At 49.0% G+C, this 273,502-nt stretch overlaps 18 protein-coding genes, 3 long non-coding RNA genes, 2 other non-coding genes and 6 pseudogenes across 43 annotated transcripts; 21 read left to right on the top strand and 8 right to left on the bottom strand.

Annotated features, from left to right (window-relative positions):
• Positions 1-3,230: 3,230 nt before the first annotated feature.
• LOC150009407 (actin, cytoplasmic 2 pseudogene) lies at positions 3,231-4,351 on the bottom strand (annotated as a pseudogene).
• Positions 4,352-24,327: 19,976 nt separating this feature from the next.
• On the top strand, positions 24,328-26,138 carry LOC150009406 (uncharacterized; annotated as a pseudogene).
• A 976-nt stretch (positions 26,139-27,114) lies between these two features.
• On the top strand, positions 27,115-28,129 carry LOC150009405 (hydroxyacyl-coenzyme A dehydrogenase, mitochondrial pseudogene; annotated as a pseudogene).
• Positions 28,130-31,249: 3,120 nt separating this feature from the next.
• On the top strand, positions 31,250-31,598 carry LOC150009404 (protein mago nashi homolog pseudogene; annotated as a pseudogene).
• A 42,685-nt stretch (positions 31,599-74,283) lies between these two features.
• On the top strand, positions 74,284-83,155 carry FLYWCH2 (FLYWCH family member 2). Of its 3 annotated transcripts, XM_090277170.1 has the most exons (5): positions 74,284-74,442; positions 75,736-75,832; positions 80,080-80,174; positions 80,850-81,279; positions 82,884-83,155. In XM_090277170.1, exons 4-5 carry the CDS (start codon positions 80,949-80,951, stop codon positions 82,976-82,978), a joined length of 426 nt encoding a protein of 141 aa, XP_090133296.1. In that variant the 5' UTR covers positions 74,284-74,442; positions 75,736-75,832; positions 80,080-80,174; positions 80,850-80,948; the 3' UTR covers positions 82,979-83,155. The 3 variants fall into 3 exon arrangements, with proteins under 3 accessions (XP_090133296.1, XP_090133295.1, XP_090133297.1); XM_090277169.1 differs by lacking the exon at positions 75,736-75,832; XM_090277171.1 differs by lacking the exons at positions 75,736-75,832; positions 80,080-80,174.
• Positions 83,156-88,625: 5,470 nt separating this feature from the next.
• Positions 88,626-108,225, top strand: FLYWCH1 (FLYWCH-type zinc finger 1). The gene is made up of 10 exons (XM_090277168.1): positions 88,626-88,947; positions 89,703-90,453; positions 90,932-91,049; positions 99,662-100,076; positions 100,337-100,792; positions 101,700-102,131; positions 102,265-102,528; positions 105,714-105,977; positions 106,981-107,253; positions 108,149-108,225. The coding sequence occupies exons 4-10, from the start codon at positions 99,746-99,748 to the stop codon at positions 108,223-108,225; spliced, it is 2,097 nt and encodes a 698-aa protein (XP_090133294.1). The 5' UTR covers positions 88,626-88,947; positions 89,703-90,453; positions 90,932-91,049; positions 99,662-99,745.
• A 7,524-nt stretch (positions 108,226-115,749) lies between these two features.
• On the top strand, positions 115,750-120,006 carry KREMEN2 (kringle containing transmembrane protein 2). The gene is made up of 9 exons (XM_090277163.1): positions 115,750-116,264; positions 116,515-116,689; positions 117,392-117,483; positions 117,584-117,708; positions 117,911-118,064; positions 118,412-118,744; positions 118,811-118,936; positions 119,020-119,098; positions 119,316-120,006. Exons 1-9 carry the CDS (start codon positions 116,159-116,161, stop codon positions 119,524-119,526), a joined length of 1,401 nt encoding a protein of 466 aa, XP_090133289.1. The 5' UTR covers positions 115,750-116,158; the 3' UTR covers positions 119,527-120,006.
• LOC150009400 (uncharacterized) lies at positions 119,868-120,831 on the bottom strand. The gene is made up of 2 exons (XR_016511165.1): positions 120,420-120,831; positions 119,868-120,067 (listed from the first exon to the last, which is right to left on the bottom strand). It is a non-coding gene; the product is annotated as an uncharacterized LOC150009400 (long non-coding RNA).
• On the top strand, positions 120,789-129,756 carry PAQR4 (progestin and adipoQ receptor family member 4). Its single transcript, XM_090277167.1, has 3 exons — positions 120,789-121,278; positions 122,659-122,880; positions 123,031-129,756. The coding sequence occupies exons 1-3, from the start codon at positions 121,113-121,115 to the stop codon at positions 123,462-123,464; spliced, it is 822 nt and encodes a 273-aa protein (XP_090133293.1). The 5' UTR covers positions 120,789-121,112; the 3' UTR covers positions 123,465-129,756.
• On the bottom strand, positions 124,302-135,675 carry PKMYT1 (protein kinase, membrane associated tyrosine/threonine 1). 2 transcript variants are annotated; one of them, XM_090277166.1, is made up of 7 exons: positions 128,338-128,790; positions 126,897-127,390; positions 126,144-126,250; positions 125,835-126,007; positions 125,591-125,748; positions 124,651-124,728; positions 124,302-124,570 (listed from the first exon to the last, which is right to left on the bottom strand). In XM_090277166.1, the coding sequence occupies exons 1-7, from the start codon at positions 128,686-128,688 to the stop codon at positions 124,459-124,461; spliced, it is 1,473 nt and encodes a 490-aa protein (XP_090133292.1). In that variant the 5' UTR covers positions 128,689-128,790; the 3' UTR covers positions 124,302-124,458. The 2 variants fall into 2 exon arrangements, with proteins under 2 accessions (XP_090133292.1, XP_090133291.1); XM_090277165.1 differs by lacking the exons at positions 124,302-124,570; positions 124,651-124,728 and adding exons at positions 135,050-135,195; positions 135,493-135,675 and having other exon boundaries at positions 124,831-125,748; positions 128,338-128,844.
• An 8,810-nt stretch (positions 135,676-144,485) lies between these two features.
• Positions 144,486-144,886, top strand: LOC150009397 (uncharacterized). Its single transcript, XR_016511164.1, has 3 exons — positions 144,486-144,540; positions 144,660-144,713; positions 144,847-144,886. It is a non-coding gene; the product is annotated as an uncharacterized LOC150009397 (long non-coding RNA).
• A 119-nt stretch (positions 144,887-145,005) lies between these two features.
• On the top strand, positions 145,006-147,172 carry LOC150009396 (uncharacterized). The gene is made up of 8 exons (XM_090279364.1): positions 145,006-145,063; positions 145,194-145,226; positions 145,500-145,532; positions 145,627-145,659; positions 145,764-145,823; positions 145,957-145,989; positions 146,946-146,978; positions 147,069-147,172. Exons 2-8 carry the CDS (start codon positions 145,208-145,210, stop codon positions 147,170-147,172), a joined length of 315 nt encoding a protein of 104 aa, XP_090135490.1. The 5' UTR covers positions 145,006-145,063; positions 145,194-145,207.
• Positions 147,173-147,744: 572 nt separating this feature from the next.
• LOC150009395 (glycine-rich extracellular protein 1-like) lies at positions 147,745-155,020 on the top strand. Its single transcript, XM_090277162.1, has 21 exons — positions 147,745-147,790; positions 147,868-147,900; positions 148,228-148,257; positions 148,340-148,372; positions 149,513-149,542; positions 149,620-149,652; positions 149,743-149,778; positions 150,387-150,419; positions 151,496-151,528; positions 151,614-151,643; positions 151,739-151,771; positions 151,876-151,911; positions 152,212-152,343; positions 152,621-152,665; positions 152,967-153,008; positions 153,119-153,151; positions 153,538-153,600; positions 153,678-153,707; positions 153,797-153,856; positions 154,564-154,617; positions 154,850-155,020. The coding sequence occupies exons 4-21, from the start codon at positions 148,354-148,356 to the stop codon at positions 154,873-154,875; spliced, it is 768 nt and encodes a 255-aa protein (XP_090133288.1). The 5' UTR covers positions 147,745-147,790; positions 147,868-147,900; positions 148,228-148,257; positions 148,340-148,353; the 3' UTR covers positions 154,876-155,020.
• A 10,008-nt stretch (positions 155,021-165,028) lies between these two features.
• On the top strand, positions 165,029-166,152 carry CLDN9 (claudin 9). Its single transcript, XM_090279171.1, has one exon. It carries the CDS (start codon positions 165,049-165,051, stop codon positions 165,700-165,702), a length of 654 nt encoding a protein of 217 aa, XP_090135297.1. The 5' UTR covers positions 165,029-165,048; the 3' UTR covers positions 165,703-166,152.
• A 958-nt stretch (positions 166,153-167,110) lies between these two features.
• Positions 167,111-169,949, bottom strand: CLDN6 (claudin 6). Its single transcript, XM_090277157.1, has 2 exons — positions 169,648-169,949; positions 167,111-168,004 (listed from the first exon to the last, which is right to left on the bottom strand). Exon 2 carries the CDS (start codon positions 167,974-167,976, stop codon positions 167,290-167,292), a length of 687 nt encoding a protein of 228 aa, XP_090133283.1. The 5' UTR covers positions 167,977-168,004; positions 169,648-169,949; the 3' UTR covers positions 167,111-167,289.
• Positions 169,950-170,074: 125 nt separating this feature from the next.
• On the top strand, positions 170,075-170,238 carry LOC150009392 (U1 spliceosomal RNA). The gene has a single exon (XR_016511436.1). It is a non-coding gene; the product is annotated as a U1 spliceosomal RNA (small nuclear RNA).
• Positions 170,239-170,497: 259 nt separating this feature from the next.
• Positions 170,498-172,526, top strand: TNFRSF12A (TNF receptor superfamily member 12A). The gene is made up of 4 exons (XM_090277158.1): positions 170,498-170,653; positions 171,363-171,467; positions 171,701-171,835; positions 171,916-172,526. Exons 1-4 carry the CDS (start codon positions 170,566-170,568, stop codon positions 171,969-171,971), a joined length of 384 nt encoding a protein of 127 aa, XP_090133284.1. The 5' UTR covers positions 170,498-170,565; the 3' UTR covers positions 171,972-172,526.
• Positions 172,527-172,771: 245 nt separating this feature from the next.
• Positions 172,772-174,452, bottom strand: HCFC1R1 (host cell factor C1 regulator 1). Of its 2 annotated transcripts, XM_090277160.1 has the most exons (4): positions 173,981-174,452; positions 173,616-173,672; positions 173,374-173,502; positions 172,772-173,135 (listed from the first exon to the last, which is right to left on the bottom strand). In XM_090277160.1, the coding sequence occupies exons 1-4, from the start codon at positions 174,073-174,075 to the stop codon at positions 173,000-173,002; spliced, it is 417 nt and encodes a 138-aa protein (XP_090133286.1). In that variant the 5' UTR covers positions 174,076-174,452; the 3' UTR covers positions 172,772-172,999. The 2 variants fall into 2 exon arrangements, with proteins under 2 accessions (XP_090133286.1, XP_090133285.1); XM_090277159.1 differs by lacking the exon at positions 173,616-173,672 and having other exon boundaries at positions 173,981-174,149.
• Positions 174,192-177,280, top strand: THOC6 (THO complex subunit 6). The gene is made up of 13 exons (XM_090277161.1): positions 174,192-174,526; positions 175,227-175,342; positions 175,448-175,512; positions 175,600-175,703; positions 175,795-175,832; positions 175,915-175,963; positions 176,083-176,154; positions 176,234-176,336; positions 176,418-176,467; positions 176,557-176,619; positions 176,719-176,829; positions 176,916-177,050; positions 177,129-177,280. Exons 1-13 carry the CDS (start codon positions 174,488-174,490, stop codon positions 177,207-177,209), a joined length of 1,026 nt encoding a protein of 341 aa, XP_090133287.1. The 5' UTR covers positions 174,192-174,487; the 3' UTR covers positions 177,210-177,280.
• BICDL2 (BICD family like cargo adaptor 2) lies at positions 177,277-185,089 on the bottom strand. Of its 5 annotated transcripts, none has more exons than XM_090277151.1 (10): positions 185,016-185,089; positions 183,410-183,705; positions 180,698-180,913; positions 180,438-180,554; positions 180,185-180,331; positions 179,128-179,319; positions 178,882-179,025; positions 178,313-178,443; positions 177,926-178,046; positions 177,277-177,825 (listed from the first exon to the last, which is right to left on the bottom strand). In XM_090277151.1, exons 2-10 carry the CDS (start codon positions 183,689-183,691, stop codon positions 177,664-177,666), a joined length of 1,512 nt encoding a protein of 503 aa, XP_090133277.1. In that variant the 5' UTR covers positions 183,692-183,705; positions 185,016-185,089; the 3' UTR covers positions 177,277-177,663. The 5 variants fall into 5 exon arrangements, with proteins under 5 accessions (XP_090133277.1, XP_090133278.1, XP_090133280.1 ...); XM_090277152.1 differs by having other exon boundaries at positions 184,800-185,075; XM_090277154.1 differs by lacking the exon at positions 180,185-180,331.
• A 4,772-nt stretch (positions 185,090-189,861) lies between these two features.
• LOC150009387 (small ribosomal subunit protein uS10 pseudogene) lies at positions 189,862-190,183 on the bottom strand (annotated as a pseudogene).
• A 7,432-nt stretch (positions 190,184-197,615) lies between these two features.
• MMP25 (matrix metallopeptidase 25) lies at positions 197,616-209,358 on the top strand. The gene is made up of 10 exons (XM_090277150.1): positions 197,616-198,253; positions 198,648-198,780; positions 200,512-200,647; positions 200,742-201,034; positions 205,758-205,934; positions 206,023-206,110; positions 206,274-206,356; positions 207,009-207,161; positions 207,231-207,488; positions 207,629-209,358. Exons 1-10 carry the CDS (start codon positions 198,164-198,166, stop codon positions 207,898-207,900), a joined length of 1,683 nt encoding a protein of 560 aa, XP_090133276.1. The 5' UTR covers positions 197,616-198,163; the 3' UTR covers positions 207,901-209,358.
• Positions 209,359-217,205: 7,847 nt separating this feature from the next.
• On the top strand, positions 217,206-217,547 carry LOC150009385 (pterin-4-alpha-carbinolamine dehydratase 2 pseudogene; annotated as a pseudogene).
• A 290-nt stretch (positions 217,548-217,837) lies between these two features.
• Positions 217,838-222,490, bottom strand: ZSCAN10 (zinc finger and SCAN domain containing 10). 2 transcript variants are annotated; one of them, XM_090279169.1, is made up of 5 exons: positions 222,095-222,490; positions 221,598-221,865; positions 221,337-221,401; positions 221,103-221,160; positions 217,838-219,482 (listed from the first exon to the last, which is right to left on the bottom strand). In XM_090279169.1, the coding sequence occupies exons 1-5, from the start codon at positions 222,488-222,490 to the stop codon at positions 217,927-217,929; spliced, it is 2,343 nt and encodes a 780-aa protein (XP_090135295.1). In that variant the 3' UTR covers positions 217,838-217,926. The 2 variants fall into 2 exon arrangements, with proteins under 2 accessions (XP_090135295.1, XP_090135296.1); XM_090279170.1 differs by lacking the exon at positions 221,598-221,865 and having other exon boundaries at positions 222,230-222,381.
• Positions 222,491-234,575: 12,085 nt separating this feature from the next.
• ZNF205 (zinc finger protein 205) lies at positions 234,576-245,348 on the top strand. Of its 9 annotated transcripts, none has more exons than XM_090277144.1 (8): positions 234,577-234,655; positions 235,378-235,483; positions 238,278-238,433; positions 241,178-241,391; positions 241,666-241,757; positions 242,132-242,252; positions 243,782-243,877; positions 244,130-245,348. In XM_090277144.1, exons 3-8 carry the CDS (start codon positions 238,359-238,361, stop codon positions 245,170-245,172), a joined length of 1,641 nt encoding a protein of 546 aa, XP_090133270.1. In that variant the 5' UTR covers positions 234,577-234,655; positions 235,378-235,483; positions 238,278-238,358; the 3' UTR covers positions 245,173-245,348. The 9 variants fall into 9 exon arrangements, with proteins under 9 accessions (XP_090133272.1, XP_090133270.1, XP_090133271.1 ...); XM_090277145.1 differs by lacking the exon at positions 234,577-234,655 and adding an exon at positions 234,843-234,907; XM_090277146.1 differs by lacking the exon at positions 235,378-235,483 and having other exon boundaries at positions 234,576-234,655.
• Positions 245,349-245,446: 98 nt separating this feature from the next.
• Positions 245,447-249,032, top strand: LOC150009382 (uncharacterized). 2 transcript variants are annotated; one of them, XR_016511362.1, is made up of 3 exons: positions 245,447-246,092; positions 247,375-247,470; positions 247,849-249,032. It is a non-coding gene; the product is annotated as an uncharacterized LOC150009382 (long non-coding RNA). The 2 variants fall into 2 exon arrangements; XR_016511361.1 differs by having other exon boundaries at positions 247,375-249,032.
• Positions 249,033-254,077: 5,045 nt separating this feature from the next.
• Positions 254,078-263,589, top strand: ZNF213 (zinc finger protein 213). Of its 2 annotated transcripts, none has more exons than XM_090277137.1 (6): positions 254,078-254,385; positions 256,645-257,145; positions 260,144-260,267; positions 260,477-260,547; positions 260,763-260,844; positions 261,949-263,589. In XM_090277137.1, exons 2-6 carry the CDS (start codon positions 256,747-256,749, stop codon positions 262,605-262,607), a joined length of 1,335 nt encoding a protein of 444 aa, XP_090133263.1. In that variant the 5' UTR covers positions 254,078-254,385; positions 256,645-256,746; the 3' UTR covers positions 262,608-263,589. The 2 variants fall into 2 exon arrangements, with proteins under 2 accessions (XP_090133263.1, XP_090133262.1); XM_090277136.1 differs by having other exon boundaries at positions 254,080-254,385; positions 260,721-260,844.
• An 882-nt stretch (positions 263,590-264,471) lies between these two features.
• On the top strand, positions 264,472-269,758 carry LOC150009380 (caspase-14-like). 2 transcript variants are annotated; one of them, XM_090277135.1, is made up of 11 exons: positions 264,472-264,742; positions 264,825-264,965; positions 265,082-265,247; positions 265,355-265,443; positions 266,264-266,374; positions 266,513-266,680; positions 267,216-267,438; positions 267,759-267,875; positions 268,279-268,353; positions 268,881-268,984; positions 269,506-269,758. In XM_090277135.1, exons 1-11 carry the CDS (start codon positions 264,638-264,640, stop codon positions 269,629-269,631), a joined length of 1,425 nt encoding a protein of 474 aa, XP_090133261.1. In that variant the 5' UTR covers positions 264,472-264,637; the 3' UTR covers positions 269,632-269,758. The 2 variants fall into 2 exon arrangements, with proteins under 2 accessions (XP_090133261.1, XP_090133260.1); XM_090277134.1 differs by having other exon boundaries at positions 265,052-265,247.
• Positions 269,759-270,448: 690 nt separating this feature from the next.
• Positions 270,449-270,521, top strand: TRNAR-CCG (transfer RNA arginine (anticodon CCG)). Its single transcript has one exon. It is a non-coding gene; the product is annotated as a tRNA-Arg (tRNA).
• The last annotated feature ends 2,981 nt before the right edge of the window (positions 270,522-273,502 follow it).

Below are 273,502 nucleotides of genomic sequence, written 5' to 3'. Positions count from 1 at the left end.
TGGACTCACACTCAGCAGTCTTGGTCATTGAGGGGATGGGGTGGGGATGTCTTGCACCCACAACAGGACCCACTACATGGTAGCCATTGGATGAACTATTGTTCGTTTGCATTTGAGGGATTGTATTTGATATTATTAAATTTTCTTTTTAACCTGCCTGTGTAAGGATAAACCCACTTCAGGTACTACAACTGGGAGCAGACCCACCATTTTCTGCAGGAGTTAACAGTGCCTGTAAGTTTTTCTAAGCCTGCCACCTTGAACTTGGGCATCTTTGGATACTGCTTCCATAAGTTGGTGTCAACAGGATTTCATTGCCACAAACCTAATGTTGACAAAAAAAAAAAAAAAAACCCAAATTGGGAGGAGAAACTATTCAAGGGAACAGTTTGCAAACCCAGGAAATGAAGCCTCAGGTGAAAACCTAAAGTGTACCCCCAGAGATAAAGGGGATGCTACTTTTTACAAAATTTTAAACTTACTGATTTTTAGAGAGGAAGAGGCGCAGCGAGACATCAACTTGTTCCACTTATTTATACATTCATTAGTTGATTCCTGTGTGTGCCCTGACCCAGGATCAACCCTGCAACCTCAGCATATTGGGAAACCCTCTAACCAAGTAAGCACCCAGTTAGCACAAGCCCCCTTCTTACAGAGAGAAAGCCTCTGCCTTGTTCCCTGATTGGTCCGTTTTATGCAAATAAAAAATTAAAGTTTGCACAATCTGATTGGTCTAAATAGCACTCTCCTGATTGGTCAGAATCACATGTTCTGATTGGTCATTATGGAGCTCCTCTGATTAGTCCATAAAAATACAAATGAGGATATAGCTGTGCAGCTCTCAGCCCACTGATCAAAAGGTAATATCAGGAATTCCCATAAAGGTTGGTGTTGGGAGCACAGTACAGAAGTTTATAGGTTCAGTTTGTAACTTCTTATTTTAACTGTATTTTTTCACTTTTTTTTCCATTACCATTTTGTCCCCTTATCAGTTTGTAGCTTTTCCTGAAAAGGCAGTGTGCATGACAGGCTTCTGGCAACAATGGCACCTAGACTGTAGTTATGAATTTGTGCGCAGTTAACTACAAGGAGTCCTTCCTGGGAGCTGTATTCCTTCTTGAATGTATTCATGTGGCAGCGCCTTTATCTTTCTGTACTTAAGCTGGTATTTCTAAGATTGAAAGTATAGAATGGTGGTTTCTTGAAACCTACCACCTCCAGTGAGATCCTTTCTTGTAACTAAATTCCCAATGATATTCTTCTCTATATTTACAGAATATTTTGTGCTAGATTCTGTATGTGAATCAGTGCATTAAATGCTCTTAACAACCCCATGTGGTAGGTGTTATTCTCCTTTTCCTACAGGAACAACAATGAATTCCCTTATATATCCACAGTACAGTTTTCAGAATCAGGAAAGTAACATTGAAACAATATTATTTTCTACAGACCTTATTGACATACTGTCAGTTGTTCTGATAATATCCTTTATAACAAAAGAATATTCAAAGTCATACAAGCTTTACATTTAGTTGTCATGTCTTTTTCTTAAAGATTTTATTTATTCTTAGAGAGAGGGAAGGGTGGGAGAAAGAGAGGGAGAGAAAAATACATTGGCCCCAGACCAGCAACCCAGGCATGCGCCCTGACCGGGAATTGAACCAGTGACCTTTTGATTTGCAGGATGACACCCAACCGACTGGGCTATACCAGTCAGGGCTGCCTTGTCTTTTTAGACCCTGAAACAGTTTAATCAGAAACAGTTTCTGACTATTGTAATTCATGACATTGCCAGCTTGAAAACTACAGGCCATTTATTTTGTAGAATGTCCCTCAATTTTAGTTTCATCATACTTAGGTTCAGGTTATACACTTTTGCCAGGAAGTCTGCGGAAGCGATGCTGGGTTCTCAGTGTATGATGTGAAGAGGTATGTACTGCCCAATAGTTCCATTACTGCCAACACGGACTTTGTTTGTTTGATTAAGAAGTTGTCAACCAGGCTTATCTGCTATAGAATTTCTAGTTTACCCTTTGTAGTTTAAAAAAAACAAAACTGTCTAGTGGAAAATATATTCAGAAACCAAGATCTGAATACTAGGTGTATTTATAGTTACTATGGCGTCATTACTTCTAGACTCTCTTAGAGGATATAGCTGGGAAATGGATGAGATGTATACATCCATGAGTTTACACTGATATCTCCAATTATAGTCTAATGCTACAGGGTTCATACTATTTCTTGCCTCTCTTCATATTTGTAATTCCAGTCTCCCACCATGAGAAAATTGGCTTCTATTTCCCCAGTATATTTACATATTTACTCAATCTTAGAATTCCAAAAAGTAACTTCAAATTGTTCATTCATGCCTGTGGGGGAAAAAAATGCCTACTTATCAGAGTTCAGAGTTCTTGTCTTAACCTAAGGCATGTGCTCTAAACACTATATTCAAAAGTTACTTAAGTTAATTGGTTTTATTTTTTTTCTCAACCCTAAAAGTGTGTATTTTTTTAACTGAAACATTTTCTTTTTCTCACAATGACTTGTTGCTGGGGACTAATGTTCTCACATGAGAGTAGAAAACAAAATTTATTGTTATCTCTAAAAGAATTGAGAATTATATACAAAAATTTTACATAAAAGGATGAATAAATTTACAAGTGAAAATGCAAACAGCTTTCCAACTCAAGGCAAGTAACAAATAACCCAGGTGTTCTGGCAGGAAAACATCAGGTAAGGAAGGAATATGGATCCTAACTCTCAGATCCTCCAAACACTGTCAGACTGGCAGGACAGAAATGACGACTGGTTCAGGACTCTTGCTAGACACTAGAGAAACCCTGGAACAGGCAGCTCTCACACATAAATACCTTGCACAAATCAGGAATGCTCAGTCTCCCCAATTCTCATCAAACCACTGAATTTCTTTTGTGCAAAGATATTTTCATTTTGGCCACCAAGTGACTGACTGAATGTCCAGGAGTTTAAATCAAAGATATGTACAGGGTATGAAACATGTACCAAAGGAACAGTTAACTTGAATACAGGGTCAAAATCATCAATCAGGTCTATAGTCCAGGGCTGAGATCAGATACAAGCTTCAAGAATCATTTCTTTTCAAAGGCTTATTACTGTTCCAGAAGGTCAGCATGAGAAGTATACACTTGCTAGGGCAAGCTCAGACTTGATCAACTAATGCAACAATGTCTACTCATCTGCCTGCAGTACATTTAGAAGCATTTGCAGTGGACAGTGGAGGGGTCCAACTTGCCATACTCTTGTTTGCTGACCCTTATCTCCTGGAAGGTGTACAGTGAGGGCAGTATGGAGCCACCGATCCACACCAAGTGCTTCTGTTTTGCTGGGGCAATGATCTTGATCTTGATTACAGCCAGGGCTGTGATACCCTTCTCACCCTGTCTGTTATGAAGGGTGTACATGGTGGTTCCACTAGACAGCACCATGTAGGCATACAGATTCTTCGGGATGTCAACATCACACTTAATAGTGGAGTTTAATGTGGACTCACAGATGCAGCAGGACTCCATACCCAGGAAGGAGGGCTGGAAGAGCACCTCTGGACACTGGAATCACTTGTTGCTGATGGTGATCACCTGCCCCTCAGGCAGCTTGTAGCCCTTCTCCAGAGAGGAGGAGGGCACTGCAGTGGCCATCTCCTGCTCGAAGTCCAGTGCACCATAGCAGAGCTTCTCCTTGATATCACACACAGTTTCCCGCTCACTGTGGTGATGAAGCTGTAGCCATGCTCTGTGAGGATCCTCATGAGGTAGTTGGCCAGGTCCCGGCAGCTTGGTCCAGACACAGGATGGAGTAGAAGAGAGGACAGACCTCACAGATGGGCATAGTGTGGGTGACCCCATCTCCAGAATCCATAACAATACCAGTAGTGTGGCTACAGGCATACAGGGACAGCACAGCTTGGATGGCCCAGGTGTTGAAGGTCTCAAACATGATCTAATTCATCTTCTCATGGTTGGCCTTGGGGTTCATGGAGGCCTTGATCAACAGTACAGGGTGCTCCTTGGGAACCACTCGCAGCTCACTGTAGAAGGCGTGGTGTCAGATCTTCTCCATGTCGGCCCAGTTGGTGATGATGCCATGTTTGATGGGGTACTTGAGGGTCAGGATGCTGTGTTTGCTCTGGGCCTCATTACTCTGGACAGCCCATGTAGCTGTCCTTCTGCCCCGTGCTCACCATGATACCCTGGTGTTGGAGGTGTCTGATGATGGAAAGGAATACCGCTGAGGGGGGAAGGCGTCATCTCCAGCAAAGCCAGTTTTACATGTCAGAGCCATTGTTGATGACAAGCTTGGGGATTTCTTCTTTCATAGTGATTGGAGGAGGTGGCAGCAGTCATGGGGCACAGAGGAACACAGAGCAGAGCATCAAGAGGGCAGGGAACGTGGGCTGGCTGCAGCAAGTGAAACCAAGTGTATTTGTTATTCATTTGAAATATGCTTTGGTTCATTTGTTTCTGTTTGTATTAAACTTTAGGGTTTTTCCTCCCATCTTGGAGATTTTATTTTATTTTTTTTAATATGTGAAACAATAGCATGGTTCCAAAAGGCAGATCTGTACAAAAAGGTACATTCAGGGAAGTGTCTTCCCCCCATTTTCTCTATCCTCTCCACACAATTCCTGCCTACTACCTTCTGGTAATCAATCTCAGTCCTCTCTGCTTTTCCTTCCTGGGTTTCTTTATGCTCAAGTGAGGAGTCAAATGTATATTTTCTTAATTCCCTTTGTTTCTTACACAAAAAGTGGCACACTATAGACAGTCTTCCCACTTTACCTTTTTCACTTAGCATTATATCCTGGAAATCACCCCACCTCAGTTCATAGAGATGTGTGGCTGAACTTCAATTCAACCACTTTTTTATGTATAAACATCTAAATTGTTTCCAATATTTTGTAGTTATGAACCATGCTCCAATGAGTAACCAAGTGCACATGTATTTTTATATTGTTGGGAGTATATTTCCCAGGTAAAAGCCTACCAGTGAGATTTCTGGGGCAAAAGGTAAAGACACATCTTTGTGTTAAAATTTATATAACAAAATTTGCCAATTTAACTATTTTTAACTGTACAATTGAGTGACATTAAGTACATTCACAGTGTTTTTGCAACAACCACCACTATCCATTTCCAGAACTATATCTCCTAAACTGAAACTATATTCATTAGGATGTGAGGGTGATCTGGCTGCGACATCTATCACCCCATTGATCGCCAGGGTTGAAACTATACTCATTAAACAATAACTCCTCATTCCACCCTCTCCTCAGCACCTGGTAACTGCTATTCTTTTTTTTTTTTCTTTTCCGTGTCTGAGAATTTGACTACTCTAGGGTCCTCATATGAGTGGAATCATATAATATATGCCATTTTGTGTCTGGTTTTCTGCATTTAGCATAATGTTTTCAAGGTTTATCCATGTTGTAGCATATATTAGAATTTCATTCTTTTTATAGCTAACTGATATTCCATTGACTGCACAGACTGCATTTTGTGTATCCATTCATTCATTAATAGACGTTTGAGTTGTTTTCACTTTTGGGATATTGTGAATAATGCTGCTATAGATGAACATTAGTATACAAGTTTTTATGTAGATACATTTTCATTTCTCTTGAGTATATATACCTAGGAGTAGAATTGCTGACTCATATGGTAATTTCATGTTTAAATTTTTGAGAAACTGCCAGACTGTTTTCCACAAGGGCTTCACCATTTTATATTCCCACCAGCAATGCACAAGTGTTCCGATTCTCCACATCTGCACCAATCCTCGTTATTACCTGTCTTTTTTATTCTAGCCATCCTAGTGGGTATTAAGTGATATGTCATTGTGGTTTTGATTTGCATTTCTCTAATGACTAGTGATGTTGAGCCTCTTTTCACGTATTTATTGTTAACTTGGCTATCTTCTTTGGAGAAATGTCAACTCAAGTCCTTTGCCCATTTTTTAATTAGGTTGATTTGTTGTTGTTGAGTTGTAGGAGTTTTTTATGTATTCTGGATATTGATTCCTTATCAGATTTGTGACTATTTTCTCCCATTCTGTGAGCTGTGTTTCACTTTTTGATAGTATCTTTTCATGCACAGAAGTTTTTAATTTTATGAGATCTAGTTTATCTCAGTGTAGTTTGAATTTGCATTTCAATAACCACAAGTGAGGCACAAGTGAGGCTGAACGTGAGATATATTTTTCCCGTATAGAAGCTTACAGTCCACTTAAACTAAGCAGGACACATAAAGCCACACATTTTCTTTTTTATCCTCACCCGAGAATATTTCTTTTTCATTGTTTTTAGAGAAATGAAGGGAGAGAGAGAAACATTGATTGAGGATGGCACACACCCAGACTGGGGATCGAACCCACAATTCAGTCAGGTATGTGCCCCAGCTGGATTCAAACCTGCAACCCTTTGGTTATGGGTCTGAGCTCCAACCAACTGAGCCACATGGGTCAGGGCAAGTCATACCACATCCCAAATGGTATATGCTAGGTTTTAGTTTCCCCATTGTAAAGTGGAGCAGTTAGTTAGACACGTATGACAATTAGAAAAGTGTGCTTAAAAAATAAATAAATAAATAAATAAATAAATAAATAAGAAAAGTATGCTTGGCATTAATAGGAAATCATGATCACCTTTTGTGCTGGATTTTTTAGTCTTAGGACTCCTCCTTCAGAAAGCATATATTGGTTAGTCTTGGAGTCTGTACTACTGGCTTGTGGAGAGTTTTCTCATGGTTCTAGCAGATGCCCTCCTCCCAAACATGATCCTCCTGTCATTTCCATTTGGATAAGTAGCACCCTCATCCAAGTCAGAAAGCCAGCAGTTGACTCTACTTGACTCCTACATGCAGTTAACCCTGGAGTCTTACTGACATGGCCTCCACAGCCTCTCCCTCACCCTGCCCTCTGTCTTCCCAGCTGCTGCTATCCAAATCTGGGCCAGGACTTCAGCAATGGTCTTCTTTCCAGGCTCCTGGTCTCTGGGCTTTGTCTCTAGTCATCATCAGGCCTCCAGAGTGACTTTTAAATTCTCCTTTGATGCTTTATTTATATTCTGTAGTGTAGTGGGTTGAACAGTAGCCCTTTAAAACTTCTTGTCCACTTGGAACCTCAGAATGTGACCTTATTTGAAACAAAGGGCTTTGCAGTTGTAATTAGTTAAGGAGCTCCAGATGAGATCATTATGAATTTAAGGTGGACCTTAAATCCAATGACTAGTGTTCTTGTAAGAAGAGGAAACACAGAGACACACAGGGCAGAAGGCCATGTGAAGAAAGGAGTAGAGGCTGGAATGATGTTGCCACCAGCCAAGGAACACCAGGAGCCACCAGAAACTAGAAGAGGCTGAAAGGATTTTCCCCAGGAGCCTCAAGAGAAAGCAGGGCCCTGTGAGACCTTGATTTTGGACCTTCCAAGGCCTCCCAAACTGCGAGACAATAAATTCCTGTTGTTTTAAGCAATCCAGTTTGTGGTGCTTTATTATGGCAGCCCCTGGACACTAATACATACAGGTAAGCCATGTTCATTATGAAAAACATGATAAAACACATGTAAGTGAACAGAAAAGGAAAAAAATCAAGAAAAGAAAAAAATGTACATAGGCAATTCTGCCCCTCAGAGACAACCACTGTTAACATTTTAGCATTTATCTTGTTGGAGTAATATTTATAAAATGCAAACTTCTAAAATTCTTAAATCGCCCTGGCTGGTGTGGCTCAGCAGATTAAGCACCAGCCTGTGAACCAAAGGGTTGCTGGTTCAGTTCTCAGTCAGGGCACATGCCTGGGTTGCAGGCCAGATCCCCAGTTGGGGGTGCTCAAGAGGCAATCACACATTGAAGTTTCTCTCCCTCTTTTTCTCCCTCCCTTCCCCTCTCTCTAAAAATAAATAAAATATTTAAAATGCTCAAATCTCTCCTAAATGCCTTTGGAATAGAATAAAAAACTCTTTTGTCACTTCTTTTCCTTCCACTCTCAGAATCCAGATGTATACCCACCTCTGCTTATCCTCTGGGGACAGGCCAAGCCTCTGCCTTCAACCTTAGTTTGTATCCTTGTGGCAGCGACCCCAGTGGAAGTGCTCCTCCTCCGAAACCGAGACAGCAGAGACTGTGAAGCTGAACCAGTACTGGTGACTCCAAGGGCATGGGTGAGTGCAGCAGCTCCCAATTCCACACTTTGATTCCTGGACTCAAGAATCCTGGAACTGCTGTTCCACTGAGGCAAGACTGACCATAAACAAACAAATAGATACTTACCAATCATGGGAGCAACTAGAAGTGTAAAGTCAGGGTTTATGTCTGGAAAAGTATCCCATCCCTCCTTCACCCCCAGAGGAAGACCAGCTCCCTGTGTTGATGCTGGAGCACCCTCTGCCACCTGTGAGGATTTCCTATGTCACCTTTTTATATGGAGGTCTCAGCTCCAGCATGCTCTCTCCCACAGGCCTGCAAGCATGGTCTTGGCCAAGCCCGGTAGCTTCCAGGTCCTGTGTGGTCTCAACTGACTGGCCAGAACCAGGCAGCCTAAGCACAAGCAAAGCAGGGCACCTGGCAAGAAGAGCATTTGCTTTCAAAGATGTCTCTGATTGAGCTCCTGTTCCTGTAACCAGGAAGGAGCCCGATAATGGAAGGCCTTCACACAGGCAATAGGGACAGTCTCTGCTCCGAGACTTCAGGCTTTGCCTCTTTCGCTTTACATCGTGGCCTTTGTGCAGCCCTGGCCCGTGTCGGCACTGTCCTCCCACTCCTTCTGGGGGTGGATATTCTCTGTAATCTGGGATTTCTAAAGTTTTTTTAAAAACTAACTTTATTTTCTTAGTGTTGGTGGTGAAAGCGGCAAGTATTAGACCAGTGGAGTCAGAATGGACCTTGCGGGCTCAGCAACCTCAGAACTTGAGTTCTGGCTAAGAAAGAATTCAGACCCCTGGCTGGGTAGCTCAGCTGGTTAGAATGTCATCCCTTTATGCCAAGGTTGTGGGTTTGATCTTTAGTTGGGGCATTGGGAATGAAAAGGGGCCACATACTAAACCTGACAAACTCATGTAGGTGGTGACCTTACAAACTATGGTAACCACAAAGGATGGTCTGAAATTAAAACTTTTTAACTAAAAACAGTCTACGGCAGGTAGTTATGTCCTAGGCTAGACTCTTCCCTGACAAAGGTCAATTTTCACCTAAACTAAGCCTATCTGTTGTGTTTTTCATCTACAATAACATAACTCTGGAATGTCAAAGTAATTTCCTTTTTCCAGACCCCTCAAAGCACAGGCACCACTCTCCTGAGACCACAAATCACCTCATTGTTATTGTTATTAATTATTGATTGTTAACTATCCAGTATCCACCTATGTAAAAGAAGTATGTGTCTATCATTTCACTTTTTATTTTTAATCTACTTATTTTTAGAGAGAAGGGAAGAGAGGGAGAAAGAGGGGGAGAGAAACATCAATGTGCGAGAAATACATCAGTTGGTTGCTTCTCACACGCCCCCAGCTGGGGACCTGGCCTGCAACCCAGGCATGTGCCCTGACTGGGAATTGAACTGGCAACCTTTTGGTGTGCAGCTGGTGCTCAATCCACTGAGCCACACCATCCAGGGCTGTTTCCTTTTTATCCAATCCCAGAGGTTTCCCTGCTGCTTTGCTTTGTCCCACCTCCCTAATCTATCACCATTGAATTTCATGTAACTCATTTACATCTTCTCTTTTGATTGTAATGTATAAAATAAGGTGCAAAACTACTGTTCCCTGGGGCGTTTTCTCAATCCATTGAGATTTTGCTTCCTGCCAGTTGTTGTCAGTTTGGATCAAATAAACTCACAAAAATTCTCTACAGGTTTGAATGTTTCTTACTTTGACAACAAGGAACAACCAATGAGTACAAAAACAAGTTGAACAACGTATCATGTTTCTCTCAAATCAATTTTTAACAAAGTAAAAAAAAAAAAAACAAAACAAAACAGAATTTAGAGCCCAGACTCAAACTACAAAAGAAACTTTATTTACAAAGTCACAGAGGCATAAGAAGTGAGCTATATAAGAAATGGGCTCAGGAATCAAGTTACAGAGGCAAAAGGGCACTCTGAGCTTAGGAGAAAGAGGCAAGGAAACCCTACATGGAGGGTGGAGTAGGGGAGAACCTCACTGGGCCCTCTGGCTTGAGGGTATTTATCCAGAGGTCTCAGGGAAGGATCAGGATAGAATATTCAGCTTTCCAGGTGTGTCATTTCAGGGCTGTGGTCTCTGATTGGTCTGCACCAAAGCAGGGTCATTGGTCAATGCAGCTGGTCCTGATGTCAGCTGTGGCGTCTCTTGTCTGGTTTTGCCATTTGTCTGGGCCTGGAGCTGAAACACAACTAAGGCTTAGATGTATTTGCTCTGAGTCAGAACCTCATTGTCCTGGGGGTTTAATGTTTAAGAGCTTTTCTCCAGCCCCGACTTGTTGGTTCCTCCTCTAAGGGATTCTAACCTGCATGACTAGCAACATACCCAGGGAGGAAAGGCCAGAGGAGGGGCCAGACCACAGGACCAGCTATAGGAAAGGTCTGGGGATCTAAATTGCATGACCAGTCATGTGCTAGGGCAGGAAAGGTTACCCGGGGGCAAAGTCTTTGTTTTCCCAGTTTTGTCTGTTGTTAGGCATCTAGGGCTTTCCACCCTGATGACCTTCTGTACCTGGCCCATCCATCATCCTTGCTCTGCTCAGGTCTGTCTACCTGCCTACCACATTAAGATTATTTACTTAGTCTCTTTGAAGGAGTTAGCAGTTTAAAGTCTATTTCAGATGAATTATAACTGCCAGGCTTGCTACTTTTTATTTTAAAATACTGGGGGAGAAAAACTGCTAAAAAGTAAAAGATCAACCAAAATCCCATCACTTAACAATTATAAAATATGAAGTGGCACTTCCCTTCCAACTGGCCAGACCCTTCAGCTCTGCCTGCAAAGCACCCCGAGAGCCACAGTTGGAGCTGCTCACTGGAGGGCCCACAGAGCATCTTGTGGGCTTATTACAGAGCAAGAGGGTTCTTTCATGTGGTACCTTGGTATAAAACCCAACAATTAATGTTGAGGAGGACAGGTCTTTATTTACAATATTCCAACCTGAGGAGGACAGTGAGCACTTCAGCTCAGAGCCCTGCTCTCCCACGAAACCCAGGACTTCCCTTGCTCCCCAAAAGGCTAGAAGCCAAAAACATGCCCAGAAGTTCCCCATCCCTTATCTGTCAGCTGTCTCCTTCAGGATCTGGGGTACAATGTCATCAGCCTCCATATAATAGCCCAGGAAAACATGTGCCATGTTGCACTGGATCACACATGCTTCTCTCTCTGCTCTTTCAAAATCACATGCATCTCTTCCCTTCTAAAACCTCATGGGGCTCTCTTCCTACCTCCTTGAAAACCATGTGGAGTTTCCTCACTCTACCTCCTTGCAAACTGCATGGTGTTCCCTCTTCAAAATGGCTGCTGCCTTATTTTTAAATCCCTGGCTGTGGCCTGTGACGCAGCGGGCAGGGTAACCGGTTCTGACCATTAGTAGAACCTTGCACAGGCCCTGTATGCTCTTTCCTCACCATTCCATAGTCAAAATCCCTCCCATGTCCTTGGGGCCTTGGAAGTGTTACAGCAGATTCAGTGAGGATAAACCACTTGGAGACAGTGGATAAGGAAAGCAAAGGGTTTATTGCTGGCAGCCAGGCCAAGACCAAGTCTCCAAAATGGCGCCGACCCCAGATGGGGTTTAGGGCAGGGTTTACATAGGGTCTTTTCCCTTGTCGGGAAAACGACCCCAGCAGGAAGTGGGGGTGGTGCAGCTGCAGGTAGGTGTGTACGTGACATCTGGCAGCAACAGGGACAAGGTTTATGGGGTTATCTTCAGTTGTAGTCGACTGCTCAGCCGGATTCTCTGCAGGACAGACAGCTCTGCAAAAAAGGCTGGATTCTCTGCAAGAGAAAAAGTCTCAAAGAGGCAATTACTTAATGCTAGCAGCAGACACTGGCAAATTTTTACAGGTCTTAGGCAATTGGGCCCTTAGGGAATGACTGGGATTCCTTACAAGGAATGGCTGAAGGACCTACATAAGAACCAAACTATTTGCATAACTAAGACACTAGCTACCAGCCACAGACATGCAAAGACATCTTGAAAGCTGTCCCCTTCCCCCATTCCCAAACCTCAAGCTCTGGGGATTTGGGGGGCCCTGCTCTGTAACAAGCTGAAGGTCCAACAGAAATATTCTTGTACGTATAGTATTGGCACAAATTCAAAATACAAAAAAAGTATTAAAAACCTAAGTGCCCATCTATAGGATATTAGTTCAATTAACTGTGAATTAATCATGTATTAGAAGAGGATATCTGTATTCTAGGGATTCTCAAGGCACATGTGTCAGGCAGGCTGCATCCTCAGCAAAAGTAGCTAGGTAGATAGATGCATAGATACGGGGATGGTGGATGGTGGGTGGTGGATGGTAGATGGTGTTATTCTGTATGTGTCAGGGACCATGGCCCTTCTTCACATTCCCCTATAGAACCTCTTGCCAGTGTAAGGGATAAAGAAGCCAGTGACTCTCAAACCAGTAGGAGATAATTAACAGATGAATCATGGAAAGGGGACGAGAAAATGACATTCTGCAGCTCCTCACACATATCTCTGGGATCAAAAGGAGGAAGATTGTCATCACCAACTTTGCAAATAAGTTGAGGATAGACCTATAACTACATTACCCTTAGTTAATCACACCCTGAGTTAAGAAATTAATCACGCTAGATTGTGAACCCAGAGTAATCAGTAATGGAGAAATAGGGGAGAAGGAGAGGGGCAAGGGAGCTAATCACATTAGGGAGGGAGAGGTAATTGCATTAGTATAAAACCAGTTTTCTTTGTCTACATCGTGTGCACATGCCCCCGACTGGCTGTGCGTCTGACTCTACAGACTTGTGAATATATGCCTCGCTTTGCTGCTCAAGTCCTGTGTCCCGGTGGCTTTTTGTTGTTGTTTTGGTTTTTTTTAAATATGCTTTATTGATTATGCTGTTAGAGTTGTCCCAATTTCTTTTCCCTTTGTTCCCCTGCACCCAGTGAACCCCCTCCCTCCAGCTGTCCCCCCTCCTTAGTCCATGCCCATTGGTTGTGCATATAGTTCTTCTCAACATCTTCCTGTCTACTCCACTCCCTCCTACTATGCTTCTTAATTCCTGTACATTCTCACTCCCTTTCTCCCCTTCCCCCTCCCTGCTGACCTCCCCCCAATATGTTCCCCATACCTATAATTCTTTTCTCACTCTCGTTGCCTACTTAATTTGCCTTTGTTTTGGTTCCCTAGCTTCTGTTGTTAGTTGTTGTAATACAGTTTTCATTTTAATGTTCATAGTTTTGGTCCTCTTTCTCCTAAACAAGTCCCTTTAACATTTCATATAACAGTGGTTTGGATGAGTTCTGATGAACTCCTTCAGTTTTACTTTGTCCTGGAAGAACTTTCTCTGCCCTTCTATTCTGAATGATAGCTTCGCTGAATAAAGTAATCATGGTTGTAGGTTTTAGCTTTTCATTACTTGGAATATTTCTTGCCAGTCCCTTCTTGCCTGCAGAGTTTCTTTTGAGAAATCAGCTGAGAGTCTTATTGGGACCCCTTTGTACGTAATTCTCCTCTTCTCTCTTGCTGCTTTTAAGATTCTCTCTTTATCCTTAATTTCTGACATTTTGATTATAATGTGTCTTGGTGTGGTTCTCCTTGGGTCCAGTTTTTTTGGGACTCTCTATGCTTCCTGATCCTGTAAGTCTATTTCCTTCCCCAAGTTAGGGAAGTTCTGCTTCATTATTTTTTCACGTAAGTTTTCAACTTCTAGTTCTTCTTCTTCACCTTCTGGCAACCCTATGATTCAGATGTTGGCCCGCTTATAGCTGTCGCATAGGTTTCTGAGTCTCTCCTCATTTTCTTCACTTTTTGTTTCCACTTTCTGCACTGGTTGACCGTTCCTTCCCTATAATCTGATGGACTAATTCGATCCCTGGTTTTCTTTCCCTCACCACTAGTTTCCTATATGTTTTTGTTCATTTCAGCAGGACTAGCCTTCATTCCTTCCCTGTCTTGTTTAAGATCTGCTGTTAGGTCTGTAAGCATTCTTATAACCAAAGCTCTGAACTGTGCCTCAGAAAGATTTCCTATCTGCTGCTTCATTAGATTAGATATTTGCTGTCTGGTCAGCTGCATCACCAGGATCTCTATCATGATCTGTGCCATCCTGACAGTTTTGTGTTTACCTTTGCTTCCTGGGCAGGGTTGTCACACCTCCTACGTTATAGGGGGTGGAGCCCCGTGCACTCGTCACAACCAGGCGACCCTTCTCACCTCGCTGTTGCATTTCCTGTTGGCGTGGGAGTCCAAGATGGATTCCTGCCGTTCACTCTCCACTGAGAGACTGAGAGCCTCCTCCTCCGTCCCCACCCCTTCCGGGCCTCACAGTCCAAGGCAATGGGGGTCTGCCTTCCCCAACATTGGAATTGCAAGCTGACGGGTCTGGTCTGAGGCCGAGGGTGCTCCCCAGGCGCTTCTCACCTCCCTTTAAATACGGGTGTCTGTGCTTACCACTGTCCCGCAGCCTTTACCGCTGCTGCCGCTGCCAGCACAGCTTGATCTCTCCACCCCAGCTTCACCCCTCCTACCCATGCAGACGATCACCACTTCTTTATAACTTCATACAGTGGTCTTCCACTTACGTTCTGGAACTTCTGGTTATTTCTGGTTTTGCGGTAGTTGTATTCCTTCTTAGTTGTGGAGGGAGATGGAGTGTGTCAGTCTAGGCCTCCATCTTGGTGGGAAGTCTCCTGTGTGTTATCCCAGTGTTTTATTGTGGGCGTTTCTCACACCAGGAGGCCTCAGGCCCTCTCCTATTGGTCTTCCCCAGGATGCCTCTTGGTTACTGCCCTCCCAGGTCTATGTGTCACCTCCTCCAGAAAGTCTCCCAGGACTGAAGGCTTCCAGCCAAAAATAGCTCCAGGGGTTATGAGTACAGGGTAGAGGCTGCAGACTGTGGGGCAAGGACTGAACATAAGGGCTGGATTTGAAGCTCTATTTATGAAACCGAAAAAGTGGGTGTCTGTGCTGCCTGTCATCTACCAGATCCCATAGTAGAGACAGGAATTGAGTCTTTATGGGAGCTTTATTTAGATGGTCGGCAATGTGAGAAGACAGAGGGTTTGTACCCTAAAAAACTGTCTTCCGTCCTATTATAAACAGGCCCTTTTTATAAGGAGAAGAAAAGTATAGGTAAGGGGTTTGGAATTCAGGAAAAAGGTTAATCAGATAAAAGCTTTAGCATTCTTTCATTTCTGCCCAGGGCAGGCCACCACAGCCTGGAGTCCAATGGCTCACATACCATCTTGATTGCTTACAGTCTTCCTGAGGCACAAAGGTGAAACTGATGGGGGACTCAAATGTTGGAAAATTTTAGTTTGAAGTAACAGCTTATGAGCTTAGTAATCAATGTTTGTAAAAAGCTATTGTTACAGGAACTGGAGGTACGACCCACCTTGATTCCAGGAAACCATAAGCAGTTTCACCTTTGTGCCTCAGGAGGACAGCAAGAAATCAAGATGGTATCTGAGCCATTGTACTCCAGGGTGACCACCGCCCAGGACGCAAAGATCGCTGCCCAGGACACAAAGACCACCGCCCAGGACGCAAAGATCGCTGCCCAGGACACAACAACCACCGCCCAGGACACAGGTGAAAGGACACTGCAACTTTTATCTGATTAACAACCTTTTCCCTGAATTCCAACCCCCTTACCTACTCTTCTCCTTATAAAAGGTCCCATTTTATACTGAATTTAAGAGAGTCTATTAGGGTACAAACCTGCTGTCTTCTCAGATCGCCGACCATCTGAATAAAGCCCTCATAAAGATTGAATCTCTGTCTCTGCTTATCGGGTCTGGTAGATGACAGGCAGCACGAGCACCAGCTTTTCCAGTTTCATATTTTGGCGACTGCTGGGACTGACTTTGGGACTATCCAGTAAGTCTGGGTATTTGGCGGGGAGTCCCATTGGCTTCCTGGACTAGGGGCCCCAGGGTGCGGATTTGAAGATTCCCTAGCAGCTGCCAAGTGATTTCACTTGGGAATTCTCCTCCTCCGATTCTCGGCACCTCCCATTGTCTGCATCTTTGATTTTGATTGAATCACTGTATTTTCTGGTTCAGATTATAATCCAGGGTTATGACTACGATTTTTAGGTAAAAAGACATCTTCTGGTTTTAGGTGCTGTAAGGTACCGTCTGGTTATAGAGATCTGTCTGTTTAAATTGGGGGGAAAGTCTCTGTTCCAAGAAGCAGCCCTTTGGGGTGAATTTTGGCTGATTGGTTGGCCTATGCTTATAAACCTATGACTAAAAAGAAAATGTTTTTTTATTGTAACACTGTTTGGTTTACATATAATCTAGACTCAGGAGAGCGCTGGCTGCTAAATGGGTCTTTAAACTACTACACTATACAGCAATTAGAGTTGTTCCATCAAAGTTCAGGGAAGTTGGATGAAATGCCTTACATAGAAGCTTTTATAAGTTTACATAATAAAGATGCAGCATTAAAGGTGTGAGAAATTCTCACAATAAAAACCGGGACACAGGACTTGAGCAGCAAAGTGAGTTGTTTATTCAGGAGTCTGCAGAGTCAAGTGCACCCTCAGCCAGGAGAATGTGAGTGCAAAGTAGACAAAGAAAACTGGTTTTATACTAACACGATTAGCTCTCCCTCCCCTCCCTCTCCTCCCCTGTTTCTCCATTACTGGCTAATCTGGGTTCACAATCTAACCCAATTAACTACTTAACTCAGGGTGTGATTAACTAAGGGTAATCTAGTTATAGGTCTATCTCCAACTTATTTGCAAAGTTATCTAGCTACATCTTCCCATTTCTCTGTGTTTGATGACAACAATCTTCCTCCTTTTGATCCCAGAGATATGTGTGTGGAGCTGCAGATGTCATTTCCTCGCCCCTTTTCCATGATTCATCTGTTAATTATCTCCTACTGGTCTGAGAGTCACTGGCTTGCTTCTTTATCCCTAACAATTCCCCGTCTCTTTTGGAAAATTGACTACTCAAACCTCTGATTTGTCCCTTCAAAACTCATGAGGATTTCTCGAATCTCTGCCTCATAGCAAGGATTTTCTTCAGCCTCCAGGAGGAGAAGATTGTTCTGTTGGTAAATTACTGGCATCTGTTTAGTTAGTACAGTCTCAATTAATCTCTCAACTAAGCCTCTGGTGCATGGAATAATACAGCAGCCTAAAGCGGTAAGGACATCTGCCTACCTACCCTTGGGTCTAGAAATACCTAATAAGAGTGGGGGTGGAGGGGAGGGTTGCCTTCCCTCATGGGGAAGGATTTTGCATAGCCCATGCTTGGTTTCCAAGGGCTGGCACTGTTGGACAAGCTGGCATCCTTGTCGCATTCTGGGGGCAACAGATTTGGCAACAGGGTTAAAAGGCATCATTAAAACCATAACTACTAGATGAAAAAAGGCAGGGGTTAATTTCTCAGTGTCCTACATTAGGAAAAGAAATGGCTTCTTTGGAGGAAGGTGTGCAGGGCATGTCACACCTGTCCAAAACCCTTTTGCCCACTGTACCTAGTTTGGGCCAAGGGGTATATTTTAGGAATTTCCCCCTCTCAGAACTCTGGGCCCTTTTTGTCCAAGCATTAGGATAGAAAAGGGACACCAGTTTTAAAGTGAGCCCACAGACCAACCCATATCTCACCAACTCAACCACTTAGTTCAGCCAAACTGTTGAGTCTCAGGAGGCAGAAATGCAGATGGGCTTCTTAAGTGAGGCCTGTATGTACAGACAATCACTCAGGTAATGAGATCATAGGCTTATGTCCTATGAAAACAGAAAGAACACACATGTTAATTCACACAACACAATTCACAAACCAGTCTTTAAATTTGCAGGACTGTCTTACTGGGAAGACATCCAGTTGCAAGGCATTTGATATTCTTCTTGCCTGTAAATTAAGCATCTTTGATAATGTCACAGACCTGGTTTAACTTCCGAATGAAAACAAATTTTTAATTAAAATAAACTTTATAGACACAGTTAGCTGCACTAGTTTATAGTCTACCACTGAGCATTCTGATTTTCCTCAAATCATGATTTTTCTCCTTAAGATTACCCTCCTTGTTATTAAAGGGACTGCATTAAGTCCAGTTTTAATTTAGCCTGTTCATTTGCATAAATACAACAAGAGCAGCAATTGATCACATAAATCTTTTAAGTCTGCTTTGCTGGAACTCACACAAATAACCTTCAGGTTGACCTTCAGTTTGTCCTCTGGACACAGAAGCTGAGCCACACACCTGCCATCTGGCCTTGTCTGTAAAACCCATGCTTTTTACAAGTCCTTCAAGTTTTCCATTGTACCTTAAGCTTCCTCCTAGCCATCCATGAGGGAAGCAACCTTCGTTCCTTCCCTAGAAAGATTGCCATGAACCTCACAACCAACCAGGATATCAGGCTTTTTCCTCCTTGGCTTTCATTAGCCTTGAAAGTCAACTTCCATTCCTCAGGGCTTTCTGGTAACAACCAGAGCCTAGGCATGCCTCCTTCAGGCATGACATCCCAGTCAAAGCCTCGGCTGACAAAACCACTGCTAGCAACTGGTCTTATTAGTTTTATGCAAAGGAACCTTATGTCACTTCTTACTTCTTTAGAATGCCAAATACTGGAGGGTTCAGGTAGGAGAAAAATATAAAGGTGTGAAGGAAGATCCTTGTCCTTCAAAACTGCATTTCCATGCATTATACCTTCCATTACTAAAACTATACAATTTCTTTTCAAAACCTTTATAAACTTCTAAGAAACCTTTTCATTTACATGCCTTACACTTTCCCTGATTTTCTTTCTTTCATGTGAAGTTTTAAGTTTCCCTAGGAAACCTCAATTTTTCCTTTCAGATCATAAACAGAGCAATAATTCAAAACACAGATAGCTAGGCCCTCTCTCTCCAGTATGTCCACTGGCCTCCTAGAGAGACATGCCCTTGGCAGAGATGTGTTCACTTGCCCAGGCTGGAGCACTCGGCAGCCCTGAATGACCCTTCCTGGGTCCTGGGTGGCAAAAGGAATTTTTGCCAACTGGTTTACAGACAACCTTTCCTAGGTCTCATTAGTCAAAAACAGATACAGAGAATTCCACAGCAGAACAAACGAAGGTAAGCTTTTATAAAACCAGAACACAAGCAGCTGTGGTTTCTTTTTCCCAGGTTTAAAACGTCCATAACTTTCCTTTTTATCATTACGACTTTCCACAGACCTTCTGCAACATTCACAAACTTTCTAAATACCCTTCACTTCTTTAGATTTAGCCATAACATACTTCCAATCCTTGTTCTTTTCCACACAGTGAAGGACTATATTCAAACTCAGTATCTGGCAGCTAAAAGATCCTAGATTTGCAGAGATATCCTGCAGCTTTTTGAAGTTCCTGCTTCTCCTCCTCTCTTCTAACATACACTTTCTGAGCTTTCCTGAGGAGTTTTTCAATTGTTCTCTCTGGCCCATTCATCTACCTTCTGCAATTTCTTACAAATATCTGGCCAGTTTCTGTTACAATGGTGACTTTTAAGAGTCCCTGTCCTACAGCATTCTCTGGATTTAGACCAGAATACTTCCTCATCTGGTCCCTGAGCTTCTGTAGGAATGCTGATGGAGCTGTATCTCAAATGTCTTGGAGATATTCTGTGCTTGGGGAACAGACTCCTTGATTCCCCTGATGATGAGGTTCCTAAGGTCTCTCAGCTGAGCCCTATCCTCTGGCCTGTTATCCCATTCAGGGTCTATACTGGGAAACTTTTGTTCAGCCAGGACAATTCCCTGACTGGGGGGATGTTCCCTTTCCCATATCCTCATAGCAGCTCATCTGATCATTCCCTTCTCTTCCCCACTGAAGATGTCTAGTATAGACATTAATCCTGTCCACATGTATATGCTGGGTCCAGGGAACTGATCTAATTGTTCTGCCAATCCAAAGGGGTCCGCTACCAAGCGCTTCATATTGCTCTTGAAGTTTCTAACTTCAGTGCTTGTTGAAGGAGCATTTGACTTAGCCAATTTGTCCTGGACCCATGGAGACATCCCTAAGGGGAAACATCGGCTGCTCTGAGGGAACGGGTAAGTTCTTCAGGTCTTGCTTACACTGTTCTAATTCCTTTCTTAACCTAGAATAAGTTCCCACCAGTGCTGTAGGTGTCATGGGGGTGGATACTGGTGGGGTATCTGCTAGGTGTTCCTGGCCTCTTCCGTCTGTACTGTCTGTCCACAGTGCCTCTGCCCAGTTGGCCACCGGCTGACCAGGGCCGTAAGGTGGTGGGAGACAGGACAGAGGGTCCCAGGCTTTATCTTTTTTTCTTTTTCGTTTACAGGGAAGAGACCTGTAGACCTGCTGGTAGGTTGCAACCAGCAGAGAGCATATTCCTTCTCTTCCTTAGAAGCTGATGCCTGATCACTCACATATAAGGCCAGGACTTGACAAAGCCAACATTCATCAGATCCAAATTGGGGCCAGTACACAGATTTCCCCTTAATGGGTTCCTTCGGCCAAAGGAGACAACAATATTTTACCATTGTCTGTTTTTCCTTACTTTTGGTCCAAGGATCCTCTCCCCAGTGCTCTAACATTCTCCCTAATGGACTGTTGGGTGGAACGTGTATGGGGCCTTCCTTGGCCCCACCCCTTTTAATTTCCCTAGGCCTAGAATTTCTATTTTCCATCCTCAGCTGATTCCTATGGCTGAATCCGGTTGTGTTCTCAACCTCCTCTACCAGAGATTTATCGAACACAGACACTGTGAGCTCAATCCCCCTATACAGGAGAATTTCTACCCAGGCCCTGTATACTCAGCCTCCCTTACTGGAAGTTTCTTGTATACAGTCCTGTGTGCTCATCCCTCTTACCAGAGACTTTGCACACAGCCTGAGATGCTTTGTCTGTCTCCGGCCGTTTTCCTCACTGGAGAACGGAACTGTGGATTGGGCCTCCACACTCGCTTCGTGTCTTGAGACACATCCCAGCCACATGCACAATCAGCTTCCCGAGGATGCCCAACCACCAAGGCAGTACTTAAGTCCAATTTTCTTACCTTGGCCTGTGCACGAGGTTGCCTGGTTGCTGCGGTGTTTGCTCTTGTTTCCCCCCTTGCGTCGATCTACTGCTGTCCCAACAAGAAGTCTCAGGTTGTTTCCAGACACTGTGAGGCGGGTGGATCCTGGGTCAAGTGAGCCACCCAAAAGTGGGTAGGACGCGTCTTCCCGCCTCAGCTCAGAGCCCCTTCCCGCACACAGGCGGAGGATCTGGGACGAGCCCCCAAATTGTGAGAAATTCTCACAATAAAAACCAGGACACAGGAATCTCAGATAAGACTAACAGTGGGGAACAAACTGTAGACCTTTTTATTGATACGGGAGCAACATATTCTGTGGTCAATAGACCTCTGAGTCCTCCCAACAGGCTGTAACTGTAACTGGAATTTCTGGAAGCCCTGAAAACCAATTTTTCTTGAAACCATTGGAATGTGCCAGGGGAAATACAGTTTTAACTCATAATTTCTTATATATTCCTGAGTGTTTGATACCTCTTCTGGGAAGGGACTTGCTGTCAAAACTCCATGCCCAGATCACCTTTTTTCCAGAGGAACAACAGCTTCACCTACAGGTCCCTCCAGAGCGTGCATGGCAATTCCTTATGAGATCATATTGGGAGCTGGAAGAAGCACATCCTTGGCTGGAAGAAATCGAGTACCAGGACCAAGAATCTCAGGTCAAGACTCAGTACTGCTGGACAGTCTTACCACAAGGTTTTAAGAACTCCCCCACTATTTGGGGGTAGATCCTGAGCCAGGACTTAAAGGACCTAAAACTAGAAGGAGAAACTCTGTTACAATATGTAGACACCCTCTAAATTACCAGGACCTCATTTAAGCAATGTTTAACTAACACCATAGCCACCATGAGCCATCTGGCATCTTGTGGCTATAAAGTATCAGCACAAAAGGCCCAGATCTGTCAACAAACAGTAAAGAGTCTTGAGTTCCTCCTTGAACCTGGCAAAGGGAGTCTTATTGGAAACAGAAAGGAAACTATAACCCAAATGAGAGCTCCCAATACCAGGAAACAGTTAAGAAGATTCCTGGGAATGGCAGGGTACTGCTGCATTTGGATTCCAAATTATGGACTCATTGCTAAACTACTGTATGAAGTTCTGAAAGGACCAGAATATAGCCCTAATTTAGAATGGACAAAGGAGTGCACTCAGGCTTTTGAGTCCCTGAAGATGTGCCTGGCTTCTGCACCAGCCTTGGAGCTTCCAAACTTATTAAAGCTCTTCCAATTATATGTTCATGAAAGGCAGGGCATTGCCCTAGGAACCCTCACCCAATGCTTAGTGACATTCCACAACCCATTGCGTACTTGTCAAAGAAACTAGATCACACTGTCCAGGGATGGCCAGACTGCTTGAGAGCTGTGGCAGCCACCTGCAAGCTCTTACAGGAAGCTGAAAAGTTTTCCTGGGGACAGCCTATCACCATTTATGCACCCCACCAAGTGGTGAGCCTTCTGGAGCAAAAAGCAAATTTGTGACTCACTGCTGGAAGAATGGGCAAGTACCAAGCAATTCTTCCTGACAACCCCAATGTCTCCCTCAAAACTGTAAGTAAATTAAATTCTGCCTCCCTTCTCCCAGAACCTGACTCGGCTGCACTAATACATGATATTCTAGCAGAATTGATTTACAGGACCATCCTTTAGAAGAGGAAGATTGGACTCTATATATGGATGGAAGCAGTTGTATGGACAAAGGAAAGGGAAAGGCTGGTTATGCAGTGGTGACTCTTGAAGAAGTAGTGGAGGTCAAGGCCTTGTCGCCAGGAACCTCCACCCAGAGAGCTGAACTGATTACATTGACAAGGGCACTGGAATTGTCACATGAGAGAAAAGTGAATGTGTATACTGACTCAAGGTATACCTTCCTAATTCTGCATGCTCATGGTTCAATCTGGAAGGAAAGAGGACTATTAACCTCCAACAAAAAGGAGATTAAGCATGCTGCAGAAATTTTAGAATTGCTAAAAGCCGTTCAGGTACCTTTACAGATGGCAGTTATGCACTGCCCTGGGCAAAAGAAAGAGGCCTTGGAAGTGGCTAGAGGAAACAATTTGGCTGATCAAGCAGCAAAAGAAGCTGCTAAAGGGACATTTATAATGCCTTTGGTACCTGTTTTAGACTTGTCACAATTTGACCCTAAATATTCGACCACAGACTTAGAGAAAGCAAAGAGTTGGGGTTTTGATGGAGAAGGTGCTGATAGTGGATGGAGAAAGAATAAGAAAGGAGCTATACTGCTTCCTGAACATTTAGTAGAGCCAGTCATGAAGCATTTGCATGAGGCCACACACTATGGAAGAGACTCATTAACTACCTATATCAAGCCATGGTTCACAGGACCTGGAATTTCTAAAGCCATATGAAAAGTAATTGCTAGATGTGTTGTATGCCAGAAGAACAACCCCAAGACAGATCCCCACCAAAACAAAGAAGGGAAACAATATCAAGGGCAGCGACCACTTGAAGACTGGCAAATAGACTTTACCCGGATGCCAAAGATCCGAGGGTGGAAATATTTGTTAGACTTTGTTGACACCTATTCAGGACGGGTAGAAGCCTATCCTACTAGAACTAAGAAATACTCAGAGGTAGTGAAAGCCTTACTGAAGGAAATTATCCCTCGCTTTGGTCTCCCTGGCAGCATACAGGGCAATAATGGACCTGCTTTTATTTCAGAAATTACACGGAAGGTCCAGAGAAGGAAAACTCTGATTCCAAAAAACCTCCGCTGCCTTGCGGCATACCTCTTCAGGGGAAAGGCTAAGGGAGTAAACCCCGACAGAAAATCCGGAGCCGGAGTCCCTAAGGCGGTTTGACGTTGTAGTCAACACCGGCAACTCCTGCGGCGCACCTGAAGCCAAGCTGTATTGACTCCGTCTTTCCCTTGGACCCTTCAGCTGCGAAGAGAGGGGGGGTCTGCTGCATGGGCAACAGCAGACCCTCCATATCACCCTGCCCAGGCTCTGTAGCTTCAGCTTCACTGGAGAGGACACTCCAGCGACATCGCAAGATGTCGATTCAACACGGGAGGAGACAGATACCGTGTCACTCCCGAGTCGGACTGCACAGCCATTCTCGGCGGTGCAGATAGACTCTTAAGAAGCTACACCATCGTCTCTCGAGACGGATGGCTGCCGACAACACGGAAGGTTAGCACATTTTTAGGAATCATGTGGCGACTCCACACAGCATTGAGACCTCAGGCTTCTGGGAAGGTAGAGAAGATGAATCACACCTTGAAGAAACCTATAGCAAAACTGTGCCAAGAAGCTCATCTCCATTGGGATCAAGCTTTACCTATTGCCCTGCTCAGGATAAGGGTTGCTCCTCAAAGTGGGATTCATGAGTCCTTATGAAATTGTGTATGGGTGGCCATTTCAGGCTATGATTGAGGTGGGAAATATGTATGTAGATCAAGAAGTGAAGATAAAGAAATATGTTAAGTCAGACCTTGGCTGTAATTAACAACCTTGCTTGTATTAGGGACCTCTCCTCTACAGGTTCACTACATTCCTTTGAGCCTGGAAATAAGGTGCTACTCAAGACTTGGAAGACAGGATCTCCACAGAGCCAACTAGAAGAAAAGTAGATGGGACCCTGGGATGTACTCCTCACCACCCCAGCCGCAGTGAAATTGGCAGGAATAAAACCTTGGATTCATCACACCAGAGTAAAGAAAGCACCAGAGGAACAATGGACCACCAAACCTCAAGAAGACCTGAAAATTATCTTTTGAAAACAATGGCTTATGTTTTTTTTGTTACTTTTTGTTTAAACTCATGTTATGGGCAACTTATCCCTTTCTAATGAGATGAAAATGTTTGGGTATATTTAGCAAAAAAATGTGCTAAATCTTTCTGACTTTTGTCTTGCAGGAGGAACTTATGTTGAACAAGCTTTCACTTCATGTCTTGTAGGCGTTTGTGCTCCCTTGGAAAGCTTTCAAAATTATACTATGTTTGACGATATCAATAAGAAAATGACATACTCTGATATTTATAATTGGGGACCAGTGGTAACCCTAAAGCACAGGGAAATATTTTCCTTAAAGGTCACTAATGTAGCCCCAGCTAAAGAGTGTGCAACTTTTGTCAACTGTACTAAAAACTGTTTTGTGCTTTCGACAGATGTGAAGATGAATTGCACCACCAACACTAATGTATCTTATGTTTTTGCTCATGTTAAGTTGCCTGCAGAATGGTTTCTAATATGTAGAAGGACTGCTTATTCCTATGTTCCAGCCAACAGTTCTGAGGGACCTTGGTCTCTGGGAAGACTGACAGTGTTCATGCCTCAGAAGTCCCACCTCACCCAACTTCAACGGGAACTCTCCCTTGCACCTGATTATAGCAGTGATTTAAACCTTTTTAGCCCCTCGGAATATATATCCTTGACTATATTTGTGATGCCAGCCATGGTAACCTATTTGAATGTAGAATAAGTAGATTGGCCTGTGCTATGGCAAAAGCTTTGAATGCCACTTCACAAACCATCAGTGCCATTAGTCAAGAACAAGGACAAGTGAGAGAAGCAATATTAGAGAATCGTGCTGCCATAGACTACCTCCTTTTAAGATATAATCATGGATGTGAAGAATTAAAGGACTCCGCTGTTTTAGCCTAACTGATAATTCACAGCTCATAAAGCATAAAATAAAGCAAGTAAATGAAGTAGTATCCAGCATAAAACAGAGGGATTGTTTGGTATTGATTTGTCCAAACTAACCTCCTGGTTGCCTAATATCACTGGTGTTAGAGAGGCATTTGTTGTTCTTGTTTTTTTCATATTTTTTAGTATTGTAGCTTGTTGCTTCTTACAATGTGCCCCCTATGTAGATCTGCAATTAAGTGTATCCCTAAGCCCCCTACCAAAAGGTCCAATGCTAAAATATGTGCTCAACAGCAAAATGAACATTTCCATATGAAGCTGATCTCATAGAAATAAGATAGTTTAACAGTGGGGGAATAATGGGGGACTCAAATGTTGGAAAATTTTAGTTTGAAGTAACAGCTTATGAGCTTTGTAATCAATGTTTATAAAAAGCTATTGTTACAGGAACAGGAGGTACAACCCACCTCGATTCCAGGAAACCATAAGCAGTTGCACCTTTGTGCCTCAGGAGGACAGCAAGCAATCAAGATGGTATCTGAGCCACTGTACTCCAGGGTGACCACCGCCCGGGACGCAAAGATCGCTGCCCGGGACGCAAAGATCGCTGCCCAGGACACAAAGATCGCTGTCCAGGATACAAAGACCACCGCCCAGGACACAGGTGAAAGGACACTGCAGCTTTTATCTGATTAACAACCTTTTCCCTGAATTCCAACCCCCTTACCTACTTTTCTTATAAAAGGTCCCATTTTATACTGGAATTTAAGACAGACCAACTGTCTTCTCAGATCACCGACCATCTGAATAAAGTCCCCATAAAGATTGAATCCCTGTCTTTGCTTATTGGGTCTGGTAGATGACAGGCAGTACGAGTACTGGCTTTTCCGGTTTCAGAACTGCTTATGGTTTCCTGGAGTCAAGGTGGGTCATACCTCCAGTTCCTGAAACAATAGCTTTTTACATACATTGATTACTAAGCTTATTAGCTGTTACCTGAAACTAAAAATTTCCAACATTTGAGTCCCCCATCATTTACACAGCAAGCTCAGGGTCCTCTTCAAATGGCTCAGAATAATGGAGTCCTTGGCCTCACTCCCGGCCACCCCCTGGTGATGCCCCTTCTGTCTGGGGCTTCAGCTACATTCCTCCTGCACCAGCCATGTCGGAAGCCTTCTCTGTTGTTAGTTTTCTCCTGCTCACACTCAGTTGTCCTTAGTTACCTCACAAACAGCACGGCCGATCCTTCTTCTCCTGGGCTTGTCACGGTAGCCACCGCCTCCTCTGCCTCCTCCACCTCTGCACCATGGCTTTCGTAACCAGGTAGTTTGTGTGCACCGTGTCCTCATCGTCCACAGCTTCAGCCTAGGCGAAGAAACTTGTCATAAAGCAAGTGGCAGTCATAGGCGGCGGGCTGATGGGCGCCGGCATTGTCCAGGTTGCTGCAGCAACTGGTCACACAGTAGTGTTGGTAGACCAGACAGAAGATGTCCTCGCAAAACCCAAAAAAGGAATTGAGGAAAGCCTTAGGAAAATAGCCAAGAAGAAGTTCGCAGAAAACCCCAAGGCAGGGGATGACTTTGTGGGGAAGACCCTGAACAGCATCTCAACTAGCACGGACGCAGCGTCTGTCGTCCACAGCATGGACCTGGTGGTGGAGACCATTGTAGAGAACCTGAAGGTAAAGACTGAGCTTTCCCAGAGGCTGGACAAGTTTGCCGCTGAACACACGATCTTTGCCAGCAACACTTCCTCTTTGCGGATCACAAGCATAGCCAACGCCACCAGCAGACAGGACCAATTTGCCGGGCTCCATTTCTTCAACCCAGTGCCCATGATGAAGCTCATGGAGGTCATTAAAACATCAATGACCAGCCAGAAGACATTTGAATCTCTGGTGGATTTCAGCAAAACCCTGGGAAAGCATCCTGTTTCTTGCAAGGACACATCTGGGTTTATTGTGAACCGCCTGCTGGTGCCATACCTCATGGAAGCAGTCTGGCTGTTTGAACGAGGTGATGCATCCAAGAAAGACATTGACACTGCTATGAAGTTGAGAGCTGGCTACCCCATGGGCCCATTTGAACTTCTGGATTACGTTGGGTTGGATACTACGAAGTTCATCGTGGATGGCTGGCATGAGATGGACGCACAGAACCCCTTGTTTCAGCCCAGCCCGTCCATGAATAAGCTGGTAGCGAAGAAGAAGCTTGGCAAGAAGACTGGAGAAGGATTTTACAAATACAAGTGAGAAGTGCAGATTCTCTGGCTACGAGAAGAAGCCTGTAAGCTTGTATCAGCAGCTGCCCCAAGTGCCCCAGGCATGCTTTTGGGTCAGACGGTCTCACACAGCACAGTCTGTTCGATGTGTGTTTTTATTGTAATCTATCTGAAGTATTGATTATCTCTTCAGAAGAGATAATCTGAGAAAAAAATCACATGATTTCAGCAAAACCTCTGTTTTGCTAATAAGCAATCTATGATTGGACAGAGGAGAGAAACAAGGAAATACACTCTCAAGTCTATTTCCAGGTCTAGACCCGCCAGAATCATAAGGAGCCTCAAGATTCACAAGAAGCTGGTCTCTGGCAGGTAGTCTTATTCTGAGAAATCACCCAGAGAACAATCTAGAATTTAACACCAGGTTTATTGAAGGAAAAAAGAGAAAGGGCTCTTTAAAGGTAAGAGGAAACTCCGGGACCAACTCGAGGGCCAGGGGTGGGTGGCGGCGGAGGCGGCAGCAGCGGCAGAGAAAAACTGGGGGAAAAAAAGACATGGAAACTTTACAACACCCACGCGGCCCGCGGGAATCGCTCTTTTACACGTCTTTGGGCGCCAGCGCCACATCTCTCCAAACATACATTACAGTTACGGTGAGTTTGCCCATCAATACATTCAGCATGTTAATTTACATATGATTCATTTACATACGTCCAGCTGTCGCCATGTTCTGCAGTCTCCTTCCCAAGGTGAGAGCAGGGTGACTGGCAGGGGGACCAGGGTAAGCAGGTGCTCCACCAAGATGTGTGAGGTCAACAGGGGGTTCATTATCTGGGACAGGGCAGCAGGCTTAGCCTCAGAGAATGGGGTCCTCAGCCAAGGGAGAGTTAGGTAAAGCAGGAAAATGATTTGCAAGTAGGAATAAGATCTTCCTTCTAGGAAGGGCAACAGAGAACAGGGTGAGGGTCTTGAAATGTGTGCCTTTGAATTGGCTGAGGTGTGGAGGTGTTATCAGAGTTCTGGGAAGTCTCCTCCATTGGCCAAGATGGCTGCAGGGCGAGGTTCTAACCCTGAGTCCACCAAAAGCTAGAAAGATGAATGGATAGTACCCTAAGTGAGCCAAAACCTAGCAAGATAATTGTATAGGAAAAAAAAGGCCCTCCCCTCCCTATCCCTGAAAGGACTGCAGGCTGGGCAGAAAGAGGAAAAGGTCTTTGAGACAGAGGCAATGGATAGGTAAGCTTTTCCCCCAGACCTACACAGGAGACTCCTGAGCCTGAGGCAAAGCAAGGTCCTGGGATCTCCGCAGACCCCCAGAGAATAGGCCTGGGCTCCAGGGCAATTAACCCTCAGGACTCTGGTCCAGGTGACTTCCTCCAGGCAGGATCCCCGTGAGGTTGAGGCATGGCCTCTGCCTTTGAGGAGCAGATCCCAGAGGCCCCAAGGGAAGTGGAGAGTATGGGAAGATGACTTAGTGTGTCCTCTCTACAGGGGTAAGCTTTGATACCCTAAGAAGATGGCAGCACCAACACCAAAGATGGCACCAACCATGTTTGCCTTATCTGTGGTAAGAGTAAAGATATCCCCCCATCACAATCAGCCAGGATTGGCCATGCCCAGCCACCAGCTACTGGAGCAGGAACAGGACCTGGTCATTTCCCCTATTGACATGATGCACCCAGGGACAGCTAAAGGCCTATGAGGGGGCCGACTGCTTTCCCCTGGGCTGAGGCCTTAGGACTCCTGGGTTGGGGCATCTCAAGCTATGGGCCAGGACTTCTCAGGGGACCCAGGGACCTCTCAGACTCCATTCCTTGCTGAGGAGTCACAGGCCTGGCCAGAACCATGCTGGGGGAGTCAGAAGGACCCCAGTGCTTAAAGGCCCTTCTGCAGTGTGCCCAGCTCACCCTGTGAGCTCTTTCACTGGCCAGCACTGCTCCAGGTGCCTCCAGATATCCACCTGCTTTCTTCCCCCAGCCCAGGGGGTGGAGCGGGCCATCTGCATGACCTGAGAAGATAGGGCCCAGAGGGGCCAAGGAACCACCTGTAGCCACCACCTGCTCACTTCAGAGGGTGGAGCAGAGCCAGCATCTGCCTTAGAGCCTATTCTTCCCACTGAGCTCAGTGGTATGGGGCCATGTTAAGTGTCCCTCTTTTCTCTGGTTCCTATCCACCCTGTCAGCCTGGGACCCTGAACCCCACACACCCCTCATTGTCTCTATGCTGTGTGATTAGCCTGGGGTCACCAAGGTCTCCCTGCCTCATTCTTCCTCCATATAGGTACCACATGGCCTGAACTTACTGGCCACAGGATCTGCAGCGTTGCCCGCTATGGGTATGGTATTCAGCATTGTCATCCTTTATGCAGGAGTTAAATACTACATGGGTAAAGTCAGAGCAAGCCTGGCATGAGCACCTGGGGAGGTCTGGGGCTGGCAAGGGAATGAGGTTTGGGGGCTGTGCATAAGTAAGGTCTGGGGATGGTTTGGGACAGACACTGTTCAGATCAGAGAAGGTAGTGGGGTCCTCCATTGGCCTGGAGACCTGGCAGCCCCTACCAGTTGGCTGCCCATGTTCTCCTCCCATTGTCAGCTCTGGGCCCTGTCTGACCTGATCCCCTTCTCTTGCAGATAAAAAGAAACATGAAGTATAAAAAGTGTTGACAGGGATTCTTTCCGATCCCTGGGCGGACATGGAGGCCCACCTTGCTGGGGAATATTATGAAGCAGCATCCCATACACGATTTATGTTTTGATTATGAACGAAGTAAACCTTTGGGCTAAATAAAAATTAATTGAATATACATTTATTGAGTGTATACTGTGTACCTGACTTCCAGAATCAGGCCCTGAATCCCAGGATTCTGGGTTGTTTGACATCCAGCACCAACTCCTCCAGCCCTGGGGCCTCTCCACACTCAGTCAGTCTCCACCTTGCCCTCCTGTTCACTGGACAAGGGCCTGGCCCTGAGTGTGTCTGGCCAGCAGTAGTGTGGGGGTTCTTGACTTCGTGTGGCAAAAATTTCACAACACAAATCCAGGTGACTGTGACGATAAATTTATTAAAAATGAGGACAATGAGACATTGGCCGAGCCTTCGGTGGGCTTTCTGTGAACAAAATAGGCTCTGGCCAGCGACTTTTACCTGCTCTACTATGTAGGGCACAAGGGCAAATTTGGACATAAGTTTCTGGAGTTTGAGTTTCTTCCAGATGGAAAGCTTAGATATGCCAACAACAGCAATTATAAAAATGATGTCATGATCAGAAAAGAGGCTTATGTACATAATAAGAGTGTAATGGAAGAACTGAAGAGAATTATTGATGAGAGCGAAATTAGGAAAGAAGTTGATGCTTTGTGGCCTCCCCCTGACAGGGTTGGCTGACAGGAGCTTGAAATTGTATTTGGAGATGAATACATTTCTTTTACTACATCAAAAATAGGTTCTCTTATTGATATAAATCAGTCAAAGGATCCTGAAGGCCTTCGAGTACTTTACTACTTGGTATAGGACCTGAAATGTTTAGTTTTTAGTCTTATTGGATTACATTTCAAGATTAAACCCATCTAAGTTATATGTTTTTTGAAGCTGTTTTTATACTTAATTAAGGGATTGGTAAGGGGGTTGTTATTTTTCACAATATTAGGATTTTTATATATGTAAAGCCAACTTTTTTGTATGCAAATTGCAAGTAAGAAAATACACAAACAGGCTTAGTGGTCATTGTCACTCTGTCCAAGTGGGTTGGACTGTCCCCACACACATTAAGTTCTGTAAACGAAAGATACCTTATGTTGAAATTTTGCTCTAATAAAACTTACCAAAGCCTGAAAAAAAAAGGGGGGGGAACAATAAAACAAGGAAGGGCTTAGCATAGAAGAAGCAAAAGGAGAGCCTAGGCTGGGCTGCCTTAGCTCACTGGGAAGTCAGAGAAAAGGGGACTTTGTATGGGAAGCTGCGGTGCTTGGTGGTGGCAAATGTAGCTCAGTCCCAGATTGGGAAACCACTGGGGGCATGGCGGCACACAGGACTCACTCCACACACCGGTTTTCCCGTGGGAAATCAGGCCTGCATTTCTATAATAGCTAAAAGCTTGCTTTCTGCTAGAGGACCCCCTCCTCCTGGGCTGAGAACAACAGATGTTCAGTGTGTGTAACCTTGAAGCAATTTCTTAGGGCCTATTCTGGGCCAATTTCTAAGAACAGGATGTGGCTAGACGAGTTATCCTTATCATCCATGCATGTGTAACATTCTTTTCTCTGTTAAATAGAAGTAGTAATCATATAAGGCAATGACTGGCACAATGATTCACAACTTTCTTGGATGTAATCCACCTTAAAAAAATTAATAAAAGCCTGTTAAGGCAGGGGCAAATTGCGCTTTCTCCTCTAGAAAGTGGACTGTTTTGTCCCCTCTTCTCCACAGGATTCTTGCACTCCGTGTGCATTTATTCATTTCATTCACAACACGGTGGACCCTGCTAGTCGGAGGTCTGTGACAACTTTGGGGACAGGTTCAGGGAATTAGCCTGGGACAAGCTGCCAGCTGCACATTGCCTTATTAGGAGGCAAGTACCTGTAAAGAAAGAAATAGGGGGAAAGGCGAGGGCTGCTTCCCAGAGGGAGAGCACATGCTTGCCCACTGAGTCCTCTCTCTTGCAGGGAGCAATCTTAGGGCAAGTCTCAGGGGAGGGTTTTAGCAAAGTATTCATCAGTTCTCCAGGTGTGCCCTTTAAGGGTCATGATCTCCAGAGGGTGTTTATAGTCATTGCAGTTGGTTCTGGCATAGCCCATCTGGTTTTGCTGCTTTTCTGGGCCTGGGGCTGAAACACAACTGAGGCCTAGATGTTAGCACTAGGGAGGTTACCTTTTGTATCTGGCTGTATATTGCTTGGCCAAGTCTCAATTTCCCTATTCCACTTGCCAAGGAATTTTCCTAGCTTTTTACTATCCTGTCTCATTTCTCCAGGGCTGCCTGACTTGGTTTGTCTTTCAGACCCAGGGCGGCTCTTCTGGGGCCTCCCCAGGGCCTGAAAAGGGAACATTCACAGTCACACAGCAACACTTCCGACACTAGATGTGTGGGATTTTCCACACCAAACAATCTCCAGTTCTGTGTGGATAACCACCTTGTTTCCTCTGCTTTAACTAAATTCTGACAGGAGTTATCAAAGATCCCACAGGGTAAGGGCTCAGTCTCACAAGTTTGTCCCCACTACAAATGCCAAACGCAATGGGTTCCAAGTTATCCACAATTTTTTTCCAACTTGCAGTTCTGTAGCTGGAGGGAAGAAGAGGGAATGATTTCTTATTGGACAGAGTTTCTCTTTGGGGTGGTGAAAACATTTTGATAGTGGCTGAACAACACTGTGAATATGCCACTGAATCATGCACTTACAGATGGTCAGAATGGCAAAAAGGACTCTCCTTAGGTTTGTGCGTGTCGGTCTTGGCAGTTAAACAGATGAAAAGTAAATCCTGTAAACATTTCACACACAAAAAGAGAAATCTACAAAGTAAACTGTAAAGTAAAAGCAGTCTTTCTATCTCATTCTCTCCCCACTCCCCAATTTCCAGTCCTCACTTCTGGTGGACTGGACCTTGTCCCTCCAGATGTTTTTGGTGGAAAGACAATCCAAATAGGTGTTATTAGTCCCCTGGGGCTGCTGTAACAAATCACCACAATTGTGTGGCTTAAAACAACAGAATTGTATCCTCTTTCAGTTCTGAAGTCCAAAATCAAGGTGTCACTCCCCAGAAGGCTCTAGGGGAGGATTCTTTCCTTCCTCTTCCAGTTTCTGGCGGCTCCTGAAGTTTCTTTTGTCTTTATTAAGATTTTATTTTTAGAGAGAGGGTAAAGGAGGGAGAAAGAAAGAGAAAAACATCATGTTCAAGAGATACATTAATCAGATGCCTCTCGCACACCCACAACTGGGGACCTGGCCCAAAGCCCAGGTATGTACCCTGACCGGGAATCAAACTAGCAACCTTTTGGTTCACAGGCTGGAGTGCAGTCCACTGAACCACATCAGTCAGGACAGCTCCTGGAGTTTCTTAGCTTATAAATCACTCCAATTTCTGCTGCCATCATCACATGGCCTCTTCTGGGTCTCTCTGTGTGTCTGCATCTCCATCTCCCTTTTCTCTTATAAAGACATCAGTCATTGGATTTAGGGCCCACCCTTAATCCATGTTGATTTTTTCTTAAGCTCCTCAACTAATCACATCTGCAAAAATTCTGTTTCCAAGTAAGATCATATTCACAGCTACTGGGAGGAATAGGACTTAAATGTATATTCTTGGGGGACACATCTGTACATCTTTTTACACACAAGAGAGATCATACTATAAATATGTATATTGCTATTGAAACTGGAGGGCAACTGAATCCTGGGCTTGTGCTTTCTGTCACCACTCAGCCACAAAGCAGAGACAGGGATTGAACTATAATTGCACTTTTATTAATATCAGAGGCCAGTAATCTGAGAAGGTAGTGGGTAAAAACCCTAACATCCACCTTCCCCTGATCTCTGAGAAACAAGTTTACACAGAGGAAAGGTGGGAATATAGGAGGGAGAAATTCCTAGGGGGAGCACGGACGTGCTGTTTCTCTTGGGAGTAAGGGGACAGGGAGCTGAAAGGGGAGTCTCACAGCTGCTTCCCTTTGTTCTGGCGTTATCTCGCCATTGGCATTAGTATTGCTCTCTTCCCCAGACACCTGTTTATGGCCAGAGAGGCTATGTATTCTCTGGTTAAGGAGGAGAGGTATAAACCATTTGCTTTCAAGTGTCCTCAGTTAGGGGAAATGAGTATTGTGATTCACCAGCTGGCTATAAATTGCTCAAACTGGTCTTGTTGAATTTTCTTGTCTTGTTTCCACATTTCACTTACCCAAGAGTTTTCCTAGCTTCTTACTATCCTGTCTTACTATGACAAAGTGTAGAAATATATACAGTTCTTTCTAACAACAAAGTAGAATTTTTAAAACTTTTCTATTCTGAAATAATTTTAGATTTACAGAAAAGTTGCCTAAAAATGAATAGAGATTTCCCATATATTTTTCTTCTACCTTTTCCTAATGTTATCATCTTATATAACTATAGTAATTAACCATAGAAATGAACATCAATGAAATCCCATTAACTAAACTCAATATCCCAAACTTATTCAAATTTCAACAGATTTTCCACTAATGTCCTCTTCTGGTACAAGATCTTGACAGCCTCGGTTCCCATGCACCCCTTCCCCCGCCCCCGCCCCCAATCCCGCGCTTGCAGCTGCTTGGGAGATAGCGATATTTTGAGGCGGAAACCGAGAGTTTCCCATGATCGCAGGGGGTGCCAAACCAAATCGCGTTCGGCCTTGATCAGCCCGTCAGACTCACAGCTGGGAGATAAATATACTGAATACAATAGTACCTTTTTTTCTTCCCCCTATAAAGCAACGCACTTCCCCCTTAGGAGTTCGAAGTTGGAGCCATTCTCATGGCACTGCTCCCTCCTGCCTTGCTACTTCCCTCAATAAACTTCCTTTTCTGCTCACTGCATCTTGACGGTTTTCTGAGCGACTCCATTCTTACATTTATTATACAATATAAAAAACATAACATTGATTAATATCGCCACCAACGTTATCACAAAAGTCTTACAATATTGGGAATCTGTAAGCTAAAGGCAGCATATTCAAGTTTTCCAAAATTTTACTTCTTCTTAGAAAGCTATGTAGAATTTTATCATTGGCAACAAATCATGCCAATTGTTTTCCTTGAAGTAACAGAGCTGGTTTTTTTTTTTACTGATTTGAGAGACAAAGGAAGAGAGAGAAACATTAATTTGTTGTTCAACTTATTTAATGCATTCATTGGTTGCTTCTCATATGTGCCCTGACCAGAGATCGAACCTGCAACCTTGGTATATTGGGACAATGCTCTAACCTACTGAGCTACCCGGCCAGAGCCAACACTATTCATTTAAAAAAATTTTATTTATTGATTTTAAAGAGAGAGAGAAGGAGAGAGAAACAGTGATTTGTTTTTCCACTTATTGATGCATTCACTGGTTGATTCTTGTGTGTGCCCTGCCCTAGGATTGAACCCACAACCATGGTATATCAGGACAATGCTTTCATTTTTAAGAAAATGTTTGCCAGTTACCAGATTCTGAATAATCACAAGTTGTCTATTGGTCATTATTTTTTTAATCCTCACCTAAGTATATGTTCATTGAGTTTAGAGAGACAGGAAGGGAGAGAGGGGGTGAAACAGGTTGGGGAGAACCATCAATGTGAGTGAGAAACATCGACTGATTGCTTCCTGTTTGCGTCTGAATCAGGGATAAATCCACAACTTAGGAATGTGTCCTGTGACAGTATATTAAAAAGCTAGGAAAATTCCTGGGCAAGTGGAAAAGGGAAACTGAGACAAGAAAATTACACAAGGTCAAACAATTTGGACAGCATACAGCTGTCAATGCTGGTGGATTGCAAGACCTTATCTTCCCCAACCAAGGACACTTGAGAGCAAATGGTTTATACCTCTCCTAACCAGAGAATATATAGCTTAAATCACCTTGGTCAGAGAGAGAGAACAGAGACTCGATTTTGCCGGCTAAATCTTAGGACAGACATCATTTGTGCTAGCTAAACCCAAAGACAAATGAAGTCAGGGGAACAAATAACAAAAAACACCTTAAAGCCAGACAGAAGCAAGATAAAAATAAAGCAGTAAAACAGACCAAAGAATAGCCCCACCACCACCACCACATACACTCATTTTGATGTATCAGTATATTGAAATTCTACCTGGAAAGCTGATGAAAATTCTGCTGAAACGCTCATAGGGTGAAAAAATAAAAAAATATTAAAAACCATCAGAGCAAAGACTCAGTGCTAGTTTGCTCTGGAACATGCCCATGCTCCTTCCAGCATGAACTTTTTACTTTCTCTTAGACTAAGGGTCCCTATGAAACTTGTAACCCGGGAAGCAGCGAGCAGCAGCAGTTCGCCCCTGGCTTACCCCCTAATCTTGTCTCCAAGGCCCCCTTTTCTCTGACTTCCCAGTGAGCTAAAGGCAGCCTCCCATTGACTCACTTACTTCTATCACTGTGACCTTCACTTCCCAGTGAGCTAGCTAACAGCACCTCTGCTTAGGCTCATTTCTTTCTTACAACATTTCTAGGGAGCCAAAAGCAGAGCACCGCCTAGGCTCTCTCCTGTTGCTTCTTCTACCCTAAGTTCTTCCTTTAATAAATATACGCTCAAAATCACCTGGATTCATATTGTGAAATCTTTCCTACATGAAGTCAAGAACCCACACACTACAGGCTGGCCTGAGACAGACCTGCTTCCTGGCTGGCCCCTGTGCAGTAACACCTTGACTGGGGATCTAACAGGCAACCTTTTGGTATATGGGATGACCCTCCAGCCAACTGAGCCACCATAATTTTTTTTTCCAAGTAAAAATAGTGTTCCATGAAAAAAGCAGCTAGTTCATCTTGCAACTCAATGGCACACATCCCTTTCCTTGAGAAAATACTGGTATGCAATGGAAGTGTTGTATGTACATGTCTCATCTCCCATTTCAACTAACAAAATATTAAAAAAGATGTGTGTCTAAGGACAAAGATTTAATAAAATGAATAATTTTTTTATGGTTCATCAAGGATGGCTTTAAGTGAAAGGGTTGTTTGTGGTGGTGAAGTACACAGTAACAACTAGTAAATTTGGAGTCACTACCTTGTTTCATATTAAGAACCACAGTTCCTTTTGCATCATCAGCACAAAGTCAACACAGAGCAAAAGGCAAACTGTTGCTTTCTCAGCATTACTGAAAAGACAAAAAAGGCTCCTTTCAAGGCCCTCTTTACTAGTGCTAGCTATCTTTTTCCTTGAGCCTGACATGATTAACTGTTGTTTCTCTGAGCCTCTATTCTCAGGACTGGAGAGATTACCAAAAGCATCCCTCCCACAGGTGTTTTAAACCTTATACAAACAAGACATACCAGGCAGGAGTACCCCAACCCTGAACCCAAAAATAACAGCAGAACAAACTGAAGCCTTCACAATCAATCAACCTGAAACCTCCTAATTTACAACTAATTGCCATGACTTCCCAGCTCCATCCCCCTTTAATACCCCATAAAAACTCACAGCCCCAACTTTTCACTGCTGGTGTATCTCTCCTCCATCTTGGAAAGTGAATAAAACCTCTGCTCTCTGCCTTTTCTTCTCCTTGTGAATTCTTTCACATCCTGTGGCACTGGCCACACTAATAATTATTTTTTTTTCTTTATTTTTGCCCTTTTTAAAAAAATTGATGTTCTTTTACAGTTGTCCAAATTTTCCCCTGTTGCTCTCCCCTGACCTGCCCACCCTCCACTACAACAGTCAGTCCCCATCCTGTTTTCCATGGGATATTTACATATGCCCCTTGACTAGACTCTTCCCCTTTCTCCCCCCTTACCTGCCTTCTCCTTCCCTTCTGGTCACTGGTCACTGTCAGTCTGTCCCTTGTTTCCATGCTGTTTGTGGGTTTTTTTTTGTTTGTTTGTTTTTTGTTTTTTGAAGATTTTACTTATTTCTTAGAGAGAGGGGAAAAGGAGGGAGGAAGAAAGGGAGAGAAACACTGACGTGCAAGAGAAACCTTGATCAGTTGCCTCTCACATGCCCCCAACTGGGGACCTGGCCCACAACCCAGGCATGTGCCCTGACAGGGAATCAAACAGGCAACCTTTCAGTTCACAGGCTGGTGCTCAATCCACTGAGCCACCTGCCAGGGCATGTTTGTTTTGTTCATTAGGTTCCTCTTATAGGTGAGATCATATGATATTTGTCTTTTGCCACCTGGCTTATTTCACTTAGCATGATACTGTCCAGGTCCTTCCATGCTGTTGCAAAAGGTAGGAGTTCCTCCTTTCTTTCTGCTGCATAGTGTTCCATTGTGTAAACGTACCACAGTTTTTTTATCCACTCATCCACTGATGGGCACTTAGGCTGTTCCCAGCACTTAGCTATTGTAAACAGTGCTGCTATGAACATAGGGGTGCATAAGTTCTTTTGAATTGGTGTTTAAGGATTCTTAGGGTATAATTCCGGAAGTGGAATTTCTGGATCAAAAGGCAGTTCCCTTTTAGTTTTCTGAGGAAATTCCATACTGTTTTCCACAGTGGCTGCACCACTCAGCATTCCCACCAACAGTGCACTAGGGTTCCCTATTCTCCACATCCTCCCAGCACTTGTTTGTTGATTTGTTAATGATGGTCATTCTAACTGGTGTGAGGTGGTATCTCATTGTGGTTTTAATTTGCATCTCTCTGATAGCTAATGATGTTCAGCATCTTTTCATATGTCTATGGGCCACCTGTATGTCCTCCTTGGAGAAGTGTCTATTCAGGTCCTTTGGGATTGTTTGTCTTCCTGATGTTGAATCATATGAGTTCTTTATGTATTTTGGAGTTTAAACCCTTGTCCGAGGTATCATTGGCAAATATGTTTTCCCATATGGTTGGTTCCTTTTTCATTTTGATGATGTTTTCTTTAGCCAGGCAGGAGCTTTTTAGTTTGATGTAGTCCTATTTGTTTATTCTTTTCTTTATTTCCCATGCCCTAGAGGATGGATATATTGGCAAAAATATTGCTGCATGGGATATCTGAAAGTTTTCTGCCTATGTTTTTCTCTAGGACTTTCATGGTGTCACGGCTTATGTTTAAGTCTTCTATCCATTTTGAGTTTATTCTGGTGTGTGGTGTAAGCTGATGGTCTAGTTTCATTTTTTTGCACGTCCCTGTCCAGTTCTCCCAACACCATTTGTTGAATAGGCTATTTTTACTCCATTTTATGCTTCTGCCCCCTTTGTTAAATATTAATTGACTATACAATTACTTTTTTTAAAAGTATTTTATTCATTTTTAGAGAGAGGAAGGAGGGATAAAGAGAGTGAGAGAAACATCAATTTTATGAGAGAAACATCCATCAGTTGCCTCTCTTGAACATCCCCCACTGGGGACCTGGCCTGCAACACAAACATGTGTCCTGATTGGGAATAGAACTGGCAACATTTCTGTCCACAGGCTGGCACTCAGTCCACTGAGCCACACCAGCCAGGGCCTTAACAATTACTATGAAAATAATCACAGACCTCCTGAAAGGGGTTTGGGAACCCCCCAAGACTCACCAGTCCACACTTTGAGAACTGTTATGCTATTCATTTTTCTACTAGGTTGTTTATAATTTTCTTACTGATTTAAGAAATATTTTTAATAAACTCAGATTAATCCTACCATTCCACATATGACTGAAATAGCATTTGCATTTGTGAAAGGGTAGGGATATAGGTATATGTTGTCAACTGAAAGTCACTAGCATCAATTCAATTCCAACAGGTGCAATGAAGAAGGAAAATTTATTCAGTGCAAAAAGCACAGCTATTAGGAGGCCCAGAGCCATGTTTCTCTCAAATTCCAGTGTTTCATCTACTGTTTAAGCATCCTTTCAGCTCTAGCCAGGAAAAAGTCGTCTTCACTGCAAAGGAAACTGTGCCCCCCACCTCTAGTAGGTAGGAACCGATTTATATAGACTGTCCCTGGTCCCTGATTGGTTGCTCTTCACACAAATGAGGAATGCAAAACCTCAAAGTTTGATTGGTCAGAATGCAGCCACTCTGATTGGTTTGTAAAGAAGCTGATGGGGCTATAGCTGGGCAGCTCTGATTGGATGGTGGGAGCTTCAATCCTATTGGTTAAAATAGGATTCCAGGAATTCCCGTGTAAAGGCTGGCTTAGCTGACAGACACAAAGTACAGACAAGCAGTTCAGTGCAGAGGTAGGTACTTCAGTGCAGGATTTTTCCTGAAGTGCAGTTCGTGTGAGAGGCCATTGTGTAGAAGTGGCAGCTAGGCTCTGTTTTTTAAACTTCAGCCCAGTTAGCCATGAGGAGCCCTTCTTAGTAGGGTTCTTCTTTTCAGGGTCCACAACATGTTTGTAGAGTTTAACCTAATGTTCTTTCCCAGTATGAGTTTCTTTTTTTAGAAAAAATTACCCAGGGCAAATTCTCCCTATATTGACTTGGATAAATATTTGATATTTTCTGTATTAGTGTTTCAAATATCAAAAAAAGTACCAGAAACAAGGGGCCTTACACAGTGGAAATGCATTGTTTTGCAGTGCTGGAGACAAGAAGTTTGAGATCAAGGTGTCCATGAGGCTGGTTCCTTCTGAGGACTATGAGAAAGAATCTGCTCCATGCCTCTATTCTCGGCTTAGATACAAATCTTTGCTGTTATCTTTGCATGGCATTCTCCCTGTGCGTGTGTGTCTGCGTCCAAATTTTCCCTTTGTATAAAGACATTTGTCCTATTGGATTAGGGCTCACCCTAATGACCTCATCTTAACTCGATCATCTACAAAGAGCCTGTTTCCAAATAAGGTCACATTCACAGGCAATGAGGGTCAGGACTTCACCTTTTTGGGGGAACATAATTTAACCTGTAACATGTGCCTTTACTTTTTCCTAGTGGTTTGGTAATATTGCCTTGTCCATTTGATTGTCTCATGTTTTGGAATGTATTTATTTAACAAGTGTGTGTTAAATATAATAGCTACTATTTACTAGCACTCTGACCTTAGAAACTTTAGTGAACAAAACAAAAATTTTTCCCTTTAGGAGACTACATTCTAGGACATGGTGGAGACATAATAAAATAGATATAATAAGTAATTAAGTTATATAGTTTGTTTAAAGGTAATTGCTACCTGAGGGAACTTTTTAGATGACAGAAATGTTTCTTATCTTGATTGGAATGGTGGTTACAGGCAAGCCGCATACAAGTGTACACATCGAAAGGGGAAATTTTATTCTATGTCAACTATACTTCAAGAAAGTTGATTTTGAGAAAAATGTTATAATGAAAAAAAGTAAACAGGAAAGGAGATCAAATGGGGGACTGCAATTAATATTGTAACTGGAAGTTAAGGCGGACTAAGGATCTCACATTCTCCCCATAGTGAGCCACCTGCCAGTCAATCGCCCATCTGCCACCACTGCCCAGGGCAGCTTAGAGCCACTGGTTCTTAAACTGCCTGGCTGAGGGACCTGGGTCCACAGTGCATAACAGACTGTGACTGCAGGGTCAAAAAGGCACTCCTGGCAGCTCTCACTACCAGTATTGAGAAGGCCCCAGGACCACGGTTGAATCTGTGTGGCCTCCCTCCAGGCTGCCAGGAGCAACAATCACAAAATCTCTCCTGGAGGGAGGTCTGAGTATAACCATGAATTGTTCTTCTACCTTAATCAGGAGAAAGCACTGAGGTCACATGCCCAACATTGAAACTTTGTTTTGTTTGCCTGGTCCTCACCTGCCTTACCTTCCACCCCGGCCTTAGTTTCTGAATAGTTAGATCTCCTGTTTATCCATCTGACTTCCTTACTTAATTGCAACATCACTTGATGGCCTATCCTGAGGTGACAAGTATTTAGCCATAAAGCCTTTTGAATTATTTATAACAGTGAAACAAATATAAAGTGACTCAAACGTCCATCAAATAATAAGTGTGGTCTATCTCTGCAATGCAATATTATTCAGCCGTAATAAGGAATGACGTACAGATACAAAGTGAATGAACTTGTGAAGTGAATTAGGAATGTACAAAAACTTTATGAGGGGGGCAGCTCAGAAAACATGCTGAATGAAAGAAGCCAGACACACAAAAAATGCCACATTTGATGAGCCCATTTATTTGAAATGTCCAGTTTAGTCAAATCCATAGACACAGGAAGTAGGTTAGTGGTTGGCAGGGGCCAAGAAGTTTGGGGGGAAATGGGGAGTGCCTAGTAATGGGTGCAGGATTTCTGTTTGGGGTGATGAGAATGTTCTGAAGTTAGCTAATGGTGATGATTGCACAACCTTGTAAATATACTAAGAGCCACAGAATTGTACACTCTAAAATGGTAAATTTTATGGCATGTGAAGAAAATCTCAATTTTAAAAGAAATGAAGTGCTCTGTCCAGGTAGCTCAGTTGGTTAGGGCACTGTCCAGATACATCAAGGTTGTGGGGTTTTTTCCCTGTCAGTGCACATACAAGGAACAATCAGTGAATGCATGGATAAGTGAAAAAACAAGTTGATGTTTCTCTCTCCCTTCCTCTCTCTAAAATCAATTTAAAAAAAATTTTTTTAAGCCAAACAAACAAAAAGATAAATAAAGGATCAAGAAAGTGGCAAGTACATTAGAGCTGCCCCCTCATAAAGTTTTTGTACATTCCTAATTTCATTAATTTTACATAATTTCATTTTAAATACCAAAAAGTGAAAGTAAAATATATTTTGTTCCTTGATTCTAGACATGCATTTTTGCATATTGTCATAACCTTTTTCACACTAAAATCACTGTTTAAACAATACTTGTAAAAAATAAATAAACAATACATGTAAAGATCACTGAGCCATATTTTGTGTTGACCCTGACCTCTTTGTGAGAGAGGCAGGCTACTCCCTGGGCCCAGTTGGCAGGAAGCCAGGAAACCAGTAATTGCCCCAGTGTTTTTCCTTCTTACAGCCAATTAGCAGTGTTAGACTGAAGAGCACTGCCATCTCCCAAGATCTTCTTCATGAGCTTAAATTTTGTTCCCTTCACTCACACATGCACACTAACAAGAAAGACTGTCCTTTCCATGACCCGCCCTCACTTAAGTGCTGAAAAACACACCCCTGGGTAGATATTTAACATGCTGAGACATGCCATGCAAGAAAAAGCATGTAGTTTTACTGTGCAAGGACCGGAGTCCCCGCCTCTACATACTTAGACATCACACTTAGACATCATCTTTTCTTCCTCAACTCCTTTAAAACTTCCCCAGCCTCTGTTCTAGGAGCAGCCCATTCTTCCTTTCCCTGTCCACTAGCTGTAGTAAACCTCTCCCTGAGAACTATTTTTTTGAGTGTGGTGAACACTCTTATTTTCCTTCTTGGAAGTTCCCAAAGACCCCTGATGCCAGTAATAATTGGATTCAGTGGATACGAGCTCCACCGTGTGGCTATTTTTTTAAAAAGATTTTATTTATTTACTCTTAAAGAGAGGGCAAGGGAGGGAGAAAAGAGAGGGAGAGAAACATCTATGTGTGAAAGATACATCAATCTTTTGCCTCTTGAACGCCTTCAACTGAAGACCTGGCCCGCAACTCAGGTATGTGCCCTGAATGGGAATTGAACCGGCGACCTTTTGGTTTGCAGGCCAGCACTCAATCTACTGAGTCACACCAGCGAGAGCTGGCTATTTTTTTTTTTTTTTTTTTTGAAAAAGAAAAAAAGGTTTAAGTATATTTTATTGATTATGTTGTTACAGTTGTCCCAATTTCTTTTCCCTTTGCTTCCCTCTTCCCAGTAACCCCCTTCCCCCAGCAATCCCAGCCCCTTTAGTTCATGTCCTTGGGTCATGCATATAAATTCTTTGGCTTCATCCTTTCCTATATTATTCTTAACTTCCCCCTGTCTATTTTGTACCAATCGATTATGCTTCTTAGTCCCTAGACCATTTCCCCATTTCTCCCTCTCCCCTCTCACAGCTGATAACCCTCCAAATGGTCCCCATACCTATGATTCTGTTCCTGTTCTGGCTGTTTGCTTAATTTGTTTTTACCTTTTAGATTCAGTTATTGATAGTTGTGAATTTGTTGTCATTTTAATGTTCATAGTGTTGATCTTCTTTTTCTTAAATAAGTCCCTTTAACATTTCATATAATAATCGCTTGGTGATGATGAACTCTTTTAGCTTCACCTGTCTGGGAAGAACTTTATTTGCCCTTCCATTCTAAATGATAGCTTTGCTGGATAGCGTAATCTTCATTGTAGGTCCTTGCTTTTCATCACCTTGAATACTTGTTGCCAGTCCCTTCTTGCCTGCAAAGTTTTTTTGAGAAATCAGCTGATAGTCTTATAGGCACCCCTTTGTAGGTAACTCTCTGCTTTTCTCTTGCTGCTTTTAAGATTCTCTCCTCATCTTTAACCTTTGGCATTTTGCTGCTTTTAAGATTCTCTCCTCATCTTTAACCTTTGGCATTTTAATTATGATGTGTCTTCACGTGGGCCTCTTTGGGCCTAGCTTCTTTGGGACTCTCTGTGCTTCCTGGACTTGTATGTCTGTTTCCTTCACCAAATTTGGGAAGTTTTCGGAGGACTTCCGGCCAAGATGGAGGCTTAGACGGACACACTAGGTCTCCCTCTACAACTAGAGAGGAATACAACTACTTCAAAACAAAGGATAACTAGAAATTCCAGAAAATAAAACTACACGGAAGTCCAACATATGAAGTTATAAACCAGCGGTGCCATTTGGGCAGGTAAGAGTTAAAGAGGGCAGTGCTGTTTGCGGTCGCACCCGGAGCGGCTGGCGGTGAGGAATCCCGGCTGCGCAAGCCCCTGGCGGTGCGCGACTCCCGCGCTGGGGAGAGAGGCCGCCGCATCGCCTTGAACAGTGAGGCCCAGGGGGACGGGAGGACGGATCCCGGTCTCCTAGCTGAATAACTGTGTGAATCCATCTTGGACCCCCGCCCCCAAAGAAAGCACCACAGGGCTGCGAAATAGGTCGCGGACAGGCAGGCGCCGGTCGCTGATTTGTGACGCCAAACGGCACCCGCCGGTCGCTGGGTCATTACGAGTACACAGGCACTGCCCCCGATAGCCGGCCCAAGAAAACAAAACGCATCTGTCAAAATGAGGCAGACAACTATAGAAATACCGGTGACACAACTCACCAGACAGCAGATAGAGAACCTGACAGATGAACAGATAAGAAACCTGTCAGAGGCTCAGTTCTGGGCCATTGTTATCAGGTGGCTTACAGAATTCACAAAAGAGCAGGAAAAAGATAAGAAAGAAGCGAAAAAATTTCATAACGAAAGGAACAAAACCGCATACGAGATAGAAGGTGAGAAAAAATCCAGAGTTCATTTCAACAAACTGGAATATGGAGAAGGAACAAGCAGTCAACCAATGCAGAGAGAGGAAATGGGAAGCAACAATGAGAGGATCAGAAACCTCTGGGACAGCTATAAAAGGCCCAACATAAGAATCATTGGTTTGCCAGAGAATGAGGAAGATGAACTAGAACTTGAAAAATTGAGTGAAAATATAATAAAGGAGAACTTCCCAGACTTGGGGAAGGGAATAGACTTGCAGGTCCAGGAAGCAAGGAGAGTTCCCAAGAGACTGGACCCAGGGAGAACCACTCCAAGACACATTATAATCAAAATGTCAAAAATTAAAGATAAAGAGAGAATCTTAAAAGCAGCAAGAGAGAAGAAAAGAATTATGTACAAAGGGGTCCCAATTAGACTATCAGCTGACTTCTCAAGGGAGACCCTACAGGCAAGAAGGGACTGGCAAGAAATATTCAAAGTAATGAAAATCCAAAACCTACAACCACGAATACTCTATCCAGCGAAATTGTCATTCAGAATAGAAGGACAGAGAAAGTGTTTCCAGGACAAAATAAAACTGAAAGAGTTCATTAGATCCAAACCACTGTTATATGAGATGTTAAAGGGACTGGTTTAAAAAAACAGAAGCTAGGGAGATGAAACAAAGGCAAACTAAATAGGCAACGAGAGTGGAAAAGGAACTGTGGGTACGGGAAGCATATTGGGGGGAGGTCAACAGGGAGGGGGAATGGGGAAAGGGAGGGAGATGATATAGGAATTGGGGATCAAGGTAGGAGGGAATGGAATAGACGGAGAGAGGTTGGGAGGAACTGTATGCACAACTAATGGACATAATCTAAAAGGGGGGGACAACTGGAGGGAGGGGGGCCACCGGGTGGAGGGGAGCAGAGGGAAGGGAAATTGGCACAAATGTAATATTTTAATCAATAAAACACATTAAATCTGAAAAAAAAAATTTGGGAAGTTTTCCTTCATTATTTTGTCACATAAACTTTCAATTTCTTGCTCTTCCTCTTCTTCTGGCACCCCTATGATTTGAATGTTGGCATGTTTAAAATTGTCCCAGAGGTTCCTAAGCCTCTCCTCATTTTTTTCAATTCTTGTTTCCTCATTCTATACTGGCTGACTGTTTTTTTATTCCTTATGTTCCAAATCATTTATTTGAACCCTGGTTTCCTTCCCTTCACCATTGATTTTGTGTGGATTTTTCTTCGTTTCATTTAGCATAGCTTTCACTTTTTCCCTTATACATTTGCCACACTTAAGCATATCTGTCAAGTTTGTGAGCATCTTTATCACCAGTGTTTTGAACTCTGCATCTGTTAGGTTGGCTATCTCCTCTCTGTGAGATTGGCTATCTCTTTGTCGCTTAGTTCTCCCCCTGGAACCTTGATCCATTCCCTCTTTTGGGCCATACTTCTCTGTCTCCTCATTTTGACAAACTTTTGTGTTTGTTTGCCCCTGTGTCTTAGGTAGAGCTATCACAACTGTTATGTTGTAAGGGGTGAAGCCTTAGGTTTTCATCAGTACAGGGCGACCCGTTTCACCACGTTGTGGTGCTGTGGGATGGGGGAGGGATCTGAGAGGCAACAATGCTGCTTGCTCAGCACTTGTGCCTTTTTCAGGCATTTCTCCCACTTCCAAATGGGATTGGTGCCTCTCTAGCCGTTTCCCTGGCTGTTGTTCCCAGAGTGGGTGGGTTTGTAGACATTCTAGGATCGTGGGGGCCCTTAAAACAAACGGACTGTGCTGAGAAACTGGCAGTTTTTTCCTCCATCCCAACCCCCACTGGTTTGCACAGTCAGAAGCAATGGAGCTTTATTTTCCCTGGTGCTGGAACTGTGAGCTGTGCAGTCTGGTGTAGTGTTGGGAGCAGTCCCCGGGTGTCCCTCTTGACTTTTTATAATGTTTGACTGTGCTTTATTCCCATCTGTCGCTACCACTGCTGCTGCCGCCACCACACCGTGTCCTCTCCGCCCAGGCTCCCCCCTCCTACCTGTCTGGATGAGTGTTTCTTCTTTATATCTTTGTTTTTTGGACTTCAATGCAGCTCAATTTTCCAGACCTTCTGGTTGTCTCTAGTTTTGAGGTAGTTATATTTCTTCTTAGTTGTGGGGGAAGACATAGCGTGTCTGTCTAGGCCTCCATCTTGGCCGGAAGTCCTCTGAAAATTTTTATTTATTGAGAGAGAGAGGAAGGGAGAGAGAGAGAAAAAACATCAATTTTGTTGTTCCATTTATTTATGCATTCACTGGTTGATTCTTGCACATACCCTGACCAGAGATCCAACCTGCAACCTTGGTAGTAACAGGACAATACTCCAACAAACAGAGCTACTCAACCAGGGCTTTGTGGCTATTTTTCAATCAGAGTGTATAAGTGTTTAAAAGTCATAACCTTCACCTAGATGAAGAGGGAATACGCTCCAGTGGGTGTGCCATCAGAATTAAATTACAAACGTGCTTTAAGTGCAGACAAACATCTTCACATAAAATGGTTCTTGTTTCTTAAGTATTATTCAGTTTCAATCCTGGGATAAATATAGCTTAAATCTTTTTAAAAAATATCTTGGAATTTAAGCCATGCTATTGTTGATGTGCAAACTGACAGATGAGGCCATACATCATTCAATTCCCCAGTTTGTGTTTTTTAAAATAAAGTAGTGAGGCAAGATAGTAATAAGCTAGGGAAATTCCTTGACAAGTGGAATAAGAGAAACTGAGACAAAGTAATTAAACAAGTACAAACAATTTGAGCAATTTACAGCCAGCTAATGAATCACAAAGTTTTATCTTCCATAACCAAGGACACTTAGGAGCAAATGGTTTCCATATTCAAGACCATCCCAGGACAGAACGGCCTCTGTTCTGGTCCCTCTTCAACAACATTCTTTAAAAATAAAACTAACCAAAAAAATGACCCTGACCCTTCTATACACACACTTTAATGAATCAACATATGGAAGGACACACCTGAAAAGCTAATGAATATTCTGCTAAGACCCTCCCCTGAAGCCTCCCATAAGATTCCCACCTGCTGAAGAAAGATAAAAAGCCTCAAGACAAAGGATCCACAGCACTCTCTTGCTAGAGCACACCAACTACTTGTACCTCTTTTCCCCTAAACTCTAAGGGCCCCCACGAGACTTGCAAGCAGGGGAGCAACAGGCAGTGGCAGCTTATCCTGGGCTTACACCTTGAACCTGTCTCCAAGGCCCCCCTTTTTCTCTGACTTTCTCTCTTCTGTTTCTTCTTCCACCTTAAGCCCTTCCTTTGTTTCACAGCCCCAAGATTTAATAAACATACTCTCAAAATAACCTGGAATTGTGTTGTGAAATCTTTTCTACACCAAGTCAAGGCCCCACACACTACCAGCCAGCCCAAGGCAGACACACTCTGGGCCCAGACCCTGACTGGTAACAGTAAAACTGATGAAAATTTGGATTATACATAGCATTTAAAATTACTAATGGCTATAAAATATTCTAGTTGGTTGTCATTGATTGGAAGAAGCTAAAGAGACATAACAAATAAATACATTTGAGATCTTAGATTAGATCTGTAAGAACGGAGTCATTCAGAAAACCATCAAGATGCAGTGAGCAGAAAAGGAAGTTTATTGAGGGAAGTAGCAAGGTGGGAGGGAGCAGTGCCATGAGAATGGCTCCAACTCTGAACTCCTAAGGGGGGAAAGTGTGTTGCTTTATAGGGGGAAGAAAAAAGGTATTATTGTATTCAGTATGTTTATCTCACAGATGTGAGTCTGATGGGCTGATCAAGGCCCAGCGTGGTTCGGTTTGGCACACCCTGTGATCATGGGAAACTCCCAGCTCCTGGCTCAAAATATTGCTATCTCCCAAGCATCTGCAAATGCAAGGTTGGGGGGCAGGGGGCGGGGCATGGGAACTGAGGTTGTCATTCTAGCCTTTTTGTTTTAATAAAAGGAGGCGAGGGGTGGCAGAGACAGGTTGGGGGAGGGGTCATCAAATCTCTCTCTTCTGTAACGAGGAGTTAGAGTGATGAGAAGGGATTGACTGCTGGCTTGGGGTCATCTTTTGCCACGGTTGATATCTGAAAGATCTTAATAAGAGTACATTATGGACGGTAGAGTTTATCATGGACTGGACTGTTTTTTGAATAAAGTTAACTAGTAGTTTGAGGAAGCAAGGGCCAAGGGCGAGGAATAATAGGAGGAGAAGCAGCGGGGATATGAGAGGCACTAGGATCGCTTTGAAAGGAGAGGAGAAGTAAGAGAGGAAGATTCCAAACCAGAATTCTCCATATGCCTGTTCCCGAGCTTGGGCAATAATGTCAATGTGTTTTTTAAATACTTGTAAATTTTCTTCTATTATGCCTGTATTGTTAATGTAAAAACAGCAAGTTTCATTTAATATGGTGCGGGTTCCCCCTGCTTAGACTGTGAAGGTGTCTAGGGCCCTCTGTTTTGGAGAACTATGTCTGCTAGCCTGTTGAGGGATTCTTGCTGTTTTTCTAGAGATTGAAGGGTAGCATTCCAAGTTTCTTGAGGGATAAAGAGAGACTTAGTACTGATTTTTCTAATTGGGGTATTCCTACAAACCAAAAGAAGCCTCTATATATGGAATGCCCTATTCCCAGTTATTCAAGGATAGGATTGCTGTACACATGTCCGCCATACTCAGACCACTGCTGGTCTCGTTTGTGTCGGGGGCAGGACAAGAGGGAGGTCTCAAGAAAGGAGCCAAGGTTGGGGATGGCTTCGGAAGTCGCCATTATTTGCTGGGGGCTTAGTATAGAGGCATCTAATATTAGAGTGACTATCATGCAGGTGCCAGTCCAGTAAGGAGGAATTATTAGGTATGCTTGCATACCACATAGGAAGTGATATTCCATCCCTTAAAGGGAAATAGCAGTGCTATGTTTTGTTTTGGTGATGGCAATGCAACTGGGGTGAGTTTTATTTTTTTATTGACTGGCATCAAACATTATGGAGGATTTTATGAAGAAATGTTTGGCTGTATTGGTTAAATCGAAAATCCATGATCCATGTAGGGGTAGCAGGAAAGTCTGAAGTGCTGGTATGATTGTGAATTTGGGCTAATATGTAAGGATGAGTAGGAGTTTTTGGTCAGCTTTTATAATGTATGAAGGCTGGCTTAGGGTGTGGTTGCAGAGAAGGGAAGGGTTGACTGCACCTAAGGAGCGAGGCTGAATGTGGGTGCTGTTGACATGTCTGAAGTGGATGCAGAGAGCAGCAGGACCTATAATATGAGTGATGGTAATTACTGGCTGGGCCACTCCAGGGAGATCTGCCAAACCCATGTAGTAGGGAGATGGAAGAAAGTGGGCAGTGAGGTTATATAAGGTGGTGAGATTGGGTGGGAAGGCAGTTACTTCAATGTCTGGGTGATGGGAGGAGTAGAGGCAGATCCAGCAGTTGGTTTTGTTGGTTAAGTGCGCTATTTGCTCTATTGTGTGGGCTAGAGGATGTCGATATGAGGTGGCAAAAGTTAGAAGGGTGATAACTGTAATTGTGAAGGGAGTCAGCATGGTTATGGTGGTTCGAGTAAGTCAGTGAGGGATAGAACTAGGAAGAAAGTGTAAAAGTAAATTTTGTCAGGGGTGTAGCCGCTGAGAGTGCCCTGCAGCCAGGCATCCAAGACACGTTCTAAAAACTGAGAGATAGTCTGGGGGTGCTTTTCATATAATAAAAGTTCTTGCAAGATAAGATGAGTAAAGAGTAGGGCCCGTGGAAGGCTCCTTTAGAGGAGGGTTGAGCTCGGGTGATTTTTACCGTCAGATTTCCAGTGGGGGTGTAGGAATACGTGGGCGGTGTTGCTTGTGTCTCTTCCTGGATGGGGACAAGCTGGGTGATGGTGGGTTCAAGATCCAAGGTTAGAGGAGACTCAGGTACCTGAGGAGCAAGTTTGATATGGGAGAAATGTACCCGATATGGGATATTTAGGAGTTTAGCTGCTGTGGGGGTGGTTAGGAGGACTAGATGTGGGCCAGACCACTGGGAAGCGAGAGCTTTAGGTGTAAGGGTTTTAAGATAGATATAGTCTCCTGGAGTAATGGGGAATTTTTGATGATCAGTGGATGGGGTGGGAAGGATTAAATTGGCCTGGTTTCGGAGGGTGGATCTCAGGTGTAAGAGGATAGGAAGGTAGTCTTCATAGTCCGACTTGGTAGGAGGGGTGTTGCCTAGAAGTAAGGGTCTACCATACATAATTTCAAAGGGACTAAGCATTTTGGGAGCTGAACAAATTCAGAGGAGGGCTAGAGGCAGTAATTTGGGCCATGGGAGTTGCATTTTGGTGCTAAGTTTGGTTAAGTGGATTTTTAATAGGCTGTTAGCTTGTTCTACTTTCCCTGATGACTGGGGTCAGTAGGGGATGTGAAGTCTCCACTTAAGTTTAGTGCCTGAGCTATCTTCTGGGATATTTGTGAAACAAAGGCAGGGCCATTATCTGTCTGAAGAGAGGAGGGAAGTTCAAATCAGGGAATAATACAATTAATGACGGCTTCGGTTACATCAGAGTCCTTTTCTGTAGCCGTGGAAAAAGCCTCAATCCACCCAGAAAAAAGTGTAAATAAAAACTAAGAGATATCGGAGGCGCTTTACTGGAGGCATGTGAATAAAGTCTATTTGCCAATCCTGACCTGGAAGATGTCTCTGAATTTGGTGTGTGGGGAAAGGCAGTTTTAATTTTCCTTGAGGGTTGGTTTGTTGGCATATAGAGCAGTTTTGGGATATTTTTTCTAGCTGGGTTATTAGCATGCCAGCGTGATTTATCATTTGGGATAATAAAGTGTGTAGTGGTCTTGCGCTTATGTGAAATTGGTTATGGAGTTTGGTGAGGATATGTTAAGTATCATTATTGGGGAGAATTATTCTGTTATGTAAATGAAACTGTTACAGAACCCCTGGGCTGCTCCAGTTGAAAACAAACCCACGGGCTCTTTAGTTAGGGGCCCGATTGCCCGCCGCCAAAATTATAACTCTCAATACCAGAGTTTGGTGAAAAGAAAAAGAATTGTTTATTTAACAGTTATATAGATTTAGTTATTTGCGGATTTCTGTTGTTAAGTCTTATGCTCTTTAAAATACCCACAAACACATATCCTTGCCTCCCCCCTTCCAAACCAGGCTAGTTTTGGGAAAGTCAGAGAAACCGTTTCCCTACTTTCCAAACACAGTTTAGCTTTACCAGCAGCTGCCAATCATTCAATCTGATTGGGGAGGTCCTTTCTGTGCTGTGGTGCCCTCCAGCTCTCAATGCAGAACCACCTGGATTCTCAGCCTCCTTGCAAACTGTCTTCTTCCTGCAAACTGCACGGATCTCCTTTCCTTCTCAAAACTGCATGGCGAGAGCCTCTTAAAGCAGCCCGGAGACCCCTTCTCCAAGCCACATGGAGAAGGCCTCTTTACCAAGCCACGTGGAGGGAGCACACAAGAGAGCGAGAGAGCGAGAGCCCCAGACCGAGCGCGTGAGCGTGAAAAGAGAGCCCGAGTCAGAGCGCCAGAGCGAGAGCCAGAGTGCCAGTGAGAGCCAGAGCCCGAATGAGAGCTTGAGAGAGTCCCAGAGTGAGAGCACAAGCGAGAGTCAGAGCGCCAGAGCCAGAGTGCCAGTGAGAGCCAGAGCCGGAACGAGAGCTTGAGAGACCCTCAGCTAAAATGTCTGCAGCTGCTTATATATCCCTGACTGCGTCATCTGACGCAGTGGGCGTTGCAAACAGTTCTGACCATTCACAGGTCCTTACGTAGGCTCTGTGTGCTTTCTCCATACTGTCCCCTGGTTCAAGACTCCTCCCATCTGCCTGAGGCTTTGGATGCATTAAATCCATTTGCATAAGAAAGACAGTAGCCACCAGCCTCAGGCATGTGGAAGCATTTGAAAAGCTGCTTACTTCTCCCCATCCCCCAGCAGCAAACTCTGGGGATTTTTGGACTCCCCTGTTTCTGTAACAAAACCACCCATTTTGTTGGGTTGCTCCAAGCTTAACTAGGGTGTATCTCTTCCTCTGTATAATGGGGTGCCTCGGTAGGTATTGTAAGGAGGATGGAAGACGCATGGGCTTGTTTTTTTTTGCCTCAGTGTCTGCTTTGTGATTTCCCTGAGCTATGAGATCTGTCCTGGCTTGATGTCCCTTGCAGTGGATAATCGCTGCTTTTGTCGTGTGAGAAATGCTCACAATAAAAACTGGGACACAGGACTTGAGCAGTAAAGCGAGACCTTTATTCACGAGTCTGCAGAGCCGGGCGCACCCTCACAGCCAGGAGAATGTGCGCGCCAAGTAGACAAAGGAAACTGGTTTTATAGTCTTAGCTTCCCAACCCTGACATTGCCACTCTAAAGTGATTATCTTCCTTGCCCTAAAGTGAGAGTGATTAGCTTCCCCGCCCTAACGCAATTAGCTCCCCCTCCCCTCTCCTTCTTCCCCGTTTCTCCATTACTGGTTACTCCTGAGTTACAATCTAACACGGTTATCTAAATGCCCCTTCTGTGGTTTGTAGATATGCCAGTGCTGTCAGCTCCCTTCTCAGAGACCCTCTTAATTACATTTGCCCTTAAGACCCTTTAATTACATTTGCCCTTTGTTACTAATGACCTTCTACTGGTTTGGGAGTCACTATGTCCTTGTTTCTAACAATTTCCCCCTGTCTCTTTTGGAAAATTGACTACTCAAACCATTCTATTTATTCCTTCAAATTTAAGGAGGATTTCTCGACTTTCTTCCTCATGGTTAGGATTCCCTTTGGCCTTCAGGAAGAGATTATGAAAAGTTGCTGACATCTGTTTAGTTAGTGAAGTCTCAATTAGTCTCTGAACTAAACCTCTGATGCATGGAATAATACAGCAGTCTAAAGTTGTGAGGATGCCTGCTACCACTATGAGGGATACCAGAGCTAATGAGATTATTCCTTTCCAGTTGCCAAACCAATTTTCTAACCATTCTGTTATGGGATTGTCAATACCTGAGTTTTCTGCCAGTTTATTTGCTAAGGTAGTTAGTCCCTGCAGGGTCTTAGTGATAGATTCATCAGGGGCGGTATTATTAGGGATAAAGGTGTAACACTGCCCCCTGAGTATTACACATACACCTCCCTTTTCTGCCAACATCATATCCAGTGCCATCCTGTTCTTCCAAGCCACTCGACTGGTGGCATCTAATTGTTGAGCGATTCCTTCTATAGTATTCCTAGTATAATTGATAAACTTCTGTTGGTTATAATAAATATAGTTTATCTAATCAACAGAAGAGCACTGACTCAAACCCTGCTGCTATCTGATTTCTGGCTTTAAACTCATCTGGAACTCCTCTGGGGACTCCAATGGCATCACTATAGATATGAGGATTATAGGATTCACCAGGCACCACTGATCTTTTTTTCCTAACAGGGGCAATCTGGATCGGTTTTGGAAATGCTAGGGTAAATGGGATAGCCAATTGAACCAGGGCACAGGTTCCACTCCACCTGTCAGGTAGGATTTTCCAGAGACTCCTCTGCCCGCAATACCACCAGACATCTGCTCTGAGGATTCGAAGGGGAATATAGTTGCCGGCCCCACTGTGAAGGTGGCTCGCATTTCTGGTATGAGTGCATGTTAGGAGTTCTCCCACAGGGGTACCCAAATTCGCTTCCCACCTAGAGAGGCAAGAAGAGTAATTCATGGGTCCCACTGAGTATGAAGGGAGGGATTGAGTCCCATTACTCCTTATAGAGGGAAAGAGGAGAGACAAGCTTCTGCAAGTCTCGTTTCCCTATGCATTCTCATCCTGATAGCGAGCATACAGGCCATTCCCGAGGGGTCAGAATCCCAGCCTAGTGGAAATGGTACGACCTGTGCCTGGGGTCTCCCTGTGGTACAAGCATAACAGTTGCTTTTATTCAGGGATTTAATGGTAAATTTGACCCATTCTACCCAAGCATTTGCGTCTCTGTACCCAGTCTCTATCTTTACGGTTTGTCTGAGATCTAATACCTCAAAAACTTTTCCCTTGGCTGGATTATTCTGGGGTCTTTTCTGAGGAGTTTCTGAGGTCTAGCTGGGAGAAATTCGATTTTCTAGGGAAGGAGGAGTTGTCACTAAGTGAAGACCTAGCCACCCTACTGGATCTATGCCAGATACATCCGCTCCTAAGCCATAAACTCTGGTAGCCACATGGGGTTCCTGACTTAAGGCCTGTGGCTGTTTAAGTGTTAGAAGAGGGTTTCACTGGAGAGGCTGGCAGTTTGGGGGAGGAGCTTCTTTGCTTAAAGTTATTTTAGGCAAAAGAGACCAGTTTTAAAGTGAAGCCCACTGACCAACCCATACTTCGCCAACCCAACCACTTAGTTCAGCCAAACTGTTGAGTCTCAGGAGGCAGAAATGCAGGGCTTCTTAAGTGAGGCTTGTATGTACAGACAACCACTCAGGAAATGAGATCATAGGCTTATGTCCTATGAAAACAGAAAGAACACACACATGTTAATTCACACAACACAATTCACAAACCAGTCTTTAAATTTGCAAGACTGTCTTGGGAAGACATCCAGTTGCAAGGCATTTGATATTCTTCTTGCCTGTAAATTAAGCATTATTGATAATGTCACAGACCTGGTTTAACTTTCAAATGAAAACAAATTTTTAATTAAAATAAACTTTATAGACACAGTTAGCTGCACTAGTTTATAGTCTACCACTGAGAATTGTGATTTTCCTCAAATCACGATTTTTCTCCTTAAGATTACCCTCCTTGTTATTAAAGGGACTGCATTAAGTCCAGTTTTAATTTAGCCTGTTCATTTGCATAAATACAACAAGAGCAGCCATTGATAGCATAAATCTTTTAAGTCTGCTTTACTGGAACTCACACAAGAAACCTTCAGGATTACCTGTAGTCTGCCCTCTGGGCACAGAAGCTGAGCCACACACCTGCCATCTGGCCTTGCCTGTAAAACCCATGCTTTTTACAAGTTCTTCAAGCTTTCCATTGTGCCTTAAGTTTCCTCCTAGCCATCCATGAGGGAAGCAACCTTTGTTTCTTCCCTAGAAAGATTGCCATGGACCGCATAACCAACCAAGGTGCGAGGCCTTTCCCTCATGGGCTTGCCTTAGCCTAGGCATGCCTCCTTCCGGTATGACATTCCAGTCAAAGCCTCAGCTGACATAACCACCATTAGCAACTGGTCTTATTAGTTTTATGCAAAGGAACCTTATGTCACTTCTTACTTCTTTACAATGCCAAATACTGGAGGGTTCCTGTAGGGAGAAAAATATAAAGGCGTGAAGGAAAATCCTTGTCCTTCAAAACTGCATTTCCATGCATTATACCTTCTATTACTAAAACCATACAATTTCTTCTCAAAACCTTTACAAATTTCTAACAAACCTTTTCATTTACATGCCTTACACCTTTCCTGGTTCCCTTTCTTTTATGTGAAGTTTTAAAATTTCCCTGGGAAACCTCAATTTTTCCTTTCAGAGCATAAACAGAACACAAGCAGCTGAGGTTTCCTTTTCCCAGGTTTAAAGCTTCCATAACTTTCCTTTTTATTATTACAACTTTTCTTAGACCTTCAGCAGCATTCACAAACTTTCTAAATACCCTTTACTGCTTTAGATTTAACCATAACCTGCTTCCAATCCTTGTTCTTTTCCACACAGTGAAGGACTCTACTCAAACTCAGTATATGGCAGCTAAAAGATCCTAGATTTGCAGAGATATTCTGCAGCTTTTTGAAGTTCCTGCTTCTCCTCCTCTCTTCTAACATACACTTTCTGAGCTTTCCTGAGGAGTTTTTCAATTGCTTTATTTGGCCCATTCATTTACTTTTCACAATTTTTTACAAATATTTGGCCAGTTTCTGTTACAATGGTGACTTTTAAGAGTCCCTGTCCTACAGCATTCTTTGGACTTAGACCAGAATACTTCCTCATTTTGTTCCTGAGCTTCTGCAGGAATTTGATGGTGCTATATTTCGAATGCCTTGGAGACATTCTGTGCATGGGGAACAGACTTCTTGATTCCCCTGATGACGAGGCTCCTAAGGTCTCTCATCTGAGCCCTATCCTCCGGCCTGTTATCCCATTCAGGGTCTATACTGGGAAACTTGTTAGGCTGGGACAATTTCCTGACCGGGAGGATGTTCCCTTTCCCATATTCTCATAGCAGCCCATCTGATCACTCCCTTTTCTGTCCTACTGAAGATGTCTAGTATAGACATTAATTCCGTCCACATGTGTATGCTGGGTCCAAGGAACTGATCTAATTGTTCCGCCAGTCCAAGGGGGTCCTTTACCAGGCGCTTCATATTGTGCTTGAAGTTTCTAACTTCAGTGCTTGTTGAAGGAGCATTTGACATATCTAATATGTCCTGGACCCATGGAGACCTCCCTAAGGAGAAACCGGCTGCTCTGAGGGAATGGGCAAATTCTTTAGGTCTTGCTTACATTGTTTCAATTCCTTTCTTAATTTAGATAAGTTGCCACCAGCGCCGTAGGTGTCATGGGGGCAGATACTGTTGGGGTATCTGCTAGGTGTTTCTGGCCTCTTCCATCTGTACTGTCCGTCCGCGGTGCCTGTGCCCAGTTAGCCGCCGGCTGGCCAGGGCTATAAGGCAGTGGGAGACAGGACAGAGGGTTCCAGGCCTTATCTTTTTCTTTTTTACAGGGAAGAGACCTGCGGATCTGCTGGTAGGTGGTGATCAGCAGAGAGCATATTCCCTCTCTTCCTTGAAGGCTGATGCCTGTCCCTGGCTGTTGTGGCCCAGTGGACCGAGTGCCAGCCCACGAACCAAGTGTCGCTGGTTCAACTCCTAGTCAGGGCACACGACCAGGCCACACGCCAGATCCCCAACTGGGGGCACGAGCGAGAGGCAACCACGCAGCGATGCCCCTCTCTTCTCTCTCCAAAAACAAACAAACAAACAAACAATCCAAAAAAGCTGAACACACATATAAGACCAGGGCTTGACAAACCCAACATTCATCAGACCCACATCGGGGCTAGAAGACAGATTTCCCCTAAATGGGTTCCTTTGGCCAAAGGAAACAATAATTCACCATTGTCTGTTTTTCCTTACTTTTGGTCCCCACCCCTAGGCCTAGAATTTCCATTTCCCATCCTCAGCTGATTCCCGTGGCTGAATCCGGCTGTGTTCTCAACCTCCTTCACCAGAGATGTATTGAACACAGACCCCGTGAGCTCAATCCCCCTATACCGGAGAATTTCTACGCACGCCCTGTATACTCAACCTCCCTTGCTGGAAGTTTCTTGTATACAGTCCTGTGTGCTCAAGCCCGAGATGCTTCGTCCATCTCCGGCCGCTTCCCTCACAGGAGAACGGACCCAGCGGAGAGGCACTCCACACTCATACCAGCCACACACACAATCAGCTTCCCGAGGATGCCCAACCACCAAGGCAGTACTTAAGTCCAATTTTCTTACCTTGGCCCGTGCACAATGTTGCCTGGTTGCCATGGTGTTTGCTTTTGTTTCCCCCCTGTGTCGATCCACTGCTGTCCCAACGAGAAGTCTCGGGTTGTTTCCGGACACTGAGGCAGGTGGGCCCTGGGTCAAGCGGGCCACCCAAAAGCGGGTAGGATGCGTCTCCCCGCCTTGGCTCAGAGCCCCTTCCTGCACACAGGCGGAGGATCCCGGATGAGCCCCCAAATTGTGAGAAACGCTCACAATAAAAACTGGGACACAGGACTTGAGCAGTAAAGCGAGACCTTTATTCACGAGTCTGCAGAGCCGGGCGCACCCTCACAGCCAGGAGAATGTGCGCGCCAAGTAGACAAAGGAAACTGGTTTTATAGTCTTAGCTTCCCAACCCTGACATTGCCACCCTAAAGTGATTATCTTCCTTGCCCTACAGTGAGAGCGATTAGCTTCCCCGCCCTAACGCCCTAACGCCATTAGCTCCCCCTCCCCTCTCCTTCTTCCCCATTTCTCCATTACTGGTTACTCCCAAGTTACAATCTAACACAGTTATCTAAATGCCCCTTCTGTGGTTTGTAGATATGCCAGTGCTGTCAACTCCCTTCTCAGAGATCCTCTAATTACATTTTCCCTTAAGACCCTTTAATTACATTTGCCCTCTGTTACTTATGACTTTTTACTGGTTTGGGAGTCACTATGTCCTTGTTTCTAACAGTCGGAAGCTGAGCTGCTTGTAAAAGTTTGAGAATGAGATGTCTGTTGATGATGGGAGAGTGTTTAGAGGTGAGGTATCCCCTTTCTTTCCAAATTGATATATGTGAATGTCGTCGTCGTCGGCAGTCGTCCGTCTCGAGAGACGATGGTGTAGCTTCTTAAGAGTCTATCTGCACCGCTGAGAATGGCTGTGCAGTCCAATTCGGGAGTGACATGGTATCTGTCTCCTCCCGTGTTGAATCGACATCTTGTGATGACGCTGGAGTGTCCTCTCCAGTGAAGCTGAAGCTACAGAGCCTGGGCAGGGTGATATGGAGGGTCTGCTGTTGCCCATGCAATATGTGAATGTATTGTTACAGAAACAAGGGAGTCCAAAAATCCCCAGAGCTTGCAGCTGGGGGATGGGGAGAAGGAAGCAGCTTTTGGAATGCCTCCACATGCCTGAGGCTGGTGGCTAGTGTCTTTCTTATGCAAATGGCTTTAATGCATCCAAAGCCTCAGGCAGATGGGAGGAGTCTTGAACCAGGGGACAGTATGGAGAAAGTACACAGAGCCTATGTAAGGACCTGTGAATGGTCAGAACTGTTTGCAACGCCCACTGCATCAGATGACGCAGTCAGGGATATATAAGCAGCTGCAGACATTTTAGCTGGGACTCTCTCTGGCTCTCGCTCGTGCTCTCACTCTGAGACTCTCGCTCTCTGACTCGGGTTCTCACTTGCGCTCTGGCTCTGGCGCTCTGACTCTCTCTCTGGCACGCCCGCGCGCTCGCTCGCTCTCGCTCTCGCTCTCGCTCTCTCGCTCTCTCACTCTCTCGTGTGCTCCCTCCACATGGCTTGGTGAAGGGGCTTTCTCCATGTGGCTTGGAGAAGGGGTCTCCAGGCTGCTTTAAGAGGCTCTCGCCATGCGGTTTTGAGGAGGAGAGAAGATCCACGCGGTTTGCAGGAAGAAAGGAGTTTGCAAGGAGGCTGAGAATCCAGGCGGTCCTGCATTGAGAGCTGGAGGGCGCCACAGCACAGAAAGGACCTCCCCAATCAGGATTGAATGATTGGCAGCTGCTGGTAAAGCTGAACTGTGTTTGGAAAGTAGGGAAACGGTTTCTGTGACTTTCCTAAAACTAGCCTGGTTTGGAAGGGGGGGAGGCAAGGATATGTGTTTGTGGGTGTTTTCAAGAGCATAAGACTTAATAACAGAAATCCGCAAATAACTAAATCTATATAACTGTTAAATAAACAATTCTTTTTCTTTTCACCAAACTCTGGTATTGAGAGTTATAATTTTGGCGGTGGGCAATCGGGTCCCTAACTAAAGAGCCCGTGGGTTTGTTTTCAACTGGAGAAGCCCAAGGGTTCTGTAACAGTATGATATGATGGGCATATTTAGAGTCAGTGTATATATTGATCTGACGATTTTTTGCAAGGGCCAAGGCCCACGTTAGGGCAATGAATTCTTCCTGTTGGGAAGAGGTACCAGAGGGAAGGTGTCCCGACTCAATGACGGAGGCAAGGGTAGTGATGGCATATCCTGCTCCTTTTGGTCCGACCTTGTAGGAGCTTCCATCTATAAATCAGGATTCCACCTGTGGTAGAGGAGTGTCTTGTATGTTGGGGAAGGGGTGTAAAAAGGAGGAGAGATGTTGAGTGCAGTCATGGGTATGGGTATGAGAGTAGGGGAGGGGAAGTAATGAGGCAGGGTTGAGGGGAAAAGCTGATTTATGTAGGGAGATTTGAGGATTTTGAAGTAGTTGGGTGTGTAAGAACTGAATTCAGGAAGGGGAGGCTGCAGCAATGGCCTGGTGTGTTAGTAGGCTGGAAATAACATGAGAGGAGTGGACTCTTACCTGGGCAAAGGGAACTAACTTAAGGGTTTCTTGACTGAGAATTGCTGCTGCTGCTAAGGCGCAGAGGCAGTCTGGCCACCCTAGGGAGGGGGAATTGAGTGGTTTGGAAAAATAGGCTATAACCCGTTGCTCTGGTCCATATTGTTGTGCTAACAGCCTGAGAGCAAAGCCATTTTTTGTGCCAGTGTATAGGAGGAAAGGTTTATTTGGGTTTGGAAGGGCTAAGGCTGGGAATTGGCTGAATGCTATTTTGAGTGTGGTAAAAGGTTTAAGGAGGGCTTGAGAGTTTTCTAGGGGTTTAAACAAGTCTCTAGCTGTTGCCGATATAAAGGTTTGGCTAGGGATCCAAAATTAGGGATCCAAGTTCTGAAAAATTTGGCGAGGCCTAAAAATGATAGAAGTTCTTGTTTAGCATGGGGTAGGGGGAAGGTTGTTTTTAGGTCCTGTCTTTCTGGAGTTCGGTGTTTATGAGTAGGGGTGATGGAGAGTCCGAGATATGTGACCTGAGTTCGAGAGAACTGGCCTTTGTTTCACGGCATGCGGTATCCCCGACTGGCAGGAAGGTTTAGGAGCTGGGCAGTATGGAGATGAGAAAGGTTTTCTGATGGACCACAGAGGAGGAGATTGTCCACGTACTGTAGAAGGATGCTTGGGGAAGGGTTAAGCTGCTGCAAGTTGGCTGCTAGGGCTTGACTGAAGAGGTGGGGACTATCTCAAAACCCTTGAGGCAGAACCGTCCATGTCAGTTGCTGGGTTATTTTGTGGTTGGGTCAGTCCAGGTGAAGGCAAAGAGGTCTTGGAAGGCCAGGGAGAGTGGGATAGTGAAGAAGGCATCTTTGAGGTCTAGGCTGGTAAAGTGGGAGGTTTGAGGTGGGATGCACGACAAGAGGGAATAAGAGTTAGGGAGGATGGGGTTGATAGAGACAGTGGCCTCATTGATTGCACATAGATCTTGGACAAGACGGTGAGTCCCATTGGCTTTTTTTACTGCGAGGATGGGGGAATTGGCAGGAGAGGTGGCAGGTCGGAGCACACCTGCTCCCAGCAGGCAGTCTATAATGAGCTTCAGACCGTTTAAGGCAAAGGGGGTTAATGGATATTGAAGATTGTTGGGGATGTGGGAGGCATCTTTTAGGGTTACAGAGACCGGAGTGTGGTGAGAGGCGATGGAAGGATTATTTGTGTCCCAGACATTGGGATTAACCGCTGTTAGCCAGGATGGCAAGGGAGTGTCTGGGATCGTGTGAAAGGACTGCCCTAAAATTAGAAGAATGAGAGGGGTGGGATTATCTGGTGGGGATATGGAGTCAAAACAACTAAGAGATACAGATGTGTGCAGTTTGGTTAGAAAATCGTGTCCGAGAAGTGGGGTTGGGCAGTGGGGCAATACTAGAAAGGAGTGGGTGAGTGCCTGATGCCCAATGAGACAAGTTAGGGGAGGGGTACTTAGGGATTGGGTCACCTTGCCATCTGTTCCTACAACTGATATGGCAGAGGGAGTTAGGAGCTCTGAAAATTAGGGCAGGACAGAATACATAGCTCCTGTATCAAGGATAAAGGAGACAAGCTTACCTGCCACCAATATGTTTACCCTGGGTTCTGCCGCTGTGATGGCAAAAGGCGGGGCTCTTGAACCCAGACCCCATCAGGCAGTGGAAAGTCTGAGGAGGTCTGGGACCATAAGGCCAGCAACCAGATCCACTGCCAGGGTAGGCGATCTAGTCCCTCGGTTAGAGGCCGATGGGCAGTCAACCTTCTGGTGACCTGTTTTTTGACAGAGAGAGCAGGGACCCGGAGGAGGTAAGTGGGTGTTCCTCCTGACTGCACTGAAAACAGGGGCCCGGAAGCGGCCTGATGATGGAGGCTTTGTTCTTAGGCTTAATTTGTCCTTTCGAGGATTTTCCCAGGGCATTAGCCAGCAAAAGATATCACTTGTCCTCCCGCTCCTGTTGTTCCCTGTCCTTTTCTCTTTTTTCCTGTTCCTTTTGCCGGTTATTGAACACTTGGAAGGCGACCTGAATAAGTTCACTTTGTGGGGGGGTCTCAGGGCCCACCTCTAAATTTTGAAGTGGGTATGTAAGAAGAGGCATCCCTCAGGCGAAGTGGGGTCTGGACTGGTGTATTTTTGGATGGATTCTGTGAGCCTTGTTAAGAAGGTGGCTGGATTTTCACCAGGACCTTGGGGGATCTCAAGAATTTTATCATAATTGACAGCTTTAAAGCCCAACTTGCACATTCCAGCAAGGAGACATGCAAAGAAGTGGGACATTTTGTGAAGGTTAGGGGAATTTATCTGATAGTTCCAATTAGGAGGTGCTGGGGGGGACTGCTACCGACCCAATGGGATAGTTAGTGTCTGCGGATCTGTCGTCATGTAACTTGTCGGCATAAGCCATGGCAGCCACTCAGATATGATTTTTTTCTTTGGGGGTAGTGGTAGAAACAAGGACCGTGGTGATGTCCTGTTAAGTTAAGTCATAGGTCTAGGCTAAGTATCTGAACTCTCTGATGAAACGAGTGGGGTCCTTGGAAGAACTGAGACGCTGCTCAATTTGGGAAAGATCTGCCAAATTGAAGGGGACATGAACTCGCATGACACCATCAATGCCAGCGACCTCGTGGAGGGGATAAAGACCAGAAGGGCAAGGCTGACCTGAGGGGGAGGGGGCTGGGGAAGAGGAAGTACGGATGGGCCAGCGGGATTGGGTATGGGAAAGAGAAGGTCTGGGGTCTTGGGGGGCTAGGGACTGTGAGGAGTCAGGGGACTGGGGCTCTGCAGGAGGCAAGGGGATGGACGTCTGGCGCAGGGTCGTAGGGAGGTGAGTGATCAGTGGGATTGAAGGTGTCTGAGGAAGAAGGAGAAGTTAGAGGGCATGCAGAGGGTTAAGAGGAAGGTGGTTTTTCCTGGGCAAGGAGAATTTGATGAGTAGTGAGCTGCTCTCAGAGAAAGTGTTTGTTCCGAAGGGTCCAGAAAGCCTGAGAATAGGGAATTTATGACCACTTGCCCGACCACCGGAGAAAGCTATCAAGGTCTGTGAGAACGTCGAAGTCAAGTGTGCTGTTTTCCGGCCACTGACTCCGGTTATCCAGAGGATACTGGGGCCACACGACAGTGGACAGAGAGATAAATCGAGGGCCTTGACTTCTCCAATTTAGTTGGAGAGGTCTGAGATTACAGACTAAACACCCAAGAGGGGTATCTCTGGGTGGGAGGGACTGGCCAATTCCCATGGCAACAGTTACGGTTATTGTGGGTCCGAGAAGGAGGAGGAGAGAAAATCCAAACCAACGTTTCTGGCTCCGCACTCTGTCAAGACGATCGTCCCCGTTTCAATCAGAGTGCGGAGAGGCCAAAGGCCAAGAGGAGAGGCGCTGATTTATCCCAGGTGTTCCAGGGAGTGGTCAGGCCCTGGAGAGAGGGTCCAGATTGACCCCGTGAGCGGTTCCACTGAGCGCTTGGATTTAGGGCCGTACTGCCCGGAATGGTCTCGGATAGACAAGGAAACAGAACCATCAGAGGAAATGGAGGCGGAGACTCACCTATAAATCCGAGGGCTGGTGTTGATTGGGAGTAAATGGCAGTCGGAGGAGGGGTCGCAGGAAAAAGGAGGTGGGTGGGGTCAGCAAGCCAGAGGGAAAGCTCGAGCTGCCAATTCATGGAGGTCTGAGTGACTCCGGGTCCAAGGATTGGGGCCGGCTCAGGCCGAGTACAACTCAGGAGTCCCTATTGAGCCAATGTCCCAATCCCAGGTTTCGGCACCAAAATGTAAGAACAGAGTCGCTCAGAAAACCATCAAGATGCAGCGAGCAGAAAAGGAAGTTTATTGAGGGAAGAAGCAAGGCGGAAGGAAACAGTGCTGTGAGAATGGCTCCAACTCTGAACTCCTAAGGGGGAAATTGTGTTGCTTTATAGGAGGAAGAAAAAAGGTATTGTTATATTCAGTATGTTTATCTCGCAGCTGTGAGTCTGATGGGCTGATCAAGGCGGAATGTGGTTCAATTTGACACACCCTGCGATCACAGGAAACTCCCAGCTCCCGGCTTAAAATATCGCTATCTCCCAAGCAGCTGCAAGCGCAAGGTGTCGGGGGGAGGGGGCATGGGAACCAAGGCTGTCAATAAAATGGATCAATATTTGCAAGAACTTCACAAGTCAATGAACCTGTAACAGAACCTCTGGGCTGCTTCGATTGAAACAGAACCCACAGGCTGTTTAGTTAGGGGCCCAATTGCCCACCGCCAGAATTACAACCCTCAGTACTAGAGTTTAGTGAAAAGAAAAAGAACTGTTTATTTAATAGTTAAATAGATTTAGATTATTTGCAGATTTCTGCTTTTGAGTCTTATATTCTCTAAAATACCCACAAACACATAGTTCTGCCTCCCCCTACCAAACCAGGCCAGCTTTAGAAAAGTCGGAAACACCGTTTCCCCACTTCCTAGGCACAGTTCAGCTTTACCAGTAGCTGCCAATCACTCAATTCTGATTGGGGAGGTCCTTCCTGCGCCATGGTGCCCTCCAGCTTTTAATGCAGAACCACATGGATTCTCAGCCTCCTTGTAAACTGCCTTCTTCCTGCAAACCGCGTGCATCTCCTCTCCTTCTCAAAACCACATGGCGAGAGCCTCTTAAAGCAGCCTGGAGAGCCCTCTCAAAATCACATGGAGAACTCAGCTTCTTTAATTGGCATGGAGAACCTAGCTTCTTTTCTGCATGGAGAAGGCCCCTTCACCAAGCCGCATGGAGGGAGTGAGAGAGAGAGAGCAATCTGGAGACCCCCCTCCTCCAAACCACATGGAGGGAGAGCGCGAGAGCGGGAGAGAGTGAGACAGAGCTAAAATGTCCTCAGCTGCTTATATATCCCTGACCACGTCCTCTCACAGAGTGGGTGTTGCAACCAGTTTTGACCATTCACAGAACCCTATGCAGGCTCTGTAGGCTCCTTCCGTACCATCCCACAGTTCAAGACTCCTCCCATCTTCTTGGGCCTTGGAAGTATCAAAGCCATTTTGCGTAACAAAGACACTAGCAACTAGCCCCAAGCATGCAAAAGCATCTTAAACGCTGCTTCCTTTTCCTCATCTCCCAGCTGCAAACTCTGGGGTTTGTTTTTGGACTCCCCTGTTTCTGTAACAAACCAACATTTTCTAAAAAACCAGCACGTGATTGTCAGAACATGGCAGCAGCTGGACTGCCCGCCTAAACTTTTGACTTATGCAAATAAACTCTGTGCAAATTAACCTGCTCCCAGCCTCTCCCATTGGAAATGAAAATGGATTTTGCTCGTTCTCAGAAGAAATGTTGATGGACCTAGCATGATATATGACTGGCCTGGTTGGAGAAAACCAGGAAGATGTAAATAATCTGTTGAATGTGTTTATGGGTAAACTCACCCTAATGGAAACGTGTGTTTGGCAAAGTGTGGAGACAGAGCCTGAACACATACAGGCATGTGATTCCTATGGGTCCACGTGGGTGACTGAGAGTCTTTACTCCTTCTCCTTTTCCAGTTCATACGAGCCCTTGAGTCTGTATGGGAGTTTTCTCTTTATTTCAACCCCCTTTCTTCTCTTCCCTTGATAAGCCTGGTGTAAAATCCTACACTGTTCTCTAGGTGACTTCTCAGAGCAAGGCCACCTGACAGTGCTGTTACGCAAGTACATGTGGGTAAAAGATCCTTTCAAATTGCAAAATGGAGAAATGGAATGGAATATGAGAAAACACTAAAAGGGCACTGAAGTCATTTCAGATTTCACATTGCAACTAACCTTCAAAAAACTATTAGCTAGGAGAAAGTTCTCAAGGTCTGGGCAGTTCTTACTAAATTCTACACTTGTTAAGTGTTAAAATGTAGCAGATGCAGCTTGAAAAATAGGATAAGCCTGACAGGAACTAAAATAGGATAAATATAACCCACTGCAAAGAAGAATTCAACATGTAATGGACAAAATAGTGTATATAAGCAATGGCTAACCTCCCTTCAGGAAGACAGACAGAGCTTTGGATGTGAGTCCTCTGTCTATGTACTTGCTGCAAGTAAATAAAACTACCATGTGACAACTGTCAGGGAAACCTTGCTCTGAGAAATCACCCAGAGACCACAGTGGGACCAGGCAACGGGTTTATTTTTTCTTCTTCTTTTTTTTAAAGTATATTTTATTGATTATGTTGTTACAGTAGTTCCAATTTTTTCCCCTTTGCTCCCCTCTGCCCAGTACCCCCCTTCCCTCCAGCAATCCCACCCCCCTTAGTTCACGTCCATGGGTCGTGCATATAAGTTCTTTGGCTTCACCCTTTCCTATATTATTCTTAACTTCCCCTTGTCTATTTTGTACCAACCAATTATGCTTCTTAATCCCTACACCATATCCCCATTTCTCCCCCTCCCCCCTCCAAGCTGATAACCCTCCAAATGATCCCCATACCTATGATTCTGTTCCTATTCTGGTTTGCTTAGCTGGATTTTGTTTTTGTGTTTTAGATTCATTTGTTGATAGTTGTGAGTTTGTTGTCATTTTAGTGTTCATGGTTTTGATCTTTTGCTCAAGTTAAGTCCCTTTGACATTTCATATAATAATGGCTTGGTGATGATGAACTCCTTTAGCTTTACCTTGTCTGGGAAGCACTTGATCTGCCCTTCTATTCCAAATAATACCCTTGCTGGATAGAGTAATCCTGGTTGCAGGTTACCTTTCATCACATTGAATACTGCTTGCCAGTCCCTTTCTTCCTGGAAAGTGTCCTCTGAGAAATCAGCTGATAGTCCTATAGGCACCCCCTTGTAGGCAACTCTCCACCTCTCTCTTGCTGCCCCCAGGACTCTGTCTTTATCTTTCACCTTTGGCATCTCAATCATGATGCGTCCTGGTGTGGTCCCCTCTGGGTCCAGCTTGCCTGGGACCCTCCATGCTTCCCGAACCTGTATGTCTATCTCCTTCACAAAATTTGGGAAGTTTTCCTCATTTTTTTCAATTCTTGCTTCCTCATTCTGCACTTGTTGACTGTTTTTTTCTTCCATATGTTCCAAATCATTGATTTCAACCCCAGTTTACTTCCCTTTGCCATTGGTTTTGTGTGGATTTTCCCTCACTTCATTTAGCATAGCCTTCACTTCTTCCCTTATGCGTCTGCCATACTCAAGCATATCTGTCAAACCTGTGAGCATCTTTATCACCATTGTTTTGAATTCTCCATCTGTTAGGTTGTCCATCTCCTCATCTGTTAGGTTGGCTATCTCCTTGTCGCTTAGTCTCCCACTGGAACCTTGATCCGTTCCCCCTTTTGGGCCATACTTCTCTGTCTCCTCATTTTGAGAGGCTGCTGTGTTTGTTTGCCTCTGAGTCCCAGGTAGAGCTGTCTCACCTGTTATGTTGTAAGGGGCGGAGCCTTAGGGACTCGTCAGTACAGGGCGACCTGTTTCACCACGTTGTGCTGCTGTATGTGGGGGAGGTGTCTGAGAGGGAACAATGCCGCCTGCCCAGCACTTGCCCCTTTTCCAGGCACCTCTCCCACTTCCGCACCGGACTGGCGCCCCTCTAGCTGTTGCCCTGGCCGTCGTTCCCAGAGTGGGTGGGTCTGAGGACGTTCTAAGACCATGTGGGCCCTTTAAACAAGTGGACTCTGCTGAGAGACCTGCAATTTCTTCCTCTGCCCCAACCCCTACTGGTCTGCACAGTCAGAAGCAGTGAGGCTTGATTTTCCCTGGTGCTGGAACCATGAGCTGCGAGGTCTGGTGAGGAGCTGGGAACACTCCCCAGGTGTCCCCTCTGACTTTTTAAAATGTGTGACTGCGCTTTCCGCCGGCCTGCCGCTGCCGCCGCTGCTGCTGCCACCACACCACGTCCTCTTCACCCCAGTTCCACCCCTCCTACCTGTCTGGATGAGTATTTCTTCTTTATATCTTTTCTGGACCCTCATGCAGTTTGATTTTCTGGAACTTCTGGTTGTCTCTAGTTTTGAGGTAGTTGTATTCCTTCTTAGTTATGGAGGGAGATGCAGCGTGTCTGTCTAGGCCTCCATCTTGGCTGGAAGTCTCAGGCAACGGGTTTATTGAGAGAAAAGGGGGGTGGAGGGGAGAGGCAACTCCCGGACCGACTCAAGGGCCTGTAGGAGCAAGGGAAATGGGGAGCAAGGGAACTGGGAGTGGAATGTGGAATGGGGATTCCCGGTCCTCCTCGTGGGCCCATAGGTGTCCCACCCACACTTCTGCAGGCAACTTTTTTATAGTTGTCAAACACACATTGCAGTGACAGTGAGTTTGCTTATCAACATATTCAGTAGGTCATTTACATTTCATTGCTTCCCCCCCCCAGGTTACTTAACGTATCAGGCGAGGCCTGTTAACATTTCCTCTGGGAACAGCTAGCTTTATCAGCATTTCCTCTGGGAACCCCGGCCAGGACGAGGTGTGCATTCTAGCTGCCTCAATGTTCTGACAACAACCATGCCCCATTCTTGAATAGAACACCCTAAGTGGCTGAGTGTTAGTGTAGTATCAAAGAGTATCCACAATGATCTGCATAAGATATTAAAATACTTCTTCTTCCAATTATTTATCAGTGTGAGACTGGATTTCCTTTTCATACTTCAACCAAAACAACAGTGCAATGGAGTGAAGGCAGAGGCAGATATGAGAATCCAGCTGTCTTAAACCAGATATTAAAGAGATTTTCAAAAAATGTAGAACACTGCCACTCTCCTTACTCACTTTTTGGTTTGAAGATATAGTTATGCACTCTATTATGCTATTTTAAATTCTCATCTTAAATTTATTTGTTTTTTCTTTTATTTAGATTTTATTTACTTTTAGAGATGGGGAAAGGAGGAAGAAAGAGAGAGAGAGAAATATCAATCGGTTGCCTGTTGCACACATTTTCATACATCCCGCACTTTATCTGATAGAGTAATAAATGCTAGTTTCTTTTTTATAAAGCTTTTATTTATTTATTTTTAGAGAGAGGAGAAGGGAGGGAGAGAGAGAGGGAGAGAAGCATTGGTGTCTGGTTGCCTATCACGTGCCCCCGACTGGGGACCTGGCCTAAAACCCAGGCATGTGCCCTGGCTGGGTACCAAACTGGTGAAACTTCAGTTCATAGGTCAGTGGTCAATCCACTGAGCCACACCAGCCAGAGCTCAGTTTAAATTTATAAAATGGTAAATATTAATAGATGTAATCCATGTAACCAAAAGCTCTTTGAGCTGCTCAATAATTTAAAGAGTGTACCTGGCCCGTTGTCTTTATCCTGCTCCTGTTTGTCTAACTGCTTACCATATGCTGATTGTGCAGATTTTTTCATGAGAGGATTAATGTAAGGGATAGATAAAAGGGACTCTCAAACCAGTAAGAAATGATTAGCAGCAAAAGAGAAATGTAATCTTGAACAACTGTAATTTAGAAATGGAGGGGCTAGAGACATGGGACTGGAGACATAAACAGTCAGCGTTAACCCAGAATATAAAGGGCATAATATTTATCATCTGGGAAAATGTGGTAAGCAGGTTAAGAAAACTTTCAAGAGGAAATGTGGGGCTGGAGACATAAATAGTCAGAGTTAACCAAGTGTGAGGGGCACCCATCATGGAATATTTGTCACCTGGGAATTATGCATGATCAGCAAGTTAAGGAAACTTATTCATGAGCTAATTACTACCTAGTCAATCACGTTAGATTGTAACTGCAGAGCATCCAGTAGGGAAAAACAGAGAGGAAGGAGACGGGGTGGAAAGGGGCCTTTACTCGTGTTAGGATAAAAAAGCCAGCTCCATCTTTTCGGTGTGCGTCCTTTGGTCGGCTGCACCCTGACTTGCAAATCCATGAATAAACAAATGCCTCGTTTACTACTTAAGTCCTGTGTCCTGGTGTTTTCATTGTGAGCATTTCTCACATTAATAAACTAAGAACTTAAAAAAAAAACTGAGGCAAAGAGAGTAATTGCTCAAATCATGCAGCTAACAAATGCCAAAGCTGGTATTTGAACCCAGGCATCTCACCCCAAGCTTATGTACTTCCTTTGGGAACATGTGTTAAAGCCTTTAAAATATTCACCTTCTTTGCCCTGTTACCAGGGAGAGACCCGAGTGAGGGCTCCCACCCCACAACCCTCCGCTGAGCTTGTTCCTGGGTTCTTGCCTCACTAGCAAGAATCAAATTCAAGCAAACATGTACAGGGGAAATGAGATAGCAAATTTATTTACAAAACACATATGAGCACAAAGCTGCAAGCAGGCACCTGGCTAGTCTGAATGTTCCACATATAGAGGAAAGAAAGTTGTAAATTTGTTTTTATACCTTTGAGCCAGGGCTACAAGTGGGCACTCAGCTAATCTGAGTGCGCTAACTACTGGGGTCAAGGGTTATATATATACCTTAGTCAGCTTCTAGGTTCCCCTTCCTTCTCCGCCTTCTAGATCTTGGGATCAATATAGAGTTACAAAAGCTTTCTTTCTCAGCTAGTAAAGGCTCTTTGTCTTAGTGAAATTGTTACAGAGCCTCCCTTTCCCAGCAGAATCTCAAGGACTCCCTTCCTCCTGCGCTGTCTTTGCTTGTGATGTTCCTAAGGGCCAGGCAATCTTATTGGACGGAGCTCAGGACTGCTGAATCAATGGGTGAGACATGTCTCTCTCTTCCTCCCTGCCCTAGTTCACTACCATTCCTACCTAACAGACCTCTTTCAGGAATTTAAAGAAAGGGGATAATCAGAGATGACAGTAATTTATATACAAAGATGTTTATGAGATAAAATTAGTAACAATCAGTAGTCCAGTGGATGATTAATAGCAAATAAATCCATGGAGGACTTTGAAGGACAGTGGAGAATGTCCAGGAAATGACGTGTCCCCAGGAGAAAGGACTTGGGAACAATGGAAGCCATGCAGGCTGAACCTGGGGTGGGAAGGAGGAATCTGCAGAGGCAGGGCTGGGAGGGAGCAGAGAGCCTTTTCTGGAAGCGTGTGCGGGTTCTTTTGATATTTGGACACAAAGAGGGTAAAGATAGGATTGGGCCCTGGCCGGTGTGGCTCAATTGGTTGGGGCAAGGTCCCCTTACCGAAAGGTTGCATTGGATTCCCCTCCGGTACCTTTGGAAAGCAACCGATTGATGTTTCTCTATCGCATCAGTATTTCTCTTTCTCTCAAAAAGCAATGGTAAAAAAGCCCTCGGGTGAGAGCAAAGATGTGGATTAGGATGCGGAGAACATGGGAAATGCCGGAAACCCAGCAGGCAGACCCCTGGGAACTAGACCTGCACCTGCCCAGGGCGCGGGGGCACTCCCAACAGCAGCGACTGGAGGGAGGTGGAGGGAAGGAGGTGTCAGGGGAGCTTGGGGTTTGCTAGAGAGGAACAGCGTCTTCATTCTGCAAACGCCGAGGACACACAACCGGAAGTCCAGGGGCTCCGCCCGGTGAAGAACAGTTGGAAGGAGCGGTCCGCGAACTGGGGAGGGTTGCGGTGAGCAAAAGGGCAGGTACAAGGGGCAGGTACGCCTTGCGGGAGGGGAGGCGAGGCGTCGGGCCAAGCTCAGGGGCTCAGAGCTCGGGACCCCTGAGGAGCAATGCGGGCGTCCACTCAGATGATACTGGGGCTGCTCTGCTCGCCACCTGCCAAGTGTTCAGGAAAGCAGCGCCATAGCCCCGCAGCTTCCTGCACTGGAGTATTCCCGGTCTCCACTGCACATGATGGTCGGAGAACGACAAGTGTCCAGTGGCTGTGCGAAGGGCGACCGCTGGACCAATGGACGAGGGCTTGACCTATGGGTGCTGGCTGGACCTACGGGCAAGGGCGGGACCGGTTGTCGAGGAAGGGACCAATGCCAAAGATACTGGGCCACTCAGGATACTGCTCTAAGCGGTGCCAGTGGCTTTGATGAGTTGAGGGACCTTCCCTCCGCTTGCTCAAGACGACTGGATTGAACGAGGCCTTTAAAAAATGCCTGGGCAGCCCTGGTCGGTGTGGCTCAGTGGATTTAGCGCCAGCCTGTTAATTGAAGGGTCGCGGGTTCCATTCTCGGTCAGGCTAAATGCCCGGTTTGTGGGCCAGGTCCCCAGCTGCGCGTGTGCGAGAGGCGGCCGATCTACGTTTCTCTCGTACATGTTTCTCTCTCTTTTCCTCTCTCTCTAAAATAAATAACTAAATAAAATCTTTTTTAAAAATGCCCCGGTTTTCTCCGCAGGGATCTGGGGTCACACCCTGGGGGAGGCCCAGGCGTCGCAGTAAAACCCACTCGCCTAGTGCTGCAGAGGATCCAAATCCAAGCCTCTGAATCACCAACATCCCCCACGCCCCCTACGCGCTGATTGGTCGGGATGGTAGTTCGGCGCGGTTCTGGGAAGACCTGGAAAAGTGGAGTTCACCCAAGGAATGGGGTTCTTGCGTCACTACTGCGCATGCTTGCATCGTGACCCTAGCTTGAGGTGACGGTTGCTACCGAGGCGGGGGCCGCAGGCACTAAAGCTGAGATACTTGCTAAGGCTTGGTCTCCGGAGAGGAAGGGCTCCTCTGCGGTCGCTGCCCGGCCGGTGCCTGGTAAGAACGGGCCCCAGCAGGTCGGGGAGGGTCCTGTCCTGGGTCTCACGGCATGGATGCGCCCTCCGGCCAGGGTCTTTTGTGGTTCCTAAGGGTTGCAGATCCTGGTAGTTCCCCTTGCTCTGCGTCTGGCGCTCAGGCCGCCTCCTTGTCCTTTATCTGTGATTCGTCTCTTTCTCCTCGCTTCTCCTCCCAACCCAACTGACCCTGGAACTGAGTCCTGGCAGACACCTTAAATCAGGGAGCTTCACATTGGCCTGCCTTTCCTTGACCCCACCCAGTACTGCTCCCCTTCCTGCACCCATCCTCAGCCTCGTCCCACCCTGTGGCTCTAGAGGTCCCCGCAGGGATGACAGAGAGTTGGAGGTGTGAGATACTGGGGCGGGGGAAACACTCAGAGGCTTGGTTAAGAAGAGATGGAAATGATTGGAGATAATGGGAGATGGGGCCATCGGGCGCGGATTAGACAGGTCTGATGACAAATTACAATGGGTAAGAAGGAGTAAAAGTAATATTCCGAGTAATAGTGATCAGGGGAAAGCCGGTGCTATAATATGAAATTCCCACTTTGGAGAAGCTCTTCTGACTTCATACTATAGAGTAGCAGTTCTTGACCTTTTTTGGGTCACTGTTGCTTTGAAAATCTCCCTGTAGGGATATGTACCTGCACAGCTAAGTTGACCCATCATCCCACCAGCAATCCATTCAAAGCTCTCCATGAACTTCATGGGACAGTGATTATCAGGGGTCAGTATCACTGGGAACTTTGCTTTTTAATTCTCACCAGAGGATATGTTTATTGATTTTAGAGAGGAAGCGAGGGGACAGAGAGACGGGAAAAAAAAATCAATGTGAGAGAGAAACATCAATCAGTTGCTTCCCATATGCACCCCCACTGGAATTGAACCCCCAACCCAAGTATGTGCCCTGACAGGGAATCAATCCCGCAACCTTTTGGTGTATGGGATGATGCTCCAGTCAATGTAGCCACCGGACTGGGAATTTTTTACTTTATTTTGAAGTTATTTATCTATTTGTTCTTAGAGAGAGGGGAAGGGAGGGAGGAAAAAAGGGAGAAAAACGTTGATCAGTTGCAAGACCAGTTGCAACCCAAGCATGTGCCCCAATGGGGAATTGAACCAGTGACCTTTCACTTTGCAGGACTATGATGCCCAACCAACTGAGCTACACACAGTCAGGACTCACTGGGAACTTTTAAAAACAACCATTTAACTCTTTACCTACCTGTTATTAAGAACCTCTGCTAAATTCACCACTGTTCCTCTTACGCAGGTGAAACCAACCTGTAGAGGTTAAGGGGTTTGCCCTCATGGCAGAGGACACAAGTGTTGATGGATGTTGATGGTATTTCTCTCCCATAAGTATGAGGGTAATTTTGCCAATTCATCATCAGCCACCAGGCAGGGCTCCCACCTTTCAGAATCTCACCAAATAAGGTATTGGATCTCCCATTAGTTTCCTATTGCTTCAGTAACAAATTACCACAAATTTAGTGGCTGAGAACAACACAGTTTTGTAACCATCTTACAGTTCTGGAGTTCAGATCTGATTAGGTCTCACTGGGTTAAAATCAAGGTGAGGGCAGGGCTGTTCCTTCCTGGGGACTCTAGGAGAGATCATCTATTTCTTTGTCTTTTGCATCTTCTAGAAGCCTTCAGCATTCCTTGGCTCATGGCCCCCTCCCTCCATCTTTATAGCCAGCAACATTGCATTTCTTTGACCCTGCTAACATCAGCACATCTTTCTCTGACTCTCTTCTTCTGATTCCCTCTTCTGCTTTTTAGGTTCCTTTTGATTTGGCCCACCTGGATAATCCAAGCTAATCTCTTACTTTAGTAACCTTCATTTCATCTGAAAACTGAATTCCTCTTTGCCATGTAAGGTAACATTCACAGGTTCCAGGGATTGGGGCCTGGACATTTTGAGGGGGGCATTATTCTGCATCCCAAAGATCTGATGATGTCTCAGAGCCTCCTGCCAGTTTTTAACATTCTGTGAGCCATCTTTAACTTCTGGGTCTCCAATGTCATGGCAGCTAGTTGGGATAAGTGAGTGACTGGAGGCCATAGCAATATAAAAGCCCCAGATAACACAGTTTGGGGAATGTGCAAACTGAGAGGAGTAAGGTAACTGTTAAGCCTTTTGATATTTATAATTAATTTCTTCACCTTTTTTTTAATCCTCACCCAAGGACATGCTTATTGATTTTAGAGAGTGGGGAGGAAGGGAGAGAGAGAGGGAGAGAAACATCCATGCGGGAGAGAAACATCCATGCGAGAAGAGAAACATCAATCGGTTGCCTCTAATACTTGCAGGCATGTGCCTTTACCAGGAATCGAAACTGTGACCTTTCTGCTTACTGGACGATGCACCAACCAACTGAGCCACACTGTCTGGGGCTCTGCTCCACCTTTAAAAATTCTGTTTGTTTATTGTACTTTCACCGTGTAAAAATTAAATTCTCAAAATATGCACATTTGGCTTAAAGTAGCTGCCTCTCAACTCTTCTCTTTACACCTAGAAAATACATTTCTAGAAGGCTCGGGATGGATCCAGAAAAGCGACTGATGTGCGTCCTAGTGGTGTGAAGTAGTATTTCATTGTGATTTTGTTCTGCATTTCCCTTCTGACTAATGATGTTGAACATCTCATGTGCTTATTATCCATTTAAATATTTTCTTTGCAGAAAAGCTGTTCATAGCCTTTGCCCATTATTCCATTTGGTTATTGTCTTTTTATTAGAGTTAGAGTTCTTTATAAATTCCAGATAAAAGTCCCTTATCAAATATATGGTTTGCAAAAAATTTTTCCCATTCTGTGGGTTATCTTTTAACTTTCTTTATGGTGTCCTTTAATTCACAGAAGTTTTAAATTTTCTTCAATGTATCTAGTTCTTCTTTGGTTGTCTGTACTTTTAGGGTCTTATTGAAGAAAGTTTGCCTAATCCAAGGTCATTAAGGCTTACTCCTATATTTTTTTTAAAAAAGAATGTTATAACTGGCTTTTACAATTAAGTCTAAGATCTGTTTAGAGTTAATTTTTGTATATGATGTGAGGAGGGAATCCATCTTCATTCTTTTGTGTTGGATACCTAGTTGTTCCAACATTCAACAGTTGTTGAAGTCTATCCTTTCCCCCATATCAAGGGTCGGACTTAATCTTCACCTCCTGAAAGAGGAATTGTTTACCTTTTAGAATTATTAATGAGGATGACTTGACCCTTCTTCCCCATTTATTTATTTATTCATTCAATTATTTATATCAGTGTGGACTTATGGATATGCATTTTATTCTTTGGGTTATATCCTGAGGACTTACTCTGAAGTTCTGGATGCAGCTTCCTCTGTAACTGACGTTTCTCACTTTAAGCCTCAGCTGCGCAGGGCGGAATAGCTGAGGAATGTTGGCTCTGGACCAGCCAGAACTGGGTTCAAGTTTTGGCTCCCGCTATCTCTGCTGTCCTGGGCCACTTATTTAAGTCCCTGGGCCTCTCAGTCCTACTAGGGGCAGAGCAGGGATGACGATGACAATTGGAAGGAAGGTTGTTGGGTTATGTATGGTACTGGAGGTATGGACTAATGTCATAGATTTTTGTTCCTGGCTCAGGTCCCAGCTTGAGGACCAATGACATGGCTCTGGGTGGGTCACTTTAATGTTGAATGTGGACAGCAGTGCCAGAGGGGTAGGGTGTGATATCTCTCTCTCTCTCTCTCTCTTTCTGTCTTGCTAATTTTATTCATTTTAAATTCTAGTTGTTTACATTAATCTTTATTTTTAAATGTTAAATATTTTCCCATTGTAAAAATAGTTCGTGAACATTACAATTTGGGAAAAATAATAGAAAATTAGAAAAAATAATAGAAAACTAGCAAAAATGAAATCTCTTATTCCCACCACTGCCAACATTTTGATAAATTACTTTTTAGTTGACTTTAGTGCATTTTTATATAATTATTTGAAAACAAACTAGAAAGCACCTGCTTTTTAAGTTAAGAACAGGTCAAATAAATACATGACAAATATGACTGGAATGGAGAATTAATAAAAGGAAAGACAAGTGGCTTGAGAGAGAAAGACATGGGACAAAGACCAAAATTCTTGGTCTTTGTTTCTGGAAAAACGCACAGTTGTTTAGCCTAGAAAAGATCATCTTTGCCAAATGTGTTCATTTAAGTCATTAAATGTGTGGACTTTCTTTCTAATAATGCTTTTTTTGTAAACTAAATATAAACACTTTGAAGCCTTATATCCTTTTAGCCTTTTCCTTTTTTACCCCTTGTATCCTTTCTCTCTTTTTTTTTAAATCTTGGTAAAATGGTTCATTTTAAGGAGCAAAATCTCTATCTTGTGGCCTTCTATAATACTGTTGCTTAAGGTTTAATTTGAATTTTCCACAACTACAGAGGTGAATTAAATTGTGCTCTGGCACTTTATAAGGATCTTTACATCTGGTCTGGTCTCTAAGCTGGTAGTTTGTACACTAATAAGTGGAAAGAAAACAGGAAATACAATTATTTGAAAGCTTTGCTTGTAGCTATGAAAAAATATATGTAGAAAACATGCAGAAATGAAAGCAGTTTGTGACAGAATGGTAGGATTATGCAGATTTACTATTGTTTAATGTATTCTATATAACTTTCAAAATTTTAAAATAAGCTCAATATAATCTCTCATTGCTTTTCTTTAGTTAGAAAACTAAATCCGGATAAATTAAATGTGGTGTCTCAGCAGTGTAGAAGAGCTGTTTATTGTGCAGGAATATGTTTTCAAACTGGTAGTTCTTGGAGGAAGGTGGTTTCTACAAGCATATTTTATTTTATTTTTTTATTTGGATGACAATCTAAAGAAAAAATTTCATATAAACCTATTCTGGCTCCCCTGGATAACAAGCAGAGTTTTTGGAACTGTGGAGGCATTTGTGCTAAGATCCACCTGGCTTGAGGTCTCCTTACTGAGCAAATAGCCCCTAGTCTCATGTGCTGGCCTTGCGTGCTCCTCCCTTCTGAGAGCCTGCTCTCGGTTTGAACATGCATGGAAGTTTGGGATCAAGATGTAGGGATACCACAAGCTATGATTTATTGGGCACTTACCATGTCCTATGCTGTTGTGCACTGAATTGTGCCTGTCCCCAAATTCATATGTTGAAGTTCTAACCCTCAGGACCTCAGAATATGACTATATTGGAGATAGGGCCTTTCAAGAGGTAATTAAGATTAAAATGTGTCATATTTGGTTGGCCTTGATTCAGTATGAGCAGAGTCCTTATGAGAAGATATTAGAATACAAACATGCATGCGCGCGCGCACACACACACACACACGTGGAAAACCATGTGAGGACACAGAAATAAGGAAACAGTGGGAACCACAAAGCCAGTTGAAGAAACAGGTCCAGGGGTACAAGTAGGCATCTCTGGGCCTTGACACTGCCTGGGTCTGAGACAGGACAGGCAAGATGTCTCCCCAGGTTGCAGCATTGTCTCTGGGCTAACACTGTAAACTGGGAAGATGTACCATCCATCCACCACCTAGTTGCCCACAAAACAAAAAAGGCTACCCCATGCTGATGTCTTCAGAGCAGCCTGGCCCTGGTAATCTGTCTTTTCTCTTTCTCCAGGCCAGAAGCCAGGGAGCCTTCAGTGACCACAGATTCTCTGAACAACTCCATACCCTGTTGCCACCTAGCCAAGCCGGCACCAACTCAGGCACAAGGTCACTGCACTCATGGGGCCCTGGCACCTCCTGAGCTCTGGGTGGCCCCAGTCAGGAGGCCTGGGTTGGGGGCAGGATCTAGTTGTGAGTCCAGGGAGTTCCATCTCCCAGGGCCTGGCATCCCCTCTGTGGTCTGCAGAGTGTCAGGGTGAAAAGGTGCTGGGAATTCTGGGAGGGTTAGTGACCTGAACTTAATGTCCCCAGTGCTTGTGTCAGATGCTTGGTGCTCAGGAACACCACTGACTGTCATCCTGGACAAGGTACACCAGGTGTCATGTGAGGGAGGGCTCTGGATCTTCCTCAACTAGACTCCCAGCTACTTCATGGCTGTGTTTGTCACCCTGACATGCTCAGTGTCCTCATCTATAAACTGGGTCAGTAAGAATGGTGAACTTTTATAGCACGGGGGCTGAAAGGTTAAATTTAAAAACCCGTGAAGCTCAGTTACAGTATTTTAATCCCCCAACAGTGCCCTCTCCCTCCACTAAGAACCAGAAAGTGAGGTTTGGGTGGGGGAGGTGACATACTCACTGCTGCCAAGAGAGGAACTGGGCCAGTCTCTCCAGCTCTGTTCAGGTCCTTGCCCATCCTGGTGCCCCATCTGCCCAACCTGCACCCCAGATCCATTCTCCTGAGCCCCAGGCTTCACTAATGGGGAGTTGTATTTTCTCTTAGGACAGAGTCCCTGGACTGCCAGGTTCCTTGCCAGTGAGGAGTAGAAATCCATCTACTGGGGCCTGAGCGTGGCCTAGGGGACAGTCTATCAGTCCCAGAATGCCCCTGCCTGAGCCCAGCAAGCAGGAAGGCGAGAGTATGAAGGCCGATCAGGAGCCATCCCCTGAGTCCCCTGAGACTGGCACAGATGTCGTCCCTACAGCCCCCAAGAAGCCCAGGAAGTTCTCCAAACTGGTCCTGCTGACAGCCTCCAAAGACAGTGCCAAAGTGGTCGCGGCCAAGCGCAAAGGAGTGCACTGCATCATGTCTCTGGGGGTGCCTGCCCCCACCACCCTTGCCAAGGCCCTCCTTAAGATCCATCCTGAGGCTCAGCGTGCCATTGAGGCAGCCCCCCAGGAGCCCGAAAAGAAATGCAGAAAGCTGGACACAGGTGAGACCCTGGTCCCAGAGAGCAAAACTGAACAAGACATCCCTGGACCAGAAGTCCACTGATACCTGGGCAGCCGAGGTGACAGGCTAGGCTGACTCTGGAAAGAGTGTGCCTATCCTGTGAATGTGTCTGTATATTCTGTCTTTCCATGACACATCTCTGTAAATCTCTCTCTGTAGCCTCCGTGCATGTGTCTAGGGTTCTGTGTCTACATATATATTTGCCTGGGAAGGCGTGTCTATGTGTGTGTCCTTGTGTGTTCCTGTCCCTGGGCCTACTTCTGTCAATGTCTGCTATTATGTGTTTGTGTGTTTACGTGTCTGGGGGTCTGTGTGTACATGTTTCTGTGCCAGAGTGTATTTGAGGCCCCAAGTAGAACCCTCCCCCCGCCTGCCCACTGCCACCTCCACCAGGCTTGGTGTAGATGACAGTGGAATGTAGAATCCTGAGGGATGCCTGGGGGAGGGGATGTCTAGTGGCTGGGAAGGAGTTGAGCTGGGGTTTCTTTTTGACTGGAAGTGGGGTCTGCCATGCCTTAAGAAGACAGAGAAAATAAAAGCCACAGCAGTTGGCTCTGTTTGCTGCCTAGGAGCAAGCAGCCCCCTTGGAGTCAGTCAGGGTACTTGGCCTGGCAGCCAGTCTCTGGAAAGGGAAACCATTTCCATCATGTAGCTGGGCAGTGCAGTTGATCCCTCCTCACTGGTGGAAATTTTGTGGCAAGTGCTCTGGAGTCAGGCGGGGAGCCCTGCTGTTTCCCCAAGGCTAAGACTTTGGGTCTCCTGAGATCAGGGCACCCCAGCTACAAGCCTGGAGCTCACAGGGGACCTAAGGAACCCCTTACCCTCCATCCCTTGCTGGACAGGAGCTGCAATCAGGGAGTCGGGGACCTCATCTCCCCAGAACCTGCAGCATGCCCCACTCACCTTTTGAGCACTTCTGCCAGCCAGTTCTGGTTCAGGTGTCTCCATGTGTCTACCTGCTTCCTCCTGCCATCCCAGGGGGTGGAGGTTACTACCGCAGGACCTGTTGGGCAACAAGGCTCAGAGTGGCCAAGTTACTACTCTGAGGCCACTAGCTGATTACTGCAGAGGGTGAAGGGGGAACATCTGGCTAAGGGTTTGTTCTTCCCACTTAACTCAGTTGGTTGGGTAATCTCCGGGGTCTTTTCCACCCTGTCTGAGACCTCTGCTTAGACATCTGCCCAGGTTCTGGGGCTACATGGGCCCCACTCCACATGTGCTATTGTTAGAATTAGAACAAAGTCACCCTTCCTGAGATGGAGAACAGAGGAAGGACTAACTCAGCTCCACAGTCTCCCTTAGGCAGGCACTCCAGCAGTCAACAACCCCCCTATCTTTACCGTTGTACCTAGTCCACACCTTCTCCACCTCTTGATCCATCCCAGGGCAGGAAGTGTAGATAGCAGCAGCTTCCTAGTGCTCAGCCCAGATTTGGCCCGGTTTCCTGGAAATGACTTTAGCAGCCTCTGTGGCCTTTGGGAGCATATCTCTGGAGTTGGCAATTCTCTAAGTAAGCCAGTGGTACCCCCACCTCTCCCTTTTTCTCTGACACCATCCTGACCCACCCTCTTCTCTTCCTTCCAGAAGGAAAAGAAGACAGAAGGTTGGCAGGGAGGCCTGCCCCCAGTCCTACAGTGGGCGGGGAGGAGTCCTCTCTGGGGCCCAGCAAGGCCACATAACTCTGACAACTGCAGAAGCAGCATCCTTGATGGGTCAGTGAACTTGGCTGTGACGTCTGCCTGGGGCCCAGTCCCTGACTGATTTTCACTCTCAACATCATGTAATGTTTTTCAGCTCAAGTGCAAGTTACTTTTGTAAGCAGAAAAAAAATAAAATAAAATAAGCTACATGCTAGATCCCATCGTGAACAGGTTGTATAAATTCCAGAATTCTGGGTCCTTTGAGGCCCAACTCTAACCCTACCACCTCTTGGACCCTGTCTACCCTACCAGCCCTCACATGGTCCTTCCCCAGGGCTGCCTGGCCTGGGCTATCTCTCAGACCCAGGAGGGCTCTCAGGAGCCTTCATCCCCCATGACCTCACACCCTTGGGGTGCCTTCAATCTGGAAAATCAGCCGCTGGCCCAGAGACTAGATGAAGTCTCAGAGGTTTCCCCTTCTTTCTGCCTTGGTCTGAAAGTGGACAGTGATACCTCCAGCCCTGACCCCCTAAGAAGCTGATCGAGCCCCTCCCTGACTCTCCTTTCACGGCTTGTTCCCTTGCTGGAGTGTCAGCCTGCTTCTGTTGGATTCTCAGGAGTCTTACCTTCTTCAGGTAGCCACATGGACTGACAGCCACCTGCACAGGGGCCCTGCAATCATGGCGGCCCAGGGTCCTACTGAGGAGGGGGTTGGCCTGCAGTCATGTTCCTTCCAGGTGGTTTGGAGGCTGAGGGAGACGACCAGGAACCTGAGCCCCTTCCCAGGCCCTGAGTGCTGTCCTTGCTGGAGGAGGAGGTGAAGAAACGCCGTTTGCTTTCACCCAGAAGTCAAGAGGCCCCCACTGGAAAGTTGTCAGCCTCAGTTGTTTCACCACATGTGGTCCTCATTCTTTGAAAACTGCCACTGGACACAAGGAAATGACTTATTTTTAAAAAGTAGAGTTTAGAGGCCTTATGTTTTAAAACAACATTTTCCAAATGTAATCAGTATCTGTTGACTCACTCTCTGGAGAGGGAGTTATTCAGCACGTTTTCCTTGCCAGCTTTCCATTTTGCTATTTTATTTTTACAGCATGTTTGTTTGTAACATTTATATCCTGTAACCATAATTTGAGATGTTCTTTTGTCTTAATTCTATATTTAAATAGATTCTTCTTACCCACCAATTTCTCCTTTCCTCAGTTCTAAGTCATCCTTTCAATGGGCTGCTTTTGTCTGATGCTAAGAGTGCAGGAGGAGTTGCTCAGGGTGTGATGTGTAATGGTGGAGTGCCACCAGGGAAGCAGCAGTGAAGTGAGGTGAGGAGAGGAGGCATGCAAGGCATGACTTCAGCCACTCAGCCTGGTGTCCATGCAGTCCCAGCCTGGGTGGGTCAGAGAGGATTGACCCCAGCCCGCCCTCTCCCTGAACTTTACTGTGGCATTATTGGCCCCTCCTGCTTCTGCCAGGGAAGCTGCAGGCTGGGTAGGCACTCATGTCCTCAGTGAAGGGCCTGGCTGACTTGATGGCCGCTGGAGGCAGCTTGAGGGCACAGAAAGGGCCCATCTCCCTCCTGAGTGGCAGGTGGTGCCTATCATCTGCCTGAATGTTCAGTACCATGGGGCAGGCAGCCACTGCTGAGCCAAGCTGGGAGTCCACACACTGGGCCCAGCGATGTCAAGATTTTCTTTATTTTGAAACATTTCAAACTTCCATAAAAGTTGAAGGAACAGTGCAGGGGATGTCGTGTGGCCCTCACCTGGATTCACCCTCATCTCGTCCCCCTTTCCCTTTCTTTCCTGCCACTTTTTTTTCTTTTTTAATCAATTAATTTAGTTTTAGAGAGAGTTAAGGGAGGGACAAAGAGAGGGAGAGAAATATCAATGTGTGAGAGATATGTGAATCAGTTGCCTCAAGCACCCCAACTGGAGGAACCTGGCCTGAAACCCAGGCATATTCCCCTAATGGGAATTGAACTGGTTATCTTTCGGTTTGTAGGCCAGCACTCAATCCACTGAGCCACTCCAGCCACGGCTCCCTCTTGCCACTTTCTTGCACCTTCACTTCTTGGAGACCTTAATGTCTGCTGAGAGTGGGTTTCCTGGGATCTAGGTCACAGCTCTGGACTCCCAGGGCTAGACAGGAGACAAGGAACTTTCTGACTGGTAAATTCATGAAAACAAAGGCTAAAGGTTGCCCAGGAGGCCAGGTGCCCCACAGCATCTGACAGGGTCCTGACTCAGTGGACTCATGGAGAGCAACCTGAGGAAGCCCCTAGAGGGAGCTGAAGGGTGAGGCGGGTGGGCATGAGAAGATTAAGTGTAGGGCCCAGAGGGAGCAGGGCAGGAAGACTAGGAGGCAGGAATGGTGGGCAGATGCTGATGGCTCAGGGCCTGGAGTTCACAGTAAGGGTTTCAGATTTATCATGGGTATTGGGAGGCGGGGGTGGGGTGAGGAGGGATTCATGCAGAAAAAGGACATGGGCAGCATTATTACACAAAACTCCCCCAAGCACCATGAGGATGGACTGGTGGGGGTCCAAAGTGGGATCTGCAAAGCCATTGAAGAGGCCCCCACAGCCTGTGTGAGATAAGAGGGAGGGGAGATAGGAGAGGCTGGAAGGAGGTTGACCTGGGCTCAATGATAGGTTGTTTTGCTTGGGGGACTGGGCATGAGGGAGAGAGGACTGACCTGCCCAGGTGAGGGGTGCCACCCACCAGGAGAAGGGGCAGAGGAAAGTGACCCATTCTGGTTCCACACCGTTGGTATTTTACTGGATGGTTGTGTTCCTGTGAAGAGAGTGGTCCCCACGAGTGTTCAACAGAGCAGAAAATTCTCAGAGGTCGAAGGTTGATGCCAGACAGCTCTGTATTCTGTGAGTGGGTGGGTGAGGCACTAATTATGACAGGATAAGAAGTCAATAGGATGACTATGCACTTCATTTTTTTAAAGTTTTTATTTGTCTCAAGCTAAAGGAAAAGATAATTCATGATCATTGAAAAAACAATAGATTATGAAAAAAATTACAAATATCTTTTGTAATCCACCATTTATAATCCATTGTTTTCATATTCATAAAATGAGGATGATACAGCTCATAATTTTTCTAATAGATTGCAAATGTTTTTCTAACATCCTTTTACTAACTGCACAGCATGCCACTACATGGGTGATAGTTTATCCAACCAATTCTGACTGCTGGAGCATCCCAGTTGTTTCTAGGTTGTTAACAATCTTTTAAACCAAATGTTTTCAACCTTTTTCATCTCATGGCACACATAAACTAATTACTAAAATTCTGCAGCACATCCAAAAATATATGTTTTGCCAATTTAACAAAAAAATAGGTAGAATTTTGATTCATTCACATTGGATGGCCATTGTGTTGCTGTTATCATTTATTTGACAATCTAGGGGAGAAGAGATCAGTACCCCTCAATAGTCAGGTATTGCATGTTTTAAAAATTCTTGTCGCACACGGGTTGAAAATCGCTGTTTCAAACAGCCTTGGTTTTCCTAAGACAGAGCTCTAGAAGTGAGATTGCCTGTGAATACCGGACTCTCTGACATTCTTGCCAATACCTTGTTCTGTCATTAAAAAGGAGAACATAGCACCCTCCTCTTCCCTCCTGTACGCACTGGGGGTTGTATTTCCCTTGGTTGCTTCTGAGAGCGAGTTCGTGGTGGGACCCCAGGTTCCCCACCCACTGTGACTTTGTGGCTGATGCTCTTGGCATCCTGGTGGGGGGCGCAGGCGAACTCAGCGGCGATCCAGCGCCTCCCCAGGAGCACCATTTTCCTGCAGTGCCCATCTATCCTACGCTACGGACCCAGGATGCCTACCCAGGCACCTTAAGGATCGGGCACCGGCTCCAAAGTGCCTCCGGGGGCGGGGGCAGTGGTTGGACTGGCCGTCAGATGGCCCGCTACCGGGAGAATGCAACTAAGATCTTAACTCCTTGTCATCTTCCAACCTGAAGTCTAGCACAAATTGCAGCCCCTCTTCCCCCCCTGTTTTATTTCCCCATAGCACGTACTTCTTTTTTTTTAATTAAAATTTTACTTTTCAACTACAGTTTACATTCAATAAGCCCATACTACTTCTAACAGACCATCAATTCACTGTATCTATTGCTTACTTCCCCGTCCCTAATAACACAAGCTCCACATCACTAGGACGAGGAGCTTTATTGATTTCGGTCCCTGAGGTGCCGGGTATGGAGAACTGAGAGGTGGGCGGGCAGTGAGGTGCGGAGTGTGGAGGGGTACAGGACCCAAAGTGCAGATATAGGGCAGAGATTCGGAGCTGGGCGGAGCGTAGGTGTGAGGGAGACGTGGAGGATGAGGGAAGTGGGCAGTGTATTGAAAATATCGATTGTGGGAAAGGGTGCGGGAGAACGCCGGGGGAAAAAAGACTCGATAGAGCACGCGGAGTGTGCGGAGATTAAGGAAACGAGGATCCGGCAGGAGGCCCAGCAGGAAGGCCCTATAGAATGTGGACATCCACCCGCCTGGAGCCAGGAGGCGCTACCAGCAGCTGCTTTGGAGCGAGCGACTGGAGGGAGGCCGAGGGGGAGGGTTGTCTGAAGAGCGTGGAGTTGCTTAGAGAGGACAGCGTCTTTACTTCGCAAACTCCGAGACCGAGGATGCGCAGACTGGGGGCTTTGGCGGGCGAAGGAGAGCCGATGGAGGGAGGGGTCCCACACGGCTGGGGAGGGTCGCGGTGAGCGAGGTCCCGGGGCGCCGAGCGGGAGGGAAGGCGAGGCGTCCGGGCGACGTGCAGGGACTTTGAGTCTGGGGCCTCTCATGCTGCCACCCTCCAAGTGTCCAGGAAAGCAGTGCCGAGGCCCCGCAGCTCCCCGCGCCGATCAACCCTGGTCCTCACAGCACAAGGTGGTCGGAGAAGGACAAGTGTCCAGAGGCTGTGCGAAGGGTGACCGCTGGACCGATGGGCGAGGTCGGAACCAAGGAGCAAAGGCTAGACCCATGGACAAAGGAGGGACCAGTGCGAAACAGATGCTTTCCTCCTCGGAATGACAGATGGGCGGATATTTCTGTTTGTTTGACGTTTTACTTTGATATAATTTCACACCTACAGAAAAATTGCAAGAAGTGTACAAAGGATTCCTATGTTATTCTTCACCTCCCAAATGTTAGGAATGATGCCAGCCACAGCAGCAATGTTTATAACAGATTTAGAAACGAAATTTCCAATAGGAAAATTACGTAGGCAATCATATACAAAATAAGTTTATAATATATATTTTTACTATAAGAAGGAACTTTCCCTTCTCCCCAATTTACTAACATCATAACAACTCATGGATTCTTATTTTATTCAAGGTTATAATCCATTGTCATTATTTACTTTGAATCTCAAATTGGCCCAGGTTAGGGTGGGGTTACTTGAAGGTTTCAGTGAGGTGCATAAGAAATTTCTTTCTGCTCCTGCTTTGAAGGCGCAGTCAAATCCTGGGGGAGGTCCGCTGTTCCCAATTAAGATCCCCACCCACCGCTCTGACCGCTACCATTCAGGACCCCTGCTACAAGCCACAGGTCCTACTGAGGCTCCGCCCACGACGACGCCACTCGATCCTGGGCTTTCCCCGCCTCTTTTGCGAGCCCTAGTCCCACCCCACCCCTCACCGATTGGTTAGGCTGCCAGCTCCACACTGCGCAGGGAAGACCCGGAGAAGCGGATTTTGTTCCCTAAAATGGGCTCTGCTGCGCCTGAAAACCAGGAGCTCTCTTAGGCGTTCCCGGAGGCTAGCTCCCCCGAGGGCTGGCGCGCGCTCCCGACCACCCGTGCAACGGCGCGCGCGGGCACAGGGCTCGCTCTCGAGGGGGCATGTGGGGGCGGGGATCCGGAGCTCCGGTTGCGGTGGCCTGAGGGGCCTGGGCCGCAAGGTCGACGCCTGTGGCTGCAGCGGCCGAGGTCAAAGGACCTGCCGCAGCTCGGTCGCCGGTGAGGGAGGGCCCCGCTGCCGTCGCCTTCTGGCCGGTGCCCGGTGAGGACGGGACCCAGCGGGTTGGGGTGGGTTCGGGGTCCCATGACGTTGATGCGACTCTCCCGGCGGTCCCAGCAGTTGCTGATGCTGGGAGGAGGGGGTCCCCAGGCTCTGGTTCTGTCGCTGAAGCCGCCTCCTTGTCCTTCACCCGGGATTCGCTTCCATTATCCTCACCCCTCCTTCCCCTAACCCACCCCACCCTGGGACTGAGGCCTGACACCCCAAATCAGGGAGCCCCACATTCCCCCGTCTTCCCGGCGGTGTGCACCCCACCGCATACTGCCTCCACCCTGGCACCCATCTTTGCAGCTCTAGAGGTACCAGTGACCTTGCACTTTTTGCTGTTCTTACATCCCTCCTTCAACTATGTAGATTGTCCTCTGTAGCTTTCAAACTTTTTTTTTCAGCTTACACTGAGAAATATATTTTGCATGCAAACCCTGTGCCTGTAGATATAGATTAATGAAAGATAACTTTAAAGGGAGATATTACCCTAACTTCACATTTTATTCTATTCTAGCCTAGCCTAGCCTATTCTATTCTATATGATTTATCCTATTCTTTCCATTTCAAAGGACTTGCTAAACCATGAAATCGATTTCTGGACCTAAATCCATGTGACCATAGTTTGAAATGCTTGCTTTAACCATCAGTTTTCCTTGCCTTTGGTGGATGCTGAGCTCCCAATAATCAGAAAATCATGTGTAACCTTCATAAGGGTATATTTTTATTATTTTTACATTTCTATGTTTCAGGCCCAAGATCATTTCTAGGACTTGATTTGACTTCTGGTTTCATTCAACCAGGTTTCTTTTGTTCCTCTTCCAAATTCCCACAGTCAGACTGGAGGGAGAGGAAAGTGTGTGAGGCTGGAGCTAGACTGTGGAGGGGGGTGTGTGTATGTGTGTGTGTGTTTGTGTGTGTGTGTAGCTTTTATAATAGAGAAGGAAATGGCTTTTATTGGAGAGAGAAATGATCAAAGTTGAACTTTAGGAAGATTAACCTGTCAGTACTGCACTGCATAGGGAGAACTGGAAGGACAGAGCTAGAGGGTAAGACCATTAAGGAGGTGGTGGGGATTGTTGAAGTCCTGAGGTAATGTGCAGTGGAAGCCATGGAAGATGGCAGGATTGGGTGCAAAGAGAATAAGAAAGATTTGAGGGCACATTAGGCTGGTAAGGGAGGAGTAAAAATAGCTAAAATTCTGATGAGGGATTGGGGGAGAGTACTGTTGGCTGTAATCTCTTTCTGTGGTGTATGTCAGGGGGCATTCACAATGTTGGTTGACAGGACTTTGGAGGTGCTTCTGGCATCTAGCAGGCAGAGGCTGTGGATGCTGCTAAACATTCTTCATTGCACAGGACATCCCCCACAACAGAGAATTATCTGGTGCAAATGCCAGTGTTGCTGAGTTTGAGAAGCCCTGCTTTAGAATAGCAGTTCTGAATCTATCACTGCCACCTTCAAGCTCTCCCAAGAATAATGCCTGTATACACACTCAGACTGGTGCGTACATAGAAGGGTTCACAGGCTGGTCAGTGGGCACCTTTAACCCACACTGCTCATTAGTGGGGGAGGGTGGGAGGACAGCAATTGTAATCATCCAGGAGCTTTTAAAAATTTTTTTCCTTTTTAAAATCTTTTTATTTACTAATTTTAGAGAGGGAGGAAAGGAGAGAGAGAAAAACATCAATTTGTTGTTCCACTTATTTATGCATTCATTGGTTGATTCTTGTATGTGCCCTGACCTGGGATTGGACCCACAACCTTGGTATATTGGGAGGGTGGTCTAACCAACTGAACTACATGGCCATGGCTCATCCAGGAGCTTTTTCAACCATCATGACCTTCTCTCCTCCCCTTCCATTCTTCATGACCCCTGTTGGGGTCTGGGCAAAGAATTCCTTGTCCTTGGGTGGTGATTTACAGTTTATAGAAGAATTTCACATACAATATCTCATTTGCCACTTTTCCTGTTTCACAGGTGAAACCAGCCCACAGAAGTGATGGGGTTTTGCCCCAGGTCTCTCACCTAGCAAGCCAGAGCTAAGGACCTGGGTGTCGGCACCCGATGATGGTGGTTGTCCCTCTCTTGTGTGAAGGTAATTCTGTTGATCCACCATCAGTTGCTGAGCCAGGCTCTGCCTTCCAAGATCTGGGCTTGGACCCAGGGGAGTCTCCTAGGTGTTGGGTATATGTTAACGCTTTTGTAACCACCAGTAGGACAACATTATCAGAGCAGGCCGTCCAAATACTGCCTTCAGGTTGCTCTGTACCTCAGTTTTGGGGGAGGGGGAGAGAGGATAAGAGAGTGACCAACCCAAACTGTGAAGCTCTTGAACTTTCCATTTACATCTGCCTGACTTAAAAACATTCCAGACACTCAAGAAACCTGCACTAAGTAAAAATTAAGTGTTATAAAATAAACACAATAGGACCAAAGAACTTACCTCAAAACAGGACCATCCAAAGTAAAAAATTTAAGTCCACCTAAAATAAATATATATATGTATAACAAATAACAGTTTCCTATGATAATACATTTATTATATGCAATAGAGATTGGTATAGCCGATATAATTTTTTAAATTGTGACCAATAACCAGGAAAATTTGAAAAGCAAAGCCTTAGACCAAAACAAAGGAAATAAAACTCATGATTTCATACAGATATAAAATGAACATGTGAGAAAGCTTTTATTTAATTTGTGAACCAAGAAACCAGAAAGATCTTGCAACCAGTTTGCAAGAGAACCCAAAGAAGATTTTAGAAGACTAGATTAAGAATACTGAAATAAATGTGCAGACGGAGGCAAAACTGGCTTCTTCCACAGTTGGAAGAATCATTTACATGTCTATATTTATTTACATGGAGGGAGAGAGAATTTATTGTCTATAGACTAACTTATTTTGCATTGTTATCAGTTCTTAGTTCTCATTATTCTCTATAATGTACAGAGTTGTAAAACTAGCTCAATGGTACCGAAAGGCTAGATTCACATAACCTGAAAGGGTATGTTCTAGACAATGCATAGTTTTCCATTGAAGAACAAATTTTCCCTATAGTCTAATAATCTCAATGAAAGAAATTTTTTATCATGAAATAAGGCTGGGCCCTGGCTGGTGTGGCTCAGTGGATTGAGCATTGGCCTGTTGAACTTCAAGATTGCCAGTTTAATTCCCAGTCAGGGCATGTGCCTGCATTGCAGGCCAGTGGGGACATGCGAGAGGCAACCAATCGATGTTATTAAAAAATAAGTAAAATAAAATCTTAAAAATAAATAAATAAATAAATAAATAAAGGCTGGTCTCATTAGTTCTGACCTGATTATTTGCCTAGGTGCAGCAAGTGTGTTAATTCACCATATAGGCTTGCTTGCTTTTTTTTTTTTTTTAAGATTTTATTTTGTTCTTTACAGAGAGAGAAAGGAAAGGGGAAAGAGAGGGAGAGAAACATCGATGTGCCAGAGAAGTATCAATCGGTCTCCTCTCGCTGCCTCTTGCAGGCCCCCAGCTGGGGACCTGGCCTGTAACCCAAGTATATGCCCTGACTGGGATGGAACTTGCGACCTTTTGGTTTGCAGGCTGTCACTCAATCCACTGAGCCACACCAGCCAGGGCATATATAGGCTTTCTTGAGTTTGCTCTGCTGGAAGTCTTTATAAGGAGTCTCAGATTGAATTTTTAAAAGTCTGGTATTTGCTCTCCTGTGGTATAGAAGCCATGCCCAGGAAGCTCTCTTCACCAGATTTTACCTGCACTGCTTATGAGTTTGCTCAGGTTCCTCTCATCTTGAGGTCCACACGATACCCCAGAGTATCTGAAAATTATTAAAGGATCATTTTTTAAAAGATGAAATCATGACTCTCTCACTGATATAAAAAAAAGAGATGTTAATTATTTAACACATTAATGAGGGAACCTGTACAGTGTGACAGGTTTAAATGAGATAATATATGTAAAACATTTCGTGTGGTACTTGGCACAAAGAAAACTTCAGTTCCTTCTTAAACTGGTCACTTAGCTACGGGCCACCATTTCTCAAAAGCATTTATTCCAGTGTTTCTCAAAGCACAGTTCATGGTCCATTAGGACCAAAGCCTCATGGGTACTTGTTAAAAATCCAGATTCTTGAATCCCTCTCCAGAATTTTGGGTGTTAAATTCAGGCATCTGCATTTTTATCAGGTGCCTGGGTAATTATGGGGACCCAAATTACACATACAAATAATTAAAATAAAAGTTTCATGAAAACTACACTTAGCTTCATTATATGGATGCTCTCATTATTCTGTTTCATTTTTTAAACACTGATCTTAAGCAGGGTTTCTCAACCTTGGCACTGTTGGCATTTTAGACCAGATTCTTCTTTGAGGTGGGTGAGTGGAAAGGCTGCACGGAGCACTGTGGGAGAAGTAGAAGTAACCCTCTTGGCCCCTACCCACTAGATGCTAGTTGCATGCCCTACCCCCCAGTTGTGGCAACCAAAGATGTCTCTGGACATTTGTCAAATGTTGCCTGGAGAGCAAATCACCCTGACTGAGAACCTCCAGTCGTAACCCACTACACTGATACCTATGGTTGGAACTATTTTAACTTATTTTAAGAGTTTAGGCCCTGAAAGCATACCCAGGAGGTTTGAATGCTGACTATGGTCTGTCCTTTGTCCTTTGACTGTTGGTCTTAGGAACCTAAAATTAAGCCTTACATTCTTCATCTGTAATATCAAAGAACAGTAAAATTTAATTGATGAGGCTATTTGGAAGGTAGTATGAAATAATACATTGAAAGTCCTTAGTTTAGTGTGACACATAGGTGCTGTTTGTTAAGTAGTAAATGTAATCACAGTCCCAACTGGGAAAATAGAAACTACTGTAAGATTTCAGCTGGTAATTTCATTGCTCTTGCTGGTGGTAGAAGAGCTGAGAAGCCAAACAAGAATGATGAGCACCTCAGAGATAAACAGTGGCTAGAGGCTGCCACCACAGCCAGGCCAGGGATCCAGGGCAGTGGGGGGTGTGGGGGGAGACCCCGGCAAAGCTGGAACAGACCACCCTGGTGGGGCCATGCCAGGCAGATAACTGTGGAGACACCCTCCTTACTTCACCCTCTAGTCTCCCACAGTATCTGCTGATTGGGCAGATCAACTGGAAGCCACTATGATAAAGCACAAAATAGTTGGTCTGTAGTGATGCACCAATGCAGCTGACAACTTACCTGAAGGTCTGCCTCCAGCTCTGTGCATCAGTTTCCTCTGTAACTGGGATTTCTGACTTTATTCCTCTCTCTCTCTTTGTCCCTTCCATTCAGGAAGTCTCTGAGTTAGTTATTTTCTCTGTCAAGTTTCATTGTGCCTGTAAGTTTGAAACTTGGGTTTCCAAAAACCTTTTCTTTTTAGTTAATTTTAGACTTTTTAAAAATTGCAAAAAATAGTACAAAGACTTTCCATCTATCCATCACCTAGTCTCCCCACATGTCAGCATCTTACCTAACATTGTACAGTGATCAATCCAGGAAATCAACATCAGTACGATACTATTAACTTAAGTTACTGACCTTCCTCAGATCTCACCTAGCGTCCTTTTTCTGTTCTGGGATCTCACATTGCATTTAGTTGTCATGTCTCTTCAGTCTCCTCCAGTCTGTGACAGGTACTCAGCCTTTCCTTGTCCTCAATGACCTTGGCTGTTTTGAAGTGACCTGGTCAGTTGTTTTGTAGACTGTCCCTCGATGTGGCTTGTCTGACTAGAATAGGGGTGTATGTGTTGAGCAGGAATATCACAGAGATGCTATTGTGTCCTTCTCAGTGCCTTTTATCAAGGAGGTCATTTTTTAGTGTGTCTTTTTATTGGTGAAGTTGGCCTTGCTCATTTAAGGGGGTGTCTGTGGGATTTCTTCACTGTCAAGTTGCTATCTTTCCCTATGTAGTTAATAAATATCTTGTGGCAAATATCTTTGAGGCTATGCAAATCCCACAACAAGGATTTCAATATACTTGATTTTTATTCATTTCTCTGTTCTATTGTTTATACTAGTTATTTTCTTGTATGACATGTCACATAGGAATGTTCTCTTTTTTTGTGAGTTACAGAGTTAAAGAAAAAATTACCAAGCAAGAAAATACAGATTATGTTTAAAGCATTTAATATTTTCCCACTGTAAAAAGTTTATGCACATTGTAAGCAATTTTGAAAAAACAGAAAAAGTATAAGGAAAAAACAACTATTCTTACTACTTTTAACATTTTGAGGTATTTCTTCTTAGTTATTTGAGGCTTTTTAAAGTAATGAGTACATAAAATTAGTCAGTAAATAAAAACTATGACTGGAATCAAGAAGAGATAGAATAAAAGTGGTTTGTCAGTGTCTGAGTAATACTGTGGTCGTTTTTTTTTTTTTAAACTTAGTTTACAAAAAATAGCCTTTGCTGAACTTGTTAATTGGATTCTGCTTCTTCACTAATAAGTCTTGTAAATACAGACATTTTTGAAATTCTTGAATTATTTTTGTGACACGTTCAAACTCCCAAATTCTTGCTTTGGAAACGTGCCGTACATTTTTTACCAAGGATGCAATAGGTTAATTTTTAAGGAGCAACATCACCATCTTGTGGCCTTCAAGAGTATTGCCGCTGAGGATTTAGATGTGTGTTCTCATAACTGTTAAGGGCCTACATTAGTTATATAATGCTTTAGGACTCCATCCATCTGGTCTGCAGGTGGGGGCTTACCACTTTAACGTAAAATAACAAACAACATGTTGAACACAATGTGTGTGCAACAGAAAATAAAGAGTTTTTAAAGATACAAATACAAGAATATAAATAGCTGTGCATTGGAGTGGCAGGATTATGGATAATTTACTAGTATTTTGTTCTTAACATTTAAAAAATGGTTTCTAGTTAGTTTTTACAATATAATATTAGCAACTTAAAAAATATATCAATGCATAATTCATACTACCCATCTCCTTTGGTGACAAAACCAAGCCTAGGAGTGAGAAGCCTATTCATGGGTAGGAAACTGGTTTTTATCCAGGTAACTCTAGGGACCGGAGTCATACCTATAAGGATTTTTTAAACAGCATTATTGAGATATGACTTATACACCATACAATTCCCCCATCTAAAGTGTATATTTCAGTGTTTTTAGTGTATTCACAGAGTTGTACATTTTCATTATCCTCAAAAGAACCTCCACACCCCTTAGCATCACCCCCTACTCTCCCCACCCCCACACTTCTGTGCAACCACTTAGCTGCTTTCTGTCTGTGAATTTTTTTGTGTCTGGATTTTTTCACTGAGCATCATGTTTTCAAGGTTTATCCACATTGTAACGTGTCAGAACTTCGTTCTTATATTCCTGAATAAGTGCCATTGTACAGATAGACCACATACAGGCATGTGCAAGTGTTTCAGAGGGAGAACATGGTTTTTGGACCGATTCTGCATGGTGGCCAAAGAGGAGAGTGGTGTCTGCAGATGACCAGGGTGAGAAGGAAGGAGTGTGGGCTATTCTTGTAAAATTAAACTGTTAAGGGAAGAAGGGGGTTTTGTTGGGATACCTAAAAACCCTGATGGTCCAAATACAATGAACCAGAGGAGGCACAGAGCTTTGGTAACCAGAGAGAGCAGAACATGAATGGTAGAGATAGGGTTCCTTGGGGGGGGGGGGGATGTGCCAAGGGAAATGGATGAAGACACTTTATTTTCCAAATCAGGATAAAATATGTGTGCCTTCTTTATCCAGAAAGTGAAGAGTTTTAAGAGCTTATGAAGATATCTATCCCAAATGGATAAATTGTGAAGCAGATGAAATTGTAAAATTCTGAATCATGGAGAGATACTTTTAGTTAATCAGATGTTAGGTAAATGGAGCATTACTACATGTAGTTTGTTATAGATATTTTTTTACATGTGTGGTAAAATATACACACAAATTTACAACTTAAATCATTTTTAAGTGTACAGTTCAGTAGCATTAAATACATTCACAGTGTTGTGCACCCATCGCCACCATCCATCTTTTCATCTTCCCAAATATTATCCTGTTTCCATTACACTGCAGCTCCCCATTGCCCTCCCCCAGCTTGGCAACCATCATCTGATTTTCTGTCTCTGTGAATTTGATCATTCCAGCTACATCACATAAATGGAGTCATACAGTATTTATCCTTTTGTGACTAGTTGGTTCATGTTACGGACTTCCTTTTTACATTATTATTATTATTATTATTATTATTACTTTTTTTTTTAGAGAGAGAGTGGGGAAAGGAAGGAGAAAGAGGGAGAGAAATACAGATGTGAGAAAGAAACATCTTGTATGTGCTCTGACCGGGGACGGAACCCACAACCTAGGCATGTGCCCTGACAGGGAATCCAACTGATGACCTTGCACTTTGAGGGATGATACTCCAACCAACTGAGCCACACCAGTCAGGCCTCATGTTACATATGTTTTAATACATGATTCTCATTTACTGTCCTTTATACTTAATATTTTTGTTCCTTTTGCTGGATTACTAGCCCTTTAAGTGCAGTCATCTGAGGGATTTAATATTTGTGTTGCATGGCACCTGGATTTCAAAAGCACTTTGATGTTGGATATTTCAGAACCATTAGCAGTATTCCAGTCATCAAAAAACCAAAACCCACGAGGTTCAGTCACTTGCCAAGAACTGCTGTGTAATAAATGATCCCTGATCTTAGTGGTCGGCCATAGTTCAAGGTCTTTTGTTGTACTGGAACGTTTTCCAGTACATGGGTCTTGAATTAAACAGCAATTTTAGTTAAGAGGATTGCAGTGTTTTCTGACTCCGGGGTGTTCAGTTTCAAGGGGATTTTGGGTCTTTGCCATGCTGACCCCTATTGGTCATGGTTGGTCATGTAGACCTTGGCTGAGCTGAAGGAGGCCCAGAGGGGGCGGCATGTCTGCAGCCTCCACTCCTGTCCAGCTGTGTGGTGCTTGGTGGGGACCGACTGCCTGGCCCTGTAGGAATGTGCGTGCCGGCTGGACAGCTTTGGGTGGCCTGCGTGGTCTGAAAGGCCTTCTGTGGAAGGGAAGGCCGGCTTCTCTATGCTTTTTCGTCCTGTCAGTCACAGGGAAGGAAAGAGCACAGGCAGATCCTGGGGGCACAGGGAGGACTCAGGGGGGACCCCAGAGCCTGAGAGCCAGAGGGGCAGATTGCTAGTGGAGGGACTTGCGCTGGGGGCCAATCAACATGGGAAGCTGGGTGGTCTGTAGGTGGGCCTCAACTATAACCCTTTCCTGCCAGAGGGACTCTCCCTGGAAAGGTGCCAGAAGTGTCTGCTACTGCTGCAGGCATTGTCCTAGGGTCCCCACCTGCCTCTTCACCTTGTGGGTGGGAAGGGCAGGGCCTAGAAGGACAGCGTGAGAACCAGGGGATTGGCTGATCCTGGAGCTAGACCACGGTGAGGGGGTCATGACACGGGAGGTCAGGTGGGATTCCCAACCAGATGTCTCAGTACCTGGAGGATTTATTTCCCTGGCTATCACCCCTCAGGATGGGGCTTCGCTGCTGCCCGAGGCTGGGCAAATGTGTAGCGCAGGGACTTTCAGGTACACTGTTGAGGATACAGGAGCCCTGGGGCCCAGTGCTTGGGCTGATCAGGCCTTGGGGAGCTGAATGTGGGCACCAGCTCAGGGAACTTCTGAGTAGGAATGGGGTACCAGGAGAATTTGGAACTGCAGAACTTGGGGTGGAGGTGACAGGTCACAGTGGGGAAACTGAAACATGAGGGGAGGCAGCTGCCTTGCTTTGGGGCTATCAGTGAGAGATGGGAAAGACTCCACAATCCGCCCACCACCCATTCCCCTGAGAAGACAGGAAGATCGTTCCACATTGATGCCCCTGGACCCAAGTCTCCAGTACACCCTGGCCCCCATAGTTCATTCTTTCTGCTTCTCCAGGCCAGGGAGCCCTCAATGGCCACAGATTCTCAGCTTCACAACCCTGTCCCTACCACCCAGCTGAAGCAGTGCCAGTACCAGCTCAGGCACAAAGTGGTCACTGCACTCTGGGGCCCTGGCACCTCCTGAGCTCTGGGTGGCCCCAGGCCACCTGCCTGGGGTGCGGACAGGGTCTAGTTGTGAGTCCAGAGAGTCCCACCTCCCAGGGCCTGGCATCCGCTCTGTGATCTGCAGAGTGTCAGGGAGAAAAGGTGCTGGGGATTCTGGGAGGGTCAGTGACCTGGACTCATGTCCCCAGTGCTTGTGTCGGATGCTTGGTGCTCAGGAACACCACTGACTGTCATCCTGGACAAGGTACACCAGGTGTCATGTGAGGGAGGGCTCCAGATCTTCTTTAGCTAGACTCCCAGCTACTTCGTGGCTGTGTTTGTCACCCTGACATGCTCAGTGTCCTCATCTATAAACTGGGTCAGTAAGAATGTTGAACTTTTACAACACGGGGGCTGAAAGGTTAAATTTAAAAACCCGTGAAACTCAGTTATCAGTATTTTAATCCCCCAACAGCACCCCCTCCCTCTACTAAGAGCCAGAAAGTGAGGTTTGGGTCGGAGAGGTGACATACTGCCACCAAGAGAGGAACTGGCCCAGCAGAAGCACTGGGGCCAGTCTCTCCAGCTCTGTTCATTCAGGTCCTTGCCCATCCTGGTGTCCCATCTGCTCAACCTGCACCCCAGATCCATTCTCCTGAGCCCCAGGCTTCACTAATGGGGGTTTGCTTCCTCCCTTAGGACAGAGTCCCTGGACTGCCAGGTTCCTTGCCAGTGAGGAGGAGAAATCCATCTACTGGGGCCTGAGCACAGCCTGGTCCCAGAATGCCCCTGCCTGAGCCCAGCGAGCAGGAGAGTGAGAATATGAAGGCCGGTCAGGAGCCGTCCCCTGAGTCCCCTGAGACTGGCACAGATGTTGCTGCAGCTCCTGTGAAGCCCAAGGACTTCTCCAATCTGGTTCTGATAACGGCCTCCACTGAGAACGGGGATGGAGTGGGTTCCCTGCCCAAAGGAGTGCACTGCCTCATGTCCCTGGAGATGTCTGGCCCCAACACCCTGGCCAGGACCCTCCAGATCCTCCCAGCAGAGGAGCAGGGAGAGCCAGTCCAGCCAAGCCCCCAGGCCCTTGAGCAGACATCCAGCAAGTCAGACGCAGGTGAGTTCCAGGCCTGCTACCCCTGGCCCTGCATGCTCAGCCTTGGGGCCCTGTGAACCACTCCCCTTTCCAGTCTAGTGACTTTGGATGTCCCATCCTACTCTGAGCCAAGCTTCCTTGACTCTAATTACAAACCTGTCCCATGCTGGTGTGACAGTCCTCATCCCTGGCCACCCCTTTCCCCCATCCCTCTGGTCCATGTCCCTGGCCTCGTGTTTGCTCCATGTCAGCTAACCTGGCCCTCTCCTTGGTCTTAGCAGACCCCAAGCCCCTGGAGTTCCTGAAGACCCCATTTGGGGGCCGCCTCCTGGTGATTGAGTCCTTCCTGTACAAGCAGGAGAAGGCCATAGGGGACAAAGTGTACTGGAAGTGCCGAGAGCACACACTGGGCTGCCGGAGCCGGGCCATCACCCAAGGCTCTCGAGCCACAATGATGCGGGGCCACTGCCACACCCCTGATGAGGAGGGCCTGAAGGCCCGGCGCCAGAAACAGAAGCTGCCCGGCACAGCCCTGCCGGAAGGTTTGGGGGCTCCTGAGGTCCTCCAAGGCCAGGTGGAGGAGCCACTCAAGGGAGTAGGCCCATGGCCGTGCCCTGAGGAGCCAGAGCCTGCCCCTGGGCTGGTGCTGAGTGAGCCAGCTCCAGAGGAGAACGGAGGGCTGCAAGCCCTGTCGATGCTGAGCTTGCCGCTCAAGAAACGCCGGACACTGAGGACTGGTGAGTGCGTTTCGGCTGCATGTGCCCCAACCAGGGATCAAGCCTGCAACCCAGGCATGTGCTCTGACCAGGAATCAAACCAGCAACCTTTTGGTTACAGGACAATGCTCCAACCAACTGAGCCATGCTGGCCAGGGCCCTTCTAGAATATTCTGATGCAGCAGGGTCTGGTATGGGGCCCAGAAACATAAGTTTTAATGGGCTCCATGCAGTTTGGGAAGGTTGGTCTGATGTAGCTGCATAGCCTCAGAACATTTGCTGAATTTCTGCAGTTTGGGGAGCCTTGTCCTAAGATGGGTGATAACCTAAACGTCAGGGAGATTACATGTTTGACATGTGGGAAGTGCTCAATACTGGCCCAGCATGTGGTAGCGCTGATTAACTTTGTAGAAGGACTTTTTTATGCAGCTTTTATTACCCATAACTGGGAGGTGGGCTTGGTCTCAAAGGCTTGGTGCCTCCAGACCTGGAAAGGCTTCAAGGATTTTTTGACCTGGAAAGGATTCAAGGACTGAAGGATTAAAGGATTAAAGGCAGCTGCTGTGTGGGTACCTGGGGCAGGACGAGGAAAAGGGACTTGTTTTACATTGTGTATCTTGGTACCATTTGTATTTTATGATGCATGCAAGTATTACTCAAAAGTTAGATAAAATTTTCAAGCAAATCCCAAGAAAAAGTATGGCCTGGAGTGACTGAGAACATAGGCTGTGGTCCTTCTGGGTGTATGATCTTGGACGTGACCTCCTCTCTGACCACCAGCAGAGGAACTGCAACTCCCCCTTGGGTTGCTGGGGGCTGGGGGTCAGTGCGGTGCATTTGGACCAAGTGCACCTGGCCACACATTCCACTAGCCACACTGCTCGGTCTCCTCCCCTTCTGCCAGTGTGACTGCTGGTTCCTCCTCCAGGAGAGCGCCCACCCTTGGAGTTCCTAAAGACTTGTTATGGGGGCAGCTTCCTGGTGCACAAGTCATTCCTATACAAGCGGGAGAAGGCCGTGGGAGAGAAGGTGTACTGGACGTGCCGAGACCATGCACTGTATGGCTGCCGTAGCCGGGCCATCACCCAAGGCCAGCGAGTGAGCATGATGCGTGGCCATTGCCACCCACCTGACATGGAAGGCCTACAGGCCCGGCGGCAGCAGGAGAAGGCCATGAAGATGCTACAGGCCAGGCCAGGTGGCCCCGGGGACCAAGTGGACAAGCTACTCCAAGGTGTGGATAGCCTGCTCTACTGCAGGGTGCCTGGCACCATTACTTTCACCAGGCCCCGTCCCAGAAAGCACATGAAGCCCCAGGCCCTGCAGAGATCCCCTACCGAGGACCAGGACAAGCCCCTGAGTAAGTCCTCCTTATCTACTGGTCAGAGCTGGCACCCCCTCAAGACTTAACTTCCTGAGGGCCTGGGAGGTAGGAGTGGGTGGCATTAGGCCCGGCTCAGCCTTTACTGACCACCTACCCCATTTTTCCTAAGGAGACCCTGAGTTCTTGAAGACCCCTCTGGGGGGCAGCTTCTTGGTGCACGAGTCCTTCCTCTACAGGCGGGAGAAGGCCACCGGTGAGAAGGTGTACTGGACGTGCCGGGACCAGGCCCGCATGGGCTGCCGCAGCCGGGCCATTACCCAGGGCCAGCGAGTGACTGTGATGCGAGGCCACTGCCACCCACCTGACCTGGTGGGCCTGGAGACCCTGAGGCAGCGGGAGAAATGCCCCAGTGCTTCCCAGCGGGGAAGTTCAGGTAAGACAGACGGACTGTCAACCTGGGAAAGGGCTGGAGACCCAGCCAGCTAGCCTTTTCCTCTTGACCTTCCATGTCCCTTAGCAAGCACCCTTCCTTTCCTTGCTAGGAGCACTTCTGGAGGAATTACAGCCCTCTTCTTGCTCTTTCCTTTCCTGCCCTCCACTCCCGGACTACCACCTCACTACATTTGCCCAACTGGACTCAGGGTCCCTCTGGGTGGTCCCACTTACTTAGGTGGTAGTCCTCACCCACCTACTCAGACCAGCTCGAGCTGCCCTGAAATCTCTACAGCACATGATCAAGCCAGGCTCCCTGTTTTCTTCCTCCTCCCTTTTTTTTTTTTTCTTAAGAGTTTATAGGATTTATAAAGGAAGCTAATAGCAAACAGCCAGTTTCTCACTTTTACAGTGTGAGGGGATTATACAGTGTCTAGTAACAAGCACATCCTACAGACCTAATGGTTAAAGGATGGAAGGTGATATTTTCATGTAATTAATCAACTATTTCTCCCCTGCTTTTCTCCATAAATATCTGTCATCCACCCTAAGGGAGCCATTGGTGAGAGTCACAGCCCCCCTCTTTCCATCTTTGTCTACCCGTCAGCCCCACAGGGCTCACAGTCACAATAACATAAATGTTCCTGTCCTCATCTTGCTAAGAAGAGCAACTTCAGCCCAGTTCTTCATTCATGTTGGAGAGACATCTGCCTCTCCTTTAGGGGTGACCAGTTGTATAATTTTATGAGTCATCTGAGTCATTTTTAGCGTCTTTTGACCCTAAAATTCTCTCAGACTTGAAATCTCTGATTGTATTTCTTTCTGACTCTTTTTGTTCCATGTCCTTGTAACTTCTGTGTACACGGAGACAAAGCTACAAGGCACACGGCAGCCCCGCCCCATCCTCACCCCCAATTCCCACCCCAAATAACCACTCTGAGCTCTTTCCATTTTTTCTTAGAGTATCTACTGCCTTATTTCTTGAAACACGCTTCTACCGCTGTGACTGCTTTTTCAACCTCTTGATTTCCAATGAAAGAAAGTATTGGTTTAAAGAGAAAGCAAGGATTCATCTGTTACCTGCTGCCCCCATCCCTTCAAAACAGTTACTGCAGGTTTCTTGTTTTGGCTTTATTATATAAACGTGTTCCCGCTGAGCTGGCAATGCATTGCGATAGGTTCCTCCTCACACAGCTCCTTGTTTTCTAGGCAGTCCAGCAGCCACTTTATTTGTTGGCCTAGTGCTCTGCGTGCCCGTCAAGTCTCTTCTTCACACATTGCTTCCCTTCCTCACCCAGCAACAGACAGTCCAGGTATTTTGCTCCAGTCTGACTGGGCCTTGCCTCACCGTCTCCCTGTGGCTCCCTAGCTGGGCCCTCCCCTCATCCCTAGCTCTCTCTCACTCTTGCTTGGTTTATCACCTTGTCATTTGAAGTCCACCCCTAGTCACTACCCTAGCAAGAGTCCCTGGAGGCCACACTGTTCAGACCATGCATGTCTGAAGGTGTCTTGATAAAGAGCATGGCTGTTTGTGGAGCTCCAGGTTATATATCCTGTGATTGTATGATCTCTGTTCTTGAATGACCTGCAGCTTTCTGAGGACTGACCCTATGCAATTAGTAATGGGTCTTGGTTTGAAGTGTTAGGGTTGTGTCTCCATCCCCGGGCTGGTCAGAGCGCACAGGGAGAACTTCCCACAGTGTTCTATGACTGGCTGCTGGCATTCTGGGACTTGGGCAGGGAAAATGAGCGAGTAGTGTCACATTCCAGCTGCAGACATCTCCTTCCTCCTCCCACACCCCGAAGATTCTTTTTTCCCCAGGCACAGACACTCTTATGTCATTGTTCTTCATACAAACAACTCACACCCAGGCTCACTGTGTAGACCTACCCTAGACCCCACCTTCGGAGGGACCTCAGACCTCCCAGACTTGGCCACTGGACTCCACTGTTCTCAGTGGCTTCCCCTCCAGGCTGATTTGCCAAGTCTGTAACCGCATGCCCCTGCCACCTCTACTCCTAGCCTCTGCCGTTCTGTCAGCATCTCTGCTTTGCTGCCCTCTCTTCTCTCCTCTCCAGATTTCTGGCCTGGTGCTCTGTGCCTGCATCTTCAGGGGACATTTTCATTGTGTGTTGTGCTGGAGGAACAAAAACATGCCCTGAGGTCCCCCAGCTCCATTTCATATCCAGATACCCTCACCCTCTCTAGGGTGTTCTCACCCCCCCATGGCTTCTGCTGTTCTCTGCTGTGGGGAGACAGACCTCCCAGTTTGTCTCCAGCTCCTCTGTGTGTTCTCTGGACAGAGGAAAAGGAGTCCTTTGGGCAGAAGGGTTCAGCCACCTCCCTTTCAACGCATTCAAGACGTGGCCACATTATTGCTGACCTCCTCCTGCTGCCCTCAGGTCAAATCCCCACCCAGCCTGGCTCCCTGGAGAGTCACTTTTCTCTAGCCCACCTCACTGATGCACGAAAGGCAGAAGGCGCTGCACAGAAGGCGGAAGGTGTGCACACCATGACTATTTCGCTGCTGATTACTTGTCCCCCAAAGGAGCTGTCCACTTATTTCTCCAACTCATCAGGGACCACAAGGCCTCATGTGCATCCCATTGCTTATCCGAGTAGTGTCACTTTCCAGCTGCAAACATCTCCTTCCTCCTTCCACACCCCGAAGATTCTTTCTTCCCCAGGCACAGACACTCTTATGTCATTGCTCTTCATACAAACAATTCACACCCAGGCTCACTGTGTAGACCTGCCCTAGACCCCACCTTCGGAGGGACCTCAGACCTCCCAGACTTGAACTGGACTTCACTGTTCTCAGTGGGATAAGCAAGAGGATGTAGCAAAGATATGCCTTCCTGCAGGCACCATGAGGTGGGGGGACAGTCTTTTGCCTTCAGAGGCCTCCACCTCACTAGTCTCCCATCTTCTCTCCCTGCCAGGCTCTGGAAAGGAGCCCCCAGGAGCTGAGGCTAGGCTGGGTTTGACACTGATCTGTGTCCTGGGCTCTAGAGCCCTCTCACTGTGAGAAGGTGGATGCTGCATGGGATTGGGCTTGTGGAAGTCACTCTAGGAGCCATGCTGCTCTGGCTCCAAGAATAGAGCCCGCACTGCCTCACTGTTCTGCTCCAAGTCCTGGGCTCCAGGCTTTCCCTGCCCTGACTGCTTCTCCCGTTTCTCCCCAGGAGGCCCTGAGTTCCTGAAGACCCCTCTGGGGGGCAGCTTCCTGGTGCACGAGTCCTTCCTCTACAGGCGGGAAAAGGCTGCCGGCGAGAAGGTGTACTGGACGTGCCGGGACCAGGCCCGCATGGGCTGCCGCAGCCGGGCCATCACCCAAGGCCAGCGGGTGATGGTAATGCGCAGGCACTGCCACCCGCCAGACCTGGGGGGCCTGGAGGCCCTGAGGCAGCGCGAGCAGTTCCCCAGCCCAGCCCAGAGGGAAGGTTCAGGTGTGGGTAGGTGCTGGGCTCAGGTCTCCCTGCTAGCCTGGCTGCCCCTGGGGTCAGCCCCAAAACACAGGCTAAAGGCTGCCTGCTAGGGCCTTCTATACATGGTCCATGGCCAGTGGGGTCCAACCAGGCACATCAGTCTGTCCACGTGGGCTCTGAGTTCCCTGAGGGCAGAGGCTGCATCTGGGCTCCTCACGCACGGTGCTGGTCCCAGGCTAGGATGGGCTGTCAGTGGGAAAAACCCACTCAGACCACTGGAGAAAAGGGGGTGGGCCAGGGAGGCATTATTGGCAGATACAGAAGCTCTTGGCACCCATTTATGAGGCAATGTGCCTGGACCTTGGAGGCCCCTAGTCTCCACTCTCTGGTTCTCTCTTATATGTGTTTTCCTCTGTCTCCTCTCACCCTTCTCCTGCCACCCTCCCCACAGTTGTCTCTGGGTACCCCAACCCCAACATTGCATGATCTTTCAGTTAAGATTCTTAAAAGTCTCATTAGAGAGAGTTGATTGGTTGCCAGCTAGCCAGGGGAGGGTGGACAGGGAGCTGGGAGGCCCCTGGTGCCCATAGTTCAGACTAGCCATGAGTCTCCCACAATGTTCTAGCTCAGCCCCTGGTCTGGGGCGCTGGCCAGCAAGTGTGGGGTCCAAGCCAAGTCAGGAGAGGTGGGGAAGGAGACTTGGGGTTTGGATGGCTGCAGAGCCAACCTTCCGAGACAGCACTAGAGCCTTTAGAGCCAGGCAGTCTCTACTCAAAGGTGTCAGGGCTATGGGCCCTGGGCTGGTGGCTTGAACTTCAGTCCCCAGGACCCTGAGGCACAGACAAGGGTAGAGGATAGCAACTAGAGTGAATCTTGCAGAGGGTGGGGGTGGGGACAACAGTTTCCTGGTTGGAGCAAGCTGGTGGGAAAAAGGCAGCAGGCTCTATCCCTTGCACTTAGGCTCCTTCCCTTGCTTCCAAGGTCCAGCTGAGGCACTCCACTCACAGCATTATGTTCCTTCCAGGAAGCCTCGAGCCTCTGGAGTTCCTGAGGACTCCCCTCGGGGGGAGGTTCCTGGTACACGAGTCCTTCCTCTACAGGAAGGAGAAAGCTGCCAGCGAGAAGGTATATTGGATGTGCCGGGACCACGCCCGGCTGGGTTGCCGCAGCCGGGCCATCACCCAGGGCCAGCAGGTGACCGTGATGCGCAGCCACTGCCACCTGCCTGACCTGGTGGGTCTGGAGGCCCTGAGGCAGCGGGAGCGGCTCCCCAGTGCGGCCCAGCAGGAGAACCCAGGTATAAACAGGGATGAGAGCAGAAGAGGGGTACAAAAGACATGTGGGATCTTGGGCTCCACCAGCCCAAGATTCAGACACTTCAGGGGACAGGCACTGTCTGGGGAGCTTCGTGCTCTGGCCGTTCTGTCTTCCCAGAATCTTCTGTCTATCCTTTCTACTGGCTTCTTCTCCTGAACCCGAAACACACCTAAATCTGTCACATCCTTAAAAACAAACTACCACTTTCTCTTTCTTTTATTCTAAGAGGTCTTAACTTTTTAATGATTGTAGTCTCTTGAAAATCTGATGAAAAAATATAGACCACCCAGAAGATCGAACTAATGTGTGTGCACATTCACATGCAAGCACTCATGTAAATTTTGCAAATAATTAACTGTTGAACTGAAATGGTTTCTCTTCACATAAATAGAATATAAAAATCAGTCTTTAGAAAGCATTGTGAGTCTCATATGAATTCATGTAAATATTAAGGGCTACATCTTATAAAATACAGAGATAGTTCAAGTTGTATAAAACAAGCAAAAGAAGCTTGATTTCTGCCTAACACATAAAAGAAGACTTCCAAGGAAAAGCCATTGTTTGGTTTAAGCAGGAAGTAGACGTTGTGGAGTGCTTTTGGCATGGTAAAGGGTGGATCTTCTTTGATATCTGGTTGAGTCCCAGTCTTTTTGATGACAAGGGCAGCAGACTGACTCTTAGTATCTCATATAGCTTGTTTTACCAGGCACAGGTGGTTTGGGGCTTCCCAATGAATCCCCAAATCAGCATCATTCTACTTGGTTTTCTTTATCCTTAGACCTTGAGGTCTTCACTACAAGGTATGGGTCATTGGCTCTAGCAGATTCAACAAGAAAAGAATTATTAATCCAGGTTTTCGATTTTTTTTTCCTCAGAAAAGATAAAACTCCTGCCTACAGTTCAACTGTGCTGTAAGACTTGTTCTCTTGAAAGCCAGCAGATTAATGGGTAATTGTATTAGTTATCTAATGCTGCATCACAAGTTACCCCAAAACTTAGTGACTTAAAATGGCAAATATTTACTGTCTCACACAGTTTCTGTAGGTCAAGATTTCAGGAGTGGTTGCGCTGGGTGCTTCTGGATCAGGGTCTCTCATAACGTCAAAGAAAAGATGTCAGCCTGGGCTGCAGGCCTCTTAAGGCTTGAGTGGGGCTGGGGGAAGTAGTTCCAAAATGGTACATTCTCTTACATGGCTGTGAGATGAGGGGCTCGGTTTCTCACCATATAGACCCTCCACAGGGCTGCTTGAGCATCCTTAAACATGACAGCTATCTTTCCCCAAAATGAGTGAAAGAGTAGGGCAAGAAGAAAACTGCCAACAATGGCAGAATCCATATTCTTCTCAAACACACACAGAACATCCTCTAGAATAGACCATATCTGAGCCATAAAACAAGATTCCATAAATTTAAGAGGATTAAAATCATACAAAGTGTGTTATCTGACCACAGTGGAATGAAACCAGAAATCAGTAATAGAAAGAAATTTGGGAAACTCATAAATATGTGAAAATTAAATAACATACTTCTAAATAATCAATGACTAAGAAGAAATCACAAGGAAAATTAGAGAACACTTCAAAATTAACAAAATAGAAACACAGCATACCAAAACTACTAGCAGTGCTTAGAGGAAAATTTATAGCTGTAAATATTTATATTAAAAAACAAAGATCTCAAATCTATAACTTAAACTTACATGTTAAGACACTAGAAAAAGAACAAAGTAAAACAAAGTAGAAGGAAAGAAATGATAAAGAATAGAATTTAATGAAATTAAGAAGAGAAAATTAACAATACCAAAAGTTGGTTCTTTGAAAGGATCAACAAAATTGACAAACCTTTAGTTAAATTGACCCAAAAATATTTTTCAAATATAGAGAAAACTCAAATTATTAAAATTTTTTAAAAATTTAATTTATTTTTTTCTATTACAGTTGTCCCATTTCCCCCTCCTTGCTCCCTCCCACCCAGCCCACCCCTTCTCCCACAGTCATTCCCCACCCCATTGTCCATGTCCATGGGTCATTTATACTAGTTCCTTTACTAAACCCTTCCCCTATTTACCCCTTCTCCCCCGCCACCCGCCATAACTGTTTTTCTGTTCCTTGTTCAATTTTGTTCATTTGTTTGTGTTGTTCATTAGTCTCCTGTATCAGGTGATATCACAAGGTATTTTTCTTTCATTTCCTGGCTTATTTCGCTGAGCATAATTCTCTCTAGTTCCATCCATGGTGTCTCAAATGGTAGGAGTTCCTTCTTTCTTTCTGCTGCATAGTATTCCATTGTGTAAATGTACCACAGTTTTTTAATCCACTCTTCTACAGATGGGCACTTAGGCTGTTTCCAGCACTTGGCTATTAAATTATTAAAATTCTTAATGAAAGATGGGACATTACTACCTACCTCATAGGAAAGAAAAAGGATTATAAGGGAATACTATGAACAACGGCATGCCAACAAATTATGTAACTTAGATGAAATGAAAAAAATTCCTAGAAAGATAAGCTCAAGAGGAAATAGAGCCCTGAGCAGTGTGGCTCCGTTTGGTGTCGTCCCAAAAAGCAAAAGGTTGCCAGTTTGATTCCCAGTCAGGGCACATGCATGGGTTGCGGGTTCAGTTCCCAGTCAGGGGACGTACAAAAGAGCTGCCAATAGATGTTTCTCTCCCTCTCTTTCTCCCATTTTTCCCTTTCTCTAAAAATAAATAAATAAAATATTTTTTAAAAAAATAAGAAGAAGCCCTGGCTGGTGTGGCTCAGTGGATTGAGTGCCGGCCTGTGAACTGAAAGGCCACAGGTTTGATTTCTGGTCATGGCACATGCCTGGGTTGTGGCCCAGATCCCCAGTTGGGGGTGTGCGAGAGGCAACCGATTGATGTTTCTTCCCCTCTCTTTCTCCCTCCCTTCCTCTATCTCTAAAAAATAAAGAAAATCTTTTAAAAATTAAAAAGTAATTGTGGTGATGGATGCCCATCCTGTGAATATACTAAAGGCGTAAGTTCTATACTTTAAATGGGTGAACTATATGGTATGTGAATTAAAACTCAATAAAGCTGTTTAGAACAAAAAAGAAAAAAAGCCACAATGGCTTTATGACCCATGTCACACTGCTTCATTCCTGCTTTACTCTGTTCATTGGAAGCCAGTCACCACACCCAAGAGTGGAATTACACGGAGTGAGAAATATCAAGGAATTAATGAACATTTTCTAAACCTATCACAGTAACAGAGGAGAATTCTGTTTTCCAACAAAGAATCTTGAAAAGGTTTGGTAAGTTCCAGAACAGTACATGGGACTTCACAGATATGTTGGTGTTTCCTCCCAGGACATGCTAGTGTAAAAAGGCAGGAATTCCCAAGTTTTATGGCAATGGGACAATCTCATGTTTTAAAGGAATTGATATGATATATGAGTATGTGTGTGTATAAAAACATTCTAGTTGATGGTTTTCTCTAGGGAAAGGTATTACAGGAATCCTTAACTTTCTGTGTTACCTATTTCTGCCATTTTTTGATTTTTATGATAAATATGTGTCTCTTTGTAATCAGAAAACTCAAAGATATAAAACCCAGCAGTGATTCTTAGTGAAGCCAATCTCCACTCCAACTCAAACCGAGGAATCTCATGTGTCGCCAGCTTCAAGGACGCTCCATGTCTACACAAGACCCTGGCATCTCATACCCAGTTAGCTTCTGCTGGACAAAAGCTCTTTTTCACTCTTTGAAAGCATCAACAGCCTTCACACTTCCTCAAGAGGCCTCCCAGGAGGAATACTCTGATGTAGTCTTCATGAAGGCAAAGAAAAATTCCAGGAGCTGGCAGCTTGCAGGTGTGCATGACGGGAAGGCCTGATCTCCGAAAGATCTGAAGAAGCATCTTTTGACAAAGTCACTCTTCCCTGTCTGCCACAAACACCCATCTGTTTAGAGCACGAGACTTTGCCAAGGACTTTCCAGTTGGGTGTGGCCCTGCTTTGACCAAGGGACGTTTGGGGAACTTTCTGCTTTTTGGAGCTGAGCTGAGCTGCCCTGCCTAGCTCCAGCCACTCAGGTGTTTTCTAGACAGGTGCCAGGTGGGTCTTTGTGTCCCTTGGCTGCCTGCTGCTGGGGTGCAGCAACCACTCATAGTAACAGAGCAGGCCAAACAAGAAGCCCCATTACACACTGCCTGACTTCCTTTCCCTCACTGTTTTCCAACTTAAACCCAGTGTCGTGGTTCGTCCCCACAGGAGGTGTTGTTCCTGGCAGTGGGAGCCAACCCAGATGTCTGCAGGAAGCCAGCATGGGGCAGACTCTACCTGGCTGAGGCCAGCAGTGTCCTGGGTCGCCCACGTTTGTCTGATGCAGGAGGAGAGGCAGACGTGGATGGCAGCAGAGGTGCAGTTCTTTCTCCAACCTGGTAACGTAGCAGAGAGCTGCCATAGCGGGTCCAGGAGAAGCAGGCTGGTGTGCCCTTGGGAACCTCAGAGGCTGCTGCTTGCTAACAAGGCTTTGTCTTCGACAGTGAGACTCCTTTCCTGCATTCTATATTGCAGAGGGGGCACACATGGCAGGCTCTTTCTCTCCTGGTAAGCTGGCCATGGAGCCTGCCATCCAGCTGTGGGACAGTAACATCTTGGGTGCCCCTCACTGTCCCTCTGCTTGTTCCTTTCCCTCAATAAACCTTATTTTATATCTCACTATGTAGAGCTGGTGTGTATGTCCACATCCCTTTGCAACGACAGCTGGCTATCACGAAGCCACACACTCACTGAACTCCAGATGTCTCAATGGCACATACTGGGAAAATGGAGTTTGGCTTAGTTTCTTGAGGATGGGAAACCTCACACAGGCAGGTCTGAGGGGCCTGGTGAGAAGCACTAAGCGCAGCCATTGCCGCCTGCAGAGCCTGCACTGTTTGTCCCATCTGCAGCCTCCCCAGTGGATCCTGCAGGCCAGTGACTTCCCTAGTCCCAAGTCCCAGAGCTGTTACCTTGGCTGGGCTCTAGGCACCCAGAAGTTGGGGTGCAGTGTGAAAGAATTGAAAGAGGACACAGGGCCAGTACACTTCCTCTTCTCCACACCTACTTTTAACTTAGAGTACAGATGAATGGTCTGTGTTGCTCGGACTGAGGACGCCCAGGTGGACATAAATTTGAACACCGCAATCACCTAGGGTGGCCCCAGGGCCCCTCAGCCACTGAACCCCAGAAGTGTCTTCCTCCACCGTTCCAGAGCCGCAGAGATGTCCCCTGCTCCATCACTATCACGAAGTGCATGGGGCAGACCCCTATCTTGGAATCAAGAACTAAAGGTGGATTTAGCAGACGGTGACATAAGAGAGGTCCTGTTTTCCTTCCCTGCTCCCACTCTGCTGCTAGTTTCCCCCAGTATTTTATTATGTTTGCACCGCAGGGTGTGGGCGGTATTTCTGTGCACCTTTGCATGACAGTGCACAACAATGTCTCAATTATGAAATTTAAAAAGTTCACATGGGCCCTGGCTGGTGTGGTTCAGTAGATTGAGTGCTGGCCTGTGAACCAAAAGGCCTCCAGTTCGATTCCCAGTCAGGGCACAGGACTGGGTTGAGGGCCAGGTTCCCATTTAGGGGTCCTAGGGGGCAATTGGGGGCCTGTGGAAGAAGCGGTGATTGATGTATCTCTCCCTCTCTTTCTCCCTTTTTTCCCCTCTCTAAGTAAATAAAAGTAAATAAAATTTTTAAAAAGTTCACAAGGGTTAGGAAAAGTATCAACAAGGAACTCAAATTTAAAAAATGGGGAACAGTGGCCAACCCTGAGAGCCTTGGCTCCCTATCCCTGTCCCCAAGGTTGTACAGTAAGCATCATAGAAATGCTATTCATGGCCCCACTCCCTCACCCCAGCCCAGCCTCCTGTCCCCATGTACTCAGTCAGGAAAGCTTCTGCAGGGTGGAACTAGGACCTCCTTTTCACTATAGTCAGCAGATGCTTCTCACAGCTCACCCTCTGGCACCGAGCACCCACTCCTTGATCCCTTCTCTGGATTCACCTTCCTGGATTCCCTCCCAATCTTCCTCAAGGGATCCTCTACCCTCAACCTATAAGCCTGGTGGTTGGTGTTCTGGAAACTGGACCTGAGCCCTTTTCTGCCCAGCCAATTTCAGAGTTCATGGTTTGTAAGTCTGCAACAACCCCCTGGCCCTCCTTCTGCGATCAAACCTGTGTATCCAGCTGCCTCCAGGACCCTGGCCCTGGGTGTCCTGTGAGCACCAGAAGCAGGCAGCAAAGGGGAATGCCTACCTATTTCCCTCCTCATCTGGTGGCCCCACCACACAAGCAGAACTTAGAGCCATCCTTGACACTGTCCTGCCTGTCCCTACATGTCCCATCAGTTGTCAGTGTCCACCAGTGCCACCCTGCCCAGTGTTTTTTTTTTTTTTTTTTTTAGTAAAAGCTTTATTGAGATATAGTCCACATACCATACAACTTACCCAATAGGTTGTAGCAGATTAGTTAAGATAAGGTCATCCTGGAGAAGAGAGCCCTAATCCAATATGAGTGGCATCCCTATAAAAAGGGGAAATTTGGACACAGATATGCGCACAGGAAGAATGCCATATGAAGATGGAGGCAGTGATTGGGGACACTGATGCTTCTGCAAGCCAAGGAATGGCAATGATGGCCAACAAACCACCAAAGCCAGTCCAGAGGCATGGAACATATTCTCCCTCACAGCTCAGAAGGAAGCATTACTGTCTGTGAAACAATAAATTTCTGTTGTTTAATTCCCCAGCCTGTGGGTCTCCTCAGTAGGAGGCAAGGGTCCTGGCCTTCCTTAGTTGGAGGTTCCATGAACTACCTAGGACTGGAGCTTGCAGTGGGGACACTACCCCTCATCTCAGTGTCTGAGTCCTGGAACTGAGCACCCTCTCCCTCTCAACCAACACCCCCTTTGCAGGAGACTGAAGCAGTGGGGAGTGGGGGATGGAAGTGCTGTGGACAAAATGGACAATGCTTTTTGGTCCAAACTCCCTCCAGGGAAGGGGCTAGCCCCTCCTCTATTCCCCCCTACTGACCCTCATTCTGCAAGGTTGGGGTGGGGGGTCGTGGTTGTCCCTGTCCTCCACCTACCCTTTCCTTGGCAGGCTGTTACTGTAGACTGTGGGGCTCCCTGTGCACCCCCATTTTCTAGACCCTGACTCGGGCCGATGCTCTCCATGATCCCACAGAGCCTCTGTTGCAATGGTGCTCATGGGCAGAAGGAAGAAGGGGGCTCAGATCATGGGTGGCTGCCCAGTCACCATGGAAACTCCCAGTCAGGTGCTCCACAGGGCCAGGAAACTGGGAGATGAGCTGTGGGCCAGCCTGGCCACTGATGGAGCTCCCCCAGGAGGCGATTGCAGCTCCTACCTTGAGTCTCAGCAAGCCCTGCTCCTTCGAATGCTTTCCTGTGCACCACCCTCATCGACTTACCCAAGAGCCTGCGTGTGAATTACCAACTGTGAGGTCTTCTCTGGTCTCATCACTGTCAGAGGCACCCTGGCCTTTCTAGAATCCTCCCTGAGTCCCCCATCTTCGGTGGAGGGGTGGGGGGTCGGTACTGACGTGTTGGAGACAGGTCCTCCCAGGTTGGGCAGCCGGGTTTGGGCCTGGTTGAGAGGTAAGGCTGGACTGAGGCGCAAGGGATCTGGGCGAAACGGGTCCGTTCTGGACCTCCGACCACCACCCATCTCCTCCCCTGGTCCCCTCCCTTGCCCTCCAACGCACCTGCGCTGGCCTCCCCCCAAGCCCTCGGGGCAGCAGGCAGGCGGCGCTTGGAGATCAGAGAACTCAGAGGAGTCGGGCCCAGGGGGAGGGGGCGGGGAATTTCCCCCCACGCCTGCCTAGGCCTGTTAACCTCCCCCTCCCTCGCCGGGGGAAGGGGGGTGGGTACAGCTGGGGGAATTCCATCGCGCTGCGATGGCTCCGGGGAGCCTGGACTAGGGGTCTTAGGGAGAGAAGGGGGAGGAGGGACAGGCTGGGACCAGGGGCGCAGCTGCCTTCATCCCCAGACACCAGCTGCCCCTGCCTGTCCGGGACTGAGAGTCCACCATTCTCCCGCCTGTCTCGAGGGTGCGGGGGCAGGGAGCGGCACTTCCTCTGTCAAGCCAGAGGCATCCGGACCTGTGCCGCGAAGGTAGTGAGGATCTGAAAGAGGGTACGCACGTGAGCGTCTGACGAATGGGTGACTGAGTGAAAGTGCGTGCGTGCATTTCATTCAAGAGTGCTTGTGAGTAGGGTGTCCCGGGGGCGTGTGGCCTCGGGCGAAGGTCCTGTATCTCCCCCCCATTAGGATCGTCCTCCACACATCCCACTAGAATCCACACCGACCTTAAGAAGGAGAGGGGGTGGAGAGGCCGGTGCCGGGACGCCGAGGGTCCCGGGGCGAGCGAGAAAGGCGTCTGGACCTGCTGTCTTCGCTCCAGTCTCGGGCGGGGCTTCCCGGCCTTAGGGGTGGGAGGTGGGGAGGTAGGGAGGAAGGGACTCAAGGGGGAGGAACCCGCAGGAGAACTTGCGGCAGGCAGGAGCCAGCGCATTAGAAACCTGGACTAGGGAAACTCAGAGATCAAAGCTCAGCGGGAGGGGCAGGTGAGGAGGCCGAGGCAAGACCCCGAGCACCAAGAAGCAGAGATGGAGAAGCCCCTGACCAGAGATTCCCTGGGAGACCCGCAGTAGGGACGGGGCAGAGAGACGCCTTCAGGGGCAGAAACCCTAGGAGGCAGATACCCCCAGGAGAAATTTCCCCACCCCAGACGGAGAGTGCTGCCCAGAGTGGGACGAGGATTCAGTCAAAGGACAACGCCCCCTCAGGTTTCCTGGAAGACACCGGAGCGACCCCGGGGGTGGAACAGGTCGTGTGTGCAGGCCAAGACAACCTCTCCTAGGATGGGAGCGATGGGGACACGAGCCCCTCAGAGCCTCCTCCTTCTCCTCCTCTTCCTCCCGACGCTGCCGCCACGGGGGGCCTCCGCGGGGAGCCTGCATAGCCCAGGTGAGTCTTGGCTCAGCGACTTGGCCTTGGTCACTACTCCCTCCTCTGCCTTTGCGCCTAGGAACTTGGCTCAGAGCATGGGGACGGGGCAGGGCAGGTGGCAGGAGCAAGTGAGCAGCCTCAGGGCCCCGGGGGCTCCAGAGGCGATAGATCGGGAGTGGGGCAGGAGTTGGCGTGGGGCGGGGTGAGGGAGCGGTGAGGATGTCGGGCGAGGCTCCGAACCTCCCAAGGCCCTGCTGTCGCCGTGCAGGCCTGTCCGAGTGCTTCCAAGTGAACGGCGCGGACTACCGCGGCCACCAGAACCGCACGGGCCCACGCGGGGCGGGCCGCCCTTGCCTCTTCTGGGACCAAACGCAGCAGCACAGCTACAGCAGTGCCAGAGACCCCCAGGGTCGGTGGGGGCTGGGAGCACACAACTTCTGCCGGTGAGGGGCGAAGCCAGGGCGTGGTCTATTGGGGGAGGAGCCTTTGGAGCTGGGCCTTGTGGATGGCGCGGCTGGGTGCACTATTGGGGGCGTGGGCCTGAGGCAGGGGCCACGGGTGAGTGGAGCAGAGGGCCTGGGGTCAGTCCCTAGCCTGCGCTGGGGGCAGGGATGGGCGCTCAGAACTTTGGCGGACTTGGGTCCGGCCTTAGGTGCCCAGCTTCTGTGCAACCTCAGATCAGGCCTGGACACTCAAAGGGGCTCGTGTGGGCGGGGCCAGAGAACGACCTTTGGAGTGAGAGGCCGGGTTCTTGCCCTAAAACTTCTATGGGGGGCATCCACTAGATGTTATGGAGGGAATGGAAGTTCAGAGACAGAACTGCTGTTTGGAGCAACAGGGACCGAGCTGAGCTGGAGGACACTTTTCTGCTTATAGAAGTCACCACCGCTGCTTGTAAGCAGGGTTCTGAGGCAAGGCACGAGGCCGAGGCCCAGGGCAGGGTGGGCAGCGAACACTACAGAGAGTACTCAAAGCGCTCCGCTAATACCTAAAATCAGCCCTCAGGGCCCTTTATTGACTTCCCATCGTCCACTCGGAAGTCGACAGGCAGAACGGAGAGTTGCTGTACCGCTTGCGGATAGGCCCTGGAGTGGGGCCTGGAATTTGCAGGTAGCCGGATCCGGACCGCTTCTCCCCGCCCGCAGGAACCCAGATGGTGATGTGCAGCCATGGTGCTATGTGGCCGAGACAGAGGAGGGCATCTATTGGCGCTATTGCGACATTCCCACGTGTCACAGTGAGTGGGCCCAGCTAGACAAGGGTGGGAGCACTGGGCTGCCTGAGCGGAGTTCACTTTTTGAGGCACCAGACAGACGCTGACGCCCCTGCTCCCTCAGTGCCGGGGTACCTGGGCTGCTTCATGGACTCAGGGGCACCTCCCGCCCTCAGCGGCCCCAGTGGCACCTCAACGAAACTCACGGTCCAGGTGTGCCTTCGCTTCTGCCGCATGAAGGGCTACCAGGTACTGCCCACAGGCCCAGACCAGTGACCCCTGACCTTGACCGAAATCAGGACCGAAAACAACTCCCAACTCTGACGCCAAACCTTGGCACTGATTTCTGAACCTCCAGTCCGATTCCCACTTCTGAGCCCGACCCCTGACTCCCACTACCCCACCCTTACCCCAGACCCTGCCCTTGGCATCACCCAGTCTATACTCCCAGCTGGCGGGCGTGGAAGCTGGCTATGCCTGCTTCTGTGGCTCTGAAAGCGACTTGGCCCGGGGACACCCAGCGCCGGCCACCGACTGTGACCAGATCTGCTTCGGCCACCCGGGCCAGCTGTGCGGCGGCGATGGACGCCTGGGCGTCTACGAAGGTAAGGAGCAGGGGGAGATGAAGGGCCTGGGTGAGGGGTTAAAATGTGGAAAATGTGGAAAGGGGAGGGCTGTACGCTAGAGTCGAGGCCTGTGAAGGGGATTGGGTGGAGGGCAAGACCCAAGGAGGGGACTGGGTCGAACTTGGGAGCCAAGGCCGGGGTCTGGGACTGAGAGCAGGATTTGAGGAGGGAATCAATGTCAACTTACGGTAGGAGCCCGAGGAAATGGTTGGGTCAGCCTGGGGGCGGGGCCTAGTTGGAAAGGGGCGGGACGTCTGGGTGGAGCTCCGCCCCATGCAGGTGGAGCCCGTGGGTCTCTAGATTCTGACTGTCAACCCTGCCCACAGTGTCCGTGGGCTCCTGTCAGGGGAACTGGACCGCACCTCAGGGCGTCATCTACTCGCCAGACTTCCCGGACGAGTACGGGCCAGACCAGAACTGCAGCTGGGCGCTTGGCCCTCCGGGTGCTGCGCTGGAACTCACTTTCCGCCTCTTTGAGTTAGCTGACCCGCGCGACCGGTTGGAGCTGCGCGACGCGACCTCGGGCAGCCTGCTCCGCACCTTCGATGGCGCCCGCCCGCCGCCACCAGGGACTATACGCCTGAGCACCGCTGCGCTGCTGCTCACCTTCCGCAGCGATGCGCGTGGCCACGCGCAGGGCTTCGCGCTCACCTACCGTGGTGAGGCCCTACCTTATGCCCCCTCGTCCCGCTCTCCCACCCCCTGCCTCACACCCCTCTTCACAGGTGTGCAGGACGCTGCGGAGAACCCGGTGCTTCCCAAGGGCTCCGCCCAGACCCCTGCTGCGCTCCCCGATGGGACCAATGTTAGCTGCAGCCCCTGGCCTGGGGCTCCGGAGGCCGCGATGGGGGGTGAGGCCGGCGCTTGAGGCGGGAGGGAGTTTGGGGACCAGGCCCTTTGAAGCCTTGGCCTCACCGCACCCATGTGCCCACAGCCCAAGTCTTCTCCACGGTGATGGCGGTCTCAGTGCTGCTGCTGCTGCTGTTGCTGCTGCTGTTGCTGCTGCGCCAAGGGTGCGCACACTGGGGCGCCTGACACCTTGTTGCCCAGGAGTGGGGGTGGGGCTGGTGGGAAGCTGAGACCCAGGAGGGGAATGGAACAGGAACTCCTAAGTTCTTGAGGGACAAAACCTTGGGTCCACACAGGGAATCATGCCTGGGATCTCAGGCGAAGCAGGATGCTGGAGGTGAGGCTGGTTGGGTGTTCTGCTGATCTCTGCTCCCTCTCTAGGAGCTGTCTGCTGGCTCCGGGAAAAGGGCGCCCAGCATTGAGGCTTTCCCAGGACTCTGGGAGAAGCTGGGCCGTGTGGTACCGCTGTCCTGAAGGGGTGGCACTGCCCCGCCCCCTTGCCGACCCCCAGGCAGAGGGTCTAGCCTCCAGTTACCGCCCGCTGAGTGCCTCCAGCCAGAGTTCCCTGCGTTCACTCATCTCTGCTCTCTGACTCAAGACCCCCAGGGTCCACTGGATCCTCCAACAGTGGAATGGACACCTGAGCCTCTACGCTGCATTCTAACTTGGCCTTCAATCTTTTAAAGGGCAGTTCTGCCTCTGGTCATCTCTCAGAGGCCAGACGTGAGACAGGAAGCATCTGGTACTATTACTGGGAACTTGGCCTGACTCTAGGTGCCCTGATAGTCAAAGCCAAATAGCAATAGAGGAATCAGTTCCCCTCCTCATAGACTTTGATACAGAGGTCTCTGATTTCAGGGGCCTTTGAGCCCCTCTTGGGGTGGTCCTGGACTGCTGTCCTAAATGAAACATATGAGAGGTCAACAAAAGTGGTCAAAAGACCAGTTGGACTTTAAATAAAGACCTATTTTGGTATAGGGCTCTGCAAATTCATAAGTGGTAGAAAGTTATGTTGAGAACACTGGAGCCAAGGACTGGATATGTCCATGCACATTAAGGGTGTTCCACACAGTTTCTGGAGCCACCAGAAATTCAGAGGACTGAGGAATCACCCATGCCGAAGGATGCAGGATCTGGGAAAAATGGAGAAAAAGGCCAGGTTAAGCGGTAAAAGGGATGCCTTCTTGGGCCTGCCGTAGTATGAACCCAGGCGGGGACAGACCTTCCTCCTCTGGCTATTTGCCCTCTCTCCTCCCCTCCATTTCCTGACTGTCCTGGGCAGAGCTGAAGGTGTACTTTGTGTGCAATAACCAGGAAGGAGTTGGGTCTAGAGCTCAAGCTTGAAGAAGCCTGACCCGAGGGCTCCAGGCATTCAGGCACGCGCTTAGGGGTCTGGACATCTCAGTGCTCCTTGCTGCGCTCCGGGGGAGTCTGGTCTGTGGAAAGATCGTTCCTGGAGCGGGGGCGCGCCAGCTGTATACTGACCTGTCCAAAAAACGTCCCGGCTGGCAGCACCTTGGACAGAGCCCGAACTGCTGGGTGTTGCTGGGTGGTGAGGCTGTGCCGGGGAGGGTGAGTGCCCAAGGGTGCGTTAACCTGGGGGTCACGTGTAAAGCCGGGGCACGCACTGCGTGGGGACGTGGGGTGCCGGAGTCACTCTGACTGGCAAAGCTGGGACCCAAAATGTCGGGTCCCAAGTGAACAGCCACTCCATGCAGATGAGACTGGCACCACAAATATCATGGTAAAAGGGTGAAGGCCTAGGTGGCCTCGGGGCGGGGCCTCCCCCGCCAGCCCTAGCCATTGGGCCTTGCAGAGTCTGGTGGGATGGCGGGGGAGGCCAGATGGGGAGGAGCCTTGTGTCCCCTCCCCCGTCTGGCCGCACCCGTCCTCAGTGTTTCAGAGGACTGCTGGCCCGCTGCCGCCTCCTTGAACTGTCTCTACCGTGCGCCTCCCCGGGCGGAGCCGGGCGCACTGCACTCTGGCGGGCCGACGCAGGGGCGCCTGGCCCGCGCTTGCGCAGCGGAGGAACAAGAACAGGGACCCCCGGGCCGGCGCGTGCGCGAGTCGTGCACTGGACCACGGGCAGGCACTGGGATGAGCCGCCCGCCACTGCTGCCCCACTGAGGAGGCTGGGTGGGAGGTAAGAGGGCGGCCCGTCCGCGCCCCGGCCGGGCCATGGCGTTCCTGGCCGCGCCGCGCCTGCTGGATTGGGCCAGCTCTCCGCCACACCTGCAGTTCAACAAGTTCGTATTGACCGGCTACCGGCCAGCCAGCAGCGGCTCGGGCTGCCTACGCAGCCTCTTCTACCTGCACAACGAGCTGGGCAACATCTACACGCACGGTGAGCTGCGCCCCTCATCCCATACCCACGGCAGCCCTGCCAGCGCTGGGCCGGGGGCCCGAAGGCGGAGGAGCAGGCCAAGGAGCGCCTCAGCGACCGGGCTGTCGGCCCCTGCCCTGGCACGGCTAGGAGCCGCGGTGACAAAGCTGCCATTGTCCCGGACGGCACTGCCTGCTTCCGCTACCCCGGCAGGGCCCCTGAGGCAGGCAAGGGAAGCAGAGTAGGGGACCGAGTCTGCTTAATCCCTCTGAGCCCCAGGGAGAAGCAGCCTGGTGTCCAGCCCCTTCGTAATCCCGGTCCCCTGCGCACCTTCCCCCGCCAGCACCAGTCCCAGACCTGGGTGTTGACTTGGGCGAGAAGGGGTCCAGGAGGAAAAATCAGGCCCCGGCCCCTCCCTGTTCGGCCGCCCTGCCAACCCTTTCCGGAACAGCCCAGTCTTGGGACTCCGCCTGGTGGTGACACCTCTGCCGCCCCCAACCACCTCCGCATGCGCGGGGCCCCTCCTGTTAGGCCCCGCAGAACTGTGCTGACACAGCCCTGTCAGTCCTTAGCCTGCCCAGGCCAAGAGAGGGACCCTGAACAGGCTAGGCCCAACCTTGGTACCTATTCCACTGGGAGACTGTGGCCTGGCCAGACCCTGCTGATGGTGGGCAGCCTGCGGCCCCAGCCTGCTCTGCCCACCTTTGACCCCTGGGAGGGCAAATCCAGAATGCCAGCAGGGAGGGGTAGAACACCTGGGATGGTAGGGATGGAGCTCCCAAAGGAGGTCCCTGGGGAGATGGAACAAGCTCTTTCCCACCCCCTTTTCCTGCCTAGCCTAGCCCCTTTTGGAAGGCAGAAGGGCCCAAAGCCTTCATTTGTCTGGTCACTTGTGGAGAGGAGAGACATGGGGTTGGGAGGAACAAGCTAAGTGGCCCTGGGATCTGGTATCATTGCCCACATGTCCTTTTCAGAACTTAGCTTGAGTCACACCACCTTTTGGCTTCTGCTGACACATGGAGGCCAGGTTGGGGGTTTGAGGTTCCTTGCTTTCCGGGAGGTGACGTGGCTACAAGGGAGAGAGCAGCTTGGGAGTTAAGACTACCTGGGCTCTCTGCTATTTGCTGGGTCACCTGGGACAGATCACTCAGTTTCCTCACCTGTGAAGTGGGGATAACAATCTCTTCTACTTCCAGAACATTGTGAGTTCTGCTGAGTAAGTTAAGTTTCTGAAAGCCCAGGGCCTGCTTCTGTCCCAGGTCTGGTGATAGTTGTCTATCACTTGTCAAGACCTGTCTTGCTCTCATTCCTCTCATGTTGTCTCTAGACTATGGATTCCTGAGGACATGACCTGTCCTCTGTACTGAAGTTGTGTGATGGATAACTGTCTCCCTCCCCCAGGGCTGGCCCTGCTGGGCTTCCTGGTGCTGCTGCCAATGACCATGCCCTGGGGTCAGCTGGGCAAGGATGGCTGGCTGGGGGGCACACACTGTGTGGCCTGCCTGGCACCACCCGCAGGCTCTGTGCTCTACCATCTCTTCATGTGCCACCAAGGGGGCAGCCCTGTGTACACTCGGCTCCTTGCCCTGGATATGTGTGGGGTCTGCCTTGTCAACACCCTCGGTGAGCCAAAGGATGGGGGTGGGGCTAGAAGGATGGAAGCTGTGGGGCAAGTGGGGAGGGGGCAGCAGGGGACACTCACATGAATCCTGGGTAGAAAGGGTAAACAGACCCCCAGACTGATTTGCCCTCTCCTGCCTCTCTCCTCTGCAGGAGCCCTGCCCATCATCCACTGCACACTGGCCTGCAGGCCCTGGCTTCGCCCAGCTGCCCTGGTGGGCTACACCATGCTGTCGGGTGTGGCTGGCTGGAGGGCCCTTACTGCCCCCTCCACCAGTGCCCGACTCCGAGCTTTTGGTTGGCAGGCTGGTGCCCGCCTCCTGGTGTTTGGGGCCCGGGGAATGGGGCTGGGCTCCGGAGCTCCAGGCTCCCTGCCCTGCTACCTGCGCATGGATGCCCTAGCACTGCTTGGGGGGCTAGTGAACGTGGCCCGTCTTCCAGAGCGCTGGGGACCAGGCCGCTTCGACTACTGGGGCAACTCCCACCAGATCATGCACCTGCTCAGTGTGGGTTCCATCCTTCAGCTGCACGCTGGCGTCGTGCCTGACCTGCTCTGGGCCGCCCACCACGCCTGCCCCCCAGACTAAGCCACAATCCACACAACATGCCAGCCTGCCCAGTCTTCTAGGGCTAACAACACCAGACTTCCCTCCTTCTGCTGGTCTGCAAGGCTCCCTGGATGCTTCCCAGCACTTTCTGTTCACCCATTCCCTGTGGAGCCCCTTCTCCTATCCACACCTTGGAGCTCCGATGTCCTTTCCTACCTTCTTCCAGGGTACTGTCTTCGTGTATAGGCTGGAAGGAAACCAGTTCTTCTCGGGGCCTCAGTTTACCCTCTGTGACCTGTGAGAGTTGGGCCAGAGGGACTCTGGGGTCAAGTCTTGCTTGTTCTGACAGCTGGAGTCCTGACAGCCCAGAGCCATAGTCCCACCCTGCCCCTCCTCAGACCCTCACGTAAGGTACCACATGGGTGGCTGGCTGGGCCACCAGCCCATGATTCCTGACCATCAGCTTTTGGCCCTGCACGCCAATCCTTCCAGCAACCTGAGGCTTGCCTACCCCATCTCCCTTCTGTCCAGACTGTGCAGTGGGGCGTTGGGGCAGCAGGACTACCCCCTTACCCCAGGAACAAGGGGCAGGATTGCTGCTGCTTTCTCCAGGCAACGGGCACAGACGTAAAGAGTTGAGTGGCCCTGGACCCAGGCCCCACATGGCTGGGGACCAACCCTCCACCTTGAATGTCAAGCTCTGATGGCTCAACCTGCCCACCAGGGACATACCTACTCAGGAAATCTGTTCCACACAGCATGGGGCTCCCAGATGCAGTCTGCTGGCCTGGGGCCCTACTGCAGGGCTCAACCTCAGCCCATCCCAGAGCCCTCAGACCCTGGGTAATGTCAATAAAATGGGCAAAAAGCACTGTGTTGCCATGCAAGAAAGCTTGGGTGCTCCCAAGATTCAGATACATTTTATTAGACATGGCCAGGCAGAAGGGACCACTGGAGTTACCGGAGGGACCCCAGCCTCCAGGAGGATGGGGGAAGGAATTAAAAGGTTAAAAGCACCAAGGCTGGTCTAGGCTCAGGTTGGGCCCAGTGAGTCCTCAAACAGGCTGAGGAGGTTCCGAGGCTCAAAGGAAGGGAACGAGCCCTGAGGGGGCTCAGAGTCAATGTCACTTAGGTCCAGGGCAACCCTAGGGGGAAGAAAGAGAGAGAAATGACACTCGAGATTCAAAAGACCCTCCTCCCTACCTCTGACCCTGGGCCCACTCACCTCAGTGTGTCCCTGATCCGGGGAGTAGAAGTGGTCCTGGCAGTCCTGGCCAGGATGGCCTCTGGAGAGAGCGAAGGCCTGCATGGGGTGGGTGAGACACGCAGGGTGTCAAGCAGTGGGGAGGAGGACATGCAAGAGCAAGATCAACCCTGTCCCGGTTCAGGCTCCTGCTGGACACAGGCAGGGGCCACAATTGGGGGCAATGAAAGTATAGTGCCCTTTGAAAGAAGCATTTTCACAATTTTTAGTCTACCTGATCATACTCAAAGGCCACTGCTGTTCCCTTTCAGAACACATGGACTTCGAATAAGCTGGCTTTGAAGTGAACCTGTGGTAAATGAAGCTTATCTGGCACTTCGTGTTGGCTATCAAGTGTCCCTATGACAATGGGCTGACATTTTCATAAGGGTTAATGGTGTGATTCCTCCTGGGAATGTCTGCCCTGAGTATGTGGTTTTCCTTTGTGACAACTTCTTAATTATAGCCCCTCACTTGGCCACCAAGCACCTGGGACTAAGGAATTCCTCCCAGGATGGGGGCTCGCCAGGCTCTGGGAACTTTGTCCCCTGAAAAGGAAAATGCCTTGTTCTTGGGCACTGGCAGCCTCAACTGGGGTTGGGACTGTACTGCGTACCTCTCCCAGTTGGGGCTGTGGCCCTCCAGCTGCTTCCTAGTGTGGCTGCGCCCTAAGTGTAAAGTTGCCAGTTCTGCACAGTGGCCACTACACTCACTAAGCTTAGGAGAAAAAGCTGCATTCAAACCAGGCCAGTCTGCAATCCCACCAGCCTTGGTGCCCTTCCCAGGGTATGATGGGGCCAGGTTTGTGGGAGGGAGCCCTGTTCACCACTAATCCCAATGGAGCCTGGTCTCTGTAGGGGGTTTGGCCATGATAACAGCCCATCTCCCTGCCCCCACCCATCAGTCCTGAGCTCTCACCCACCCTATGCTGTCATCATCCCAGTTGCTGGAGTGGCTTCTGTCCAGGAGGAAGCTGCAGGGCGGTGAGCCAGGTGGGGTGGCTGGAGGGCCCGGGGGCTGCAGCCAGCTGGCAGGGTGAGCCAGTCCATGCCAGAACCAGCACAGCAGGGCAAGCAGGGCCTGTGGGGACAGGGAGCTGAGAGAGGCTGGGCAGACCCCAGGCCAGGAAGCAAGGTAGAAGAGCCTGACACTTTCACCAGGCTTACCTGCCATAGGGCCCAACCTCGACTCAGGGCTTCAGCAGCCATGTACCACAGGACACTCCAGGGCCGTGGCTGCCTGAGCATAGGCAAGGCCAGCAAGGCCTCGGCTGTGGGCCGAAGCTTGGGATCAGGCTCCAGCATCATGATGAGGACAGATCGCAGCTCAGAAGATAGGCCTGTCCATGGGGCAGGGCCACGTCAAGGGTGACTGGGCCCTGAGCCCACCAATCCCCCACAGCCTGCCATTCTCTTCCACTCGAGTCTGCCCTTCCTGTGGCACAATGTACCCTCCCATCCTTGCCCCCTACTCACCGGCAGTAAACTCGGGGGGCAGGTAACCCTGGCGCAGCTGTTGCCAGCCCTCTCCACCATGAGGCAGCTCCATGTTGCATGCCACTTCCAAGATGGTGAGACCCAGACTGGTGGAGAGGGGCAGGACAGGAACAGAAGATAGGCAAGGTTGGCTTTGGGCCACAGATCCCAGAGTCCTAGGATGCCCCTGGGAAGGGCTGCTCTGTATTCTACCATGAGCCAGGGAGATGGGGAACGAGGGGCTGCAGGCTCTAAGAAGGCCCCAGCAGGGCCAATGATGGGAACATGTCATGAAGCTTGGACCCAGTGATGAGTCCTCTGGCACCTCCACCTGACAGGCACTATGATTATTAGTGTTACTATCAGGGTCCTGTGGATACAGCTGGTAGATTGTTAGAGGCAGAGCAACGATTACTGGTATGGACCATGGAACCCAGAGCCTGGTCCAGTCCAAGCTTTACCACCTGCGAAATGTGGACTTAGGACAAGATTTTTAACCCCACTGTACCCATTTTCCTGTAAATGAAGTAATAATAGTCCCTCCCTGGAGATGTGGTAAAGGGATGGGTGACTCTAGTAGAGCTGCTCCAGATGGCTGTAGAACCCCCTTAATTAGAGGGTGGAGCCTTCACTGCCTCAGGGCACAGTCTCCCAGCCTGAGGCCAAATCTTCCTGACTTTGGGCTAGGATGGTATTTCCCTCCCTCTGCTACTGCACCCCAGCCAGAAGGGCCTTCCCTGGCCCAGGCTTTACCTGAACACATCAGCTGCTGTCCCGTAGGAGCCCTGCAGTAGCTCAGGGGCCATGTAGCGGGGATCTCCCTCCTGGGCCTCACCAGCTCCAGATGCATCTAGCTCTACCAGCAGCCCAAAGTCACCAAGTTTGCAGTGGCCCCGGGGCCCCAGGAAGATGTTGGCAGGCTTGATGTCAAGGTGGACCAGGCCTTGGCCATGCAGATGGGCCAGAGCAAGGAGGGAATCCCGCAGGTAGCCCCAGACCTGGGCCTCAGGCAGGCCAGTGCCCAAGGCCTCACAGTGCTGCTGTAAGCTGGGACCACACAGCTCTGTTTGCAGGTACAGGATGCCGCCCTCCTCCCAGGCTCGCTCCAGCCGCACACAGCATGGGTGCTGCCCCACTTTTTCATGGCCGCTGACCTCAGCCAGTTTTCGAGCCCGGTCCTTGGGACCCCGGAATGGTGACATAGAGCGCTTTACTGCATAGAGCTGGCCGTCTTCCTTGGAGCGCACCTGGAAGGGAAATAGTGCCCACAGGGACGGTGGGAGGTGGCCCAACCATTTAGCAGAACAATCCAGCATCCTATTAAGATTTCACATGTGCAGAAGGTACAGTATGGCATCTATCTTAGAAAGACCTTTGCACATGCAATAGCAAGATCAGACACTGGTTCACGGGAGGCCCAAAAAGGAAGAGACAGGGCAGACATCTAAGTACTAACTCAGAGGGTTTCTCAGACTATTGTAAAGTAAAAAAAGCTGGCTACAGAACAATACAGTGTGATCCATTGTGTAGAATATTAATGTGTTTATCTTTATATGGTCAATTCTAGAGATGTACAGAGAAAGTTCTGATAGGAAGGATGCCCACCAGAGAAGCTCAGTGGTTTCCTCTGGAAAGAACTAATCTAGGATTGGGGGTCATAAGGGGGATAACTAGTAATGAAAAAAAAATACAATTAAAAAAAAAGGAGTAATCTAGGGGTCTACGTTTTTTATAGTACTTGTGTAAAGAAAACTACCATTTAAAAGGAAATATAAATTATTGGAAAATATATTTTAAGAAGAAAAAGGCAGTGTACAGGGTATAGCCTAAGTGTTCGCAGCCTGGGGGTGGGTGAGGTGGGCAGGGTATGCACTGCACTCTGGGGGCAGGGCAGAGCTTGCCAAGAACCCCAGCATGGCTGGCTCCAGGGTGGGAGGAGTTGATAGCCGGGAACCACTACCAGGCATGCCAGGCTCTGGACAAGGCGAGAGTGTGTATTGAAGGGGCCATCGAGGGAGCCTGTGTGGGGGTTTTAAGGAAGCAGCCAAATCAAACACTGAGGAGGCCCACCTGTCAGCTCAGGAGAGGTGAAGAGAAGGGGAGCAAGCTGCCCAGGATACTGTCCTATCCAGGCAGAGGGAGGTAGGCAAACGGGCACCTCCAGACAGGCCCATAAAGCTGTCACTCTACTCACCTTGAAGACCTCTCCATAAGAGCCATGGCCCAGGCAGCCAAGTCTCTGGAAATTCTGATGGAAAAAGGACTCTGGCCGGCTCGGGTCATAACTGGGGCTCTGCAGGGTCTCAGAGGTTTTGCCTTGAAATGACACGCTCCGGGGTTGGGGCTGGTGCCAGCCTGGGGTCCGAGGAGGGAAGAGGCGACTAATGGGGATGCTGCCCTTGGCAGGGGGCCGGGGTGGAAGGCTCCGACTAAGCCCCCTGGGCCTCTTGAAGGAAAAGCCAGGTTCTGCATGGTGAAAGTAGGCTGGGACTGGGACAGGGGTGCCACTCAGGGGCGGTGGGGTGCCCTCTGTGGGCACAGGCATGGCCAGCACAGGAGGCCCTGAGAGGCAGAGTACAGAACAGTGTGTCCACTCAGATGGCTCCTTGTCCTGTGGCCCCAGAGAGGCTGTGGAAGAAAGCTGCGGCTACTCTGCACACATGTTCTACTTTAAACATGGAGGCCATAGGGACACAAGCACCTGCAAGGAAAAAGCAGAGGACAAATATATACAAACCTACACATAGTTGTCTGTACCTGGAGGTCACAGAAGCAAACTGAAATGCCTGGCCTGTGTCCCAGAGGCTCCCACAGTCCAGCAGAGGTCAAAACAAGGCACGTTTTGGAGCCATAGTGCATGTGCATACAACCCCTGCCTTGTCACAACTGCTACTTGACATTAACATATACAATCTCTTCCAAGACTGTAAGGTGGAAATATTTACACAGACCCACACTCCCTTATCTCCAATTACAAAGTGATAAAAAGAAGGTCTGATTCCAAAAGTTTCTTGCTTTCTTTTTCATAGTTGTGATGCCAAAACTCATGCAGTGGAGTATCACTTTCAGATCCATATTGCCGAGGCTAAATTTCAGATGTGTAGCAGAGAGGCCAGGGCTCCCTCCTTCCACCAGACCCTACCCATAAAGCGGAAGCTTTGCCTTGCATCTAGCAGGCTATGAATACTGCAGCCCAATCACTGAAGCCCCAGCTCATTCCTAGGAAGGAGGTTCCACACTGGGAGAGGCAAACTGAGAAGAGCAGAGGCTGCTGCCCTCGCCCAAAGGCAGCAGTGTCACTCAGGAAAATGAGCATAACTGTCCCTGCCCCCAGCTCCAGAGCTGCAGCTCAGAGATTTTGCCTAGGGAGAGACAGGTTATAAAACAGAGCACTTTGGCCCTGGCCGGGTAGCTGAGTTGGTTAGAGCATTGCCTCTATACACCAAGGTTGTGGGTTTGAGTCCTGGTCAGGACACATACAAGAATCAACCAATGAATGCATAAAGAAGTGAAACAATGAATCGATGTTTTTTTTTCTTCTCTCTCTCTCTCTCTCCCCACCTACCCCTCTCTCTAAAATCAATCAATAAATACAAAAAATTTTAAAAATCAATTGAGCTCTGGCTGATGTGGCTCAGTGAATTGAGTGCTGGCCTGCGAGCTGAAGGGTCACCAGTTCAATTTCTGGTCAGGGCACATGCCTGTGTTGCGGACCAGGTCCCCGGTTGGGGGGTGTGTGAGAGGCAACCAATAGTTGTATCTCTCACACATTGCTGTGTCTCTCCCTCTCTTTCTGCCTCCCTGCCCTTCCCTCTCAAAGTAAATGGATGAAACCTTTTTTAAAAAATCAATCAAGGTTTGGGTGGTAAGTAAATAGAAGGTGGCTAGTGATTCCATCATCACAACAAGCCAAGCCAGAGGCCAGCTAGTTTACCAGAGAGAACCAGGGAAAGACATAGCTAAGAGCTTTCCTGGGGTCAGAACAAAGCTGAAACACTGAATTCAAAAGCTACCCTGTTAAAGGAACCCAAATTTAATTAGATCAGTCTATAGAGCAATTGATACTTCAGGACAAAAACAATAGAGAAGACAGCCAGAAACTGGGGTAGCCTAACAGGTAGTTATGATCAGGGAAAGCACAAAGAGAGCCCCCCAAAATTCTGGTGTCCCAGGGCGACAATGCACATGTTCCAGGCTGGGCCCTCTAAGGAGCAATGTCATACTGCAGAATAGATAAGCAAACACACATACACACACACACACACACAATAGCCGTGGCCAGGTGGTTGGAGTGTCATCCCGAAGTGCTGGTGTTGCAGGTTTGATCCCCAATCAAGGCACATGCAGGAATCAACCAATGGTTGCATGAATGGATGGAACAGCAAATAGATATTTCTCTCTCCCTCCTTTCCTCTCTTTAAAAATCAATTTAAAAAATTAAAAAATCACAAGCCCCAGAGGGGGTGGTGAGAAACCAGTATGCACACTGGCTAAAATGTATTATCTAAAATGTTCATGACCTGAAGGCCCTGCTGGTAGATCAGTTGGTTAGAGTGCCGTCCAATACATCAAGGTTACTGGTTTGATCCCTGGTCAGGGCACATACAAGAAGCAACTAATGAATGCATAAATAAGTGAAACAACAAATTGATGCTTCTCTCTCCCCCTTCCTCTATCTCTAAAATAAATTTTTTTTAATGTCCAGTTTTCAGCAAAAAATTACAAGTTGTGCAAAGACCCAAGGACAAAAAGGGAACAGAAACTGACTATAAGAGGGATCAGATGTCAGATGTAATAAAGACTTCAAAGTAGCCACTATAACTATGTTCAATGAACAAAAGAAAACCATGTTTAATGTAAAGGAAGCATAACATCTCACCAAATAGAGAATATTAATAAGATAGAAATTATTAAAAGGATCAAATGGAAATTGTGGAGTTGAAAGGTACAATAACTGAAATGAAAATTCATTGGAGGGGTTGAACAGTAGATTTGAACTAGCAGAAGAAATAATTAGTAAACTTGAAGATAGATTGATAGAAATTATACAATTTGAAGAACAGAGAGGAAAAAGAATGACAGGAACAGAGCCTGAGAGAAATGTATGACACCATTAATTGTACCAACATAAGCATAATGAGTGCATCAGAAGAGAAGGAACAGAAAAAATATGCTAAGATGTAATGGATAAAAACTTCCCAAATGTAATTTAGAAAAATACATAGCAAAGAAGCTCAATAAACTTCAAGTAGGATAAAAGCAGAGATCCACACACAAACACATTATATTAAAAGTGCTGAAAACCAAACAAGGAGAAAATCTTAAGAGCACCAAGAGAAAAATGGCCCATCACTTACAAGCCTCCCCATAAGATTAACTGCTGACTTCTCATCAGAAACAATGTAGGCCAGAAGGCAACAGGATAAGATGTTCAAAGTGCTAGGAAGAATCTGCCAACCAAGAATCCTATATCCAACAAAACTATTTTTCAAAAATAAAGGTAAAACAAATACAAAACAAAAACAGATAAACAGATAAACAAAAACAGAAAGAATTCATTGCCAAAAGACCTGCTTTACAAGAAAAACTAAAGGAAATTCTTCAAGCTGAAAGCATGTGATCCCAAACAGTAATTTGAACCCACATGAGAAAACAGAGCCCTAGTAAAGGTAATTATGTAATATTAAAAAAGTATAGCCCTGACTGGTGTGGCTCAGTGGATTGAGCACCAGCCAGCAAATCAAATGGTCCCTGGTTTGACTCCCGGTCAGGGCAGCTGCCTGGTTGCAGACCAGGTCCCCAGTTGGGGGCGTGCAAGAGGTAACCACACACTGATGTTTCTCATCCTCTTTCTCCCTCCTTTCCCCTCTCTCTAAAAATTAAATAAAAAAATCTTTTTTAAAAAAGTATAAATACTTATTTCTTTTCCTTTCTTCTCTTAACTAATTTAAAAAGCAACTGTATAAAACAATATGTATGCAATTGTATTTTTGGGCATATAACATAAAGAAATGTGATATACTTGCACATAACTGCACAAATGAAGTAGGAGGGAACAAAACTATTGGACTAGAAAATGACACCAGATGGTAATTCAAACCCACAGGACAAATAAAGAGAACCAGATATGGTAAATAAGGTCACTATAACAAACATTATGCATACAGTATTCCCTCACTTATCGAAGTTATTACGTTCTAGACCCCCCCTGCGACAGGTGGAAATCTATGAAGTAGGAACCTTACATTTATTTTAGTATTTATATATATTTTAAGGCTTTATGAACCCTTCCCACACACTTATAAACCGTACCCAGTCCCTTATAAACCTTTCCCATTCTCTTAACCTTTTCCACACTTTTACAAACACTACTTATGTTCTTAAACATATTCTACACTCTTAAACTTACGTAACTTTTAACAAAATATGTATACAGTACCACAAAATCCTGCGATATAGCGAAAAATCCACAATAAATAATTAAATATAATATTTTTAAAAATCCCACGATACAGTGAGGCCGTGATACATGAGCTGCGATATAGAGAGGGACTACTGTATATATTTTCTTTTCTCTCTTCCCTCAGCTTCTTTTTTTTTGAAATTATATTTTATAGATTATAGTATTACAGTTGTCCCAATTTTCCCCCTCTGTCCCCCTCCACCCAGCACCCCCACTCCCTCAAACCATCCCTACACCATTCTTTATGTCCATGGGTCATGCATATAAATTTTTTGGCTACTCCGTTTCCTACACTGTACTTCACATCCCCATGGCTGTTCTGTAGCTTACCTATTTGTACTTCTTAATACCCTCAACTCTTCACCCATTCCCCCACACCTCCCTCCCATCTGGCAACCATCAAAATGCTCTCCCTATCCATGATTCCGTGTCTGTTCTTGGTTGCTTAGTTTGTTTTTTAGATTAAATTGTTGATAGATATTTGTTGCCATTTTATTGTTCATAGTTTTGATCTTCTTTTTCTTAAATAAGTCCCTTTAACATTTCATATAATAATGATTTGGTGATAATGAAATCCTTTAGTTTTTTCTTGTTTGGGAAACTCTTTATCTACCCTTCAATTCTAAATGTTTTTGTTTGTTTGTTTGTTTGCTTCTTTGTTTTAGAAACAGGGGCAGGGAGGGAAACAGTGAGGGGAAGGGAGGGAGAAAGTGAGAGAAAGAAATATCTGTATGAGAGAGAAACATCAATTGTTTGCCTTCTGCATGTGCGCCAAACTAGGACCGAACCCGCAATCCAGGCATGTGCCCCACCTGGGAATTGAAGTGATAACATTTTGCTTTGTGTAACCATGCCTAACCACTGAGTCACACTGGCCAGGGCTTCCCTCAGCTTCTTCAGGAAATTAAAGACAACCTAAATACAAAAGTAGGTTTACTCACAGTTGTGAGTTTGTAAAACAGACTTTATTCTTGTATTATTATTTATTAATTATTGTGTTATTTTCCATACAAACAACTGTAAATCTACTTTTGTCCCATCCCATTAATAGAAAGATATTACATGTTCATAGACCCAATCCAAAGATTTAATATGGATAAAATGGCAATACTCTCCAAACTGATCTACAAAGTCAGCACAATCGCTATCAGAATCCCAGCTGGATTTTTTTTTTTTTTTGCCAAAATTAACAAGCTGATCCTAAAATTCATATGGAAATTCAGCAGACCCAGAACAGTCAAAAACAATCAAAATGAAATAGGAGAACTCATACTTTCTGATTTTAAAACTTACTACAAAGCTTCAGTAATCAAAAACTGTGTGATTTTCACCTAAGGATAGACATATGTAGATCAATGCAACAGAACTGAAAATTCAGAAAGAAACCCTCATATTTATGGTCAATTGATTTTCACAAGAGTGCCAAAACAATTCAGTGGGAAAGAACAGTCTTCTCAACAAATGGGACAACTGGATATCTACATGTAAAACTCATCGGGCAGAAAAATCTGGTCTGACCTATTTTTTCCATCTACGTATGAATATTCATGTATTTCTCGACAGAAATATTAATGTGTTTGATTACTGCATGATGTCCCAGAACCATTGGTAGTGTCACATGCACCCTATTAGCTTTCTAAAATCTGACACATTTTTAATTCTGAAACACACCTGCCTTCAGGGGTTTGTGGACCTGTAAATTAACCCCAGGGAAGGCTCAGCCTAGTGTCTAGCATGCAGATTCCTCAATAAGTGCTGTTAAAGCACACACGAAATTAGAAGCCCCATGTGTATAAGTGGCTTTGTGTGTTGGGGCACAGAGGGCTTTTTGTGTTGCTATAACGTTGTAATTGAAACAAAAATAAGAAGACAAAAGGGGGGAAGGTTAATTTTGAGAGGAAGCCACAGCGTATCAAAAGATGCCATACCCAGCAAGAGGTGAGTCAGTAACTGAAACAAGGGGAGCAGTCATCTGGGAGAGTGAGGACTGAGGGAGAGACCCCCATGGGGTCTCTTGAAGACTCACCCTACATATTGTGATGACCCTTTCTCTGCCTCTTTTACCTCAGGAATCCGACTCCAGGGTTTCTCCAAGTGAAGAACTGGGATGTCGGGATCCCCCAGGGCACTGGTTAGAAGTACAGCCTCCACCAGTCCTGTCACATTCGGAGACACTGGCCACCTGCACCTTAAACCAGTTCTCAGACCTTCCCTAAGTCACTTACATTCTAGCACCACTGACCGGGCCAAACAGCTTTGGGGGTAGGGCAGGTTAGGTAAAAGGAGCAAGGTGAATCCAGGGTGGCCCTGAGCAGAGGCAGGGCCAAGGTGACCTCTAAAAGCTTCTACAGGTCTCACCCTCTAATTGGGCAAGACACATCTGCTGACCTCGGTCTACCGCGCTAGACTGAATTCCTCCCGGGCAGGGTAACAGCAGATTCACCTCCAAGGGCGTGAAGAAACAAACGCTGGCGAACAGTTGAGTAGACCAGCTGTCACGCGAGAGGGCTGCAGACGGAATGTGGGTGGGGCTTTTCCTGGGGAGGGACAAGGAACGGAGGCGGGAGCGGGGGCAGTCTCTGGAGTTCCCTAATGAAAGGCGAGAGGGAGGCGGTGCTTAGAACTGGTGAGCAGCAGGGTCAGTCACCCAGAGCTGCTAGAGGGACAGTGGGCGGCGCCCCCTGGGGCAGGGCTAGCCCAAAGAAAGGTTAGCAGAGGGACAGGGCGGGACCCAGCCGGACAAGGAGGGAGGACATCGGAGGGATATAAGGGAGATGAGGCTGACCCGAGGAGGAGCTCTCAGAGAGCAAGGGGTACCAGGAACCAGAGGAAGAAGTGGGGAGGGCGGTCCGGCCGGAGAAGCTTCAAGGCTGGGTTTGGGCTCACCTGGGGCGGGCGGGCGGAGCGCAGCTCCGCGAGGTCCCAGATTCCGGGTCAGCAGAGGTCTCGGGGAACCGTTGGAGCGGTCAGGAGGGCTAGGGTCTGCCGTCGGCAGCTCTCTACACCCAGGGGAGGGACTTTCTGCAGAGGGAACGGCCCGTGAACGCGCGCGGAGCCAACTCGCGCCAAAAATTCCAAACCGGCCTCGAGTCCCCGCCCAAGAACGCCTCTTATCCCGCCCCCTCCCCGATGCAGCCCATCAAAGGCGCGCAGTCTTCTTGAGCTCTGCCCCTCACGCCTCTACGTCCGCGTCGCCAACCCCACCCCTCAGGTTCCTCCTGCGGTGAGTTCTTATAGCGCAGGCGCAAAGCCTACTTGGCGCAGGCCTGGGGAGAGGCGGAGGTGGCTGTGCCTTGTCTCCCTGTGGCTGAAGCGTTGCAACGGGTGCGAGTCGTATGTTAGGTCCCTCCCTGACCGACCTCCAGACCCCGTTCCCGTCACAGGCTTACTTTTCGCGTCTATAAAAGGAGCGGTCACCGCATTTTGCCCTAGAGGTGTAGCCTCAGGAGGCGGTCACCTTAGGGCAGAACAGGAAGCCCCTGAGTCCTTTGGGATCCCGACAGGGCGGAGTTTCCTGGGCTCGCTGGTCCGGTCCCCACCGTCACACCACCCACCCCGTCGTGCACCACACCGTGGATGCGGTGGGGATGCCAGACAGACATTCCTTAGACCTGAGAACGCGCGGCTTTGGCTTTGAGAACAACAAAATGCTAGGTCAAGAAGCCCTCCAGACAGCTAGGCCGGAGCCTCCCTGCTCCTAGGCTTCAGCCACCTCGGCGGCAGCCCTTCCCATTCTTCGGGTTTGAGACGTGAGCTCAGCTCACAACCTCCCTCAGGTCCTGGGCTGAACGACCTTGGAAACGCACCTGGACCTTTCTGAGCTTTGGATTAGTCTCCTTTCTAAAAATTGAGCTGATGAAGCTTTCCTTGAGCTGCTAGAGCAGCGGGTCTCAACCTGTGCGTCGCGACCCCTTTGGGGGTCAAACGACCCTTTCACAGAGGTCACCTAAGACCATCGGAAAACACATATATAATTACATATTGTTTTTGTGATTAATCACTATGCTTTAATTATGTTCAATTTGTAACAATGAAAATACATCCTGCATATCAGATATTTACATTACGATTCATAACAGTAGCAAAATTACAGTTATAAAGTAGCAACGAAAATCATTTTATGGTTGGGGGTCACCACAACTCGAACTGTATTAAAGGGTCGCAGCACTAGGAAGGTTGAGAACCACTGTGCTAGAGGTTCAAGTGGAATGATCCCCTTAAAAGTGCTTAGCAGGAGCCTGGCGCAGAGCAAGTGCTGATTCCTGACATGAGTGGAGCTGAGGTTGCTCACAGATCAGCCTGGCATCCCAGGTTAGGCCCAGAGCTTCTCTGGAAGACTCAGCCCCCTCTCCTTTACTTGCACCCTTCCTCTGTATTAGCATCTCTGGCAGCCACAGTCCCTGTGACTCACTAAGGATCCTTCTTAAAGATTCCAGGCTTGTCCCCAGGAGTTCTTGGGAGCAGGCATGCCCCTCTCCAGCTGCCATCCCCTCTGCCAACCCCATCTTCAAGAGTCATAGAGTCAGGCCTCTTCCCAACTGCCCATTCCTGAAAGTCTTAACTCACAATGACTTTTAAAACTATTTTTGAATTAAAAAACATGCTTCCCATGGACATTGTGTAGAAGGGCTATAATGTAAAGTACAGTTAGCAGCTAAGAGCATGGGCCACAAGGTCAGGGAAACGGCCTCCTTTTCTGCCACACACAAGCTGTGCAATTGTGGGCTAGTTTGCTTTATGTCTCGGCCTGTTTCTACATTTGTAAAATATAATAGTTCCTATCTTCTTGGGAAGTATGAGCATTATATGAGAAAATGCATGTGAAGTGCTTAGTACAGGGGCTAGAACGCAGTAGGGACTTATCTTTTGTTTAATAATAGTAACACTCCCTGATTTGCACAGTGTTTTGCAGTTTTTAAAGCAACCGTCTGGGCCAAAAGGAGGAATCTGGAGGAGAGGGGTCAAGACTCCGACACCCACCCCAGGGTCACAGGGAAAGAAGCAAGGACCCACAAGATTTGAGACCAAAATGCTTGGCTGTAGCACTGTCCACGAGAAAGGCCCTGACCCATGCCCAGGAGTGTGATTCCTAGCTGCACAACCAGGTGAGAGCCATCTTGAGCCACACATGTCCCCATGTGTCCCCATCACCACAATAGCACCTGCCCTGCCCACACGTTCTCCAGAAAGTCTTTCAATGTGGCCACAAAACAGGATAAGGTGGATTAAGAAAGGCAAGGAGAAAAAGAAAGAAAGGGAAGAAAACGGTCACAAATGCAAATACGACTGCCTAGCAGGAAAGAGGAGATTGTGATGGGTGCTTTTGGGGAACTGGCTGTGTTCAATTTTCTTGATCTCTGTGCCAGCTGCATAGGTGCATGCCATATTTCACACTGGTATACAATCTAAGCCAAGTCCCTTCTACTCTCTGCCTCTTTACCAATCTGTAAAATGGAATATCAAGTAGCTCCCCCAATAGCCCTGACACCGTGGTACTATTAGTGTCATCATTTTAGAAGAGAGTGAATAGACTCAGAGAAGTCAGATACCTGCTCCAGCTCCCCAGCTAGATAGAGCAGATATTTAGCCCAGAATATATGCCATATTTTACACAGTTTTAATAAACAGATGGGTATGTGAGGAGAGGAAGTTAATATAGGTCAGCTTTGCACAGTGCAAATGCCTGGGGATGCCAGGGAAGGTGTCCCAGAGGCTCTGATTCAGGGATGAGGCTGAAGAGCTGCCTGCCACACAGAGGGCTGAGAGGGTGACCCGAGGGGCCTTAAGCACAGCTGCAGTTTCAGAAGGTCTGTCCTATAGGCACTTGGGCGCCCTTCTTGCTACTCTCTGCTAATTCCCACCCTGGCAGGTAGGTGGTGCTGCTGTGAGTAGATGGCTGGGAGTCTATTGACACAGGCTGTGTCATTTTATTTTATTTAATCTTCACCCAAGGATATGTTTATTGATTTGAGAGAGAGAGAGAGAGAGAAATGTCTATGTGAGAGAAAAACATCAATTGGTTGCCTCCCATATGCGCCTTTACCAAGGATCAAATCTGCAACCTAGGGAAGTGCCCTCACTAGGAATCAAACCCACAAACTTTTGGTGCACAGAATGATGCTTTAACCAACTGAGCCACCTGGCCAGGGCATCTGTGTCATTTTAGGTGATTGACTTCCTGGGCCTCTGTCTTGCACTTAAAAAAATTTTTTTTTGCCCTGGCTTGTGTGGCTCAGTGGATTGAGCACCGGCCTGTGAACCAAAGGGTCTCCAGTTCAATTCCCAGTCAGGGCACATGCCTGGGTTGTAGGGAGGGACCCCAGTTGAGGGGGTGCGAGAGGCAACTGATTGATGTATCTCTTACATGTTGATGTTTCTCTCCTCTCCCTCCCTTCCCTTCTCCAAAAATAAATAAAATATTTTAAAAAATTATTTGTTGACTTTAGAGAGAAGGCAGACAGGAGAGAAAATAGTGATTTGTTGTTCCACTTATTTATGCATTCATTGGTTGATTCTTTTATATGCCCTCACTGGGAATTAAACCCACAACCTTGGCTTATTGGGAAAATGCTCTAACCAACTAACTGAGCTACCAGGCCAGGGCTGTCTTGCACTTTTAACATCCCAGCTGCCACCTTATTCTGGGCTTCTAGCTCCGGCCCTCTAAGTTGCTCCTCTATTCAAGCCTGGGAGCAAAGGGTGGCCCAGGCCTGGGCTCCATCAGGAGCTCTGTCAGCCCCAAAGTGATCCATGTGCTCTCAGGCCTACCCTGCCTATTTGGGGCTGGAGGTGAGCTGAGGGGATCAGCTGTGCTGGGGGTAGGTGTGGTGGCAATGCAGGGGCTGTGGATGCCCAACTGGGCCCAGCCCTGGTCCTGAGCAGCATTAAGCTGGCCCAAGGTCCCTGGCTGACTGACATTTCCCACAGGCCCATGCCAACACCCAAGCAGCCTGGCAATCAGTGGTTGTGGGCTCCAGCATTCCCTCTGGCAGTGGCCAAGCAGGCACCCGGCCTTTACCTCCCACATGGTTCTTCCTGGTCTCCCCAGCTGCCTCCTCCTGGGCCAAGCTTTCCTGGCACCTTGTGAGGTGAGCCGAATGTCTGTGTGTCTGGGTCTGTGTAGGGGGCCCTCAGCTATCATAGGTCTAAAGCAGACACCTTGGGCCCATACTGGTGTGGGGCAGGCAAAGAGCAATTCAGTGTCTGGAGTAACTGGGCTTCTTGCTGCCAGAAGTGTGTGGAGTAGAAGAAAGTAGAGGATTGTGGACTGGGGTGGGGGTGTATACTGCCTGGCTTCAAATTTCAGTCCTGCTACTTAGTAGGTATACAATCTAAGACAAGTCCCTTCTACTCTCTGCCTCTGTTTCTCCATCTGTAAAATGAGTATCAAGTAGCTCCTCCAATAGCCTTGACACCGTGGTACTGTTAGTATCATCATTTTAGAGGAGAGTGAACAGACTCAGGGAGGTCAGATACCTGCTCCAGCTTCCCAGATAGATAGAGCAGATACTTAGCCCAATCTGAATCTGAATCCAGCACCCAGCCCGCTAACCATGAGGCCACTCAGCTTCCCTCCATGAGGAGACCAGGAAGCCCCAGTACCTGTTGCCACGGAGAGGAGCAAGTGGCAGGGAGGAAATCCCTCCCTGAGGAGATTCAGTGAACAGTCCCAGCTGTCCCTGGCTCTCTTGGGTGGTTGGAGCCAGGGGCCACTCCTGAGCCACTCCCAGAAGCCAGTGGAAGGTCCAGCCTTCTCCAGGACTCCAGATTACAGCCTCTGCTAGGCAGGGCTGAAGGTGGACATGTGGTGTGCTATGTCAGGGCACTGGACTGAGGGGACCCAGCAGAAGCCTTGTGCAAAGGTGGGTCTGACTGAGGAGAGGGTGCCACAGCATGGTTTTGTGTGCTGTGTGTGTGCTCAGATGAATGTAATCCCTGAGTGTGGGCCCTCATGTGTGGGGAGAGAGCAGTAAGGGTGCAGCCCCAGGGTGAGTGGGAGGGAAGGTGTAGGCACAGCTCAGTTCTGGGGGGATTATGGGTGAGGGGGTACCTGGAAAAGGACCTGCAGTCCAGCGGTGGCTGGAGCTGTCCCCGTAGCTGTTGTGGGCTCAAAGGCCTCACATAAGAAGCAAAATGCATCACCTCCTTCCCACTCCTCACTGTAGCCCTTCTCCAGGCCCCTACCTCATTTGGCAAGCTGGACTCCTTAGCCACAGATGCCAGGAGGGGCTCACCAGGCAGGGAGCATATCAGCAGATAGACAGGGTGTGGGGCCTTGTGGACTAGGGTCCAGGGGGTCTGAGTCACTGCTGTCCCCAGCCAGCCCAGTGGGGTCCACAGACTCACTGGAAGAGGTAAGGGCTGGTGTCCAGACCCTTGACTCCTGACATTTCCCAGGCCTGCCTCTCCTGTCCTCTCACACTCCCACCAAGCCCCCTTCACTTGGCTCAACTCCATCTACTCTCCCCCTAGGAATGGAGTGGTTACTAGCCCCCCAGGTACCCTTCTTGTAATCCTGCCCCTACCATACCCTGAGCAGTGGCCCCCCAAGAGCCTGTCCCTCAAAACTAGAGTCAGTGCTGCTGTGTTTCAGCAAGAGATGGAGGTAAAGCTGGGAGGACATCCTGCAGTGGGTGGGTCCTAGCAGAGCCTTCAAGAAACAGTGAGAACCCTGGGACAGGATGAGCATGGTGTGACCCAGCCTTCCCTTATGGGAGGGAGGCTCAAGCCCACTCTTGCAAGTCCAGCCTCAGCTGGGTACAAAGGGCCATCTTCCAGTGTCGCACCTTCAGTCTTCAGGGTTAGGTGGGATAATACTGCTTCTCTTCTTGTGGGCAAGTATACCTGTCAGATTCAGTGTGCTACACTGCTACCTGGCCACAGGCCTTTGTAACACTCTGTGGCCTCTGCCTCTTGCTCTCTCTTTCCATGTAACACAGTAACTCATTCTGAGTCTCCCCTGTCAGCCACACCTACATTTTTGGACCTGGTTCTTCCCTCTCCCGACCTGTGTTTGGGCTGGGCCTGGGGTGCCCCCAGTGCCTATCTGCCCGTCACCAACTGTTGGGGTAATATCTGAGTTGCCCAGGCCTGGTGCCAGGGCCATACAGGGGTGGAGGAGCCTCGGGGCCCAGGTGGGGGCCTGTCCCAGCTGTCAGCGCCCATGATGGATGAGGGGTGGGGCAGGGAGAAGTCCAGGAGCTGGACTCCTGCTGCAGAGGGAGGTGAGGACTGGCCCCTTGGGGCCTGCCAACAGAGCCTCTGTCACTCACAGTGGGGGGACCTGGGGTAAGAGCCCCCACCCAGCAGGGGTGTTTAAAGGCTCCAAGGGTATGTGCCTTCCCACTCTACCAGGCATCATGGGCACCTGGGTCTTCCCTGCAGCCCTCTTCCTACTTTGCCTGACTTCTGAAAGCCTACAAGGCGGTGAGCACAGGCGGCAGGCAGCTGCACGGTCTGGGCAGTTGGGGTTGGGGCTAGGGGGGTATAGGCTGAACATTGGGTCAGAGGCTGGAGCTCTGGAGAGAGGGAAAACTTGGTGTCTGAAGTCTAGGTTGGGTAGGGTTTTGGGGCACTGAGGTATAGATGCCTTGGTCCTGCCCTTCTCTGTCTCTGGGGTCCCCACCCTGAGTTAGTATCCACCCACCCCACTCACCCCTCCACCCCACCCCCCGTTCCCCAGGGCTGCCTTCATTGCCTCCTGGCCTAGGGAAAGGTAAGTGGACCCTCCTGGCACTGAGGTCCAGGAAGAGGACCTGGTCTCTTCTCCCAGAGGTCTGGAACCTCTCTGGGGGACAGCCCCAAATGTTCCCCAGCTCTGAGATTCAGATGTGGGGCCCTAGAGAACACGAATCCCTCCTTCCTAGCAGTCAGTCTTGTCCATGGTCAGCTCAAGTGGGCAGAGCAGAGACCCACATCCTTGAAACAGTGTGAGATGGAGCAGAATATCAACTTTGGGTATGCGAATATGAGGGCCCCAGAATGCCCAGAGGAGGGGCCTGGAGCTGGGTCTTCAAAGAAGGGGGATTGGGTTATGACAGGAAAGGGGAAGTACATCCCTGGAAGCAAGAGGATCAAAGGCCTGGAGGTGGGACAGGATAGGAGGAGAGAAGGCTGGAGTGAGAGGTGGGAGGAGGGGGCTGAGTGTCACAGAAGGGTCTTTACTCCAGCTACCTGTGGTGTCCTAAGGGTGGGAGAAAGGGCTCTCTCCAGAGACCTAGTGCTGGAGAGAAAGACTGGGGGATAGGGGTGAGGAAAATGAAATTTCCAGGAAAGGAGGGGTCTAAAACACTCCAATAAGAATGGAAGGGAAAGGTACACACATCCCTGAGGAAAAGAGTAGGGAACCTGCCTCCAGGGACACAGACCCCCACCTTGTACCCCAGCCTCCAGTCTGCTTACCTCATTCTGTCCTTGCTCCTCCTGTGAACAGAGAAAAAACTGAGGCCTGGGGTGGGGTGCGGTACACTCTTGCTCTGCACAGCAGGAGGGAGAGCATCCAGATTTGGCCATCTTTGTCCCTTCTTAAGTTACCCTTCTCCCTGACCCTGCAGGCTTAGGGAGTCCGAATGGCTACAGATCATATAAAGTTGGCTGAGGGGTGGGGGCAGCTCTGTGTCCTCCAAATGAGGGCAGAGCACCCTGGCTCCTTGCCCCTCCTGCCTCCCTTAGGCTCAAACCATCATTTCTTCCCCCCAGGGTATGGCCCCCCCAGTGGCCTGGGAGCAGGTAAGGTGTGGGCCCACCTGAGACCCCTTCCTACAGGCCTCCTCTTTTCCCTTCTGCAAATACTTCTCCTCACCCTCCTCCACCCTCACCAAGAATCCATCAAGACTATTCTGGTGTCATCTAACCCATGTACCCTGCCCCTCACTGCATGTCCCCTAGGCCAGTTGGGAGCAGACTTTGTGCGCAGGTGGGTGGGTCCTGGGTCCGTCCCAGGCTTCAAAGCGGGTGTCAAACTTCAGAAGGCAGATGAGTCCTGCCCAGCCCAAGTGCCCTCTCTCTCTCCCTCTCCCTCTCCGTCTCTCCCTCTTTCCCTCTCTCTCCATCTTTCTCTCATATCCTCACCTCTGTCCTGCCAGGATTTGGGAAGAGAAATGGCCTGGGAGTCCAGCCAGGTGAGAATGATGGGGTCTGGGGTTGGTCCTCTCCCTGTTCCTTCCCAGGCCTTAAGGGAAGGGGCAGAGTTGGTAAATGATTCTGGAGGGAGTGGGTAGATTGGCAGTCTTCAGGTTTGCTGTTTCTGGCAAGGGTCCTGCACACCCACCCCAGCTAGGAACCCCAACACCCCCAGTTCATTCCTCCCTCTCACCACAGGCCCTCCAGTTCAGAAGGGCTACAGAACAGATAGAGGTGGGCTCAGAGTAGGTGGGTGGTGGGATTGGGGCCAGTAATCTAAGTGCATTTCTGAAATGGGATCTCCTGAGTCGCTCACTTGACCCATTTCCTTCTCAGGCATTGGCGAGGGTGTAAAACCCCACAAGCCAGGTGAGGCCGCACTTTGTCTATCTCCCCCCATCATGACATGACCCTCCCATTACTCTCCACTTCTCTCTGATCCCCTTCTGCCCTGTCTTCCTAGGATTTGGAAATGGGAAGAGGCTAGGAGCAGGGGCCTTCACAGGTATTGCAGCCCAGCCAGGTGAGGTGGGGGAAGAGGGATGGGTATGACATGTTGGGGATAGGGCTGGATCAACATTTAGGAGGGGCTTCTCCCAGGTTCCCCCAGGGCAGAACTGGTAACTCATTGGAAGCAGAGGAAAGGACCACATAAGGGTTCCTGTTGACTGGTTTGAGGACATCACCCCCCTCTCAGCTAGGATTCCAAGTGAATCCCAGGAGTCCTGGGAAGAGACTGGATCCCAGGGGCCCCCTCATCTACTTTATCTCTCTCCCCAGGCTTTGGAGGGGGTGTGAAACCCCAGAAGCCAGGTAAGACCCTGCTCTCCATGTCCATTTCTCTGTCTGCCTCACCATGTGTGTGCCTCCCTTTGAAGCCCCAGCCTCCATCTTCTGTATGCATATTCTTCCCTCTGCCTCTGTCTTCCCAGGATATGGAAATGGGTTGGGAGCTGGTGCCTTCCCAGGGCTGGGAGCCCAGCCAGGTGAGGACACATGAGGCACCACCCTGGGGTACAGGGAGGGAGAAGGTTGAGGGCTGGAATCAGGGAATCAGTAGGGGAGAGAGTCAGATTCTTGGGAGAGGTCAGGAGGCTCAGCCTTTCTGTTGCTCCCCAGGCCTGGGAGGGGAAACAAAATCTATGAAGCTGAAGCCGGGTAAGTAGAGAGCATTCCCTCATTCTGGCCCATTCCCTGCTTATTTCCATCCCAGTTCCTCTGTGCGCCTGAAACCTGCCCATCTCAGGGCTTACAGTCCCCACTTCTGTATCCCCAGGATTTGGGAGCAGAAATGGTTTAGGAGTCAGCACTTTTCCAGGGACAGGAGCGCTGCCAGGTGAGGGTGCCCAGGGCAGTGGCTGCAGGAAGGGACAGGCAAGGCGAAGGGGTTTTCAGGGTCGTGATCTGCATTCTGGGGGAGGGGACTGGTGGGGTCAGTGTCAATCTCTTTCTCTATCTCTTCCTAGGCCTGGGAGGGGGAATGAAACCTCAGAAGCCAGGTGAATGGAGAGACTGACCCTCTCACCCAGTCCCAAGCTCTGGCACTATTACTCTCTTAGGGACTGCTCCCTTTGCTGGGCTGCTGTGGCCACTCCTATGCTTCAGCTGCAGTCTTGGGGAGGGTCTTCCAAACTTCCAGGCCCTTCTCACTACTTGCTCCCTGAGAAGAACTGTTTGGAGGGTGGAGCACAGGAGTCCTGGAATGAGGACAGCATGGAAGGTGTGAGCCCACACAGGCCCAGCGCCAGCCTCTGCCTGCCTTCTCTCCATAGGCCCTGCAGCTCAGAATGGTGGCCAGGGACCAGGTAGGGGAGGATGGTGAAAGCTGGAGGCATATGCTTGGTTTGGGGCTACAAGGGAGCTCCATGTTCCTTCACCTGGTCCCCATCTTCTTCTCAGGAATTGGAGGGGGTGTGAAACCTCAAAAGCCAGGTGAACCTTACCTTGTCCCTATGTCCCTGTTCATCTTTTTCCATCCATCCCTGTTCACACCTTGCTGCTTGGCCTCCCCTTAACTCCTTGCTCTATCTCCCCAGGTTTTGTCAATGGGAATAGGATGGGAGCCAGGGCATTTCCAGGAGTCGAAGCCCAGCCAGGTGAGGATACCTGGGCCAAACTGGGGTTCAAGGAAGGAAGAAGGGGAAGGAGCTGGTTGAATAGGAGGGCAGAAAATTGGTTTCTGTGGAGTGAAGTCTACATATGGCTCAGTGGCATTTGGTCTCTCCCCAGGCTTGGGAGGGGGCATGAAACTGCAGAAACCAGGTGAGCCAGAGACCCTGCCCTCCTGTCCTCCCTTCTTGACTTTGTCTCTACCCATCCCTGTCATTGTCCCCTCCCCAGACCCATTCTTCACGTTGCTCTTCCTTTCCAGTATCTGGCATTGGCAATGGTCTGGAGGCCCATTGGTAAAGTGGCTGGGGGAGGGGCTCAGAGAAAGAGGCCAGGGTCCCATATACCCCTCCCCAACCCTGGTTCCCAGCAGAGAGGCTCATTCATTTCACCTGCCCTGAGTCGGATCTTGGCTGGGCACATCAGCAGACATTGTGCTGGTCAACATGGACCGGCCAACAACTCCCTAGGCTCTGCCCACAAGCCCCGAACCATACAAGCCCAACACCATCTCGAGGACTGTGGTCAGAACTGTGGGGGCAGGGGAAACCCGTGAGAGGTGGAAAGTGGGAGGGCAGGTCCTGAGGCTGGGAGGGAGCTGGAGGCCTGGGGATTTAAGCAGGAAGTGAAAAACCCTGGCTCCTAGAAGCTGATGTTTCTAGGGCAGGACTCCCTGGACTTCCTGGACTCACAGGAAGAAGCAGTGGGAGTTAGACTACCTGGAAGTCTCAGGGGCCAGAAATGGACAGCAACTGTGAGGAGGAGTCTGGGGGTCCAGTTCCTCATTGCCTCAGTCTCCCCAGTCTCTTTCCTGTCACAAGTGCCCACAGACACCTGTCCCAATTTGTGAATCTAGCCAGGATGAATGGAAGGATGTGTGAGGGAAGGCCAGAGGTCTGTGGGGCATGGTGGGGAGGCCAGGAGCCATTTCCACTTCAGCAGCACCCAGCTTTCCTGTGCCACCCTGCCTCCCAACAGGTCTCACAGCACAGAATGGCTTTGGACCAGGTAGTGAAGGGACAGCTGGTGTATGGGGGTAGAAGCTGAGTTTCTGGGATAGACCCAGAGGCGGGGATTCTGGGTCTCTCACCTTCTCATCTCTTCTCCAGGCTATGGCAGGGATGAAAAACCCCAGAAGCCAGGTGAGCTCCACTCTGTCTGGTATCTCCTTATCTGTCTGTTGCCCCCAAGTCTCAGATTGCTCCTTATTCCCCTCTGCTCTGTCTCCCCAGGATTCGGGAATGGGGCCTTCGTAGGAGCAGGAGCCCAGCCAGGCAAGGCCGTAGAGCTCAGGAGTATGGGTATCACTGGGGGGTTAGCTGATATGGGTGCCTGACCCTATTTCTAAAGGAAGAGGAGTAAGGTGGGCTTATGGACTCATGGATGGCGCCTTCTCTTTTCCAGGTCTCGGAGGACTAAAACCTCAGAAGTCAGGTGAGACCCGCACTCTGTATCTTCCTTTGGTGTCCCACACAAAGCAGTCATTTGGCAAACATCCAGAGGCCAGCCAAATATCAGAGACAGGAGCTCCCAGAGTCTGAGGCACTGGGCAGGTGGAGGCTGACGGGAAAGAAGTATAAATGCAACCAGGAGCCAGACTGCCCACTAGAGGGCGTGGCCCACTGGAAAAAATGGGAGGCTATGGGGGCAGGAGCTAAAGATGACAGCACGTGGCTGGTAAGGGGAAGGAGGCATCAAGGAATTCACCTTTCTGACTGGTTGACATGGCTGATAGTGACACTCCACCAGGTGGATCCAGGCAAGGAGGTATGACATTCAGGCTCTGGAGGGAGACTGGACACCAGGGGGAAGTCTAGGACCCAGCTGGATAGGTCGCGGTCTGGGGTGTGAGCTATAGTGGCCAGGCTTAGGGTGGAGCCTCAGAGAGAGGCCAGTACCCAGAGCCCCTCTCTCCTTCCACCAGGTCCTGCAGCTCAAAATGGCTATGGACCAGGTAGGGGCATCCTGGGTTTCTGGGGAGGCCCAGGGATGGGGCTCAGGTCCCTTACCTGCTCCCTGTCTCTCCACCAGGCTTTGGAGTAGGTTTGAAACCCCAGAAGCCAGGTGAGCCTCACCCTTGCCTGTTTCTCTCAACCTCTCCCAAACCGTGAGCTCCCCTTCCCTTATTTACACCTCCACCTGGATCTGTACCCCCAGGACTAGGGAATGGGCTTGGGCTTGGAGCCCAGCCAGGTAAGGCTGGGGGATGGGGTCTGTGTCTGGGTGTCTTCTCCTGCCTCCCTCCCAGGCCTTGGAGGGGCAGGATTGGTGAATAATCAAGGGGGCACTGGGAGGACACCTCTAGGACACCACCTTGGTCCAAGAAGGGGGATCTTCACCTCCACTTCAGCCAGAACCCCAGTTCCTTCAGCTCATTTTCCCTTCCCCCAGGCCCAGCAACCCAGAATGGATATGGAGCAGGTAGGAATAGAGTGGGTAGGAACCTGTGGAGGCCCTGAGAGGGGGCTCCCAAGTCTCTCACCTGCTCTCAAATCTTCTTCAGGATTTGGGAGGGGCATGAAGCCCCAGAAGCCAGGTGAGTCCTGCTGGAGTCTTGCTTCTATTCATTTACCCTCTGAAGCCATAGTACCCCCTATTCAGACTTCCTTGTGTCTCCAGCTGGGCTTTCTCTGGGGCAGAAGCCCAGGCTTCTTAGAGGGAGAGGGGAGGGTTAGGAACTGGGGCAGAGGCCAGGGGGGCAGAGAGCTAGGTACCCAGTAGTGAGGAGTCGGAGGGTTGACCTATGGCCTAGGAGGGGAGTGAAACCTCAGTGTGGTGATAGCAGGGGTGGGTGGTGGGAGGAGGCAAAAGAGTATAGAGGGGATAAATGGTGATGGGGGGGGGGGTTGGAGGAAAAGAAAAGAAAAGACAAAAAAACCCTCTGAAACCAGGTTGTGGGAGGCTCCGGCCAGGTAGGTCAGTTGGTTAGAGCGTTGTTCTGACACACCAAGGTTGCAGGTTTGAACCCTGGTCAGGGCACATACAAGAAGCAACCAATGAATGCATAAAAAAGTGGAACAACAAATAAATATCTCTCTCTCTCTAAAAAAGAAAAATCAATAAATAAAAATTAAAAAAAGAAAAAGAAACCAGTTGAAAGGAGAGACCCCTTGCACCTCATCTCATGTCCGAGGCTTCCTGACTCTGTACTGTCCCTACATACTGCCCCTCATGCCCACCCCTGCTTTTCCTCCCCAGGATATGGTAATGGAAACAGACTGGGAACCCAGCTATGTGAGGGCAGCTGGACCTGGGTCCTGAGGGCCTGGGAGGGAGGAGAGAAGCAAGAGCTGGGAGGCACAGGGAACCAGGGGGACAAAGGCTCCATGTCTGGGGGTTGGGAGAAGCCTGGTGGAGCCTTTGTTAGCCTCTCTGCCTTCCCAGGCCTAGAAAGGGGTATGAAACCCTAGGCCAGGTGAGAAGACAGCCATCCTGTCTCTCCTCATCTCCCTCAGGCCTCTTTCTTTCACCACCTCCCTCAACACTAAATACACTGAGTGGGGATCTGTGCATGACTCTGAGAGGAGGGGCACTACCTGCCTCAGGAGTGAAGGGTGTCAGGGGCATGAAGGACCATGGGGAGAGGAGTGGAAGGCAAGACCAAGGGAGCCCCAATGCTGGCCTCAGTCCCTCAGCCTCACGGCCAGCTTTATCATTTCCCTGCTTCTCCCCACAGGTCCTGCAGCTAAAAATGGCTACGGACCAGGTAGGAGTGGAACAGGGTTCTGGGGAGGTGTAGGGATGTGACCAGAGTCCCTCACCTACTGCCTGTCTCTTCCTCAGGCTTTGGACCTGGTGTGATACCCCCAAAGCCAGGTAAGCCTCACCCCTGCCTGTCTCTCCATCTCTCCAAAACTCGGAGCTCCCTGCACCCCACTCACACCCCACTTTCATATGTCCCTGCAGGGTTTTGGACTGGGAACAGGCTGGGAGCCCAGCCAGGTGAGACTGGTGGGGTCTGGGGTGGGAGTGTGTATCTGGTATTCTCTCCCACCTCCCTCCAGACTTTTGAGGGCAGGGTTGCTGAATGCTTAAAAGAGGCTGGGGACAGCCTCCGTGATTACTGGTTCTGGCTCAGCTTTGAAGGAACCCATGCTGGCCTTTGCCCCACCTTAGCTAGGGTCCCAAACCTCGTGTTCTTTCTTCCTACCCCACTGGTCCCCAGCTCAGAATGGCTACAGAGCAAGTAGGTACTGAGGGGTTGAGAGAAGATGGAAAGAAGGAGAGTAGGGGGCCCATGGAGGGGGTTGGTTTTCACCCAGACCCCTCATGGGCTCCTACCAGACTTGGAGAACTTGGAGTTGGCATAAGGTGGAGGAGGCCCCAGGGCTTCTAGTTCCTAAACTGGGAGAAAAGGCACCCCAGCTTCTAGCCTCCTTCTGCCTCACCCTTTCCTGTCCCCATAGACCCTGCAGTTCCCATAGGCCATGGACTAGGTAGTGGAGTGGACAGGTAGTGGAGTTGGCCCTGGGGAGCCAGATGCCAGGTTCTGGAGGAGAGCCCCAATGGGTAGGTAATGGGTCCCTTACCTGCTCCCATCTCTTCTCTAGGCATTGCTGAGGGCATGAAACCTCAGAAGCCAGGTAAACCCTTTCTCTCTACCCCTACTGTGATATCATGATTTTCAATAAGACATACATATTTGATCTTCCTCCCATTCCTGGCACAGAGATGGCTCCTAAAAGCTTTGGAATTTCCTAAGTGCTGGGAGTGATAAAGATTCTTTTGTTGTGTTAATGAGGTGACTTTTGGAAAGCCCCTAAGTCACCTAAAGGTAGGAGATGGTTGCCAGGGGAACCCATCTTATGATTGGAGGTTTGCAACCTTTGGGAGGGGGTGATGCTGGAGATAGAGTTCAATCACCAGTGGCCAATGCCTTAATCAATCTTGTTTGTGTAATGAAGCCTCCATAAACACCCAAAGGACAGGGTTGGGAGGTGAAGAGAGAGTGGTGGGCTAAAGCATGAAGGCTCCACAGGCCTTCCCATATACCTCATCCTATGCATCTTGTTCATCTGGCAGTTTCTGAGTTGTATCCTTTTATAATAGACCTATGATCTCGTAAGTGAACTGTTTTCCTCATTTCTGGGAGCCACTCTAGAAAATTAAGTGAACCCAAAGAGGGTGTCATGGGAAACTGATTTGTAGATGAGATCAGGCACATTCAGGGTGGTATGGCCATAGGGAAACTGATTTATAGAGATGGCTGCTCAGAAGCATAGGTGACAACCTGGACTGACAATTGGTACCTGAAGTGCGAGGAGGGCACAGTATTGTGGGACTGAGCCCTTAACCTGTGGGATCTGTCTCCAGGGAGATAGTGTCAGAATTGAATTAAATTCCAGGACACCCAGCTGGTATCTGAAAATTGCTTGGTGGTATTGGAAAACAGCCAGAATTGAAATTGGTGTCAGAATTGGACCCCCCACACCTCTCTACCCCTAGAAAGTTTCTATTCTCTCCATACCTTTTCCCTCACAATCCCCAGCCTATCTCCCCAGTTTACAGGAATGGGCTGGGAGCTAGTGAAGGGCCCAGCCAGGTGAGGGAGGTAGGGCTTGGGGGAAGAGGTGGCACCATGGGATAAAGAGTTGGGTCCTGATGAGAAGGGGAAGAGTGGAATCCCGCTGTCACTCAGCCTCTATCTGTCTCTCCCCAGGACTAGGAGGGGGCATGAGCCCTCCAAAGCCAGGTGAGCCAATCCCTGCCTGTCTCCCACCTCCACCTGAAGTCTCCCCCACCCCAGCCCCAGCCCTCATTCCTGCTCTTCCTCCCAGGATACACACCAGGGAATGGGCACCCTCCAGGTGGGTACAATGAGGGTCTCAGTATCTGGGAGAGAGGGCTCACTCCCAGGGAGGGCCTGTCCCCTTCTGGAGCTGTCTCTATGTTTCTCCTACAGGTTTGGGAGGGGGTGTGAAACCTCAGAAGCCAGGCAAGTGAGAGAATGCCCTATTCCTGTTCTGTACCTTCTCCTGCCTCTCCTTCCAGGACCTGCCCCCAAATACAACCTCTCACATCTCTGCTTTTTCTATCCAGGATATGGCAATGGAAATGGGCTGGGGGTCCAGCTAGGTGAGGCCCCAGGGGTTGGGGGGTGGGCACAAGTGAGGTGGGAGGGATGTTGCTGGAAGGCCCTTGGACTGGGTGGGCAAATAGCAGGAACCATGTCAGGTGGCTAGGTCATCTGGTCCCCAGAACAGGTTGTGACCTACTGAAACCGGACTTTTTCTGACCTGGCCAGTGTCCCCCTTCTGGAAGCTCTGTCTGCCTTAGAAGCTGCTGCAGGCTGGTGAATTGACCAGGCCAAGGCTAGGAGGGCCACTGGGGTAGGCGCTGGTCTGGGCTCACTGCCCTCTCCCTTCTCCAATCTAGGTCCCTGCAATGGGAAGCTCCCTCCATTGCTTCTCCCCAGGCTTCCCACTCCAGGAGGCCCTTCTGATAAAGCGGGTAGCTGGGGCCTGAAATCCCAGCCCCCGCCTCCAGTGCAGAATGGCAAGTTCCCAGGTCAGTGTGGAGTGTGAGGCAAATGAGGTGGAGGGGAGGGTACCTGGTCCCAGGAGGGCCTGGGCCTGGCTGGGCTGCTCAGAAGCCTCCATGCCCATTCTTCAGCTGAGATTGAGGCTTGTTGTGAGCCAGCTGAAGAAAAGCCTGAACTCTGGCCCTGAACCCCCTGTGACCCCCAACATGACAATTCCCTCAAGCCCCTGCCCCCATGGCAGACTGTAGCAGTCCCAACCTGCCTGACCCTGGGTTCACTCCTATCCCTTGGCTTTCTTCCTAGCACCAACACCAGCCATCCAGTGGGGACTGAAATCTCAGAAAGCAGGTATGGATCTGTCTGCCTCTGTCCCCACACCAGATCAGGGTCACTCTCCTAGCACCCTTATTCCCAGGCTTCCTCAGCTGTTCAGGCCTGGAAGATCCCTCCCGAATCTACCCTCCCTCTCTCTTGCTACTTTCTTTTTTTTTTTTTTTCTTCCAGTCCTCTCTCTTGCTGCTTTCTAAACTCATTTCTTCTGATTCCTTTCCCTGTGAATAGAGAAAATCCCTTCTTCCTCCTCAAAGTCCTGAAGGCCCATACCTGGGAAAGTCTGGGTCCTCTCCATTGATCTCTATTCTCCTTGCAGGGTACCACCCTTCAAATGGCTATCGACCAGGAGCAGAACTAGGTGAGGAGGCCCTTTGTCTAAATTCTTCTTCCTTCCATTCCATATTCCCTATATTGACTATTTCTGATCCCCCAACCCCCCAGTCTCTGACCCCTGTTTCCTCTCCCCAGGCTTTGGTGATGGTCTCAAACCTCAGAAAGTTGGTGAGCCCCCCAGCGCCCTCATCTTGGGCATGAGCTAGCTCTTCCCTCACGGCACGCCCTCCTTGTTACTATCTTTGTCACGTCTATCTGTCTCTTTCCTTATTCACCCAGTGCATAGTAACTATGCACTGGGCTATAATTATGGCCATTACCTCAGGTGAGGGTAGAGTGACAGACTGAGGCCAGGTGGAAAAGGAAGCCGCCCAGAGAGAAGTCAGGGGAGGCTTCCAGAAGGTTGTGCAATGTTAGCTTGCTGAGGGTGGGGGAATGTGAGTGGCCCTCTCTAAATGGCCTCTGAGTCAGTCTGTCTGTCTCTTCATGAGCTGGCTTCCCCAATGCTGTCTGCCACTCACTACCCCAGCTACTCTCCAATCTCTCTCCTGCAGGTTTTAGTTACGAAAATGGTGGTCTAGGAGCTGGGGTTTTACCTGAGGTCCTCCTGCAGCCAGGTGCCTGGGGTTGGGGTTGGGGAGGGTTGGGGGGCTCTAGGCTTAGAGGCTGCTCATGACTGACCTTTCTCCTCCAGGATTCCCTGGAGCCAATGGCTTTAGGAATGGTGAGTTGGACCCTGGGGACATAGTGCAAGGGATAAGGGAAGGGACATCCAGAGGATGGGTAGTAATGAATCACATGGATCTCTTGCAGGGTATGGCGAGGAAGCCCTGGTGTACACCAAAGTCGCAGCTCCAGCCTCTGAAGGAAATGGTAAGAAATGAGAGTTCAGGGAGCAGAGTGAATCCTGTCGAGGGCTGTTGGGACCAGGCCAAGTGGGTGGAGGGGCCTCAGAGAGGACTGGGGGCATCCTGGATGTCCATGTCCAGTGGGCAGGCATTCCCATGCTGGCTTTCCTTCTGTAGTCAGAAGAGGCTCTGACATACTCTCCCGACCCCTCCCTCCAGTCTTGGGGGAGCTTCTTTGAAACCTGATATGGGGCCAGAGGCACATATACAGGGGTCACAAGCCAGCCAGTTAATGGGGTGTGTGATAGAACAATGCAAGGAGGATGAGAGGTGGCTTTAGGGAACTGGGTCCTGGGCTCAGGAACACTTCATAGTCCTGCAGAGATGGGAGGAACATTCATGGAAGGAGTGAGTGTGAGGGGAACAGGAATGGATGGGACTGGAGGAGAGACAGGTAGAGCAGGGCGCCCTGACCATGAGCCTGGAACCTGGACTAAGATGGGGAGGTGACAGATCAGAACAAGGGATATTGGGGTCTCGGTGTTCCCACCTTCGATCCTCCCTCCCAGGGCCTTATGGGCGGCTGAGGCCAGAGCTGGGCCCCGGGCCCTTCGGTGAGTGGGGGTCTCCCAAGGCCTAGGGTGAGGCTGGGGGAGCAGGAACACTCAGAAGTTCTGTGACCTAGGTCCCCTGGCTTGTCTGTCTGTACTGGCTTGTCTGTCTGTACCTTAGGGGGCCCTGAGGTGAAGAGAGGCAGAGGCAGCCTGCTGGAAAATAGCTATGGAGGTGAGAGGGAGCACAGGGACCCTGTCCCTCACTCTACCAGTGACACCATTGCCACCCCTTCAGGCTATACTTGGGGATGTCCCAGGCCTTGGGAGAAATAGTAGGCTCTCAGACCACATGTAGGTTTCTGCTCAGTGACTGACCTCAGAGACCAGAGGAGGGAGAGGGCTCAGTTTCCCCCAATAGGTGAGAAGGGGGTATTTCAGCAGGTCCCTGCTCTGCCTCTTCCCAGATCATTGTCCTCTTGGGGAATGCTGAGCACCTGAGCTGATCCACTGCCCATCTTGAGCACCTCTGTACCAGAGCCTGGTCTGCTTGGCAAGGACAGCCAGACTCCTGGGCTTGGTCTCTGGCCTAGGGTCTCCTGCGAGCTGGAAGTATTAATAAAGGCGATGTGCTTCACTGTTTGCCTCTGTGTGTTATGGCAGGGGTTGGGGGGTGGGTGTTGGCTGCCTGGGGTTAGGACCACCTGGGCCTATAGTCTCCACCTGCACCTCATTCATTCATTCATTCATTCATTCTACAAACAGTGTAGCTGTGTGCCAGGGGCTTTGTTCTGAAGTTAGAGACCATGGAACAGAACAGATTCAGTCTTGCCCTTGGAGAGAGGGCATGCATCACTTGGTAACAATCTACTGGAGGAGTACATCCAAGTTAAGGGACTTGCACATTATTTGTGTATTAATTTATAATCAATTTATTTGAGTTATTAAACTAAAATCTCATTTTCCTTAGGTCTTTACATTTGCTTCTGGATGTTAGTGTACTGATTAATCTTATAATTTGGATGTAAAACTTCCTTGCACATTCTTTGATTAAATGTTCAATTAGATTATAAATTTAACAGGTTGACAACTCCCCCAATATTTTACATTCCTTACAGGCCTGATTAATTCCACTCCCTTAGGCATTTCAAACAATTACATACATAATCTCCTTGATCTCTTAATGGAGGGTTGGGGGTAACGTCTTCCTAAACACTCCTGGAAATGAATAAATCAGACATTTGATATCTCATATTACTGAATGTTTTCAAACATCTTCAAAAGCCGGTTACTAATCCACTATCAGTATCAGTGCTACTGGATCACTTTATTTTCTCATCTCATGATTAAAAATTTACTCACCCAGAAATGCAGAAGCAAATTACTCTCCTAAACTGAGTCTGGAATGGAGGTTGCACAACTGGGGATTGACCCACTATTCTGAACTTTGACCCAGAGCCTGGCCAGTCCCAGTATCAATCTCTATAAGCCTTTGTGTTCTGAGTTTTCCAAACCCACACCTCTTGCAACTTGATGAAGCTTTTGTTTTTGTTTTTTTGTTTTGTTTTGTTTTTTAAGGCTCACTAGAGGACATTATTTTCATTGCTTTTAGAGAGAAAGGGAGAGAGAAACATCAATACAAGAGAGAAGCATATACTGGTTGCTGCTCGTAAGTGTAAGTGCCCAGACTAGGGATCGTATATACCTGGACGAGGTCCCAAACCCGCAACCTAGAAAGGATTAGGAGCCAACATCTGGGCACAGGGGCCATCGAGCAGACGATCTCAGTGAGGGTAGAGGATGATACCTTCCTAATACACCTAGAAATATTATAATATTGTTATAATAAAGGTTTCTGTATTCCGATTTTAAATAGATTGACCATTCCTTTTTAAATAATTCTACTCATCTGTCTTTTTTAACTATTCTTGGCATCGTTAACATATGCTACACGTCGTGCTTTGCTTTTGAATTAATATCGTTCTATCTTTTCTATAATATAACTGAATGGGAATCTGCGTAGATCTTGACCCACATGCAGGCACTTCAGTCAGGAATCACTAAGGGCAAACCCAAAAAGGGGGCAGTCACACATTCGCCTTGTTGGCCGCCGCAGGAGGCCGGGGCAGGGTGCCTGAGGGGTTTACAGCGGCTCAGTGGACCTTCTGCCAGGTGGGGGCGCCCACCGTGCGTATGAAGCACCGGGTCTCTAGGATAGTAGGCGGTGGAAGCTGCGGCCCCGGGGAACACAGTGATTGGCTGGGGCCGAAGACGAAAAGCGCTGTTGCCTTTGATTGGCTACCAGGGGGGGAGCTCGCGCCAGGCGGCGAGGGAGACGCACAGGTCGGCTGCCTACTTGCTCTTGATTGGCTGGAACGTCGAGGGGCGGGGTTGCGATTGGTCCGGCGTTCCGCCGTACGCCGCCGGGCCTCTGGCGGAAGGGATGGGGTTCCGACTGACGGTTCGAACTGAACCGTGGCACACCGGCAGCGGTAGTGACGGTGGCGACGGTAACGACCAAGCTGGCAGCGCGGCTCCCCCGCTCCCGGTCGCACCCGCGGCTCGTCCGCGACCGCGCCCACTCGCGGCTGGGCCGGGGCCGCGCGTCGCTATCGCTAACCCGGCCGCCCACGCCGACCTTGCCGCACCCGCCACTACCCGGCCTGCCTCCTGGTCTGAGATCCGAGCAACCGCCGTCTTCCGCGCTCGCCCTGGCCGAGCTGCCTCCGCTGCCCGCGCTCCCACTGCGGCCCGAGCCGCTGGCACCCTGGGGCCCCGGCGCCTACCTGGCACTGCCCGACCTACCGCCCGACGTTTGCGCGCCCGCGCCGCCTGCCGCTGCTCTCGCCTTGCAAGACTTGCCGCGCCTGCCGGCACCCGCGCCGCTGCCAGGGCACCTACCACTGCCGCCGCTGCCGGAGACCGCGATCGCCGCAACTCCCGGGCCTGTGGGCGCGCGCGGCCGCCCGCCGCTCATAGCCGAGACGCCCCCAGAACCACTGCCGCCGCTGCCCGCACGCCCCTCGTCCTTCAGCCTACTGGCGCCGCCTGCGCCCTACGACCCCTGGCCACTGCCCCCTTTCTCACCTCCCCTGCCGTCGCCGCTGCCACCACCTCAATTCTTCCTGTTGCCGCCTTTTTGATAGCCAGGCCCTTCTGCGGACGTGTGGGTAGGCAGCCCACCCTGGACACAGGGCTGTGCTCCTCGCCGCCTTCCCCACGGGCAGATCTAGAAGGCGTGGGTCAGAACCCGGCCTGGGGAAGAGGGAGGTTGCCAGGGGAGAAGCCCAGGTTTGGGGGAGAAAGCAGTAAGTCTGAAAATAAATTCATTTATTCCATTTTCTCCTCCTGCCTTACAGCAAGCCTCTTGTCTGGTTATTTGAGAATGTAACTCATCCCCTGTGCTGATAAGCTGGCTGGTGATCAGGGCGGGTGGGGCTCCAGGGCCAAGAGCACCTTGGCTTGAGGAAATGAAAACAAGTTTAAAATATTTTAACTAAGGTACCCCCCAAATTTCATCCCCCCCCCTTTTTTTTTTTGCTGTGAAAAGCTATTGTTTTCATTTGGTCCAATGCATGGGAGGGGCTCTAGGGTAGTTAAAAGGATGGGTGCCTTGTGGTTTCAGGGAGAGGCTAGGCAAAAGCCAGACGTCACAGGAATGCAAAGGGTCCGGTCAAAGGCCTCTGAGCTCCAAAAGCTCCTACTCATGCTTGAGAGTGAGCCGAGGAGATCCTCGCCCAGCCCAGCTTTGGGGCTGGTCAGCCTGCTGAGGTTGGTCAGCCTGCTGAGTTTAGTCAGCTGGTCGCCCATCTTCTTGATGGGTTTCACCTTCTCATCCAAAAAGTGGTTCTCCAGAAAGTCACAAAGATGACAGTCCATGCGGGTAGAACCCAGAGCGTGCGGATTCAAAAGGGCCTGGTTCAGGTCCTTCTCCCTAACCATGGGATCTTGAGTTTTACCCCACTCATCTTGGGAAGGCTTCAGCATGTCCTAGAAGAGTACTTGGCCACTGCGCTGGTTTTGTATCTTTAGTAGACAGTCGGCTCCCTTGAGCTTCTCGGCCAACTCGTGGAAGAAGTGGCCCATGACCTCCAGAGCCACATCTTTGAGGTCAAAATAGAAGATCAGACAGGTAGCTGTAGGAGACCTAAACATTCGGGTTCACTAAGCAGTTCATGGCAGTCTCCATCTGGGCGGTATCATTCGATAAGTTTGGGAACTCATGGTTGTTCAGCAATAAGAAGTTAAGGTGAAAAACAAACAAACAAAAAACTCTGTTGGTTGTTCCAGGAAGCTGAGGATGGCTAAGGTAGTTCTGAAGGTGGTGACTGGAAAAGAGGTTGGAGGAACCATGGCTGGGTAGCTCAGTTGGTTAGAGCATCATCCCAATATGACAAGGTTGTGGGTTTGAGCCTCCATCAGGACACATACAAGAATTAACAAATGAATGTGTAAATAAGTGGAATAACAAATTGATGTTTCTCCTTCCTCTCTCTCAAGTCAATATTTTAAAAAATGCTTGGAGGAAAAAAAACACATTGGAGGGCGGTTGGAGCCTGGAAGAAGGGGAGTCCCTGGGTCTGTTTCATCCAAACACTATGAAGCAAGAGATAGATCCAGGGGACCACCGAGGGCACTGCCTCATTTTCTCTTATAAAATAAAGGGTTCGGATGCCATCGCCAAGGCCCTCCTCCACTTCGGTTTATATGGCTTCTTGGAAACTTGATCCTGCCTTCTAAGCCTTAAGTCATACTTTCAACTGAAATAGATTCAGGGGTCCTAAGGGACTGGGCGCAGTGTTGAACAATCGATACTGGGCCACGGAGAAAGAGCTGTGAAGTCATCCCCACAGGACAGGATAGCTCCCGCAGTGAGTCATGAGAGGAAGCCCATGTTCTTTCCCCATCCTCACCTGCCCTCCCAGTTTCTGCCCAGCATGCTACAACTCAGAATAAAGTTCTCTTTGTTACTCAGGTGGCTTGGGCTCAAGTAACCAGGCAGACACCCTACCTCAATGGGCTCTTCTGTAGCAGCTCAGGAGCAGTATCAGGAAGCCATCTTGACCTTGGAGAACCTCTTAGATCCTGGGACCTACCTGCAAGAAAGGCAGTGTATGAGATTCCTATGACTACTGTAGCAAATCACCACATGCTGGGTGCCTTAAAACAACAGAAATTTATTCTTTCCTAGCTCTGGAAGCCAGAAGTCCAAAATCAAGATATCGCAGGGCTGTCCCTACCGAGGCTCTAGGGGAAGATCCTTTCTTGCCTCATTCAGTTTCTGATGGCTCCTGGCGTTCCTTAGCTTGTGGCCAAATCACTTCAGTCCCTGCCTCTGTCTTTACATGGCCCTCTCCTATGTCTGTGTCTCAAATCTCCCTCTATTTTATTTTCTGATGACACCTGTCATGGGATATAGGACCCACCCTAAATCCAGAATGATCTCATCTTGAAATTTTTTACTTAATTACATCTGCAAAGACCCTTGTTTCAAATAAAGCCACACTCACAAGTTCTAGGGCTTAAGGCCACCCAGCACTGGGGGCCACAATCCAATCCATGTAGGTAGTATCCTTTCCCCTTTGGGGCTGGCCCACTTCCTGAGTTGTCTTCCCAGCTTCCCGTACTGTGTTTTAGGCTCTATCCCTTGCCTACATGGAGCCTTGGATGCCCTTGGAGTACCCCAGACAGGAGCCTAAGGCACTAGTACCTTGATAAATCTTTCACTGGTAGAGGAAAAAGAAAAAATAGAGTGATGGTCTTTTCCTTTCTGTTGAATTATGGCTGAATTCTCATTCCTGCTGGTCTGCTGCTTCCTCTACCCTCTTTAGGTCCTGTAGTCCTCCTCTCCTCAGCTAAAGCTCAGACAGTAAACAGGAAGGGCAAAACAATGTGTATCTTTCAAGAAGGCAACATACAACATTGTGCCCTGGCCGGGGTGGGGTGGCTCAGTTAGTTGGAGCATTGTCCTGTACTGAAGGGTTGGGGTTCAATTCCTGATCAGGGCACATGCTTAGGTTGTAGGTTCGATCCCCTGTTGAGGTATATATGGGAGGCAACCAATCGATGTTTCTCTCTCCTTCTTAAATCAATAAACATATATATTTGCCCTGGCTTGTGTAGCTCAGTGGACTGAGTGCTGGCCTGTGAACCAAAACGTTGCTGGTTTGATTCCCTATCAGGGCACATGCCTGAGTTGTGGGCCAGGCCCCCAGTTGAGGGTGTGCAAGAGGCAATCAATTGATGTTTCTCTCACACATGGATGTTTCTCTCCTCTTTCTCCCTCCCTTCCCCTCTTCTCTAAAAATAAATAAATAAAACCTTTAAAAAAATAAACATATATTTTTAAATTTTTTAAAAAAGGACAACATTGAGGGAACAACCCCACCCTCAAAACTCAACCTAGATAATTACTGCTGGTTGAAAGCTGACAATAAAGTTAATTGCTACCCAATTGATGGAGTCTGCCCAGGTTTACAAGTCAAACTGCCATTTTGCTCTTGACAAAATAGCTTGTCAATACCTATAGTGATTCCCAAGGAGTATGAGGGACTGGCAGTCTGGTCAAATACCTTTGGTGACTGGAGATAAGCAGGGCAGAATTCTCCCTACTTGGATAGCCAGGAGGCACCTGAGATTAGGGCAGCTATGACTTGCCTAGTGAGGCCCTGGGTTGGGGTTGACATCAGGTCTGACCCAGAGTCCAGTAAGCTGCCTGCTGCAGGTGGTGAGCAAGCACCAGTGCTCTCTGTATCAGGGACACAGACATGGCAAGTGAGCCAGTGTGGAATGTGGTTTCTTGTGGAATCAGATCCAGATGTGGCTCTCTGCAGAGACTCCCCATCCCCAGCACAGGGATCCCTAGAAGTTGGGGGAAGAAGGGGATAGCTGGCTCTGAGGCGGGATGCAGGTGGGGTGGCATGTGTGAGGCTTAGCCATTGGGCTGCCCTGCTGTGCTATTTCAGAGAAAGGCACTGGGAGGCCCGGCTTACCCATCCCCGCCATAGGCTGGGCAAGGAGCCGGCTTTGGAGTCAGGGTCTGGGTGGCATCAGGTTTGTCCCGTTTCACACATGTACACTTAGGCTACATTTCCTTAGCGTGTTTCCATATCTGTAAAATGAGGGTTGTAAAACCGGTGAGAATTCTTATGGGACCCTCAAGGTTTGATCCACACCTTTTGGTTCAGAAACCTGGACTGGTTTTTCTACCTATAACACTGGGGCCTCAGGCGCCTACCCAGTAGGTGATGCCCTTGGGGCTGTGTAGTCTCCAAACCCACTTATAGACCCACTCCCTGAAGGGGCTGGTGGAGGGCAAGGCTGACCCCTGCCTGGGTTCCCTCTCTAAGAAGCTTGGTGGGGAATACCACCTCTTTCCAGGGCAGAGGCAGAAGGGGGTAGAGATTTGAAAGAAAGTGTTAAAGTGCTCTTGAGATGCTAACCTCAGTGGGTGTTCTGACTCTCTATATCAATGGCATTCCAGCCCCATCTCAGTCCCTGCTTCAGGCTCCAACTGTAACCCTTCAATTTCTAGATCCAACTGAGTCCAGGTGTAGCAGGGGAACTCTGAGAGGGCTTGGGGCCTCCTGGCCTCTTTCCAAGGAGGGCTGAGGGCAGGAAGTGCACTCTTGCCTAGATGCCCTGGGAATCCGTCCTCTCCGAACTCCCCCTTGCCCTCCACTCACTCCCAGTGGGTAGCTCCTCCAACAATGCCCTTCAGACCTCCCCTAGTTTTCCAACGAATTTTCCCATTTTCACTCTCCTTCTAGGCAGGCACCTTATCAAAGAGGGGGAAGAGTGGGTGACAAGTGGGAGGAGCTGAAGCCACCTGGCCACCCTGGAGGCACCTGTGGCAGGGATTGGTCTCTGGAGGTGGGGGATAAATGGGGAGGGTGTCTTCATCCTTTGAGCACCCACCTTCCATGTTGGCTGACCAGCTCCTAGCAGTGTGGGTCTTCCCCTCCTTGAGTGTAGAGATTTGGGGGCCAAAGAACTGAGATCTAAAAAAAATTAGGGTCCTCCTTCTTGGAGCACTAGGATTACCTGGTATATGCCGCACCTGACAAAGCCCCATGACAACGTGGCGGGGGGGGGGGGGGGTTAGAGCAGCAGAGCTGCCTATGGAAATGACGGGCTCTGGAAGTAAGGTCTGAATGCAGGCCAACCAACTTCCTAGTTTCCCCAGGATGCAGGACTCTGTCCTCAAACCAGGCAGATCAGGATGAGTTGGTCACCTTATGACCAAGACAAGAGGCAGACTGCTCTGGGCCTGGGGGCTATAAAAGACCCTGTGCTGGGGCTGCCCAGAATGGGAGGCCTTGTGGGCAGGTCAGAGGGACTCCTTCCAGGGACCTGGGCTTGCTGAGTGTGCCTGACACCTACCCAAACCTGTGGAGCTGGATTCCTGGCAGCCCTGCACACTGTAGAGGGAGCCCACTGAAGACTTGCTTCAATTTGCCCTTCTTCTCAGCCACCCTCTCTCCCCATGCAATGTGAGGCCTCGGGGACCGGAAGAACTGAACAAACTCACCCCAAGATTCTCTGTGCCCATCACAGCCTGCTGTCACCAGCACTCCCCTCGCAGTCCTCAGACGTCCAGGGTCCACCAGGTCAGCCCCACATACTGGACAGCACTGCCCCATGGCCCTGTCCACTTGAAGACCCACTGAGTAGCTCTGGCCTCAGTCTCCCCATTTTAGGGGGATGAGTTCTCAAGCTTTTGGGGTCAACCACCCTGTTGCAAATCTGCTGAAAATATAAACCTCTCTTACAATATCCTAAAACCCATTCTCATAGCAATGCACCAACCTGAAGTTAGAATCATTTATAAATAAAGGCCCATTGTTGTAGGTGAGGAAGCACCAAGCACCCTCCCCTTGCCCAGGATTGTAGAGAGGTGCAGTGACCAGGTGTGTGTGGGGGGTCTTCCCAGCCCTCCTGAGCACCTGTTGAGGGACACCTCCTCCCAGGGCAGTCAGGCCTCTGGTCTTGCTCAGGAGGCATGGAGGTGAGAGGTTCTCCCAGGGGAGGGCTGCCTTTGAGAGCCCCCCCAATCACCCTGGAAAGTGGAATTTTCATCAGCTCCGTCATTTTTCACACAATAATTCTCAGTTCTTAACACCCAGGGAGGGGCTTGAGGAAGTTCATGACCCTTCCCCTAAAATGAAGGGCTCATGTTTGTGGGTCTCAGGAGGTTTCTCAAAGAGATCTTTGACTCAAGAAGGTTAAGGAACTTGACCTTTTATTATCTGTCCTGGGGTGGTGGGGGCAGGATTTCAGCTATGGTCTGTGTGACTCCCAGCCTGCTTCCCACAAGGGGCAACATGGGTCTCTGAGGGATCTTGAAGTAAGGGTCTTTCCTGAGGACCATGAAGCAGGGCTCAGGGAAACCTGAGTCACATGGGCCTAGCTCCTGTTGCCTTCCTCTGTGGTGTCTCTTCCAGAGTGCTCACTCACTCCCCACGGGCAGGAGTAGTAGCTCCTTACCCTTTCACTCCTGCCCCAAGAGTGCTCCTCCCCCACTTCCACAACAGGCTCTTTATCCTCTGGCCTCTAGAGACTAACAGCAACTCAGCTTGGCCCCCAGTTTCAGTGGAGGGGGTGGAGAGGGCATACCTGAGCTGAGGTATACCTGAGGGGGTGGTTTTCTAGGCCGTTGCCTGGACGATGCCACCTGAGCTAGGCGCCAGGCACCTGTCGCCTAGGAAACAGTGCGGGCGGGGTCCCTCCCTCGGGAGCCGCTAGGGCCCCTGGGCTGAGACCGGAGACAGATCGAATTACGGAGAGTCCTAGTGGCGGGGTTTGGGCGGGTGGGGGTGCGCGATACTGGGAAAGCTGGGGTATGTTTGCATCATCAAGAAATGAACGAGGCCAGGGAGAGCAAGGATGGCGGGGGTGGTGTGGAGGAGGGTCAGGAAGGGGGTGCTGAGCCCCCCAACTCCCCCACTTCTCTGTCTTTTGCCAGTTACATTTGTTCTCCCAAGATGATCCTCAGTCTCACCATTCCTTTGTCCCTGGGTTCCCACAGGCATAGATGTTCTTCTTTCATCCCCTGTTCCTTCCTGGTCACGGTATGCCCTCCCTGCCAACTTTGAGATCCCCACTCCCCTCCCAGCCCCGCCTCCTCCCTGTAGCACTAGCCTCCCCAGTCTTGGCCTGGCTGCTCCTCCCCTGCCTCTGCCTTAAAACCCCCGTGCCTGCTGCCAGGAGCTGGCAGTCCCCAGGTGGCATCCGGCAAGGTTATACTGCTCAGCGTGAACCTGCGCCAGCCTGAAGGGACGGGAGGACGCTCTCCAGCCTGAAGGTGGGTTGGAGGGTAGGTTCTGTGTAGCTGGTCAGACAGGCAGTGGTTGGGACGTGACTGCAGGGTGGCAGGAGAAGCAGCCACTGGGCAACTGATGGGCATCGGGTGTCTTGAGGGGATACCAGCTACTCAGCTGAGAAGGACTGTGAGATTTTGTGTTTGTCGGGGACCAGAGACACACTTGTGAGAGGCACCGAGCGAGGAGCTGCCTTGCAAGAGGCCCACAAATGTGAGGACTATCCTGGATTGAGGACACTGACTGCCCGTTCCTGGCTGGCACCAAGAAACTTACTTGTCAGCATCTGACCCACTCCTCAGTTAACCGGGCCACCAAGAGTTGAGAAGACGTAACTGAGGGGGCAGATGGCTACAGCTGGCCTAGAACTCCTGGGCATGACCCTGGCCGTGCTGGGCTGGCTGGGGACGCTGGTGTCCTGCACTCTGCCCCTGTGGAAGGTGACCGCCTTCATCGGTAACAGCATCGTGGTGGCCCAGGTGGTGTGGGAGGGACTGTGGATGTCCTGTGTGGTGCAGAGCACAGGGCAGATGCAGTGCAAGGTGTACGACTCAATGCTGGCGCTGCCCCAGGACCTGCAGGCTGCCAGAGCCCTCTGTGTTGTCGCTCTCCTGCTGGCCTTGCTTGGCCTGCTAGTGGCCATTACCGGCGCCCAGTGCACCACCTGCGTGGAGGATGAAGGTGCCAAAGCCCGCATCGTGCTCACCGCCGGGGTCATCCTCCTCCTCTCAGGCATCCTGGTTCTCATCCCAGTCTGCTGGACAGCCCACGCCATTATCCAGGACTTCTACAACCCCCTGGTGGCTGAGGCCCTCAAGCGGGAGCTGGGGGCCTCCCTCTACCTGGGCTGGGCAGCATCTGCCCTGCTCATGCTGGGCGGTGGCCTCCTCTGCTGCACCTGCCCCCCGCCCCAGATCGATCGGCCCCGAGGACCCAGGCTGGGCTATTCCATCCCCTCCCGCTCAGGCACCTCTGGGGTGGACAAGAGGGACTACGTGTGACGTGAAGGACATATCCGGAAGCCCACTGCTCAGCCTTGACTTTGTGCTGGATGTCTTCTCTAACCCCTGCCTTCTACCATCAACTCCTTCCCCCAGGCAAAACCCACTTTCCGGGAGCTGCAGCCAGGCCTGGCTGAGTCCATACCCTCCTCAACGGGGTCCCTACCTCCTGGCCTGCCCGACTCACAAAACCAATTGCTTTCTTCTGCTGCCCACATCCTAGGCTGGCCCTCCTCGCCTTCCCCTGGAACCTGGGCCTCACCCAATGGGCAGTAGCTTCTTGGCTCAAACAAGCAGAGGATCATACTCTGCCTGCCCTCGAGCTGGTCCCTTCCAGCCTGGCCACCACCTACCTACATTCAAAGACCCAGGCCAGACCCTTGGGAGAAGCCAGTCTCCTCCAGGCCTGAAGGTCCAGCCCACTCCCCAGCCCCAACAGGAGTTCCCAGAATAAAGAGTATTTGTACCTCTGGCTGCCTTGATCTGTGATTGGACGGGGAAGACCAGGTGGCCTCCCCAGGACTTTCAGGCCAAGGTGTGCTCCTGTCCTATGGGTAACCTCACTCAGGCCATGCCAAGGGGAGGGATGGGGTGGGGGTGAAAGTGGGTGGTGGTGGGTGGCGGTGGTGGGAAGGCAACGAAGGACAGTGCTCATGTTCACCTCACACCAGGCTAGAACTCAACAGCCCCCCAGCAACACCAGTGGCAAGTAACAAAGCAAAAATTGGTGAGTGTGGGTGTGGCATGGCAGAAGTGTTCAGGGCCTAGAGCTGAGAAGGCCAGGGTTCTACAGCATGGCTGGGAAGCAAGTCTGGGATGAGGATGGAAGAGCCAGAGGTCAGAATCTTTGGAGGTAGGTGTTTTTTGGTAACTTATCACCTGCTCTTCTCAAGGGTACTTGAGGCTCAAGAGCCCCTGGGGTTCCAGAGGCCTGACTAGCAAGAAGGGGCTCATCCCTGCAAGCCCAGGGGGGCCCTGCCACAACAGCAGGAATTCTTGGGAACAGATCATCAAAGCATCTTGTCACAAAGCACCTGGCCAGCAAGCAGCCAGACCAGGGGACACAGCTCCAGGCCGGACTCCCAGATGGGAATGTCCAAGGTGGAAAAATATCCAGAAACTCTTTAGTGTTGCCTCCCTGGTTTCATCATCCAAAGATGAGAAATGCCAGAAGCAGAGCCCAGGTGGGAGTCCAAGTTTCTTCTTGGTTCAATGTTTAGCAAATGGATTAAAAGAAAAATACCCTCCTCCCCCAATAAAAAGGAAAAACAAAAGCAACCCAGAAGTTGTCATGCATTTTGTAGATTCCAGCTCAGGGGGCAGGCTTCATTGTTAAGGGAGGCCCCATTCTCCTACCACATCAGACATAATCCTTTTTTTTAAAAAGATTTTTATTTATTTATTTATTTTTAGAGAGAGGGGAAGGGAGAAAGAGAGGCAGAGAAACATCAATTGTGATTGCCTCTCACGCACCCCCCAACTGGGGACCTGGCCCGCAACCCACGCATGTGTCCTGACTGGGAATGGAACTGGCAATCCTTTGGTTTGCAGGCCAGCGCTCAATTTCTGAGCCACACCAGCCAGGGCTCAGACATAATTCTTGGTGGGGTAGTTGTAATTCTTGGTGGGGTAGTCGGAGGGCCCCTGAGAGTTGGCACGTGGAGCGGATGCTGAGTATCGGGCCAGGTAGTGGCTGGAGCCCCGAGACCCCCCAGAGGGGCAGGTGTAGCACAGCAGGCCCCCACCCAGCAACAATAGGCCAGAACCCGCCCAGCCCAGGTAGAGGGAGGCCCCCAGCTCCCGCTTTTGGGCCTCTGCCACCAGGGGGTTGTAGAAGTCCTGAATGATGGAATGTGCTGTCCAGCAGATGGGGATGAGGGTCAGGACCCCTGAGATGACAAAGATGATTCCAGAGGTGAGCACCAGATGGGCCTTGGACTCCTTGTCCTCCACACAGGTGGTGCACTTGGCCCCAGCGAGGTAGATCAGCAGACCCACCAGAACAATGAGGAGGGTGATGACGCAGAGGGCTCGGGCAGCCTGCAGGTCCTGGGGCAGCGCCAGCATTGAGTCGTACACCTTGCACTGCATCTGGCCCGTGCTCTGCACCACACAGGACATCCACAGTCCCTCCCACACCACCTGGGCCACCACAATGCTGTTACCGATGAAGGCGGTCACCTTCCACAGGGGCAGGGCGCAGGACACCAGAGCATTCACCCAGCCCAGCAGTGTCAGGACAATTCCCAGTATTTGCAGACCAGCAGAGGCCATGACGCGGTTGAGGTTGAAAGAAGCTGCACTGAGGGACAGAACAGAGTAATGTTAAGACTAGCTGGCCCAGATCCCTCATTCCCAACGAGTGCTAACCCTGATGCCATGTGCCACGGCCATAGCCACACAGAACACCAAGAATATAAACCCTGGGAGTTGGGATGCCATGTCCTGTCCCTGAGCCTCATTTTCTCATGGGCAAAATAAACATTAATGCTTTACCATTTATTTCTTTTTCCCTAGTTATGTGACAGGCATGGGCTTACAATAGTGAATAAATAAGCCCCCTGGTACTGGCTGTTTTAAGTACAAATGAAAGATAATATAACGCCTAAGCAACTGTTAATGCCTGGCTTCAGCCACTATGGGTAGATTTTTAATCAAATAGCAAAGTGACGAAAAGGGGATGAAACGACAGAGCAAAGTCTGTAGGTGTTTTTCACAGGCGGCACAGAAGGGAGGCTGGCTCTAGCTATTACATTACAATCTCTAAACCACCAAGATTAGAGATCCAAGCTTTCTCCCATCACCCAATAGGAATGTCCAAACCCCTCACCCCAACATGGTTCCATACCTTAGGCAGGTGGTTACTAGTTTGATCTTAAAGATCTTGTGTTCTGGATGGCTCAGAAGTCGACACTTGGCCTGACCTAGCCTAGCCCAGCCCAGCCCCAGCCAATCTCTAAAGGGACAGGAGAGATGAGGAAGAAAAAAAAAAAGACTCTCACCCAAAAGCACTTCCTTCCCTAGGGCCATTGGCTGCCTTTCTGGGTCCCACTCTTCTGCCCTCTTTTTGGGGCCACAAAACATACCCCCAAGGTCGGGGACATTTTTGTTTATTTTTGCCCCAAATGTGATACTCTCAAGATACAACTTCCCTAAGAGGTGCTAAGATCATTGGGGTCTATCCAGTGAACCAGCTCCTCTACAGGAGCCACCCCACTCAGTGTTGGAGGTCTCCACCAGATCAATTCTATTCAGGTTCCTCTTATGGTTCTCCATTGCCCAAAGGTCCTGCAAAGGGCTAGGACCTAAACCTAGCACCAGTCCAGCAGTGTGGCCAGAGGGCAAGTTCTCCATTCACTTTTTAATCTGAGCCTGAGCTGAAGACCTCAGGGGAGATCTGATGGGGTGGGCCAGCCCTTTCTTGTCCTGGTCTCCTGTCTACTCCCTCCAGGCTTCTGTCCGAGTTAAAGCCGGGCCACACCAGCCTAGGCACCCTGCGCCTCTGGTCTGCCCTCGACCCATTCCCTTTCCACACACTAGAAGCATGACTCGGTCCAAGGGGGCTCCTTCTTACTCCTGATCCCTACTTTCCTTCGGAGTCCATGCTGAAGGTGGATGTCCTCAGTCCCCCACCAGCCTGGGAGCGGCGCGCAGGTAGAGTTTAATGGCGGCGCCCGCCTAGGGTCTGTTCCCCCAGGTGAGGGGGAGGGGTGTCCGACCCAGAGAGCAGCGCAGGTGGGGGAGGGGCGCCCGGGTTTCAGTGCCTTTGTCCCAGGGGAGGAGAGGGGCCGAAGGACCCGATCTGTTCTCTGCCGGGGACTCGCCGACCCCGGTGGCCATCGCCAGAAGATTAGTCCAGGTTCTCCATGCTGCCTATTCTCTGCACCCCGTTCCTCTAGGCATCCGCCTCCTCCTTCCCAATACGGACACTGTCCCCAGGCTCACCTGAGAAGGAAGGAGTCCGCAGAGATTCGTAGGAGCCTTGAGTGCGAGAATGGGGCGGAGGAGGGATCTTAAAGAGGCAGTGACGTCACTGGACCACCGCCCCGGGGAGGGGCAGAGACCCCATTTCAGACCACTGCAGGTGCGCGAATCCCAGCCTCCTCCGTCCGGGGCTCTCGAGACTGGGTGCAGGTGCGGGAACTTCAGCGGCTGACGTCTGGGCCTGCAGTGGGTCAGGGCGCAGGGCATGGAGCCAAACGGAACTTGGGTCTCGGCTCTGCCACCTTCCCAAGCCTCAGTTTCATACTCTGCAAAATGGAGTCAAGCACACGTTTTACTATGTAACTGTGTCCCAACGTAGAAATTAAAGGACACATTATTATTACTCTTATGTTATTATACCCCTGGGGTCCTTAAGAGAGCTGCAGTTATACTTACCTGGCAGGGGAGATACCATGATCAGGAAGGTGGTTTTCCCAGGACGAGGCTTATCCATTGCTTTCTGTATGTGCTGACCTCTGCGATTTCCCCAAATGTGGGAAACTCGACTGCATAATTTGTGGTAGTAGGGGACTGCGTTCGCGCTCTCCCCTAAAAAAGAAAAAAAGCAAGCTGCAGTTATCTCTGCCTTCGGTGGTTTCGTGTCTGATTCTCCGCGCCCACACACACCCCTCTCGGACCTGAGCACCGAGAGGACAGCTAAGTGGGCGTCCCTGCGAGGTCCCCACAGCTCGCGCACAGGGATGTTGTTTGCAAAGCTAAGGACTGAATTTAGCGGGCCTGGCGGGGCGGGGCGGGGCGTCTAGGGGCGGGCCGCGGCGAGTTGCCCGCCCCGGAAGGCGGGGGCGGGGACCGGGCTGATGCTGTCTGTTCGAGAGACTCGCGGCGGTCTCAGATGGCAGCGGCCGTGGGACGCGCACCATGGCTCACAGCCTGTTGCGCCCGCTGCTACGGCTCCTTGGACTCGGGCTGGCGCTGCTGTGCGCTGCGGCCGGGGAGCCGGTGTCAGGTACGAGGGGCGCCAGGCTGGGTCTGGGCGTGAGGGCAGGGAGTCCCCGGCTTGGGATCGGGGAGCCAGCTTTGGGGGACTAGAGGAGGGGGCGGAAACAACTAGGGTTGCATAGAATCGGGACTAAGGTAGTTTCCAGACACCATGGTCCCTGGCTAGAGGAAGTCCTATCTCGCTCCGAGCTTCATCCCCAGTCCCGGCCTCAGTTTCCCGCCTGTCCAACTTGGACTCGGAAGTGGAGAAAGTCTGAAGTCCGGACGCTTTGTCCGGTGATGGGACATGCCCCCAGCTTGGTCAGTACCTGGTCTGCCCAGTCCCAGTGACCGGGGTCAGGGGTCGGTGTCGAGAGGCACGGGGGTCCGTGCCCCCATACCATGTGTGGTGCCCCCTTCCATCCGGTGACTTCAGTGCCCAGCTATGTGGGGGGGAGGAGAGATCGGGGTCGGCCCGGTGCCCAGGAATGAGTCACCCGCCGACGGCGGGGGGGAGCGGGCGGGTTGGTTGTAGAGACCTCACCCCACCCCCAGCCGCCCGCGCTATGTCCGTCTGCACCCCGCGCTGCCATGCCCTGGTCAGGCCGTGCGGGTCACCTGTGAGGAATTCGGGAGGGCGCTGGTGACTCACGTTATACGATCCGGCCGACCCTGACTTCAGCCCCTAGAATAGCCCCATCCCACCCCCAGCCTCTGACCCACGGTCCCTTCCTCAGGCACCACTCCCTGCTCTCGTGGCAGCTCTTGGAGCGCGGACCTCGACAAGTGCATGGACTGCGCATCGTGTCCAGCCCGACCGCACAGTGACTTCTGCCTGGGCTGTGAGTGCAGGGCGGGGCCAGAGGAGAGCGGACCCCAGACCGGGGGTGGGGGGTGGGTTGCTGGAGTAGAGAGAGGAGCAGGTAGTTTCAGATTTGGGGAATTAAGTGGGAAGCAGAAGGGAAGGGCTCCAATCCGGGTAGGGACCATGGTGGGGTAAAGGCTTGAGGGTCAGATCTAGGGGGTGGGACTGGTCCGCAACGGGTAGAGGTCTGACTTTGAGTCCCACCCCCAGGCGCTGGGGCCCCTTCAGCCTCTTTTGGGCTGCTGTGGCCCATCTTGGGGGGCACCCTGAGTCTGGCACTCGTGCTGGGGCTGCTTTCTGGCTTCCTGGTCTGGAGACAATGCCGCAGGAGAGAAAAGTTTACCAGTAAGTGTGCCCTGACCCGCCCACCCCATCACTCCTGAGTATCTCCCCAGTTCTTGACAATCCCTCTTCTTATCTTGCAGCCCCCATCGAGGAGACCGGTGGGGAGGCCTGTCCTGGTGTGGCGCTGATCCAGTGACAAAGATTGTCCCTGGTCAGCAGGAGGCGGTGCCCACTCTTCATTCATTCATTCATTCATTCATTCATTCATTTAGAGCCAGCCCCTGCCTCCCAGACACAGCCAGAGCCAGGCTGCTCCAATCTTGGGGGTGTGCAAGGGACTGGAGACAGGTGAATCACTTCTCTGAGGACTGGATCCAGGCATCTGGATCCAGGACAGAAAAGGAGACCCAGGCTTCTGGCTCCAGGACAGAAAAGGAGACACCAGATAGCTGACATTAAGAAGTGCAACATTTGCATAAGGGTCTCCTACCCCCATGGTTTGGGGGTCAGGCTGAAGTGAGGGACAGACAAAACACATGCGCCACCCACTCAGATGTGCTGAAATTCCAGCACTGGGGTCTCAGCCTGGAGGGTTAGGGACCTGTTCCTAACACTAGGGGGCTGGCCCTCTATGGGGGCTGGCCCTGAGATACTACACCCCCAACTCTCAAAGAGGGGGGAGATATTTATTTTTGGGAGAAAGTATAGAGGGATGGGAGAATTTATTAATAAAAGAATCTTTAACTTTAAATGGATTGGAGAGTGGCATGATTTCGCAGCCTGACTTCCCAGAGCTGGAGGGAGGAGTGAGTCAGCCGCGCGGGGGCGGGGGGGTGAGGCTCTGACTCATACATTCTCAATGCCTGAGCCCAGTCTGCCAGGACCTGGGCAGGCCCTGACCATTTTCCAGGGAAGATTGAGGAGAAACCCCAGCATCTAGTGCCCCAACCCTGCCCTCTCTTCCCAAAGGCCCAGGGTTCCAGACCGAGGCTATCATCTGCTCAGCAATCTTTATTCAGTTCTTCTGGGGGGCGGGGCGGGGAATGCCTCCCTTTCCACGCTGCTGTCCGTCCTACCCCAGGCTCACTGTCCTCTCTTGGGGCAAGGTCTTGGTGCTCAAAGGCCTGGTCTGGAGGAAAAGCAAGGCAGCTGGTCCCTTCATGAGGGTGTTGGGCTCCCCTGTTGTTGGGGAGAAGGGTGGGCAGGTGCACTGCCTGCCAGCACTCAGAGCTCCATTATTTCCCCAGCTGGGGTTGCAGGGTAGTGGGAGGCAGGAGTGTCCCCCAGCCTCAGCAGCCGGAGGGCCTCGGGGATTAGGTTTCCAGGGTAGCGCCAGAGCAGCAGTTCAGAGCAAGAGCTCCTGGAAGAGGAAACGACAGGACACAGGGCTGAGGCTGGCCTTGCAGAGGCACCTCCCACCAGGTTCAGGTCCCCAGGGGCTTCTGGGCTGCCTCCACCTTCTAAGGAGCCAAGAGGAGAACAACAGTGGTTGGCTATAAGTTAAAAATAGCAGGATGAGGCAGGGCCTGGAGGCTGGCTCTCAGGACAGGGTGTGATCCTCCACAAGGAGCAATAAGTGGATAGTGAATGGTGCCTACCTGAGTGGGGGCAGAGCTGGGGAGAAAGCCAGCGGGGTGCTGCAATAAGGGTGGTCATTATGCAGACTGAGTCGAGAGAAGTGGGTAGCCATATTGTCCTCAGACAGGAATTGTTTTCGAAGGGGCTCCCTGGGGAGAGACCAGGAGGCAGGTAGGTTGGGATATTCAGAGGGAAAGCAGGGTGATGGGGGCCTAAGGTGACAGAGGTCCTATTGGGAGTCCCTCCCTGCCCCCAAACTCACTGCTCCTGTTCCAGGCGCCGCTTGGTGCTCATGGGCACAGCTCCTCGGAGAGGGGAGCTAAGAAGAAAAGAGAGCTAGGTGCACCCCATCCTCTTTGTCCCATCCCCAAGATCTGCCAGTGTGAGCCTGGAGCGTCAGCCTGGAACCCCCTAGCCCAGCTCTTTAAGCTGACGCCTAAGTCACCTCCACTATCCAGGGCCATCAGCAGCCTGTCTTGGAAGTCTCCAAACCTGTCTCAGCTCATGCCCAAGCCCTGCTGATTCGCCCCACCGTGTGTCATTTTGCAAACAAGCCCTGAGCCCCCAGCCGAAGCGCCTTTGGCTCTGGGTTAAGTTCCCCCAGCCCCTCCTCCCACACACACACACCTCGCGTCCAGGCCTCGAGGAATCCCCGAAGCAGTTCGCGGGTCACGGTGGACCCGACTCCGTGGATCTCGCTCCGGGGGCTGCTGAAGGATCATTGGGGTTCGGGGTCCTGCGGGGAGAGGGGTGGGATCCGGGCGGCAAGGGCGGAGCTCCGAGGGCAGGGCCACGCGCGAGAGGTGTGGTTTAAAACGCGCGCAGCGACGAGATCCCGCGCAGGCGCGGAAGACAGGCGACGTGCCACTGGAAGGCGGATCTGCTTGGCGGGTTGTGGGTGGGGGTCCGGCGTAGTGGGGCTGCGGTGCGCGCCACTTACTGTTGGGCCGGGGGTTCTTCGCGACTATCACCTCAGCTCCTGGGGCTCTGGTGGTACGCGGCGACCGCCTTCCGGCCGAGCCAGCTGGTAGTATTGGACCGGAGGGACGCCGCGAAGGTGCGCCACTGAGGCACACGTCCGGACTCGTGAGGCTGCGTCGCGCGCGAAGCGCTCTGGGACTTGTAGTTCTCGAGATGGAGCGAGCTGTGCCACACTCGGTGCCTCTGGGTCAGGTGAGGCGGGCGTGGTGCGCGATGTCTTCTGGGGTTTGTAGTCCGTGACAGGCTCAGAAGGGACAGACAAGGGAGCCGTGCCCTGAACCCAGTTTTGCGTGGGCTGTTGGTAGGACTCGAACTATGACCTCGGGGCAGAAGAGTAACCCAGAACTACCTCATGGGCCTAACATGAAAGTCAGAGGGTATGGATTAGAAGATAGTACGTTTTTCTTTATTGAGATGATAGAGCCACGTTTTATGTGTTTTCAAAAAGGCAGCCCTGTGCGAGTCTCTTTATATACAGTAGTTCATATAACTGTGACAGAATATCCTGTGAACTCCTTTTTTTCATTTTTTAATTGTTCTATTACAGTCGTCCCATTTCCCCCCGTTGCTCTCCCCTGCCCCCTTCTCCACTCCCCACAGTTAATTCCCACCTTGTTGTTCATGTCCATGGGTCATTTATATTAGTTCTTTGACTGCCGGTGAGCTCCACCTAACAGTTGAGGAAACTTGGAGGAGAGGCTGGGTGCATCTTGAATGTCCTACATCAACTCCCCCATCCCCCCTTCTTGGTGACACCCCTGGGACTGTATGGGCAGATACCCACTTGGTGGGTCTCAAAGTATGGGCAGTGGCCGAACTGTCAGCAGGGGAATGAAGAAGGAGTCTGTGGATCACAGTTCCCAGATAGCCTTCATATAGCCGCTCTCCACAGATGGAAGTGTTTCAGGCCCTCCAGCGGCTGCACATGACCATTTTCTCCCAGAGTATTTCACCCTGCGGGAAGTTCCTGGCATCTGGCAACAATTACGGGCAAATAGCTATCTTCAGGTACCCTTGTCTCTGCTCCCCAACATCCATTCGCTCTGGCATTTGGCCCTCCCAGGATTCATGCCCCTGCTTCTGATTCAGACACCCTCTTCCCTTTCCCTTCAGCTTGTCTGCTGCTTTGAGCTCTGAAGCCAAAGAGGAAAGTAAGAAGCCCATAGTGATCTTCCAAGGTGTGCACCATTGAGTTTGGCCTAGGGGACTCCAGGCTAGAGGAGGGGAGCAGGACAGGGTCATTCAGGTTCTGCATTTCCATTTAGCCCACGAAGGACCTGTCTACAGCATGGTCTCTACCGATCGACATTTGTTCAGCGCTGGAGACGGGGAGGTGAAGGCCTGGCTTTGGGTGGAGATCCTCAAGAAGGTAAGGAGTGTGGAGCTGGGGGTGGGTGGGCACTGGGATGCTTAGCCCCAGAAAGGGCCTTTGAGGTCACCTAGTGTTTCTCTCCATGAAGGGCTGTAAGGAGCTATGGCGTCGTCAGCCCCCATACGGGTAAGCCAGAGCCACATGGGCAGAGGGCACATGGGAGTGCAAGGCTGCCTCACCAGAGCTGACCCTGTTTTCCCTCCCCCAGGACCAGCCTTGAAGTGCCTGAGATCAATGCTTTGCTTCTTGTCCCCAAGGTCTGATCCTTTTGTGACTAGAGCTCTACCCTGCCCTGTTTCTGGCCCAATCTGACCCTTCTCCCAGTGTCTGTCCTGATTTGCCATTTACTGCTAACCCCATCCTGCCTTCCCCTCAGGAGAATTCCCTCATCTTGGCAGGGGGAGACTGCCAGTTGCATACGATGGACCTGGAGACGGGGACCTTCACGGTGAGAGGGCCCTGGAGCTGGATGGTGCTGGGAGGCATTCTTCCAGGATCTCTTTCTGACACTGCCCCTGTTTTTGCAGCGGGCCCTCCGGGGCCACACAGACTACATCCACTGCCTGGCATTGCGGGAGCGGAACCCCGAGGTGCTGTCAGGCGGTGAAGATGGGGCTGTGCGGCTTTGGGGTAAGGGAGTGTCTGGTTGGAAAGATGGTGGTAAGGGAGGCTGGAGTGAGTAAGGTACCTCTCATGGTTCTTCCCCTACAGACCTTCGCATAGCCAAGGAGGTCCAGACAATTGAGGTCTACAAGCATGAGGTAAGGGCATGCCCCACACTCTTGTCTTCCCTCTCCCTGGGTATCTCCTGGGTCTTTATCTCCTCCTCTCTTCCCCTCCTCTGTCCCAGGAGTGCTCAAGGCCCCACAATGGGCGCTGGATCGGATGTTTGGCAACTGACTCAGACTGGATGGTGAGCAAGACAAAGTGCAGGATGGGGTGGCAGCTCCGGGCCCTATGGGCTGAGGGCCCATAGCTTATGGTGGCTGGGGACCCCCACCTTTCTGCCCAGGTCTGTGGAGGGGGCCCAGCACTCACCCTTTGGCACCTCCGATCCTCCACGCCTACCACCATCTTTCCCATGTGGGCACCACAAAAGCATGTCACCTTCTACCAGGACCTGGTGAGGCTCTCTGTCTTGATTTTGCTACCCCTGCCTGGTTCTCGTCTCCAGCCCTGACCCCTAAATCCCCTCCCTGCTCTCCATAGATTCTGTCAGCTGGCCAGGGTCCCTGTGTCAACCAGTGGCAGTTGAGTGGGGAGCTTAAGGCTCAGGTACCTGGCTCCTCCCCAGGGCTGCTCAGCCTCAGCCTCAATCAGCAGCCAGCAGCACCAGAATGCAAGGTGGGTCTTGCAAGGAGCTGTGGGGGTCCTGGGAGGACAGACGTATGAGCAGGTCAGTCACCCTCCTTTTGCCTCCAGGTGCTGACAGCTGCAGGTAGCAGCTGCCGGGTGGATGTGTTCACCAATCTGGGTTACCGCGCCTTCTCCCTGTCCTTCTGACCTCCAGCAACCGCCTCTCCCCAAAGGTCCAGACTGGTTTTTCTTTTTACAAATAAAATTTCAGGTTTTTCTTTCATGTGCTTTATTCCCAAGAATGGAGACTAAGTCAGTGTAATTATTTATATATTACTCTGATCTTGATATATAAATAACCATTCCCATCCCTTTCCCAGAGCATGCTGGGGCCAGGGGGCCTAGTGCCCTAGTGCTTAGAAAAGACCTATACAGATAAAATAAAATAAAATAAAATAGCTCTGCCGCACCTGCCCCCACCACCAACCTGGGGCCTCCTGACTCCCAAAGCCGGGGCCTGCTCCCAGTAAGCCCCTGCCCAGCCTCCTGGGCATGGGAGGGTACCAGCCCCCTTTGGAGGACAGTTAGGGCCCTGTCGCTGCATTGGCGGGAAGAGGGAAGTGAGCCAGAGAGAGCAAGTGCGGGCCCCTTTGCCCAGCCCTTAGGTCTTCCGGAAGAGATTGCTGAAGAAGCTGCCGGCAGGCCCAGGGCCTCTGTGCAGCGAGGAGCGAGGCGTGGGGCGACGCAGAGCAGATGCAGTCTCACTCAGCTCTTTCTGGTGTTGGAAACGCAGCTGCTGCCCTATCACCACTTGCATGTCGTCCTGTGGGCAGGTCAGCAGGGTGAGAGGAGCAGGTCAGGTCAGCCCACCAGTCGCATACCCTCCAGCCCTACCCACCACCCCTTGTGGCCCTGCCCTTTACCTGCCAGGCCTCCAGCTCTTGTGTCAGCGCCACCTTCTGGTGGATGGTGCGAAGCAGCTCCTGGGAGAGGGAGGCCCGCTCCAGAGAGACGCGGTTGAGCTCCAGGGACAGTTCCAAGGCCCTTCAAGCGACAGGGGCAGAGTTGATTAGAGGGCGCTGGGACCTCAGTGATCAGAGGGACGGGGCGGGTGATGGTGGTGGTGGGGGCTCTTGGACCCGGGAGGGAGTGGGACCACTAACACCGAAACCAAGGAGGTCAGAGGGTTCCTGGGTTGGAGTGGGGGTAATTATAACCCGTATCACCAGTGAGACTTAGAATGACCAGAGTGCCCTGGGGGTCTTTAGCCCTGCTGAAGAGGTAGTGGATGGTGGCAGAGGCAGGCTCACTTGTTCACAGCCTCCTCTCTGTCCAAGAGGGCGCAGCTTAAGGCCTCCTCGGGGTCTTCCAGCTCCCGCAGCTCCTTCTGCCTTTGCAGCTCCTGCCTTAAGGACTGTAGCTCTGCCTGCTGCAGCTGGACCTGCAGGCAGGGGAGGGAGCAGAAAGGCAAATAGGCCTGTCTCCAAGCCCTTGCTCTTCCTGCCAGCTTGGGCTTTCAACTCTCTGACCACCCTTTCCTTGCCTGCTCCACAAACACCCCAGGCAGGTGTGGCCCTGTGCTGGCGATGAATCTTCTGAGCTCCCAGGCTAGTGCAGGGCTAGTTGGGTGGTATAAACCTGCAGGAAAGTGCATGGAGAAGCATTGGGAGGTGGGATTAAAGGGGAAATGCTGTCCACGAAGTCTTCCTGGAAGAGGTGGCATATAAGCTGGCTGTTAAAGCATGACTGCAAGTTTGTTGGGATGAAGGATGATCCAGGTAAAGGGGTATTAGTGGAAAAAGGCTTGGAGTTGTAGATGGAAAAGAGAAACTGACATTGAGAAGGGCTCTGCATCCAGCACTATGTTTTTGCTCCCCACCTCCTTTTGCAGCTGAGCCACTTCCATCTTCTCCAGTATCTCCCCTGGGCTCAGGGATACTTTTTTCTTGGGAGGCTCCAAGCTCTCCTCCTGGGGCAAAGGCTGGTGACTGGATGCCTCCTGGGTCTCCGGGGGCAGAATGGTCTATTCATCAAAGGAATTGGTCAGTGAGGTGTTGAACCTTGGAAAAAGGAAAAGGAGTGTAGTCTACAGCCCTCCTGGGTGGCTATTGGGCCTCGAACTCACCGGGGTGTCTCTGTGGCCGTCTGCATTCTGGTTCTGGTCGCTGTCAAGGCTATGGGCAAGCTCTGACTGCAGCGAAGCTTCTGATGTGTTAGCTTCCTGTAGGCGCGACTCCTCCTCCAGCTCCGAGATTCGCTGCTGCAGCCTCCGCAGCGAAGTCAGTGCCTCCCTGGCCTCAGAGCGCGCACATTCCAGCTGTGCCAAGATAGACAGTCAGGTGTGGGGGCCAGACAAGCCAGCTCTGTTAGCCACATGAGCTGGCTGCCGGCATCCCATGGTGGGCCCATAGGGGGCGCTGGCGCGCCACGGAGAGCCAAGCAGCCCGCCAATCTGCGCACCCCAACTACAGGCGCCTGCTCCCCGACTGCCGGATCGCTGAGTGGCCTTGGGCTGGGCTCTTCCCTCAGACTACACCAGTTCCCTCACGTATAAAGCAGGGCGCGGACAGGCGTCCCACCTTTAAAGTCTTCCATCACCCTCCCTCCAGCCGCACCTCATCAGGTAACTTCTCAGAGAGCCTGGCCCTGACCCCACCGGTCAACCTTCTAATTCTTTCACCAGTTGGTGTTACTCAGTATTTATTGAGCCTGTCTTCTAACCCAGCGCTGTGTTCAGTGCCTCACACCCTCACCAAAGCTCTAGTATACCATTACCATACCAACTCACAGATGGGGAAACTGAGTTTGGACATTCCACAATATAAGAAGGGATGCTGGAATAAGAACCCAGAAAATCTGACCCCAAAGCGTTAACCCTTTTCATTCCCTTTTCTTCATCTCTACTGCCTCAGACCTGCTCCAGGTCCCTACCATCTCTGGCCTGAGCTCTAGCCTCAGCCCCTTTCTGACCACCCAGTTGCTTGGTTCTGATGGATTCCGAGAGTGTACCACCCCTGCTTAATATCCTTCCATAGCTTCCACTTGCAGTTGGGCTAATGCCTACGCTCTTGTGGCCCAGCTGATGGGGCTCCCAGTGAGGCAGCTCTGGCCTCATCTCCCAAGAAGACCTAATGGCAAGACCCCAGCTGGATGCACCCATGCACCCCAACCCCACTGGTCACCTCCAAGCTGTGCTCCCGCCTCTCACGCCGCAGTAGCAACAGCTCCTCATAGGTTGCCTGTAGCCTGCCCTGGCCCTTCTCTACCTCCTCACGCAGGCCTCGGATCTGGGCTTCCAGGTCCTGCCGACGACTTTGCAGCATCTGGTTCTGGGGAAAGGCCTCAGAGCTGGAGGAGAGGTGCTGGGCCGGCTCTAGATGGCCCACAGCCCAGCCTTCCTGGCTCAACAGGCCCCCAGCCCTAGCCAACACTCACCTCCCCCTGCAGACTTTCCAGGCGTGTCCTCAGCTCTGCCCTTGCCAGGGCCTGGGCCTGGCACTGCCCCCGAAGGCCATCTAGTTCCCTCTGAAGCTCCTGCTCAGTCTGGGAGGCCTGGTGGCAGGTGGGGTGGGGTAGGGGTCAGGATGAGGGGGAAGGCAGTGGGGCCCTCAGCTGGCCTAAAACTCAATACCAAGCCCAGGGCACCCATCCCCCAACTGGGTCCCAGGATTCTGAGTGGGTTAAGGCTGTCCCACCTGGGCCAGTTGCTGACTGAGCCGTAGGTTCTGTTCGCTGAGTTCAACGAGGGCCTGTGCATGCTCTCGCCCGCTGTCCTGCTGCTCTGAGCGCTGTTCCCCCAGTTGGGCTCGCAGAGCCTCCACGTCCCCCTCCAGCTCCACAGCTCTGGCCTCCCACTCAGCTCCCCGTGCAGCCAGGCCCCGGCGGAGCTCATGGTTCTCCTGCTGCAGCCGCTGTGGTGGCCAGGATAGAGGGTTAGAGACAGAGGGAGAGATGAGACTGGAACAAAGATGGAGAGACTGAAGACCTAAAGAGAATTTGACAGAGTATGAGACAGGCATGAAAGCAAGAAGCAAGGGAGGAAGCAGGCAGAGAGAGCAAGATGCGGAGACTCAGAGAAGAGAGCAGGGGGCACAGAAGACAGAAGTTTCCAGGCCCTACAGGAGAGTCTGAACCCCCAGCCTGGCAATGGGGTGGGCTCCCTGATGCCCACTCACCTCTGGCTGAGTGGGCCTGGGCTTCTGGACCTGAGGTCGCAGGTGCTGATTCTGGTGCCTTAATCTGGCAGAATTTAAGCCCCGACCCATGGCCTCACACAACTAGGGGCTCTGGAGATTCTGCTTCTGCCCAGCCACTGCTCAGTCTCTCTCCCCCAGCTCCTCCCCTGCCAGCTCCCTCTAATTAATCCTGGCCAGCCCCACCTGGGCCCCATGCCTTTGCCCTCCCTCCCCAAAACCTGTCCAACTAGTACAAGGCTGACACACCCAAATGCCCAGCTTGGGGAAGCAGGCAAGTTGGAGGGCCAACCCCTGGCCCCCACTGTCTTTAGATTCTCAAAGGTGGAAGGTGATGCTAACCATACTTGCAACAGCTATTAGCAGTACTCCTGCCAGGTCCTGTGCTAGTGCTTTACTTGTACCATTTCATTTAACCCACTGGAGTTATAATCATTAATGTCCTCATTTTACAGATGAGGAAATGGGCTCAGAGAGGGGAAATGCCTTGCTCAAGGACACTCAGTGAATTAGTGGATCAGGGATTCCAACCCAGGAAGCCAAACTCTTAACCGAATACTGTGGGGGCAATACATCTTTAGGATTAAGCCCACAGGATTGGGGTCCAATTGTCCTGGCTGTTGCCCAGCTCTGCTGCTGCTTTGTGGTCAGGCAGATCACTTAATATTGCCATGTCCCGTCCATCCATCCATCCATCCATCCATCCATCCATCCATCCAATACTTCCTGAGCTCCTCTGTTCTGGGGTCTAGCTGTCAGCAGTCAGTGAGACCACCAAGTTCCCTGCCTCAAACAGCTTAGAGTCCAGAGGTCTTAGCTTGAGCTGGGTCATTTTGGAAGGACAGTTATGACTGTAAAGAAACCCTGGAAAGTAATTAAGAATGGGTGGGATGGAGGCTTCCTCAGGAGGAAGTGATGTCTGAATTGACTCCCGCAGGGCAAGAAGGAAGAGGGCTAAATGCAAGGAACAGTAAGTGCAAAGGCCCTGAGGGAATAAATCTAGCTTACTCAAAGAACTGAAAAGAGGGCCCCCCTCGTAGGAGAGGTGGTAAGCTGAGCTGAGGTAGGGGAATTTTGGCTCTGGTAAGAAGTTTCAGTTTCATTCTAAATGTGATGAAGAGCCATTGGGAGATTCTGAGCAAGGTCTGAGATAATCTGATTTGCAATTTTTGAAGATCCATCTGTCTGTCACGTAGATGATGGGCTCCGGGGAGCAAGCATAGAAGCTGGGGATCAGAGAGGAGGGCGCTGCAGTGTCTGGGGCAGAGATGATAGAGGCTGTGACCAGATTGGAGGCTAGAGAAATGATAAGTGGGTAGCTTCAGAATCTGGTTTATAAGAATCAATAGGGCTTGCAGGTGTGGGAGAACAGGTCATGGAGATGCTTAGGGTCTGGTCCTGAGGTGGCGAACTGAGAGACAATGGGTGATAGGGTCATAATGAAGAGTGCTACTTATGTTGAGATGCCCATTGAATGCTCTGTTGCAGAGGTACAGGGTGGTAAGCTACCCAGGTTGGGCTCAGGGCAGTGCTTAAGGCTGATGACATGGATCCAGGAGTCAGTGGTATCCAGGGTGTTTAGGGGCCACACCGAGGCGGATTAAGGTTGGTTGAGGCCCTGGGCACAGAAAAATAAAATTGGACCCCTTAAAAAAAGAGAGAGACAGGGAAAATAAAAATACACGTTAACTATATTTTTAAATAAATTAAAAATTGCACATATGAAACCAAACTTGGTGTCATTAGAAAAAAGTGTAAAGTTGGGGTTTTGCAGGGCCCTTAAGAAGTCAGGGCCCAGGGCATGCGCCCGGTGCGCCCATTGTTAAATCCGCCACTGGGGCCAGATGTGACTGCAGTGTGGCTGAAAACAGAACCTGGAGAGAGGGAAGAATTGTTCCTACCTCAAAGGTTGGGTGAGAATTGACCAAAATGAGCCAGGTGTGGAGGGGGTACTCAGTCACTGTTGGCTGAGGTTGCATTATACAGCTGAGGAGGTGGACCCAAGATTCAGAGGGGGCAAGCAGCTTGCCCAGGGTCTGAGTCCAGGTCTTGTCCTCAGAGCCCATGTTCTTAACCACCAAACAACATTGCCAGAGCACTAGGCCCAGCCCTAAATTATTCCAGAAGCATCCCTGTTCGGCTTTCTACCTCTGCTCACCTGTGCCCTATCTACCCGCCCCTGCAGCCTGCTTGCCACCCCTGCTGCCAACTCACTTCCTCATGCTCAGAGTGCTGGGTGCTTAGCATCTCCAGCTGCCGTTGCAGCTCCTCATTGCGCTCCAGAAGCATCTTGCCGAGCTCTGCAGCCAATAGCAAGTCTTTCTCCTTCTGCTGCAGCTGCAGGGCCAGGTCCTCGGGTTCTTGGGGCCCTGGGCCCCCTCCTAGGAATGAATCTCGCCGCTCCAGCACGAAGGGAAAGAAGCCCTCATCACAGCTTGGGGAGGTGCCCCCTGAGAGCAGCGCTGACTGGAAGCTTGGCCCTTCTGGGGAGCTCATGGTACCTGCAGCGTCTGTGGGGACAGGTAAGTGTGTGAGACAGGTAGCTGCAGGACACTCTACTCTGCAGCCTTGGGTCTGAACTGTCCATCCCTCAATTCTTCACCTGCCCACTGGCCCTCCCAGTCCTACAGTCCAGGCCTCCCTGGGCCATGAAGGGTTAATAATCTGTGTCTTGGCCACTCAGCTCTGTTAACATCTCCAGGGTAAACTGGGACAGGGAGAAGCAACAAATGGGCTACCTTTCCTTGTGCCTCTGGCACACATTCTCTGACCCCAGAGAACCTTGTCCCAGTACTCTGGGACACAGGCCACTCTCCTGACAGTCCCTGCCTCCCTCTTTCTATTGTAGAATTCAGCTCCCAGCCCCTCACCAGCTGAGGATCTTCCCAGACTAAGGACTCAGGGACAAGTTCAGACCCTTCTTCTTCCAAGAATACAAGGCCTTGGGAACTTAGGTGTCCTGACCCCTTAGCTCCCAGCAATCCAGCCCCCTCCTCTTCCAGAAGCCCAAATCCCCATCTCCTCAGGACTCAGATGCCCTCCCAGATATCCTGGCCCTGTTCTCCTATTTTCTCAGGACCCAGGTATTTTGTTCCCCACCTGTCAGAACTCAAGTGCTCAGACACTCAGTTTCCCCTCTGGAGTTCCCCAGGGCCCAAGTAGGGTGAGGTAACAGGTTGTGCCAGCCATTGCTGCCCCGCCAATCCAGGTTCCTGTTTACTCCCTGGCCTGCCCCTGGCGACAGGAGACTGGTGGTGCTCCCCTACAACCTCCCAGGGCTTGGCAGTTCAGGGACTCCACAAGGAGGGGACACACGGGGCTTCCCTGGCACCCTCCTGCACTCCTGGTCCTCTGGGGTACCCTCCCACCCCTGCCCTCTGGGTACCTCTCAACACATATGCCTGTCCCTCCCTTTCCTCCCCCTCAGCAGGTGTGCAAGCCCATCCCTACCAGTAGGACCCAGGTGTCCTAGTAGTCCCAGCCTCTCTGCCCTCAGGCTGGATGGTGGTCTCCCTAAGGTGGCCCTTAGGGCCCGACCCCACTCTGGAGACCCAGGGGTGTCCCTCCTTCTTCCCCCTCCACTGACCGAGATGCCATTTAGTACCTCAACCCAGGCTTCAGGGCCCCCAGTCCCTCGAACTCCCAGTCCAGGCGTCCAAAGCCCAGCCGCTGCCTTCCTTCCTGCTGGCGTCCGATGCTTCTCAGCCCCGGGAGTCCAGCCTGTTGCCTCCACCCGCCAGCCAACCACACCAACTCGCCCCGGGTCTGTCCTGCCCGAGGCTTGTAGGGACCTGGTCCTCAGCGCCCCCTAGGCTCTCACCCTCCGATGCCGGGCTCCCGCCGAGATCCCTCTGGTCTCCAATCCCTTCTTCCGGAGGTGGTGCCAGGTGTACTGTCCACAGGTGAGGAGGCGGTGCCTTGGGTGGAGCCATGGCGCCCCCTGGTGACTGGAATGGCTAGCAGGGGCCCAAGGAAAGTCGCCTCAACTCAGGTCAGAGGCACTGATTCATCTCGCTGCCATCAGAAACTGAGCCCATTAACTGAGCACCTACTGTGTGCAGACTCTGCGCTGAGCATTGATGTCAACTCCTTTCCCCTCATAACTGCCCTATGGGATAGAAAACTAGTTTCATTTGTTTATATAATTTTCTTTATTTTTCAATTACAGTTGTCATACACAATTAGGAGGGGACACCCTCCCCAAATCAGAATTATCTTCTGGAGGGTGGGCCCCATTGTAGTATGCGCTTTCCCCACTAGGTGAGTGTTCTAGGAACCCATCTGTATCAGTGTGGCAATTGGCATTGTTGTGAGAGGCTGCCCTGGGCTTCTTTTGAATTCTTTTGGAGGCTCTTTCAATGTGTTTGCCCATTTCATGATGGGTGATTTACTAGTGCACCTGCCCACACAGCGCTGAGTGTTCAGCAGTTTTTGACCAGAAATGACATGACCCCCGTGCCCCAACCGATCTTGCCCCAAGCAACTTTTTTGTTTGTTTGTTTCCCTGGGTAAAAAAAAAAGTCCTCAAAGGGAATCGTTTTGCGGATGTGGAAGAAGTGAAACAAAAAACAGCAGAAGCGCTAAAAGACATCAAAATCAAAGAGTTCAAAAAGTATTCTGAGCAGTGGAAGAAACATCTTGATAGGTGTATTGCATCAAATGGAGATATTATACTTTGAAGGCGATTGAAGTTTAAACATGTAAGAATAAAGACAACTTTTAATGAATAAATTCCATTTTGGGGTTCCCCCTCATATATTAGTTTCAGGTGTACAACACTGTGATTAGACATTTATATACCTTACGAAGTGTTCATTACGGTAAGCCTAGCACCCACCTCCACCTGGCACCATTCATTGCAGTTACCATACTATTGACTGTGCTCCCTGTGCTGTACTTCCCATCCTCATGACTACTTTTGTAACTGGCAATTTGTACGGCTTAATGCCTTTCACCTTTTTCTCCCATTCCCAATCCCCCTCCCATACAGCAACCATCAGCTTGTTCTTTGTAGCTATGAATGTGTGTTCATTTTTATGTGTGTTCATTTATTTTTTTTTTTAGATTTTACATTTAAGTGAAATGGTATCTGTCTTTCTCTGACTGACTTATTTCACTTAGCATAATACTCTCTGGGTCCATCCACATTGTTGCAAACGGTAAGATTTCATTTTTTTAATGGGTGAATAATATTATGCTGTATATATATACCATCTCTTCCTTATGCATTTGTCTATTGATGGACACTTAGGTTGCTTCCATATCTTGCCTATTGTAAATAATACTTCAATGAACACATAACGGTGCATATATCTTTTCAAATTAGTGTTTTGGATTCCTTTAGATATATACCCAGAAGTAGAATTGCTGGGTCATATGGTAGTTCCAGTTTTGATTTTATGAGGAACCTCCATACTGTTTTCCACAGTGGCTGCAGTAATCTGCAATTCCACCAATGGTGTATAAGGGTTCCACGTGCTCGGCATCCTCCCCAACACTTGTTCTTTGTTGATTTATTGATGATCGCCATTCTGATAGGTGTGAGGTAGTATCTCATTGTGGTTTGAGATTGAAAATTTTAACAATGAATATAACAAATCTAACACTTATTAAGCACTCTGCTAAGTCAGCTCTTTTATAGGCACAACTTGTTTACTTTTATGACATCCTAATGAAATAAACTATTATCTGCATTATACAGATAAGGATTCTGAGGCTTAGGGAGGATAACTTGCTTGGGGTCACATGGACAGAGGTTGAATGTGACCTGCAGAAGTGTGACTTTAGGATGTGTGCTCTTATACTGATTCCCATGATGCAGAAGAGGATAGCTAAAGTGACTTGCTTGTGCGGTTTCCAGCTTGGGACTGTCAGTTCCCAGGCTGCGCAAAGCTGGGTGCTGTGCTCCAGTCCAGGACACGGGTCTTGGAATGGAGATTGGAGAATCCATGGCTTGGTTCCAGTGTCCAGCCCAATGCAGCCTGGGCATGCAGGCAATGTTCCAGCTGTGGCCTTGTGGCTTGTCACAAGTCTTCTCAGACATCCAGGGCTCCTTGGGTCCCTGTGACAGGGACTCCTGGCTTAGTGAACAGGGACAAGTGAAGAGCTGGGAGCAGCTAACAACAGGCTCTCTGGGAGGGAAAAAGCCTGGATTTGTTGCATTTTCCAGCTCCTGTGGTGTAAATACTCCCTTCACAGCTATTTTCAGGCTAGGCCACTAACATGACACTACTGAAGGTGAAGATGGGTGGAGATGTGCATAACCAGCTTTTCCAGCCAGTACCAGTGGGTTCTATACCCCTCTGCCTGGGGGTCAGGATGCCTGAGTCAGAGAACAGGGGCCTGTTTGGCTGGGTCCCAGAAAAATAGGAGGAAGATGGGAGCTGGGACTACTGATTTGTGGGAAAATGGGTGCAAGGACTCCTTGGAGGGGTGTTTTACGGTCTGGGGCTCCTGAGTCATGGGGCTGAGACCAGTTTCCTGCTGCTACAGAGTAGAGGGGCCAATTCCTTTGCAGAAGGATCTGAGGGCTACTTTGTCTAGCAAGGCCTCCATGTTCTCCCATGGCATCTGTGGGTACAGCCCGGTGGACTTGGAAGGGCTAGAGTCACCCCACCCTCCCCTTGGTGATGCCACCTGACCCACTCCAAATGCCAGGGTCACCCTGGACCCCATCCACACTCACTCACACTCAGTGTGTCTTCCCTGAATCTTCCTCCTGTGAGGCAGGGGGCTGGGCTCACCTGGAGATGAAGTGGTCGAGGTCTGGCTCCCAGGAGGTTCATAGTCCACCCAGGAGCTGGGTTGGGTGTCAATCCATAAACCAGAAGTTAACCCATAAAGTAGTACAGCAAAGGAGCTTGGCTCATGGGTGCTACATCTTATAGCCTCAGTCCAGATCCCAGTTTGGCCACTTATCAGCTGTGTGTGCTTGTGTCATTCAATTGATTAACCTCTGCAGCCCCCAGTTTCTCCATCTGTACAATGGGATTGTGGGGATTAAATGAGGGTGAAATACAAGAGGTTGGCCACTAGAGGTGACTCACCACCCATGTTATGATGTGTTTCATTCTCAAAGCAATTCGATGAGGCCATACTCTTTAAACAGGAAACCAGCTCAGGGAGATGAAGTGATTGGCCTCTGCCTACATGGTAGACCTTTGCCTGGCTCCCAGCCCTAGTCACACTTTGGACATTCAAATCTGGCCCTCAGCCTCCCTGCTGATCCCAGGAGGAAGATGGATAGGAAAGGACAGTGTGGTCCCAGAGAAGCCTTAGGGAGGCTGAGGTATGTCTGGATAAGGGAGGTGATGTCAACCGAGCCGTCACATGCTCTCCAGCCAGCACCCAACAAGCTGGCTTCCTGAAGCCTCCCGGCCCATACTCAGTCTGGAATGCTCTCCCCATCTTCCCAGCCCACTGGGCCTCCAGTGTTCCAAGCCTCAGCTTGTGGTTTCCTCACATGGCTTGGGCAGTCTATGTGGGGCATCCAGAGGCCAGCAGAATACCCCACTGCCCGCCCTGCCCCCCACTATCAAGGGGACCCAATGGGAATGGCACAGTTCCAGACTGAGGTGCCTTCAGCTTTTATGACACATATGAAGTCTGTGAACCATAAGTAGTATTGTTGTGAGCATTTAAAACCTTTGTATAAAATATTTCACAATGAGCCCTGGACAGTGTGGCTCAGTTAGTTGGGCATGGTCCCTCAGACCAAAAGGTCTCTAGTTCCATTCCTATTCAGGGCACAACTGGGGTTTGGTCCCTGGTTGGGGCAAGTTTTGGAGGGTACAAAAAGGTAACCAATCGATGTTTCTCTCTTGCATCCATGTTTCTCTCCCTCTTTTTCTCCCCCCCTTCCCCTCTCTCTAAACCCTCTCTCCCTTCTTCTCTCTAAAAAGCAATGGAAAAATGTACTAAGGAGAGGATAAAAAAATAAAATACTAAAATAAAAATTTCCCACTGAATGCAATGTTCTGCGGTTTGCTTTATCTATTTAACATGATGTTTCCAAGTTTTCTCCCAACTTAAAAAACATCGGCTTTATTGAGGTAGGTATTTGTTTTCTAGAGCTGCTATAACAAATTACTAAACAACAAAAATTTGTTGTCTCATAGTTCTGGAGGCCAGAAGTCCAAAATTAAGGTGTGGGCAGTGTTGGTTCCTTATGGGTATTCCTAGGATGAAATCTATTCTATGTCTCTCTCCCCATTTCTGGTGCTGCCAGCAGCCCCCGACAGGCCAGACACATCACTCCAAACTCTGCCTTCATTTTCACATGGTCTTGCCCTCTGGGTCTTCTCTGTGTCCCTTGGTCTCATATTGTTCTCTACTTTCTCTTATAAGGAGACCAGTGATTAGATTTAGGTCCCATCCTAAATCCAGGATGATGTCATCTTGAGACCTTTAACTTACATCTGCAAAGATCCTATTTTTAAATAATGTCAGTTTCTCGAGGACTGGAGGCTAGGACTTGGACTTAACTTTTTTTGAGACTCAATTCAACCCACTACAAAGAATAATTTTTATATAATAAAGTTCATCAATTTTAAGTGTTTCATTTGATGAGTTTTTCAGAAGTATGTGCATTAATGTAGCTGTCACCACAATCATGATATAGAACACATTAAAAAAAACTTGATAGTCAATTTACTTAAAAGGTTGATTTAAACATCTGCAATGGTGACTTTAACCTCAATTCTTGGCTCAATACCGGTGGAAGTAATCTGCTTAACAATATCAGAAGGACTGTGCAAGTCAATGTGTCACTTGTGGATCCTCATATGAAAAATGACCCCAAGTCTTAGGACCTTCCCCAAAGGGAGTTTTTCTTGTAGTGATTCTCAGAGTCTTGGTAGGTATCCCAGCTGATCAAGCCAGCACACGCCTTCTCCAAAGATTTCACATTGAGGCTGGTGAGAGTAATTCTAATTCAGTGGATCGCCACTCTGGTTCCATGGGTGTCTTTCCGGTATCTTTAAAAGCCATGGCTGCTGTGCAGCTTCCTGACCCACTTGTTCCTCTGTGAGAGGAACACTGGTGAGTCAGAAAAAGGAGTGGGCAGAGGATCTCCCGTGCAGCTGCAACTTCCTCCAAGAGTTACAGAACACTTCCATTGGTACAAAAGGTCTGTCTCAGAGTTTAGTCAATCTCTCTTCCCACCCGTAGCCTCTGGTGATCACTGATCTGCTTTCTGTCACTGTTGTCTTGTCTTTTCCACAATGCTCTCTCTAAATGGAATCAAATACAGTCTGTGGTCTTTTGTACCTGGCTTCTTTGATCAACTTAGCATAATGCTTCTGAGATACATCTATGTTATATGTATCAGTGGAATCAATAGGTTTGAAAGTTTTCAAAGGTAAAAAAAAGTTGCAGGAATAATATAATGAATAGCCTCCCTGTAGGCTCACAATTTTGACCATTTTGCCACATTTGCTTTCTTTCTCTCTTATATTACACACACCAGCACACATTTTGCTAAATCATGGACTACTTCATCTTCTGACTCAGCTCCTCCTAATGACACAGATAGTCTCCTACATAAACACACACCATTATCACGTGATAAATTGAACATTGATAAAATACTACAGATACAATAATCTTTTGTTACTGTTTATTACACTAATGCCCTTTCTAATTTTTTTTTTTTTTAATCCAGGATTCCATCAAGAACCACATGTTGCATATAGCTGTATTTCTCTTTAGTCTCTTTTACTCTAAAATAGTCCCTGTGCCTTCTTATGTGTCTTTCAGGATACTGACTTTTTATTTATTTGTTTGTTTGTTTACTTATTTATTAAGACTCCAGGTAGCTGTTTTCTAGGTTTCTGAGATTTATCCAGAATGATGCATTTGGACTTCATTTGTCCTAATAATTGTATGGTATTTCATCCAATGTTTATGCCTTACTTTATTTCTCCTCTCTCTTATCAATGAACACTTAGTCTGTTGGCACTTTTCCAATGTTATAAAGAACATTGTAATGCACCTCTTCGTACATGTATCTCCATGGAGACACAGTGGGTGGGAGTTTCATGCTACCATCCATCTAGAAGTGGATTCAGTGGCAGAAATGTTCCCATGATCTCTTGCTGTGTAAAAACTATCCCACAACTGAGAGGTTTAAAACAACAATTTGGTTTTCTCTCACAGTTCTGAGGGTTGGCTGGTTCTGCTCGGAAGTCTTGCTGCTGGGACCTCACACAGTTGCAGGTAAATGGTGGCTAGGGCTGGAGTCATCAGAAAGCTCCTTTACTCTCATGTCTGGCACCTGGGCTATATGGCTGCATCAGCTGGGGCCAGACAGCATTTCTCTCTCCACACAGTCTCTGCATGAATTTCCTTGCAGTCTGACTATCCCAGACTTCTGACATGGCAGCTGACTTCCTCCAAAGGGAAGTTCTAAGAGACCTGGGCAGAAGCTGCAAAGCTCATTAAGATGCAGCCTTGAGGTCCCAGAACCATCACTTCCATGGCATTCCACTGGTCATGCAAGTCACTGAGCTCAGCAAGCGCTCAAGGAGAGAGGATTAGATTTCTCCTCTTACTGGAAGGGGTAGCAAAGAATTTGCAACCATCTTTTATCTACCACAGAGGTTATGCTTCATTAAATATCACCAAACTGGTTTCCAAAGTGTAGGTTTTAATTTACACTCTTGTAATAGAAGTCTGACTCCCCTTTTATGTTTTACTGCTGACAGAGTTGAAGACCCGTGCCTCTCTCTTCCCCTGGTACTCCGCAGCTAGGCAGGCTGACTAGAAGCCCAGATGCTCTCTCCCTCACACTGGAGGGAAATTGAAATCAGGAAAGGTCTGGTAGTGTGGAGGAGCCCTCAGCCACGCCTCACCCCTAACCACAATAAAAGTTCCTCTTTGCTCTTTCAAACCATTTCAGACGTGCCCTTCTTCCCACCAAAACCCTCATCAAATGAGTGATCCATCTCATTCTCTCTTGGTGGGAGTGACCTCATCAGTCTCCACAGCTGAACCAAATTTTTGTGCGGAGTGTTGACCTCATTTTAAGGCAACAAAATATACTCCTGTGAGCAATGCGTGACTTTCACCTGGCTCACACCTGACCAATACTTGGCATCATCAGACTTTGTAATTTTTGCCAATCTGATGACAAACATGGTGTGAGGAAATAGACAAATCTCCCCCCCAACATAAATAAATAAATAAATAAATAAAGTGTGCGTGTGTGCATGCGCGCGCGCGCGCGTGTGTGTGTGTGTGTGTATCCTGGAGCAGGGCTCTTAAAATCCTTGTGCTACAAGAAATGAGGTTCTCATTACAGTTGGTGTGAAAAGTGGGATTTGCTAGTACCGCTGTGGCTCACAGAAATGTGGTTTGGGGAAAGAAAATGTGTAAGGGTGGGGGATGAAGAAGGAGCCCTTGATTCCTGGTAGCCACATGGTCACCCATGGATGGAGCAGCAGCTGCACTGTGCTGGTATCAAAGGTAAATTTACCAATGGAATTTAGAGATTAATCTTTTTGTGGGGAGCTGGTTTATGGGATATATAAGGACATGCAAACTAAAAACAACAAGGTGAAATATTCCATCCCTTGGTTATTGTTTTCTGTAATATCTAAAATGAAATTAAAAGGGAGTGCAGGGTTGGATGCTAGACCAAGCTCAGATTTCAGTGAGGCGGAGCTTTGGCCTCTGGCCTCACAGCTGCTGCCCAAGGTGAAAATTGTGCAGGGAGAACAGAAAGTACCTCCAAGGGCTGTGGTCACCAAGAAGGCAGTCGACATGGGGGAAGGGCAAAACCAAGAAACTACAGAAACCAGAGGGTATCCTGTGAAAGAATTGCTTAATTTTGGAGATGGGTATCACCAGCTTCCTGAGGAAACTCTGCTGAAATGGACCATGAGAGCAACAAATTTGGGGGCTGTGTCTTTGGCTTTGATGCTGCAGAGTGAGTGGAAGAGCATACCTAGTTTAGTACAGGACCCATAGCTCCTATAGCACCATCACAGATTGCTGTTGTGGTCCAGACATGCAGAAAGTTAGCCCCAAGGGAACAGACAGCTTGGTGGACTGGATAAAAGCCACTGTAAGGTCTGTTTATCCTGAGAAGGGGGACTGTTCCTCTCCCCCTATCAATGCCAAGTGGAGTGCCACAGCTGGAGCAGCTGCTGTGCTCTTTATGCCAGCCATGTGGGACTGGCTTTATGATGACTGGGATACTCACCCAGTGAATGTGTTCATCACCCGAGTCATGGCAAATGCTGTGGTGAAGGGGGCCCTATGGCATGGGCACCCCATCTAATCTTACTGCTATAAAATTGAAAGTTCAGGGAGACACAGAGTTTGTTCACCCTGCTTTCTCTCATGGGTCTTACTACTAATACAAATACTGGGTTAATTAACAAGAAAATGGGGAAAGAAAATGGGAAAATAGAATCAAGAGACTGGTCTTAGCAGGGTGGAAATTTAAAAACAGTTATTAAGAAATAGAACGGTAGGAGGGAGGGGGTGGGTTAAGGTGGAAGAGGGTATATATAGGGGAGATAAATGGTGATGGAATAAAATTAAATTAAATTTAAATTAAAAAAGAGAAGAAGAAAAAAGGAAATAGGATGAATTAAGCAAATATTATTAGGATTGAAACAAAGAAGAAACGCTAATGATTGGCGATGTTGAGCACATTTTCATGTACTTCTTGGTCATTTGTATATCTTCTTTGGAGAAACGTTCATTCAGTTCCTTTGCTTGTTTTTGAATTGGGTTAGTTGTTCTCTTGTTGTTGAGTTTTAGGAATTCTCTATATATTTTAGATAGTAATCCCTTATCAGACATATGATTTGAAAATATTTTATCCTATTTTATGGATTGCCTTTCACCCAGTGAATAATAGTATTATTGAACAAAATTTAAAATTTGTTGTGAAGTCCAATTTGCCTATTTTTTGTTTGTTACCTATGCCTTTGGTATCATATCCAAGAAATTATTGCCAAATCCAATGTTATGAAGCTTTTGTATTGTTTCTTCAAAGAGTTTAATTGTTTCAGGTCTTACATTTAGGTCCTTGATCTAATTTCATTCTTTTGCATGTTATTCAGTTTTCCCAGAACCATTTGTTAAAAATACTATCTTTCTTCATTGAATGGTCTGGTACCCTTATCAAAACTCATTTGACTGTATATGTAAGGGTTTATTTCTGGGCTCTCTGTTTTATGTCTGCTTTATGCCAGTACCACACTCTTCTGATTACTGTAGCTTTGTAGTAAGTTTTGAAATCAGGAAGTATGCTTCCTCCAGTTTTGTTCCTCTTTTTCAAGATTGTTTTGGCTATTTGGAGTTTCTTGAGATTACATATGAATTTTATTTTATTTTTATTTATATTTTATTTATTTGTTTGTTTAGAGAGAGGAGAAAGCAGGGAGAAATAAAGGGTGGGAAATATTGATGTTAGAGAGAAACATTGATTCGTTGTCTTCCATACATCCCCAAACTGGGAACCAAACATGTAACTCAGACATGTGCCTTGACTGCAACCTTTCAGCTACAGATGACACTCCAGCCAACTGAGCTGCACTGGCTAGGGCCATCTCTGGGATTTTAATAGGAATTGCATCAAATCAGTAGATTGCTTCAGGTAGTACTGACATTTTAACAAGCTCCCGAAAGCTGTGTGCCAGCTGCTCCAATAAATATGTACAGCTCCCTGCCACCCCTGCTGGGGTGTAGGCTGAGTAGCTGCTACTGTGCTAACATTTACTGCAATTTACTGTCCAAGCCTTCCCATAGAAGTTGTAAGCCTTCAGAGTTCCACCAGATAGATTCTGCCAGTGTAATTATCGTCCATGTGTGGAGACAGATTCCTGGTGCTTCCTACTTCATCATCTTCCCAGAATCCTCTCCAATCCAAGGCCTTTTGTATAAGAGTGAGTAAAATGGTCAGGCAGTGAAGAAGAAAAGTTCCCAGGGCTCCTTGATTCAGCAGCCCCATGCACTGTGGTGCCAAAACCTATTGGTGAAGCCCTGACTGGGACTACGATTAGAATGAAAGAACATAAAAATGTAAGAGTCAATAGGATTATAAAAGTTGGAATATTTAAACAGGTTTCCTGTAAAGAAGTTATACCTCCTTTACCCAATGTTTTATGGGGATAGATGTTATGTCCTACTGGGGAACACTTCCCCTACCTACTATTGTAAAACCAGGACCTATTGACAAAGTCCTGATCGGGGCTACAGTTAGAAATGTGAGGGTCAATGGAATTCAGGTCAAAGTTGGTAGAATTAGTACATCTGAGCAGGCTTTACGTGAAGATGTGAAGTGGATCTGTCTCTTTTCCCTAATTGTGTTATGGGGTGGACATTGTATCTCACTGGGGAACATTTTTGTACCTAATCTGGTAAAACAGGCATGTAGATCAACCCTTCCAGTCACATTAATTGGACGTGTTAAATGGGAACCTCTGTGATTGTCTGAGCCCACACAATGTGTAATAGAAGTTGGAATAGATTCTCTGTGCGATAGTCTATGTGGAGTGTGGACTGGGGCTTATGGCAACACCCCATGAGCACCTCCTCTTGATGATACTGGGACATTGGACAAGGGAATTTTCATTTCTGGGGCATGTACTACCTTGCTATCAGACATACATTAAACCTACTCCTATAACTGAAGGACATCAAATGATCTTGTAACCTGAAGTACCCACAGTGTCTTGGGTGATGTCAGAGAAATGCTCTAATGGGTATTGCAGGGCCCAGAAGAGTTTGATAATGAAATGGAAGTGATTTATACAGGATCATGCTGCTGGAGACACAGATATACTCACAAGCAGGAAGCCTTTTTCCACCCCCTAGGACTAACTTCTAATGGTGTGAGGACCTCCTGGCTTCTATTGTCACTTGGACAGTGCCCTATAAATAGCTCTTGACTGACCAACAAAGAGCTGCTTGGTTTGTGGACAGCAGGTCCACAGTGAGTGGATAACATCCTGTTTGGAAGGCAGAATTGAATTGTAGGACACCCAGCTTGTGTCACAGAGAATTACTTGGTGTGGGAAGAAACCCTACACATCTGCTGTCAGAAGTGTTGTGTGATAATAGTGACAGAGTAGAGAGGAAACACCCAGGAGTGTGGGATCTGTAACAGGCTAAATTGTGTCCCCCCCACACATACACACACATACTCCAAGACCTCAGAATGTGACTGTATTTGAAAACAGGGCCTTTACAGAGCTGATTTAATGCAAAATGAGGCTGTTAGGGTGGGTCTTGATCTGACTGGTGTCTTCTTTTTAAAAAAAATCTTGACTGGTGTCTTTTATTTATTTATATTTTAAGATTTTATTGATTTTTCAGAGAGGGGAAGAGAGAGAGAAATATCATATGGACTAGCTGTTTCTTGCTTGCCCCCTCTTGGGGACCCAGGCATGTGCCCTTACTGGTATTCGAACCAGCTACCCTTCAGTTCTCAGGCTGCCATTTAACCCACTGAACCACACCAGCCAGGGATTAACTAGTGTCTTTTAAAGAAGAGAACATGTGGACACACACAGGTGCCTGGGCTGCATGGGCACAGGGGAAACACCATGTGAGGACACAGGGAGAAGGCAGCCACCTGCAAGCTGAGGAGAGAGACCTTGAAATGGCAGGAGGAACCAACTTTCCATGCTCCTTGATCTGGGACTACCAGCTTCCAGAACTGTGAGGAAATGATTTCTGTTGTTTATGTCCCCTAGTCTGTGGTAGTTTGATATGGCATCCCAGAGGACTAATGCATGGTCTCAAGTGTTTTAGTTTGCATCTCTAGCTGGCTATCCCGCTGGCTTTTTATTTGTCTAAAACACACCTGCAGTCCCATGGCTGTCCTGCTCCAGAGACAGAGCTGTACGGCTCACACTAGTCCCTCGCCGGGAAGGCCACTCTCTGATTCTTCCTGGTACTTCTCCAGCTGCCCAGCCTCCTAGCCCTGAGGGCTGCATGCCGAAGGGGAGGCGAAGCTCTGTGGGTCCCTAAATCTCTGCCTCCGGGATCTGCTTTCCCTGCGTTCCTGGCAGAAAGCAGGCGCTGGAGCTCTTTCGTGGATGTTCCTAAGTAATAAACGCCTCGTACCTGCGGAGAAGGAGCACAGTCCGGGGCAGCCCCTGGATCTGGGATCCAGAGATGACGGAACCGCAGTCTGCAGAGGCTGCGAGCCGCGCAGCACAAGTGGTTGGGGGAATGCACAGGGACCGCGGGCACCGCCCCCGGGCACACAGTGGGCGCTGGCGGCGACCCGCGTGGGGCGCGCCGGGATCCAGCGCAGATGGGAAGCGTCCTACTGTCCTGCGCCCGGAACACCCTCCACGCCTGACCAGCCTCGCTTCGTAGGGTCTCCCGGAATGGCGGCTGGGGGAGGGGAGGACTCCGAGCCGCACCTCCCCCGGCCAGGCTGCGCAGTCTGAGAAAGCAGAATCGAGCCTCGCCTCCGGAGTCCCACCGGAGCTGGGATCTGGGAAGAGAAACTTGCAGCCGCAGCTGGGGCTCTTCGCCGCCGCACCCAACCTGGCCCCTCCCCGAGCTCGAAGGAGGGTCACTGGGTCCGGACCGCGGACGGGGCCACCACCTGGCCTGCCCGCCCCTTCTCGCTAGACATCCAACGACTGAGCCATTTCCCGGCCGTGCCATCACTGCCTATCGGGGTGCTCCGGGACGGCACCGGCCCGGAACCCCGAGAAGCTGTCGCAGGAGACTCGGAGTCCGGACTTCCACCCCTCCCGCGTTCTCTTAACTCTTGCGAGACCCCAGCGCCCCTGGATCCTCTGCTGGACACCACGTACCCCTGCTCCGTGCTCCCCAGGGCCTCGGACCCCAGAGCAAGCCCCAGTCCTCCTGCCCTCCCCTCCTACGCTGCACCGGGTGCCCCCACCCTATCCTCTCGGGCTCCTCCCCCAGGTCCCCAGGGCGGCCCTGATCAGGCCCCTTCGAACCCCACGACTGTCCAGGTAGTAGAGCGGCATGCTCCGGCTCTTAGCGCTGCTACTCCAGCTGCTGCAGCTGCCTGCGCTCGCTCCCGAGCCCGCCGCGCAGGACGTGAGTCTGGGCGTGGTGAGTGGCGGGTCTCCCTGCTTCTGGGATTTGCAGAGGCGCGGGGAGGGGGAAGCTGGTGCCGGACATCTGGTCAGGCTGAGGGCTGATTCAAATGTCCAAAGAGGGACTCACTGGGGATGGGGTTAGGGGACCCCGATTCTTGCATCCGTCAGGTTTGGAGCCCGGATTTAAAGATCTGGAATGGGACCTGGGTGGGGACGTGGGGACTAGATGAAGACTGGCAAACCCAGGGCTGGAAGGCCAGGACCATGAGAGGGGAGCAGGCAGGCACCTCGGGCTGGAGCCCTGGGTTCCCAACTGGTGAGAGATGGCGCTTCCAGGATGGTGTGGGAAGGCAGAGCCCCATCCCTCTCTGCCCTTCCTGCTTCACCTGTTCACTTCTATGGTCCAGGACTGGCTGACCCGCTATGGCTACCTGCCACCACCCCACCCAGCCCAGGCCCAGCTGCAGAACCCTGCAAAGCTTCGGGATGCCATCAAGGTGATGCAGAGGTTTGCAGGGCTGCCTGAGACTGGCCTCCTGGGTAGGTGGCCCCCAGCCCCTTCCTAGCCCTGCCTGTGCACCCAGCTTGACCATTATCCAGCTGTTCTGAAACCTCAGCATGCACCTGAATCATGGGAGCTATGAAAATGCTGATCTCAGGTCATAATCCAAGAGGTTCTCAAGCATTCCTCTTTCAATAAATATTTTTCTAGAATCTCTTACATGAGAGGCCGCTTCGACCTCCACTGGCACAGCAGTGAAAAAAGTACATAAGGTCCTTGCTCTCATGGAGCTGACATTCTAGAGAGAAACAGATACATTTAGAGATCAGGAACAGAAATATGCAAGAAAATTTCGGATAGTGATTAAAATTTTTTAAAAATCCTCACCCCAAGGATATGTTTATTGATTTTTAAAGAGAGAGAGAGAGAGAGAGACAGAGAGAGAGAAACATCAATGTGAGGGAAACATCTGTTGGTTGCCTTCTGTATGTGCCCCGACCGGGGATTGAACCTGCAATGTTGTGGTGTACGAAATGATGCTCCAACTAACTGAGCCACCCGGTCAGGGTAGATAGTGATGTTTGGAAGAAGATAAAATGTTAATTGTATTGAGGTGCTCTTCTGCTCAGATCATGGTCCTCTGAATGGTATCATATGAGTCAAGAGGAGCTCCTGTAATACCAAAAACTTATAGGACACAAAGAGGAGGAGCCAGACATGAGACGATGTGGGAGGAAAGTGTACCAGGCCAGTGCAAAGGCCCTGTGGCAGGCACAGGCTGTGCACCTGTGATGAGAGAGGACTTAGGAGCTAAACAAACTCTTGAATGGGAGTGGGTGCTTGAAAGGTGTTTGGGTTTGGTTCCAAAGCATGGTAAGAAACCATGGGTGGGTTTGAAGATGGAAGGCAACTTGGTCTGTTTTGCAGTTTTATATTCCCACTGGTTGCTGGTGGAGAATGGAGGGTGCGGAACACAGAGGCCAGGAAGGAGGTATTGCAGTGTCCAGGCAAAGGATAATATGGCCTGGACTAGGGTGGAAGATGTGATGAGAAGTGGTTGAATCCAGGAATGCACATTTTGGAGGCAGAGCTGAGAGGCTCATCTGTTGGGTTGAATGGGGAAGAAGTGAGAACTGGTGGGATCCTGGCTAGCTATGAGGGAAGACAGGTTCTTTCTCTGTCCTGTCCACTGCCCAGCAGTGTTTGGCATCTACCCTGTGCTCAGTTATGCTTTGTGACCTCAACCAACGAGGTGAGGTTTGACCTTTCTTTGAAGATGAGGAGACTTCTGCAAATTGAGCCCAGCTGGACAAGGGAATTACAGGCATCTCTAACCCAGGAGGGGTTGGCTAGCCACAGGAACCTGGGGACTTTAGACTTCATTTAGACATGATGGGGTCTTGGGAGCTATGGTGTGGGGTGCGGGCACCTCCCAGGGGTTTCCAGCCTCAAAGAGAGGAGTTTTCACTGCACCCTGATGCCTCCTTTATTGAGTCTAACTGCCAGGGTTCAGGGAAGCAGGACCCCAAGATCCCTGCCTGAGGCACCCAGTCCCTCCAGGGCCAGGGGCAGAGGGTGACAGTGCCCAGAAAGAGAGTATCATAATTTGGTATGAGCTGGCTTCCAGAATTAGACTTCCTGGATTCAAATCCAAGTGGGGCAAGTTTCTTAACCTCTCTGAAATTCAGTTTCCCCATGTAGAAAGTTAGCTGGTACCATGATTAGGGCAGGTTGTCCTGCTGATCGCGGTCCCCTAATCTTTCCTACAGACCCAATGACAATGACCACCATGCGTAAGCCCCGCTGCTCCCTGCCTGATGTGCTAGGGGTGGCAGGGCTGGTAAGGCGACGCCGCCGCTATGCTCTGAGCAGCAGTGTTTGGAAGAAGCGAACTCTGACATGGAGGTAGGTCTTGATGCCCACCCCACCCTGGGCCTGCCTGCTGGGCCCTAGGCTCTGTCTCCCTGGCCATCCTTATTCCCCACTCCTCTTTCCCCAGGATACAGTCTTTCCCCCAGAGCTCTGCACTGAGCCAGGAGACTGTGCGGACTCTCATGCACCATGCCTTGACCACCTGGGGTGTTGAGTCAGGCCTCAGATTCCAGGAGATGGGTTCTCAGAGCCCAACGGAGCCTGACATTCTCATCGGCTTTGCCCGGGCCTACCACCAGGACAGTTACCCCTTCGATGGGCAAGGGGGGACCCTAGCCCATGCTTTCTTCCCCGGGGAGCATCCCATCTCTGGAGACACTCACTTCGATGATGAGGAAATCTGGACTTTTGGGTCAAAAGGTACAATGTCCCTTCTTCTGAGAGATCCTCTTCCCAGGTCTGTCTGTCCTTAAGAATTAGGTTTAAATTACATCTATTGATGGAGGCTGTATCAGTTGGGCTTCTCCAGAGAAAGAGAACCAATAGGGTGTTGTGTGTGTGTGTGTGTGTGTGCAGTTTATTTTAAGGAATTGGCTTATGGAACTGTGGGACTGGCAAGTCCAAATTCTGTAAGGCAGGCCCCACAGGCTGAAAGTTCAGGTGAGAACTGATGTTGCAGTCTTGAGTTCAAAATCTGTAGGGCAAGCCAGCTGGCTGGAAACCCAGGCAGGATTTCTATGTTGCAGTCTTGGGGCAGAATTCTTTCTTTGGGAAGTCTGTTTTTGCTCTTAAACTCTTCAACTGATTAGATGAGGCCCACCCACAGTATGGAGAGTGATCTGCTTTACTTACAATCAACTGATTGTAGATGTTAATCACATCCACAAAATAACCTCCACAGCAACGTTGAGGCTGGTGTTTGACCAGGAAACTGGGCACCATAGTCTGGCCAAATTGACATAAAAAATTACCCATCACAAAGTCCTGTCAGGTGCCCAGCTCTGAGCTGGGGCTGAGGACTTAAAGAAGCAAAAACAACCTTGACTGGTGTGGCTCAGTTGGTTGCGCATCCTCTCGCAAAGAGAAGGGTTGCCGGTTTGATTGCTAGTTAGGACACATGCCCGGGTTTTGGGTTCAGTCCCTGGTCTGGGCATCATATGGGAGGCAACTGACTGATGTTCCTCTCTCACATCAATATTTCTCTCCCTTTCTTTCTACCTCCCTTCCCCTCTCTCTAAAAATAAACAAAATCTTAAAAAAAAAAAAAAAAAAAAGAGACAAAACCACAGTTCTGTCCAGAAGCTGAGTCAGAAGAGTAATTGGCAGTTGCTACTCACGATCACATAACTGCAGGGAGTCACAACAGGGAAGTCCTCGACCCTGTGGGTGCTCAGAGTAATGACTGATCAGAGGCTTTTGGCTTAAGGGGGATTCCTGTAAGCAATGACTTTGTTAATTACACACACACACACACACACACACACACACACTGTGAGTGCTGACTAGCACACAAAATTACACTCTCCTGGGGTACAATATGAAAGGGCAAGCCAGTGAGCAGCTGAGTTCAGAGTAGTCAGGGCTGGTTAGGGATGGGAGCACTGGGGTGAGAAATGGTGTGGGGCATTAGGGGCTAGAAGGCAAAAAGTAGTGTCTGGAGGGAAACTGTAGAGAATGGATGGAAGGTATCATATCACAAAGGGCCTTGGAGAGCACAGGGAGGAGTCTGGATTGTGGGATTCTGAAGGCACTAGATGGGGAAGGTTTTACATTCTAGAAATAGCACTGGCTGCAGTGCAGGGCAAGATAGGGGCAGGGAGGCAGGAAGTTGCTACAGGGTCAAGGTGAGAAATGGTGGTGGGTGCATGGGGAGTGGTGAATGGAGGGCAGTGGGTAACTCTGAGGGAAGTTTAGTCAGGATGGGCAAGATTGGGTTCTGACTGGATCCTAGGGGGAAATGGTATAGGAGGGTGGGGTGCTGGCCCCTAGAGGACAGAGTCCTGTTAATGCAGGTGGGAAGTGTGGGGGAGGAGGACCAGGTAGGCATGAGTTCAGGTGGGAGTGTGTGTTTACAGTGCTTATGCGCAGTCTGCAGCTGGTGCATCAGGTAGTTCAGTATGTTGCTCTAGAGCTTGAACTCCTCTGACTTAGGTCAGGTTCCCCAGAAACGAAGCTCAAGATGAAAATTCTTATGCAAGCAGTTTCTCAGGGGCAAGTTCTCAGGGGAAAGGGAAGCATAAAAAGACTAGGGAAAGAAGCTGAGCAAGGCTGTGGTCTCAGCTCCAGAGGAGCCTGACCCTCTCCAGAGGTCTGGAGCACAAACAGTGCCACAGGGTTAGCCCTACCTGGAGATGAGGTACCCAGCTCTCTTTGTCCCAAATCAATCGGCCATTAGCTGCGACCTGCTGGGCAGGGGTGGCCTGGGAGAGAGAGTCATGTTCTGGAGAAGGAGACAACCAGGGGATGGGCATACAGGCTCCGAGGTGATTTGGGCAAGTGCAGCTAGCATCCACAGTCATGAGACTGTGACACAGCATTTACAAATGCAAACTTCAGGTGGAACCCAAGGCTGGGATCCTCTGCTTGCTATGTGTATAAGTTACTTGGCTTCAGTGTGCTCAGTCTTTGCATCTGAAATAGGGATAATAACAGCACCTTCTGGTAGTGTGGACTTGCGGATCAAATGAGTGATTCACCTCTAGCTCTCTGCACAGGACCTGACCCAGAGTAGAGCTCTATTTATTGGCATCTGCTATCAGAGCTGGGCCTGGTGGCAGGTTTAAGAGTCAGAGATACTAGGGTAAGGAGGAGATTGTAGAATGTGAAAGTCAAGTACAGAGCTATGGAGCACCCCATAGTAAAATGGAAAACACCAGGGGAGGAGGAATCAAAGAAATAGGGAAAGAACAGGCCAAAAGGTGATCAAGAGCAAAAGAGGAAGTGGTCAGCAGTAGGTGACATGGCAAACTAATCCAGTAAATTACATGGGCTTGGATTTGGTCATCTGGGGACAAAGCAGCCTTAGTGCCTGTAGGCTTGGTGAGTGGGGTAGAGTGCAGATCATAGTGGGGTGAGGCATGAGAGGAGCTGAGGAAGTGAACTGAATTTAGGTCACTGACCAAAGAACTTGCTGGGGAAGGAGAGGGGTGTGGATGAGGGGGCAAATAGGTCCAGGGAGCATCTTAGGATGAGGAAGTCTTGAGCATTCAGGGATGCTGGATGAGTTAATAGAAAGAAAGGGTTGGGGGACAGATGGATGGCCATGTGGATGGATGAACAGAAAGATGGATGGATGGTAGCAAGGATGGATGCAGAAATGAATGGACAGATGGGGGATTTTTCTTGTTCTAGAGAAGGTGAGTGAGGCCAGGTCCTTGAATAGGGCAGGCAGGATGCAGGAGGTGAGCATGGGGGAGATGAAGCTATCTGTTCTGGGTGCACAGGAAGTTACAGATTACATAGGATGGCCTGTCTTAGAAAATGCATTTGTCATCTAAGAGCTGAGGGGCTGAGTACAGAGAACAAAGGAGCTTCCTCCTGAGGTCTAGGGCAAGGATGAGAGGAGGTGTTGAGAACCCCCAAAGACAAATCTCCTGGGACTGAATCTGCACAATTGGGTAATTTCCCCCAGCTGCATAGCACGAGAAGTGTGCAAGGAAGGGTTGTGGCCAAAGGAGAAGTAAAGCGGGAAGGGGGCGGGGGTGAGAGATGAAAGAGATCTACCTGATCAAGACACCAAACTTCCTCCAACTTCTCAGAAAAAGGACTCAGAGCAATGAGAAAACCCACAGTGAACATGGGAACTCATCGATACGTATGAGTGTGACCAAGCCCACCTGAAATCACTGCTGACAGCAGGTCAGCACAGCCAGAGTACTCAGCCCTAGTTTCAGCTCTGTCATTTAACTTGACCTCTTTACGCCTCAGTTTCCTGGCTTGTAAAATGGGGTTGGAGGTAGAGGTTTTGTGAGAAGTAAATGAGGACAAATATTTGCTACTCCTCTTATGACTTACGCATTTCTTTCGTAGACTCTCATCTAGGGGCCTTTAGCGACCGAGAGAAAGTTGCTTCTCAGTACACCAGGCCACTTGCAATAAACCCACTTTCAACACTGCTGACCTTAGAGATTTCCATGAAGTAGATCAACATCTGGGGAAATCTCTGCCTCCTGGGGGCTGCTGCTTCCCTCCTTGCTGTCTCTGTCTCTTTTGGCCTCTCACCTGCTAAGCTGGAGCCAGCAGGCAGCTCATGGATGGATGAGGAGCTGGGATTTGGCCAGCAATGGGGAGCGTGAAGAGGCTTGCTTCTGCACCTGGGCTGGGTCCCCAAGGAAGAGGCCTTTGTGTTCAGAGAGGCTGAGAGTGAGGCTGGCCGCGGAGGCCAGCAGACTGTGGTCAGAGAGTGCATGCTGAAGCTTTGGGTTCTGAGGAGATGGATGAAGGCTGCTGTAGTGGGGAGGAGAGGCCAGGACTCCAGGGAGGTGGGGAGGGGTGGAAGCTGTGGGAGGGAGAGATGGGGGAGGAAAATAGAAATAGAGAGGATGTGGGCACTACAGGGGTGCAGATGGGAGGAGGGGGGAGGAGGAAAGATCCTGAGGGTGGGACCGGGGTTCTGAGGGTCTTGGGAGCAGAAGCCAAGGAGACTGAGTAACATTCCTGGTGGGTGGTAGTAGAAAGGGTGGAGACCTCTGACCACAGGTGGGAGCTGGGAAGGGGGAAACTCCAAGGGGTGGGGCTTCCTCTAGAGAACTGTATGCATCCTCAGGCTTCTGCTTCCCCTGCCCCCATGTTTTTGTATGCACAGTTGTCCCTTCCTGTGGGCAGGGCCTACATCACTCTAAGCTCACCCTTCCTTTGTCCAGACTGTCTCCTCCTCCTGCGCTTTCCCTAACCTGCTCTGTGGATCTTTTTAGCTCGATATCCCAGTGTCTAGCACTTTCAAATAAAAATATTTGCTGAATAAGTGAACTCATACAGGAAGGATGAAATGGCTCAGGGAGGTTCTTGGGCAGAGGAGGCTGTGGTCCTCTCTGGAGGGTCTCTTGGCTGTTCCTATCTGCCAGCAGGCCCTCACTCCCAGGGGCTTCCTTGCTATCCCTTTCCTTGCTGCCACAGCTTTAGCCCATTCTCCCTTCCTTCTTAGATGGTGAGGGGACAGACCTGTTTGCTGTGGCTGTTCATGAGTTTGGCCATGCCCTGGGCCTGGGCCACTCCTCTGCGCCTAACTCTATCATGAGGCCCTTTTACCAGGGCCCTGTGGGCTATCCCACCAAGTACCGCCTGTCCCAGGATGACCGTGAAGGCCTGCAGCAGCTCTATGGTACAGGGAGTTGGGGGAGGAGTGGTTCTTGCCTCGTGGCCTCTGTAGCAGGGTAAGGCAACCCACACCTCTCTGACTCTCTTTACAGGGAAAGCACCCCAAACCCCCTATGATGAGCCCACACGGAAACCCCTGGCTCCTCCTCCCTCCCTGCCCCCTGCCCTGCCCCCAGACCGGTGAGTCCCCCTCCAGTTTTGTGATCTCGTGTGAGCTCCCTATGGTTGGTGTCCTCCTTGGTGAGATGGGCATGGAGAGTCCCTGCCCCATAGGACTGTCATCTATATGAATTAAAGAGAGGAACCTTGATCCCTTTCTCCTGATGCTTGCTTTCCTCCTCAGCCCCTCCTTACCTGTCCCTGATCGATGTGATGGCAATTTTGATGCCATAGCCAACATCCGTGGAGAAACCTTCTTCTTTAAAGGTGAGTCACTTTAGATCTCCCCTGACCTCATAGAGTTGGCTTCCTACCCACTTAGGGTGACCCATTGGACCTGTGGGGTTTCCCAGGATGTGGGACTTTCAAATTGGGGGAGTGGGGTGGCTTTCTCTGTTGAGCACCCTGAACTTGCCTTTCCCCACACCCTTTCTTTCCCTAGTGCCTGCTCACCTTCTGAAGCCCCACCGTGCCTTCCCCTCTCTCTTTGTGCCAGGAGGCCTTGCTTTCTTTCTCTTAAGTTCCAAGGGCACCGTTTTTGCCTCTGTAACTTGCTTCCTGAGCCCACAGAGCCCAGCTGGCTTGCTTCTTCCAGGGCTTCTTTTCTACCGGTGTGACTTTCTAAATAAACTTCTGCTTGTGTTTGAAACACACACACATACACACACACACACACACACACACACACACACACCACCACCACCACCACCACCACCACCACCACCACCACCACCACCATATGGGGGCGGTAGTGGGGGTGGTGGTAGAAGGAAAGTCCTGGGCCAGCTGGTCACCCTAGAGCCACAGGAGCCTTGATTTCCAGATGGACTTCCCACCCAGCACTAAGTTCCAGCAACACATTGAGGGACAAGACCTTTTGCCATCTCATGCCCCATGCCCACCCCTTCTTTTCCCACAGGCCCCTGGTTCTGGCGCCTACAACCCTCAGGACAGCTGGTGTCCCCCCGGCCTGCCCGTCTCCACCGCTTCTGGGAGGGGCTGCCTGCCCAGGTGAAGACCATCCAGGCTGCCTACACTCGGCATCTAGACGGCCGAATCCTTCTCTTCAGCGGTGAGTGGGGCTCAGGCGGGTACCGGCGCGGGCACCAGAACAGTTGCTCAACAAGCCACCTCCCTGCAGGCCTCCAGTTCTGGGTGTTCCAGGACCGGCAACTAGAGGGCGCCGCGCGGCCGCTGGCCGAGCTGGGGCTGCCCCCGGGAGAGGAGGTGGACGCGGTGTTCTCTTGGCCGCTGAACGGGAAGACCTACCTGGTCCGGGGCCAGCGCTACTGGCGGTACGACGAGGCGGCGGCACGCCCGGACCCTGGCTACCCGCGAGACCTGAGTCTCTGGGAGGGGGCGCCTCATGCCCCTGACGATGTCACCGTCAGCAACACAGGTAGGGGAGCACGCGGGGACAGCTGCGGGCCCTTGGGATTGGGGCTAGAGGTCATCCTGGGAGATTTCGGGGAGCCCTCAAGAGTGGAGGGTCTTGGGGCAGCCTGGACCAGTCCTGCAGCGTTTCCACCTGCCCCACAGGTGACACCTACTTCTTCAAGGGCGCCTACTACTGGCGCTTTCCCAAGGGCAGCATCAAGGCCGAGCCAGATTCCCCCCAACCCATGGGACCCCAGTGGCTGGACTGCCTGGCCCCCAGCGCTGGCCCTCGCAACCCCAGGCCCCCCAAAGCGACTCTCAAGCCCGGACCCTGCAATTGTCAGTGCGAGATCAACCAGGCCTCCGGACTGCGGTCGGTGTCCCTCCTGCTACTCCTTCTGCCCCTGCTGGTGGGGGCCGTCATCTCCTGCTGAGGGGGTACAGGATGCTACACTGAGGGGGCTGGGTCTCCCACCGCGGATCTTTGGGTTCTTGTGATCGCTGCTAAGCCTTTCTCTTTTCCTAGGGGTGGGCTCAGCATGGATTCAGCTGGATCTAGGTGGGTGACAGTGAGACTGGCCTTGGGACCCCACACAGGAAGTGGGTGGCCCTGCCACACCTTGTCCCCTCAGGTCTGTCCTTTTCCCGGAATAGCTGGCTTCTCTAACGACTGCAACCGGCTGACTACCTGTAGCCCTCACCCCGCGGAGCAACAGCTGCTCATGTCTGTTTGGGTCTTTAGAGGATAGACCTGATTGGGAGACTGAATCCCAGTCCCCTTCCTTTTCCAGAAGTTTCTCACCCTCTTCTGCTTCCAGGTCCCAGTCAACACCACATGGGTGAGGAACTGGGATCCAGCTCTGAGACACACCCTGGGCACCAGTGCTGCTTGTTCTAGGTGACACCAGTGGCCACAAATGGTGACCTTTCACAATTTGGTCCTTGGACCTCATTGCTGGCCACCACCCTGGACCCAGAACTGTTCCCATTCACTAGGACACCCTCCTACTTTTGAAAATCTCTTCTGCCTCCACACTGGGGTGTCTGTAGTTCCCTCTTAATCCAGGGTCACTGATTCCTCAGCACTCCTGTGTGATGAGTGGGTGAAACCCCGGCCATCTCATTCACTCTCCACAGGATTCAGGTTCTAAATCAGTGCCTCTGGAACTATGCGTCTGTAATATTCCCTATCAGAATCACCCAGGGAACTTAAGCAATGCAGACCCCATGCCCTCACCCTGAATCTTCACTCAGGGTGGGGCCAGGAGTCTGCATATGAACAAGCTGGGGTGAGGTGATCTGATGGGCAAGGGGGATGGGCCCCTCTGTCTTGTGGCTTTTCTATGTCTCTGCCATGTTCTCCCAGGAGCCAACTTCTTCATGCCTCCTACAGAATCAAGCTGATGGCCTTGGTTGAGAGGGTCACCCCCATGGTTGCAGTCACTTAGTGGCCTCTTCTTGGGTTGCTATCTAGCATTATGGCCCCACAGTGCTACTTGGAGCTGAGGCTGTGGGCTACAGTTCCAGTGAGCAGTGGCAGTGCCTGCTGTTGGTCATGGCAAGCAGACCGGTACGAAGGCAACAGCCAGGTGCGTGTCTTTGACCAGTTCATGACCTGAGAATTCTAAGCCTCCAGAAAATTATCGGGGCCTCTGTCAGGATCCTTTCAAAGTGCAAGGAGGGGAAAACTTGCATTTTAAAAGCTTATCAGCTCTACCCACAGGACAATAAAAATGAATGGAGAGAAAGCCCTTCTTCTGAGCAATGATAGACCTTGGGTGGCAGGAACTTGACAGACCTGAATCATTCTGGAGTTGGAATCCAGAGTTGATGGACCTCAGGGAAGGGGATGGAAGGAGAATGAGTGGGAGGAGGAAGCAAGCAGACAGAGGAACCCAAAAGTTGGGTGGGTGGATGGGGAACCCAGAGGAAAAGTGTCCAATGTAAAAATTGAGGCTGTTTTCAGTGCTACATGGATATTTCTTCTCCTATCTTTAATAATGTATTATTTACGACACAGAAATGCCATGTCAATTTGATTGATATTATTTTAAAAATGGCAGTCTCATAATCAAAATTTAAAACTGTTGTTCTTCAAAGAACACCAAAAATTAAAAAGACAACTCACAGATGGGAAAAAGGATTTGCAAATGATATATCTGATAAAGAATTCACATCCAGAATATATAAACTACTCTTAAAACTTATTGATAAAAAGACAAATAACAACCTTAAAATGGGCAAAGGATCAGCATATACATTTCTTCAAGGGAAAAAAATATATACATATATATTCAAGAGAAAGAACATGTCCACACATATACTTGTACATGAATGTTCATAGCAGTGTTATTTAAACTTGCCATGATATGGAAACAAGAGATGAATGGATAAACAAAATACAGTCTATCCATACAGTGAAATATTGTTCAGCCATAAAAGGGATGAAGCACTGGCACATGCTGCAACCTGGATGAATCTTAAAAATATTACACTAAGTGAAAGAAGCGAGACACAGAAAGGTGACATTGAATGATTCCACTTACATGAAATGTCCAGAATAGGCAAATCTATAGAGACAAAAACTAGATTAGTGTTTCCCTAGGTCTGGTGGGGAGTGGATATGTGGTGATTTGGGGATAATGGCTAAGGGGTACAAAAACTTTTTGTGGGTGAAAATGCTCTGAAATTAATTGTGATGTTTGAATAGTTCTGGGCATTGAATTGTGTATTTTACTGGATGAATTGTGTTGTCTGAATTATATCTCACTAAAGCTATTAAAAAATGATACAGTGCACTAAAATGTCTTCAGATGGTGGCCTTTGTGAGACAGTCATGGAAGGCCTGACAGTTATATGGGGTCAGGGAACCAGGCTTCTGGAGATAAAACCCAGAAATAATACTTGCACCTCAAGTAAAAGCAGCTCCCTCTCTACCACCCTGGAAATCAAAGCTCAGGGAAGGATCCAGACTTCCTAGCTGTGGAAAGTGGGTTTCAGACAATTGACTGGGCTCCTAAGGGGCAGGGAGACATCAGCTGGGGTCTAGTTAACCCAAATGAGACTTTCACCAAGGAAGTATGATTTGTAGATCTGCCTGTGTGGGGCTCACATGGGTAGCCTCTCTCAGGAGCCTAGGTTCTCTTTGAAGATGTTAAGGGTTGAATTGTGTTTCTCCCCTGAAATTCATGTGCTGAAGCCCTAACCCCTAGAACCTCAGAATATCACCTTAATAGGAGACAGGGTCTTTATAAAGGGAATCAAGTTAAATGAGGTCACTAGGGTGGACCCTATTCTAATATAACCAGTCCTCATAAAAGTGGAAAGTTAGGAGACAGACCTATACACAGGGAGAATGCAATGTGAACATGAAGACAGCCATCTACAAGCCCAGGATTGAGGCCTGAAACAGATCCTTCCCTCACAGGCCCCAGAAGGAATCAACTCTGGCAACACCTTGATTTAGACTTTAGCCTCCAGCACTGTAAGAAATTAAATTTGTGTTGTTTAGCCACCCAGTCTGTGGTGCTTTGTTCTGGCAGTCCTGTGACACTAACAGAGAGGGCACGGCAACGGCTGTGCTGAGCTGTGTGGGGCTTTGGTCCAGAGTTGGATATTAGGGAGGAACTGAGAGGTGAGCAGGGCTATGTGGGACAAAGCCACCTAAGGGGTCTTGCAGCTCCTGCCATGTCCTGAGCCTGGATCTGCTATAGAACATTCTCTAAATTTTGGAGCTGGGGTATACTCTGTTCAGGGGACTTGGTGGACATTCCCCTGTACCTTGACCCCCAACTGGATGACTTTATTTCTTGGAAGCTCCGGGAAATGCTGCAACGTGCTTTCCCAGTCTGGACTTCCTCTCTGCCCCTCCTCTGTCTCAGGCTGATGGGGTTCAGGGAAGAGGCCCATTCTCGGTCTCAGAGATTCCCTAGTTCAGAGAATGGTGGAGCCACAGAGTGGAAGGGATGTGCCCTCCCCTCTCAGAACCCTCACACCTCCCTCTTCCTGTCTTTCCTCCCCTGCCCCTATGATTGTCTTGTTTCCCCACCAACACACACAGTCAGTCAGCCCCGGATCCTTCCTTAAGGCAGTCCCTCCTCTGCTGCTCTTAAATCAGCTGGACCTCCCTTTGTGCAGAAGCATTGGCTGGACTTTGTGCTGGGAAGATCTGGGAGAAGGTGAATGGCTCAGTGAACGCCCCAAAGGGAACTGTGGCCAAAGGGACTTTGTGGAAGTGGCAGAAGGGCTGCTCCTCTGATACTCTTCTCATACCTGTTCCTCCCCTCAAAGCCACAACCCTTTGAACAGCCACAAGCAACTCTAAGTTTAGTGAAAGTAAGTGATGAGGGGATGCTAGGTCCTGAAGTCCCATTTCCCACTGAGTGCTCCCCTCTCCCACCAATACAGTCCCCATGCTGGCTGATCTCTCCACATGCACTAGGCTCTGTTCCATCCTCCCTGGGCCAAAGAGAGAGCCCTGGGGAAGCAGCGTGTGAGAAGAATGTGACATGTACAGTCATCATAATGGCTCTGAGCCTGGTTGGTTAAATGCTATGCTACCACTATCCTGAAACTCTTGAGTAATTACTGATGATGAGCCCCATAGTTTCATTTTGTGCTCAGCCTTTCAGTTCATGTGGGGCTAAAACTCCTGTCTGGGAGAGAAATTATGGGGGCAGCTCTGTGTGCGTGTGTCAGGGGCACTGAGAAACAATGAGTCTTATGGGACAAGTGTTACTTTAACAATTAGACCTGACTTGTCGTGGGAAGAGCTGGAAGTTGAAGGGTCCATAGGTTAGAAGAAACACCAACACCAGTAGACCCTTTATACCCTAAAACTCTGAAGGTAGGAGGTGGGCAGTGTTTTCCTAGGAACTTAAAATTCCTCTCAGGTGCCTGGACCAGCAGCCCAGGACTGGCATTGGCTTTGGTGTCTATTCCTCCTTTTTGTGGTGACTTCCAACCTCTCTGTACTTTACCAACTCCCCCCCACCCCCCATACACACACCCTAAGTGTGAGGTTGAGCTGATGCTCCAAGGTGCTCTGGGACTTGTGACAGTGGAATCATGGAGTGATCATTGAGGAATGAAATGATTCACTGAGGGCTCAGTGGCCAGATTGGAGCCATAAGGTGGAGATACGAGTGGAAGTCTATGGGGTACCCCTGCCTCTCTAGTTAAGCCAAGGATCTAGGGGTGAGATAGGGCCTGGGGTGCTATGGGCCTGCAAGGTCAGCAGTCAGGAAGAACAGCTGGATGTAGGCACTGCTGTGTCATTCGCTGCTGCAGAGAGGGATGGTCACTGCCAATTCCTCCCTCTACCCACTCTCACCCATACCATAGGGGCTGGGTATCCGGGAACCAAGTTGCCCTGAACACTCCTGAACAATTTTTATACTTGTATGTTTGTGTGTCATAGTGAGTGTGACTGTGTATGTGTGTGTGTGTGTGTGTGTACAACAGGTTTAGGGGTTTGGAAAGTTATATAAGACCAGAGTGTCACTGCTACCTCCATGAATATTCCAAGGAGACAATAAGAATCTGAGCGATGAATTGGTAAGAAGCTCTTCACCATGTACAGGTGGGGGCTGAGTTGGGGTTTGGGCTTTACTGTGGGAGGCTGATAATGTTCTGGCCTTCCTGAGGTCCAGGAGGGAGAAGGATCAGGTTTCTTTGCCCCAACTCTATCTCTTTATAGCACAAGCTTGTGGATACATTTTGTGATAATATCCAATTTAAAGAGAAGTCCCCACTCCCATGCTCTTCATAATTTGGGTGGGGTGGTTTCACAATGATAACGATAATGATGAAGGGGCCATTTCCGGTTGGCTCATTCCTTACACTGGACAAACTTCATGTCCGTGTGTAGGTGCGTGCACAGGTGGTGGATACAAAGGCCCAGGGAGGCTGAGGGAAGTGTCCAAGTCATAGAGCATACTGATGACAGAGCAAAAATGCTGGATATCTGGTCCCCAGCACATGACTTGACCAGTTACAGGGAGATGGCTAGCTGAGAACCGGGAATAAGACTGAAAGTGAGGGAAGCAGGTGGAATTTAAACCAAATGATTTTTTTCCCCAGTAGGTCAGGTTAGGTCTAGATCTGGCGGTGAGTTTTGGACTTGCTTCTCCCCCAAAACTTAGTTCCCTGGCCAGGTTATTGAGGTGAGCTCTTGGCTCTGATGAAGGTCACAGTGGGGACTACAGACCATAGCAGGCAGGAGCAGGTCTGCAGCGTACCCACCTTGCTCTCCCAGAACAACATCAGTGAGGCCTTTATTCACACACCATGTTTGCTCAATGTCAGAACAACAATCAGGTGAGTATGAGGCACCTGTTACAGCCCTCTGTGCTTCCCCTTCACTTCTGCTCTCTTGATTTCGGTGCTGCCATATGTGTACACAGGTGGGGTGGGGTGAGCATGGATGGATAGCTGAGCGCTAAGGAGGTAGCAGCCTTTCTGGCACCAGCCTCCTGGCCTCCTGGACCAGCACACAGTGGCCAAAGCTCTGCCCTCAATTTCATGCATAATGATGAACCACATGGGCCTGATCCTGGCCTCAGGGTCCAGTCAGCCAACAAGCAGGTACAACCATCAGGGTTAAGCCACACAGGGGAATGGCAGGGCTGAACCTCTGCAAGAAGCTTTTGTGTATGTGGAGCTGCTGGCAGGAAAGTAGGCAGTTTCACGTGTGAGCTTCTCAGGACCTGGCTGGACCCTGAATGCACCCCATCCTCACAGGAATTTATTTCCCTTCCTCTGGAACAGCAGCAGAAACTACATAACAGTCTGTAGTGAAGTCCGCCCTGGACAGAAACCAGGCAAGAGTGGGACTTCAAGCAGGATAGCTTTTACAGTGTGAGTCCAGGTGATTTTGAGAGTGTTTTTTAAAACTGGGGACAGTGAAATGAGGATGTGCCTAGGATAGAAGAAGCAACAGGAGAGACTAGGTGGGGCTGCTTTGGCTCACTGAGAAGTCAGAGGAAAGGGGACTTTGGGGACAGGTTCAGGGGTTAGCCTGGGACAAGCTGCATGTCCCGGTTGCATGTCTCATGGGGTCCCTTAGAGTTTAGGAGATGCATGCCTGTGGGGGCCAAAGAGGAGGAAGGGAGGGAGAGCAGGAGCTGGGTTCTTCATTTTGAAGGTTTTTTGTTTGTTTGTTTGTTTTGGCTGGGAGTTTAGAGGTAGTCTTAAGGGAGATTTCAATAGACTATTCATCTGTTTTCCAGGTGTGCCCTTTCAGGGTTGTGGTCTCCACTGATTGATTGGCGCCAGGGCCAGGGGTCATCAGTCATGGCAGCTGGGGTCCTGGCATTGCCCACCTGGCTTTGCTGCTTTTCTGGGCCTGGGGCTGAAATACAGCTGAGATCCAGATGTTGCTTCTAGGGAGGTGACCTTCTGTATCTGGCTATAAATTGCTCGTTGCTGCGTCAGTTTTCTCAGCTATCTGTCTGTTTCCCTCTTCCACTTGTCCTGGCTTACTGGCCTGTCTCAGTTACTAACATCATGCTTATGTTCTTATTTACTTGAATATTTGAGCAGTTCACTAGAGTTCACTCAAGGGGCTTGTAGTTTGTCCTGGTTTGTGCTTACATTTTAAAAGTAATAAATCAGTTTGTATAATACATATTATCCAGTATATTTGTATATCCTAATTAGTTGTAGGTATTGGTAATGTTCCATTATTTGAAAAGTTTTACCTGAACCTAAGCAAATTATGTGGAAACACACCATTGTGTAATTTGTATTACAAATAATAGAAGAGTAGCTCAGCGTGCCTGTAGGATTTCTATAGGCATTAACTTTGAATTGATAATGCTAACCATGATTTAATTGATAATTTATCTTTGACTGTACTGTAAATTGAAGTGATTTCTATTGATCCTACTAACATTTATATTTCTTTTGAAAAAATGTAAGAAATTTCCAATGAAATATTTAAAAATTATATTAACTGAATACATCTGTTACATGAACATAGCTCTCTATCCCTGGGAGGCATGAAATGTAGTATCAAAACTAAAAGCAAATGGGTTCTGATCTGAGGAACAAAGGGGTTTATGGGTAGTGGCCACCTGGCTATGTACAATAGGGTCACCAGATTCCAGTCTCAGAAAGTAAGTCCCTTGATCTGTTGCTTGCCTTGGGTGCCAGAAAGGAAGGGTATTGCATTTGATATCCCTAATCTAATCCAGTTTTCACTTTGAAGGGAGGCGATGCCCACAAAAACCATGCTTCTTACCACGTTAGTTATTAGTCTCGAGTCAGTATCTAAGGCAAATATAAAGCCATTTCAATATTTTGGATGTTTTTTTATTTGAGATCATTTCTTGTTTCTCTTAAGCCCTGTTATCAATACAGAACTAACTTCATTTTGTTTTCCTCTCTGGCATTATCATCAAGTTAGTGACTTTACTTCCTCTTCATCCTCAATTTTCTCTGCATCATGCCTTTAATTATTTTCCCTTAGACCAGTGATTTTTCAACCTTTTTCATCTCGTGGCACACATAAACTAATTACTAAAATTCTGCAGCACACCAAAAAAATACTGTGTTTTTTGATCTGACCAAAAAAAAAAAAAAAGGCATAATTTTGATTCAGTCACACTAAACAGCTATTGTGTTGACTGTTGTAATTTTTTTTATGTGACAATCTAAGAAAAAGAGGCCAGTGCCCTTGACCACATTCTTACGGCACATCGAGAATCGCTGCCTTAGACACTTCTGGTCACAAGTAGACATTTATCCAATTGTCTCTCTTTTGATCAAATATTTTTCTCTTCTATTTTTGGTTTTATTCCTGATTAAGAGAAGACTACCAGGCCCTGACCAGTGTGGATCAGTTGGTTGGGCATCGTTCTGCAGGGTGAAAGGCCCCTGGTTTGATTTCCGGTTGAGGCATATGCCTGGGTTCAGTCCCCAGTCAAGAGTCTGAGAAGCATCCTATCGATGGTTCTCTCAATGATGTTTTTCTCCCTCCCTTCTCCTCTCTATAAAAATAAATAAATAAAATCTTAACAAATAAAGAGAGAGAGAGCGTGAGAGAAGACTACCAGCATTGTAACACCAAAGTAAAAGATACTAAGCTCTAGTGGCTGGTTAATGCATGATGAATTTTAACTCTTGTTAAGTACAAGTTTCAGCTTTACTCAAAAACAAAACAAAACAAACAAACACAAACAAACAAAAACTGTCCAAGGGAGGGGGAGGCAGGCCAAGCATGCCTGCTGGGTAGGAAAAAGTGGGGCACACTGACAACCAACTTGTCTGCAGGCAGGTTTCAAGGGCTAGCATTTTCCCTTTGAATTAGGTACCAACATTCCAAAACAACAGGTTTCCCAGAATCATCCAGAATCTGGGATCTTAAATTTTATTCAATTTTAATTAACTTAAACAGGAACATATAGCTAGAGGCTATTGTATTGGACAACACAGATTAAGGTCAACTGCAGAGAAGAAATTCCAAGGTGAGATTATTTGGCCCTATCCATGGCTAGCTGTGACAGCTGGCCACCCCCTCTCAGGCCTTTCTGGGGTGAGAGGAACTCCCCCCAGATATGTTCCCATCTGGCCTGCCTTTGAAGGTGCTGGGGTAGGGGAGGGAGAAAGCCACCACAGTGTGTCACAGTAGATAGCAGATGGCATTAGGGTGAATGTAAAAAAAGAAAAAGGAACTACTTTCAAGAAGGCTGTTTTACAACAGACCTCTGCAGTGGTCACGATGGTGGTGCTGGGTGTAACACAGTGCTTGTTGGGGGCCTTAGGAGGTTGGAGTCCCAGCCTCATGGCCATATCAGCAGTTGCACACTGGTTGACAGCAGCAGAGAGATACCAAGTTATACCTGATCTTAAAGTAGCAGGACGGTCAGAATTAAATGAGAGAGATGCCATTGACAAAGAGTTCTCCTTCAAAAATTTTAATCAGGCATTGGCTTTATGTCTTGAGTTGCCCTTCATCACTGGGAATGGTTCAATATGTACAACAAAGTCCACATAATTCTCACCTCATGTGACTGTGGTGGACTGACCAAGAGATGTGAAACTGGCTAAATTCATTGAAAAAGCAGCTGCTTCTGTGTGATTTCTTCCAAAATGCATATAAAATCTTTTAAACATCTTAGGTGCAATGGATTTGGAAGACAATTTGCATAAACAATTTAAGTTGTAAATTTAGTTTACCTTTCTACCACATTTTGTAAAACCAATGCTTAAATACAAAATCATTAAAAAAAAAAAAAAAGCTGTTGCTTGGGCATTTTGAAATACATTCCTGAGGCCAGGAAGAGATACTTCTAGGGAAGGGAAGAACTAATGCAAGGTTAACTGGAGCCAGAGGCATGTTGGGGTGGGCGGGGGCAACGGGGGCAAAGAGGTGGGGCAGGGACCTCTCCTGCAGGCCTTGGCTGCAGAGGAGGCCAAGGAGAGGCCTGCAGGGCATGCCTGGAGGAACCTTAGTGAAGCTAGTACAGGGTCTCCTGGGAATGGGTTCTCTGGTGGCGCAGCAGGTGGGAATTACGGCTGAAGCTGCGGCCACACTGTGTGCAGGAGTAGGGCCTGGCCCCCGTGTGCACCAGCATGTGACGAAGCAGGGTGCAACTACGGCTGAAGCTCTTGCCACACTCCAGGCACTCTTGGGGGGGCTCATCCTTCCCGGATACCCCTTCGCCCCCTGTGCCTGCATGGGTGGCCAGGTGCCGCTGCAGATGGGCGTTGCGCCGGAAACTCCGGCCGCATGTCTGGCAGCCGTAGGGCCGCTCACCCGTGTGGCTGCGGCGGTGGCGGGCCAGGTTGGAGCTGTTGCGAAAGCGGTGGCCGCAGGTATCACAGGTATGGGGCTTCTCCCCGGTGTGGATGCGCTGGTGGCGCACTAGGTGGGCACTCTGGCTGAAGCCTTCGCCACACTGGCTACAGCGACAGGGCTTCTTGTCATTGTGGCTGCGCCGGTGGCGGGCGAGGTCCTGCATCTGGCTGAAGCTCTGGCCGCAATGGGTGCAACGGTGGGGCCTTGAACCTCCATGGGTCAGGAGGTGGCGGGCGAGGCTAGCTCGACGCACAAAGCGCTTCCCACACTGCTGGCAGCCATAGGGCTTGTCGCCCGTGTGCACCCGCTGGTGGTGGACCAGCTGGGAGCTCTGGCTGAATCTGCGGCTGCAGACCTGGCAGGAGAAGGGCTGCTCGCCCGTGTGCACACGTAGGTGGGCCCCCAGGTGCTCACTGCCACGGAAAGCCTTGCCGCAGTCGCTGCACACGTAGGGCCTGCGCTCAGGGTTCTGGTGCAGGCTGCCAGAGCTCTCTGAGCGCTGGTGGCTCTTGTCTTTGGCGTGAATCCGCAGGTGGCGCTTGAGGCTGGAGCGGCGCTGGAAGGTTTGGCCACAGTGTGAGCACAGAATCACGGTCATTTCTGGCGCTTTGATCTTGGTCTCCGTGGTACAGGATGCATTTTGGTCCTGGGCGTGAGCCAGCAGGTGCTGCAGAAGGCTGGTCCGACTCTGGAAGCCTTGGCCGCATTCAGCGCACAAGAAAGCGGGCTCAGAGTGTGTCTGCAGATGCTTGTTTAGGTGTGAGCTCTGGCGGAAGCGGTGGCTGCAGAGGTGGCAGGCATGTGGCCGCTCGTCCGTGTGCGTGCGCATGTGCAGTTTGAGGATGGAGTTGCGGCCAAAGGTCTTCCCACAACACAGGCACGGGAAGGACCGCGCACCGGGGTGAGACCGCAGCTGGTGCCTTTCCAGACGGGCCAGCTTCATGAAACTCACCCCACAATCTGTGCAGATGAATTTCGTCTCTGGCTCCGACTTGGGGGCCCCTTCAGCCACTTTGGCCTCTAGAACATCACTGTTACCATCAGGGGACTCTCCTCCATGGGAGTTGCTCACTCCAGCACCATGTCCAAGTGACTGTGCATGGGGCTCTTCTGTCATCCCCGGACTACCTTCCTGAGACTCTGCCGAGACGGCAGCAGGCCCGGCAACCCCTTTGGGGTCTTTAAACTCCTCGTCTGGGGTTCTGTTTCCAAACCCTGTAAAAGAAGCAAAAAACAGGATTTGTCAGGCCTATTCCCAGTGCTCTTAGGAATAGCCAGAACCTTGTTTCCTGAAAGCAGAAAGAAACCCAGAATCATGCAAAGCAGGTGGGTGGGCAGAGGGTGTGGGGTAGAGAACAAGTAACATACACTTTTACCACTGTAACTGTTTAAGAGTGTACAATTCCGGCCCATTAGATACATTCACAATTTGTGCAATTGTCACTACTACCCAGTGTCAGAGCTTGGTTATTCCCCAAAATGGAAACCCCATACCCATTAGCAAGTACTCCCATGACCATCTATTTTAAAAGCTCAGTGTTAAATGGGTTGATGATTAGACCACACTCAATGAGTCTTTGAATATATATAGGTGAGGTCAAAATAGGTTTACCGTTGTTTATATGAAAAATAATACAGAAATAATACTAGAATAAACTGTTTCACACACTCATTTTGCCCCACTCTGTGTGTGTATGCACACACACACATACGATGTACAGTATTCCCTCACTTATTGCGGGTATTACGTTCTGGACACACACCCCCCCCCCCCCCCGCGATAGGTGAAAATCCACGAAGTAGGAACCTTACATTTATTTTAGTACTTATATATATTTGAAGGCTTTATAAACCCTTCCCATACAGTTATAAACCGTTCCCAGTCCCTTATTAACCTTTCCCACTCCCTTATTAACCTTTTCCACACTTTTATAAACACTACTTATGTTCTTAAACATATTCTAAACTCTTAAACCTATGTAACTCTAACAACATATGTATACAGTATCGCAAAATCCCGTGATATAGCAAAAAATCCATGATAAGTAATTAAATATAATATTTTTTAAAATCCCACGGTACAGTGGGGCCATTATAAGTGAACCACGATATAGAGAGGGTCTACTGTACATACATACAACTTTGGTCTGGAAAAAGTCCAACCATTGTCAAGACAATGAGAACAATTTGTGCGACATTGATGTAACCTGGCAGCCTAGGAGAGTGGACTAGAATGTGCATGCATGAACAATGACAACTTTACTGTACTAGTCAGCAGAGGTGGTAGACACCATTGAGTGATCATGTGTACTGTGTGGCCATTGCATTCAAAATGACTGAGTGAGTAGAGTAACAAATCTGCATCAAATTTTGCGTGAAGCTTAAAACATTTCTCTGCAGAAACTATTTGGATGAAACCAGAAGGCTGTAGCTATGGGCAACTGGTGACTGGCAGCTTTATCACGACAATGCACCCACTCATACATCACCTCTTGTGAAGTTTTTAAAAAACATAAATATAATCAATATAATTATAAATGTAAATATTATAAATATATTTAATATATAAATACAAATATAATAACATACAACATATTTTAAATATAAATATATTTATAAATATAAGTATAATATGTATTTTAATAATGTATATAATTATATATAATATATATTAGTCTGTCCAGAAAATATCTATATATTCTCATCAAAATAGCCCATTTTTAACCAAAGAGGTCCAAATGTCTGGAGGGTGTGGAGGGTCCAGAGGTTCAGGAATCACATCCCAACAAAAAGAATGAGGCTTCAGTGATTATAAGCCCTGGGAAGGGCTCTTACCCAGAGGGTGCATAGGCCATGCCTTCTTCACTGGGACATCTTCAAAGGTCAGGGACTCCTGTAAAAGAAGGGGCACAAACTTGCAATGAGTGAGGAACAAGACTCTGAGACCTGAGGGAAATGAAGAGCTTTCTAGGCTTAAATTCAGGAAGATATGGATTTGCTCAAGCTGCAGAGGCAATGAACATTTGGGTCAGAAGAACATCCTGGAGTGAGAGGATAAGTCCAACTCACCAGAACAGCTGCTAGCTCCTGATCACGGGGATTCTCCTCAGGCCAGAGCTCAGGGTCCTGGGGGGCTGACAACATTGGGACAGAAAGAGCTGTGAGAAGCCAGCCTTTCCCACCATGAGGCTATGAGGACATGCACTTTTTACCAAGTCTCTATGAGAGACATCTTGGCTCTCATCTATTCCTGTCAACCAGAGAGGCTGCCCACTTCTCTCTCCACCTAGCCTCCCAGCTCCCACGTTCCTTTGGGCACTAGCTTCTCACCACTCTCTTGTAGGGCCTGAGATGTGCACTTGGGACCTGGGCTCAGTGGCTGCTCTGAACTTGCAGGATGTCTCCAGGCCTCCAGCTCAGTGGGCTTGGAGGGCCCTGGCTGGGATGGCAGGAGTCCCTTTGATGGCTCCAGGGCTGGAGGCTTTTCTGGGGGCACTTCCTTTTTGGGGCTATGGAGAGAAACCTGGGAAGGGTCCCCCCGTTCTTCCAAGGTAACATCTGCACGTGGACAATTCTTGCCAGCGTTGAAACTAAAATCCTGTTAAAACATATCATGTAAGGCAACAGACAAGATGGTAATCCATGTCCTACTGACTCCCAAGGGAAATAAGACAAAGGACAGGTGAGAGTCAGACAGGGAAGGAGTGAGGAAGTTAAGAAGGAATTGGCAAAGGAGGGAAGTGGAATGTTCAGTAATTCTTAATGGGACCATAAAGTCCCTATCTTTCCCACCAGCTTTCCAGCCCACCTGGCTGCCATCCTCTTACCAGTGGCCCCACGTCAATGGAGTCCCTCTGGACACCCTCCAGCAGCAGCACCACCTCCTCGCCATCCCTGAGCCGCTGGCCCTGTAGCCGGGCCAGAAGGTGTGGTGGCAGCACACTTAGGAATTGCTCCAGCACCAGCAGCTCCAAGATCTGCTTCTTGCTGTGCAGGGCTGGCTGCAGCCAGTGGCTGCAGAGCTCCCGGAGCCGGCTCAGCGATGCCCTGGGCCCCATGTCCTCCTGATACTGGAAGCATCTGAAGAGCTGGTGAGCCACTTCTGGCCGGAGCCTTATCTCTGGCCGCCTGGGGTCCTCCTGGCTGGTAGCCTCCTCCTCCTCCAGTTTTACTCCTCCGAGCTGCTCTGGCTCCGGCTCAGCAGGGACAGTTTCTACAAGCATCCTTCGCCGTGGGGGACACCTCACCACAGCTGTTCCCACTCTTGGGCCTCTCTCTCTCTCTCTCTGCTCCCACACCTGTGATATTAAGAGATGCCTGAAGATGTGACCTCCAAAGGAATTGTTTCTCATACTGGCCATGGGTAATGGCTCAGCCAGACCAACGCACCAAAAGACAGAGAAAATGGACAGTTCTATGTTATTGTTCTCTCCTGTGGCAGTTAGAACTTCGCCTCACCTCACCCCAGCAATCAAAGTTGGCATTCCCCTGAGAGAGGACAATTTGGCTTTCCTTGCCTCTTGATGTCATGCTAAGTGGAGTACCTGGCACCACCGAAGATGGGTCCTTACCAAAAATGTTCCATCGCAATCCAATTCCACCTTCAAACCCAGCTTCCAGTACAAAGGGTATTGTAAAGAAGAACAGTCAAATGATCCCTCAAGGAAATAATTGAACAAATTCTAAAGACAGGATATAACCCCTAACAGCTGGCCTGTAGGGGGCGCATTGCTCGAGAGACTAACACTCCTTACAACCAAATGCATGAAACTTGATTGGATTCTGGTTTTTAAAGGCTCTCAAAGATATTTTAGGGTCAGTTGGGAAAATTTGAACACGGGGCACTAGATGATAATGGAAATGAATTTCTGAGATGGGATTTCAATTTTGTGGTATGTAGGAAATGTCTTTATTCTTAGATGTTGAAGGGTTTGGAAGTAAAGGAGCATGAAGGCTGAGCCATATTTATGCACCAACCTGCAAAAATTTTAGCAACTGCTCTTTCGACTCCTCTGAAAGTTTAAGAATTTTGAAGATAAAAGGTGAGGGGGAAAGCTCATGCATACGAGGGGGGACCCCCCAAAACCGGAATTATCTTCTGGAGGGTGTGTCTCTTGTAGTATAGACTTCCCCCATTAGGTGAGTGTTCTGGGAGCCCGTTTGTATTAGTGTACCAGCTGACCTTGTAGTGAGAGGCTGCGTTGGGCTTCAGTGGATTTTTTTTTTTTTTTGAAGACTCTTTCAACATGTTTGCCCATTTCATGATGAGTGATTTACGAGTGCACCTGCCTATACTGCTCTGAGTGTTCAGCAGTTTTTGACCAAAAACAGCATGACCCTCATGCTCCCCCCTCCCTACTCACCCGTGCAACTTTTTTTTGTTTCCCTGGATGAAAAAAGTCCTCAAAGGAAAACATTTTGCTGATGTGGAAACAAAACAAAAAACAGCAGAAGCACTAAAAGGCATCAAAACCAATGAATTCAAAGACTGTTCTGAGCAGTGGAAAAAACATCTTGATAGGTGTATTTCATCAAATGGAGGGTATTTTGAAGGTGACTTTAGTTTAAATATGTAAGAATACACAATTTTTCAATAAATAAATTCTATGGGGGGGGGTGTCCTTGCTCATATGATCTCTTTTACTAGACATCCTGACTCACTTTATGGCTCTGCAGGTGGCTCTCAGCAGTCAAGGTCAAGGCCACTCAGCTGACTAATACAGGGCTGACCTCCCACCTGGTGTTCCAGTCTACTTACCTCCTCATCCATCACCAGAGACTTAAGTCAGGATAAGCCAAGGAACTGGGATGGGAGGATGGGTCTCCTCCAGGTGACAGATAGGCTTACAGTTTGCATAAGTTTGTGACAGATGTGTCCCCAAGGCAGGCCAAAGCTGCCTTGCCCATTCCAGAAGCCTCTAGTGGGTGTACCCGAGGGAGCTGGGTTATGGGCAGGAGAGGCAGTCATTTCCTTTTCTTTTCTAATTTTTTTTTTAAATTCTGAAATCCATCCCTGTGAATCAGGCTCTCAATAAAAAGTGCTTCTACCCCTTGCTGGTGTGGGTCAGTGGATTGAATGCTGGCCTGTGAACCAAAGGGTCCCTGGTTCGATTCCCAGTCAGGGCAGATGCCTAGGTTGCGGGCCAGGTCCCCAGTTGGGGGTGTGCGAGAGGCAACCACGCATTGATATTTCTCTCCCTCTCTCTAAAAATAAATAAATAAATGTTTAAAAAAAAAAAAGTTTATAACTGGCCACCAGGGGGCACTGGGTCCATGTGACTGATAACTGCCCCCACTCGTCCTTCCAAGCCCCAAAGGGTTCTGTAGGGCTACTCCCTCCTTTTCTGGGGTAGCCCAGCTACCAAAGGGGAGCTGCCCCAAGTTCAGTCCCACTCACACGGACCCAGTTTAGTCCTTCAGCACAACCCAGAGCTTTGGAACACTTTAATATTTTAATCAGGCAGGAATTATTTTATAGATATGGAAATCCAAAGTCCCAACCTTTCTCTCTCTGCCCTCCCTGCTCTCCAGCCTTAGGGCTACAAATGAGCTTCTCCCAAACTTGCCTCCCCACCCCCACCCTATGGACATTCCAGGCAGGGGGGTGAAAAGAAAGCCTTCAGCATCACTTTTCACAACCTAAAGGGAGTAAATTGTGGGTGTGCCTAAGGGCTAGCTATTGTCATTCTCATTATTACTGGTTGAAAATACAAATGAGCAGAGCTAACAGTTGTTCACATTTTATAGTTGAGGACCCCAGTGCTGAGAGGTACAGACATTTGCACAAGAAGGTAACCCAAACTTGTCAATGGAGCCAGGGGAAAGGCTGTTTAGTCCAGAGCTTTGAAGTTTGTTGAGACCTCCTAATATGGGACTCAGGGGAGAAGGGGTTGAGGGTTCTCTAAACCTCCTTTTCAGGTGGGATGAGTGGGCTGTGAAGTAGAACAGAGAAAAGCTGTATATTTTAAAAGCCTGGTCCCACACTTTCTGCTTGAGGGGAGAGGGGAGAGAAGCGAAAACACCAAGACTCAGGCCTACATCCTGACCACCTGACCAGGCCTGCCCCCATCTCTCCATTCTCCCCCACTACTGTCCTGCATCTTCCCAGCCTCCCTCCCCTTCCCCCACTTTCCTGCTTCTCTCCAGTCTTTCCCCCTCCTTCCTTCAGCATTTCTCCATACTTTCCAGTCTCCCCTCAGCCTCTCCAACCTTCATTTTTTTCCTGTATTATATCATCTGACCCTACATGGGGCTTTTCCTTTTATCTCTGACTCCTTCTCCCCATTGTCTCCTCTCTTCTGGTACTCCACAACACACCAGCCACCTGTCTCTCCTTCTCCAGTGTTATTCGGTGCCACAATTTTGGTTGAGAGTATTTCTTCCTTTGGCTCTTGAGTAGAAACTGGTTCTTTTCCAGCAACTGTTCGCCCAGCACTTGCAGAGACTTCAATGTTTGTTAGTAGAAATAACAAAATGAGAATATAATGGCTACCTCGCAGTTGTAATGTTTGATGAATGCGTACAAAATTGTGCAGGAAAGGCCTTTAATAAATGTTCAAAAATGGGTTTTTGTCTCATCGTGTTTTGGTAGCAAGAGCAAAATAATTAGAGAACCAATAATGTGTAATCAGGAACCCTGCGTTAGCAGCTGGGAGGTTCTGAGCACTAAATCCCACTCCAGCCCACAGGGTAAATTATTTTTTCATTTCACAAGTGCAAAGACTATGTTCAGAAAGAATGACTAATTTTTTCATGGTCATCCCAGGTGGAGACTAGATTTGCTTTAAGGTGAGAATGCTGATCTTGCCCACCATGCAAAAGCTCAAAAACAGAAAAGGACCCAGTTTCCCTCCAGCCCTGTGTAATTTGTCTTGTCTTAGCCAGAATATCATAGTGTGGATCCGAAAATATAAGGGTTTTCCAATTTCCAGTCATCAGGCCTAGGTACCCGGGGGTGCCGGAACCTCCAGGTGAGCTCTCACCAAAAGGTTTGAAAGAAGTGAAATTCAAATTCAAGGGAAGTTGGCTTTAGAGTCCCCCCCCCCCGCCCCCCATCTCCAGCACACAAAAGCTTAGTTAATATGCACATCTGTGGGGGTTGGGCTGGGTGAGAAGAGGGAACTCATATCCACCCTCTAGGATTTGACCAGCATAATTTGGAGCCCAGAGTCGGGGATGAATGGGCTGGACCAGCCAAGGGTGGAGTTGCTGCCACAAAACCCACCCATACAACAGGAGAGCCTAGAGTCGGGGTTCCTTGGCCAGGAACTTGTCCTTTCTCCCTGGACACAATAGGCAGGAGTGGCTTGTCTTTGTTGGCTGGGCTCCACTCCTAGTGCTGAGCGGAGTGATTGAGGCTCGTCAGTCCTCCTGGAGGCACGCGGAACCTACCTTTCCCTCATTAGTGGGTATAGCCAGCCCATGTCATAGAAAGTCCTGCAACCTCCCTGTTGCTCCCATCGCCACAGGTCCACAGATCTGGCTGGCTTTGGGCTTCTCCCCAGCATGGACCACCCACACCCTCCCAAGACTTCCTTCCAGTTACCTAATCCCCCATCGAGGTCTGGAACCCTCACTCCCACCCCACCCCACCCCCAATTCTCTCTACAAGCTGCTACAACCCCTTATGTTTGTCCTCGCACCCTGCACCCCAGGTCTCCCTGCCACTCACCACTAAGGGTCCCCACTCCAGAGAGAGGTGCTGGGGTTCTCTGAGGGCCACGGGATCGGAGTCAGGCTCAGCCAGCCTGGGAAAGGGCTCCAGGAAAATGGAACAGGAAGTTCCCAGCCCCAGTCCCATCCAGGCACCAGGGGGCATCCCACAGTTAACTCTTAACCTCCCAGTTTGGGAGCAGGGTGGGGAGAAGGCAGGGCGGGGCCAGAGAGGTAAAGACGAAGAAGCTAATCCAGATTCCAACTTCAGACTGCTGCTTATGAGTATAACTACCCTTCTATAAGAATTACCCCCTCCTAATCAAAACTGGTGGTATGCCCCTTGGGGGTCTGTCAGCCTGTACTTTTGTTGGGGGTCGGGGGAACAGATAAGAGCTACCGTTTTAAACTGCCTGTCATGTGCTGGGCTTCTTGCTAGGCATTTTATTTCTGCAACAAATCTTTGCCAGGGGTCTGCCCTGTGCCAGGCACAGTTGTAGGTGTTGAGGGCACAGAGGTAAACAGGCCTCAGGGGCTTGCTTACATGCCAGGGTGCAGGAGAAAACTGGTGGGCGCTAAGGAGAAAATAAGACTGTAATGGGGGAAGGGAGGGAGCCATCAACATTGTCTCCTAAAATCCTCCCAAGAATGCTGCCAGGTGGCTTTTGACCCCAGCTTTACCAATGACAAAGCAGGGGCTCCTGGGAAGGGAAGTGACTCACCTTTGACTCCTAACTACAAAGTCAAACTTTACCCTTTGCTCTAAGGGGCCTTTTTGGGTTGTGCTCTAGGTGGCAGCCCGGAGTGTGCACCCACACAGCACCACCTGTCCTGGGGACCCGGGCCCACCTACACAGTGGCTGGAGCCTGGGGACTATCCGTCCTTCGGCCCAGGCCAGTCGGGGCCAGGCCCTGTGCTCGTTCTGGCTCTTCTGCAGGGTCGCTGGCTTTCTGCACTTAGCACCGGGGCTTATCTGGTTTCTTTGTCTAGTGTGGGCCTCACTGGACCACAAGCTCCCTGCGGACAGCGGTGCTTCCCCTGTCTGCTCCACATCCTCCTCGCCTAGCCCAGCGCCTGGCACCTAATCTGGATGGACGAAATGGCTGAGGAGCTGCCCAGTGGGGCACAAGGTTTGCTGCGCGCCCCCGACCCGGGGCTCCTCAACGTGCGGACTCCTCCGGTTGGGTTCACAGTCCTGGGCTGCGGCGGCCCGCCCCTGGACGGGGCTAGGAAGTCCCACCCCTGGGCGGGGCCGGAGGGCGGGGCGGAGGCACCTCCCTCACAACCTGACCTGGGCCCTGACACCCGCCCCCAGTGCTGCTGACCCTGCTCTCTCTGACCCCAGGACTTGCCTGTGCCCCCATGGTTGTGTCCCTCGAGGACGTGACCATGCACTGGACCTTTGGGAGTAGGGGCGGCTGGACCAGGAGAACTGCAGGAACGCGACCTGTCCGGGCAAGGATCCGACCTGGTTGTCCCCGGGCGTTGGGCCTGGAGCGTCGGGAGTGAGAGCCCCGCAGAGCTGGCTGGGAGTGTAGCAGGAAGATTCGGGGTTCGCTGTTAACACGAATTTCCCCGGCCTCCCACTTAGGCGCACCTTTTCCAGGAAATATGTTAGAAAAGCAGAGACCTGCTTGACCCAGCCAGAAAGGCCTGGAGTCAGACAAGACTGACACTAACCTTTGGCCTTCTTTGCCATAAACCTCTGCCCGCATACAGGCTTTGCCTAATATTCCTGCTCCTTGCTCACCACGTGTTTGCACCATTCATTCATTCGGAAAATTGCTTCCCTACTGTGTGTCCAGCCATGTCCCCAATCCCAGGGATGGGGACCGAGTGGAGTGGACAAGTGCTGCCCCCATGAGGCTTATAGTCTGGACAGGACTAAGTCACTGAAGCAGAGATTCCTTTTGACTTCATTAACTGAAGTTACTTTGCAGAAAAATAATAAAGGTCTTAATGAACATTTAATTTCCTTCAAATTCTTCCTGATCTTTGAAAATATATTCCCCTCTCCCAGAGTATTATCCACAAATGGACAAAAGTTCTTGTTAAGTTGCTGGATTGTTATTTATCTCTATTTAGTAAGCGATAGGCACATTCCCAAAGGACTTTCAATATTCATCTGCCTATTTGGGATATGTTTCAATATCTCATAAAATTATTTTGAAAATACAAACTTCAACTATTCTCCTTGTTACCTTAGAGTTTTTGGAAGTAAATGGTCTTTAAAAAAACTTACCATTTATTTATTAAATGTGAAAAAAATTAAATTTAGTATCAGCTAGGTCAGCAAAAGCACCAGACAGTGCTGACTGATGGTGTCTTCATCTTCAAAGATTTCAAAAGAAAAACAAATTTCCCTGTATTTTCAATTTCTATAGTATTCCTCCGTTTAGAATAACTCAGGGCAAAGGGAAAACTCCTTCAACTCTGGGAAAAATTACTATTAAAAGTGCTATGATCCCTTGAATAGCCTCTGGTTAATTCAGTGGACTAAGAGTGTGTCTCTAAACTGCATTAATAACATCTTTTCCTGTAGCTGTAACCCTAACATTTTCTTCTGGGCAGTCACAACCTTGAAGAAATAATTGCAGGGTTTTTTTTATGGCATAGCCAGTCTCCTCACTGAGGACACACACCGTGTTATGGAGCATTAGTGAGCAAAGAGGACACGAGGAAATTTAGAAATAAATTTATGGCGTTTATTTACCTGGCCAGGGACGGGTCTTCCCACTTTCAGAAGCAGAAGATGGGAGAGCCGCCCTGCCTTAAAGACTAAAAGGTTTTTAAAGGCAAAAAACTATACTCATGTCCTTGGGGCAACCAGATAACAACAAAAGAAAAAAAAAAAACTACACAGGCGTGAGAAACTACATATACACACACTTTCAAATTTAGAAGGGGCTTCAGCTGATAAATACTTGACGCAAAACTATTCTCATGTCCTTAGCTACAGCTAGGGTCAGCTAGCAAAAGGGGGGCCTCAAGGCTGCTAGGATACGTGAGCAAAAAAATAACCTGCCACTGGGTAAAACGCAAAAAAATGGCAAAGAGTAAAAAATGACCCATTATAACCGAAGTTCCTTCACTGAAGGGTAACCTTTGAACAAAATGCTAGGGATATTGAGAACACAAGGTGACTCTTGGCCTGTACTAGTCTTTCCCAAACCGCTCACTCTGAGGCCCATCCAAAGCCCCTTCTTACCATGAATCTCATTTAACTCCTTCTTTCCCTTTATCTGCCACATTTCAGTCATCACCTTTCAATTCCTGAACTTGCCTATCTGATTCCACCTCAAAGGCTTGGCCTGGAATGGATGCTTTCACCTCCATCCCCACAGCCAGTTCCTCTTCATTCTCAAATTTCAGTCTCCTTGGGAAGACTGCTTCTGTTTGCTCTTTAAAATCTATTCTCTCTCTGTACTCTAAGTTTCCTTCATAGCACTTTTATCAGTCTGTAATTCATTTGCTGCTTTTTTGTTTATTTGGCTTTCATCTATCTCCCCCACCGGACTGTAAGCCATGGATCATATCTTTGTGGTTCATTGGTTCCCAGAGTGAACTCTCAGTGGATTTGAACTTCCATCTTCCTTAGAACTTTATTGACTTCTAGGACCCACACTCTTCTATTTTATTTTATTTTATTTTGTCTCTCCAGTGTTTCCTCTGCTCCAGCAACCTTTCTTTCTTTGTCTATTAACTATTGGCATCCTACAAGGGTGAGGGCCTAGGGGGTCTCTTTTCACTACATTTCCTCCCAGCCTCCAGTGATTCCTACTTGTTACAATTTATACCCTAGTGGACCCACTCCACTTGAGGGTGGGCTGTATTTAGTTATTGCTTCTAATAAATCGAATCCAGTCTGGCTAAGGTTGAAATGTCACGTCTGAGATTAGGTTGTAAGAAGACTGGTTTCTCTTGGGGGCCTTCATATGCACACTCCATTCTCTTGCTTGCTCACCCTGGGGGAAGCCATGTCTGTAGAGAGGACCATGGTTTGAGAAATCAAGGCCAGACAATATGGATCCTCCCCAAGTCAAGCCTTAAGATGAGACCATAGCCCCAGCTGACAACTTGTATATAACTCTTAACCTTGAGCTAGAGTCACCAAGCTAAGCCCTGTTTGGTACAAATACCTTAAGATAACAAGTATTTGTTTTAAGCTACAGTGTTTTGGGATCATTTGTTGCACAGCAAGAGATAACTAATATACCTCCCTTAGTGGTTTCATAGCCTCTGTGTCCTCAGTAACCATTCTCTACGCCAGTATCCCTATATTTATGTTTTGCCTCTCAATTCTCTGTCCACTTGACATTGCTACTTGCTTGTCTTGTAAATGCCTTTTGATGTCTTCATGTTCAAAACCAACTCACCCAGCCACATAAATAAATGCAAATTCCCTAAGAGTGGCTTTGTTGCTGTTCACTGCTGTATCCCTAATGCCCAGCACATAGTAAATCCTCATTAAATGTAGATGAATTACTATTTCACATAACACATATTTTTTCTGTTATTTTTGATAAATGTAGTACAATCTATTTAGTAACTCAAATCAGAAATTTTGATTTACTCTTGATCCCCTCACTTTACTTCATTCTCATATCTTATCAGTCTCCTAGTTCTGTAGGTCTGATGTCATAAATATTTTTCAAATCTGCCTGTTTCTCTACCTCTACTGCCATTACCCAAGTGGAGATCACCATTATCTTGCCTGGACCATAACAATGACCAAACTTAATTTACTGTATTTTTTTTTTAAGTTTAAAATGTAACATACAGAAATGTACACAAACCAAAAATGAAGAGCATGATGGATTTCTACCAAGTGAAAACAACCCTTTAGCCAGCATCCAGATCAAATCAAAACTTAGAAACACTCCTGGGGTTCCTCTGGTCCCCCGCTTCTCTTTACTTCCCTTCCCCCTTCATCACTATTTTTGCACCTACAACCAATTTTTTTGGTCTGTTTTTGAACTTCATGTAAATGAAGTCACACAATTGGAATTCTTTTGGTCTTACTTATTCCACAGCAGGGGAACTCATACATGTGTTGCTCACCTCATTGCATTATTTATTTATTGTGTCTAGACAGTGGGTGGTTTTCAGTCTGGGGCTACATCAAGTAGTTCTTATGTGTCTCTGGTGACCACATATGTGAGTTACTGCTGAGTTTGTACCCAGGAATGAATTGCTGTGTCACAGGATTTGTAGACGTTCAGCTTTAGAAGACTGCCACACAGTTGTTCAGAGAACTTAAACCTCTTCCCCTTCCACCATCTGCAAACTCATCCAGTACATTTCTTTTCCTTGTTTAAAAGATTTTATTTATTTTTTAGAGAGAGGGGAAGGGAGGGAGAAAGAGAGGAAGAGAAACATCAACAGGTTGCCTCTCATAAGCCCCCAACCTCCCCTAACAGGGGACCTGGCCCATAACCCAGGCATGTGCCCTGACTGGGAATTGAACCAGTGACCTTTTGGTTTGCAGGCTGGTGCTCAACCCACTGAACCTAACCAGTTAGGGCTCATCTAGTACATTTCTTGCCTCAGTCCTAGTATCAGCCATTTCTCCAAGGAGTCCTGATTTTTATCATTTGTTGATTTTTTTCACATTATAAAAGTCACAAATTGAATTTTTAAAAAGAAGAAATAAAGTAAAAACAAATGGAGTATCTACACCTCTTTCACACCCAGCAGAGTGAATGGAATATAAAAGATTCTTGTGAAAGACCACAACATATGTAGAGGAGTGAGCCTGAGGGATGGCAGGTGGGGGTCAGAGTCTGCAGCAGGATGAAGAGCTGAAAACATCAGCTGAAAAGGTCAACAAGGGTTGGTTCCTGGGTGCCATTGCCATCTACTCCTGTGAGGGGCCTCCAGTAGGGGCCTTCTGATGCTGAGCTTGTCAGAAAGCCTTCTGAGAGCCCCCATTTGCAGCAGCCTCAGTGTCTTACATGAGTGAATGTAGCCTTAAACTCCATCCAAGATTGAGGGATACTGGGTATCAGATAGTATTAGGTGGTGGCAGCAGCAGCTACAGGTATTTTGGGATGATGACAGTGTCTTAGTTTTCTAAAAATCTACTAACCTCTAAAGGAAAAATAATTTACTCTCAAAAGGCCAACCAGAGTGACTATTGAGCTTAGTTTCAACAGTGTCCTTTCCTTCCCTGTAGTGTAAACTGTTTTAGCTCCCAGGTAGAGAGTGTGTTCAGGAAGGTGGGATGAGGGTGTTCGGGGAACATGTTCAGTCTACCTTGGAAAGTTTGGTGGTTTGCCTGGCTGAGGCTAAAACTGCCAGCCTTGACAGTTAAGGAAGGAAACACTCGATGTTGCTGCCTAGGAAGAAGACTTCTGTCCTCCTGGAGCTTGCCCAGGGCAGGAAAAGGTGACTCTGGTGGGAAGTCTCCCAGGCCACCATCATGGCTGATATCAGGAGCCAGGCTTGGGGTTGGCAGCCTCTCTGCCTACCCTGTTTGCAAGATCAGATGTCAGTCTTGCTCACCTACTAGGAAGGAACAAAGCCTCCAGGATAATAACTGCTGGGTAGTGATGCCACACAAGGGCATCAAGAATTGGGGGGTGAGTAGGGACCTGGTTAAAGAAACTGATATGGCCATACAATGGAATATGCCATAGTTTAAAAAAAAAAAAAAAAACAGTAAGGCACCACCTGAGAACTGCAGAACCCTTGGCGCACAAGCACTCCGTCCAAAACTGCACTAAGAGGCTTGACCAAACTATGGCCTGGCTTCTAACAGCATAAGCCTAGGATGACCCTAGAACACCCCCCCACCCCCCCACCCCCGCCAATAATATGCCTGCCTGAAAAAGCTCAAGGCTGCTGCCAGGAAAATTTATTGTTTGTTCTAGCCAACACTTAATGATTGGCCCCTGACCTCCCATTTACTAAAAAGAGCTTATAATTGTGAATATATTGTCTCTTATAACCCAGATGTCATCTGTCATGGACCTGAGAGTCATTCCTTTGAAATGTATTCGCCAGGAAGGACAGGCCTTCTGTCTTCTGTTCCATGGGAGGATAGACTACTGACTTCTGTAGCTCACAGCTAGCAGACACACCTGGCCTAATCACATCTACACTGACTGGCTTTTTGTGATTTTTCACTTCTCTGATTCTACTAAACTCGGTTCTCTCACTCCTTCATTCTCCCTTTCCTAAACGCCCAAATTGGATGATGGTCAGTTCTTTCCCTACTGTCAGTTATCGAATAAAATCTTTCCACCGCTTTAGCTGATGTTCAGCTGTGTTTGTCTTGGACACGCTGCATGGTTTTTTCCCCTGTATTTTCTCTATTGAACAATCTCTAAGATGTGTCACACACACACAGAGTTGGGGCAGGTCAGCAGCACTCTCATTTTTGAAACAAAATTCAGAACAGGGGGGTGTCGGAGGAGACCCTTGTTCCGGGAGGCTGGGCCGGGAATCTGTGCTCCGGGTCTCTAGCATGGTAGCCCCGCGCTGGCGTTCTCGGGCTGGCTCCCTCGTGCAGACCGCCTCGATTTCCCCAGCCCACTCGAGGACTTGGGAGTGCCTGCCCCGACACCCGAGTCCACAGCTAGCGCCACGAGAGAGCCGGGAAAACCGGAAGTTGGAATGAGGCAGCCGGACGGGAAACGCCGGCACACTGGCCACGGTCAGAAGGCGCTACGTTGACCCTACTCTGCCTTGTAGCCCCTTGCGGGCGCGGATGGGACGCGGATGGGACGCGGAGGTGAGGGTAGCTAGGTACTGCGGTGGGGAGGCGGGGTCATAGGGGTGTCAGCCAATAACCTACGTCTCCGAGGGGCGGGGCAGCGTCGTTGCCTGGGTTACATGCGCCGAGCATCCACCCTCTGGGCTGGGCAGCTGGGGAGCATCGACTGTGAGAACTGGCCTCCCGAGCCTCCCGAGGCTTCGAACACTTACCCTTCGGTCGCCTCGCATTAGGGGACCGCGCCGCGGGGTCGACTCCGCGCCTCTGGGGGTGAGAGAGCCGCCGGCCGCGTGAGCTCCCACAACCTGGTCTCCAGCAGCCTTGGGGGTTCTTATTTTCCTTCTTCTTTGAAAAACGTTTATTCCTGGGACCCATCCTTTGTAACGTTTATGCTGGTTTTCTTTCTTTCTTTTTCTATTTTGATGGTTAACGTTTTCTCTGCTGTTTACTCGATTATTCCTGTTTTTCTTGGCCTCTCCCGCATTCCTTTATTTACCCCTGTGGTCTCCTTCCTAAGGGATAGATAATCTACATTGCCCTGTCTCTAGCCTGGGTCGCCTTCATTAGTACAAGGTTGTTGCTTTTATTACTGAGATGATACTTGTTTCTATTTCCTATTATTCTGGGTGGTTTTTTTTTTTTTGTTAAGACCTCTTTGAGACCTGAGTTTGCTGTCAGGCCAGTCTCTGAGGGTAGATCATGATTTATTTCCTAAAGGTAGCATTTTTTCCTTAATCAAGATCAATGAAGCTGCCTGATATCAGAGTTGGCATTTGTGTTTCCCGTGCCTGAAGCTCCAATAAGCACCTTCATCCATGTTAGTTATCCTTGTGACAGGCTCCTGAGGTGAGTACATCCCTGAACTGGTGGCTTGTGAGTTGGGCAGCAGGTGTTTTCTGCTGGAGTTATATGGAGTTCTTTTTTAAAAAAATCTAGTCATCAAGATTTAAAAGTCAGGACATTTCACATAGAAATCTAATTCTTTTTGGCTTTTCTTGAAAAATCCTCAAGCTTTGACAATACTAGGCCCTATCTGCCCCATTTAAACAAAATATGGTTTCTTGAGGTCTCTGAAGTCCCTCCCCACTCTGGTCTAACACCCACAGAACTGCTCATTTGTGGTACTGCCTGGCTGCTGGATGCATTTAGGTTTTGATCTCTGTTTTACTTATTTAGTCAAGCTGCCTAGGTGCCGTTCTGAACTCTTTCAGGGACAAATTCCCACACAGCAAATATGAGAGCCTTTCCTGCTAGACCTGCTCAGTCCTACAGTCAGCCCTGGAAAGGTTTCTTCTCATTTCTAAGAAGGGGCTAATGTCTGTCATATAGCAGGTACTCAATAAAGATTTTTGAACAGCTAAATAAATATTGAGACTTTATTAGGTCTAGTTTAGGTAATCCTCTAGTGAAACCCAAATCTCTGGGCTTCCCCAGTATCCCTGAAGTGTCTCTTTTGTTTGGTAGAGAAATTTTTGCCCTGAAATCAAGATGCACCCACTCTCTTTTGAACTCGGTGCACTTCTGGGACTGCCATGGGTGAAAATGGTCCACCTCAGGAGCAAGGTCCCTTCTCTGGACACTGGCTGTGCTCCTCCTTGATGGAGAAATGCTCACAGACAAAGCAGTTCATATTTTCCAGGGCTTCCAGGGCTTATTCTCCTTTTGTAGCTCTTTCTGGCTTGAAAATAATATTGACGTCTGCTGTACCTTTGTATATCGCTCTTTACCTTGAGGATTAAAACACCTGGAAACCCCTAGGGGTTGGTCACTTCATCGAAGTGGCAATAGAATGGATCAGAATCCTCGGACTCCTAAAACATGTTTAACTCCAAAAGTAGAGTTACAAACTCAAAATTCTGCAGTGGCAATCTGAGAGCAGGCCTTGAATGTGGGGAATTTGGGTCCAGGATTGCCAGGTGTTCTCATTTTTCAAGAAAATCAATTTTATGAGAATTCTTCTAATTTTTTAAATGTTGGAAACTTAAGTTAAAAAAAAAATTAAACCTTTGTGAGCCCTTGCAGCATGCCTGTGGGCTAGTACAGGGGCCAGTCATGCCTGTCTTACTGGGTGAAGTGGATACATCTCACAGGAATCCGATGGGCTGAAGGTGGTGGGTATGGGAACATTTCCTGGAGGAATTAACCTTCCTGGAATTTGACCCCAGGGCTGGCCCCCATTCCCTTCCTGATTGGGAGGTAGAATATGAAGCCACCAGGGCTGTCTGAGGGTCTGGGACTCCATGGATAGTTGGGTCAGACCCCTTTACCCTCACTAACGCTAGCCTTGAGAGGTATCTGAGGGTAGGGGGCCTCTAGAAAAATCAGGTTGATCCCACATCTTTTGGAGGTGTAGAGCATGGGGGGGCAGTGGGTTAGAGGGGAGATCCTAGGCCTCTGTTTCCTAAGTTTCCTCTTATGGAGAGAGAATTCTGTGTCAGTCTTGCGGGGAACCCAGAGGACCTGAGAACCAGTCTGGGGGCTTTAAATAAAATCCAGGGATGTCTTCATGGAAACCCTATAGACCTTTAGAAGCCCTGAAGGGTGCTGAAAAGGATCATACCCTTCCACAGAGCAAAGTGCCCTTCTTCCTGTGAGGGCAGCTACGATGCTTTCTGAAATGTCAAATATAAAAATGCTTCCATAAAATGTATTTTTGCATACTGGCACTCCCGCTTGGCTGGCATCACAAGTAGTATGTGCCCGGAAAAGTGATCGGGAACTGTCAGTGCGGATCTGGCAGTGACCTGGCCAAGAGCAGGTGCAACTGGGCTCAGGACACTAAACCCGGAACCCTGGAAGCCAGGAACTCTCTAGGACTGTAGCTAAGTGGGGAACAGGATCTGGGAGGGACTTCCTGTTGTCCTTAATCCCAGTCTCCACCCGTCTCCCTTTCCCCCCGTGCAGGCTGCTGAGAATCCCTTCCCAGGGGAGGGTCCCTCTTTCCGCTGCCTGAGGTGTCCCATCCACCTCCGACTCAGTGAGGATGGGGGGCTGGGAAGGGGACATGGATCCAGAGAGCAGCGCAGGCAGCCAGCTGGCAGTAGGGGACGGGGTCAAAGGTGGAGGGCTTGGAGAGAAGGGAGCCTGGACACAGGTTGGGGAAGGGGAAGGACGGGAAGGACATCCTTTGTCCAAGACCATGAACCGGATGGATTCCTGAGACCAGGTGGTAGGTTACAGCTGCAAGGAGAGTGGGCAGCTCAATTTCTGGATCCCAGGAAAGGCTGAGTCAGGCAGAGCACAGGGTGTATGTGTGTCCTGGGCCAGGGAGATGGCAGGGCCTGGATTCTTAAGCCGAGTTGGCTGTGGCAGTTGGGGCCCCATGCAGCACCTGTTTTGTAGGATTGCTGCACATCTTTTGGCTTCTGATGACAGGAGATACAGATTCCTAGTCAGCCCTGGCTTTCCCTGAGCTGGTTGTTCTGAGATGCAGGGCTTTTGTTTCAGTGACAAAGGGGACAATACAAAATAGCATTCTATAGAAGTGAGGGACCAAAAAACAGAGAGGGCGACCAGTGGATGGTATTAAGGAGGCTTTATTTTTTATTGGGAACAAGGATGAGTCTGGTCTTACATGGGATTTTTGGGGCACTTCAGAGATGTCCAGGAGGTGCTAGCTGATTTTCTTCTGCTCTTCCAGGCTCCTGGCCAGAAGCTGGAGGGTACTTGGCCAACAGAAGGAGAAACAACTCAGCTGTGCTTTGTAGCTCTGAGATAGAAAATGTCTGCAGACTGTGGAGGCATCCAGGCTCCCCAGGACAAAGAGAGAGCCCAAGAGGTATGGACATGGTGCCAGGTAAGGGAAGTGTGCTCTGGAAGGAACTGGAGTTGGACAGGATCTTCATAGCAAGGCATCTGGACCAGTGGAAGAGTTAGACCCACTGGGGTCTAGGGCTGGTGGGTGGGGGTGAAGGGGGAAATGAAGAGAGGGTGGTATGATGGGAAATACCTTCCACCTGGGAATTGACTTGTGCGGAACTACATTGCTTGGCCTGGTACATTCTATAGTCAGCAGACCAAAGGCCACGTGAGGTAGCAGTTAGGCTGTGTAGGGGTCCTACTGGTGAGCCTAGCTCTCTGAACAGCACCCAGAGCACACAGAGACGCTTCAGTCCCCCGCCCTCCCACATACTGTCTTCAGCCTGGGTCTGAGCATCTAGGCCTTCCTCTGTTTGTTGCCTTTGTGTGTGTGTATAATTACAACCTGTGGGGAAAAGAGTCACCAGACTTAGAATCAGAATATGAGTCAGTTGCAGCCAGGTGGGTGACTTTGGGCAAGTACCCTGGCCTCTGGGAACCAGGAGTGTGATCTATAAAATGTGGACCATGTTCCATCTGTCTCACCTAGGTGGTTGGGAGGCTCAGAGGAGATAATGGGCACAAGAGTCCTTTATAAGTGGTTCCTCAGCCTGCAGGAGGGAGATCATGATTGTAACACATAATACAAGAACACCCACAGCAACTGGGGCGTACGTCAGAGAGACCTGTATCCCCTCACCTAGTAATTCTGGTGGTTTCTAAGTACAAATACAAATCAAGTATTAGTTTTATGTTTTTCCTGCCATAGAAGCACAAAGATTTCTTACCACTGTTTGGTTTCCCTTCCACAATGCCTTTGTAAAACCAGGTCTCACACGTTCATGACATTCTCTGCTGATATTGGGTTTTGTCAGCTCACACAGTAGAGTAATAATAATAATTACAGGCACTGTTCTGTGTTTATCCAGAACTTTCTGGAGCAGCCAGCTCTTTGTCATGTGTTATCTTTGCAAGAAGTGGAGCAGCTGAGTCTTGGCTGCCTCACCCAGGCGGCTCTCAGGCACTCTGACTCCTGGCCTGCAGTCTTTCCCTTTGAGACCCTAACACAGATGGAGGTGGGGGGAGGACAAGAGGGATAGGCATGAGTTCCCAGCAGAAGGCTGGCCAGTCCCCGTGTGGTGGATAACAATGAGGTTTCACCAAGGGCCTCCCAGTACAAGGGAAGTGACTTAACTAAGGCTCTTGAGGTTTGGGTGGAGGCGGTGCCTGCTCGGGGTTGAGTGGCTAGTGAGGAGCGGCTCTAGAGTTGAGCCCCAGAAACCTGACTAAAGCCTGCTCCTTGCTCTCCCAGAGGATGGGGCTGATGCTGGTGTAATGAAGCGGGGATGAGTTTAGAGGACCCTGAAGTCCCACTGGGTGGGGTGGTGCTGAAGGGGGTGAGCTGGAGAGGAGTTCTCCTTCTGTCAGATCAAGATGGGCACCAGGCTTTGGCACACTTGTGGCACCCTTGGACTTTTTTCTCCAAACCAAAATACTCCAACTGCTCCAACCAAATTGAGTCAGGCCAGAAATGGCCCAAGGCCACATGATGCCTCCCTGTCACCTTAAAGACACCGTGGCACTAGGGGTGACTTGGGAGCCAGATATACTTGAGTTCAAATCCTGGCCGAGCCACCCCATGATCTTGGGCTATTGTCTGATCTCTGAGCCTGGGTGTATTAGTTTCCTGGGGCTGCTGTAACAAAAGATCACAAACTTTGTGGCTTAAAACAACTAGAATTTATTCTCTCACAGTTATAGAGGCCAGAAATCCAAAAGCAAGGTGTTGGCAGAGCTCCCTTCCAAGGCTGTAGGGAAGGATCGTTCCTGTCTCTCCCAGCTCCTGGAGGCTCCAGGTGTCTTTGGAGTGACAGCATCACTCCAATCTTTGCTTCTGCCTTTGCATGGCCTCCTCCATGTTTCTATGTCCTTTCTTCTTTTTATAAGAATATCAGGTCCTGGCTGGTGTGGCTCAGTGGACTGAGTATTGCCTGTGAACCTAAGGGTCACCGGTTCGATTCCCAGTCAGGGCACATGCCTGGGTTGTGGACTGGGTAGCTGGTTGGGGGTGTACAAGGGGCAACCAATGTATTGCACATTGATGTTTCTTTCCCTCTCTTTCTCCCTCCCTTTTCCTTTCTCTGAAAAGTAAATAAATAAAATCTTAAAAAAAAAAAAATGAAAAAATATCAGTCATTGGATTTTCAGCCCACTACACTTGGTTTCTTTATATATTAAGAATAATAATCCGCCCTAGCTGGTGTGGCTCAGGATGATGGTTTGATTCTCAGTCAGGGCACATGCCTGGGTTCCAGACCAGTCCCCAGTTGGGGGCGTGTGAGAAGCAGCCAACTGATTTTTCTCTCACACATCAGTGTCTCCCTCTCTTTCTCCCTTCCCCTCTCTGAAAATAAATTTAAAAAAAACTTTTAAAAAGCAATAATAATCCACACTACTGTTAGAAGTGCAAGGCTTGACTTGAAACAGGCAGCTGCCCTGTGTGCACTTGGTCTGCCTACACCTAGCAGGGCCTTCCCTTGTGCGGTTGCACAGGAGACACACAGGTCCCTGGGGATGGGAGAAGGAAGCAAGGCCAGTCCTTCAAGCTGTGTCTTGTATTTGGTTGTGTGTTTGGCCACACTAGGTGCCTGCCCCTGCAGGGACCCCTGGTTGTGGAGGACATGGAGCTTGGCTGTGTCTCCCAGTCTCTATCCCAGTGTTAATGGGGGCCACCATTCCTAGGTTCCAGGTCATGGACATCCTTGTCAAGAAATGCTTTCCAAGTCAAAGGAGATGGTGCCTTTGGGAGCCGCTCAGGAGTCACCCTACATTAAGACAGAGGTGCAAGAGCTGCACCCTGAGGGTGTGTCACAGGAGGACATGGATCAAGAATCTTGGAGCTGGAGGTGCCTAAGCCAGGGCTCTAAGGAGAAAGCTCTTTTTCTACCTGGTGGAGGTGAGGACAGGGATGTGGAGAGAGGTGCTTTCCTGGGCAACAGCTGTGAGTAGAGGTGGAGGCTCATAGCCCAGGTGGGGAGGGGAGAAGCCTGGATGTTTGCTCACTTGCCTCTTAGGGCCACCCTGGCACATCCTCAGAGCCTACTGACCCTCTTCTTGGTGGGTTGGGGTGGGGTTTGAGGCAGCTGTGGGTTTGCCAGCATGAGCTCGCTTGGGGAGCAGCAGGACCCGAAAATGAAGTGGCCTCCCTGAGGACCTCTCTCCTCTCTCAGTCCTTCCCTCCCCCCAGATCCCTGTGCTTTCCCACGAGGGCAGGACCAGAGACCGGCAGATGGCTGCAGCACTCCTCACTGCCTGGTCCCAGGTGAGTGCCCCTATCCAAGGCTGGGAGGGAAATAGAAAGGCATGGAGGGACAGTGTTCCTGACTGAATCATCCTCTGGATCTCGGTGCCAGACCCAAGGGTGGAGGCTGGAGGGGAATTTGCTGGAGGTCCTGAGCTTTGTCTGTGGTGTCAGAAAAGAAGGCCTCTCTTGTTTTTGTCTCCTGTCTTCTGCTGTACACAGTTGCCTTATTCTTGTCCCAAAAAAGCCATCTTTGGGCGGCTTCTGCTTCACCCTCAGACCTGGGCGGCAGTTTAGGAGCAGGATCTTATCTTGGCCTCAACTTGGCTCCATCAGGCCCCTCCTCTACCGTGTCTTGGCATGTCCTGCAGAGTAGGCATTTTGTGTTGTTTCAGATGCCAGTGACCTTTGAGGATGTGGCTCTGTACCTCTCCCGAGAGGAGTGGGGGCGGCTGGACCACCTGCAGCAGAGTTTCTACCGGGATGTCGTGCAGAAGCGGAATGGGCTGGCCTTGGGTAAGGGCTGGCACTTGTGCTGGGCAGATTGCTTCCTGAGGCCCTGGAAGTCAGAGGTGGGGTCTGTCTTGCCATCATCTCCCAACTCTCCAAGGCCTAAAATCTCATCATTCACATAGACCGTATTGTTCTATAGAACCTTCTTAATGATGGGCATGCTCCGAATATGGGCTGAGATGGTAGCCATGAGCCAGATGTGGCTGTTGGGCATTAGAAATGTTGCTAGAGCAACTGAATATTTAATTTTATTTCATTTTAATCAACTCAAATTTGAACTGAAATAGCTACATGTAGCTAGTTGGCTGCTTTATTAGATAGTGCTGACCTAAAGATTCTGCTTCTCTTCGGTTCTTCTGTAGTGCTTTTTTCTGTGATTTCACCCTCTTCTTTCTTGAAGCCCAGCTTTAGAAGTGTCTGAGCAGAAAACTTGGCTCTGGGGTCAGGGCTGCATGCCTGTGGTAGAGGGGACATGATGTTAGTAACATTTGCCCTGAGGGGAATGTCGTATTCTCAAAAGGGCCTTGGCTCTCTTGGTTTGTATCACAGTAAGCAGTTATGTCCCAGGGCTTTGGCTCCTCACTTTCAGGCTGTAGTTTTCTTGGCAGATATTTATGAGATCTTATGGAAAACTCAGTGTTCATTCATTGTTATTCATTCATGCAGTGAGTCTGTCAACACATCTGTTGCACATCTGCTAGTGCAAGCAGAGCTTGGGGCTGACACCCAAACCCCCTATCCCTGGTGGGCCCCAAGATCCCAGCCACCCTGTTCACTCCTTTAATTATCTCAGGTTTATTTACCTCCTGTTGTTAACACTCCCAGGGCCCAGATCAGCAGGTCTGGGCAAGTCCTGGGAGATCAGAGGGAACTTAGCATCCATTTTGACCTTATAACAGGCCTCACAACAACCTAAACCACCTAGTTTGTCCACCACATTCCCTTCTCATGGGGCTTGGATCAGGGTGCGCAGGCCAGGCCCTCTGCTCTCTTACTGACTTGACCAGAATTCTCGGGCTCTCGCCTAGGGACTTGGCAAATGGCACTTTTGTCCCTGACTTCTGGGCGGTCAGTGTCCCTGGCCCCTCTTGGCCTTCCTATTGGCCTTTCTTTGCCCCTGGCCCTCCCCCAGGAACCCTTTTTGCTGATGGTCCTGGGAAGGTTTAGGTGCAGAAGTGGGAGACTATGTTTGGTTTCCAATGTTGCTGGGCCCACTGCTGGGCTGTGTGAGGAAGGGGGTTGCTGGCAGCCGAGCTGGCCTAGTCCCTCTCCCATTGCTTCTGGTGCTCATTCAGGGAAACAAGGCAGAGCCCTGACTCAGCCCTGAAAATGTGTCTAGTGGTGACTCTGGAATGTGATTCCTCGAGAGGGTGGACATGTAACCCCAAGCAGTCTTTGAGCTCATGTGGTATTACCTGGTGTTTCCACAGTTGCACCCATTCCCCTTTTGCTCTGTCACTTCTCAGGGGGTGGTGTCTCCTGCTGGGCAGCCCAGGAACCTGTCACTGAGCACTGCATCTCTTTTTGGGCAGGGTTTCCCTTCAGCAGAACTTTTTGGGCCTCCCAAGTGCAGGGCAAGGGTGAGGCCTCAAGTTCGTGCCTGCAGACAGGAGATGAAGAGAAGAGAGGTGCGTTCAGAGGTGGTGGGTAGGCAGTGGGTTGTCATTGTCACTCCCAGGTGCCCCTTGTCAGTGCAGGCTGTTTCCTGTGGGGTGCAGAGACATGGCCCTTCCTGGGGCATGGGGCTAGTCTTTCTTCCTCTGCGGAGGGTGGCTCTCATTTCCCAGGTTCCCCTCAGGTCCTTGCCCTTTTCTCAATCTCCAGAATTATCTTGGGTCCCCTCACAAAAGCTTCTTTCTGGTTGGAAACCCTTTTACCAGGAGTGGAGGAGGTGAGAAAGGAAGAGCCGACCTCATCTCCAGCAGTCCCTGGGGAGGTAAAGTCCTTCAGGACCAAGGCAGTTACAGCCCAGGAGGACATCTTGCAGTGTGGGTGGCAAGCAGCCAGCAGCCAGAGATTGGGACCAGCCAAAGATGATGGGCAGCCAGGTCCCCGGGAGGAGAGACAGCTGGAACCAGCCTTGTCTGACACTGACCTCTCAGAGAAACCCAGTGAAGGGGAGACAGGAGCTCCTGAGAGCAGCAAGGAGGGCCTGGTCCCTGATGGTGATGCCAGCAAGAAGACCTACAAGTGTGAACAGTGTGGCAAGGGCTTCAGCTGGCACTCCCACCTGGTGACGCACCGGCGCACGCACACTGGGGAGAAACCCTATGCCTGCACAGACTGTGGCAAGTGCTTTGGCCGCAGCTCGCACCTCATCCAGCACCAGATCATCCACACGGGCGAGAAGCCCTATACCTGCCCTTCCTGCTGGAAGAGCTTCAGCCACCACTCTACGCTGATCCAGCACCAGCGCATCCACACAGGTGAAAAGCCCTATGTGTGTGACCGTTGTGCCAAGCGATTCACCCGCCGCTCGGACCTGGTCACCCACCAGGGAACGCACACAGGCGCCAAGCCCCACAAGTGTCCCATCTGCAGTAAGTGCTTCACGCAGAGCTCAGCTCTAGTCACTCATCAGCGCACCCACACAGGGGTCAAGCCCTACCCTTGTCCGGAGTGTGGCAAGTGCTTCAGCCAGCGCTCCAATCTCATCGCACACAACCGTACGCACACTGGGGAGAAGCCCTACCACTGCCTTGACTGTGGCAAGAGCTTCAGCCACAGCTCACATCTTACCGCCCACCAGCGCACCCACCGTGGCGTCCGGCCCTACTCTTGCCCCCTCTGCGGCAAGAGCTTCAGCAGGCGCTCCAACCTGCACCGGCATGAAAAGATCCATACCACAGGGCCCAAGGCCCTGGCCATGCTGATGCTAGGGGCAGCAGGCGCTCTTGCGGCACCCCCACCTGCTCCCACCTAGGAGGCCCAAAGGGAGGGGCCAGGCCCTGGGGAGGAACGAGGGCAGCTGCATTGGCAGTGAGAGGGGGTGTAGGGAATTTGGGAGGTGCTGGCATGGGGGTAGGGCATGGCAATACTGTGAGGAGTTAGGGTGAGGAACAGGCAGGCTAGCTGTAAATTAAAGGCCTTGGAATTCAAGTCATGGCCTATTGCTCCATCTTGGGATGGGTAGGGGTAGGGGGATCTGGGGAGGTTGGGGCTGCTGGTGGCTGACCCCAGACTGTGGGAGGCTCTTGGGTCCACCATGTGTCCTCACTAAGGCATCCCTGAGTCATCACTCTTGGGGCTTGGGCACCCTCTTCCCCAACCTTGACCTGGCTTGGAGCCCAGTCCAGATGGTAAAGACCACAAGTTTCCAGGCAGAGGCTTTTTAGCACAGAGAGGGGTCTCCCCCTGCCCAAAGATTTTATTTATTCATTTTTAGAGGGAGGAATGAAGGGAGAAAGGGAGAGAAACATCGATGTGTGAGAGATACATTGACAGGTTGCCTTTTGTACACCCCCAGCTGGGGACCTGGCCCACAACCCAGGCATGGGACCTGACTGGGAATCGAACCAGTGACCTTTCATTTTGCGGGCTGGCACTCAATCCACTGAGCTACACAGCCAGGGTCATAGAGACATTTTAAGACCTGAATCCAACCAGCCACTTCTGGAATTGTGGATCCCCTGATGGGCACTCTACTGCTGCCTCACTTTCACCCCAGGGGCATTGCCCACAGAGTCCTGGAATGTCCCTTGGCTCTTTGGGAGCTAGGAGTGGGGCAGAGCCAGCTTGGGAGTTCATACTTATTGTCTTCTGCCTGCCCTGTCTCCTATTTTAGGCCCTGGGTCCGAGTTTTGTGACTGGACATTTTCCATCTGCTTCTCCTGCGGTCTATTGGTAATCCAGTGAGAATTCCACCCTTGCCAGGGATCACTGTCCCTCCTGGTCCCTTCTGAGGCTGCTGCCAGTTCCTGCTACTTCTCTCCTTGGCCTCTTTACACATGTCTTTTATAATTTGTCTTACTCACCTACGCATGGTTATTTTACTCCTTTTTGACTTCTGTAGTTTCTACTTCCCATTCTTTCCTATTTGTCCTGGGAGGGGTGGGCTCAACCTGCTTATTATCCAAGATTTGCAGCTTAGCTTCTAAGATAACATGCACTTTTGACCTTGATGTCGGCATCAGGGAGGTCATTGAGACCCCGCCTGTCTCTGGATCATGGAGCCACCAGGGTAGCTGCAGCCCTGGTTGGCTCCCAGCTCCTAAGGGACCAAGTGGCTTGAACGGGATGGCAGACTGGGAATAGTAATAATATCTGCCATTGTCGAGCAGCTGCCCTGCCAGGCTTGGGGCCAAGCACCATATATATATGTCACCTCTACTCTCCACAACGCTGAGCAGTGGGTTTTATCCTAGTTTTATAGATGAGGAAACTGAGGCTGGGAGGGAAGTCCATTAACTTTCCCAAAGCTATACAACCAGAGAGCTGAAAGCTGAGGTACAGGGCCTAGGATTTTACCATGTAAAGAATACCTCTATTTCCTTGCACCCCAACAACTATTGACTGTCTAATTAATGCATGATATTATGAGGCAGGGCTGTCTAAAAAGAGTAAGACAGACAGTAGACTTGAACTTTTGGGGTGCTGGACTCAGCTGGAGATGAGGGGAGGGAGGAGCATATAATCATTGGGATACCAGGAAGCTGCTGACTAGTCGGAGCCTAGGCAAGACCTGGTGGTGTCCGGGACATCTCATTGGGATCTAGGGTTAAGTTGCTGGTGAGAAAAAGCAGTTTCCTCCCTTCAGCTTGTCTTCATGGCTCCGGTCACAGCCAGAAATGGGATTTCTCTATTTGGCTCAGTGTGAGGGGCTAGTGGGGCTCCCACATATAAAGCAGGCTTGCTATCCCCAGGAGTTTGTTTTCTAATGGAGACAGTGGTGGGAAGGAGACTTAAAATAACACTGGGTGTTGTCATCACTCGGTACAAGCTTAGCACAGTATATTCATTTGCACAGTGGCTATTTGCTTCCTTGGACTGCATGGCTAGTGTGTCAGGACTTGAACCACTAAGAGGTCTGTTGAATGAACCAAGCAGTCATTTAAAGGCTTCACTCTGGCCTATGAAGATCTCATAGACCACCGTATCCAGGAGAAACTGTTTTCCCTTTTCATAGCACAGTGCAGAGGGATGTGATTCCAAGAACCCCACAGGTCTCTGTCCAGTCCTTCCTAGATGTCCATCCAGAGGTCACCATTCTGGCATGTACCAGGTGAGAACATTTTAAGAGGGGAAGTTGGCAGCTTGGAAAATATTTGACAAGAGCAATGAAGACAGGATGTAGCTGGGGCATCGTGGAAGGGTCTAGAATGTCAGGGTGAGGGGTGTTCATGATTTGGTGACTGATGGAGTGTCACTGAGAAGTAGCAGGGGGGGAGGTCACCAGGATCTTGGTATTTCTGGGTATTGGTTGAGAAGGCTTAGAGGTGCAGCCTGCTTCCTCCTTGCTTCTCACACCTGACATACCAGTTCCAGGGCACTGCAGGACCCGACCTGGTTACTCACTGTTGACTTGCACCTGCTCTGTCAGGAGGAGGGCGATGGGAGAATATTTCCTCTGGGCTTCCTGTCCTCTCTTGTGTGGCCATAGGCTCAGCCCAGCTCCTGCCTGAGGATGCTCAGGGGCCAGCTGGCCACGCAGCCCGCACCGTGCAGGGCCGCCGGCTTCACAGCGCTTGCCTGGGACAGCGCCTCTGGAGCTTGAGGGACCACGTCAGACCGTGAGGTCTGATAACTCACTGGGGTCTCGGGGAGCCAACAACAGCGGGTTGTTTCACCGCCGGGAGGATCGGTTCTGGAAGGCCCTGCCTCTCCCTCTGCCTTTAGCCAATCAAATGTCCAGGCGAGCGGACTCCTCCACCCCACCCCCTATCCGTGCACCCAAGCCTCAGAGTTGACGGGGCTATTGTCCCGACACTCTTGACTCCTTTTTCCCCTTCATCTCGTGTCAGTTGCAGAAAGAACCAACGACCAGGGGCTGGACTCCCGGCCTCGTCGCCAGCCCCTGAGCCTTCAGAGCCTGCTCTGGGCCTACCACAGAGATGCCAACCTCCTGCCGTCCTAGATAGAATGTGGACGGAGGGCCAGCGCCACTTCCGACTTCTCGCGCGGAGCCCCAGAATCTCGTTGCTGTCCCAGAGACCCAGGCAGCCCCAGCCCCGGGGCCACATTTGGCTCTGGTGATGGCCGGCTCGTAGGCAGCACCAGGAGAGTCCCAACATCTGCACCGGACACCGCCCGCTGACACTAGCGTGCTCTGAACCTGGAGCAGGGCCTGACGGTGCTGCCAGTGAGAGCCAGGCGTGAGGGTGACAATGGCCTAGGAGACTGTGGTCCTCTTCAGGGGGATCCGGGTAAACTGAGGAGGCTAGTGCGAGTGAGGGGATGGTAAAAGGCATGGAAACGTTAAATAGGGTTCTTGCTGCATTCACTCATTCATTTTTCAAATATGAAATGAATGCGTTCCAGGTTCTTTGCTAAATGTTGAGGAATGATGAAAAAACCAGACAAGATCGTCCTCGTGAGGTTGGTGCTAGTGGGAGAGACTGGCAAGCAGATAAATGACACATACATTAATTTCAGGTAGTGACAAATGCCAGAAAGAAAGGTTGGGTTAAGCAATGAAGGATTCTAGGAACTGATAGAGAAGGCCCATGCAAGGAGGGAACATTTAAGCTGAGACCTGAAGAATGACAAGATGCCAGTTTACAAGAATTTAGGGCCAGAATCTTATAAGCTAGGAAAACAAAATGAATAAATGTCCTGCCATGAAGAGACTGATGTTCCATGAGTTGCAATGACAACCCTGGTGGGAGGGAGGGGAAGCTGGAGTGGTGAGGCTTGTGGGATGGTGGCCTGAGGTTTCTCCATGGTGTCTCATGGAGGGTGGTGAATGGGAGATTATGAGGATGGTCCACCTTCATGCTCATGCTCTGAGTCCAGCCTGTGACATATGACTTCCTGCCTGAGTTCCAGATGCAGTACTCGGTGACCTGCAACTCTTAGAGCACTCCAGTTTTCCTGTTCTCAACTAATAAAGTTCCAGGCTGGCTGTGAAAATTAATACAAGTGAACAGGCCACTGACTGGAACAAAGTTGGGCTGAAATCTAGAGGGGAAAGTGGAAAAGATGCCTGGAGGGCCTAATTCCTGCAGCCTCTCACATACTCTTATGTTCCTGTGGTCATGCTCATGACAAGTTCCTAGTGGTGATAATTCCCTGGGGCTAACCACTCTTTATTGAGCACTTACTGTGTGTTAAGAGTTAATACTGGGCCAAGTGGTCTACTTCTATTCTCTCATTTATTTAATCTTTGTCTACTTCTGTTCTCTCATTCATTTAATCTTTATAACAACCCTATGAGGTAGTGAGTCAGGATTCAGTTCAACTCCAAATAACAGAGATCCAAAATAACAGGGTCTTAAACAAGACTGAAGTGTATTTCTCAAGACAATGTCTGGAGGTGGGCCATAGGTAGGCAGCCTATAGCAGGACTGGTATGGGAACCCTGATCTACAAAGTCAATTGAAACCCAGACTCCTAGCCTGCTTGCTCCTCCACCACCATTAAAACTTCCGTTTCAGGATCCCAGACCAAGGATTTAAATATATATGCTGATTAAAAAAAAAAGAATTTTTGTTTATTTAATTTTTAGAGAGAGGGGAAAGGAGAAAGAGAGGGAGAGAAACATCACTGTGTGGTTGCCTCTCACTGGGGACCTGACGTGCAACCTAGTAATGTGCCCTGACTGGGAATCGAACCAGCGACACTTGGCTCATGCTGATTTTTAACTTTAAAAATTTATATATTTATATATTTATTTGATTTTTGATTTCAGAGAGAGGAGAAGGAAGGGAGAAAGAGAGGTCAAGAAACATTGATTAGTTGCCTTCTGTACGTGCCCCAGGGGACCAAACCTTCAGTCCAGGAATGTGCCCTAACCAGGAATCGAACTGGCTACCTTTCAGTTTGCTGGATGATGCCCAATCAACTAAGCCACACCAGCTGGGGCTCAAATTAAAATTTAAAAAATTTATTGATTTTAGAGAGTGAAAGGAAGGGAAAGAGAGAAACATCAATTTGTTGTTCCACTTATTTATGAATTAATTGGTTGATTTTTGTATGTGCCCTGACTGAGGATCAAACCCATAACTTTGACATAATAAGGACAACGCTCTAACTAACTGAACTACCTGGTCAGGGCCTTAAAATTTTTAATCAAATGCGAATACTACGTACAACTTTATATTAATAAATTTCAAATGTAGATGAACGGGATGATTTTCTAGAGGAAAAAAAGAATCAACATTTAGTCAAAAGAAAAAAATAAGAAAAAACATTTAGTCAAGAAGACAGAAATTCCCACAAGAAAAATTATAAAAATATAGATCCTATTTCTATTTTTAAAAAATTATCACCTGAAGATGTGTTTATTGATTTTAGAGAGAGAAGGGAGAGAAACATTGATTGGTTGTCTTCCATACATGCCCCAACTGAGGACTGAACTTGCAATCTAGGTATGTGCCTTGACCAAGGATCGAACCTGCAACCTAGGTATGTGCCTTGACTGGGAATCAAACCTGCAACCTTTTGGTGAGTGGGATGACTTTCCAACCAACTGAGCTACCTGGTCAGGGCTTTGTTTCTGTTTTTAATGAAAGAACTCGTAGTAAGCAGTAGTGCTAGATAGGGTATACATTCTGGTTGTAATAGGGATCCAAAATAACAGTGGCTTAAATATTGTATCTCTTTCTCTCCCACATCACCTGCCTGGATATAAATCCAGGGCTAGTTTAGTGGCTTCACAGTCAGCAGGAGTCCAAGCACCTTCTGTCTTATTGTTTTGACACTTTTGGGAGTTACTCTCATCTGCATGCTCCATGCCTCTACGTCCAAATTCCAGCTAGGAATTGGGGAAAAGAGACTAGAAAAATACGACCCATCCATTTCCAGTAAGATGCATACGTCATGTCTGCTCACATCTCATTGGCTTCGATTTAATTACATGGCCATACTTAGCTGCAGGAGAGGCTGGGAAAATATACTCTTTATTCTGAATGGATATGTGGCCATCAAACAATTCTTTCTTTAGAAGGGGAAAATTGATATTGGGGAACAACTAGTAGTCTTTTTGCTACAAATGAGAATAGATGCTTCTTAATATGAGCATGGCTATATATTAGAGACAAACGACAACCATAAATCATTAAAAGTATTTTCATTAACCAAGAGAATGATGTCTCCTGTCCTAACATTGTTTCGGGAGTTCTGGACAATGCTATAAGACTAAGGATATAATGAATATAAATTCTGGAAATGAATGTACTTTTATGGAAAAAGGTTTTTACTTTTTAAATTATAGATTATATTTTCTAGCTAGAAAAAAACTAAAACACTATCAGAAGGAAAAGAAGGTGCAATTAGGTTGTCAATTTCAAAATACCTGTATACAAATAATTTATCATCTACCAGCAATGCCCAATAGAATACATGGCAGGTGTATGAGTTACAAATTTCTCTTACACTCTTTTTGTCCTGCTTTGTGATAATGAAGTTGGCCGGATCATATAGACATTTCTCCTTTGCTAGCCAATTTGATGTTAGTTTTTGCCAACAGAGGGATTTGGAAGAACACTGAAAGGCCCATACCTGTAAAAGGGGACTTCCAAGTTCCTTCTTCCCCATGTGGTTTTCCATTGAGGCCAGTAAAGAGAGGGGGAGCCTAGTAGCATTCACTTAAGCAGTCTTCATAGAACAGTCTTGGCTCATGCCCTCCAGTAAGTACTTCAAGCAAATGCAGCAAGGTGTATGTAGAAATACAGAAAAATGGAAACTAAATATCTAAGAGTAAAGGGCTTTAAATAAAATATGGGACTTCCATGCTTTGGGATACTATGCAGCTCGCAAAAGAGATGAATTCTTTTATTTATAGATGCTGATATGGAAAAATATCCCTGATAGACTTAAGTCAACAAAACTTTACTAGATGGAGGAGGGTACAGGGAAGATAGATGGTGATGGAAGGAGATTTGACTCGGGGTGGTGGACACACAATACAGTGTACAGATGATGTGTTCTGGAGCTGTGCACCTGAAGCCTGTGTAATTTTGTTATCTAGTGTCACCCCAATAAATTCAATAAAAAGGAAAAAAAAAAACTTTACTTGTATAGAATGAGTCCAGGTTTATCTTAGAAATATTCATGCTCTGGCTGGTGTGGCTCAGTGGGTTGGGCATCCTCCTGCAAACCCAGGGGTCACAGGTTGGATTCCTGGTCAGGGCACATGCCTGAGTTGGCGTGCAGGAGGCAGCCAATGGCGAGAAACATTGTTTTCTTTCCTTCTCTTCCTCCCTCCCTTCCCCTCTCTCTAAAAATAGTCTTAAAAAAGAAGAAATATTCATAGATGTAGAACTGTAAGGACAGACTAAAATACAGTATTCCCTCACTTATCGCGGGTATTACGTTCTAGACCCCCCTGCGACGTGAAAATCCACAAAGTAGCAACCTTACATTTATTTTAGTATTTATATATATATTTAAGGTTTTATAAACCCTTCCCACACACTTATAAACCATTCCCAGTCCCTTATTAACCTTCCCACTCCCTCATTAACCTTTTCCACTTTTATAAACACTACTTATGTTCTTAAACATATTCTACACTTTTAAACCTACGTAACTTTAACAACATATGTATACAGTACCGCAAAATCCCGCAATATAGCAAAAAATCTGCGATAATTAAATATAATATTTTTTAAAAATCTTGCTTCACAGTGAGGCCATGATAAGTGAACTCTGATATAGAGGGACTACCGTATTAATATTAACAGTGCTTATTTCTGAATGGTTTTATTAGGAATATTTTAAACGTTCAGTTATCCAACAAATATTGTGCCAGGAACAATTCTAGGTCCTGGGAGTAGGCAGTGAAAACAGTGTGACTTCATGGAGCTCATAGTTGAGTAATAAGAAACATATTACACAGATATGTCAGGTACTGATAAAAGGAAGAAAAATAATACAGGGCAGAGCCATCGTGGGTGTGTATGTGCTGTTTACAGAGTTAGGGAAAACCATTTTCAGGGAGTGACATTTGAGCAGACGGAGGCAGCTTTGTGGATATCGATACCTTTATAACTTTCCATATTTTCTTAATTTTCTTTTCCACACTAAGCATGCAATGCTTGCATAACCTAAACAACAAAGCTTTTTCTATTTCTTAAAAAGATCCGGAGCCTCAGATCTCCAGGTCAAGGAGTAAGTAGAGAGAGTGAGAGCAGGTTCAGATATGTGGAAAGTTGAACCCAGAACTTTCTAGACACGGCTCGCCAGCTCCAGATTGTCCCTGGCCCGGGGACTCTCGCCGCTCCACAGGTGAAGTTGCAGGTGGGAGAGCGCGGGATTTCCTGGAGTCAGTCCCCGCCTTCCGAGTCCTACCGAGCGACCCCGGCCGACGCGAGGGGACGGAGAATAGCCGCAGGAGGCTCCGCGCGCCTGACTAGTCTGCATTGCCAGTGAAGCGGCTTGCTCACCAAAAGCTAGAGCACCACAGACATCCAAAGGACAAACCAAGAGGAAGTACAGAGCGAGTCTAGATGCAGAGCACACCCCACGGGCACGGGTGTTGACGCGCATGGTATTGCTGTCTTCTGATTGGTCAGCCCTGGAAATTCTTCCAGTTCACTGGTCATCCGTCAAAGCTTAGACAAGCTCAATGGGAGAACAGCCTTCTGGGGAATGTAGTTCCCAGTGCTTAGAGAGGCGCATGCGCTATGTCATTTTCCGGAGAGCTCCCGCTGAACTTCCGGTGCCGGATCTGGCGGCGGAACTGTGAACGCCTGGGCGGGCGTAGGAGGTGTTTGGCCCGGGGGCGGGGCCAGCGGTAGGGACCTCCGGACTGTGAGGTTGAGCGTGGGTGTTTGGGCGGGTGCGGTTGGCTCTCTCAGGCACAGGCCGAAGGTGGCGCGCACCGCTGAGAAGTGCTTGGGGGATCCCGGGCGCATGTGCCGGCACCCCACCCCGCTGCCTCGCAGCTCCTCGCAGGCGAGGCTGCTGGGGACCGAGCACGGGGCTCCGGCCGGGTCCGCCTTCCCGCTCGCCGCGCACGTCTTGCCGAGCGACCCCGGTGAGTCCCTGGCCCTCTCCGAGCGTAGCGTCCTCGGTCACTAGAGGATGAGAATGGAGCGCATATCTTGGAGGGGTGTAAGGAGTACAAAAATAAAGTGCTTGCCCTGGCCGGGTAGTTAAGTTGGTTAGAGTGTTGTCCGACTACGCCAAGGTTGCAGGTTTGATCCCCAGTCAGGGCACATAGAAGAAGCAACCAATGAGCGCATAAATACGTGGAACAACAAATCTCTGTTTCTCTCTTTATCTCCCTTTCTCTCTCTTCTCCTTTTCTCCCTCTCCCTTCCTCTCTCCCTAAAATAAATTTAAAAAAGGAATAAACTGCGTAGTGTGCAGTAGTGGAAAGCATTGGAACCAACCTGAATGACTTACTCGGGTACTGGTTCAGAAACAAATTTATCCAAACCGCGAAATCTTCTAGAGCAGCTAATGAAGCATTGTTAGGTGGAAAAGCATATTACAAAAGTTTGTGCAATAAGGCCTCACTTATGTGAAAACAAAAAAAAAACACGTTTTTTTCTATTTCTATAGGAACATTTTTAGAAATGCACAGGAAGGGTCTGGGAGGTCAAATATCAGACTGTTGAGGGTGCACTGCATCGTGGAATGGAGAGAGTCTTTTTTTATGTATTTTTGTATTGTGTGAATCTCTCTTTTTATTACAGTGGTTCCTGTCACTTATTTGTAGAAACAAAAAACAAAGTTCCAAAATACACACTTTTCAGGACTTCTGTGAAGAGTAGCAATGTAAGATATAAATACATGCCATACATTCATGTGTACCTGTGTATAAATGGCTTAGGATGGCGTCTGGTGTCTGTGAGCCCATCGCTGACACGCCTGGGCCACCTGTGATTGGAGTTTAGAAGTTTATAAATTTGAGACTCATGGATACAGAGAACAGACTGACAGCTGTCAGGAGAGAGGGTGTTGGGAGCTGGCTGAAAAGGGTGAAGGGATTCCGTCGTCATTCCGTCGTCGGCAGCCGTCCGTCTCGAGAGACGATGGTGTAGCTTCTTAAGAGTCTATCTGCACCGCTGAGAATGGCTGTGCAGTCCGACTCGGGAGTGACACGGTATCTGTCTCCTCCCGTGTTGAATCGACATCTTGCGATGACGCTGGAGTGTCCTCTCCAGTGAAGCTGAAGCTACAGAGCCTGGGCAGGGTGATATGGAGGGTCTGCTGTTGCCCATGCAGGAGACCCCCCCTCTCTTCGCAGCTGAAGTGTCCAAGGGAAGGACGGAGTCAATACAGCTTGGCTTCAGGTGCGCCGCAGGAGTTGCCGGTGTTGACCACAACGTCAAACCGCCTTAGGGACTCCGGCTCCGGATTTTCTGTCGGGGTTTACTCCCTTAGCCTTTCCCCTGAAGAGGTATGCCGCAAGGCAGCGGAGGTTTTTTGGAGTCAGAGTTTTCCTTCTCTGATGTGCCCTGACTGGAAGATCGAACCAGCGACACTTAGCTCGCAGGCCGACGCTCAATCCACTGAGCCAAACCAGCCAGGGCTGTGGGGGATTAAGCAAAGAAAAAAAAGAAGACTCCTGGACAGACAGCAGTATGGTGAATGCCAGAGGGGAGGTAGGGTGCGGGGTGGTGGTACTGGTGGGAGGAGGTAGAAGAAGGTAAAGGGGTGTAAACGGTGATGAAAGGAGGCTTGACTTGGATTGGTAAACACTGTATAGATAATGTATTGTAGAATTGTATACCTGAAACCTGTATAATTTTATTAACCAACATCACCATGATAAATTCAATTGGAAAAATAAGTTTTCAAATTTGAGAAAGATAATACAGTACACATGGTATATCAGATAACCCCTGCCAGAAGAATCAAGAGCAACACTCAATAATCAAATATGTTAATTGTTATTTTTTTAATTGAAGTATAATACGTATACAGAAATATGCATAGTAAGGACAGCTCGATGGAGTTTTTACAAACCGAACAAATACATTAATATTTATGCCACAAAACATACAAACATTTACATTAAATGGGATAAATGGAGATTACAAACATGCTCATATTAGTAGGCCAGATGGTAAAAACCTGGGAGTTTTGGATTTTGGAGCTGAGGATAAGGGGCTACGGACCTGTCTGTGTTGGTAGGAGAGAGTGTCACATGAGCAAGGCATTACTGGAGAGGCTAAAAAAGGCCTCAGAGCCAGTAAAGGATAGAAGCTAAAGTCCCTGGATGTCCCTCCAATCTGGTGTTTGCTCCTTTACCTCCCCTATTCCTGCTATTTTGCTCTTTCCCTAGGAGTCCAGATGCTGGCCCAGCTGCCACAGGGAATCCCTCTGGGAGACTGAAGAGCAGGCTCCTGGGTTGAGGTCCACCAACCCTGACCCTTAGGCCAGGGGAATGGCAGACCCCTTGGAGCCTCAGAACCAGGCCCCAGGAGAGGGAGAAGGGCTTCTGATTGTGAAGGTGGAAGATTCCTCCTGGGATCAGGACTCTGCCCAGCAAGAGGACAGCAGGGATTCTGAGGCCTGCCGCCAGCGCTTTCGGCAGTTCTGCTACAGGGATGTGGGTGGGCCCCATGAGGCCTTCAGCCAGCTATGGGAGCTATGCTGCCGCTGGCTGCGACCTGAGCTGCGCACCAAAGAGCAAATCTTGGAGCTGCTGGTGCTGGAGCAGTTCCTGAGTGTGCTGCCTGTGGGTGTCCAGAACTGGGTGCGGGAGCGATACCCAGGGAGTGGCGAGGAAGCCGTTGCCTTGGTGGAGGACCTGCAGAAGCAGCCAGTGAAAGCATGGCCGCAGGTGAGGGGCCTCTCCCACATGAGTCTCCCAGGGGTGATGGGCACTCAGAGCCAGAGAGAACATTCACAGGAGCATGTCATAGCAGGTGTTGCCTATCTGAAAGACACTATCCAAATGAATCTGCTTTCTTTTTTTTTTTTTTTTTTTTTTCTCGTACTATTTATTTTATTTTATGGGTTTTTAGTATCTTAGCACCACAGCATTTGCAATACTAAGATTCCAGAAACAGAAAAAAAAAAAAAAAAACAGATCCATAGAAAACTAAAATGATCAAGTAGAACAGATAATTCTTAATCTTGCCTGTGCAACACTGTTCCCTATGAGTGTGAGACTATTTCCTATATTTAATACTTAACTCAGTCGAGTTTTTTTATTTATTGTTTGTAATAGAAGTTCTTTATTCTAACTCTGTAGGAGACATTCCCCACCTATAAATGCCTCTCACAGGCAGCAAAATTTTTCTGTCACATTAATCAATCTGAAATTCCTTCTAATTATATCTAATTATGACTCTTTGTTCTAGGGAAGTAAATTATTTTTTTTTGCCACTCCCTACATCCCTTACACCTTTCGAGTATGTGTAAAAGGTTATATTCTCTCTGAGAAGTTTCCTAGTTGACCTGAGAATATTTATTCTTTTTTATATTTACTTATTAGTCTCCCTCTTCTCTTAAATGTTTGTTGGTCTATCTGGAACACCCTCCAGTTACCCTCACCTTTCTTTTTTTTTTTTTTTTTTTTTTTTCCAGATTTAATGTGTTTTATTGATTAAAATATTACATTTGTGCCCCTTTCCCTTCCCTCTGCTCCCCTCCACCCGGTGGCCCCCTCCCTCCAGTTGTCCCCCCCTTTTAGATTATGTCCATTAGTTGTGCTTACAGTTCCTCCCAACCTCTCTCCGTCTATTCCATTCCCTCCTACCATGATCCCCAATTCCTATATCATCTCCCTCCCTCTCCCCACTCCCCCTCCCTGTTGGCCTCCCCCCACTATGTTTCGCTTACCCACAGTTCCTTTTCCACTCTCGTTGCCTGTTTCGTTTGCCTTTGTTTCATCTCCCTAGCTTCTGTTTTTTAAACCAGTCCCTGTAACTTCTCATATAACAGTGGTTTGGATCTAATGAACTCTTTCAGTTTTATTTTGTCCTGGAAACACTTTCTCTGTCCTTCTATTCTGAATGACAATTTCGCTGGATAGAGTATTCGTGGTTGTAGGTTTTGGATTTTCATTATTTTGAATATTTCTTGCCAGTCCCTTCTTGTCTGTAGGGTTTCCCTTGAGAAGTCAGCTGATAGTCTAATTGGGACCCCTTTGTACATAATTCTTTTCTTCTCTCTTGCTGCTTTTAAGATTCTCTCTTTATCTTTAATTTTTGACATTTTGATTATAATGTGTCTTGGAGTGGTTCTCCCTGGGTCCAGTCTCTTGGGAACTCTCCTTGCTTCCTGGATCTGCAAGTCTATTCCCTTCCCCAAGTCTGGGAAGTTCTCCTTTATTATATTTTCACTCAATTTTTCAAGTTCTAGTTCATCTTCCTCATTCTCTGGCAAACCAATGATTCTTATGTTGGGCCTTTTATAGCTGTCCCAGAGGTTTCTGATCCTCTCATTGTTGCTTGCCATTTCCTCTCGCTGCATTGGTTGACTGCTTGTTCCTTCTCCATATTCCAGTTTGTTGAAATGGGCTCTGGATTCCTCACCATCTGTCTCGTATGTGGTTTTGTTCCTTTCGTTATGAAAGTTTTTCGCTTCTTTCATATCTTTTTCCTGCTCTTTTGTGAATTCTGTAAGCCACCTGATAACAATGGCCCAGAACTGAGCCTCTGACAGGTTTCTTATCTGTTCATCTGTCAGGTTCTCTATCTGCTGCCTGGTGAGTTGTGTTACCGGGATCTCTATAGTTGCCTGCCTCATTTTGACAGATGCGTTTTGTTTTCCTGGGCCGGCTGTCGGGGGCAGTGCCTGTGTACGCGTCACAAATCAGCGACCGCCGGCGCCTGCCTGTCCGCGACCTATTTCGCCGCCCTGTGGTGCTTTCTGTGGGGGCGGGGGTCCAAGATGGATTCACACAGTTATTCAGCTAGGAGACCGGGATCCGTCCTCCCGCCCCCCTGGGCCTCACTGTTCAAGGCGATGCTGCGGCTGCTCTCCCCAGCGCCCGGAGTCGCGCACGCCAGGGGCTTGATTGGAGTCGCACACGCCAGGGGCTTGATTACCTCCAGGATTTTTCGCCGCCCCGCCCCGCCGCTCCGCAAACAGCTTTGCCTTCTTTAACTCTTACCTGCCCAAATGGCACCGCTGGTTTATAACTTCATATGTTGGGCTTCCGTGTAGCTTTATTTTCTGGAATTTCTAGTTATCCTTTGTTTTAAAGTAGTTGTATTCCACTATAGTTGTAGAGGGAGACCTAGCGTGTCCGTCTAAGCCTCCATCTTGGCCAGAAGTCCGAATCTGCTTTCTTTATGGTGGCTTTGGAGGACAGAGCAGGACCAAAGTGGGCCTGTCTCAGGAAGGCAGGTTTTAGCTCCACACAGGCTCTGCAAATGTTTATTCATGTTCTGCTCTAGGCCAGGCATTGGGGTTATAGTGAGGTGCATAGTGAGAGCCCCAGAGGGGGCATGAGAAGGTAGAGCTGTACATGTGAGCCCTGCTGTCTTGTGGGGTGTTGGGTCCTTGACACTGGAAGCATCTGTGGATGCCCTAATAAGTGACTGGGGTATAGGGTTCTGGCCGTCACAGGAAGGTCTTCCCCTGCTCTCACTTGCTAAATGGCTATATGATTCTATCCTTTGGGGGTTGGTTCTTGCCTTGTGCTTGATCAGGGCACATGGCAATGCTTGGTATCACATTCTCCTCTGGACTTTGCTGGGACCCTATGTTGATTTCTCCCCAAACTTCAGCCTCCTAAGGGATATGTCCTATGTCTCCTTCCCAGGAATTAAATTCTGTCTCCCCTGTCTGGTCTTGGTGCTGATGAGCATGTTGTGGTTCCTGCACAGGATGTGCCCTCAGAGGAGGTGGAACCTGAGGCTGCAGTCCAGGGATCCCAGGCCAAGAGACCTCCTCCAAAGGCGGGGGCACAAAACCAGTCACCTGTACCTTGGGAGCAGCACAGCCATGGTGGTGAGTAAGCTGGTAGGCTGCAGAGTGGATGGGCAGAGGCCTGGTTCCTTCCCGGGCATTGCCCTAAGAGTAGCAGGAAGGGTACTTGCTCCATGAAGCTTGTGCATGTATGTGCATGTATGTACGTGCATGTGCACAGAAGAGTATGTGGGCTTTCTCATTCCTAAGAGAAAGAGCTGGCCTCTCTGAGGCTTGTTCTTTTCTTTCAGTCCAGCTTCCTGCTTTTAAAAAGGGGAGTATCAAACCGAAAACGAATGCCTGCTTTGCCTCTGAGGTTCATGTGAGTTACCTGTCCCTTTGTTCCCTCTGAGGCCATCAGCACCTCTTCCGTTCACCCTGCTCCTGCCTGGGCCCATCCTGGTCCACATCCCAACCTTCTTCCTCTCCCCACCTGTGGCTGCCTGGGGAGTTATGAGCGAAGCATCCCTGAGTAGGGTTTCTCTCTCATTTCAGGGACCTGTAACATTTGGAGATATTCCCTTCTATTTCTCCCAGGAAGAATGGGGGTCCCTGGACCCTGCTCAGCGGGATCATTTCTGGGACATAAAGCGGGAAAACTCCCGAAACGCTGCCCTAGGTAAGCAGTAGGTGCTACCCTTGGGATCCTGGTTCCTTTGAGCTGGAGGCAGCAGCCTCCTTGGGGAGCCCTAGCAGCAGAGAGAGGGCCCAGGCAGGCCACATTCCTTTGCACATCCTGCTGGAATCCTCAGTCTCCTCCTCACTCCCTCTCAGCTGGCTCCAAAGTAGACCTTCCCCAGCTCTCTTCAAGAGCCCTGGCTGATTTCTTTTTCTGTGTTAATATTAACTTTTCTTTGGCTGTGAACATGTATTAAAATATGATGGGTGCTAACAACATGGTAGCACTGTGCTGAGCATTTGTATGGACATTTTGTCAGGTGATTCTCACAGCCTGGTGCATAAAAGTGTTGTCCACATTTTATAGACAAGGGACCTGAGAGTCAGATCAACAGACACCAAGGTGACAGAGCTGGGACTCGTCCGAACGGTGGTCACAAGGCCCCCCAGGCTGCCCTTTTAAGAGGTGCTGACAGTGAAAACACATACGGTGCACCGAGGCCTGGGCCCAGTGCATTAGAGGCCTCACTCCAGGTCCCTCTCCAGGCCAGGGCCTTTCTGAGCACTGTTGGGGATCATCTCATTTAACTCACCCAACTCAATGGGGTGGGCTAGGATCCTTCTAGATCCAGCTCTGTTGTTGATTTAATAAGGTAAGAACTTGTGTAGTGAGAGGAACTACAGTAGCTGAACCCATGTGGTTCCTCAGTTTCTGATAATGAATAGTGAGAGTTTGGATCATTTACAAACTTTACCTTAATCTATTCAGTTTTGGAGTTTGAATAGCCAGGGTTCAGAGAGTGGGGTGTTGGACCCCAGGGTGGAAGGGAGGCCTAGAGTGGTCAGGTGTGTAATTAGTAGGTGCCGTTGGGGCAGGATGAGCAGACTCCTTGCCTCTGCCTTCTGCCTCTGCACTGTTTTCTCTGCCAGCCTTTTATCATGTCCCCATTTTATGGACGAGGAAACTGAGGCTTGGGTCTGTCCCGCACAGGACTTTCAGAATCTCATAGCCAAGGCGCTTGCCACTGAGCCCTGTTTCTACCTAGTATCAGCTCTGAGCCCAGACCAGATGGGACTGAAGAGGCCCCCTCCTCTCCGCTTGCAGGTTTGGAGCTCAAGAGCCAAAGGGGGCCATCCGGGCTGGAGGAGGCAGTGAGGGTGCTCCCAGGCCAGGAGGGCAACGATGTGACTGTGGCCTGGAACCCTGAGGAGTCTGAGTCCTGGGAGAATGAGGCCCGGCCAGGGGTGCACTTGGAGCTGGTGGCCGGATCAAGGCAGGGACGGCCGCCCACACGGAGGCGCCAGTTTCGGGACCTGGCAGCCGAGAAGCCACACAGCTGTGGCCAGTGTGGCAAGCGCTTCCGCTGGGGCTCAGATCTGGCGCGCCACCAGCGCACGCACACAGGTGAGAAGCCACACAAGTGCCAGGAGTGTGAAAAGAGCTTCCGCAGCTCCTCGGACCTGGTGCGCCACCAGGGTGTGCACACGGGACAGAAGCCCTTTAACTGCTCCGCGTGCGGCAAGAGCTTCAGCCGCAGCGCCTACCTGGCAGACCACCAGCGCATCCACACTGGTGAGAAGCCCTTCGGCTGCAGCGACTGCGGCAAGAGCTTCTCACTGCGCTCCTACCTGCTGGACCACCGGCGCGTGCACACTGGTGAGCGGCCCTTTGGTTGCGGCGAGTGTGACAAGAGCTTCAAGCAGCGCGCCCACCTCATCGCCCACCAGAGCCTGCATGCCAAGACGGCCCAACCCGTGGGGTGAGAGATGGGGTAAGGGCTGGAGGGATCACCTGGGAGGCGGAGCAGCAAGATGACCACCTCCTTTGCTGCCACCTTCTGTGGCCACAACCCCCACTGCGTGCTCTGCTGTGCCCCAGAACCTGGTCATCACTCCCAAGTAATGGAAACCCCCTATGACCTCATGGCCATTCTTCCTGCCCTGGGAGTTTCTCTTGTCATTTGGCGTCCTAGGGCCCCAGCACTTTCCTGGCAGGTGGCTTTATTTTGGGAGAAAGGCTGAGGTAGCACGGAAGTGTGAGGACTCCCGCAGGGCCTGGGGTCCTCCCCTCAACCTTGTTTGCTCAGTGGCTATTTGTTCCCCACCTTCTTGGCTGGGTCCATGGGCCAGGCCTTTTGTCCTGCTAACCTGTGCCTTCCTGCAGGGGTGGAGGACAGGCTTTGACCACTAGGGTGCTCACAGGCTCTAGGAAGGACAGTCAACCCACACCTGTGAGGATCTAGGTTCCTGGGTGGGGCCTAAAGGGCTATCAGGCCTCCACCCCCTCTCATTTCCAGGCCCTGACCACTCTGCCCTGTCCTGGCAACACGGAAGTTGCCTGGCCCTGATCTCCACTGCTTCCCCCCTTGAGAGCCATCCTCTGCTGAGGCTAGTGGTGGCTCTGGGGACTGGAGGTCTACTGTGCAGACTGAGAACAAGCTAGTGGAAACTCCTTTCACGCTCACCTCCAGACACATGGAGTTTATGGTACTTAACACGAGCACTCTGTCAGTGATTTGTCACTGACCCCTTAGGCACTGCATTCTATGTCTGCATCGCCTGCAGACTGGCATTCACAGGGATGCCCACAGGTTCTCCAAAGGAGCTCAGCCCAGCCTGCCTCTAAAGGGTAGCAAAAGGGTTTCAATAAACATGGAAACTGCCCTCACTGATGTGGCTCAGTTGGTTGGGCATACAATATCTTTCTCCTCTTCCCCTCTCAAAAATAAAAAAATTTAAAAACTTTCTCCAGGCTGTTCTGTTAGCTGGGTGGGGGAATCTAGAATTTGAACCCCTTGGTCTCCTGACCTGGTAGTCCCCTTGACTTCCAGGTGGGCTGGGCCCTGAAGGACAGCCATGAGCCTTGGGACTCTGATCCTGTGTTGGCCAGGGACAGCTCAGGATGAGAGCCAGTAGCATACCTCCCTATCACAGCTGAGCAGGACTTGGGGGTCTTTGCCAGGCACTCTGTTTCTCCCCATTGGTGAAATGAGGAAACAGGCTTATAGACAGGGTGACTGGTCAGGGCGATGGTATGTTCAGATCCATTAGGGAGAGAGGGCTGCTGAATCAAAGTGGATCCTGCCCCCATTCCTCACATAGCCTTTGACAACTTACCACTCCTGTGCCCAGTGTGGGGCCTGCATGTAGCTGCTGGGCTCATGGCAGAGCTCCCTGTGGTGGTGGCCTCAGCAGACTCGATTGAGTGCTGGGGCTGGCTGAGACGAGATGTTCCGTTCCCTGGTCTGTGTGCCAGCCTCTGCTCCCTGGGCCTTTCCTCAGCCAGGCCCCCATTTAACACTTGCTTCCCCTTGAGGTTGCTGCACTTCCCAGTTGCAGCAACCGGGGTCTCACCATGGACAGCTGACTCTGCTTACGGGTTTCTACCTCTGGGATAGTACCCTTCACTCCCTGTACTTTATGCTTGAGGCTGCTGTGTGCATGTATGTGGGCACCTTGCATGAGTGAGTAGGGGTGACAGGTGGCAGGAGCAGTGCACCAACTTTTTTGATGCTGATTGCTGGCTCCGAAGGGAGATACTCGGGTATAATGAGATCAGATAAGAAGTGACCCAGGAGCTAAGAATAGGATTGGGCACAGGCTCCTGGCTCAGGCAGGGGCATGTCAATGCCAGTCAGGAAGTAGCCTGCTGCACCCAAGGAACAGCAGGGAGTGGGGCCCAGGACCCAAGGATCCAAGGGAGGGAGCAGAGTCCGGCTCAGCTCATAAACAGCTGATAGGTCAGAGATCAGGGAGAGGGCAAGGATTGGGACCCAAGGCATTGGGTGAGCTCTATGCTCAGAGGAAGCACCCACCTGGCACCCATGGCCTTCCTGGTGTCCGGGACGCTGCGGGTGGCTGCGCAGATGGCAGATACTCAAGAGAGTCTGGGAAGAAAGGTAGTGGGAGCTACTGCCTGGCCCAGCCCACTCGGCTCCCAGCTGAGCCGCACCAAGCCCAACTTTGGCCTTGCCTCCCCAGGGCAAGTACAGCTTGCAGGGTCCAAGGGTGGCTCTGACACTCAGCAGCCCTGAGGTACCAGCCTCTACAGTGGCTATCCTGGAGGGCGTGTTCCAGATCCTGGGCTTTGAGAGCTGCTGGAGGAGGGAGGCCTCGGTCCAGGTGAGTCCTAGCCTACCTACTGCCTCCACTCTCAACCCCACATGGGGCCTCCCCAGACCCAGGCCTGCCCTTCATTCTTGTCCTAGGACTTCCTTGAGGAATTGATTGGGTTCCAGGAGCAGCTGATTGCCCACAGGGCCCCTCTGGGCTGTGTCCTAGTTGCCTTGCTGGCCCCCAGTGGGCAGCTGAGGCAGCCACAGAAGTTGGTTCGGGAGCTGAGTGGCTGTGGGGCCCTGCGGGGCTGCCCCAAAGTCTTCCTTCTGCTCTCAAGTGCTCCTGGGGGTGAGTGGCTGGGCAGGCATCCTCACTGTGGGACAGGGCAAATTAGGGGTGGGTGGGCAGGAGGCCGAAACCCTCCTTCCAGGCCAATACTGTACTTTTCCACCCAGCTATCCCCAATCCTGGAGCCTTCCTCACTAGCCTGGGTGAAATCTGTGGCCGCTGTCCTCACTGGTCCCTGCTGCAGCAGCTGACAGAGGTGGGGGCCCCAGATGGGGAGTCCCAGGGAGGGGGCTGTGCCAGTCACCTCCCTTAAGCCTGTTACACAGTTGGATTCACTCACATGGCTTCCCACCCATTCATTCGACAACAATATTCTACAATACATTGTGTATGTGTGTGGTGTCAGGCTTACGGCCCGGCCTTTCACCCCCGACCCGTGCCTCTCCTCACACCCACTCAGGATCCCCTAGACACTCCAACATCTTCACATCTCTGTGCCTTTGCCCCAGCTCTTCCCTCTGCTTGCCATGGCCTCCTTGTCGCCATCAGCCTTATACAGTCCTGGAAGGTCAGTGAATGCCTTGCTCATGCTCTCTGAGTCGATGCTTCCACTTCTACCCACCCCAGTTCACACACATCCAGGTAGTGACTGTTCCCTCAGACTGCAGGTCCCTGGAGGGCAGGGTTGGGAGTGATTCAGGTCTGGTTTCCACACCCAAAGTTTTCAGTGGATGGCTGAGTGGCCCTGGGTAATCCTGCAGCTGAGAGGTGGACCCAGCTCTGCTCCTCAGCTCTCTCCAGACTGGTGCCTTCCCCTGAAAGGTTCTGGTTAGTGGTATGGTCACTGTACAATTCATGTCCAGGGAAGCCTATGACCCTGAGCCTGAAATATAATCCCTCTTGTGCCCGCTTCTTTCATTTGTCTTCTCATCCCTCCAGCTGGCAGGAGACCCCAAAGAGACTGTAGTAGCTATGAGTCTGGCCTAGTCATTCCTTGGAGCTAGGGTCCTGGTTCTCTTCCTACCATGCTCCCGTGGAACAGCCCCTTGAGGGTCCTCTGGCCCCGTCCTCCCCAGGTCTTCTGCAGGACAGCTGAAGAGTCCTCAGGGGCCACTTACTGCCCAGTCTTTCGGAGCTCCTTGCGGGGGGCACTGTGCCTGGGGGACATGGAGCCCTGGGCGCCTGAGGTAAGTGGGCAGGAGAGAGTGTTCAGCCATCTGGCAGCAGTGGCAAGTGGGGCAGAGGCTCAGGGAGACCCGAGGTGGGGGCGGCAGGGAAATGAAAGGTCCTCAGACCACTTTTAATGCACCGTAACTTGTTTGTAGCCAGAACCCAGCCCCAGTGCTCAGTATGACTTGTCTGGGCGCAGAGCCGCCCTCCTCCTAGCTGTGATCCGGGGCCGCCCTGGGGCCCAGCATGATGTGGATGCACTGGGGGACCTGTGCCAGACCCTGGGCTTTGAGACCACCCTAAGGACAGACCCTACAGCCCAGGTGAGCAGAAGCCCAGAACTTCTGGTGGTGTTCTAAAGGAAGGCACTCCCTCCCCCAGAATCCTGGGCACTCTCCTGGGCCTCTCACCCATGGTGGGCAAGAAGTGCAGCCTCAAATCTAGCCTCCATCCTCCCTGCTGCATGCATTGGGAATCCACTTCCCTGCCTCCGGAAGCCCAGTCTCCAGGGCCCCTTTGGCTTCTCAGGCTGGCTGTTTCTCTGCTATCTAGTTGGACCCTTAGTCTTTTTCCTGGAAGGGTCTCAGGTTCCTCCCCAGAATCCCATCAGCTCACTGCCCTCCCCTCATACCTCTTAACTTTTTGGTGCCAGAGAACCACTTGCAGAACCAACCACATTACCTCCGATGAACATGCCAGGCCTTGCAGCAGGGGTTAGGAGGACTTCCTTCCTGGTCCTGAGGCTGGCAGGAGGTGGAATGTAGGGTGGGTGGGAGCTGGAGAAGCCTACCTGGAGGGCCTCCAGGTACTGGAGAGGCAGTGGCTATGGCCCAGGCCTCAATTTTGTTTCCATGTCAGGCTTTCCGGGAGGAGCTGGCCCAGTTCCGGAAGCAGCTGGACACCTGCAGGAGCCCTGTGAGCTGTGCTCTTGTGGCCCTGATGGCTCATGGGGGGCCTCAAGGGCAGCTGCTGGGGGCTGATGGGCAAGAAGTACAGCCAGAGGCCCTGGTGCAGGAGCTGAGCTGCTGTGGGGCCCTGCGGGGCTGCCCCAAGATCTTCCTGCTTCAGGCTTGCCGTGGGAGTGAGTGGGGTCTGGGGCCCTCCCTGGAGGCTCAGCCGGGTCCTGGCCTCCAGCCTGGCTTGTCCTGCCCTAGATTTCCTCACCCAGTTCACCTCCCAGAAGCCTGAGTACTAGCCCTTTTCCTGCCCCCTCTTCCAGTGTTTCCTAGAGGTCAAGTCTATGAACTTGAGTACTTTACTCTCAGCACTTTTCATTTGGTGCTCAGAATGTTTCCAACTTGGCAGGCCTGCCTAGAGTGCTGGAGGCTGGGATCTGGACCCTTGGAGGCACCTCCAGGTATCTGCTGAATGAAAGAATCTGCCTGTCCCATCCTTTTCCAGGACACAGGGATGCTGGCATGGGACCCACAGCTCTCCCCTGGTTCTGGCGCTGGCTGCGGGCAGCACCAGCTACCCCCTCCCATGCCGATGTCCTTCAGATCTATGCAGATGCCCAAGGTGGGTCTGTGTTCCTTTTGAAGCTTGGGCTTGGGCAGGGCTGGTTGTGGGGAGCTGTCTATAGAGTACATTTCCATGGCTCTGAGCTGGGGTGCTGCTGCCACTGTCCTCTCTTTGCCAAGAGGGTGGGAAGAAAAACCATCTTAAACCACAAAGGCCTTTGAAAATCAAGGGCTTCTCCCCTAATTGCACCTTGAAACAATCCTGGAGTCAGGACCGTGAAATAGCTTTTCTGAGGTCACACAGCTGGTAAGTAGCAGGGCTGAGATTTGAACTCTGGTTTCTCTTTCCTGCTCTGCACTCTTTCCACTACCTTGTGCTGCCCTTGAACCAGACTCAGGGAGACCCTGGGGCTTGTGGAGTCCTGGGATGCTGGGTAAATGAAGTTGATCCCCTCTTGCAGGCACCTCCTTCAGGGGCCCCACTCCATGGAGCTGTGACCAAGCAGACATCCTAATGGTCTATGCAGCTGCTGAGGGTAAGGGGATGGGTCATCATGAATCCCCATTATACAGGGCCCAGCGTCCTGGCTGGAGGTCTGGAGTGGCTTTAGAGGCAGCTGGGGCTCGACATGTGTGGCACAGGAATACCCATCTGGTTGCAATTAGGCCATTTTCCTTTTATGTTTATTATTAATAATAGTAATATTGCTGGTGAGCATGCATTGTGGGCTGACTGTGCTAAGCGCTGTTCCTGCATCATTCCCTCCAAGCTATAAGTTTCATGAGGGCAGGGCAATTCTGCCTGTCTCAGGGCTCTGCCCAGTGCCTAGCACAGAGTATGCTTACAGTGAATGTTTGAACCATTATATATTCACTCAGCAAATATAGAGCAACAACTTGTTTTAGAAACAGGAAGTTCCCTCTCTCTGCTACATTCCCCTGCCTGACTTCCTGGGGTCCTGTCTACTTGCCACCCCACTTTCACCATCAATAGGCACCGTGGCGGTTGGAAGGCAGCTGGTCTGCCAGAGTCTGACGCTCTGGCCCTGGTGCCCTGTCCTAGGCTGTGTAGCTTATCGGGATGAGAAGGGTTCAGACTTTATCCAGACGCTGGTGGAGGTCCTCAGAGCTACCCCTGGGGGAGACTTCCTAGAGCTGCTGACTGAGGTGCGTTTGGGAGATCTGGGTTGGCAACAAGCGAAGCGAGGCTAGATTAATCCTTTGCAGCTGAACACTTGATGACCACAGCAGTTATTGGTCATGTACTCACAGCCTGGGGAGAGTACACTGCACACCAGGCAGGGACACTTGGGGTTGCACTAAAAAACAGAGTGAACCAGCAGGGGTTGTGGGGTGCAGGCTTTGTAGTAAGGGGGTAGTGTATCCCCTGGTTCCTGCAGGAAGAGGTGATTGGCTTGTTTGAATAGTTTTGCAGGTTGGCAGGGAACTGAAGCCCCTCAGATTGAAGCTGGGGTGGAATGCAGCTGGTCTGGCTGGAGGGGGAACTAGCTGGATGGGGAGCCTTTCATGCTGGATGGAGGGACTATCTGACAAGAGCGGGGGGACTCATGGCTAGTCCTTTGGGGCCCTGTGAGGCCCAAAGATATCTAGGCAGCTCTCCTTACAATACACTGGGTGCCAGGCTGGGCACCAGGAAACCTGGCACAGGCTGAGTGTGGTCCTTGCAGGTCAATCGTCAGGTGTGTGAGCTGGATGTGTTGGGTCCTGACTGCGATGAGTACCGCAAAGCCTGCCTGGAGATCCGCAGTTCGCTGAGGCGCCGGCTCTTCCTGCAGCCACCCAGTCAGTGCTGACAGTGGGTGGACACACCCCAGTGCCACCACTGACTCCATCCACTTCTCAGTTACCTTGCTGAGAAATGGGGCATCACAGCAGGGTGCTGGGCTCAGCTGGCATGCAATAAACATCTGTTGATCGCTGCACACGTGAATAGGACCTACTCTCAGGGGGGGTGGGACAGTAAGTAAGATAATGTATGCAAAGTGCCTGGCATTTTGTAAAGGCACATTTGTGCCCCTGGGAACCAGATACCGGGCCTGTGGGAAATGGGGGTGGGGGGGTGGGCAGCATCCGAGACTAAGGAACCCAGAATGGGCTAGGCTGGGAGGGATGTCCTGGGAAGGGGCAACTTTGGGTAAATATCGCTCTCTCAGCCCACCTGCACGTTGAGCAGTGGAAAAGCAGACTTGACCTCTGCTTTCACGACCGTCGGAATCCAGTCTGGGGCCACAGGACTAGAACACAGCATTGCAGGTTTAGCGGTGCTGTGACAGGGAAAACACAGTGGTGGGGGGAGCGGTGGGCAGCTCCTGATCCAATGCGGGTTGGGAGCACAGGAGGAAGGAGATCTGAAGGGACCTCTCCGGGCAGGAGGGGACTAGGATGCCAGACAGGGTCTCGAATTCGCAACTACAGGAGCACGTGGGCCGTCATCACCGGCTCAGCTAAATTGAGTGGAGTAGCCCAGCTCGGAGTCCCGCCCACACAGAGTCCGAAGGGGTGTGGGGGGAGCACAGCTCCTATCCACTGAGGACACACATTAATGCGTACCACGCAGGCGCCTAGACAAGCTTTACGGTAAAAGCTGTAGAGCTCTTTTCTTGAGTACAGGGCCGCGTGGCCTAATGGATAAGGCGTCTGATTCCGGATCAGAAGATTGAGGGTTCAAGTCCCTTCGTGGTCGCTGCTGAGGTTGGTTTTTCTCCTTGTGCTTAAAATTTTCCTCCTCTCAGAACAGTTCCCTGTGTCCTCTGGGGGCAGTTCCCTACGCGGGTCTAGAACCAGACTCTGACAGCACCGCGGGGACCCACGCTGAGGGAGACAGCGAAACGACTGCGGACCCTGAATCCACTGGGAATTGTTTACATGAAATACAGTTCAGGCGAAGAAAACTGTGACAGACGAGCGTTTGGACTGTTGCCGGGGTGGGGGTGGGGCGTCGAGTAGGGGAGTTGCTCTAGAGTGCATTTTAAAATGTAAGAGATTATTGTGATGAAAGAGCTTTGGAAATAGTGGTAATGGTTGCACAATATTGTGACTGTAATTGATGCCACTGAATTGTACATTTAAAAATGGTTAAAATGGCAAATTTAATGTTACATATATTTACTTCAATAAGAGTATGTTTACAAAATTTTAATACATTATTTTGATTTTTTGCACTGAGAGTGTACCCTTAAATTATGTGAATGTATATATTAAAATTTAAATATGAAGAGTATTCTCTCCAAGGGATTCTGGCTAAGCGAATGACCAAAGTGATGAGAACTTCCCCCAGCAGTGTAAACTCTGGGAGAATGGCACCCCATGGTCGGCGCAGCTGGGGGTCTTCTCTAGGACCATGTGGAATATGAATAAGAAAAATGTCACTGAGATAAACATTTTAAAGATGGGAAAGAACACCCATCTTGTGGTAGGAAAGTAAACGCTGGGTTCTCTCATGATATTAGTCTCATGTTCTGCTTCTGAGCTAGCGGGGCAGGTACAGAGCGGTTATGCAGAGTCCTGAGGGCAAAGACATAAGGCTATTGGGCTCTGCTAAAAACTGTGGAGACTGGGGGTCAGGTAACACTTTGGGTCTAAGGGGCAATGTGGGGAGTAAGATGGAGACAAAGACCTGCACTTTTTCCAAGCGTCTGACTGGCCCTCCCTCCTCTGGCTCCTACAAGTTGGATTAGCAAATACCTTCCTGCTGCTAGTTATCCCTGGACCCGGATTCTCCTAAAAGGAGGCGGAAAGGATTCTTCAGAGATTTATCCCCTCAGTTCTTGTACCCTAAGTGAGGATAGTATCCCAATCCAACGTTAATGCCTGCCGCCCCAGGTCTTTGGGCCCGGTCTGCACCTGCGCAGTCCCCTTCTAGCCAAGTATATTCGGGAGTGCAAAAGATCTGAGAGGAAGTGCGGACCGAATGTCGAAGTGGAGGGGCGGGGGAAAGGCTGGGATAGAACCAGAGAACTGTGTATAATCTACAGCAAACACGAGGAGAGATGATTGAGAGACTGGTCTTAGGCTATTGCGACACACTACCTGCCAGCCCCAGAGGCCTAATGGATAAGGCATTGGCCTCCTAAACCAGGGATTGTGGGTTCGAGTCTCACCTGGATTACAAACAGTTGAGTTTTAGACCCTTTCTCAGGGTGAAAAGTGAGCAGAAATATACCCACAGTAAAAAACAGATTAAAAGTTTAACACATTTCTCATCAGAACCTGGTGAGTTCTTACTTTCTCATAAGGTTTGTGTACACTCCCAGAAAAAGTGCTGTCTTCCTTTATACTATTTTAACAACATTGTTAACCAGTCACATAAAAACTCGTGTTTTCAACTCACATGTTGTTGACCGATAACGTTTGCACTTGCATTAGCTTATACAATTCTTAAAAGTGAGAGTAATATAGGATTTTGTAAAAGTTTTCTTAATCGTGTTCAATTGTGTTTATTATAAAAAATTTTTTTCTAGATATTCTCGGTTTTATCACAATTTTAGTACTGCAAAAATTTCAAATATGGCGCATTGCAATGGTGAAGAATTTTTCAATGAATTATATGCAGACGCTTTTTCTGATTGTCCGAGTGACTTTGAAGTACATAGCAGTGATGTGGAAGATCATAGTCTGTTGGAAGATAGTTAAGAATCTGATATTAGACCACCAAGATGGCAAAAAAGAAATGTGATAGAATTTGATAGTGGAAGTGATTTTGAAGAAGACTGGACAGAAAATGACATTACACCAACCTTGGAGGGTTATACAAATATTTCTGGTGTAACTGTTGAACTTAGTGATCCACAAAATAACATGAGATACAAACAATTTCTACTTGAAGTTGCTAGGAAATGGATAACCCATGATTCAAATGAATGTAGCATAGAACCTGGCACTTCTTTCGGTACCTCTAAAAGAGCTCCTTACAAAGATTCACCTTTCAGGCTTTCAGAAAAACTAAAAGACCATGTTTTAGAAAAATAGTCACGGGCATAAAGAAGAATCCCACTAGGACATGTAGAGTATGCTCTTCCAAAGGAAAGTGCAGCAAAATTAGATATATTTGCAAAACCTGTTGTGTACAATTGCACATAGGTGAATGCTATACAGTTTATCATATCAAAGAAAGTTATTAAAAATTATATAGGAGAGCCCTGGCTGGTGTGGCTCAGTGGATTGAGTATGGCCTGTGAACCAAAGGGTCGCTGGTTCGATTCCCAGTCAGGGCACATACCTGGGTTACAGGCCAGGTCCCTGGTTGGGGGCATGTGAGAGGCAACCCATACATTGATGTTTCTCTCCCTCTCTTTCTCCCTTCCCTTTAAAAAAATAAATAAATAAGATCTTTAAAAAAATCATATAGAAGATATGTGCAGAGTGTCATTTCAATAATTATGTATAAATAAAGTATATTGAAGTTTATTTAGATTGTTTCATTTTCATATTCAATTGTGAAAAAATAGCTGGTGATATAGGTTAGCTTTTCTATAAAATTGCCATTCAACAATGTATTAATAACTATATTTTCTACTTGATGATAAAGGAATATATTTTTTAGGTATGTTACTTGTATTGTGGTTATATATATATTTAAAAGTCCTTATTTTATATACACACTCAATTGTTTAAAGATTAAATTATATGGCAACTGGTTTGCTTTAAAATAATGCGCTAGGTGGT

Source organism: Furipterus horrens, unplaced genomic scaffold (genome assembly GCF_987537825.1).
Source record: "Furipterus horrens unplaced genomic scaffold, mFurHor1.1.pri manual_scaffold_5, whole genome shotgun sequence".
Lineage (NCBI taxonomy): Eukaryota > Metazoa > Chordata > Mammalia > Chiroptera > Furipteridae > Furipterus > Furipterus horrens.
This window is presented reverse-complemented; position numbering and strand designations above follow the sequence as displayed.

What these genes read in the sequence shown, in the direction of transcription:
- FLYWCH2 (XM_090277171.1), top strand. Translation starts at nt 80,949, where the DNA reads ATGCCCCTGCCTGAGCCCAGCAAGCAGGAAGGCGAGAGTATGAAGGCC. An exon ending in ATGCAGAAAGCTGGACACAG is followed by an intron (nt 81,280 to 82,883) that starts GTGAGACCCTGG and finishes TCTTCCTTCCAG; the next exon opens with AAGGAAAAGAAGACAGAAGG.
- FLYWCH1 (XM_090277168.1), top strand. Translation starts at nt 99,746, where the DNA reads ATGCCCCTGCCTGAGCCCAGCGAGCAGGAGAGTGAGAATATGAAGGCC. An exon ending in ACGCCGGACACTGAGGACTG is followed by an intron (nt 100,793 to 101,699) that starts GTGAGTGCGTTT and finishes TTCCTCCTCCAG; the next exon opens with GAGAGCGCCCACCCTTGGAG. An exon ending in GGACCAGGACAAGCCCCTGA is followed by an intron (nt 102,132 to 102,264) that starts GTAAGTCCTCCT and finishes ATTTTTCCTAAG; the next exon opens with GAGACCCTGAGTTCTTGAAG.
- KREMEN2 (XM_090277163.1), top strand. Translation starts at nt 116,159, where the DNA reads ATGGGAGCGATGGGGACACGAGCCCCTCAGAGCCTCCTCCTTCTCCTC. An exon ending in GGGGAGCCTGCATAGCCCAG is followed by an intron (nt 116,265 to 116,514) that starts GTGAGTCTTGGC and finishes GTCGCCGTGCAG; the next exon opens with GCCTGTCCGAGTGCTTCCAA. An exon ending in GGAGCACACAACTTCTGCCG is followed by an intron (nt 116,690 to 117,391) that starts GTGAGGGGCGAA and finishes CCCCGCCCGCAG; the next exon opens with GAACCCAGATGGTGATGTGC.
- PAQR4 (XM_090277167.1), top strand. Translation starts at nt 121,113, where the DNA reads ATGGCGTTCCTGGCCGCGCCGCGCCTGCTGGATTGGGCCAGCTCTCCG. An exon ending in GGGCAACATCTACACGCACG is followed by an intron (nt 121,279 to 122,658) that starts GTGAGCTGCGCC and finishes TCCCTCCCCCAG; the next exon opens with GGCTGGCCCTGCTGGGCTTC. An exon ending in CTGCCTTGTCAACACCCTCG is followed by an intron (nt 122,881 to 123,030) that starts GTGAGCCAAAGG and finishes TCTCCTCTGCAG; the next exon opens with GAGCCCTGCCCATCATCCAC.
- PKMYT1 (XM_090277166.1), bottom strand. Translation starts at nt 128,688, where the DNA reads ATGCCTGTGCCCACAGAGGGCACCCCACCGCCCCTGAGTGGCACCCCT. An exon ending in ACAGCAGCTGATGTGTTCAG is followed by an intron (nt 126,251 to 126,896) that starts GTAAAGCCTGGG and finishes CCTCTCCACCAG; the next exon opens with TCTGGGTCTCACCATCTTGG. An exon ending in GCCCCCCGAGTTTACTGCCG is followed by an intron (nt 126,008 to 126,143) that starts GTGAGTAGGGGG and finishes CCCCATGGACAG; the next exon opens with GCCTATCTTCTGAGCTGCGA.
- LOC150009396 (XM_090279364.1), top strand. An exon ending in GAATGGTGGCCAGGGACCAG is followed by an intron (nt 145,533 to 145,626) that starts GTAGGGGAGGAT and finishes TCTTCTTCTCAG; the next exon opens with GAATTGGAGGGGGTGTGAAA. An exon ending in TGAAAAACCCCAGAAGCCAG is followed by an intron (nt 146,979 to 147,068) that starts GTGAGCTCCACT and finishes CTGTCTCCCCAG; the next exon opens with GATTCGGGAATGGGGCCTTC.
- LOC150009395 (XM_090277162.1), top strand. An exon ending in TCGACCAGGAGCAGAACTAG is followed by an intron (nt 153,009 to 153,118) that starts GTGAGGAGGCCC and finishes TCCTCTCCCCAG; the next exon opens with GCTTTGGTGATGGTCTCAAA. An exon ending in TGAGGTCCTCCTGCAGCCAG is followed by an intron (nt 153,601 to 153,677) that starts GTGCCTGGGGTT and finishes TTTCTCCTCCAG; the next exon opens with GATTCCCTGGAGCCAATGGC.
- CLDN9 (XM_090279171.1), top strand. Translation starts at nt 165,049, where the DNA reads ATGGCTACAGCTGGCCTAGAACTCCTGGGCATGACCCTGGCCGTGCTG.
- CLDN6 (XM_090277157.1), bottom strand. Translation starts at nt 167,976, where the DNA reads ATGGCCTCTGCTGGTCTGCAAATACTGGGAATTGTCCTGACACTGCTG.
- TNFRSF12A (XM_090277158.1), top strand. Translation starts at nt 170,566, where the DNA reads ATGGCTCACAGCCTGTTGCGCCCGCTGCTACGGCTCCTTGGACTCGGG. An exon ending in CAGTGACTTCTGCCTGGGCT is followed by an intron (nt 171,468 to 171,700) that starts GTGAGTGCAGGG and finishes TCCCACCCCCAG; the next exon opens with GCGCTGGGGCCCCTTCAGCC. An exon ending in CAGGAGAGAAAAGTTTACCA is followed by an intron (nt 171,836 to 171,915) that starts GTAAGTGTGCCC and finishes CTTATCTTGCAG; the next exon opens with CCCCCATCGAGGAGACCGGT.
- HCFC1R1 (XM_090277160.1), bottom strand. Translation starts at nt 174,075, where the DNA reads ATGATCCTTCAGCAGCCCCCGGAGCGAGATCCACGGAGTCGGGTCCAC. An exon ending in CCTCGAGGCCTGGACGCGAG is followed by an intron (nt 173,673 to 173,980) that starts GTGTGTGTGTGT and finishes TTTTCTTCTTAG; the next exon opens with CTCCCCTCTCCGAGGAGCTG. An exon ending in CCAGCTCTGCCCCCACTCAG is followed by an intron (nt 173,136 to 173,373) that starts GTAGGCACCATT and finishes TTCCTCTTCCAG; the next exon opens with GAGCTCTTGCTCTGAACTGC.
- THOC6 (XM_090277161.1), top strand. Translation starts at nt 174,488, where the DNA reads ATGGAGCGAGCTGTGCCACACTCGGTGCCTCTGGGTCAG. An exon ending in TCACCTTCTACCAGGACCTG is followed by an intron (nt 176,830 to 176,915) that starts GTGAGGCTCTCT and finishes TGCTCTCCATAG; the next exon opens with ATTCTGTCAGCTGGCCAGGG. An exon ending in CAGCAGCACCAGAATGCAAG is followed by an intron (nt 177,051 to 177,128) that starts GTGGGTCTTGCA and finishes TTTTGCCTCCAG; the next exon opens with GTGCTGACAGCTGCAGGTAG.
- BICDL2 (XM_090277151.1), bottom strand. Translation starts at nt 183,691, where the DNA reads ATGAGCTCCCCAGAAGGGCCAAGCTTCCAGTCAGCGCTGCTCTCAGGG. An exon ending in TGGAAAGTCTGCAGGGGGAG is followed by an intron (nt 180,332 to 180,437) that starts GTGAGTGTTGGC and finishes GCCTTTCCCCAG; the next exon opens with AACCAGATGCTGCAAAGTCG. An exon ending in ACGGCCACAGAGACACCCCG is followed by an intron (nt 179,026 to 179,127) that starts GTGAGTTCGAGG and finishes TTTGATGAATAG; the next exon opens with ACCATTCTGCCCCCGGAGAC.
- MMP25 (XM_090277150.1), top strand. Translation starts at nt 198,164, where the DNA reads ATGCTCCGGCTCTTAGCGCTGCTACTCCAGCTGCTGCAGCTGCCTGCG. An exon ending in AGAAACCTTCTTCTTTAAAG is followed by an intron (nt 206,357 to 207,008) that starts GTGAGTCACTTT and finishes CTTTTCCCACAG; the next exon opens with GCCCCTGGTTCTGGCGCCTA. An exon ending in CCGAATCCTTCTCTTCAGCG is followed by an intron (nt 207,162 to 207,230) that starts GTGAGTGGGGCT and finishes ACCTCCCTGCAG; the next exon opens with GCCTCCAGTTCTGGGTGTTC.
- ZSCAN10 (XM_090279169.1), bottom strand. Translation starts at nt 222,490, where the DNA reads ATGCTTGTAGAAACTGTCCCTGCTGAGCCGGAGCCAGAGCAGCTCGGA. An exon ending in TCAGGCCCTACAAGAGAGTG is followed by an intron (nt 221,402 to 221,597) that starts GTGAGAAGCTAG and finishes CAATGTTGTCAG; the next exon opens with CCCCCCAGGACCCTGAGCTC. An exon ending in AGGAGCTAGCAGCTGTTCTG is followed by an intron (nt 221,161 to 221,336) that starts GTGAGTTGGACT and finishes CTTCTTTTACAG; the next exon opens with GAGTCCCTGACCTTTGAAGA.
- ZNF205 (XM_090277146.1), top strand. Translation starts at nt 238,359, where the DNA reads ATGTCTGCAGACTGTGGAGGCATCCAGGCTCCCCAGGACAAAGAGAGA. An exon ending in GCGGAATGGGCTGGCCTTGG is followed by an intron (nt 242,253 to 243,781) that starts GTAAGGGCTGGC and finishes CTTTTTGGGCAG; the next exon opens with GGTTTCCCTTCAGCAGAACT. An exon ending in AGGAGATGAAGAGAAGAGAG is followed by an intron (nt 243,878 to 244,129) that starts GTGCGTTCAGAG and finishes CCCTTTTACCAG; the next exon opens with GAGTGGAGGAGGTGAGAAAG.
- ZNF213 (XM_090277136.1), top strand. Translation starts at nt 256,747, where the DNA reads ATGGCAGACCCCTTGGAGCCTCAGAACCAGGCCCCAGGAGAGGGAGAA. An exon ending in GGAGCAGCACAGCCATGGTG is followed by an intron (nt 260,268 to 260,476) that starts GTGAGTAAGCTG and finishes CTTTTCTTTCAG; the next exon opens with TCCAGCTTCCTGCTTTTAAA. An exon ending in GCTTTGCCTCTGAGGTTCAT is followed by an intron (nt 260,548 to 260,720) that starts GTGAGTTACCTG and finishes CTCTCATTTCAG; the next exon opens with GGACCTGTAACATTTGGAGA.
- LOC150009380 (XM_090277134.1), top strand. Translation starts at nt 264,638, where the DNA reads ATGCTCAGAGGAAGCACCCACCTGGCACCCATGGCCTTCCTGGTGTCC. An exon ending in AAGAGAGTCTGGGAAGAAAG is followed by an intron (nt 264,743 to 264,824) that starts GTAGTGGGAGCT and finishes TTGCCTCCCCAG; the next exon opens with GGCAAGTACAGCTTGCAGGG. An exon ending in GCTTCAGGCTTGCCGTGGGA is followed by an intron (nt 267,439 to 267,758) that starts GTGAGTGGGGTC and finishes ATCCTTTTCCAG; the next exon opens with GACACAGGGATGCTGGCATG.